At 41.0% G+C, this 288,358-nt stretch overlaps 2 protein-coding genes and 1 pseudogene across 2 annotated transcripts; all 3 read left to right on the top strand.

Annotated features, from left to right (window-relative positions):
• The first annotated feature begins 3,011 nt into the window (after positions 1–3,011).
• On the top strand, positions 3,012–70,691 carry LOC100593733 (annotated as a pseudogene).
• C2H5orf63 (chromosome 2 C5orf63 homolog) lies at positions 70,669–92,937 on the top strand. Its single transcript, XM_003259908.2, has 5 exons — positions 70,669–70,754; positions 72,484–72,585; positions 85,223–85,343; positions 91,574–91,630; positions 92,296–92,937. Exons 3-5 carry the CDS (start codon positions 85,230–85,232, stop codon positions 92,470–92,472), a joined length of 348 nt encoding a protein of 115 aa, XP_003259956.1. The 5' UTR covers positions 70,669–70,754; positions 72,484–72,585; positions 85,223–85,229; the 3' UTR covers positions 92,473–92,937.
• A 20,455-nt stretch (positions 92,938–113,392) lies between these two features.
• Positions 113,393–272,345, top strand: MARCHF3 (membrane associated ring-CH-type finger 3). The gene is made up of 5 exons (XM_003259906.3): positions 113,393–113,634; positions 234,768–235,011; positions 236,671–236,875; positions 261,727–261,936; positions 269,280–272,345. Exons 2-5 carry the CDS (start codon positions 234,824–234,826, stop codon positions 269,436–269,438), a joined length of 762 nt encoding a protein of 253 aa, XP_003259954.1. The 5' UTR covers positions 113,393–113,634; positions 234,768–234,823; the 3' UTR covers positions 269,439–272,345.
• The last annotated feature ends 16,013 nt before the right edge of the window (positions 272,346–288,358 follow it).

Raw genomic sequence — 288,358 nt, 5'->3', positions numbered from 1 at the left:
GATACAGTCTTTTTCTGACAAACAAATGCTGAGAGAATTCACCAGTATAAAGCCAACACTACAAGAATGGCTAAAGGAGCTCTAAATCTTGAAACAAATCCTTGAAATACACTAAAATAGAACCTCCTTCAAGCATAAATCTCACAGGGCCTATAAAGCAAAAACAGAATTTAAAAAAAAAGAAACAGGTATTCAGGCAACAAACAACAAATAGCACCATGAATAGAACAGGACCTCACATCTCAATACTAACGTTGAATGAAAATGGCCTAAATGCTCCAGTTAAAAAATACAGAATGGCAGAATGGATAAGAATTCACCAACCAAGTTAACTGCTGTCTTTAAGAGACTCATCTAATACATAAAGACTCACATAAACTTAAGGTAAAGGGATGGAAATAGACATTTCATGCAAATGGACATCAAAAGCAAGCAGAAGTAGCTATTCTTATATTAGGCAAATTGAGCTTTAAAGTAATGGCAGTTAAAAAAAGACAGAGGGACATTATATAATGATGAAAGGACTTATCCAACAGGAAAGTTTCACAATTCTAAATATATATGTACCTAACATTGGAGCTCCCAAAGCTATAAAACAATTACTACTAGGCCTAAGAAGTGAGATAGACAGCAACACAATAATAGTTGAAGACTTCAATACTCCACTGACAGCACTAGACAAGTCATCAAGACAGAAAGTCAACAAGGAAACAATGGATTTAAACTATACCCTAGAACAAATGGACTTAACAGATATTTACAGAACATTCTGCCCAACAACTGCAGAATATACATTCTATTCATCAGCACATGGAACATTCTTCATGTTAGACCGTATCATAGGCCACAAAACAAGTCTTAATACATTTAAGAAAATTGAAATTATATCAAGTACTCTCTCAGACCACAGTGGAATAAAATTGGAAATCAACTCCAAAGGAACCCTCAAAACCATGCAAATACATGGAAATTAAATAACCTGCTCCTGAATGATCGTTGGGTCAACAATAAAATCAAGATGAAAATTTAAAAATTATTTGAACTGAATGATAATAGTGACACAACCTATCAAAACCCCTGGAATACAGCAAAGACCTTGCGAAGAGGAAAATTCATAGCATTAAATGTCTACATCAAAAAGTCTGAAAGAGCACAAATAGACAATCTAAGGTCACACCTCAAGGAATGAAAAAAACAAGAATGAACCAAACCCAAACCCTGCAGAAGAAAATAAATAACAAAGATCAGAGCAGAATTAAATGAAATTGAAACCAAAAAATACAAAAGATAAATGAAACAAAAACCTGGTTCTTTGAAAAGATAAATAAAATTGGCTGGGTGTGGTGGCTTATGCCTGTAATCCCAGCACTTTGGGAGGCCGAGGTGGACAGATCACGAGGTCAGGAGATCGAGACCATCCTGGCTAACACAGTGAAACCCCGTCTCTACTAAAAATATAAAAAAATTTAGCCAGGCATGGTGGCGGGCACCTGTAGTCCCAGCTACTCGGGAGGCTGAGGCGGGAGGATGGCGTGAACCCGGGAGGCGGAGCTTGCAGTGAGCGGAGATTGTGCCATTGCACTCCAGCCTGGGCGACAGAGCGAGACTCCATCTCAAAAAAGAAAAAAAAAAGATAAATAAAATTGATAGACCACTAGTGAGATTAACCAAGAAAAGGAGAGAGAAGATCCAAATAAGCTCAATTAGAAATAAAACAGGAGATATTACTACTGATACCAGAGAAATACAAAAGATTATTCAAGGCTACTATGAACACCTTTACACACATAAACTAGAAAACCTAGAGGATATGGATAAATTCCTGGAAATATACAATCCCCCTAGATTAAAACAAGAAGAAATAGAAACTCTGTTCTATTCTAAAACCAATAACAAGCAGCAAGATTGAAATGGTAATTTTAAAAATCTCCAACAAAAAAAGTCCAGGATCAAACGGATTCACAGTTAAATTCTTTCAGACATTCAAAGAATTTGTACCAATCCTATTGACATTATTCCACAAGATAGAGAAAGAGGGAATCCTCCTTAAGTCATTCTATGAAGCCTGTATCGCCCTAATACCAAAATCAGGAAAGGACATAACAAAAAAAGAAAACTACAGACCAATATCCCTGATGAATATAAATGTAAAAATCCTTAACAAACTATTAGCTAACCAAATCCACCAGAATTTCAAAAAGATAATCCACCATGATCAAGTGGGTTTCATACCAAAGATGGTTTGACATATGCAAGTCAATAAATGTGATACACTACATAAACAGAATTAAAACCAAAAATCACATTATCATCTCAATCAATGCAGAAAAAGCATTTGACAAAATCTAGCATTCCTTTATGATTAAAACCCTCAGCAAAATCAGCATAGAAGGGACATACCTTAATGTAATAAAAGCCATCTATGACAAACCCACAGCTGACATAATACTGAATGGGGAAAAGTTGATAGCATTCCCCCTGAGAACTGGAACAAGACAAGGATGTCCACTCTCACCACTTCTATTCAACATAGTACTGGAAGTCCTAGCCAGAGCAATCAGAAAAGAGAAAGAAATAAAGAGCATCCAAATTGGTGAAGAGGGAGTCAAACCATCGCTGTTTGCTGATGACATGACAGTATGCCTAGAAAACCCTAAAGACTCCAACAGAAAGCTCCTAGAACTGATAAATGAATTCAGCAAAGTTTCAGGATACAAAATTAATGTGCACAAATCAGTAGCTCTGCTATACAACAACAACAACCAAGCTGAGAATCAAATCAAGAACTCAACCCCTTTTACAATAGCTGGAAAAATAATAATAATAATAATAAATAACACTTTGGAATATACCTAACAAAGGAGATGAAAGACCTCTACAAGGAAAACTACAAAACACTGCTGAAACAAACAAATCTGGAGGCATCACATTATCTGACTTCAAACTGTACTATAAAGCCATAGTCACCAAAACAGCATGGTACTGGTAGAAAAATAGGCACATAGACCAACGAGAGCAGCAGTAGAAAGACCAATAGCAGCAGCAGGTGGCAGCAGAGTCTCCACCTGGACAAGTCCAGCAGCTGAGGTGGCAGTCGCGAGTATGACAACTGTGGGGGCAAATACAGTGGCATCTTGCATAGTTATAGCTTCCCAGCACCACAAATTACTTGGGTGGGGCGAGTCACGCAGCAGCTCCCAGTGTGGAGGGGTGGAGATGTGGAGTCACTTTCCTCTGGGGCTGCCTCTTCAGCTTTTGTCCTAGCTGAGTGAGGAAGCGGTGGAGGATGGCCTGTTTCATGAGTTCAAAGGCTTCAGGGATGTAAGGGTCAAAATCCATCACCTGTCGGGTTCTGGCGGCTGAGATGAGCCAGTAGCCTTTGTGAACTTCCCACGGCCAGAGGACGCGCAGGTGGCCAAGCACGCAGAGGCGGCCTGGTGCTCTCTGACCTGCCTCTGAAGACAGAAGCTGTGCGTGGGAGCCGGCACCGCAGCTGCTCCCCTTTAGACAAGATATTTATCCTCCAACAGCCAGTGTGGTGGGAGCCTCTGTAGGTGGTCTCCCGCACTCCCCTGGAGGTGGTGGATGCCAGAGATCACTTTCCCCTGGTGGTGCAGCTTTGGGATACAGAGACTATGGCTGTAGCAGATGGCTCTTGGCCGCCTACCCCCTCCACCTCTGCCACCATTGCCTGGAGAGCTGGAAAGAAAAGGAGACTATCTGTTCTATGAGAGAGTGCACCCAGCATACAGTCTTAAACCAAGGGAGGGAGCTGGAGCAGATGCTGCTCCTTTCAGAAAAGTGGATGAGATGTCACCAGAGGATCATCACAGAACTAACCAGACGCTTTTCTTGGGCAACCTAGACACAAATGTAACAGAGAGTGACCTAAGAAGGGCATTTGATCGCTTTGGAGTCATCACAGAAGTAGATATCAAGAGCCCTTCTCTTGGCCAGACCAGTAATTACGGCTTTCTCAAATTCGAGAACCTAGATATGTCCCACAGGGCCAAATTAGCAATGTTCAGCAAAATTATAATTTGGAATCCTGTCAAAATTGGTTATGGTAAAGCTACACACACCACCTGCCTCTGTGTGGATGGCCTGAAACCTTGGATGCCTCTTGCTGCCCTGGCATGAAAGTTTGACCAACCTGGCACCTTACACCCCACAGACTACAGAAAGGTGATAGTTGGGTATATATCCAGTATGAAAGCCTGGATGCAGTGCACGCTGCCTGGACCCATATGCGGGGCTTCCCACTTGGTGGCCCAGATCACCACCTTAGAGTAGACTTTGCAGACACTAAACGTCGTTACCAGCAACAATATATGCAGCCTCTGCCCTTGACTCATTATGAGCTGGTGACAGATGCTTTTGGACATCAGGCCCTTGACCCTTTGAGGGGTGCTTAGGATAGGACACCAACCTTACTATTCAGAGATTGTGGAAGATGGCCAAATAGGAACAGCTCCGGTCTACAGCTCCCAGCCTGAGCAACACAGAAAACGGGTGATTTCTGCACTTCTGTTTGAGGTACTGGTTTCATCTCACTAGGGAGTGCCAAACAGTGGGTGCAGGACAGTCGGTGAAGTGCACTGTGCAAGAGCCGAAGCAGGGCGAGGCATTGCCTCACTCGGGAAGCGCAAGGGGTCAGGGAGTTCCCTTTCCTAGTCAAAGAAAGGGGTAACAGACGGCACCTGGAATATCGAGTCAGTCCCACCCTAATACTGTGCTTTTCCAACGGGCCTGGAAAACGGCACACTAGGAGATTGTGTCCCGCACCTGCCCACGGAGTCTCGCTGATTGCTAGCACAGCAGCCTGAGATCAAGCTGCAAGGCAGCAGCGAGGCTGGGGGAGGGGCGCCCGCCATTGCCCAGGCCTGCTTAGGTAAACAAAGCAGCCAGGAAGCTCGAACTGGGTGGAGCCCACCACAGCTCAAGGAGGCCTGCCTGCCTCTGTAGGCTCCACCTCTGGGGGCAGGGCACAGACAAACAAAAAGTCAGCAGGAACCTCCACAGACTTAAATGTCCCTGTCTGACTGACAGCTTTGAAGAGAGTAGTGGTTCTCCCAGCATGCAGCTGGAGATCTAAGAACGGACAGACTGCCTCCTAAAGTGGGTCCCTCACCCCTGAGCAGCCTAACTGGGAGGCACCCCCCCAGTAGGGACAGACTGACACCTCACTCAGCCGGGTACTCCTCTGAGACAAAACTTCCAGAGGAACTATCAGACAGCTGAATTTGTGGTCTCATGAAAATCCGCTGTTCTGCAGCCACCACTGCTGACACCCAGCCAAACAGGGTCTGGAGTGGACCTCTAGTAAACTCCAACAGACCTGCAGCTGAGGGTCCTGTCTGGTAGAAGGAAAACTAACAAACAGAAAGGACATCCACACCAGAAACCCACCTGTACATCACCATCATCAAAGACCAAAAGTAGATAAAACCACAAAGATGGGGAAAAAACAGAGCAGAAAAACTGGAAACTCTAAAAAGCAGAGCACCTCTCCTCCTCCAAAGGAACGCAGTTCCTCACCAGCAACGGAACAAAGCTGGATGGAGGATGACTTTGACGAGTTGAGAGAAGAAGGCTTCAGACGATCAAACTACTCCAAGCTACGGGAGGAAGTTCAAAACAATAGCAAAGAAGTTAAAAACTTTGAAAAAAAATTAGATGAATGGATAACTAGAATAACCAATGGAGAGAAGGGCTTAAAGGAGCTGATGGAGCTGAAAGCCAAGTTTCGAGAACTACGCGAAGATTGCAGAAGCCTCAGTAGCAGATGCGATCAACTGGAAGAAAGGGTATCGCTGATGGAAGATAAAATGAATGAAATGAGGCGAGAAGGGAAGTTTAGAGAAAAAAGAATAAAAAGAAATGAACAAAGCCTCCAAGAAATATGGGACTATGTGAAAAGACCAAATCTACGTCTAATTGGTGTACCTGAAAATGACGGGGAGAATGGAACCAAGTTGGAAAACACTCTGCAAGATATTATCCAGGAGAACTTCCCCAATCTAGCAAGGCAGGCCAGCATTCAGATTCAGGAAATACAGAGAATGCCACAAAGATACTCCTCGAGAAGAGCAACTCCAAGACACGTAATTGTCAGATTCACCAAAGTTGAAATGAAGGAAAAAATGTTAAGGGCAGCCAGAGAGAAAGGTCGGGTTACCCACAAAGGGAAGCCCATCAGACTAACAGCTGATCTCTTGGCAGAAACTCTACAAGCCAGAAGAGAGTGGGGGCCGATATTCAACATTCTTAAAGAAAAGAATTTTCAACCCAGAATTTCATATCCAGCCAAACTAAGCTTCATAAGTGAAGGAGAAATAAAATACTTTACAGACAAGCAAATGCTGAGTGATTTTGTCACCACCAGGCCTGCCCTAAAAGAGCTCCTGAAGGAAGCACTAAACATGGAAAGGAACAACCAGTACCAGCCACTGCAAAAACATGCCAAATTGTAAAGACCATCGAGGCTAGGAAGAAACTGCATCAACTAACGAGCAAAATAACCAACTAACATCATAATGACAGGATCAGATTCACACATAACAATATTAACGTTAAATGTAAATGGGCTAAATGCTCCAATTAAAAGACACAGACTGGCAAACTGGATAAGGAGTCAGGACCCATCAGTGTGCTGTATTCAGGAAACCCATCTCACGTGCAGAGACACACATAGACTCAAAATAAAGGGATGGAGGAAGATCTATCAAGCAACTGGAAAACATAAAAAGGCAGGGGTTGCAATCCTAGTCTCTGATAAAATAGACTTTAAACCAACAAAGATCAAAAGAGACAAAGAAGGCCATTACATAATGGTAAAGGGATCAATTCAACAAGAAGAGCAAACTATCCTAAATATATATGCACCCAATGCAAGAGCACCCAGATTCATAAAGCAAGTCCTGAGTGACCTACAAAGGGACTTCAACTCCCACACAATAATAATGGGAGATTTTAACACCCTACTGTCAACATTAGACAGATCAACGAGACAGAAAGTTAACAAGGATATCCAGGAATTGAACTCAGCTCTGCACAAAGTGGACCTAATAGACATCTACAGAACTCTCCACCCCAAATCAACAGAATATACATTTTTTTCAGCACCACACCACACCTATTCCAAAATTGACCACATAGTTGGAAGTAAAGCCCTCCTCAGCAAATGTAAAAGAACAGAAATTATAACAAACTGTCTCTCAGACCACAGTGCAATCAAACTAGAACTCAGGATTAAGAAACTCACTCAAAACCGCTCAACTACATGGAAACTGAACAACCTGCTCCTGAATGACTATTGGGTACATAATGAAATGAAGGCAGATATAAAGATGTTCTTTGAAACCAATGAGAACAAAGACACAACATACCAGAATCTCTGGGACACGTTCAAAGCAGTGTGTAGAGGGAAATTTATAGCACTAAATGCCCACAAGAGAAAGCAGGAAAGATCCAAAATTGACACCCTAACATCACAATTAAAAGAACTAGAAAAGCAAAACCAAACACATTCAAAAGCTAGCAGAGGGCTAGAAATAACTGAAATCAGAGCAGAACTGAAGGAAATAGAGACACAAAAAACCCTTCAAAAAATTAATGAATCCAGGAGCTGGTTTTTTGAAAAGATCAACAAAATTGATAGACCACTAGCAAGACTAATAAAGAAGAAAAGAGAGAAGAATCAAATAGATGCAATAAAAAATGAAAAAGGGGATATCACCACTGATCCCACAGAAATACAATCTACCATCAGAGAATACTACAAACACCTCTATGCAAATAAACTAGAAAATCTAGAAGAAATGGATAAATTCCTCAACAAATACACCCTCCCAAGACTAAACCAGGAAGAAGTTGAATCTCTGAATAGACCAATAACAGGCTCTGAAATTGTGGCAATAATCAATAGCTTACCAACCAAAAAGAGTCCAGGACCTGATGGATTCACAGCCGAATTCTACCAGAGGTACAAGGAGGAACTGGTACCATTCCTTCCGAAACTATTCCAATCGATAGAAAAAGAGGGAATCCTCCCTAACTCATTTTATGAAGCCAGCATCATCCTGATACCAAAGCCTGGCAGAGACATAACCAAAAAAGAGATTTTCAGACCAATATCCTTGATGAACATTGATGCAGAAATCCTCAATAAAATACTGGCAAACTGAATCCAGCAGCACATCAAAAAGCTTATCCACCATAATCAAGTGGGCTTCATCCCTGGGATGCAAGGCTGGTTCAACATACGCAAATCAATAAATGTAATCCAGCATATAAACAGAATCAAAGACAAAAACCACATGATTATCTCAATAGATGCAGAAAAGGCCTTTAACAAAATTCAACAACCCTTCATGCTAAAAACTCTCAATAAATTAGGTATTGATGGGACGTATCTCAAAATAAGAAGAGCTATCTATGACAAACCCACAGCCAATATCATACTGAATGGGCAAAAACTGGAAGCATTCCCTCTGAAAACTGGCACAAGACAGGGATGCCCTCTCTCACCGCTCCTATTCAACATAGTGCTGGAAGTTCTGGCCAGAGCAATCAGGCAGGAGAAGGAAATAAAGGGTATTCAATTAGGAAAAGAGGAAGTCAAATTGTCCCTGTTTGCAGATGACATGATTGTATATCTAGAAAACCCCATTGTCTCAGCCCAAAATCTCCTTAAGCTGATTAGCAACTTCAGCAAAGTCTCAGGATACAAAATCAATGTACAAAAATCACAAGCATTCTTGTACACCAATCACAGACAAACAGAGAGCCAAATCATGAGTGAACTCCCATTCACAATTGCTTCAAAGAGAATAAAATACCTAGGAATCCAACTTACAAGGGATGTGAAGGACCTCTTCAAGGAGAACTACAAACCACTGCTCAACGAAATAAAAGAGGATACAAACAAATGGAAGAACATTCCATGCTCATGGGTTGGAAGAATCAATATCATGAAAATGGCCATACTGCCCAAGGTAATTTATAGATTCAATGCCATCCCCATCAAGCTACCAAGGACTTTCTTCACAGAATTGGAAAATACTACTTTAAAGTTCATATGGAACCAAAAAAGAGCCTGCATCGCCAAGTCAATCCTAAGCCAAAAGAACAAAGCTGGAGGCATCACCCTACCTGACTTCAAACTATACTACAAGGCTACAGTAACCAAAACAGCATGGTACTGGTACCACAACAGAGACATAGATCAATGGAACAGAACAGAGTCCTCAGAAATGATGCTGCATATCTCCAACTATTTGATCTTTGACAAACCTGACAAAAACAAGAAATGGGGAAAGGATTCCCTATTTAATAAATGGTGCTGGGAAAACTGGCTAGACATATGTAGAAAGCTGAAACTGGATCCCTTCCTTACACCTTATACAAAAATTAATTCAAGATGGATTAAAGACTTAAATGTTAGACCTAAAACCATTAAAATCCTACAAGAAAACCTAGGCAATACCATTCAGGACATAGGCGTGGGCAAGGACTTCATGTCTAAAACACCAAAAGCAATGGCAACAAAAGCCAAAATTGACAAAAATGATAAACTAATTAAACTAAAGACCTTCTGCACAGCAAAAGAAACTACCATCAGAGTGCACAGGCAACCTACAGAATGGGAGAAAATTTTTGCAACCTACTCATCTGACAAAGGGCTAATATCCAGAATCTACAATGAACTCAAACAAATTTACAAGAACAAAACAAACAACCCCATCAAAAAGTGGGCAAAGGACGTCAACAGACACTTCTCAAAAGAAGACATTTATGCAGCCAAAAAACACATGAAGAAATGCTCATCATCACTGGCCATCAGAGAAATGCAAATCAAAACCACAGTGAGATACCATCTCACACCAGTTAGAATGGCCATCATTAAAAAATCAGGAAACAACAGGTGCTAGAGAGGATGTGGAGAAATAGGAACACTTTTACACTGTTGGTGGGACTGTAAACTAGTTCAACCATTGTGGAAGTCAGTGTGGTGATTCCTCAGGGATCTAGAACTAGAAATACCATTTGACCCAGCCATCCCATTACTGGGTATATACCCAAAGGACTATAAATCATGCTGCTATAAAGACACATGCACACGTATGTTTATTGCGGCACTATTCACAATAGCAAAGAGTTGGAACCAACCCAAATGTCCAACAACGATAGACTGGATTAAGAAAATGTGGCACATATACACCATGGAATACTATGCAGCCATAAAAAATGATGAGTTCATGTCCTTTGTAGGGACATGGATGAAGCTGGAAAACATCATTCTCAGTAAAGTATCGCAAGGACAAAAAACCAAACACCGAATGTTCTCACTCCTAGGTGGGAATTGAACAATGAGAACTCATGGACACAGGAAGGGGAACATCACACTCCGGGGACTGTTGTGGGGTTGGGGGAGGGGGGAGGGACAGCATTAGGAGATATACCTAATGCTAAATGACGAGTTAATGGGTGCAGGAAATCAACATGGCACATGGATACATATGTAACAAACCTGCACATTGTGCACATGTACCCTAAAACCTAAAGTGTAATAAAAAAAAAATAAGTAAAATAAAATGTACAGTAAAATTAAAAAAAAAGAATTTCATATATCCTTTTATTTAGATATCTTTAAAACCTAATTGACCATTTAAAGCAAAAATAATAATAACGTACTGTGGTTTTCAACATGTAGAAGTAAGATATATGATGATAGCCCAAAGGCAGAGAGGGCAGAAATGGAAATATAAAAATGGAAATACGTAGTCATGTGGTTCTTACATATTTGAAGTCATGTAGTATCATATGAAGGTAGATTGGTTTAGATGTGCACTAAAAATTCACCCTAAAGGAATCACTGAAGTAACACAGTTACAGCTATTAAGCCAACAAAGAGGATAAAAATGCAATCTTAAAACATTTTATTATTAAGTTTTAAGATTGCATTCTAAAAGAAGGCAGAAAAACAAAAAGGGGAACAAGGAACAGGTAAAATAAATAGAAAACAAGATGCAAGATAGTAGATTTAAACCCAGCCATACTCATAATTACCTAAAGTGTAAATGGTCTAAATGTGTCCATTATAACCAGTTGGTTGATGGTGGTGTTGCCTTCAACCGTGTCCTTACTGATGTTCCCCCTGCTAGATCCGTCCGTTTCTGAGAGGGGTGTTGATGTCTCTAACCTATAATAGTGCATTCATCTATTTCTCCTTGCAGTTTTTGCCTCATGTATTTTTTGATGCTTTATTGTTCATTAAAGATTGTTATCCAACCTAGGCAAAAAAAAAAAAAAAAAAAAAAAGCACAACCAGACAAACCAGAAAAATATAGAGTATCAGAGTCCTCACTTCCAGGGAAGAGCTCTAAGGCATTTCCTGGGCACCAGGAGAAAATATCCTCTTTATTCACATTGCTTCAGCCCTAGATGAGTGTGGTCATGTTTTTGCCTTACAGTGACAGGTTGCAAATGATAGAAATTCGACTCAAACTGTCACAAGAAAAGAAGGAAAGGCTTGTAACTATTTAAACATATTGCTAATTAAAGATGTCTGGACAAAGTGACTCAATAATGTCCCAGGATTCAATGCTCTCATGCCTTCTTTTCCCTCTGTTTTCTTTGGTGTTGGCTTGGCTCTCCACATGGACACCCCTGGCAGGCTCACACCATTCAGCTTCAAGTCCAAAACAAAGGGAGCACATTTCTGTAGTTGTAAGAGGAACCTCTGCAACTGGCATATGTTCCATTCTTGAATGGTGGCCAAACAGATGGAAGCCCTTATTGGACAGATCTGAAGTCAGTACCTACCCACTGAAGAAGTAAGGAAGTCAGGTCAGCATCACTTGAACTGAGTAAGAGAGGAGCTGTGACCCACATAAATCATGGGCTATTACCAGGGACTCGGAAACTGGACAGGCAAAACAACCAACATCCACTTCAAATGAGGATAAAGAATCTAAGAGAAGAGGTCTATGTGGGGAAATGAACTGGACCCTAGGTCTCCTCTTTCTAAAGCTGTGATTAAAACATATAATTAAGTTTTACTTTTTATGTGTCCCTCCAAAATAGTGTATCAAATGAGAACTACTCAAATGCTACGTACGACATGGATGAACCTTGAAAACATTATACTAAATGAAAGAAGCCGGACAAAAGGTCACAGAGTGCATGAATACATTTATATGACTACCCAGAAAAAAAGTCAATCTATAGAAACAGAAAGCAGATTGGTGGCTGTCAGGAACCGGGATGAAGGGGACTGGAGAATAACCGCTTAATGGGTACAGGGTTTTCTTTTGGGGTGATGAAAATGCTTCGAAACCCGACATAGGTGGTGTTTACACAGCATCATGAATGTACTAAATGCCACTGAATTGTACATTTTTAAATGGTTCATTTTATGTTATGCTGGTTTTACCTCAATTTTCAAAAAATGACTCTAGTCAGTAGGCAAGACTTTAGCTGGGGTAGAAACACCGATCTTTCTTTCCAAATACCTGTTTAAATGCTGATGGAGACTCAATAACCTTTCTAACTTTTGTTGCCTGGCCTGTGAAGCATTTAATCTGCACTCTCGAGGAAGTGGCCTTCCCCTCCTTGTCAGCCTTCTAGAAGCCCATGACCATAAAGTTGTAGGTGATTTTATAGTACGTGGCCTCTGATCACTCACTCCCGCTTCACCCTCCTGCCTCCACCAAATAGGCTGCTGGTGTGCTTTGGCTTAGGGCATGTTCTACTTGCTCATTTTCTGCATTCTGCTAAGAAGTTTCTGTTTTCAGTGCATAAGAGTGTAGCTAACACCACATTGATCAATTCCAGTTTTGCATTTTGTAAATTCCAGCTGAGTCCCAACATATAAGCCTCACAACAACCTGTCCAGAAATATTTCCAGCAGAGAGGCCAAGCCATTTGAAGGATGGCCCTGGTGGGTTTTGCTAAAGGTTGTATTTCTTCCAAGTGTCAGATGAGATTTTTAGACTGAAGTTTCTAAAGTCTGTACAGATACTGGAAAAATTGGTTTGGAACCACAGGAAGCCACAGAGTTTTAGGAAGATTGTATAAATTTGTATCTGAATCCTGCCTGTGAAACTTCAGCAGTTCAAACAAAGACAAGAGTAATTGTTTAAGACATATTTTAGGGAGGGAAATAAATTGGCATAGTGCATATGAATCCCAATGAATTAATTGAGGGGTGCTGAAAATAAAATTTCATTCTTCTATAGCAAAACCCTTCTTCTATTCAGAAGGCCTATTCCTCCCAGATGGCAGGAAGTTCTTCTCTTCTAAGTTAAAGACTTTCACCCTTTCCTAGGGTTGTGTCTGAGTTTCAGAAGGTCAATGTCATGCTAAGTTTTAGGAAGGGAGGTATTTGGTTTTTGTTTGCAGCCCATGCAGGCATGGCTAAGACATTCCCCAATCCCATCAGCTGTCCCCATCTCCTACTTCCATGCAGGCATCATAATCACTTTGCTGGTTCTCTGCTCGATTAAGATATGGGAACCTATGGGAGCCTCCAAAGCTGTCCGCACTCTGTAAATCTTGACTCTGTGAAGACATTCTCTCTTTGCAGTCTTTCAACCTCCCCAGGATTCTGCTTTCTAAATTATAGGACCCTTTTGGTCTCAAACCACTCCCTTTCTTAGGAGTTTCTACCACCTACCTAGGACTCTGCTCCAAAAGCAGCGCTCATTCCTCTCTCTGGAATGCACCAAGCACTCTTCTCACATCAACTTCCCTTATCTCTACCTTTTGACCCTGTAGGCACACACATACACCCCCAGCTATGAGAATCTTATAGTGGGGAGACCAGAATCACCTAGAGGCTTGAATGGGTGAAAGGGCAAGGAAGGGAATAACGGGAAGGAAGTGAACATTTTAAAATTATTCCGATTGCATTGTCGCTTTGAAGATTGCAGACTAGAATGCTAATTAACACCCCCCAACACACACACTCACACACACCCACAAAAGCAGGGGGTGAATTCTGGGGAATGCAACTGTTTTCAAGGCATTTATACCGATTCCTTCCTTTCATTCAGTGCTGGGGCATTGGCATCCTCCCGAGCCATCTCCTTGACTTAGCTTCCCTGTTTGCAGGGCCTATCTAATCAAGGAGATGCTTTGGAAAGGAAACCTAACATGATTGAGATGGGGAGTGTGCCCTATCTCAGAAAATATTCAAAATAATGGCTATGACTTGTAATTATCTGTAAGACAATTCGGTACACGTCTCTATTTAAAGAGCTCTGGTCCAGTGAACATTTTTGCCCACACAGATGGAATGGTGTTCAACTCTCTGTATCATAATTTTGAGAAGTAACCTATATTGCTACATACTATTATTAAATATGTGTGTGTGTTTATATATGGGGGAGGGCAGCGTTTGCTCCCCAACTGGATATTAAGCTCCCAGGGCTTGGACCCTGTTTTACATTCTGTTGTTTGTCCCATTATTTTATTCTGTGTGCATAACATAGCATTCTGCTTATAGAAAGTGCCTTAAGAAATACTTGCAAAAGAAGATGGATAAATGAAAATCATATACTCTTAAGGCTAAAGAGATTTTGAAAATCTATATAGTCTTTTTTGAAAACTTCAGATGGGCCATACTAAAGCCAACTCAAATAAATGAGAACTTATTCAATTTTTTAAACCTCCAGCAAAAAGTTTCTAAATCTGTTTTCATAAAATAGTATTATATGGCATTTGACAACTCTATCTAAAACTTCATCACCACATCCTACCTGAATATAACAGAGAAAATAACACACTGGACCGCAGTCTAAGAAATCTGGATGGGCCTGGTTCTGTGGTTCATAGGATTTGACCTTGGCAGCATCATTTACCCTCTACGGATTTCACTTACTTCATCTGTGAAAGTATTGGGGTTGACTATAGCACCTCTAAGCTCACTTCCACCTCCAAATTTTTTTTAATCCTTGTTATTTATGTGTCAGGATATGAGTGAGTGAAACTGTTTCAATATAGCAACTGCGGCATTTCTTCTCTTGCTTTGCTGCTTTAAACCACTTAGAATATAATGTTTCTCTTATTCTTCTGGGAGGACTTTAAGATTAACAGCCTCTCTAGCCACCCCAGGAAGGAGGGATTAGATAATTGGCCTGATAAATAATCCAGGGTCTATTTTTAAAGAGTAAGAGAAAAGATATTCAGAAGAGAAGGAGCATCTGTGATGAACACTCAAAGAGGGAGATTTCCTCCAGACCAAGAAGAAATCAGGGTCTTTGACCGGGGGTAGGGAGAGAGGGGTTGGTGAAGAAGCCTCTAACCCTATCCTATGGAATTTACCCAAGAACTGAAGCTAACTATGAGTTCAAAGAAGCTCATGGCTCATTACCCACCAAGTTTCCAGCCTTGAGTTAGGCATGAACCTCCCAAAGCTTTGCCAGAACCCTCTCCGCTAGCTCCTGTTGGTTGCCCCAAGAGACTCCACTTTGACTGCAGCCAGCACCTCTGACAGAGTGCCCAGCGGAATGATGCCTATCAGTGCTAGACTTTGTTCAGTCCCAGCCTAAGTACCCCATGGGAAAAGCCCGCATGCAATGCGCAGGACACACATAAACACAAGAAATTTGGGGGGCCAGGACATCTAGTGGGAAGGAGGTGAAGAAAACTGAGATCCCCTGAGCCAAGGCAACTGAGGCTCCTTCCCAAAGGGGAGGATCCAGATTTTGTGGGCCCAAAACATATAGGATTTGGGTTCTTCTTTAAGAAATCAACACAACATTACACATACAGAAATAGGTAAGAATGGAAATATACATTCAGCATAAGAAGCCATAACAAATTGCATATTTTTGGCCAGGTGCAGTGGCTCACACCTGTAATCCCAGCTCTCAGGGAGGCAAGAGGAGGGAGGATAGCTTGAGCCCAGGAGTTTGAGACCTGCCTGGGCAATATAGCGAGACCCCGTTCTCCAGAAAAAGGAACAAATTGCACATTTTTAAAAGCTAACAAAGACTACAAACACCACAAAATCCAGAAAAAAAAAAACAGAATATGTTTTGTGCATTAACTGCTTGACACTACTGTCTCAAACTTGTTTTCCACATTCATTGGTGACATATTATTTGATCGCCTCTTCTTATGAATGATTTTATAAAATTTTCTGTAGAGAAAATAGATAAGTCAGTCTTTCCTCTGGTATAGTTGATCAAAATGTTTTTTTGACAGTTGGGATGAATAAAACATGACTTCACACATGGACATCATTACTGTTTCAGAGTATTGCCATAGGTTTGTGCCTCCAAATACAGAAAGTCTAATTCTATTTTGTGCAAGTCCCATGAAAAAAGGAAAAAACTATCTATGCGGTACGTTTATAATTGCATATACTGCATCATAAAAGATATTCCTAAGACTCAAGAACTTCCATTTTAACTAGGCATCAGTGAGAAACTAATCCTCCACTTAAAATTTTGAACATAAAGTACACCAAAAAACTGAAAGCAGTGACTCAAAGAGATATATGGACACCCATGTCTGTAGCAGCATTTTTTTAATAGCCAGGAAGTGGAAGCAAGCCAAAATGTCCATCAACAGACGAATGAATAAAGAAAATGTGGGATATACATATAATAGAATATTATTCAGCCTTAAAAAGGAAGGAAATGCTGACACATGAGACACCATGGCTGAACCTTCATGACATTATGCCAAGTGAAATATGCTTGTCACAAAAAAAGACACATATTATATGATTCCACTTATGTGAGGTTCCTAGAGTAATCAAATTCATAGAGACAAAATATAAAATGGTGGTTGCCAGGGACAGGAAGAAAGGGGAATGGAAAACCTCCATCCTACTTCTTGTCTCTATAAATCTGCTTACTGTAGGAACCTCACAAAAATGGAATCATATAAATATTTGTCTTTTTGTGCCAAGCATATTTAATAGCTTCAGAGTATCATTTTCACAAGATGAAAAGAGTTCTGTGGATACATGGTAATGATGGTTGCACAACAGTGTGAATGCAATTAATGCCACTAAACTGTACACTTAAAAATGGTTTAGATGATAAACTTTAATGTGTGTTTTACCGCATTTTTAAAATACAAAATATTGCACGTCAGATCATTGAAAGAACACTTCAGAGTAACTTCTGGCTCTGTACATTTCCAACATGGTCCTCTGTTACTGCTCAGATACTTCAGGCATGGGATGCTGTAGGGCAGTGTTTCTGGACCCACACCTTCAGGTCATGATGCCACAGTGGACAAAAGAAGACTCCTGGAATATATTTCCTCACCAAATGGCTGGGAACAGTTTCACTACACACAGAAGCAGTTGTGACTCTCATAACTATAGTCCCCTAAATGCAAACTAAAGGCATTCTCAGTTCAATTTCCTCTTACTTGGATCCCAGAGATGCCCCTACTTGTTCTGCCCCCACCCAACACAAGGGAAGTATGACACAGATAAAGTCGGGCTGGAAAGAGGCAGTGATCAAAACCGATAGTGATGAAAATGTGTTAATTATAATACGAATTTTACAAAAATAGAAGAACCTGTAAACATATGTCTAGCATGTTTCCTGGGATGTTGGAAGTGGCCATGCGGATGCAGGGCCCTGAAGGGTCAGCTGCATTGATTTCTCAATAAATCTTTCTCTGAAAGTCCATTCCGCCGTAAAATCCTTTCTATTTCAGAAGCACTCCCGCTTGTATTGTTCTCACATGATATGTGAACTACCAGGTCAAAATTCATTGTACAATAATCTTTTCGGATAGACATTCTATTTCACTTTTTATATTCTATCCAAATATTCCAAGTCTTTTTAACTTGTGTTTGTAGTTATTGTTTTTCAAATATTTTATTGTGCCTGCATCTGCGCGATCTATCATGCACTGTGAACTACTTGAAAACAAGAAATATTCCTGTCATGAAACTCAGTAGAATACTACAGGCAATCACATGCTTCATAAATGTATTTGGACAACATAATGCATGTGTGTGGTATGTGATGAGTGTGTGTGTAGCAGGGATCTGCTCTGAAAGCTTAACAAGTTGGCGAAATCCATCTTCAGTTGTGAGATCCAGAGCCAGATACAGAACTCTGGCCAGGGTTTTTAAATTTTGCTTTTTATTTTTTAAAAATAAAAAGGTTTTATTTTATTTTGGGTTTTTATTTTATTTTGCTTTTGTGTTTACCACACAAGTGTATATACATCTGTATCAGTTAGAAATTTAGTTCAACTATGAGTAGTGAGACCTAAAAAAGAGTGACTTAACTAAGACACATTTATTTCTTTGTCATGTGGTAAGTCCAATGGTGAGCTGTTCAGGGCTGGCCTAAGAGCTCCATACTGTCATCAGGAATCCAGGCTCCTTTCAGCTCTCTGTTTCAACAGTACTGGCCCTTATCCTCACACTTGCAAGTTGGTTGCTGGAGCATCAGCCCTTTACAGGCCATCACATCTGCATTCTTGGCAGAAAGAAGGAGAAAAGAGGTGGGGAGGCAAGCAACATGCCTCTTGGGGGCCCGTTTCCTTTTTAGGAATATTCCCGGAAGTTCTGCTAAACCACTTCTGCCTATATCTTATTAGCCACCCCTAGCTGCAAGAAGCAAGATGGGGGAAAATTTGGAAATGAGGTCCTTCACTGGATACATGTCTACCTAGAATGAAAATCGAGACTTTGACACCACAGAGAAGGATAGGTATTGGGTGGGTCCGCTGCAACACCCTGGGCTCTCTGGCCCTAAGCAGACTGTGGAGAGAGCATGGGCTGCCTCTTGCCTCTCCATTCTCCCTCCACTCCACTTAGAAGCCATCCTCCTGCTTCAAAATAGAGCCAGACACTGAGCAATGAAGCAGTAAATGATGAGAAATTTTAAACACTCCTTTTCTGTATTAGGCTGTTCTCACATTGCTACAAACATATACCTGGCTGGGTGTAGTGGCTCATGGCTGTAATCCCAGCACTTTGGGAGGCTGACGCCAAGGCGGGGGTGGATCACCTGAGGTCAGGAGTTCGAGACCAACCTGGCCAACATGGTGAAACCCTGTCTCTACTAAATACAAAAATTAGCTGGGCGTGATGGTGGGCACCTGTAATCCCAGCTACTCGGGAGGCTAAGGCAAGAGAATCACTTGAACCTGGGAGGCGGAGGTTGCATTGAGCTGACATGGTGCCACTGCACTCCAGCCTGGGTGACAAGAGCAAGACTCTGTCTCAAAAAAAAAAAAAAGATATACCTGAGACTGGGTAATTTATAAAGAAAAAAGGTTTAATTGGCTTTTGGTTCCATAGGGTGTCCAGGAAGCATGATGCCGGCATCTACCCAGCTTCTGGGGAGGCCTTAGGAAACAAAATCATTGCAGAAGGTGAAGGGGGAGAAGGCATGTCACATGGCTGGAGCAACGAGACAGAGAGGCAGAGAGAGAGAGAGAGAGAGAAGTTGCTATACACTTATAAACAATCAGATCTTGTGAGAACTCTATCACGATCACGAGGACAGTACCAACAGGGTACCACTCATGAGAAATCCACCATTCAACATGAAATTTGGTGGGGACATAAATTCAAACAATATTACTTTCCCAGGAATTTGTGTTTTAACCAGGATCAAAGCCTTGAACTAGAGAAATAAAGTCATCTTCATATATATTCAAGTATCAATAAGTAAGATATGTGTGACTGGGTCTGGTGGGAGGGAAGGGTTTTCTCTTGTCAGATCATACAGAAGATGTTTCTGTTTTGCTGCTTCTTTTTTTCTTTTAATGTGCCTGTTTTCATTTCAGTGTGTCCCTGAGCACTAATGGTGAATGTTACCCACTATGAATCCTACCGTTTTTTCTTTTTGTTTGCACATGGCTAGTCATTCTCCTGATTATAGCTATGTTGTGCATATTTTCTCCCCCGAATGGGTGAAAGTCTTTCTAACACTAATACTAATTGTGCTTAGTGCTCACAGGTTTTATTGGAGGTTTAGCATTCACAGAGCAGTTGAGGAGGCATGGTGACAAACTGCTTTTCATTTTGTGTTGTGGTTACTCAATAACAAGCCTGCTTCAGCACACACTTATGTAGTACATGAGAGATGGTGGGTGACTTTTTATTCCACTAAGTCTGTCAAGTGGGCATTAAGCAGAAAATGAGGTTTAGTTTCCCATGCTGCAGTAAAACATATGCTTTAAAGAGGAATACAATTGCCTTTGAATTACTGTTGCTTCATTTTGTGTACTAAGGGGTCTTCAGGCAAATATTTCTGCAAATAGTCTTTCAGAAAGAATTGAAATAACTGACATTTGTAGAGCCTGTTCTGGTTTATAAGCCATTTTTACATTTATTGTCAGAGCCTAATTTCTCTACTGTCAGATGCTAGCAAGCAGGGAACTGAGTTTCACAGTTTTGAGATGGCCTCTGGGACATAGCTTTTGATCTCCCTTACCTCTAGAATGGCTACCAGTAGTTTTAATAATGTCCTAAATCACAGGTTTCCAGAAATAATAGCAAACTTACCATTACCTGATCTTTTTCTACCCAAAAATAATGCTATTCCCTTTGAAGCAAATAGCTCTCTACCAGGGCAAGTCAGCAAGGAAATGCTCATTACAGAATGGAGAAGGATGTCAGAGGGTAAGGATAATTCCTTTCCACCATATTTCATTCTTTCCTCTGTTCTTATTCCATGGCAAACTGACTCAATATACTACTCTAGACCAACAAATGCACTCATGTTTCTTTGGGCCATCAGTAAATCAATCAGCAAACCTCAGAGTAGACAGAAAACATAAAAGATTATTAAGATCAACCAGCCAGATCTGTACTAGTCATCGTAGAAAGGGGTAAATTTAATCTTCTAGAAGGAGCAAAAGGATCAGGAGTTCAGGTTCCCAGGGACAATAGGCAGCCAATGTCATAGTTAATAGGACCTGGTTCCAGCCCACCTGCCATCCTACCTTCTGAACATTTAAACACTCAGGCTATTACAATGCTCAAGCATCTCTCACCTTTAAAAAAAGAAAAAGAAATGAAATGAAATGATCTCTTAGATTCCAATCACTCAAGCCCAATAGCTTTCAAACCTTTCTCACTCCAAAATTTCCTTACAGCATCCCATAGTCATTGTCACCACTTCCTCACCTCCCATATAATCCTCAACCTATTGATACCTGGTCTATTCCCATCAGTGCTCTCCAAGTACCCTCATCCTCATCTCCAATTAAATCCTATTGACAAACCCAATGAACATTCTTCAGTCATTTAATTGCAAGGCTGTAGCATTTGGCATATTGAATCCTTTTACTCTTTTGAGGGCTGTGACACTGTACTCTCCTGGCTTCCTCACACCTCCCTCTGGTTTGCTCCGATGCCTTCCCAAGCTCCTTTTCCAGATTCCCATCTTGGTTCCTGCACTCCTTTCTCTCTACACCTCCTTGAGTTATCTTACTCCTTTCCTGGTTTTCAACTACTACTTTTGTGCTGATGCTTCTTTAATGTGCACCTCTCACCCAGATTTCTCCCCCAGCTTGACTCACATATCACTTTTCTAAAAAATGCACTTCCATTGAGTTGCTTAAATACATGGTCTTCTCTGAAACCATCTTCCTTCCCTGCCCCATTTTTCATCTAATGTTTCTACCATCCACTCTTTCACCCAAACTAGAAAGCCTAGAGGATCCTCTCTACTATTCATCAACCTGACATTTAATCTACATATTTCTTGATTCATCTCTTCTTTTTACTCCTGAGATTATGTCTTTAGTTCATAACTCCGTCACCTCTTGCCTAAACAACTGCTACATCTCTGAACTGATTGCCATACTTGCATATTTTCCTGCCAGGGTGCTTTATCTGAGATGAACACTTAAGCAACAGGGTAACATTCAAGATCCTTATTGTGGCACAAAGACTCTCAGTGCCTTAATCCCAACTTTTTGTATCCAGTCTCACCATTCCATTCTATCTGTTATGTCCTTTATGATCCAGGAAAATGGAGCTGCTGCCAGTACCCAAGACTTACTGTTGTGGTCTTCATTTACATGCTGGGTGCTCTGCTTGGAACACTCTGCCCACCTCCTCCTTTCCCCTCTTTTTCATCCAGTTTAATAGCACTCAGGCTTTAGAAATGATCAGGGGAAACCTCCTCCAGGAAACCATTGCTGACACCCAAAGTGGGTTAGTTGCCTTTGCTGGGTGTCCTCATAATAATCCCTGCATATTTCTACTCCAGAACTATCTCCATTCTACCTGTTATTTCCTTTTAAAATTTGTGCACACAGGTGAATTCACTGTGAAACTAATGAAGATTTAGGGTCTTCACTTGCATAGACCCCTTCCAAGGCTCTTAGCTAAATATATATAATTTTGCATTCTTTTTCTTAATGAGGGCCCCAAATTTGTACAAGCCGGAGGTCCCTCAAAATTCGGATCTATCCCTTTTAGGGGTCTATTTATCTTCTAGTCAGTAAATTCTATAAGGGCAGAGCCTATGTCTTATTTATCTTTGTATCAACTACACACATGAGGCACTTAACAGTTGGTTGTTGAATGAATGAAAGACCCAAAAGTCTAATGCAAGATCGAAAATGAAGGAAAAGACCAACAATGGGTGCAAGCTATGGCAAATGTGGAAGCAGAAGTCCACAGCAAGCAGTAACCCAAGAACAGCCAAGAGGAGGACATTATCCAGGATGCAAGGCAGTGAATCAGACCTCACACAGGGAGAAAGGGTCAGAAGCCAGGCAGGCAAATACAGGCCTGGAATGTGCAGATATTGGTGGGCAGCGCAGAGGAGTATGTCCAAGTCCATGCCAATGGCCAGGGACCAGAGGAGCAAGAAAAAGCTAGCAGGAACACGGAAACAAAACAGCAACAACGAGCAAGCACTTCCTGCATCGTTCACGGTTCTTCTATAGTTCTTCGGCTACGCAAACCATCCCGGGATAGCCAGGGAAAAGGCAGGGTAGGGATTCATAACACCCAGCCAAGTGATGGACCGTGAAGGGGACAAAGGATTCTGACTACCAATGTGTTTCCCACTTGGATTGCTGTCCGGGGAATATCTATGTCCAAACCTGAGCACCCACTTAAAATTAAACGATGAAAACACTGCTGAGTTTACAAAGCCTTTTTAAAAAAAAAAAAAAAAAGGAATAAATAAAAATTCTGTTATCTATTCTGTTTTGAGGTATTCCTTTAAAGATTTGCTTTCAATGATGTGACAATAAATGGTTATGTTGCAGTATGAAATCATGACAGCAGTTATGTAAAGGAGGCAAAAATTATTTCATTAAAATGCATAGAGGGAGAAGCAATGGATTCTAGCATAGATCATGCTAGAGATGAGCAGATTACTGAGCACCAGGCACACAAGGGAGACAGATTAATGAAAAATAAATAAAGGAACTTCAGAAAAACAGCATGAAGCTGAACACTGGTCTGCTGCATATCATAAAATATAAGCCCAAAGGTGAGTGGAAAATCATTCCATTTGGAATGTTGAGTTGAAAGTTAATGTTATTTGCTTCTTTTCGTATTCTCCATTGCATTTGTTTATCTTTCAGATAATTAAAGATAATTTTTAATAATAGGAAACATCAACACAGTGGAACATCTAATGCAAGCTGCTTACCCTGGAAAAATGTCAAGGGCATGGTACAGTTTTCTGAATGGTATGGATAATCACTGAAACTTGTAAATTAAAAAACTGACCCTTCTTGTCGTGACTTCATTATGTGTTTTTCCTGAAGATCTTCATGGTTGTTACTTTGAAGGGGAGGCCACTTAAAGCATTAGGAGGAGAACAAAATTTGGAGTCAGATGATGCAGGGTTCATAAGCCAAAACTACTTAACATTCATAGTGTGTGATTAAAACAAATCACCAAGTGTCTTTGAGCTTCAATTTTTGGCAGGGAAAAAAATGACACCTGTCTTAATTAACTCAGAGTTTTCAGTGCATCTCAAATGACATAAGGAAAAATAGTTTTTTTTTATTATTATTATACTTTAAGTTTGAGGGTACATGTGCACAACGTGCAGGTTTCTTACATATGTATACATGTGCCGTGTTGGTGTGCTGCACCCAGTAACTCGTCATTTAACATTAGGTATATCTCCTAATGCGATCCCTCCCCCCTCCCCCCACCCCACAGCAGGCCCCGGTGTGTGATGTTCCCCTTCCTGTGTCCATGTGTTCTCATTGTTCAATTCCCACCTATCAGTGAGAACACGCGGTGTTTGATTCTTTGTCCTTGCGATAGTTTGCTGAGAATGGTTTCCAGCTTCATCCATGTCCCTACAGATGACATGAACTCATCATTTTTTATGGCTGCATAGTATGCTATGATGTATATGTGCCACATTTTCTTAATCCAGTCTATTGTTGTTGGACATTTGGGTTGGTTCCAACTCTTTGCTATTGTGAATAGTGCCGCAATAAACATACGTGTGCATGTGTCTTTATAGCAGCATGTTTTACAATCCTTTGGGTATATACACAGTAATGGGATGGCTGGGTCAAATGGTATTTCTAGTTCTAGATCCCTGAGGAATCGCCACACTGACTTCCACAATGGTTGAACTAGTTTACAGTCCCACCAACAGTGTAAAAGTGTTCCTATTTCTCCACATCCTCTCCAGCACCTGTTGTTTCCTGACTTTTTAATGATGGCCATTCTAACTGGTGTGAGATGGTATCTCATTGTGGTTTTGATTTGCATTTCTCTGATGGTCAGTGATGATGAGCATTTTTTCATGTGTTTTTTGGCTGCATAAATGTCTTCTTTTGAGAAGTGTCTGTTCATATCCTTCGCCCAGTTTTTGATGGGGTTGTTTGTTTTTTTCTTGTAAATTTGTATGAGTTCGTTGTAGATTCTGGATATTAGCCCTTTGTCAGATGAGTAGGTTGCAAAAATTTTCTCCCATTCTGTAGGTTGCCTGTGCACTCTGATGGTAGTTTCTTTTGCTGTGCAGAAGGTCTTTAGTTTAATTAGATCCCATTTGTCAATTTTGGCTTTTGTTGCCATTGCTTTTGGTGTTTTAGACATGAAGTCCTTGCCCATGCCTATGTCCTGAATGGTATTGCCTAGGTTTTCTTCTAGGGTTTTTATGGTTTTAGGTCTAACATGTAAGTCTTTAATCCATCTTGAATTAATTTTTGTATAAGGTGTAAGGAAGGGATCCAGTTTCAGCTTTCTACATATGGCTAGCCAGTTTTCCCAGCACCATTTATTAAATAGGGAATCCTTTCCCCATTTCTTGTTTTTGTCAGGTTTGTCAAAGATCAGATAGTTGTAGATATGTGGCATTATTTCTGAGGGCTCCTGTTCTGTTCCATTGCTCTATATCTCTGTTTTGGTACCAGTACTATGTTGTTTTGATTACTGTAGCCTTGTAGTATAGTTTGAAGTTAGGTAGCGTGATGCCTCCAGCTTTGTTCTTTTGGCTTAGGATTAACTTGGCGATCCAGGCTCTTTTTTGGTTCCATATGAATTTTAAAGTAGTATTTTCCAATTCTGTGAAGAAAGTCCTTGGTAGCTTGATGGGGATGGCATTGAATCTATAAATTACCTTGGGCAGTATGGCCATTTTCACAATATTGATTCTTCCTACCCATGAGCATGGAATGTTCTTCCATTTGTTTGTATCCTCTTTTATTTCATTGAGCAGTGGTTTGTAGTTCTCCTTGAAGAGGTCCTTCATGTCCCTTGTAAGTTGGATTCCTAGGTATTTTATTCTCTGTGAAGCGATTGTGAATGGGAGTTCACTCATGATTTGGCTCTCTGTTTGTCTGTTATTGGTGTATAGGAATGCATGTGATTTTTGCACATCGATTTTGTATCCTGAGACTTTGCTGAAGTTGCCTATCAGCTTCAGGAGATTTTGGGCTGAAACAATGGAAAAATAGTTTTTAAGAAGCTCTACAAACATAAATTGTAACTATACATAACAAATTCTATCCGGTTTCAGCTGGGTGTGAGTTTCATGCTAATTAAAGAATAAGAAAGCACACAGCAACCACCTGAAAATTACACCCACTATTTATGTGTCAGTACTGACAGTGTAAGACTGGTAGTGACTATTTTTAAAAATGGTATTAGTTTCTAATTATTTACTTAATATTTTTAAATTAGGCTTATAATTTCTATAATGTGTAAGGTTAAAAAAGTCACCTTTTTTGGATTTAATAAGCTACATTATTTTTGATAATTATATATGTTTCTGAACATTTATATGCTTAATCAGTGGCTTAAAAGTTTTAAGGCAGGCAAAATTAGCTGAATTATATGCAAAAGCTCTGAAAAAAATGTAGAAAACTGCTAGCAACTATAAGACGGAAATAAAACTCTGTGAAAACAAACAGTGGAAAATAAGAATCATACTGTGACAATTCCCTATATTGGAGCAGCCCTCCATGGTTCATGGACCTCTTTCCCTGAGGGGAAACTTAGAAGAAGGCGGTTAATGGGAAGAACTACCCCTGTCATTGCTACATTTGTCCTTGGGGTCACAACTAGTAATCACCGTGTCCCTTCTCCACTCTCATTCTAACTTCCCCTCACTCTCAGCCTACTTCCCCTCACTCTGAGCCTAACTTCCTCTCACTCTCAGCTATCACCTCTGTAGGTCTAAGCTGTCATTGCTACATTTGTCCTTGGGGTCACAACTAGTAATCACCATGTCCCTTCTCCACTCTCATTCTAACTTCCCCTCACTCTCAGCTATCACCTCTGTAGGTCTAGGTGGCTTATCTGAATGTAGGACCCAAATGTTTATTCCTGAGGGGTCTGAGCTGCTGGTAGTAATACTCTTCTCAGGCCAGAGCAGCTGCACATATTTGTTTACATTTATAATTGGGTAAGGAAGTACCAAGAGGTGTCTAAGTATATAGTCTGGGTTCCACATGTTTTCCTCCCTCCCCCACATATAGAAGTAGCCCTAGGCCGGGTGCGGTGGTTCATGCCTGTAATCCCAGCACTTTGGGAGGCCGAGGCGGGTGGATCACAAGGTCAGGAGTTCAAGACCATCCTGGCTAACACGGTGAAACCTCGTCTCCACTAAAATACAAAAAAAAATTATCCAGGCGTACGTGGTGCATGCCTGTAGTCCCAGCTACTCGGGAGACTGAGGCAGGAGAATGGTGTAAAACTCGGGAGGCGGAGCTTGCAGTGAGCCAAGATCGCACCACTGCACTCCAGCCTGGAAGACAGAGCGAGACTCCGTCTCAAAAAAAAAAAAAAAAAAGTAGCCTTACCTCCATCTGATTAGGGACAATTATCCCTGCCAAAACAGTGACTTCTGCATTGTCTCCTGGTTTCTAAACACAGAGAGCCCAAAGGGCCAAGAACAATGATAGCTTGTAGTTCAATGGGATCCCAGCTGTGTCCCCTGGCAAGAGTATGCCCCCTTTGTGGACCAGAACCTCTAACCTTGCAAAGCCCAGAGTTGTAGGGATGAAAAGCAATGTTTCCCAGGGTGAGAACTGAGTGTGATGGTAACTGGGAACATTCCTGCTTCAACTCCTTGTGATATGGTTTGGCTGTGTCCCCACCCAAATCTTATCTTGAATTGTAGCTTCCATAATCCCCACATGCTGTGGATGTTGGGGGAAGGACCCGGTGGGAGTTAATTCAATCATGGAGGTGGGTTTTTCCCATGCTGTTCTCATGATAGTGAATAAGTCTATGAGATCTGATTGTTTTCTAAAGGGCAGTTCTGCTGCACATGCGCTGTTGCCTGCTGCCATATAAGACATGCCTTTGCTCCTCCTTCACCTTCCATCATGATTGTGAGGCCTCCCCAGCCGTGTGGAACTATGAGTCCATTAAACCTCTTTTCTTTATAAATCACCCAGTCTCTGGTATTTCTTCATAACAGTATGAGAATAGACTAATACATTAAATTGGTACCAGGTGCTGCTATAAGGATACCTGAAAATGTGGACATGACTTTGGAACTGAGTAACAGGTAGAGATTGGAACAGTTTGAAGGGCTCAGAAGAAGATAGGAAAATGTGGGAACATTTGAAACTTCTTGGCGTGGACAGTTCAGAAGGCAAGAAGATGTGGGGAAGTTTGGAACCTCCTAGAGACTTGTTGAATGGCTTTAACTTTGACCAAAATCTTGATATGATATAGACAATAAAGTCCAGCCTGAGGTGGTCTCAGATGGAGATGAGGAACTTTTTGAGAACTGGAGTAAAGGTCACTCTTGCTATGCAAAGAAACTGACAGCATTTTGCCACTGCCCTAGAGATCTGTGGAACTTTGAACTCCAGAGAGATGATTTAGGGTGTCTGGCAGAAGAAATTTCTAGTGGCAAAGCATTCAAGAGGAAGCAGAGCATAAAAATTTGAAAAATTTGGAGACTGACAATGCTATAGAAAAGAAAATCCCATTTTCTGGAGAGAAATTCAAGCCAGCTGCAGAAATTTGCATAAGTAACAAGGAGCCAAATGTTAATCACCAAGATAATGGGGAAAATATCTCCAGGACATGTCAGAAACCTTCACAGCAGTCCCTCCATCACAGGCCTCAAGGCCTAGGAGGGGAAAATGGTTTCCTGGGCCAGGTACAGGTCCCTGCTGCTGTGTGTAGCTGTAGGACTTGGTACCCTGCATCCCAGCTGCTCCAGCTGTGACTTAAAGGGGCCCAGGTATAGCTTAGGCCATTGTTCCAGAGGATGCAAGCTCCAAGCCTTGGCAGCTTTCACATGGTATTGGTCCTGTGGGTGCACAGAAGACAAGAAATGAGGTTTGGGAACCTCTGCCTAGATTTCAGATCATATATGGAAATGCCTGGATATCCAGGCAGAAGTTTGCTGCAGGGGCAGAGTCCTCATGGAGAACTTCTGCTAGGGCAGTGCAGAAGGGAAATGTGGGGTTGGAGTCCCCACACAGAGTCCCCACTGAATCACTGCCTAGTGGAGCTATAAGAAACCGGCCACCATCCTCCAGACCCCAGAATGGTGGATCCACCGACAGCTTACACTGTGCACCTGGAAAAGCCACAGACACTAAATGCCAGCCATGAAAGCAGCCAGAAGTGAGGCTATACCCTGCAAAACCACAGGGGGAGAGCTGCCCAAGGCCATGGGAGCCAACCTCTTGCATCAGCATGACCTGGATGTGAGAAATGGAGTCAAAGGGGATCATTTTGAAACTTTAAGGTTTAATGACTGCTCTATTGGATTTCAGATTTGCATGAGGCCTGTAACCTCTTTGTTTTGGTCAATTTATTCCATTTGGAAAGGGTGTATTTACCCAATGCCTGTACCCCCATTGTATCTAGGAAGTAATTAACTTGCTTTTTGATTTTACAGTCTCATAAGCAGAAGAGATTTGCCTTGTCTCAGATGAGACTTTGGACTTGGACTTTTGAGTTAACGCTAGAATTAGCTAATCCTTTGGGGGACTTTGGAAGGGCATGATTGTGTTTTGAAAAGTGAAGAGATGAGATTTGGGAGGGGCCAGAGGCAGAATGATATGATTTGGCTGTGTTCCCATCCAAATCTCATCTTGAATTGTAGCTCCCATAATCTCCATATGTCATGAGAGGGACCCACTGGGAGGTAATTGAATCATGGGGGTGGGTTTTTCTCATGCTGTTCCCATCATAGTTAATAAGTCTTAAGAGATCTGACAGTTTTATAAAGGGCAGTTCTCCTGCACACACACTCTTGCCTGCCACCATGTAAGTCATGCCTTTGCCCCTCCTTCACCTTCCATCATGATTGTGAGGCCTCCCCAGCCACATGGAACTGTGAGTCCACTAAACCTCTTCTCTTTATAAATTACCCAGTCTTGGGTATTTCTTCACAGCAGTGTGAGAACAGACTAATACACCTTGGTTTCAGGATCCATGTATTCTTGCTATTGGGGACATGGCCTCATATAAAGGTATCTAATTTGGTGCATGTAATACTTCTAGAACTATGGCATTTCTTCCTTGGAAAATGTTGCCTCCAAAGCAGCACTTCATGTGGCCCTTCAGTTTCTAAGCTCTACAAAACCAATTCCTTCTATATGGTGCAATTTCTGATATTTCCATTGGATCCCAGTGTCATATGCCCAGTCCTTCAATTCCTTTACTGTGAAGGTGGTCCCTGGACAGATGCTATGTTGTGTAGAATTCCATGCCTGTGGATCAGGCATTGTAGAAGCCCCTGGGTAGTGTTGCTGGCTAAGACCCTGAGGGAAGGAAAAGCAAACCCATACCAGGAACAGGTAGAATAAATATCTGATCCTGAGAAGACAAACCACTGATAGCTCTAGGATAGAAGGGGTCCAATGTAGCAAACTTGCCCCAACTAGCTGGTCTCCTTGAGGAATGGTGTCATGTTGGGTGTTCAGCATTCATCTATGTTCTGACAGATTGGGCATTCAAACAATGTAGTGGCTAGGTAAGCCTTGGTAACTGGAAGCCCTACTTTTGGGCCCATGTGCAGCCTATTTCTCTGCCACCATAGCCATTCCACTCATGTGCCCATTGAGCCACTTCCATGATGGCAAACAATGGCATTAATTGGTTGAGTAATTTTGTCTATTTGGTTTTCAGGACTTTTCTGTGGTGAGTGCTTTCTGGTGTGCATTAATGTGTGATATAAAAGTCTTCACACTTGAGGCCCATCCCATATGTCCATCCACATGCATCTACCCCAGGCTTCGTCTCTAATCTCCCAGTTGTTTGTCTTTTATGCCCCTGACCAGCTGTGGTCACTCTTCTTCCACATGTAGTGAATGACTGGATGCACCACTTACAGCTTCACCCATTAGGAGGATTTCCATTCATTGCTGTCTTTCAAAGCCACCCTTTTGACTGGATATAATGCAGGCACGGTCTTTTTTTTTTTTTTTTTTTTTTTTTGGCTTGCACTAATTTATTGAGCCAGCCCATCTGTAAACCAAGTTTAAGGCTTTTCATCCTCTTTGAGATGAAATATATGAAAGCCTCTCATATGACCATAAATGTGAGCTGGGACAGGGATGCTGGTGCAATTGTGATAGGTGACAGCAGATCTGGACCACCTGCTCATATAGCTGATTCATGCCATTTTAGTTCTGCATGGGCTGAATCCTAGGTGCACAATTTCCATCTTAAGATGAATTGTTGCTGGTTCCCTGTGACTTCATAATACATGGTCACTTGGTACCATGTAGTCAAGCATCCTATTTCAATCAGGACACTGTAATACACCAATGTCTTAGTTCATTGCTTACTGCTATAACAGAATATCTGAGACTGGGTAATTTATAAAGAACAGAGATTTATTTCTTACAGTTTGGAAGGCTGGGAAGTCCAAGGTTGAGAGGACTACAACTGGCAAGGACCTTCTTCCTGCATCCCATAGTGGAAAGTGGAAGGGCAAAAGAGCAAAGACTTGTGCAAGAGAGCGAAAGGTGCTGAACTCATCCTTTTGTAAAAACCCACTCCCGCAAAGTAAACCCACTCCTGATATAATAACATTATGAGGGCATAGCCCTCATGACCATCACCTCATAAAGGACCCACCTCTCAATGCTGTTGCACTGGGGACTAGGTTTCTACTGTGTAAACTTTGAGATACATTCAAACCATAGAAGCCAGAAACATTCTCAAAATAAACTGTGTAATTTTCTACTGAGATGGCATAGCCTTGCTACCGAATTCCCGGGCCCTTCATCATGATTCTCCCTCTGGGTCTTGCCATAAATCCCATGCTGAATGTTTTCCTATCACCAACACCTCCAACTCCAGCGGCTATATCATATGGTCCTAGCAGTAGAGCTGTTTGTATCACAGCCTGGATCCGCTAGCCCAATACATGGTCCAGAGCAGGAGTCCTATGAAATGTGCTGCCTCCGGAACCCATTTGGATGCTATATTTCTTTCTTTATTGTAGAGGATATACAATGCAATCACTTGTCTTTTACTTTAGAGGGGATATCCTGGCATACCCTTGACCATCAGACTTCCAAAAAAACTTTACTGAAATTGTAGGTCCCTGAATCTTCATAAGGTTTATTTTCCTATATCTGAAAAATATATTCTTAACAAACGCCTCCAACATACTAGCAACCTATTGTTTGTCCTGCCAAATCAACATGATGTCATCAATGTAAGATCAATGTAACAATCTGCAGGATGGTCAGGTGGTCCGGATGTCTTCAGATTATACTATGATAAAGAGTAGGAGACGTAACATAGCCTTGGGGCAAAACTCTAGATAAATAATGTCCATCCCACAATCTGAACTATTTCTGATCCCCTTTTCTGGTTGCAATAGAAAATATTTCACCAAGTCAATGGCCATATACCATGTAGCTGAGGATTTATTAATCTCCTCCAGTCGTAAAAACATGACCAAAACAACAGCAGCAATTGGGGCTACTATTTTATTGAATCTGTGCTAGTCTGCAGTCTTTATGCAGGATCCACTCAGGTTGAGCAGGACGCAGATTGGTGAATTAAATGGAGATGATTGAGAGTATCACCCCTGCAGTATTTAGGTCTTTAATGGTGGTACTAATCTCCACCCTTCCCCAGGATGTGAAATTAGTTTTGATTTACACTCTTGGACATGGAGGGGTGGCAGTTTTAAAGGCTTCTACTTAACCTTTCCCACCATGATAGTGCTTATCCCATAGCCAAGGATCCGATGCGGGAGTTACTCCACTGGTAAGTATATCAGTTCCGGTAATGTACTCAGACACCAGAGAAATAACCACGGGGCATGACTGCAGACCCATAAGCCAGCTGGAAGTCAGACATTAACCAGGACTGTATTTTCTGTCTCACTTGCCTCCGCTCTAACAAAGGGGGCTACAATGACGCTTTGGAGCTCCGGGTGTCAATTTATACCTTGTATACATGACTCAAAATGTCTAAGTATTCCTCTTTCCCTGGTGTACAGTCACCCAAGTAAATGGTCATGGGTCTTTTTGAAGAAGGATTAGAAGAGACATCGCAGCATATTCTGGCTGCAGTATTGCAAGGTCCTTCTTCCTGGGGGTCCAGCCACTCTTCAGTCAAAACTAGAGCTCTAGTTTTGAAAACTGGCTAAGATCCAAGAACAGAGGAAGAACTTTTTTACTGGAGAATCACCTTCATGCTCCTGCTGTTCTATTCTTATCTTCTGATTAAAGACGTTCAGCAGCACCTTTATTGGCTGCCTGTCTATTCTGTCCCTAAAGATACTCTGCTTTATTAACTGTCTTCACAACCGAATGCATGTCAAGCCCCCTTGACTGCACCTCTAACCTTGCTAATCATTATAGTTATTATGACCTTCCAGCTTCAGACAGTTAGATACCAACATCTGACCTCTCTTGAGGTTGGAGAAGGGATTATTACCATGATTGTTAATGAGCCCAGCCCTGGGACCCACCTGCCCTACCATCTACCCTGACCCGCAGTGGAGGCTCTCCACTGGGTTTAGCAAAGCTGGTGCCATCTCACTGGCACATTCCTGATGGCCATGGTGAGTGGTGTGCCCTCTAGACCCTCCCATGGAACATAATTCTCCAGTAGGTCTTATGGTCTCACATAATCATTCCATCTAGCCCATTTTCCTAAGGCTTTTTATTTCTTCCTCTACTAGCTGTCGGAAAAACTCCGCTATTTTCACTTTTCTTCTCATGGGCCATTGCTTCCTTTAGATTTCTAGGAGTCACCCCGGCAGCAATTCCGCCCCATCTCCTAGGATCCTTGCCAGGGTGTTAAATTTCGTGTCCTGAGAAAGTTCCCCCCAGTCAATGAATTCTGGTTTAAACAATCCTTTGCCTGGTCTCCTTAATGAAGGCCCCTCAGAATCCAATCCCAGTGATATTCCTCTGAATCCCGCTGGTACAGGACAGGCAATATTTGCAGCTCCTTCAGGGTATAATCTCTTTTCTCCCTTATCAGGCCTCATATATCTCCAGCCAGGTTATGCTTGAATTTAACCCAAGTTGTGGATCTAACAGCCAGGAGAGGAGATGGGGGCAAGTGCTAATGTGACTACGGAGGGGTGGGCCACCCCTGTAGGCTCTGAGGATTCAAGGTTTCTGCAGAGCCACAATTCTTAGGGACATCCGTGCAGATGTCTCTATCCCATATTTCAGGGTCCCAGATTTTCCTAGTCAAAGACCTGAAATTAACATAACAGACATGCCTTTGCTGAGCATTTAAATGCATCCCAAACTCTGAAATGTCATTGCATTCTGAGTCTGTCTCCTAGCTGTATCCAATCTCCCACTGCAGGGGAAAAGGGCCTCTTTGTAAACTACCAAGTCCTCTGGCGCTCAGATTTAGCCTTCAGCTGTTTGTTAACTACCTCAGTTTCTCTTCAATTGTCCCTCACTCCCAAAGGCATCATTACCACCAGCTAACCTCACTGTTCTTGTATACATCATTCCCTCATATCTTTCAAATACCTGAATCATCACACTGATAAAAGTGTTTCTCTCCACTGGGACATTTTCCCCAAATGATCACAGGAGAAATCTTCAGCAATTGGACCACTGCCTTGTGCCAGGGATTATCTATGCTCCATGTTCCATTCAGGGTGAGATCCTTCTTACCAACCAGGCAGAAAGTGAGCCAGTCCCCACTTAGTCCACTATTTTCTTAGACCACTTCTGCGACTATTTTCTTGGACCAATTCTGGTACTACCTGCGTCAATTCAGGTGCTCCAAGAGAAACACCAAGACAGGATGAGATATGCAAGAGATTTATTAGAGACATGCCTGCGAAGGAGCAGGAAGAAATAGGCAGAGAGAACCTTCAGACAGCAATGCATGTCTGACAACAGTGAAGAAAAATTGGGTAGGAAGAACTTCAGATTGCAGTGCAGCTCGGAGAATAGCCAGGCCAACATGGAGACCCCAAGCAGGGGCTGTCTGTGAGGGGAGTCAGGCACCTGCGGGTCACCGATAACTCTGCCATGCTCAGTCATTGCCAGGGAAAGCATGGCCTCAACATGAACACCTTGGCAGATTTGAAGGTATAGCCACAGCTTCCAGAAGCTGCAAGCCAATTCTGCTCCTGCAGCAAGTTCTCTCAAAGGGAAATATGAGCTGTGCTTCTCCATGGCACCACACACATGCAACAAAACACACATACAATGGCGTATTTGCACGGGAGACTTAGCTATGAATGAGTCCTATTAATGCTTATTATGCATTAATGCATATTAATGGACATCAGAACTAATCAATACCTTGGAATAATTCACACTGTGTTCAAGCAGGGCTAGATAAACAAAATATGCAAATATTAATAAAAATTATGACTTATCAGAATGGCATATGTTGCACCAAGTTATAGCTATTGCTAAGAGTCAGTAAGGATGGCAATAGTGATAGCTGCCTTTTCTGATTGAGGAATTCTAGATTAATTGGCAGTAAACCTGCAAGAAATTCTTCCATCAAATATAGAAGAATCTCAGATCTGTACATTTTTTCTCATGTCTTCAAACATTGTTTACCATGCCTATGTTAGAGGTATACTATATTTATTCCAAGGTACATATTGTGAGAGGGCCATAAAATAGCAATTTACTAAAGATACGCGCACACACAATGCTTTATCCTGTCTTTTAAATTTCTAATAGATCTTTTTCTTTCTCATTTATTTAATACCTTCTTTTTTCTGCACCTGAAAGAATCTGAAAGCAGTTATAACATGGTCCTGGAAGAAGGTAATTACAGATGTGATGTGAAGATTGTATCTTCATACCAATAACCTGAAATGAGATGAGTTATCCATATTATCTGATCAATATAGGCAGACACTATGCCTAATTCAAGCTTCATTGAGTTTGGGTGTTACTCTTTTTTTAAGCAAAAATACCTGGATTAGGAGCCTTTTATTGTGTCTAATAAACCAGATAATCTACTTTAATTGTGTTGCTTTTACCTAGTCCATATTGATCTCTACTTTTTCCAAAGTCCTTGAGAATTTAATATCCATAACTGTCATTCAACACACATTTATTTGTTCTAATAATGATTTATAACAGCAATACCACCTTTTACTACCGTCTTATATGTCCCAGAGACTATGTTCAGAGTTGAATGTAAAAAAATTTAGAGGGACCTTGTTCTTGAGGACTCACAAGCTAAACGATAAGACAAATGTGTAAAGCCATAACTAAGGTTTTTGTAGAGATATGGACAATGTACTCTGAGGATATACAATAGGCACGTGAATGAATACTCTCCCATATGTTCTTTTCTTGAATAGCATATTGTCAGATATTCAAAAAGAAATCTCATACTTTTTTCCAATACCTGTAGTAAACACACTATCTAACATGTTGAACATTCATAGTAGGCATTATAATATATTTTCTCTTTTTCAGTCATTCCACCAATATTGTCGGGTTTAATCTTTGTTGATCATCTCTATCAGTAAAGAACGAAGAGGCCAGGTGTGGTGGTTCATGCCTGTAATCCCAGCACTTTGGGAAGCCAAGGCAGGAGGATTGCTTGAGCCCAGGAGTTCGAGACCAGCCTAGGCAACATAGTGAGACCCCCATCTCTACAAAAAAAAAAAATTAGCCATACGTGGTGGTGCTCATCTGTAGTCTCAGCTACTCAGGAGGCTGAGGCAGGAGAATTGCTTGAGGAGGGAGGTTGAAGCTGCAGTGAGCCATGATTGTGCCACTGCACTCCAGCCTGGATGACAGAGCAAGACCCGATCTCAAAAAAAAAAAAAAAAAAGAAAAGAAAAAAAAGAACCCAAGAGATATATTTACTTCATAGAGAAAAAATACAAAGGAGCATTCAATATGACTGAAATCTATGCAAGGTAGGATCAAAGTGTTCTGGAGTCAAAGCAGAATGCCTCAGGGAGAGCTGGCCCTATCTTCTTCCAAATACTGATTCATTCATACTTTAAAAAAGAAAAAAAAAAAACTTTTAGATATGGGAGTTAAAAGTGCAGGTTTGTTACATGGATATATTGCACCCAGGTAGTGAACATAGTACCCAATTGGTAGTTTTTTAACCCATGCCTCCTCCTTTCTCCCTCCTGCCTCTAGTAGTCTGCAGTGTGTATTATTCCAACGTTTAAGTCCATGTGTGCTCAATGTTTAGCTCCTACATATAAGTGAGAACGTGCAGTATTTTGTTTTCTGTTCCTACACTAGTTCACTTAGGATTATGGCATCCAGCTGCCTCCATGTTGCAGTAAAGGACATGATTTCATTCTTCCTATGGCTTCATAGTATTCCACGGTATATATATACCACATTTTCTTTAACCAGTCCACCGTTACGGGGCACCTAGGTTGATTCCATGTCTTTGCTATTGTGACTAGAGCAGCAATGAGTATACGAGTACATTATCTCTTTTTGGTAGAATTATTTATTTTCTTTTGGATATATTTCAGTCATGGGATTGCTGTGTCAAATGGTAGTTCTGTTTTAAGTTATTTGAGAAACCTCCAAATTGCTTTCCATAGTGGCTGAACTATTTACATTCCCACCAGTGGTGTATAAGCAGTTCCTTTTCTCCTCAGTCTCTGTTGTTTCTCGACTTTTTAATAATAGTCATTCTGACTGGTATTAGATGGTATCTCACTGTGGCTTTGAGATGCAATACTTTGATGATTAGCAATGAGGGGTATTTTTTTCATATGTTTGTCGGCCCACTTACAGGTCTTCTTTTGAGACGTGTGTGTTCATGTCCTTTGCCCATTTTTAATGGGGTTATTTTGTGTTTTGTTTAAGTTCCTTATAGATTCCTGGATATTAGACTTTTGTTGGATGTACAGTTTGAAAATATTTTCTCACATTCTGTAGGTTGTCTGTTTACTCTGTTGATAGTTTTTTGTTTGTTTGTTTTCTGCTCAGAAGCTCTTTAGTTTAGGTCCCACTTGTCAATTTTGGGTTTTTGTTGCAATTGCTTTTGGGGACTTAGCCATAAATTCTTTGTGAAGGTTGATGTCAAGAAGGATATTTCCTCTGGTTTCTTCTAGAATTTTTATAGTTTGAGGTCTTAGACTTAAATTACTATGCATTTTGAGTTAATTTTTGTATATAATGAAAGGTAAGGGTGTAGTTTCATCCTTCTGCATATGGCTAGCTAGTTATCCCAGCACCATTTATTGACTAGGAAGTCCTTTCCCCATTGCTCATTTTTGTCAGCCTTGTTGAAGATTAGATGGTTGTAAGCATGTGGCTTTATTTCTGGGTTCTCTATTCTGTTCCATTGGTCTGTGTGTCTTCTTTTGTACCATTACTATGCTGTTTTGGTTGCTATAGCCTTATTGCATAGTTTGAAGTCAGGTAGTGTGATAACTCAAGCTTTGTTCTTTTTGCTTAGGATTACTTTAGCTGTGTGGGCTCTTTTTTGGTTCCACATGAATTTTAGAATAGTTTTTTCTAATTCCGTGAAGAATGATGTTGGTAATTTAACAATAGTAGTGTTGAATCTGTTCTGGGCATTATGTTTTGGGCAGTATGGCCATTTTAATAATATTGATTCTTCCAATCCATGAGCATGGAATGTTTTTTCATTTATTTGTGTCATCTCTGATTTCTTTCAGCAGTGTTTTGTACAGATTTTTCATCTCCTTGGTTAGCTGTATTCCTAAGTATTTCGTTTTCTTTGTGGCTGCTGTAAATGAGTTTATGTTCTTGATTTGATTATTAGCCTGGACATTATTGGTATACAGAAATGTTACTAATTTTTATATATTAATTTTCTATCCTGAAACCTTACTAAAATAGTTTACTGTTCTAGTAGCTTTTTGGTGGAGTCTTTAAGGTTTTCTAGATGTAGAATTATGTTGTGAGAGAAGAAAGATAGTTTCACTTTTTCTTTTCCTATTTGGATGCCTTTTATTTCTTTAGCTTGCCTGATTGTTCTGGCTATTACTATACTTCCCATTCATTCATTTTTTAAAAATATTGATTGAGTGCCTCATCTGTGCCAGGCACTGTGACAGGCACTGAGGACACAACCTGAGTGAACAAAGCTGACAAAGACCCCTCCCTCATGGGGCTTTTATTTTGGTAGGGCAGATAGGCAATAAACAAGTAAATAAATTAAATGTATACTATGTTAGAGGGCAACAAACGTTGCAGAGAAAAAGAAAGCAGAGATAGAAGACAGAGAGTGCTGGGGGCTAGAAGGATTAGACTTTTAACTAGGTTGGTGGGGCAAGCCTCCCTAAAAAGATGACAGTAGCCAAAGGCATGGTCAAAGGAATGAGCTATACAAATATCTCAGATAAGAGTGTTCCAGGCAGATGGAAAAAAAGCCCCTTAGAAGGGAGAGTACCTGGGGTATTGGGGGAACAATGAGGGGGTCCATGTGGCAGGAGCAGAACGTTGGAGGAGGTTAGGGAGAGATGCAACCAAAAGAGTAATGGGAATCCAGGATGTGCTGGGCCCCAGAAACCCTCGTAAAAATTTCGGCTTTTACAATGAGAGAGATAGGGACCAGCAGAGGATTTGAACTGGAGGAGTGACATGATTCGACTCACTTTTAAAAGGTTAACTGTGGCTACTGTGTGAAGAGAATGACAGAAGAATAGGGCAGAAGCATGGTGATGGGGAGGAAGAGTAAAATATGGTCAGTTCCACATAGATTTTGAAGGTGAAATCAACTGGATATAAGATGGGAACAAAAAAATAAAAAGGAGCCAATTATGTCATTTGCAATTTTAGCCTGCCCAATTAGAAGACTGAAGTTGCCATTTACTGACCTGGAAAAGTCTACAGAAGGAGCATTTTCAGGGAGGAGGATTAAGAGTTGTGCTTTGGGCTGGGCACAGTGGCTCATGCCTGTAATCCCAGCACTTTGAGAGGCCAAGATGGCAGATCGCTTGAGTCCAGGAGTTGGAGACCAGCTTGGGCAACATGGGGAAACCCCCGTCTCTACTAAAAGTACAAAAATTAGCTGGGCATGGTGGAACATGCCTGTAATCCCAGCTACTTGGGAAGCTGAGGCATGAGAATCGCTTGAACCTAGGAAGCAGAGTTTGCAGTAAGCTGAGATCATGCCACTGTACTCCAGTCTGAGCAACAGACGCTGTCTGAAAAAAAAAAAAAAAAGAAAGAGGGAAAAGAGTTGTGCTTTGGACATAACATTTGACAGTATATTAGGATCCAAATGGAGATGTCAGGTGGTCAGTTGCCTATACAAGTTAGTAGTTTGGAGAGATGATGGAGCTGGAGACATACTTTGGAATCATCAGTCTGTGGATGTGTTTGAGTCATAGAAATGGAAGTAAGCATAAAGGGAGAAAAGGTCTAAGGCTGAGCTCCAGGACCCATTATGTTTCAAGGCCATGAAGAAGAGTATGATCCAGCAAAGGGTATTGAGGAAGATCAGCCAAGTTAGGTAGTAGAAAAAAACAAGTGCCCTGAAAGACACATGGAAAACAGTTCAAGAACTGAGAAGTCATGTCAGATATGGAACGAATAGAAAACTCAATGGATCTAGCAACCTGGTGATCATGGTAACCTTGACAAGAACAATTTCAGCGGATCTGGCATCAGCTGACAGTGGAGATGAAGAGGAGATATTGGGGGTCCCTTAATAAGCATGTTGACCTTTTATATTATCTTCCCCTGATCTTTTGATTTCCTTTTTAACCTGAGCCCAATAATTTAATAAGCAGGGAGGACACAAAATTGAAGAGGATAACCTGAAATTAAATTAGCCCATAGTTTACAAAATATCTCTGTAAGATAATAAAATCTGTTTTGATACAATCAGTTCCCCAAAGAGCATAGACCTCAATAGACCACAATCTATATTTTCTGATCGAAAGGTCTCATAAAAATTTTTTCTGAGTAGTGAAGTTGGTTACAGAACTTTAGTTTTACATTTACGTGTGTATTGAAAATAGTAAATTTACTTAGAGTCACAGATGTTCTGGAAAATATGAGACATCCTCTTGCCCTTAGGCAAGATTATATCTGAACCTTTGTTAATATTTAACAATTAATACTGGTCTTAACAGCATTTAACCTAATAGCTACTATGATAAATAATACACTGAGCACTGTTTTTTCATCAATATATTGAGGAAAACTCACTAACCCATCACATTATACTATCAGAAAGCTCTAATCAATTCTCTTGGAGGGATCTTAGTATGGGACATTTTGATGACTTTGGGCTCTTTTGGTGAACCTAAAAATTAACTTTTAAATATTTAATTTATTGTATTACTATGAAATGTATCCATATGAAATCCTGCCTCCATTCTTGAGTTTTAACCATCCCTGTCTCTATCTTTTGCGTCAAAATGCATTGCTTTGATTTGCTCTTTTTCTCTTTGAAAGCACTGGGTAGATGGGGAGGGACAAGAAAAGCTCCCATCTGTAGGATATGATGGTCTTTTAAACACCATTCATCTATCTCTGGGGTGAAACCATGACCATACCTATAATTTGTCTCCATTAGTCCTTTTCTTTAGTCCAACCATCATTTTTACATCTCTTGTCTAATCTTGTCAAATCCAATGGGCTACAGAATTCTGGGGAAAGTCTGGCCCAATTTCACAATAATTTGATTATTCTACAGTTCTTACAAGCTCAGTTTATCCTTTTAGAAAAATACATTGCTTTTTCTTCTATTCCTCTTAAAATTAGCACTGCCCTAGAGGAATGCTGCCTTTCAAGATGTCCTTCTTTGTAAACATACTATTTTCCATTTATACTTAGAATTCTCATGTTTGTTTTCCTCTTCTGTAATCTACTTTCCAGAATTTCCTTTCCTCTCCTCCCTCCTATAATTAGTGCCACAAACCACTGGTAAAAGACCAACCTTATCAGAGAGAAGGAGGCCACAGGAGCATATTATGTGTCCTTGAAGGAAAATATTTCACCACGTGAGTTTACATAGTCAAATAAGAGGTTGCATCCCACATTAGAAGATAAGAAAAAAATATGATTAGAAGCATGCTTTCTTTACAGGCATTCATTTATTCAACAGGTATTTAAAGAACAGCTACTATATGCAGGATATGTGGACCCTGGGGAATACAGAGATGACTCTGACACAAATCCTGCCTTAAAGGAATTTATAGTCTAAAGGGGAGAAAATGGGGCAGATCTTGTTAAAATGCAGTGGAGTACAGATTAGGGAGAGAGTCTTTCCAACCAGAAGCCTAAAGGAGTGCAGTGGGGAGGTGGCATTTGAATGGCTCTTGAAGAATAAGTGGGGCCTGGAGTGGGGTTTGAAGGCTATAATGAGGAGGAGGGAATTTCCAGAGGAGGGAGATGTGTGAACATAGGACAGCATCCAAAAGGGAAATGAATCCATGCAGGAAACCAAGAATTACTCAGTAGTGTACATGAAGGGGAGTGGGAGAAGATAAAGTGGGAAAGACAGGTTAGAGCCAGGCCTTGGAATGCTGAGAACACCAGGAGGAAGAATTCAGGCTTTGTTCCTTAGACAGTAAGAATCCCCCAGGGGATTTTTGAGCAGAGAAAAAGCAGGATGAGAGCATTAATATATAGGCTGAGTTGGAATGAGGCAATACTGGAAAAGGAAGGCCAGTTACAGGGTTTTTGTAATAATAGGCTGGGACTTGATGAAGTAGTAGGATAGCAGGGCAGTAGAATTAGAGAGGAGAAGGAAGATTTCAAAGGTGTTTCATAGATAGAATTGATAGAACTTGGCAGCTGATTGACTAGGGAAGGTGTGGGGAAGAGAGGAGTCAGAGTTAACCCTGAGAGTTTGAGACTGGCTGATTGGGATAAAAAAAAGAAGATCCCAGGAAGGAATAATGGGGAGGGAAAATGCATGAGGAAAAATGTCTGGTCACTGTTGGGAAAATAATGTAGTCTTTTCAGAAAGAATTCAAAGCTGGAGGTACAAACAAATGTGGAAATCATCTGCACAGATGTGACAACCAAAATCACAACTTTGGATGAGATTTTTAATTGAGAAAGAGCCACAATTACTGTCTTTACATCACAAAGTCAAATGGTGTTTTGCTAATTATCCACTTAATTTGATGAATGTAGACAGCCAATGTCAGATCATTACAGCCTAGATACTTTGCAGACTGAATGGCCCAGTTTTGCAGTTCACATCAATAAAATTAAACAAATCATTGTCAAATCTGCCCTTGGCTTTGTGCTGTGTCAATACAGCCGGTGGGTACATGCATAAATTGAAATTGAAAACCTTCTTCAAGACCCTCAAGTGCCAATGCAAGATTTCTATACCTCGGGGAATCTCAACTCACACCTGAACATAATGCCTTACACCAAGGCCCCACTGTCCAGTTTACAGAGCAATTTCATGAACACTATATTCTTTAAAGGTGAGGATAACACAATAGTTAGGTCTATCTCCACTTTATAGATGCAGAAACCTGAGGCTCAGAGAGGTTTCCAATTTCCTAGGATCATATGACTAGTAACAGATAGAGGCAGAACTAGCAACCAAGGCTTCAGACTATTAGTAAATGGCAGGGAGGAGTATTTACTTATTTTACTAAATGACACCGTCTGGCCTTTAAAAACAAATGAATGTTATGCTCATTACTAATTAGCACAGCTGAATGGAACAGGAGGTTTTCTGTGCCCATGGTCCACTTATTTTCCCTAATGGCCACTTCTTTTGTCTTCTCTGTGTTGTTTCACTGGAACTGATTGAGTGAATGGTATGTGTGTACACACACACACCTTCCTCATTAATCTCAACCTAGTAGGCCAACTTAGAAGAAAAGCTGTATCTCTAATGATACTTACTGTCGAAACCATAGGCCCTATTCCTAGGTGTACTTTTTATGGTTCTTTGGCTGTAAGCAACCAATACCAGTGACCACATGTCCATGCATCACATTACACAAGACAAATCTGAAATTTGATGTAACTTTCACACCATCAAGAACATAACTTCTAAACCCAAAAACATCATGTTGAATTGTAGGCTTTAAAATGAAGGCCACTGCACTATATAGGAAAAAAATCAGTCCAAATAAGAATGGGCATGTATTTCCCAGGTAGGATGGTACGAGGAGCAAGAGAATGATGAAAATCACTTTCTGTCTTGCTCTGTGTTTACAGGGGTTTACAATAATTCTTCAAACTCTGCTAGATCCTAACATGTGAAGTTCATGATACCATACTTAGGATCAAATTTTTTAAAAAATCAGAGAAAACCATTCCAATATACCTCCACTTCAGCATGTTCTGTCCTTCTCACCAAGGATTGAAAAGAAGAACCCCGTAAGACACATCTGAATTGTAACAAGGGGTCTTGGCAAGGCAGACACTGAGCCTTAGGTGCTTCTAGGAAGCAGATGGAGGAAAGAGCCTATCTCTCCTTCATCATTCAGACCCACTTATTGTCACTGGAATTGAAGAATGTCCCAAAGGAAAAGAAAAACTTGAAACATTATAGTATTGGAATTCAGACACAGACCACCAGGTCTGATGGCTGGGGTGGCCGTAATGGAAGTCAGACCACAAAAAGGAGCAACCCGGCTTCTGAGCGATTTCAGCTAAATCAATTTCAGCTAAAGCATAAGTTGATAGATGTCACAATCCAAGTTGTTTTAGATTTCCACCCAGGAACTTCAGAGTTGGCGACAAGAATTGGTGAGATATCTCTTAAACTCTTCATATATATGGAGGGTACAAAATCACCTGAAAGCTGAGGACTTAGAGAAAGCGGTTTTGGTTAGAGAGAACCATGCTATGCATCCCAGGCTTCCTCCCTGTTCCCTCCTCCCTGCAGTATGGCAGGTGGGCAGTACCTGCCCCTCGTCTCAAGCCTAGCAGTGGTCAGGATTTCAACAGACAGCAGTTTAGGGAGCATATAGGGTAGTGTCTCACTCTCGCTTGAAAATTAAAATGAGCTAATGAATATGTCAAAGAATGGGTAGCTGTATTGGGCAGCCTATACTCTCAGAGTTTGTCAGGGAGAAAAATGGGTGAGGGTTTCCTATGGGCAGATGTGAGCCACATAACAAAGATTAATGTGGGTCTGTCACTCCTGTCCAAAGAGGCTTCCCGGAGGGGTAAACAGGCCCTCATGGAAAGACGCTAAAGGTATTGCCAGATATCTGGGGGCTTCAGAAGGAATAAGCAATCAGCCATAGTAGAGCCTTCACCTGAATCAAGAGAGGAATTGCCCTCGGTGGTCTCCAAAGGACCAAAGCTCTGATGAGATGATCAAACCTAAACACCTGCCAGGCCTACCAACCACAAACCCATCTAAAGAGTTTCAGTCAAGTGAGAACTTTTCTGCTCCCCTTTTAACTCTCCTCCTTCCCCTCTCCTACTCCAACCCTGGGGGGTGGAGACAAGTAAGGGAAGAAGGAGAGAGGCAGACACTGACTCCACCTCCCCTCCTCTACCTCTAGGGCCCCCCTTCCTGTGGCAGGGCTTAACTGGAAAAGGGGAGATTTTATTTTAAATCAAGTTTGGAGTATTGATATTTTATGGTTGGACTTGCTGAATAAAAGATTGTGCTTGGCAACCTAAAATTTTTACCCAGGGGTTGGGAAGGCAAAATAAAATTGCTTCATGATTACACCCCATGAGCCCTGCTTTTTCCCCATGTCAATTACACACACTTGTGTTCCTATTTATCCATTTGCCTCCACTGATTTGCATGAGTCTGAGGAGCCTCCTTAGACTGGGAAAAAGAAAACCTAGAAATTTACTGAGATTCAGACATATGCAGCCACATGGGACATATACAGCAGGTGGGTGAAAGTCAGATTGCAAGGGGGTAGATTGTCCTCCAGACATCAGTTGAAGTCTTCTTGTCTTCTGAGAATTACATGAAATTGGCTGACACTCACCCCATTCTATGGTTAATAAAAACCCAGTCTCCTCCTAAATATTTCTCTGAATCCCCCCAAAGGCCCCTACCCATCCCATGGCTGCTCCATTTGCTCTGTATTCTAACTACTCAGATTTGGAACGAAGACTCTTTCCTTTGATTTTCCAGAAACACCACTCACCACTTACACCAGGCCTCACTGCAGGCGATTACCTTTCAACACAGAGCAAGCAGCCTGAAACGGCAATGCAAACATCCTTGTCTTTGAACATTCCCTAGCCACTGGTGATGTCCAACTTGTGGTGTTCCCCACTGACTGACAGTCTTCCACTATGTGGCTTAACCCCTCATTCCTCCCGCGCCCTTGTCTGCTCTTCTCTGCTTTTCTCCCCTGGAAAATCCTTGTTTACTTTTTATGCTGATTGGTTTAGCTATCTCTTTATTTCAATGCCTCCTCCCAAATCATGCCCTGGGGGCCTCATCTTTGCTAAATAGAAGGCTACTTACTCCAGAGAGAAATTATGCTACTTCCTTACAGGCTGAAGCTGCCGCAGTCACTCGTGGTTTTAAATAGTAATTGCTTTATCTCTGCGGTAAGACCCTGCAACAGGGCTTGAAGTTGTAGTGGGGAGGTAATTATGGTTACAGGATGTGGCAGGTTCCAGAATTCACTGCCACACAAGGAGATTGACAGCATGTGTTTGTCCTGAGGAAAAGGAGGTTCTGTGTGTTACCTGAAAATATATTAAAATGCTGGAACTCTTTGGGCTCTGGTAAACTTATTATGGGTCCTTTGGCTCTTCCTGCATCCCACCCTTCCATCTGTACCACACACACACACACACACACACACACACGCACACACACACACTCTCTCTCTCTGTCTCTGTCTCTCTCAAGAAGAAACTTTCTCTTCATTTGGCAGCATCAGATGTGGTAGCCATCAGGTTCCCTGACCTTGAGGCATAACAGAGATATTCCTGATTCTTCAGGAGTGCTTTACCAGCACCTGTGCATACGTAACAAAGACAAGGAGAGAGCGTTCTAGCACTTCATTGTCTCTTGGAATTACTGGACCTGGCTACTGTAGAGCTCTGGGCCTGCCATCTGTAGCTGAAAGAGCTCTGTCAGCAACCACTGTGGTCTCAGACAACTTTGCTGTCACTTTCCCAACTGAGAGCAAAAAAAAAAAAAAAAGAAAAGAAAAATCCTCCATCTTCACAAAAGCAACAATGGGGATGATAAGGCTTGAGGTGCAGCGGTTTGACTCCATTTTTAAAATGACATCATGTGTGGGAATCTCCATCTTCCCTAGCAGCAGCGGCAGCACCAACAGCTGCACTGATAGGAGCATCATGGGAAGCTGCATGCAAAAGGATGTAGAGCTACACATCTGGGCTCAGCAAACTGATGAAGAATAATTGTGGACCTATGCGAGCACCCCTTGGAGGGGGCTCTATAAAAGATTGCGCTTCCTTGAATCAATGAGAAGCCAGTCAAATGGGGGTTTGCTCACTGCTATTGACTTTTGGGGTTTCATATATGACTGCATTTGCAATCAGCAGCTGCTAAATCCAGAGACACTTGGATTACATGAGTATAAACAGCTTTTGTCTCTAAGTCTATGAAATTCACAGAAATACAAGGCTGCACTGCTGTACAATTATTCTGTGACTTTAACCCATTCTATTGGCAATGTTTCCAGAATGCTACTAGATAAATTTCCACACAAACTATTGGAAGAAGACTAGGTAGTAATATCTGAACACCACTTATAAGTAATATGTTAAGCACTTTATCTGTCTTATCTCATTAAATCCCTATCATTGCCCTAAGAGGAAAATGTTATTTATCCCCATCTTAGGGATATGAAAAGAGGCTCAGAGACGTAAATAATTTAAGGTCAGGCAACTAATTAACATTATAACTACTTAATTGAAGATCTGAAAATAAATACAAAACTAGGACAACCCAAAGACTCTGGGACACACTTCTGATGCCCTTTATCTTAAGGTGAGCTCCTCACCCCTGGCTCCCGTTCCCTACTACTCACCCTGGCAAGGGAGGATGGGTCACAGAGCTTTGCTTCAGAGCTCTCATGCACCCACTCTCATGCATCCCTAGAAGCAGAATTTGAGATGAGGATTCACCAGCAAGTGATTTAGTGAGAAAGTCCTCCCAGACATCACTGACGAGGGAGTGAGGGAGGCAGAACTGGGGAGGGCAGGGAATCAAGCGAAGTTGTGACCTCAGGTAAAGACCCACTCAGTGACTTCACCTGATCCCACAGGGGAGCTCTGGGATAGGTCATAAGCAACACCTCAGAGATGCCCAACCAGAGGCTCTCTAGGAAACAAAGCCACAGGCACTGGCCACTGAAAGCAAATTTCACCAAACCCACTGGCACACAGAGTCAAAAGGGATCTGAGGAGCCTGGCCAAAACAACAACATTATCCACTGCACCCATTCAACAGCAGAGCTGGCTCGCAACCAGCTGCAATCCTTGACAGCCATCCCGTGAGAGCAGAATTAGAGGGAGTGCTTCAATAATTTGGGCTTCAGACTGACTGTGTATACCCAGGAAGAATAGAAAGACTTAGGTCAGCCTTTTTGTTTATTGAAGCCAGTCTGTGATTGGGGAGCCCAACATTTTCAGGTTTCTAGAAGGCGAATGAGTATGTAGTCAAAGAAGCAGCTTGATGCTGCCAAAGGAGCTGTCGCTTTTTAACCCAAACATGAGGTGTGCTTCCCCACACTTCCCCCACTGCCTGGCTCTGTGATCCTGAGCAAATCATTTAATTCATGTGAGCCTCAAGTCCCTTAGCAGGAAAAGGAAGAAAATTGTCTTCCTTAGAGTTCGCTGGAATAACCAGATGAGGTGATGTCTATGAAAGTTCTTTGTAAATGGTCACCATGATATAAATATAAGTTAGTAGTACGATTATGTTGTAGTTGGATTAAACAGAGAGAACTGTATTTCCATTCAAATGGGCTGCATGTGGTTAGATATGAATGAACGTGGTTAGATATCAATTTGAGGAAAATGGAGTGTTTTATTATTCACATGCCCATTCCCTAACATCTCTATCCAAGCCATCGTCCAGCTGAGGATTAGATGGATTTGAAAAGAGAGCAGCCTTGAGCTTCAGGAAATCCAGCTCACAATGACACAACCCCGCTACTCCCTCTGAAGGCTTCGGCCTCACTGTCTGCTCCACCCTGGAGGGGCCAACACCTCACACCTCTCACACATTCTATAGCCCTGGCTCTCCAGCTTTCCCTACACAATCTGCACTGAACTCTGCAGCACCCCAAGAGAATAAAACATGATAAGCACATTCTCATGAAGGCCAAATGACATAATGGAATAAACATTCCCCGCTACAGGGCACAGCTTTAACCCAAAGGAATAGCTCTCAAATATCAGTGGAAAGCTGGCTGCGGAGTGTGGTGGGCAGATTTGAGCACCCAGGGCAATACTCTAGAAATCACACCAGAGATATCTTTTGGGTGAAATAAAGCTAGCATTGTTTGTGACAAGAATGTTCCTCTTCAGGGCAATTTCCAAGTGTAGAACACAAAAGGCCTCAATTAACACAGAATATTTCTTTCTCAACTATCTCTTGGGCAAGTGAATAAAGAAAGAATAGACTTTGGAATCAGAACAACCTGAGTTTTACTCCTGGCTTCAGCATTTACTAGCTTTGTGACCTTGAGCTTATCTGAACCTCAGTGTTCTCATCTGTGAAATGGAGATGAGTACCTCCTTATGAGGTAACTGTAAAAATAAAGTACATGTAAACTGTTTAACAGACATCCAACTGCATAGCAGATATTTGACAAATGTTATCAATAAAGTCAGTAATAATACGTAAAGGAATTAATCCAATGCCTATGACATCATCAGATTTTTTTTTTTTTTTTTTTTTTTTTGAGACGGAGTCTCGCTGTTTCACCCAGGCTGGAGTGCAGTGGCGCGATCTCGGCTCACTGCAGGCTCCGCCCCCCGGGGTTCACGCCATTCTCCTGCCTCAGCCTCCCGCGTAGCTGGGACTACAGGCGCCTGCCACTGCGCCCGGCTAATTTTTTGTATCTTTAGTAGAGATGGGGTTTCACCGTGTTAGCCAGGATGGTCTCGATCTCCTGACCTTGTGATCCGCCCACCTCGGCCTCCCAAAGTGCTGGGATTACAGGCGTGAGCCACCGCGCCCAGCCAGATATTTTTATCATTATTATGCTCCTCATGGAGGATTTTAGTGGTTTGTACTTGGTGGGCATGCAGTAAATACTTGTTAAATTATTGAACACAGTAATGGTTTTAGCCAGCAAGCTTGCTAACCCATAAAGGAAAGAGAACACCTCTGAATTTTCTTTCTGAAGAAACTCTTTCATCCTAAACATCTTAAAAATAGCCCCTGGACCTCTGCTCTGGTTCCATGTGCCACACTGTCATCATGGCACGTCCTCTCTCCTCAGCCGGAGATGAGCAAGGCCCTTGAACAATTGCCAGCACACACAGCCCTTGCAGGCAGGGGCTGGACTCGAGGCCATCATCATCAGCAGGGCTGTACATCACCAACTGCTTCATTTGGGATCAGGACAGAAAGTGTTCTAATGTGGGTTTGTGCTAATTTACCTAGCTCCAAAGCTAAACATCAGAAGTGCGAAGCCGGGGACACTGGCTCACGCCTGTAATCGCAGCACTTTGGGAGGCTGAGGCAGGCAGATCACCTGAGGTCAGGAGTTCGAGACCAACCTGGCCAACATGGCGAAATGCTGTCTCTACTAAAAATATAAAAATTAGGCAGGCTTGCTGGTGCACACCTGTAGTCCAAGCTGCTTAGGTGGCTGAGGCAGGAGAATTGCTTGAACCCAGGAGGCTGCGGTTGCAGTGAGCCAAGACTGTGCCACTGCACTCCTGCCTGGGTGACACAGCAAGATTTCATCTCAAAAAAAACAAAAAAAACAAAAAGAAGTGGGCACATCACAGGTATTGGTGTTTGTGTCTGGGATGACACCTACATTGACTTTATGCAAAACGTGGAGCCATTAGATATCCAGACACCTCTCCAAGTCAATGATAAAAGCACAGAAATACAGGACATCAGCAGTACCACAGTGAAATATTCTCCAACTCTTTTTTACAGTCACCTCCACAGCTGGTAGACATCTCTTTCCTTGTAGATTTTGAAGGGAAAGAAGAAGGTAGGGCAGCCAATCACAGAGAAACCACTGTCTCCTTAAGTCAGGCCTGAAAATAACCAGAGGGAAGAATCCAGACAGGAATAAGAGGCGTTAAGGGAGGGCTGGCTGACCACTTATAAGGAGACTGGGTTGGCAGCATCCTATAGGACACAGAGGAAAGAGTCATACTGCCTGGAGTCAGGTTTCAAATAGATATCATGGAATAGGGCTAAGAAGTCCTGGAAATGACAGCCTCTTCAGGGAGAAAGGAAAGAGATCATATTTACTGATTATCTACATTACAATAACAACTGTTATTAATTGAGAACATATGCCAGGCTCTATGCAAAAATCATCCCCTTTATCTGCGTAATAAGCATGTAAAAGGTACTACTTAAGTTTGCTGAGGCTGCCATAACAAAATACCACAGACTGGGTGTCTTAAACAACAGATGTGTGTTTTCTCACAGTTCTGCAGACAGGAAGTCCAACACCAGGGTGCCGGCAGGATTGGTTTTCTCTCTCCTCTCTCCTTGGCCTCTCTCCTTGGCTTGTAGATGGCTGCCTTCTTTCTGCCAAGTGAAGACACTTGGTGATCCCACTGTGAACATGCATCCCTGATGTTGCTTGTGTCCAAATTTCCTCTTCTTATAAGGGCAGCAGTCAGATTGGATTAGGGCCCAACCTAAAGGCCTCACTGCAACTTAATACACCTCTGTAAAAGGCCCTGTTCCAACTACAGTCATTCTGAGATAGTGGGATTAAGGCTTCAATATATGAATTTTGGAGGGACACAATTCACCCCTAGCAGGTACTATGATTCTCTTTCTACTGATAAGGATTTTAAGGTCTGTGGTGTGTAAATGTGAGTAAATGATGAAGGCAGGATTTGAATTCAGGTCTATTGTCTCCACCAAGTGACACTGCCACTAAAAGCTGATGAGCACTACAAAGAAATGAGGCTAAGAGTGACATACATATCAGTATTTATAAGCTACTGACATGTCTAGGTTTTGGTATGTGGTTTACTTGGAAGTCAACTTTGAAATGTATACTAAGTTTAAGTCCTGCAGTTGTGAATTAATTTACATTTTATTCCTTTGTTACTATAGAAAATTTCTCTAAGCAACAGAAAAATCTGTAAGCCACCCCTGCACAGGCACATACCCGCCCTGGCTAATTATTTTAGACATTGTTCAAATCTATGATCCTAATTAACAGTGTGCACAGCCTATCCAAAACATGAGCCCAGTATCTCTCACAGTTTGTAATCCATCTGGTTCTCTGGGTCCACGCGCCAGATTCAGGTATGGCTGCCGTCCACACCATCACCTCTCCTTCTGCATGAGGTGAGAGGAGGGGTCGTGGTGGGTAATGAATCAATAATGCTCAGCCAATTCCCTGGACTCAGTTGACATGCATGACCAGTTTTCTCTCGTGATTAATTACACTTGCTTTTGCAAGAGGATTAATTCACTTTTCTAGAGAGCTTTTCTGATTTCTGCTATTAAAAAGCCAATCTCGGCCGGGCGCGGTGGCTCACGCTTGTAATCCCAGCACTTTGGGAGGCCGAGGCGGGCGGATCATGAGGTCAGGAGATCGAGACCACAGTGAAACCCTGTCTCTACTAAAAATACAAAAAAATTAGCCGGGCGTAGTGGCGGGCGCCTGTAGTCCCAGCTACTAGGAGAGGCTGAGGCAGGAGAATGGCGTGAACCCGGGAGGCGGAGCTTGCAGTGAGCCGAGATTGCGCCACTGCACTCCAGCCTGGGCGATAGAGCAAGACTCCGTCTCAAAAAAAATAAATAAATAAATAAAAAATAAAAAGCCAATCTCAACAATCCCTCTAGCTCAGAAGGAATGAAGTCCAGTTCAGTGTGGGTGACCAAAATTGTCGAAATTCATGGCTTAAAAGAGAGCGTGGTTACAAACAGAAGGAAGGATGTATGTGGTGGCGGGGAGGGTTGCATGTGCATGTGTATGTAGATTCATGTAATACACATATACATGAGCATAAGTATAATCTCACACAATTATGATTTTTCTTATTAAGGTGACTGTATGTCCCTTTTTTTCATGGTTGCCACCTATTTCAAAAGCCTACCAAATTAAATGTACAAGCAAATCAGATACTGCACATTTTAGATAATACTACAGTCAAAAAGAGGAACAGATAATTGGAGACATATTCACAATTAGATATAACTCTCTTCAAACAAAGAACGACCCCCAGTTAATTAATGTTTGTCAAGCACTTTAAAATCATATAATTCAACATTCTAGACATTCCCACCTAAAGATAGGAGACAAAGGGGGTGGGGAAGCAGCTTAGGCTGGTTCTGGGTCTTGTCTTGCTCAGTTATTCATCAGATTTACCAAAGAGGGAGGGGAAAAAACACATGCACACAAAGTAGCTGGAACTAAATTTCCTTAAAAGCTATTTCTCTGTCTCTTCTTCTCATTTTTCTTTATGAGTGAATGGGGAATAATTCTTCTGAGAAACATTTCACAGGAGCACAAACATCAATTCTTAATTATGAAAAACATGATTTGTTATTTATCGAACATTAACAGTGCATTAGATGTTGTACAAAACACAAATAGCTTCAAATCTTAAATCAAGTTGGTTCACTTGGAAATGTGGGTCTTCAGGTGTTTTTCTCTTTCAGTTTTTGCTTTCTTGGATGTGTTCTTGGGCACCGAGCTGGATAATGAGGTGCTGCCTGCTTTGGAGGGAAGCATCTTCCTGGTACTTAGGCTTTACCACCCACAGCTCAGGTAAGAGGAGATCATTTACCAGAGACTAGAAGACTCCAAGCTAAGGAAAGGACACTGAAGGATGTCACATCCAGTAGTCTCCAAACTCAGCTGACCATGTCCCATCTTAGTAAAATATCTGAGTAGGCACCCTGTTATTTTTATATATCCACTTATAAGTTATGTACACACACTATGGTACTGACACACTATGAAAATTATAACACATGCACAATAATTTAAAAGATCACGTGAAGATAAAATGTTTTAAAACAATTTTTGTTTTATTGTATTTCATACAAAGAATTTTTACTCTCACTAAAAAGCTGCCACCACTGATAAGATTTCTTTACTGAAAATAATCCACTTGAATATGCTTCATTACAAAAAAGAAAAATCTTGGTTTAGTTCCTTGTGATAGAGGAAACTGAAAGTTTGGTGCAGCCTTAATGGCTGTCATTGCTGAGAAAGATGCTTCTCCAAAATATGTTGATCCAAAAGTGGGAAAGATGCATTGTTGGCTGGGCTTACTAAATCATGAAACTTATTTTAACTTGCATCCACCAGTTATGAGAAAGTTCTTTTTTTAAGTTTGCTAGTGAATTTCATTTTTTCCTGCTCTATCATTTGTTCTTGCCAGCAAATTAGAACTTAATGTATTTTTATATGTTTAATAAATGGGTTCTTCAAAATATCCTGAAACCCTTCACTTTAAAATCGATGTTAAAATTTTATTACTAGGTTTTCTAAGTTTACAGTGTTCGGATTGTTAAAGGTTATACACTTACACAGCTTTGGCAACAAAAATAACATTAACGATGGAAACATTTTCAGCCATTATTTTCAAAATGCTTTTATCATAGCACAGGTTTTTGGTTTTCTTTGTTCAAAAAACAACTGATTTCTCACCTTAGAGAAGTAAATTAGTTTGTTTGACTGAGAAAGACTCTTCCTTTAAACCCCACTCTTTCACTGATTACTGAGTGATCTTGGGGAAGTCACTTTTTGCCTTTCTGAGCCTTGGTTTCCTCATCTGTAAAATGGAGTTAATTGTCCCTACTTTTTAAGGCTGTGTCATGAGTCAATGACTTAACTCACTTAAAGCAGAACATGCCTGGTCCATGCATTTAAATGGGACCAGTAAGTGTGTTTATTTGTTCAAAACTGTCTAAGAAGTCTACTGCCATCTGCCACCTGCCACTTGTCACAGGAGGTCAGCATACTTGCATGATTGCACGCTTCTTCTTGTAAAAAGAAAAATGCACAACTTTAAGTTAGACTATGCTTTATTTCACCCCAAGATAACCCACAAACCTCTTTGTGACACAACAATTGTCATGTTTATTTCCCATTTCATTTAAGCTAAAGATAATACTATTTGCAATTCTGCAATTTAAGATACATTTCTTTCACAGGGCACAGTTAAACTACAGGTGTATGGAAACGTGTGAATGTAAACAAACAAAGGAACATCCCGCTGCAGCCTTCCGTGTTGGAGGACTCCTGCTCTTGCTGCAGTGTCCTGTGTGACCTCCCAGATGTGGCACGAGACTGTCTGATTCACTAGACATCAAATGTTAGTAGGCCTACTTTCTTTTTTTACTCTTATATAGAATGTAAATATCAAGGGGATTTCATGTATCTTGTACCCTCCACCGTGGAGTCCACTGCTCTGGTCTAGGGGTTTCTAACAAAGATTCTCTACATACTACCAGAGCTACTAAATCAGACTCCTTGGGTGAGCTCTGCTTCTCCACCAGCTCCTAGCCTGCTGGCGTCTGACAACTTGATGACACCAACCTCCCCACATGGGCGGCTCCTTTACAGCAGCCTTGACAGGTGTTCATCTTCTTGAACATTTCCGATGATGAAGAGCTTATTACCTTCCAGTGTGGTCCAGCTCATTTTTGGACTCCTATAATTGTCAGAAAACACATTCTTCTGCCTCCCTGTAGCTCTTCCCACTGGTATAAGTATATTGCTTTCTGGTGTCACACAGAAAATGATTCACCATCTCCTCTCCTTTTCTCCCTCTCTCTTCCCTAGACCCTTAAATCAATTCCCAACTGACTTGGTTTCTAGAATGTTTCTCCCACCCAGATTCCCCTCCCCTGGCTGGTCTACTACTTGGAAATGTTGCTCAGGCCAGGGCAGAGCACTGTGGGTGTGTGGCCTCCTCTGATTGCTGCTGCAATGGGACTGTTAATGCCAAAGAGATGCATCATCACCAGCTGAGATTTGCCTGCTCTCTCCAGTTGGGTGCTATGTGTATATGCAGCACTACATTCATGAATGGTAGAAATATCTTGCATAATTGAGTTGAGGGATTTTCAAACTCTCTTCAAGATATTTCCTCTATGTCTACATGTGCATAATATACTGTTTCATGGTGCAAAGTCCTAAAGATATGATATTCCAAAGTCTGTGTTTCTATCTTCATCTTGTTTCTTACCATTAAAAATATGGCATCAGGCTGGGTGCAGTGGCTCACGCCTGTAATCCCAGCACTTTGGGAGGCTGATCAGGAGTTCAAGACCAGCCTGGCCAACATGGTGAAATCCCATCTCTACTAAAAATACAAAAATTAGGCAGGTGTGGTGGCTGGCATCTGTAATCCCAGATACTAGGGAGGCTGAGGCTGGAGAATCACTTGAACTAGGGAGGCAGAGGTTGCAGTGAGCTGAGACTGTGCCACTGCACTCCAGCCTGGGCAACAGAGCAAGACTCCATCTCAAACAAAAAAATGGCATCAGGACAAACACTGAACCTAGGATCATGTCATTTGGTACCATGTAGGCCCACCTCTACTGTGTGACTTTCAGCAGGACACTTACTCTTTTTGTGTCTCTCAACCCTCAACAGATAAAATGAGAATATCAGTGCCTACTCTCCTGACCTCAGAAAATTTTAGCAAGAATTAAATTAGTTACAAATTGTGAAAATTTTTTACAGTAGCCTTTAAAAATAGAATGTATATATTACTACCGTTATTATTACTATGTAAGCTGTAGGCACTTAATAAATATTAATGGAGAAATGAAACAGATAAATGATAGAGAAAGGACTGAATAATGACAAGAAGGAAGAGCAGAGTAAGATAAGACATAACATCAATTCAAGCTCTTGGCACCTTAAGCCATTGTCTGTCGCCGATGGCAACACAGAAAGAATCACAGTACTTTAAGTCCAGGACAGGGTTTAAAGAATTCAGGGCTTACTTTCTGGCAAGGGATCATCTCACCCATGATTTCTAAAGCTCCATGCAGTTAATGAGGCATCTAGTAGCACCTGTCCAGAATTTACCCAGGAAGAAATGTAATGGGGAAGAGGCAGAAGCTAAGAGGTAAGGCTCACATTCATCAATGCACATTGCTAGTCTTCCGAGGATAGCAAAATATTTAACTGCCGGGCAGCAAATCCCATTTGACTGTTTAAGTAAGAGGTAATGATTAATATCAAGCTAAAAGTATGTGCCTTTCTACATTTTATTATATAAAATACACTAATGGCATATATATGAAATAAAATTGCATTTTCAACAAGTTTTTCATTCTCCCATGAACTAAGCGTCACAGGATATTTGTTCCTATGCATTTAGTCATCCATCCATTTATTCAAACAAACATCTCTTAAGTGAATATTATGTGCTCAGCTTTGTCCCAGGTATAGCAGGACTAAAAGATGAATAACCTTGTAGTCTGGGCATAGGAGACACACACACATATATATATAGAGAGAGAGATTTAAATGCACTATGATGTGATTGAACACAGACAGATGACTCAGGGTGCAGACGGCCTTACAGGTGATCTTTGAGCAAGAGATCAGTCAGGACTCAGTTGTAGATCAGAGAAACCATTCTAGCAAGTTTAAGTAGAACAGGATTTAATACAGGAAATCAGGTGCTAACAAAATCTTTGAAAGGTCAGGAAAAATGGCCTCTGTAAAACCTGGAGAAATATATCCTAGAACAATACTGCAGAACCGGACTCCCAAGTGGAGCTGCCTTCTCTGCCATATTCAGGAAGCTTGGAAATCAAAAGACTGACAGTGCAACCATTGGCCCCAGGAATACACCTTATTTGCAATTTTCAAGGTACAATTGTTGGTTCCTGTTAGATCCTTGCTGGGGGGAATAATAAAGGCTAACAGACCACACAGCTCTTGCCATTTAACTCAATTCTGATTTTAAGTCTTCTGTGAATGCATCTGACTAACAGAGCCCTAAATCATATTTGGAACCTCTGCAGTACAAAAACCCCAAGAAGAGGGTTTGAATAGCTACCAGTGAGCCTGTTTAGCTTACCCAGATCAGCAGAAAATGTAAAGATGAAACAATATTAGGGTGGAGAAGGGGAAAGGACTGAAGCTAAGAGGAAGAGCACGTGCATGATACTAACCAGTATTGCACCTATGCCCTTGATGAACTACGAACAGAACCACAGAGAGCACTTGAAATGTCAAAATCTTTTTGGTCATCCTTGTTACTGATATTGTAACACTAACAACAAATCCATATGAGTGTTCTGGTACAGTAAATATGAACTCAGAGTCAAGAGACAGCAATGCAATATTCTTCCCTGCTCTGCCAGTGACAATGTCCCTTGGGAGGTCACTTAACATGTCTGGCTTCATTTTTCCTATCTGTAAGGTAGAAAGAGTTTCCATGATTCTCTTCTAACAGTAAGTAATAAGAAATAGAAACATCAAAACTCTTATCTTGGTTTGAGTAGTTATACACATACTAGTTAGACATCCTGTTTAATGGAGGAAAGGGGGATAGTTACAGTGTGTGCAGACTCACTTTTGACTAGTAAATTCCTTTCCTAATAATACAGTATTGCAGTTTTGTTAGGATAATATTAGAACAGTGGCCACTCAATAAATGCTCATTGGCATGAGATTACAATGTAATAATTCCGGAATTCAGTTTTCTTTGGAAACGCAGAACTCTTCCCAGCTTTCCTCTCATGACTTGTAGAAACCTGTAATTGCACAGTACATGTTGACTGGCAAGGTAAATAAATGAGAGAGCCAGAGCTTTGCATTGTTTGCTGGGCCTTGTGCTCAGCCAACGTGAGGGCTTGGCAAGCAGAGTTGTCTTCCATTTCACAGTTTTCATGAATATGTAATTCATCTAGTCACAATAGATGTATTTCATGCAGTTTGGAAAGCCACATGTTATTTCCTTGCTCTAATGGCCTCTTCTGCCCCTTTTTAGAAAGAGAGGCTCAGCAGCTGTTGAAGGTCAAGCTACCATTGGGTTACTGAGTTACAGCACACAGCAATGGTGGAGACCACGTGCCGTGTAAATTACCTGCAAGAGTACAGGCGGCATGCCATGGCGAACTACCTTTAAATACCTCTCCCTCTGTCTCTTTTCCCAAGACCAAGAGGAAAGAGGAGTCCAAGCAAGCTATGAGAGATAATATACAATCAGATAAGCTTTTAAGACAGGCACTGGGCAGAGAAAATATGACACATGTAGTAAGGATTCCATTTAGTTAGATTTTCTCCCTCATCATCTGCACTTATGTGAGAATCAATGATGACCAGAAAAAATAGTGAAAAACCAAAAAGCCACAAATAACCCTAGACTAAGACCTGGTGGCAAAGAAACTGAGTGTCTTCAAGGTGACCATCTACCTCACGATAGCAGAAAGGAACAGTAAGTCTGGGGTTTGGGCCTTCCCCAGATCCAGATAGAGGCAGCTAGTAACACATGTCTCTGCTGTTTCTCCATTTCCTCATTTTTGTATACAAACATACATACACACACAGACACACACACACATGCTTGGGAGGAAAGAAAGGAGAATTTCACAGAAATGCTCTATGCCTTAACCAATTAACAATTACAAAATAAGAAATATGACTGTATGATAATTGAATTGCCACCAGCAGTATAAGAGGACAAAGCCAGTTTCATTGTACTTATGTGTTTCTTAGATTAACTTTCTTTTATTCCACCAAACTTATGCCTTACTCCTGTTTTCTCTCTTTGACTAATGAGAATAACTGATCCCCACTTTCTAACATTCAGACCTGTCAAAGTATTGATATCCTTCAGTCTTCCTGATTTTTCCACTCTTGGAAGTTACTAAGAAAGTAGCTACCACTCTTGATTTTATAAAGAACCTTCTTAAATATATTACCATTTCAAGAGACTTCTTCTGAATCCTGGCCAACTTTGACTTGCTCTTATTAAAAAATGGAAATGTTTAAAATGTAAAAATGCTTTATATCTGCAAGGTAATCAGCACCAATGCGGCTAGGTCAAGCTGAGATTTTTTTCCCCCTCTGTTTTAATCTTTCTTACGTGTGGTAACCATTTAGAGTTTACACAGAGCTTTGAAAAGACGGTCTTGGGCTTGGGGTATGGTAAAAGCCAGGGTGCCATAGAAGACTAGCACCTTTTATGTTGGCAGAATAACTGTCTTTAAAGGGTTATTGTGAGGACTAATAAGGGCAGAGCAGGAATTATGGAAAAGAACCAATCATATACAGAACTGGCACATGGCATAGGCCTTGGGTCAGAGGGAACTTCAGAGCCCATTCCTCTAGCATTCTCTGGGTCATCTCAGGACTGCTGAGACATGAGGGCCTCTGTTGAGGACACCTTCCCTCAGCATGCAGGAGTCATGTGGACATGACTTGGTTCAAACAAAAAACCAGCTGGTTCTCAGAGGCTTAAGAGGATGACTGAGAGTCACCAAGAGGACCCATCTTTTCTCAGCAGCCAGAGAACACAAATTCTCTGACATAATTCAGGAGAGTGGATGGGTTAGCCAATTCCTTCAGGGGTAAAGTAGAGCACCATCCAGCCATTCTAACCAACAATCCATGCAGGGTTCACAAAGCGAGAGAAGACCGTAAAGGTTTCTTGCCTAAATATCCAAACACAGCCTCATATTGTATTCACAGTATCTGGGTAATTGCCCGCTTTTCACTTTATTTTGCCTGGGCAGCCTCACTGCTCATGACATAACTGAGATGATGAAAGTTTCTACTGAGGCGCGATGTGTTAGCCACCAATAATACCTTTGCCAGCTGCAAATTTTCTCGATTTCCTTGAACTGCTTACAGAATAAACAGACAAAAACCTGCTTTTTAATTATTCTAACCATTTGCCAGTTACTTAGGTTTTAAGGAGGCTTTGATATGCTTTAAAACCACATTTGTGTTAAATACCAATGTAAATGAAGCACGGATATGAACAAAAAGGCTGCAGTATAGGACTGTAGTTCATGGAGATGGTAGTTCTTCCCCCACTTCAGGATATTTCACTCTGAGGACATTAAACTATTATTAAGATTGTCTTCCCTTCTAGGCCTCAAGGATGGATTTAATTTTGTACAGTTCTCAGACTTGATGGCTAATAGCAATAATGCCAAACACAAACATCTGGACTCACTGCAGGAAATCATTTCCTTTGTTTTGAGAGTCGAACCACCAACCTGAGTGAGTGGCGTGGAAGAGCTTCAGTGCCTCAGCCAGTGATCCAGAAATAAAACGTAAGTCTTACTGAAGTAAGAAGGGAAACTGACAAGACCTAAAAACTGAACTTCAGGGAACATTCTCCCACCATCAAAGTGATCGTCTATTCAGAATTTTGATATTTAGAAAATGGTAGGGCAAGAGATGTAGAATACAGGATTTGGGGTGTGTTTTTCTTAAGTAACTCATAAGCACTCTAAATATAGCAAAAACCCTGCACTGTACCCTTAAAGGGTTGACAGCACCAAATGAAGAGGAAGATTTTTAATAACTATATTTGAAACCCTGGTCCTTGCCCAACAAGATGGAGATAAGGTTTCCAAACCCACATGCTAGAGATTGTGGAAATTCAATTTCTCTGAATATCTGGGAGACCAGGACACAGGAACAGTGGTTTACAATCACAGAATTACTTTTTCCCGCCACCCTCCCCGCCCCACCCCCACCCCCCACCACCAGTAATTAATAGGATTACTGGATCTAATGGTAGTTCTAAGTCCTTTGAGAAATCTCCACCATCTATTGAATTGTTCTCTGGAGGTTTCCTGTGATTGCATCCTTTATGTCAGCAACCCTAACGTGGGACCCAAGTCCTTCTCGGTGACCCCACTTGTCTTTTGCCCCCTCATCTCCTCCACCAAAGCATCAACAAACACATGTGTAATAGAAGTGTCGCTGAAAAGGTGGGAGTCATCACCCTGGGCACAGTGGGGAGGCATTTTGTAGGCTGTCACGTCTTACACGGGAATAAAGATACTTTACTTATTTATTTTTGGATCAGATCTTTATTTTTATAATTTTGACTTTTATTTTAGATTCAGGGGGTACATGTGCAGGTTTTTTTACATGAGTATATTGTGTGACACTGAGGTTTGGAGTACAAATGATCCCATCACACAGGTAGTAAGCATAGTACCCAATAGGTAGTTTTTCAACCTTTATCCACTGCCTCTCGCCCCACTCTAATAGTCCCCAGAGTCTGTGATTCCCATCTTTATGTTCATGTGTACCCAATGTTTAGCTCCCATTTATAAATGGGAACATGCAGTATTTGGTTTTCTGTTCCTGCGTTAGTTCACTTGGGATAATGGTCTCTGGCTGCATCCATGCTGCTGCAAAGGAAATAATTTCATTCTCCTTTATGGCTGCGTAGTATTCCATGGTGTATATGTACCACCAATCCACCACTGATGAACACCTGGGTTGATTCCATGTTTTTGCTATTGTGAATAGTGCTTTGATGAACATATGAGTGGATGTGTCTTTTTGATATAATGATTCATTTTCCGTTGAATATATACTCATTAATGGGATTACTGGATCTAATAGTAGTTCTAAGTCCTTTGAGAAGTCTCCAAACTGTTTTCCACAGTGGCTGAACTAATTTACATTCCCACCAGCAGTGCATAAGCATTCCCTTTTCTCCACAGCCTTGCTGCCCTTATTATTTTTTGACTTTTAATAGCCATTTTGACTGGTGTGAAGTGGTATCTCATTGTGGTTTTGATTTTCATATCTTTGATGATTACTGATGTTGAGCATTTTTTCATGTTTGTTGGCTACTTCTATGTCTTCAAAAAGCACTTTAAAATGCATTATTAGTCTGCTCAGCCATTCCACCACCAGCAATTTCTTAATGGCTGTAGCTACCCAACCCCTTATCATCTCATGATTTTTCTGATCCTTCTCACCTCTCCCTGTTCACACCAGTTATGGGTTGAATTGTGTCCCCCAAAAAGATATATTCAAGTCCTAACCTCCAGTGCGTGTGAATGGGACGTTATTGAGAAACAGGGCCTTTGCAGATGCAAGCAAGTTAAGACGAAGTAATTTCGGTGGACCCTAATCCATTATGACTGGCATCTTTATAAGAAAAGGAGAAGACGCACAGACAGAGACACACAAGGAGGATGCCATGTGACAACAGAGTGAGAGCTGGAGAGATGAAGTCGCAAACCAAGAAACACCAGGGATTGCACAGGCACCAGGAGTAACCAGGAAGAGGCAAGGAAAAATTCTGTCCAGAGCTTTATAGAGGGAACATGGCCCTGCTGACACCTTGATTTCAGACTTCTAACCTCCAAAGTGGAGAGAATAAATGTCTGTTATTTTAAGCCACTCAGTTTGTGGTACTTTGTTAAGGCAGGCCTAGAAAACTAATACAAAACTCCCCTTCCTTCTCTCTCACTCGCTTTTATTTTCTCAGCAGAGATATTTAGCATCTCTTTATTATCTCAACACCTATCCTCAGATCTTCATCTCTGACCCACAAGCTGCCGATGAATGCATTTTCCTGAATAAGGACAGTTCCCTCCCTAAGAGAAATTCTGATGCCAGAGGTCAAGAAAAAAAAATTTTTTTTCTCCATTCCATATAGTGTATTTAGATTATGAAAATATACAATCCAAGCACCCAAATTAGATTTGGGGGTCTAAACTCTACAAATTGGCTGTTGCTCTTGATCAAATAAGCACACTCTCACTTCACATGCATTGGCAGCTTCCCGCTGTCAATAGAGACGAAGATCCCCTGCTCGTAGGAGCCCGGAAAGCTTGCATGAAGTGGCCTCTACCTCTCTCTGCCTCATCTAGGACTGCTCCCCAACTGCCACTCTCTGCTCCACCCACACTGCCTTCTTTGAGTTCCTCATTTTCAACACATCCTCCCTCCATCCTCACACCATTGAGCCTGCTACTCCTGCTGCCTGGAACGCTTTTCTCCAGATTCCTGCCCCAGCCTGTCTCTGAGGTAACTCTAATCTTCGTCTGATCTTAGGTCAACAGTCAAGTCTTTCCTAACGCCCCAGGACTGTGATGTATATATCACATCCCCCAATCACAGACTTTTATGGCACCCACCGCTTTTCTTTAGTAATATTTATTCGTTGTTAATTACAATAGAAGCTCTCTTAATTCAGCACCGCAGGGAATTAAGTGATGCTTTCAAATCCCTTTGTAAAACGTATCGATGGATTGCCCAGATCACGATCAACACTTGCGGCTTCTGCCACCTGGTAACCTCAACGCCCCTACTCCCACTAGCTGAGCTTATGCTTACTAAGAGTGGGTTGTTTTTGTTCCCAAACCTGTTTATGGCAGTTGTACTTGATTACTATAATTATGTAGTTTAATTAAATATCACATAAACTGATCAAATATGAGCATAAAAAGAGAGTTACTGTTTCTATGAAAGCTCAGTTAAATGCTTTGGAAAGATGTGAAAAGCTGGGGGAAAATAACTGCTCTTAAATTAGTTGTAGGCAAGACAAGTGTAAAAGATTGCAGGAAAAAATAAAAATCTAAGTGAATTCACTTAGTGAAGACACTTCACAAGTGTCTTTAAGTTTTCCCTCCACTTTAGAGTATCTGAAACTGGAAATTGTAGATGATAATGTATATCCCATCATTTTGAGTGGGCTTTCTGCAAGAAAGATAATGTAAACGTTCAATGACTGGACAGATCCTAAAAGAAACCAACTTGACTCTAACAAATTTAGCAAATAAGTGTTCATTTATGTATTTTAAGTAAAAAAATAAAATATATATATAACCATACCTATATGATTAAATATATATATATATCAAACCATATACATACTTCCCACTTTAACTGCATTTTCCAATTAACTAGTTACTGTTCTTACTCCCATTGGAAAATGGGTTTTCTACAGTAAATATTGACATGATCATTTCATTAATATTTGACTGTGAGCTCTATTACAAGGGGTACGTGTGTGGTTCAACACTAACATTCCAAGCTGGGTGCAGTGGCTCACGCCAGTAATCCCAACACTTTGGGAGGCCCAGGCAGGTGGATCACTTGAGGTCAGGAGTTCAAGACCAGCCTGTCCAACATGGTGAAAACCCATCTCTACTAAAAATACAAAAATTAGCCAGACGTGGTGGCATGTGCCTATAACCCCAGCTACTCAGGTGGCTGAGGCAGGAGAATCACTTGAACCCGGGAGGTGGAGGTTGCAGTGAGCCAAGATCCCACCACTGCCCTCCAGCCTGGGTAAAAGAGCAAGACTCTGTCTCAAAAAAAAAAAGAAAACAAAAACAAAAAACACTAACATTCCAGGAAGGGCATAGTGGTTCACACCTGTAATCCTAGAACTTTGGGAGGCCAAGGCGGGCGAATCACATGAGGTCAAGAGTTCGAGACCAGCCTGACCAACATGGTGAAACCCTGTCTCTACTAAAAATACAAAATTAGCCAGGCGTGGTTGTGCATGCCTGTAATCCCAGCTACTCAGGAGGCTGAGGCAGGAGAATTGCTTGAACCTGGAAGGCGGAGGTTGCAGTGAGCTGAGACTGTGCCACTGCACTCTAGCCTGGGCAATAAGAGTGAAACTCCGTTTCAGGAAAAAAAAAAAAAAACAAAAAAAACAAAAAAAAAACCACTAGCATTCCAGTGCTTGACTATGGCACATAGTAAGTACTCAGTCAGCATTATTCTGAATAAATTGGAAATTTTCCTTTATTTTGTCCTGTGCAGACACAGCAGATAATATAGTAAAATATTTAAACATATGTCTCTGAAGGAGGTTCAAATATGTGCAAAAAAATTATCCCTCAGAATTCTTCTGAGCAACAAGTGTTAACTTCAACTTTGTGGAAGACTGCTCAGTATGCTGGGGCATGTTTGAGGGCCACAGTATCTTTTCTTTGTGACTGATAGGCTGGCTGCCCTGTTTTGTCTGGACAGTACTCCCTGGATGGGGGCGAATCTGAGCCAGGGAATAAAGGAGGTGCATTTTACTCTCCTCTCTTTATGCCATGAGAAATCTATCCTCCTCCATGATCTAGCCTTAGTGAACATAACAGATGGGTTTAATCCATAAAAATGAAAAACTTTTCCCATTTCAACTCCATTTCCTGCCTGTCCAGGTAAAACAAAACTTTCCCTGAGGAAATGATGTAAATGCACTCAACATTCTTAAAAGATCCTACATAGCACAAAATATTGCTATGAACTGAACCATGTTTCTTTTCATTTACATTTAAAAAGAATTATGAATGGGGTAAGGAAAAAAATATAGGTGGGAGTTAGGAAATGCTTTCCAATTCCAGCTTCATTGTGATTTCCTTCACGAAGCTTCAATTGCCTTGTCTGTAAAATGGGACTGATAAAAATGCATGCCGTCTATCTTACAGAATTATTGTGAAGAATCAAATTAAATGATATCTATAAAGACGCTTGCAGTACTACAAAGGGTGACATAAATGTGCCCTGGTATTGTTACTACAAGGTTCCCTATGCCATCTTTCCCCAACAGTGTCAGTTTCTGCCCTTCTTCTTTGTGCCTGGCAGGCTGCACTCGATTCATTTCCTTTAGCACAGACACAAGTAATCTTCTGTTATTACAGGTGAAAGGAGGTTGGAAGCTACTGATTTTGGAGTAGACAACAATGGTCTTGTTCCAACAAACCTTCTGGGGAAATCCACAGGACACTCAACTCCTATCTTGCCCCACAATCTTTTCAAGACAGATAAAGAAAGAGGCGTGAGTCAAGGTCCCTGCAAAAACTGTAATTTCATCACCAGTATGGGTTTAAACTTTAACAGTTTTGGTATCCATCTGTAAAATGTCATTTGTTGGTTCCATCCTAGTAGCTCAAACAAAAGAAAAAACACACATCTACTTCCTTCAATAAAATGTAAAAGTCTACAGTTTCTCTATATTTATGCACTGAAGCCATACTAATCTATTCTACAATTACTTTTATTTTCTAGCACTTTTATTTGGCTGTTATACTACATAATTAATGGTGTTTACATGGAAAGGTTGTTTATGTAAATGACCTAAGTGGATTACTGAGCAAGCTTTAAAACAAATAAACATTTTTCTCCTTTTAAAATTTACTTCACTCTCCTCTGAATGTCTGGCAGAAGAGCAGAGTTTTTAAAATGTCAAAGGGGACATACGAATCAGGCTTTCGAGATTCATTCCCCCTGGGCTTACAACTCTGTTTCCTGTAATGGTTGGCCTGGGGGGAGTCAACAGTGACCCCACTGACCCAGCACATCCCAGACTCAGAAGCCTGTCTTTTCTTTGGGAGGTTGCCACTGTTTTTCTCCATGACCTTAAGCATAACACAATATCTGGCCCTTACAGTTCATTTCCTGCAGAGTTTGCAGACCTGAGGATGGGAAACTCATGAGATAAATATGCTCACTATAAAGTCCAGAAATACACCAAGAAAGAAAACCTACCAAGTTTCTGAATACCTCCACCAAAACAATTGCATCACCTAATTGTGGCAATTACTGAGACTGTCCCTCCTAGTCAAAGTTCAAATTGCACGTTGCGTTGAGTGGCAACACAGAGCCAAGTTACTGTAAAACAGAGCTGGCATGACAGTCACTACTTGCCAAGACATATATTATTTTTCTAAGGCATTCTGATGGGAACATATTGACATCAAAGGCCACTTCTCTATTCCTGCTCTCCCAGAGGCAAAGCTAAGAGCGCAGGAGTGAAGATGCCTCCCTCCACACCCACACAGGCCACCTTTCAGAGGCCTTAAGAGGGAACCCTGGCTCCAGGTCATCTCTGGAAGAATAAGTCATGTGTCCTCTAAAGTACCTTTGGAGTTATGTCAGGAGTTACAAATCAGACTGTGGCAGCAGGCTTTCTCTACGCCAGGCTTCTGCCTCACAGATGACCACTGAAAAACTCAACCCAGGTGAGTTCTGAACATTCTAGCACACAAATATCCCTGCACCAGTCCTATCCAGATTGGTAGCACATAGCCTAGAATTGCAGCCCAGACCTAGAGGAGGACATACAAGTCAAATGCCTAATGAGAAGCATTTTTTTTGTTTGCTCATTTTTTGTTTTTGTTTTGTTTTGGAGACGTAGTTTCACTCTTGTTGCCCAGGATGGAGTCTCAGCTCACTGCAACCTCTGCTTCCTGGGTTCAAGCAATTCTCCTGCCTCAACCTCCTGAGTAGCTGGGACTATAGGTGCCCACCACCACGCCCAGCTAATTTTTGTATTTTTAGTAGAGAAAGGGTTTCACCACGTTGGCCAGGAAGGTCTCGAACTCCTGACCTCAGGTGATCCACCCACCTTGGCCTCCCAAAATGGTGGGATTACAGGTGTGAGCCATTGTGCCCGGCGATAAGCATGTTTTGAATGAACAAAATTGTACAAGATCCAGAACTGTCTTAAGACCTTCATATTCTTAAAACATTCTTTCACATCATTTGAAACATATTAAAAGGTATATACATTTCACACTTAATAATTTTTCTATAAAAGGATTTTTAAAATTTTGCTTGTGAAATTATGTGGCTAAAAGTTAAAATATAATCTCTCTACACTCATCCCATATACTCAGGAACTCTCACTTGGTGAGAGCATCTCATCTAAAAACTGTTTTCCAATGTAATGAAGTTGTTATGAATGCTAAACCCAGCCATTAATGAAGCTGACAGTGTTCAATTTTGTGATCATTTAATAAATGTTTATTAATTTTGCTATGACTGTCCTTTTTTTTTGGTTTTGTAGACAATCATTTTTCCTGGCCAGACTCCAGATATTTTCCCAAGCAGAGCTCCTTTCCCCAGCACTGTAGGCCCTGGACCTAGAGGCTAAACTGGTCCTGTGAGCTCATGGCAGTGAGCCAGGCACTCCCAAAGAGGGTATCAACCACAGTGAGTTCTCAGGGATTCCCAGACATTCTACAGGACTCCCTCTAACCAAAACAATAATGTGGAGGCTCTAGGTCTTCTGCTATCACTTACAAACCCAAGAAATTCTTACTGATTAAACTCAAATTCTGAAAATGTGTGAACTTTTGGCTCCTTAGAGAAATTTACTCATAACCAGTGCTAAAAGCCTTCATTGTTGGCCTTGGTGAATCCATTCTTTTCCTTCACTGGGTGAAATCAGGTTTCATAAGTCCAAGTGATTTTATAAACCTTTGTTTTCCAACAATAAATGAGATTTGGAGGCTGATCTGGAGTTACATTTCTAGTAAGCTTTTCTGTCATTCCACAATATCTAAGATACTCGTGCTCCACCAAGGTGTTTATAACTAGATCCCAGATTCCTTCTTCAAAGATATCCTGTCAGCAACTGTTAGGTGGAGTGTGCTTTATCAATTGACTTTTTTTTTTTTCCAGAAAAACTAAGTCTTATCAGAGTGCATCAACTCAAAAATAACCATAGGTAGTCTGCTGACAGTCACAAAATTCCCTCTTTAGCCTATCAGAAAATGCTGAAGTGACAAAGAACTTGTAAATTCTACTATCTTAATGTGGCCTCTAGCAACATCACATAATCAGTGTGGTTTGTTTAAAGAATTCATTCCTGACCTTGGTTTGCTTTGTATCTTTTTTAAAACCACGGAGAACACATTGAATTTATAGTGGTAAGCTTAAGGCGTCAGACAGCATGAGATGGAATTCCAAATCTACCATTTTGTAGCTGTGAGAACTTGAGCAAGTTATTAAACCTCCATTTCTTCATCTGTAAAATGGTACTAGTAATACTTAATTGCACTGTTCTCAGGATTTAACAGACTAATGAGTATAAAGCTTTTTGTGAGCAATCAATAAATGTTAGCTTTGAGTATTACTATAATTATTATCCATCATTTTCTCATTATTTACTGTACCACCATTCAAGCCACTACACCTAGAACCTGGAATGCTCAGTAGCTTCCTCACCTCCCTGCTTGTTCTACTCTTGCCTATCCTAAACCCTTCTCATTTACTTCCCAAAGCTAAGGGATCCTTTCAGAAGGGAAAAGCAGTCAGTTCAGTCCCCTTCCCACATAAAACAGAAATGCCCTCCAGCTACCCTTAGCACAAACCTGAAAGGCCCTGCATGGCCAGACTCTCGCTTACCCTCTCCAGCCTGTTTCCACCTCTCTCCCCCATTCCCTCTAAGTCTCAGCCATACTCGTCAGTCTTCCGCGTACAATCCACACTGCACACCCTCCACCAGACCCTTCTGCCAGCCTGCAGTGCTCTGTCCCCAACCCACGCCCTTCAGATCCCAGCCCCAAAGCTACCTCTTCAACGAGATCCCACTCAGATCTTTTCTCATATTCCTTCCCTGCAAAGCACTTAGCTGAATAAACGCATGACCTATTTAATAAGGGATAATTTCCTAATATCTGCTTTCCCACACGATTTTCAGTTTGCGGGAGGGTACAGCTGCCAGTTTTGCTCATCGCATTCCCCATAACCTAGTTCAGCCAAGACCTAGTGGAGGAGGCAGTAAATATTAAATTAACGAAAGAATGGATGCATGCAGAGGGGTTAAAATGGCTCGGACTCCGCAACCTCAAAAAGTTGGCTCCCGTACCTGAGGCTCGTTATTAAATGGTTCCCAAACATGCGGGGTCACTTTTCCGTGTTTTGTTTTTTAGTTTGGCCTTGGTTTGTGTGTCACTCTTCACGAGTAAAGGTTCAGGCGCGGCCACCCTTGAGAGCGTAGACGGGACATCACCTGAGATAAAGAGAGCCCAGCCGGCAGTGCTGCCGGCGTGGGGCGGAAGTGCGGGGCGCGGGGCCCGCGCCTAGCGGGTGCGGGCGGAAGTGCCCGGCCCAGGGCGGAAGCAGAGACGTTGGCGGCGTGAGGCTCAGGTGGGTGCCGTTAACCCCGCGCCGAGGGTGAGCGCTCGCGGCTCTCGGGCTCTGCGCTGACGCGCAGGCAGGCGGTGGTTCACTGTGCCGCGTGCTGCCAATTTGGATCGTCGTTATACGGAATTTAATTAAACCGGGAGCCATAAATCCATGAACCACCGGGGGGAGATTATAAACGCGTGTGTGTGTCTGTGATAGCGCTCTGGGAAGTAAATAAATGACGGACGGGAAAAGGAAGCTTTTTTTTTTTTAAGAGAAAGCAGAAAACATCTCAACTTCATACTCCTCCAGTGATTCACAGATGCCCCGTCCCGGGTTTAATTGAATTCTATGAAGTGGTAGTGTAATCACACTTGGGAGCCCGCTGAGCTGACTGCATTTTTAAATAAATATTTTTGAGCAGCCATGTTGACCTTTAATTGGGGTGAAAAGGTTGAAAGGTGCAGCAGGGAACATTGTGAGTGCCGGGGCTCTCTGGATCAGCTGTCTGGATCTCCTCTCAGCCTTATTGGGGAAAAGCAGCCCTCTGGGTACTAAACAATGAGAGAGTAAATCAGAGGCTGTACATTCTCAACAAATATTCACTTCTGACAAATAGCAGTTTTTTAATAAGTCCAAGGGCAGAAAAGTCCCCACTGAAATGTCATTGTGAGTTAGGCTTGTGACTGTTTTTAAGGCTGTCTTTCACAAGGAGTGTTTTGCTTGGGTGATCTTTATTCTTGTTTATTAATAAATAGTGTATATGTGGTACTTTATATTTTAGTGCCCTTTAAAAAAATCCATAGTATGGCCTTAGCTTGACCCCAAGATTCTCAATTCCTCAAGGACAGAGATGGTGTCTAAGATCTGTTATATCCCAATACTTTCTAGCGCATTTCCCAGAATTAGTATACATTGCCTTGTTTAAGCAGCCACTAGAGCTATGCCTTGGTGCACAATGCTGAACAAGTTGGGGTGCCTATTAGAGGCCGCAGTGTTCTCATTTGGTCATATTCTGAGGACTAGCTTATAAAAATGCATGTGAAGCGCTACCAATATTTGGAGCTGTATACATTGAGGTGCATTATAGGTAAATAGAAAGATTTAAAACACTGGGAAAAAAGATACACCCTGGAAATATTGGATAATTATGATAATACTGGGGCAAAGCAGAACTAATCATGGTTCTATGTGAAATATTGTAGCCCAATAACCTGGGTCCTGCTCTGCTGAGGAATTGCCTGGAACCAGAAAGAGCCTGTTGTGAAAATTAAGATTGGTGGGGCTGGTGCTTTAAACAGGCAGGATCCTCAGATTGTCTTTTTTCCCTGCTGCTGTGGCAGCAGTAGCCACATGCCAAGGAAGGATCAATACTTTTTTGTCTCTTTCATCAGAGGAATATGTGGCTGTGTGGTTTTATTTAGATGGACTGTTGGCAGGTAAGTAATAGAAATGAGGATTTTTCCAACTTGGGAATTGATCGGACTGTGTTTCTATTTTGTTCCAGATGCCTGGCTCTAAGGTACTCAGAGACACTGTGAGAAATCCCTTAAAATAGGTTATTTTTTATTATTAAAGTTTTTTTTATTTCATAACTTGTATATACTCTAGCTGGCTGATGTATTCAGTTACTCTAATGCTAGGGCTTGGAGTTTCAAACATAGCAGGACCTTGAGGTGATCTGGTACAAGTAGCGAGGTGTTTTTATGTTCCTTATTTAAATCTAATTTTTGCTACTGCGTTATTCAAGGACTATACATCAGAGGAAGCCAAAAGCCAGCTGGAATAGTTCCTGAATACGGTTTTAATCTTGTTTGCAATTATTTCGAAGGGGAGAAATCATCTGGAACAGGTATGTGTAGCAGGGACTAGGTGAGCTTCCTCTATCCTTCCCCTAGTATTGCATAACAAATTCTAGGGACAAAATCATTTGGGGAAGAATGTGCAAATGAAAAGTTTTGGCTAAGTTTATCATAGATATGATTCCACATCCCTAACTTCCCATCCCAGTACAGCCATGGAGAACAGGAAACATGAAAATGTTAGTCTCTTTTTATTCCAATCCTTACCAAAGTTAAAGTTTCTAGAGATGGAGGCAAACTGAAAGTACCTACCTACTATTTTTAGAAAGTATCCATCTCCAAGGATTTCAGACCATTTCACCAGTAATATCTAGTAACAGCTTTTTTACTGTTATAGCCTTCATCACTGTGGTATTGTGTTATTTGTTTGTGAGTCTTTCTCCTGCTCAAGGTGTGAGTTCCTTAAGGGCAGTGACAATATCTTAATCACTTTTATATTTCTAATACATGGCACAGCACCTGGCACATTGCAAATGCTCAGTACAAACTATAGAAATGAAAAGTTAGTGTCCCTGAAGGGAGGTTGGATCTATAAAAAGTATAAAACATTGAGAATGTAACAAGATAGTGAAAAGAATATAAAGCAGTAACCTCCTTTCAGGTTGTTACTAGAGACAGAAGTAATGCTTTAATAAACAGCTTGGAGCAGGGAAGAGTGTATTTGGGAATCCATTAGATGCTCCTCAAACTGCCTTCCAAGGAGATCTGGCCTGGTCCGTTGTGTGTCCTTTGTTGTTTAGAATATGCAAGCTAAAAGCTTCCACCAGTCCTGTCTCCACACTCTCTCCAGGCCTGCCATGCAACGCCTCACCCAAATACCTGTTTAGCAAATATTTGAAGAGTATCTGTTTGAAAGTGTGCCAAATTATTAGCTTAAGTAGGGCACCAGTATCTTGGTTTGGTCTTGCCTTAAGGATAGAGGACCTCTGTAGAGTCACTGTCTTAAGTCTGGTCACTATTTTAAGTCTAGGTTGCCCAAATAATATTGAAGGAAATTCACACTTGTCTTTTCTACTTTACTAACAACATTTCAAAGGAGTTCAAAGTTGACAGCTTTTTGTGTTGTAATAGGACAGTGGTGGTATATGCTGCTGCCTTCTGTTGCCAGTGGGATTGCAGCAGAAATCACATTGTTATAACTGGAAACAAATGAATTTCCTCTCATTGTTCCAGTGCTTTTTCATGTTAATCATGAAATAATGGGGAAATGATTTTTAGTCAGGAGGGAAGGACATGACGTTGAATTATTTGATTTTTTTAAAACTCTGTTTCTTAAAACACATAGTCCTTCCATCCAGTGTAGAAAAATGATACTATTATTTAATAGAAAACTCAGTAAATTCAGCCATTTCTCCAGGTTCAAAAATGAAATGAATGTGAATCTTTTTAGATTTAGAGAACAGTAAATTCAGCCATTTCTCCAGGTTCAAAAATGAAATGAATGTGAATTTAGATTTAGAGAACAGAGCCTAATTCTGATGGTAAAAGAATTCTACTGTCTGAAACTGAGACTTTCCTCATTCTCTCCATCCTTCAATTAAGCCTTATACAAAATGAAGTGTCTGTTAATTGGTATACTCTGAGGATTAATATGAAAAGTGTTTTGTTATTTTTTTGGAAGAAAGAGGGTTGAACTTGGAGATCCCTTCTAGTTCTGAAATTCTGTGTTGATCTCATTATATATAAAAATATGCCATTGTTCCAGGAGAAAATATAGAGAAATGAACTAAAAAATGTAGTATGAAAGACTTAAGCATTAGTTTCCTTATACATAAAGCAAGGGGAATCTCCAAAGTCACTTCCAGTTCCAAAACATTAAAAAAATTCTATCAATGATAGCTATTAAAAAACAGAATAGGACTCAAAAGATCGTAGAATCCCACCTAACTGAGGGATGCCACAGCCTAATGTCAAGCAAGAGTGGATGGCTCCCAACATTAAGATTGAACACTGTATTTCTACAGGCCTGGGTCTTACTGTTATCACAAGTCCAGGAAATGCTGGGTTTAGCAACTCAATGTCCAAAGTCACTTGCTACAAAATGGCTAGCAATGAATGAAACATCTTTTAGGTTTTGTGGGGTCACAAAGATAACTTTATCTCTTTGACAAGATAAATTGAAAGTGGGTAGAATTTCAGGGACAAAGAGAAGACATTGCCTGGGTGGATGGTTTTTGAATTGCAAACAGTTGTTTTTGGAAATGGGATTATGTGCTTTTTAAATAGCAGGGAAACTTGCATTACTAGCTGGGTACAATAAGACTAAGATGTTTAATGAAATTGCCTTCTTTCTAGGTCAGTATTAAGTATAAGAGATATCTTCAAAGGGAATGGGTCATGTTGGTTAAGAAGGATAATGTGGAAAGGAGCCTGCGTAATTCCTTATATACTTTGTTCCCATCCCTTGAACTAGAATGATTTTGCCCTCATCTTAATGCTATCTTTATGGAATGAAGGAATTTTCAAATTGGTTTTTAAATTCTGTTAAGGCCTCATGTATGATATAACCCAATCACATTATTCAGGTTTTCTTGGCTTTCAGGAACAGCTTTGCAGCCATTATGTCATAATTGAACCAAGCATTGTTGCACACTCTGAATTTGGAATATGCTGCTCTGGCTCCAAGCCAGTTGCTGAGTCAGTATCTTTGGAGTTGAGGATGGAGAGGAGGGATGTAGTGTGTGCAAACCCCATTGTGTTAACAGGAATTAGTCCAGAATTCCCTTTGGACTCTTGGGAACTAGAGGGGGTATATGGCGAGCATACATTACTGTTCTTGATTAGCATCATTATTTTATTTTCTTAGCTGAATGTTTGGAAACTCTTCCCTGACATTGTCATGTGCACCAACCCCATTACTGAGTAGACTCCTCCAAAGCAATGATCCAGAAAGTGTGACTGCTAAGATCTAAATGTTCTAAAACAAAATCTTGCTTATACTGAAGACTCCTCTCCCCTTCCACTTTACATTTGTCAGCTTGCCACAGCTGAGGCAAAGACAGCAGTGCTTCTGGATGGGAAAGAGAATGCCAGGATGAAGAGGATCTTTCATTTAAAATCATCTTTAAAATGTGTTTAATAGTAAGAAAGAGAAATTCATTATTTTTTCTTTGTAGGGAGAATTCCATCTTGGATGCTTAGACAGTTGCAAGATTAGTGCCCTAGTGTCACCTTCCCCATTTTCCAGCTTGGTTCCTTTTGACACCAACACTTCCCAGTTATGATTGAGAGTGAGAAAAGAGAGTGTGTAGTGAACAAGTACCTTTACACTTCTGCCTGAATCTATAAGTGAATTTGAATCCTCTTTAAAGGGCTATTTTAGCCTCCTACAGGTAAAAACTACTTTGGATTTTTTATTCAAGGCCTTATTTAGTCATAGACTATTCCCATGGCATTTGTTTAGCGTGTGATTTCCCCTTCTCTGATCAGGAGAATGCTTGAGGCCCAAAGCCCCAGGCACAGTTCCCTTGGGTTTCTAAAATGAGAGAATGGGACAAGTGGTAGCATTTCCGTTTAATTGTGGATGAAACTGAGGCTTTAGGAGATGAGGATTTGCCTCTCTCTTTGGGTTTTATGTTTATGAAATCCTCACCTAAAAATGCACTCAGGGAATTCAAACATGCTGAATTTCAACAGAAACTCTATATGAAGAATAACTTCAAAGCTCAAAATGAAGAACTATACCATTTGTGCTTAATTCCCCTGACTGATTAGTTAGTAGGAACTGTGTTGGTTTAAATTTATTTTGACCTGTCTAGACAATTTACTCAGAACCACTTGGAACAAGTTTTGTCTTTCAAGATTATCAATAAAATCCACCTTTACAATTACCTAGGCGGCTTCTTTTTTGACATACGTGAATTGAGTATATCCTTGGTAAAATAATAATGGTACTGAATTTTTCCCTGTTTGAGAAATAAAAACAAATATTGGGAAAAACCAATTGGAAGGGAACTGGTCTTTGCTTAAAACCCATCAAGCAGAAACCTTGATTTCTCAAAATCTAAATTTCAATACCTTCATAATTTTGTGAAGGCTGAGTAAGTTTAAGCCAATACCTGGTGCCAAGGTATTTGCTAGTCAGTCTTACCTAGACTTAGTGACATCCTTAGGTGCAGATAAATATGTTGAATATTTAAACAGTCATATCTTAGAAATTCCTGTTTAAATAATATTTGTGAGAAAACTTTCAGTTATTTCTATTTGAAATTTTTTTCAGTTTTGCAATTCCCTATTTCTGAGACTGCTGTTAATAGAGATTTAAATGTTTCATTTGAGGCCAGTAAAAGCACATTTCAGTCAATAGAATCATTATTATTAATAGTGATCTCTTACTTTTAATATTGTTTAGTAATCAGTACTTAAGCTTTACTTTTCTATTCTGCTTTATAACTCACACAGAGATTTTTACCTTCATCATCTCTTTTTAAGATACCCAGTCAACTTTTGCCTTCACTCTTCCCACCCTCCCCACTCCATCCTCACCAGAAAGACCTCCTTTTAGTTAAGATGTTAAATTGGGTAAGAACCACTTAAGGTAGTTCATTTTAGGGGTAGGCATTGGTTGAAAGATTTCATTCCTTTGAAGCAACATTAGATGCATCTCTTCTGATTTGTGGTAGATTGTTTCACTGTCGCTGTTCTAGTCAAGCCCTCATCAGTCTCCTTGACAATGGACAATTATCTCATTCTGGAAACACTTTGTCACTGACTTCTGTGATTACACACTTTTCAGGTTTTCCTCCTACCTCACCAGCTGTTCTGTCTGCCTCCTTTGCTGGTTCCTCTTGATCCAACCTGTAAATGTTGGATTGCTTCAGAGATCTATCCTGGGCCCTCTTTTTGTTTTCTGTACAATTTTAGATGATTTCATCTAGTTTCATAGCTGTAAATATAATCCTTAAACCGACGGAGACTCGAGTCTTTATCTTTAGACCCGGATTTTTTTCCTGAGTATCAAATCTGTGTATGTCATTCTCTCTGTGAGTTCTAACATGTCCCTAACCGAGCTCTTGGTCCGACATATTCTTCAATCTGTTCTTGCCTCAGTTTTCCTTATTTTAGTAACAGGCACTGCCACCCACCTAGAGGCTCAGGACCAAAACTGAGATTGACCTTACTGCCCTCTTTTCTTTTCTTTAATTCCTCATGTCCAATTCATGGGCAAGTCCTGTCGGCTCTGTTTCTGTTCTAGTCCATACCATCCCATCTCATCCAAACTACTGCAGTAGCCTTCTCCCTGTGTCCCTGCTCCACTCTTGCCCCCCAACAATCTGTTCTTCGCACAGCAGCTAAAGTTTACTTTTAAAAATGTATATGAGATCATGTCATTTCCCTCTTCTGAATCTAATTGTACTTAGAATAAAATCTCAATTCTTTAACATAACCCACAAGGCCTATGTGATCTGTTCCCTGCTTACTGTGGGTTAACCTCGTCTCCTGATTGTATCCCCTTTTCCTTGGTGTACTCTGCTTAAGCCATACAGTCTTTTCTGTTTCTTTCAATAAATCAGTTGTCCTCACTTAACAGGCTTTTGCATTTACTGTTTCCTCTCCAGTGCAAACAACACCTGCTCAGAGAATACCTTAATTAAAGAACCTGCTTCAGTCAGCATCACATCACTCTGCTATTATCTCTTCCCTGTATGTATCACCATCTCAAATGGCCTGACATTAAAGAGTCTCTTCACTAGCACATGGACCCCATGAAGGCAACGTACCTTACTTTCTTGTTCATCACCATACCCCAGCACCTATAATAGTATCTGATACATGAAAAATATTAGATAATTGTTGAATAAATGCATCCCACACCTAGATTTTCATAACTGACTTCTCTTTTCCACCTCCATTCTCCTTTTCTCAACAGTCTTTTCTGCCTGCTGCTGCCAAATTAATCTTTCAAAACACCGATTTTATCACATCAGTCATTCAGAACCCTTCAGTGGTTCCCAAGACATACACATCACACATTGCTTAACCACCATTAAAATCCTCCACAGGCTCATCCTGGTCCACCTTCCAAAGCTTTTTTTCCACTATTATTCAGCAGAAGTCTCTTTACCCTGTTCAAGGTTTCCCCCATCAAATAGCCATGGCATTCCTACCTCTATTACCTTTGTGTCTAACCCTGAATTTGGAAAGCTTTCTCTTTTTTGTACATATCAAAATCCTCAATGAAACGATTTAAGATATTTCTCTTGTGAAGCCACCTCCAATTTTAGCCTGTAGTACTCTTCTTTCCCATTCTCTTGTAACATTTGAATTATATGGCCCTGTTACAGTATTTCCTGTATTTCTAATTTACCTGCTCATATACGTGTCTCAACTTCTGACCAGATTTTTCATGGGTTGGGATCAACTGTTATTCATTTTTAACCCATCTTTCCATCCCCACTGTGGAACTAATGAGTGAATGATATCATTGGTTCACTAATCACTGTGAAGCCTAACATAAAACTTTATTGTTTTAGTTAAGAATTCAACACCTTTCTCCTGAATCTGTATAACTGAAATACATCTTGTTATTCTTGTTACTTGTATCAAACATGTAGAGTTGATTACTCCATCTGAGAGCTTTATTTAGAGGTGAAAAAATGAGCTAAACACCAGGCAGGATACAAAAAAAAAATTAATGGCTTAATGTTACTGAGAACTAGAAGAGTAAGAGGATGTGCATCTACTAAGTGAAGGATATGTAAATGCTGTATACCTTCAGTGAAATTGTCATCTTAGGCAAGGCTTACACTTCAAATAGCTAAAGAATGTTTTCAGTGAGCAGTGTGTTGAATACAAATTAATGTAGCACCCATTGAGTCCAAACAGTGGAATAGAGACATCCAGCTACTTAGAAATTGTCATGGTAATAATTTGAAGGGAAATAAAGAGTTTTTGTCCCAGGCACTCATGTGACCAATCCTTTCTGGAGACTGATTCTTTGCTGGCTTCTCTCATCCCCTGTGTGGTGAACCTGTTGACACTGAAATCTGGAAGTAGAAGCTGCATAGAGGGAGTGGTATGAGGAGCTCATACCACTCAGGTATGAGTCTCAGTCCCCAGGGCTGGGCCATAATATAGGCCTATTCATAGTTTAATGTGTTGTGTGGAAGCAAATCTGCAGTCCAAACTGTGTAGTCAGAATGAAGCTGAGCATGACACCATGTATAGCCAGGCCCACAGACAGGTGGTTAGCTCAGGATCTTTGTTGCAAAATTTTGTTTGAGTTGGCTCTACCTCCTTAACACTTCCCCCTGGATGCTAAGGCTGAGACACTAGAAAAGCACCTCTGATCTCACCTATGCCAGTGAGTTAGAGCTGCACTCCAGGTTGGGCCTTCTACTCCCCACTCCCTGTTTCTGTTCCAAAGCCTCATTTTCCCTCTGTGTAGCCCCTGGGAATTGACACATCAAAATATTTACTCAATTTTCAGTTTTGGTTTTGTCCCTATATGGCGCCTCTTCTTGTCACTCTTGGCTCCACAAGAGTCATTCTTCTCTCTTGCCCTTGAACCCAAGATCCCAGGCTAGGTTCCCACTTGTTTGGGAGAGTGGGAGGTTTGGACACAGATGACTGACCAAAAGCACAGAGGCACACTGGGGAGGCATCAATTGTCCCTGTTTCGCTGGATTGGTAGAGCCCAGTGACCCAGATGTGTCCCCTAAGAGCAACCTCACCTCATTACATAAACTTCCAGTAATCTAAAATAATGGTTTTGTTCCCAAAAGAGGTGTGTTTGTGTTTGTGTGTACATGTTTCTAGTCATTTGGGTAAAAATAGGAATGTTACACTTAGATAGTAATAAATGTGAAATAGAGCACTTAACTTCTCACATGACACAAATGACTGAACAGAAGCCCTGAGTCTTCTTTAGGGAACATAGGTTCAGTGAGAGCTACAGTAATAGTATTTAGTTAATGTCAGCTCAGCATTAAATTTACATTATATTCTTGTGAAGAAGCTCCAACATTATCTGTTAAATAACTAAGGCAGTACCTGGGCTGATGTAGACTTTTTGATTTTGCACATGAACTAATACTGCAGCTTGCTGATGAAGGATCACATGAGCTTGAAAATTTGGTGTGCCAAAGGATTCTTTGTATGAATAAAAATTCTGGTCGGTGAAGGTCAGTTTCTCTACTCAAGCAAGAATAATGTTATTTCCCTTCTAATCAGACATACACAGTGTTTGAAGAATCCAGGAACTCCATACAAGTGATGTGTAGCCATAGCCTGGGCAGCTCCTCATGCAAAAAATGAATAATCTTTAATAAAGACTCAAACGACCCTGGCTTCTTTCTATACTATAATCAGTTGCCTTAATGGTGTGCCCTTTAGTGCCTTGCAGGGAAAATACTATAAAGTTATTTTTCTTATGTTGCTTCAAGGAGGGCTGAATTGGTCCAGTCAGTCCTCCTCCCATGTTGTATTTGACTCTGTCATAAAGACCACTGAAATCAGCCTCAGTTTTATTGAAAGGCCAGCATTCCCTTTCTCTTTCAGGGTGATCCATGCCTCTGAGGGGCACTGGACTTGAAACAGCAGGAGTCACCATCTTTATTGTTAGGCTGTGGAATTTGTTTTAAGCACATTCTAAATCCAGTCTTATGTCTTTTGCTTTTTTTTTTAGTCTGTGACAAAGGTGACCCAATTGTTCTTTGATATTGTGGACACAGCTCTCTTTGCTCATATCATAGAGGCATATAACAAAATATGAAGGATAAAATTGTGTCTGTGTTTGTAGTAAGGACACGTATTTCATGACTAAATTCAATGACGTAATCAAAAAAGTGTTGTCTTCTCACAGTCATGAGCTAACAGGCAGAGACCATGTTTCAGGATATTTTTTATAGTGCTGAGATACTGTTCAAAAATAATAGAACTAATGAAAAGATCACATTGACAGAGTAGCCCATATTAAGATTTTACTTCAAGAAGGCATGATTCAGTGAATGTGACTTTGACAGCAATGGTGTTAGGGTTTACAGAGTTAGTAAAATGTTCTAAGAAGAATATTATAGAGTTCCCATTGAAGTGTATCATTTTTCATTTTATTTTTTCCTTTCTAGGATTAAGTAAATGTCAGAAATTAAGGAATTTTAGCATACTATCTGCCTAGAAGAGGTATAGGGAGCTTTTTCTATCAGACTCTAATATAATTTTATAATACAGTGCTTCCAAAGAAATAAGGTAATTTAACAATACGATAAAATGCATATACCTTAGAGTATTTGAAGAATATGCAGGTAGTAAAATTGCATAGTATGGATGCATTTCTCAGTAAACAGATGTGCCATGTTTAAGCAATTTAAAATGTGTAAAAAAGTAGAAATGGAGAATAACAGTGGAAAAGAGAACTAGTTACAAACAGAATGGCTGTAGCATCACTGAAGACTTTACTTAGCTCTGTGGATTGGTTGAATAAATCCTCCAGCAAATCTGGAATGAATAGCAACTCTCCTTACTATGACAGGTTTTATTTGTCTGGGGTGCAACCAAAACCACATGCTGTGTTTTGTCATGTTGGAAAAACTGAAGCAGATTTCCGTTGAGAATTTGAAGTTTTTAAAAAACCTTAATACTTCAGTCTCAACTCAGCCAGGTAAAAGCAATGTTTTCCTTTTCTTATCAACCAGACGTCAATAAATCTTAAATCCCTTCACCAAAATCATGTAGCTGCAGTTCACTGCCCTGGTCGCAGTCAGATCACCACCACAGATGGCCTAATCCTTCTCATTTCCAGGGACCTTTAATAAAACTAATTTTTCTTTAATAAAGTTAATTCTTCTGCCTTTAATAAAGCTAATTTTTAATTTTCTTTCTCTTAGAAGGGTGTGTCACCATTAGCATAGAGACTTTCCAAATCCCATGATGTATAAGTTTCTACCTAGAGTAAACATGGCTAACAATTCTGTACCTCCTCCCCATTTTTATAGCCTGTGTAGACAAAGCTGTGTTTAGAAGGTATGTCTCTAACTACATTCACCTATTGGAAAATTGTTCATTCTGCTGAATCTATAGAAATATGTATATACCAGTGATTAACACTTCGTTGAGAGTAGCACAGAATGTTATGAAATTGTTTAGATCTACTTTTTACCTTGGAACAACTGGATAGCAGATCCTTGCAAAATTCTCATCATACTCCTTTTTTATGCATTTGTCAGGATCATTTAGTTGGCAGAGAGATCCAAGTGGAAGTGGAAGAGTAAGGGCTGAAGAATAAGGGAATGATCATTGTTTTCATGGATCAGTATCCAGTCTTTTTGTTCTGTGGTCTTTATTCTAGCGTGATATGGGTTGGTGGTTTTCTCTAAAGTCGTATCATTCTGTCTGAAATGAGTTTAAGGCTAATCTCACACTGAGGAGCCTGGTCTCCAGTGAAGATTAGCATTTAATTAACATAGTAATGCTCTGTGAAGCAGAGGAGGGCAAGATTTGAGGTGGTGGTGAAGGAGTTAGAACCAGCTGCAGTACCCCAACCCAAAATTTTGTGGGTACCCTGAGGAGCACTGATCTTTAGTTATTATATAGAATAGGCCCAAATAGTGACTGCTGTACATACTGAGTATCTAATCAGGGGTAGAGGTGAGATTAAAGAAAGTGAGAAAAGCTCACTTCAATACTTTTAACATCCAAATAAATATTTGAGCGCCTATTATGTGCCAGGTTAATTGTGGGTACTTGGAGATACAGGGTTGAACAAGTACCTGTTTTTATAGAACTTGCATTGTAGTGGAGGGGGCATAAATAATTTTAGATAGTAAAGGGCAAAAGAAAACTACAGCAAGGTGTGAGGGTGGGGAGTGATGGGCTGACTAACATTGGTAAGTTAGTCACTAAGACCTCCAAGGAGATTACATGAGGCCCAGGCCAAGTGAGGAGAAGCTACTTCAGAGCTTTTCATGCAGAAGTAAAGCAAGTGCAAAACGAGGAAGAAATGATATTGGGTATACGAGGAACAGAAAGAGAAACTTTGCAGTTGCAACTTGCCAAGGCAAGGGAGGGGAAAGTGATAGATGAAGTTGCAGAGATACAGTAAAGCAAAGTTTAAAAATGATGATCTCAGGAATTAGTTCATCCTGGAAATACTGATAAATGACAAAGCCAATAGTGCACATGTGTTTTTAAAGTGAAATTATAATATTTACAGTTTTAAGGACAAAGCTGGAGACTCAGTAGAATAACTAGGAATAAACAGAATGATTGTAGCATCACAGAGGACTTATGTCTTATCTTGAGCAAAGTAGCAGGATGAGGAAGCTTCAAAGCCTAGTGTTTGAGATGCTGCGATCACCAAGCTGTTCTTACTGGAATATGTCCAGTAGAAACACAAGTACATTTGTGTATGAGGTTTCCAAAAGTTATGATAATCTCCTTTTGAAACACTTCTTAAGGAGTTGAGTAGATGTTTTTTTCTGACAAGGTAATTCAGCCTGATTCTCTCCTATAGTTCCTGTAAGTAAGCTTTGTAGTTTTTGTTCTTGTTTTTGTTTTTTTGAGATGTAGTTTTGCTCTTGTTGCCCAGGCTGGAGTGCCCTGTGCAATCTCGGCTCACCGCAACCTCCACCTCCCAGGTTCAAGCAGTTTTCCTGCCTCAGCCTCCAGAGTAGCTGGGATTACAGGTTCCTGCCACCATGCCCAGCTAATTTGTATTTTTAGTAGAGACAGGGTTTCTCCATGTTGGTCAGGCTGGTCTCAAACTCCCGACCTCAGGTGATGCCTCGGCCTCCCAAAGTGCTGGGATTACAGGCGTGAGCCACCACGCCCGGCCACCTTTGTGTTTTCTTATGTCTCACAGTGGAGAAGCATAGGTCTCATAAGGAATAGTCTGAACCTTTACCTGGGGACTTATGCTGCTTACCCATTGTTTCTTTTTCTTTTTCTTTTCTTTTTTTTTTTTTTTGAGATAAGATCTCATGCCCATCGCCCAGATTGGAGTGCAGTGGTGCAATCACGGCTCACTGCAGCCCCAACTTCCCAGGCTTGGGTGATTGTCCCACCTCAGCCTCCTGAGTAGCTGGGACTACAGGTGTACACCACCACACCTAGCTAATTTTTTGTATTTTTAGTAGAGATGGGGTTTTGCCATGTTGCCCAGGCTGGTCTTGAACTCCTGGGCTCAAGTCATCTGCCCATTTTGGCCTCCCAAAGTGCTGGGATTACAGGTGTGAGCCATGGCACCTGGCCCTCATTGTTTTCTTTACCATGGCAGTGGCTAGGTGTTGTTGAATGCTTGCCAGTATAATAAGCTATCCATGAGAATAAAAGCCATCCAAGAAACCTCCACATTTTAGGGATCATCAAGATGCTGGCAAAATCTGCAGATGAAATTTTATATTCAAATTAACAAACCCATGCAGTTTATTTACAGAAACCAAGTGATTAGGCACACAGCTAATTCATAACAAGGGATTTTTTTCTATTCTAAATTCGGTTTTGTTTGGAATACAATGAATGTTGAGGCATCAGAGATACTTGCCAAATTTCTAGGTCTTTCCAACACTCCTGGACTTGAAGAAATAATTCTGAAGCCCATAAATTCCATCATAAGCTTGCAAATTACTGTTCATATTGTAAGGAACAAAGTCTAGGGCACATACGTTTACTGCTTTATTTTTCTTTTGGCAGAATTAAGATGCTCTGGTTTCAAGGAAATAGCATGCAACTTGCCAGATCCTCCTTTGGACTCTTCTTGAGAAATTGCTCTGCCTCTAAGACAACTCTGCCTGTGCTGACCTTATTCACAAAGGTACAAAGTGAAAAAGTAAAATTGTTGGGTGAAGAAAGTTGTACATTTAAGAAATGGGGACAAAGTTGAAAGGAAAGGCAATGGAATAAACTTTCTTCAGATCTGCTCTTCAATTTTTCTATCAGCATAACAGCAGCAACTCAGTTTTCTACCCAGATACCTTATTATCTCCCCATTAGCAAAGGGTAAATTGATGTATTTAATGGTCATCTGGCCCCTACATTGAAAAAAATGAAGTATAGGTTATACTATGGTGTTTAAAAATGTATCATTTAGAAATATAATCAATTATTTTTATTTGTGGTAATTATGTTCTATAAAGTCACCTTGAACACTGAATTAGTGAATATTGCTCCTAGGGGAAATACACAGTTAGGTTCCTATGAGTCTCTGGTCATAATATTTTCATCAGCCTACCAAATACAGAAGCTTATTTTATGTGTGATTCTATTTAAAGATACTTTATTTTTACATGTGTACCATGGAATACTATGCAGCCATAAAATAGATGAAATCATGTCTTTGCAGCAACATGGATGCAGTTAGAGGCCATTATCCTAAGCAAATTAACACAGGAACAGAAAACCAAATACCGCATGTTCTCACTTATAAGTGGGAGCTAAACATTGAGTACACATGCACACAAAGAGGGGAATGATAGACACCAGGGCCTACTTGAGGGTGGAGGGTGAGGATTGAAAAACTACCTATCAGGTGTATGCTTACTACCTGGGTGACGAAATCATTTGTACACCAAACCCCAGTGGCATGCAATTTACCCATGTGACAAACCTGCACATGTACCCTAGAACCTAAAATAAAAGTTGAAAAAAAAATTTTTTTAATAAAGATACCTTATTTAGTATATATTGTTGATTCATTAACACTAAACTCACAGCCAATAGCACCTGTGTATAACTCATGCCTAAATGACGCTTATCAAACACATGTATTTTCTCCCTAAGGCACATCACAGTCTTCCTGTGCTTAGGAACACTAGCCAGCCCTTCAGCACTATGCCTGGGGGCTTATTTAAACAGTGAAATCACCGATAAAAAGCACAAAAATGCAAAAATCTGGCACTATGCAGACCATGAAAAGGACACTAGCTTGCATTTACAGTATGAGAGCTAAAACAAGAAGGCAGAGCATCACCTTGTTTGACCTCAGCTTAGAATGAGTGCTTTGGGTAACTGAAATCTCTCACCACTCTACGCATGTGCATGTCTGTGAATACCTGCAAAAGCACTTCAAGTATTGATTTGGGGGTTGCAAAGAAGTTTAAGCAATTAGGCAAATTCATAAATATGGAATCCATAAATAATGAGGACTGATTGTACTTGTTTTCTTATCCCTAACACTAGTTTTAAGCCATAAAGCTAGTTTTAAAATATTTAACAGCTTTATCTCCCTGAAATTATAATACAGATATTACTGATTTCTTTTTTTGCTAATTAACATCACTTTGTGTGATTTAACAAAAAAGAAATAAAGTGCAGGTTAATAGAAGTAACTTTGGTGAATAATACTGCAATTCACACAAAAAAGATCTCTTTTCAATAGGTTTTTGAGATTTCAGGCATTTTAGCAATTTGGATATATATGACAGTTATCTAATAACAAAGTTTAATGAGTTTTAAAAATGAATTTATTGATGAAAATATTTAATCTAAACTACTTTGTGTATCTGTAAGTATATATTGCACTGTTGGAAATTATGGAACCAAAAATATTTCATCATCTGAGAGTCTATGATGGAAAACCCACGTGCAAACCACAGAAGTTAAATAATCCCTTAAGGCTGATGTTGCTCACTCAGCCTAACAGTTCTGCACTGTTCTTCAGTTTGGGCAGCAGCTTATATAGCCAAAAACATTTGTTAAAAACAAAACGAAAAAACCACACCAATTTTCCATTCAACTTAATATTTATACTTAATGCTTATTCTGTACATTAGGCACACAAGAAGATGGCACTCCCACCTTTGGCAGCTTATAATCCAGTGAAGTAAATGCTTAAAAGTACAGTATCAGATTGCTATCAATTATGAAAAATAGAAAGTACTTCCCAGAGTGAGTTAAACAAAAAGATTTTGGAGTTGGTCTGGTTTCAGGAACAGCTTGATTTAGGAACTAAACATGTTAACAATCTCTTCAGCTTTGCATCCTCAGGGTTAAATCCCCCTCTAGTTCTTCTCATGTGATAATGGTTTGGCTCTGTGTCCCCACCCAAATCTCATCTTATAGCTCCCATAATTCCCACATGTTGTGGGAGGGACCTGGTGGGAGATGATTGAATTAGGGGGTGAGTCTTTCCTGTGCTGTTCTTGTGATAGTGAATGGGTCTCACGAGATCTGATGGTTTGAAAATGGGAGTTTCTCAGCACAAGCTCTCTCTTTGCCTGCTGCCATCCATGTGAGATGTGACTTGCTCCTCCTTGCCTTCTGCCATCATTATGAGGCCCCCCCAGCCATGTGGAACTGTAAGTCCAATAAACCTCTTTCTTTCGTAAATTGCCCAGTCTTGGGTATATATTTATCAGCAGCATGAAAACGGACTAATATATCATGGATGACTGCAGCCATCCCAAGCCTCAGATCTCACATCTCAGACATCTACAGAAACTCCAGCAAAAGCCTTATGGCTACCCACTGGCTCTGACTGGCCCATTCTTGAGGGATAAGATGCACTGATTGCCTGAGCCTAAGTCAGGTTTCTCACCTTTGTTGTTCTGGGATGGAGTCAGCCACATGCTGAGAGTAGTTCCTGTGAAGCAATATTATAGCACGCTTGCTACAAGAAAGGGGAGTGGGTGATGGACAGCCAACCCAACAAATGTCCACTATGGTTTAGGAACAGAGTAAATAACAAGTGCCATGGAAAATCCTAGAGAAGGATATTTGAATGGTCCATTCCACTGGTATCTTTTTTTGGTTCTTTATCCTTATAAAATTTGATGAGCCTTTCCTCATAAAAATATGTACACATATTTTCAGGTATAATTTGCATAGACTTCTGTGGACCCCAGGTCTAAAAAACAAAACAAAACAAAACAAAAAACCCAATCTAGATTCTTTTAAAGTTCTTAATATAAAAGCAAAATTTTAGCACATTTGGTACTTCTGTAATTTAGCATGTTCTTGGGTTTTTTTGCTTTTAAGATCCTGTGTTGACTTTTTGAAACCTTCTCTGAAAATTTTAGGATGATTATCTTAAAACATTACAAACTATCCATAATCTATATATTGCTAATGCTAATAATAACATGATAAGCCAATTCTCTGTTCTAGGAGATTAGGGCCAGAAAGACCCTTTAATGGTCTGATTCTTATTTCAAAACAAGCTGTGAGTTAAGCTGGAGGAAAGGCCTCTCTTTTACATAATAGTTTATCTCTTCCTGTCATGTTAAAAAGAAGGTTTTATATAAGCATAAGTAATTTGGGGTCTGTTTTGAGCTCATCCAAGAGAACCTATAGCAGGTCTCTGTTCAGTCAAGGGCTGAGAAGCCTTTAAAATCTGCCGATGTAGCCTTGTAATATAGTTTGAAGTCAGGTAGCGTGATGTCTCCAGCTTTGTTCTTTTTGCTTAGGATTGTCTTGGCAATGCGGGCTCTTTTTTGGTTCCATATGAACTTTAACGTAGTTTTTTCCAATTCTGTAAAGAAAGTCATTGGTAGCTTGATGGGGATGGCATTGAATCTATAAATTACCTTGGGCAGTATGGCCATTTTCATGATATTGATTCTTCCTCCAAGCCTACAGTAACCAAAACAGCATGGTACTGGTACCAAAACAGAGATATAGACAAATGGAACAGAACAGAGCCCTCAGAAATAACACCACACATCTACAACCATCTGATCTTTGACAAACCTGACAAAAACAAGCAATGGGGAAAGTATTTCCTATTTAATAAATGGTGCTGGGAACACTGGCTAGCCATATGTAGAAAGCTGATACTGGATCCCTTCCTTACACCTTATACAAAAATTAATTCAAGATGGATTAAAGACTTAAATGTTAGACCTAAAACCATAAAAACCCTACAAGAAAACCTAAGCAATACCATTCAGGACATAGGCATGGGCAAGGACTTCATGACTAAAACACCAAAAGCAATGGCAACAAAAGCCAAAATAGGCAAACTGGATCTAATTAAACTAAAGAGCTTCTGCACAGCAAAGGAAACTACCATCAGAGTGAACAGGCAACCTACTGAATGGGAGAAAATTTTTGCAATCTACCCATCTGACAAAAGGCTAATATCCAGAATCTACAAAGAACTTAAACAAATTTACAAGAAAAAATCAAACAACCCCATCAAAAAGTGGACAAAGAATATGAACAGACACTTTTCAAAAGAAGACATTTATGCAGCCAACAGACACATGAAAAAATGCTCATCATCACTGGTCATCAGAGAAATGCAAACCAAAACCACAATGAGATACCATCTCACACCAGTTAGAATGGCGATCATTAAAAAGACAGGAAACAACAGGTGCTGGAGAGGATGTGGAGAAACAGGAACACTTTCACACTGTTGGTGGGAGTGTAAACTAGTTCAACCATTGTGGAAAACAGTGTGGCAATTCCTCAAGGATCTAGAACTAGAAATACCATTTGACCCAGTGATCCTATTACTGGGTATATATAAAAATATATACACATATTTTCAGGTATAATTTGCATAGACTTCTGTGGACCCCAGGTCTAAAAAACAAAACAAAGCAAAAAACCCAATCTAGATTCTTCTAAAGTTCTTAATATAAAAGCAAAATTTTAGCACATTTGGTACTTCTGTAATTTAGCATGTTCTTGGGTTTTTTTGCTTTTAGGATCCTGTGTTGACTTTTTGAAACCTTCTCTGAAAATTTTTGGATGATTATCTTAAAACATTACAAAGTACCCATAATCTATATATTGCTAATGTTAATAATAACATGATAAGCCAATTATAAATCAAAGGATTATAAATCATGCTACTATAAAGACACATGTACAGGTATGTTTATTGCAGCACTGTTCACAATAGCAAAGACTTGGAACCAACCCAAATGTCCATCAATGATAGACTGGATTAAGAAAATATGGCACATATACACCATGGAATACTATGCAGCCATAAAAAAGGATGAGTTCATGTCCTTTGTAGGGACATGGATGAAGCTGGAAAACATCATTTTGAGCAAACTGTCGCATGGACAGAAAACCAAACATGGCATGTTCTCATTCATAGGTGGGAATTGAACAATGAGAACACTTGGACACAGGGCGTGGAACATCACACACCGGGGCCTGTCATGGGGTGGGGGGAGTGGGGAGGGACAGCATTAGGAGAAATACCTAATGTAAATGATGAGTTGATGGGTGCAGCACGCCAACATGGCACATGTATACATATGTAACAAAACTGCACGTTGTGCACATGTACCCTAGAACTTAAAGTATAGTAAAAAAGTATAATATATAATATATATAATAAAAGTATAATAAAAAAATATAGGAGAAAGTGGGAAAAAAATAAAACATAAAAATAAAATCTGCCGATGATCCACAGTATTCTCAACAGACTTCTCCGCTAGATGGTTTATGAGTGCAAACAATGGACACTAAAAGTTGTTTGCTCTTCAGGTGGAGAATTTGTCCAGGAAACCTATTGTTGACACTTGTAATGAGAAAACAGGCGGTGCAATAATCATCTGAAGCGAATAGAGATTTGTTTTACTTTTTAAAGATGAGGCAATTACTATCTAACTCCATCCTAATGGGTTTCTTCCTGTGGACTGATTAGGAAAAACAGGCTGGCAAGGCTCAGTGCTTTTCAGTCAGAACAGACTTTAAGCCATCCTTGTGGTGTCAGCCAGGCCAACTGTATGAGGCCGTAAGGGTGCACCTGACCTAGGAAGGACAAAGCCCTTAGATCAGTGAAAAAGAGAAACATCTATGTGTATGTATTATACATACACATAGATAGATGGCTTGATTTATGGAGAAAAATCAGAACAAAACAACCAAAAAAATGCAAAGAGCCTATGAAATATTAGTTATTTATAAGATTCTATGGTAGTGTTTTACTTTGGAAAAACAGTGTAACTAACGTGGTAGAAAACTATTCTTTAAAATAAGTATAATCTCCCTCTTATGGGTTTTTTGTTTTGTTTTGTTTTTGTAAGGGCAAATGCCATTCTTTGGGTTTAATCGCTTGTTTTTTTTTTTTTCTTCCTGTAGGACCCATGCCCCCTTTGTGATGAAGCCAAGGAAGTACTCAAGCCTTATAAAAACAGGGTAATATAATACAGTGTGGCTTTTATGTATATGGAATGCATATTAGATGTGTTATAAAGTATCTGCCTGGATCCTTCCTTTAGGAAAAGAGATTAAATGATTTTTCATTTAAATTTTCTTTCTATTCTTCAGAGAGATAGTTTAGTGCTTATTACCATAAAACTCATTACACTTAAGTGTTTTTCTCTGAGCAGTGCTGGTTTTCTTACTCTGGCTCTTAATGAGTCAAAGTTAACTAGCAGGTGCAGTATTTGTGTTTTCTTTAAACTTTTGCCCCATTCCATTTATCTTGTTTTGCAGTTTGCACCGATGTGTTTTCATGTAACACACCATCACACCTTTCCAGTTCCTATAACCGAAACATTTCTGTCCTGATTCTCAGTCTGCCTCCCAACTGGGACATGTTTTATTTCAGTGGAACTGAGTACTGTCCTGATGCTGAATGTAACAAGGGTAACAGAAAAGCAGCAAGATCAGGAAGTAGAGAATATAATGAAACCAGTCAAGTTTTGGAAATCAGGGACATTAGATCACTGTGAACCTAAAACAAACAAACAACTATAAGGAAAATGGCATTAGAAATGGTCTGGGGATCAGCTTATCACTGCAGTTGTTACATCACCCCATGGTCTAAAATACAAAGCTTTAGTCTGTATCTGTTTCAGTTCATTTTACAGGAGGTGAACATCACACTTCCGGAAAACTCTGTCTGGTATGAAAGGTATAAATTTGACATTCCTGTCTTTCACTTGAATGGCCAGTTTCTGATGATGCATCGAGTAAACACCTCAAAACTTGAAAAACAGCTCCTGAAACTTGAGCAGCAAAGTACTGGAGGCTGACTAATGCCCTCATGATTTTCCACCCTCTCTTCCCAAAAGCATCTTCCTAAGGAAATGACCATGGCCTGATACTCATTTTGTCGCTTGTACAGAGCCCTAAGGATGTTCTGAATTCAGTGGTGCCAAATAAATGTTGACATTCCCCTTTTGGTTGATGGAAGTATCAGTGTGGGAACTGTTTACTTAATGGCATTTTATAAAATAAGAAGAGCATATTGGCAAGGAGGAGATGATGGAGGGAGGGAGAAGTCCATTTGTCTTATTTATCCTTTTTGTATTAATAGAGAAGCACTTCACATTCACTGGGCAATGCCATTTATAGGAAGAAGGTTCTGCATTCCTGCTGCTGCCCCGGAGGGCTTAACTTTTTAATGAAAGCATAAATGCTCTTCCACTCAGTAGATAAAGTGAAATGCGAATTGTTAATAACTGTGCACGGTCAATAAAGGGATGTTTTAAGGAATACATCTGCATGAAGCCTATTCAGTGGGATTTAATAATACCTGTTTAAAATTAAAGTTCATTTTTGTTGAGTAGAAGGGTATTATTATCCTAGCCAAAGAGGCATCATTTGAGAAAAACAAAAGAAAAACTTAAACCCCTAAAATGTATATAAAAATCTCAACATTCTCTACACAGTCATTGAATTGATTTTTAGTATTTGAGGACTGCCTTTCATAGTTATTCAGTTACCATCAATTGAGTTAATTCAACTTATTTTAAGACAGTAGGTTTTTTTTAAATCAGATTTTAATATCTTGGAAAAAATCACTCCTAAATATGTCATCTAAAGATAAAATACTCTTTGCCATTCTATGTAAAGTGTTAGAAATGTATTTGCATACCCTTATTTATGTTTAGTCAGATTAAGCCAGTGTAGAAATGGATTCACTTGAAAACAAAACTGCCTTTCCTCTTAAAATCTTACCACTGCAATTCCGTGTATAATGAAATTATTTTTTAAACTATTTGAATGAATTTGGATATTGTGAGTCACTAGATTTTAATTTGATCAGGATGATTCAGTCTTAGTATAGAATATTAGAGCTAGCTGACCTTAGACATTGTCTAGTCCCACTCTCCCATTTTACATATGAGGAGAAATCTGAAATTCAGAGAATATCAGCGACTTAACCCAAGGTCACACAGGCCAGGTCCTGCCCCACAGCCCCAGATTTCCAGTACTCTCTGGACTCATTGCAGGGGGCTCCTGTTATCTCATATACAGCATCCGCAACCATTTTGGATCCAACACAAATCTGGAAGCAACTTAAAAAGCCTTTTAAGCTGAGTACAGTGGTACATGCCTGCAGTCCCAGCCACTTGAGAGGCTGTGGCAGAAGAGCCCAGAAGTTTGAGTCCAGCCTGAGCAATATAGTGAGACTGTGTCTCTTAAAAAAGAAAAGAAAAGAACAAAATCTTAGCAATTGAATAGCAGTGTTTATAATTTACAAATTTCTGGAACATTTATTTGACATAAATATTGAAACCTGCGGTGGGCAGAATTCTAGGATGACCCCAGTGATCCCCACTCTTGGATAATTCCCTGTCCCTTTGAGTGTGGGTGGAAATATCACTGCTGTGATTATGTTACATTATATGGCAAAAGGGAAATTATCCTGGCTGGGCCTGACGTAACTGGGTGAGCCCTTTAAAAGCAGAGAATTCTCTCTGGTTAGTTATAAAGAGGAAAGTAGAGAGATGTGCTTTAGCAAGCCTGGAAGAAAGCAAGCATCATGTGAATTGCCTAGTGGAACCACATGGCGAGAAACTGGGTAGCCTCTGGGAACTGAGTAATTCTCGGCCAAAAACTAGCAGGAAGATGAGGACATCAGTCCTATAGCTTCAAGGAAATGAATTCTGCCAATAATCAGTAAAATTAGAAGAGGATCCACAATGACAGATGAGAACTGCAGCCTTGACCAACATCTTGATTTCAGCTCAGTGAGACTCTAATCCAAGAGTCCAGCCACACCAAGCCTAGACTTCTGGTTTACAGAAACTGAAAGACAATAAATATGTATTGTTTTAAACAGCTAAATGTATGATAATTTGTTACATAGCAGTAGAGAATGAATACAAGTCCTTACAGCACTGAAGCACAGTAGTAGGTGATGGGAGTACAGAAATGAATAAATCATAGTCCTTGTCTTTGAGATACTCACTATCTGTTAAGGAGCAAGGAGAGACAAGTGAATAAAGCACTGCATAGTGCAATGAGGGCTGGAACTGACATGTGTCAAATGGTACCAGGTGGGAAAAGTAGCAGGAATGATTCACAGAAAATTAAACTTAAGATAGGTCTTGATGGCTGAATAGAAGCAATGGATGGGGATTGGTAGTGAGGAGGGCATTCTATAAGGGAACAGTGTATGTAAAATATGAGGGTGTGGAAGGACACAGCATATTCAGGAAATGCTAGGTGGCTTTGTGTGGCTAGAGTAAAGGTGAAGAGAGTGAAGGAGATGAGACTGGCAAGGTAGATTGAGATCCATATTGTGAAGGCTTTAGCTAATGTGCTTTTGGCCCAGCATCAGTAGCCTCCCATGCTTCCTGCCTTTATCCATAGTCAGTCCTTCTGACTCCTGACTACTCAGGGGTGTCTGGCCTCCCTATCCCAGCCTGTTGCAGTCCTTCTTCCTGTCCTTAAGCCTGCTGAGCTCAACAGTCCCTTCTAGTAGTCCTGCAGGACAATCCCACTCTCAATACAACCAGGGATGCCACAGACAAGGTCCTCCACTTGTGTGTCTGGGTGTCCTGTGTTCATTCCTGCCTTCTCCAGGCAGGGTGAGAATTGTGTAGCCCCTAGGTCCTAGGTTGCTGATCCTTCTCCTAGACCACCAGTTGGAAAGGCTCCAAGAGTTTCTTTCAGTGTCTGCTCAACTAAGATGGAGAAAATCCACTGGTTCCCTTCAAAAAGCATGGCTGGCCAGAAAGCCTGGAGACGTTTGTTCTCTTGGAGCACTTCTTACCTGAGTATAACTGTGTGGTTATAGTGTGCAGGAAGTTCAGAGGCTAAAGGTGAAACAGTATTTCAGCAAGAAATTTCTGACACTAGAATTTCAAACAAGAATCCCATGATATAGGATGCTCAAACTAAAGTATTTGCTAAGGCACTAAGAAACAATAGATGCTACGTTTCAAGGAAATACTAGATCACATGGAAGATTATTATAGACCTGGGAGAGAGAATCTTTGGAGGAGTTCTTTAAGAATAAGATGTCCTCTCACTTATTTTCTACCAAAGTAGAAAGGTTGGGAGTCACTTCATATCAAGAGGGAGGGGCATAAGTTGGACTCACTGGAAAGCGAATGTATGTCCTTGGGTAAGAAGAACATAGTGGTCTAACTCTCCTGGGAAATCAGGCAAGAGACAGTTTAGCAAGCAGCTTTGGCTGTACAGTGAAGGCAGCTGATGCTGTTTCTCTGAGTTTGTCCCAGGGATGTGAGAGAGAGAGAGAGAGAGAGAGAGAGAGTGTGTGTGTGTGTGTGTGTGTGTGTCCTCGTGGACCAAATATGAACGAAATGTGAGAGGGAACTGGTATGAGGGTGACTTCGTTGCAGGCAGGCCTCAGAAGGGGAGACCCAGAGGGAAACACTGGGTTCCTAGGGGCTGAGGGGTCTGCTTGAATGGAGAGCCCATTTGCCCGAATCAGGGAACTGCAGGCAAGACATTGCCAGTAATCGGTACAGTCTCCCAATAACCAACCTACACAGCCTGTACCAAGTGTGGTCTGCTTTAACTGTTTATCGGGTCCAGAAAGTAGGCCAGTATACAACTCCACCACTGAAGTAAGAACATTCTCACCCCTCTCCACTTTTTCTTTCTCCCATTAGCAACCCTAGAAGGATCAGAAGCTGCCAGGAAAAAGGAGAAGACCCTCCCCTTCCTCAGCTTCCCACCCCCACATGGCTTCTCAGTCGGGGAAAAGATACAACTTAACTTTAAACCAAGTCTTAAGTTTTGATTATGACATGGGATTAGATGCACCAAAAACAATTTCAAGTGACTATGGGGCTTTCTATTGCCTGAGAATGTTCAAGAGTCCTGATATGACCTGTTGTTTTTATCCTAAACAGCGAAAAATTCATCCACCAAATATATAGGGGTAGAGGGAGACAGAAAGATGCTTTCTGAAGGTATCTCATATTTAGAGTATTGGTTACATATACCTAATGTTGGTTTTAACCGATAGATCTTCAATAAACTTACTCACCAATTCTTATTTCAGAGAGGAATATGGTCATGTGACTAGGAATCCTGCAGATCTTCAGCAAACCTATGGGTCCCAACAGCTGGCAAAATGAAAGGTAGATACCTAGAAACATCGCATTGAAAAGGTGGTTTGATTATCCCACTGACAAGTATCAGTGTTATGTCACCTATGACTGTGATTTTCATGTGATATTTGTAGCAGCAATTACTTTTCCTTTCTGAAATTATGTTTGCAAGGATCAATTTGTTTTTATATAAAGATTAATTTTGATGTAAGAAGCTCATCATTCACCTCCAAAGGAAAAAGTGATACAACCTTCCTTTTTTTCCCCCTTCAAGCTAATGCCTTATGAAGGAGTGGAATAGTTTGGGACTTCGTATTGCTGCTCTAGAATAGTGCCTCTTTCTTCCACATGTCTCCTCATAACATTATGAGCTTACTGAAACACAAAGCTCTTTGGCCAGTTTATTGCAGGAAACAAGGTATACTCAGACTGGGGTTTTTTAAATAATGCAGCAATCTCATGGACATCTGAGAGTAGGAATCACAGTACAGACAGGCTTCAGAAGTACAATTAAAGAACCACCCAAAACTGAAACATCACCCTTCTCACAGTGCCTTGGCTTATTTTCTTTCCTGTTCTCTCCTGGCTCACAGCTCCCCTGCTTACACACTCCCCTGCTTCCTCATAGCTGCAGCCTGCTTATGCCCATCATTACTGCTATCTTTCTGTTCAGCAATACAGCACCCTGAGCCTCTCAGGCTTCTCTATTCTGAAATCCTAAAAGAGGAATTTTACTCAGCTTATATTTTACAACCAGGCACCCATGACCTAAGTTGGCTGACCAAATCTGTAGAAGGAGCCAACTTTAGGACAGAAGCCCATTCCTGGGCCAATTGGCTGTGGAAGCGGTATGCAAATCACAGTCACTGCCCACTGGCAGAGGCCAGAAGCAGGACAGGCAATGACCAGCAACTCTGGTACACCTCCAAAAAGCTTAAGAATGTGACATTCTACCATACTCAAGAGGAGTCGGGAGGAACACATTGGTAAGTTCATTTATATCCTACTCCATAGGAGTAATAAGGACATGAACCAAAGCAATGGGAGTCAGACAGAAAGAGATATCAGGAGATATTTAGGAGTGAGGTTGACAAAACTTCATGACTGACTGGATGGGTGGGTAGTGATGTGGAGAGGGGAGTAGAGAGAAAGCATGGATTCTGGGATAACTCCCAGTTTTCTTGCTTACACTACTGGGTGAATTCTGATACTTTTTATTCCCTGAGGCAGAGAATATAAGAGGAAGGAAAAGTTAGTTTTGGGCTGTGCTTGGTGGATGGGAAAGATGAGACATGGTGAATTCTCCATGCTTGTGGGATATCAAGGTAAAGATGAAAGTTAGAAGTGCAAAACAAAGGTCTGGGGTTAAGGTATACATTTGAGAGCCCACTGAGTATGGTTGGAAATGTGGCCACCTGGCATATAAGGAGAAAAGCAAGCTATTCCCAAAACATGGAGAATACTAATCTTGACCCATGAGAATAGAGGAAGTTGCTAGTGAAGGAAAATGAGAGAGTGGTGGTGGAACTAGGAATGGGAGAAGCTCACCCATTTACATTACATGATGCCTTTTGTCATTTGATAGTGGCAGGTATTATTCCATGCACTGGGTATAAAACAATAAACAAGATAGCCAGGATTCCTACTCTCAGAGTCTTGCATTCTAGGGGAGAGACAGACAATAAAGATATCGTATCAGAGGAAAATAATCATGAAAGTCAGGGAGGAGCTTTTCCCAGAGTAACTGACAGTATCAAATAGCAAGAGAGTTAGGATGAGGACTGAACAGAAGACATCAGATTTGAAAATTAGAAAATCAATGCTGCTATAGGAAGAATAGTGCCCAAAGATATCCAGGTCCTAATTCCTGGAACCTGTTACTTATATGCATAAAGGACTTTGCAGATTTAAGTTAAGGATCTTGAGATGGGAAAATTATATTGCATTATCTAGGCAGGTCCTAATGTAATCACAGGTGTCTCTACAAGAGGGAGTCAGAAGGAGATTTGACTAGGGAAAAGAAAGTAGGAGATTTGACAATGGAAGCAAAAGGTTGGAGTGATACAAGAAAGCGGCCATTAGTCAAGGAATGTGAATGGCCTCCAGAAGCTAAGAAAAGAAAAAACAGATTATCCCCTACAGCCTCCTGAAGGAGCAAGCCCTGCTGACACGTTGACTTTAGTTCTATGAAACTGATTTCTGACTTCTGGCCTATAGAACTATGAGAGAATAAATTTGTGTTGTTTTAAGCCAAGTTTGTGGTAATTTGGTACAGCAGCAATAGAAAATGAATAGAAATGTTTCCTTGACCTTATTGAGAACAATTTTGGTGGAGAGGGAAGAGGTAAACTAAAAGAAAATTGCGGTGGGATGATGACTGAAAGATAAAGAAAAGACAGCAGAGTATCCATTTTTTAGGAAGTTTTTATATATCTCATTTGATCCGCTAAGAAAAGACATCCAGAAAGGAGCTAAAGACCAGAGGTAACTGATTAGCTCAGCACCCAAAAATGGCAGGCAGTGTTGGGGCAGTACTAGAATGAGGTAGCCATAACATTCTACCTGTCTTTTGGCTGAATTGTGGGCAGGAGAGTTCAGAGGCCTCAAAAGTAACCCTGACACTGGAGAGTAAACCATAGTAACCCATTATAGTCCACAGATATGCGCACCAGACCCATGACTCTTGTTCACCATAGAGACAGGATACTTTGATGCTGTGACCCAAAATCCTGCACCTGGAACAGATTTGGTATCTCTCTGTTGACACAGAAATTCATGTTGAGCATGGAGACATAATCAAGAGAGAATGGCCTCATTCGATCGGTCTTCAGCTTAGGCACTGACATTTTGCATTTTACCTCCTCTCTCAGGTTCAAAGATGACTACCAAAGCTAAACCTCTGAATTCTAAAGTCTACAAGGACATAAAGCTTCAGGGAAAGGGGAAGTATTAACATTAATATTAATGTCATACAAAAGAGGAGAAGCAGCACGTAGGAGTGCCAGCTAATAGACTAGTAGTAATAAGAAGAATCCAGCCATAGGCCTATACTGAGAGTCATGGGCATCCCTTCTTTATGCTGAAATAGTATATTTGAACTGAATTCCTGATGGAAAACTTTCTATCCTTAGAAATACTGTAGGCCAAATATTAATTGGAACTTTTGTTAATGATTTGAGAATACCAAAAAGTTTAGATGATACAAGTTAAAGGCAAATTAAGCCCATGGCCTCATTGTGCTACTTAGAATACACCATGACCCAGCTCTCCTCAGAAACCCTGATGGCTTTGTTGCAGCATTGCATTGCACAGAAGACCTCAGTGGTGATCCTGAGTCCTCACAACAAGGTCAACCCGTGGTCTGGCCACTAAGGCAACAGAGAGGGAAATAAATTTTAGAAAACGCTACCCTTAAACATGAGTTAAAATGTACATTTGCATCATGAGACTAGGTTAACTGTCACCTGAGAAAGTCCTGTATTCAGAAAGACTTAATCCTGGACCAGGTAAGTGAGGCATTTGCTGTATGTTCTTTGTTATGAATTTAATGCTACAAAGAGAAAATGGGCATTGATGCATAATCTGGGTAAAAAAGAGATAGCAGAAGTTGGGAAAGAACTGCCAGAAGAGCTATGTTTTAGGATTTCACTCCACCATATCCTGTGTTTTCTTGTAAAGATATTCTCAAAATTAGGCCAATTTCACTCTTTTAAGGTCAGAGGAGATTAAGATATTTAGAAATCAGATTGTGGGATTGATTCCCATTGTGATTGCTGACTTCTAGTATCAGCCTTTTGTTCTGCATGGATTCTCTCATCTTGCAAACTAGCAAGATTCCTGAGTTTGGCAATGATCCTGCTCTGTGAAGCATTCTCAAGTTAGGGTTCTTATCAATGTCATATTTCACTAAACCAGTAATAAAGGAAAGGTTGAGAGAGCAAAGGATGTCACTGAGTTGACACCTAACAGCACAAAACAACCTGTCAGCTGGCAGGACAAGCCAGCACGTTCAGGGTGGTCACAGCCTTTGAGTTGGAAAGATAGTCTTTTAAACCTCCTTACCTCACCAAATAACTTTAATAGATAAAATTTAGTTACTTCCTCCCATTTTTGTTCTATTCATTTAAAGCAGTGTTTTTAAAAAATCTATGTATATGTGACTACATGAAAAATACATTACTGTGTTTCTTGATGTTTTATGACCTGTACACAAAGTGAGACCAGCAGATGCCTTCAAGAGAAATAAAGGACAGTGCTGTCTAACTAAATTGTCCAGAGGAGGAAAGAAGAGTACAAAAATGATTATGAATACTTAAGAAGAGGCATCACTTTGTCATTGGTGTGGAGCCTATAATTATGTGCAATTCCCTACTTAAGACTTTTTAGTTATGCTGAACATTGAAAAAAACTAAACAGCGGAGAGGAGAAAAGAAAAAGGGGGAAATTTAAACATTTAACCGAACACATTCATTAAATGGAAACATCGCTTCACCATAAGGGGGCAGTTAAGAGTTTGGTAGTCCTGCTCACTTGCTATTGTCAAATCATTTGTTTTATCATGGATTTGGGATCCTTATAAGTCTTCATTATTATTTTGAAGTCAAGAATGGTTCCTTCTGCTCACAAAACATGATCACTTTTCATTGATTTTTTTTTTAATATTCTGACTGGTTTTGCATATCTGGAAAAGATAAATCTTCAAAACTTGGAAATAAATCTTCTTCCTCCCTGCCAAATCCATAATATGATCCCTTTCTGTCACTGACAGCACCATCAGATAAGTGGACATGCCTTGCTTGGTTAGAAGGATGCTGCGATTTTCAGCAGGAACAAGAATGTAGTTACAGACCCAGCCTAAGACATGTTTAGGGCATGTTGTTACAGATTCTTTTTGGTTCTGTTCTAGAGATGTCTTCTTAAGTCCCAATTTGACATTAGAGATTCTCATTCAGGGCCAACGTCCCCTGCAAACCAGTTATCCCAGAGGCAGGATACACCTTCAGGACTTCGGAGGAGGCCCTCAAGACGTGGGCTGCAGCAAGAGACACAAAGATGAGACTAAAAAAATACAGCGGCTTGGCCTCTTCAGATTCTTGGAATCTTCCTCTGCTCCTCAAACTGGAGCCTGAGTTTATCCCAGAATTGATGCTGAGAACAAATTGGGGAGGGAGAGGCAAATCTGAAGATGTGCAAACCACAAAAAACTGGAGGCATGAGAAAATGAAATCTAGGATTCTGTAATAGCACCAACATTTGTTGTTGTTCCCTTCCATCATGTATAAGTAAAATGTGAAATAAGACAAAGGGAATCAGTTACACTACCTAAAGTTGTATTTTCTAGTTTTCCCCAGCTTTTATTTTTAAAAATATATATTTTATTTTATTTTATTCTTTCAGCAATCCCGTGATATAAATAGGGCAGGTATTACTATCCTTATTTTTGAGATGAGAACAGTGAGGCCCAGAAAGAGAAAATGACTTTATAAGGTTATGCAGTGAGTCAGACAGCCCAAGGAATAATAAATACCCAGTTCTGCTCTTATTTAATCCAGAACATTTCCTTTCGTGGCTTTAAGCATCCCTTTCCTCCTTCTCCCTTTGGTGGTTCTCCTTTGAACATGATCTCTCATCAACTGTGGATGAGTCCATGTTCAGAGTTGCAGAGAACTGTTGTTTATAGATCCCCAAAGGGGTTATTTTCGTTGCTTACGTGGGAAGCCCCTGTGATGGAAGTCCCTTAGAGGCAGCTGCTGGGATTCTTCTCACCTGAGACTGCTGTAATTAGCTCTGCTAACAACTGTGATCTGTGATTGAGCATGGCTTGTCATAGTCATTGTTCACTGACAGGCACAGATAAGAGCTGCATCTCGGTGAGTGGTGTTCTAAATCGTGTTCTCCACTTGATAAACTCTGTAAGGCACTTGTCAGGGTCACTGTTCTCAAACTCAGCTAGCAGCAGGCAGTTTCACTGTAACACCTTCCAAAACACACAAAAGAGGCTTTAACAGATCCCCAGGGAGTGCACTGCCATGCACTGGGAGAGACTGTTTCTATTTTGACCTTGCCCAGGATTTGCCTGCCCCTCCTTCTAATGGAAAACATAGGTGTGGCCTTGCATGAGAAAAGGCAGTCTTTGTCTTCCTGATCCTTGAGACTCCAAGGTTTCAGATCTCCCCATAAGAACACTTGTAAGTGAAAGCATAATGGGTGATACGTTCAGCCTATGCTTTTCAAAGCCTACACTCTTATTAGAAGCAAAACAAAATACTGCTTATGAACACCTGCTGGTGAGGACCAAGCCAAGACGCAGTGTGGGCGTTGGATGGGAGGGTTGCCCTGGCAGTAAATCCAAGTTGCTCACACCAAAGGAAGTGTTTCTAGGGAAGCTATCTGAGCAAGAGGTAAATACTTAGTCATTCGGAATAGTCCACAAATGACGACTGCTTCATCTTCAACAAGGGGAGGTCTGATTGGAAAGTGCTCACAGAATGATTGGGTTGCATTTCTGTCTTCAATCCACCTTTGATTCACAATATACATTCCTTTGTTAAAAAATTTAAGAGTGTCTATAATCAAACCCTTGTTAACAGATGTAAAGAGCTACAATTTGCTTGCTGGACGTTATTTCAACAAAAGTTTTTTCTTTCAAAATAATTTGTCAAAAAAGGACCCACGCCCTTATGTGGTTTCAGATAGTGTGCTGTCCAATTTCTGTGCTTTTCCACCTACTCCCCCAGGGCCATCAGGGAGTAGGTAAGTTTAATGATTCTACTTCTTAACCATTTCTTTTTTTTTTTTTTTTTGAGACGGAGTCTCGCTCTGTCGCCCAGGCTGGAGTGCAGTGGCGCAATCTCGGCTCACTGCAAGCTCCGCCTCCCGGGTTCACGCCATTCTCCTGCCTCAGCCTCTCCGAGCAGCTGGGACTACAGGCGCCCGCCACTACGCCCGGCTAATTTTTTGTATTTTTTTAGTAGAGACGGGGTTTCACCGTGGTCTCGATCTCCTGACCTCGTGATCCGCCCGCCTTGGCCTCCCAAAGTGCTGGGATTACAAGCGTGAGCCACCGCGCCGGCCCAACCATTTCTTAAATCTGTCTCCTTGGTCGGGCGCAGTGGCTCACACCTGTAATCCTAACACTTTGGGAGGCCGAGGCAGGAGGATTGTTTGAGCCCAGGAGTTCAAGGCCACCCTGGGCAAAGTAGTGCCCTGACTCTATTAAAAAAAAAAAAAAAAAAAAGTCTCCTTGTTTCAGTCCTCACTGCTGTTGCAGTAGTCGAAGGCTTCTTCATCTCTTACCTCACATTGCAATGCCTTTGCCTCCTAAATGGCCTCCCTTACTCACTGCTCTCCCATGCCATCTTCTATCTACCTCATCACCACTTCTAATTATCCTTCCAAATCACAGGTCTGATCATCCACTCACAGACCTCTCGTGGCTTTCCATTGCCTACAAAAATGAAAACCAAACCACAGAACTTAGCATGACAGTAAAAGCCCTGCATCTAGCCTCCATCTCCTGTATCCTTCATGCGTCTTAAACTTGTCTATTCCAGATAACTTGCCCTTGCATGAAAGCATCCTCACTTTGAGTGTCTCTTTGAGCATACCTTCCCTCCTTTCATCCACAGCATCTTACAAAAATCATCCTTTTTGAGTCAGCTCAAATGTCATTTCCTCCAAGAAATTTCCCACGACTTTCTTCCAATCCAAATTAATTAATCACTCTTTCCTCCAAGTTCATACAGCTCTATCTATCTATCTATTATCCATTGTCTTTATTAGAGATACAATTTGCATATCATGTAATTCACCCATTTAAAGCATACAATTGAATGGTTTTTAGTATAGTCCACAAAGTTGTGCAACTGTCACCACAATCAATTTTAGGACATTTCATCACTCCAAAAAGAAACCCTGTACCCACTACCAGTCACCCATTTCCTCCATCCTTCCCCGTCCCCAGCCCTACGCAACCATCTGTTTTCTGTCTCTACAGATTTGCCTATTCAAGACATTTCATATAAATGGAATCATACAGTATGTGGTTCTTTGTGACTGGCATCTCTCATTTAACATAGCGTTTTTAAGATCCATCCATGTTGTAGCATGTACCAGTACTACATTCCACTTCATTGTTTAATAATAATAATAATAATAATAGTTCATTGTATGGGAATACCACGTTTCTGACTGGCTTCTCTCACTTAGCATAGTGTTTTTAAGATCCATCCATGTTGTAGCATTATCAGTATACATTCCACTTCATTGTTTGAATAATAATAATACTTCATTGTATGGGTATACCACATTTATCCATTTATCAGTTGATGGATATTTGAGCTGTTTCTACTTTTTAGCAATTATGAATAATGCCTCATCTAACACTTTGATTATACTTTTTATTATCATGTGTGGCTTCAGGTTTTTGTTTGGTTGGTTGGTTTTGCCTGTGTCTGTTTTCATCACTTGATTATAAACTTCTGGAAAAAGATCATTATTTTCACTCTGAAATCTCCATACAGCAAGTATTCAATAAGTGTTTGGCAGATGGATGAATGGGCAGATATTATAGGTTCTTACCATGTTGATTATGAAGAAGTACAAAGTATTCAGAATAAAAACATTAAGCACAGTAATAAACCAAGGGTGTGCCAGTAAATTTACCCAGTAAATTATAACTTTCAAAAACTGACGGTTCTTAAATAAACTTTAATCTCTGCACTATTTCCTGGAATTTCACACATGGTTATTACAGTTGATTATTTCAGGGAGGCAGTTCCTCTGCTAATAATAGTTGTGAACTGGCTGGACAGAGGCCTGGAAGACACCAGACTTTCTCTTCTGAATTAACTCTACAGTGTTTTGTTGTTACTCTTGGCCTGACCGACGTTACTCTTCTAGCCTAGAGTAGTGGTTCTCAACTCTGACTGAGCATCCAAATCTCCCGTGGAGATTTTTCAAGGCATAATTATCTAAATCCCACTGCCCAGATTATGATTCTGTTGGCTGAGTAGGGGCCTATGTGCTCACATGTTCTAAAAACTCTAGAGACATTTCTGATGCATAGCCAGGTTCAAGAATAACTATTTCAAAAGTCACCCAGAGGTTAAAAAAAAAAAAAAAAGAGAGAGAGAATTAATATTATATACCATGTATGAGCACTTTACTCCTGAAGAGTATTTTACTCATTCTGGGATCATACCCATTAATACTACCTAACATTTATAAGGTACTTTTTATTTGGAAAGAGCTTTGCAGTCATATTTTATTAGCTAGGCTTGCATGCTGGGTGACCTTGTACAAATCGCATAATCCCTTTGTATCTTAAATTTCCTCATCTGTAAACTGTAGGCGGTAATACTGACCTACCCTCAAGGGGTACTGTGGGGACTAAGGAAGGACTATGGAGCACTCAGCAAATATAAAAATGTTACATGCATGCTTATTAGACAGATATGAAGTCCTAGTCACAGCCTTTAAAAATGAAACAAATACCAAAATAAAACACTTCAACAGTCCTTCCTGCAACCTTCATCATCGTCTGTAAGATCCTTTCCTAACACAAAAGTACTATACAGCAATTCCCCCTTACCACCAAGACTAATAAACAACACAGTCTGCAGTCACAAAGGAAGACAGGGCCAATGATGGCAGCAGATAAGTACAGCAAACAGCCCTGAAATATAGTTTGCTAACCCTCTCTTATTTATCATTTATAATGCAATTAGAGATTATACCTATAATTACACTCTTCTGAAAAATATTCTTAGAAAACATTTGTGCACATTCACAGTCTTTAAACTGATGCTAACTACCAACTGTTGATAGTAAGCCTGAAGTTGTTTTCCAGTTTACTGATGAGTTTTGCTAGTCTTGCATAGCTACATTTAGCCCCTTTTCATCTCCCGCATGTGACTGAAAGAATATGTGATCAAAATGGGACCTGGAGACCTATTTCAGGTTGGGTGTGGGTGAGAATGGGGAGGCAGAGGAGAAATCTCTAACCTGAGAACAAGGGGCAGGTCTTGTAAGGATGTTGACCCACGACTAAGAGTTCATTTGCACTATATTTTCAGCTTCTTGAAAAAGGGAGGCAGAAAACAAATGTGGTTTTTCCTTGTTGGCATTTTGCTTCGAAAGAGTCACATAAAGGACCATGTTCATTTTATGTATTCTTGAAATCAAAGAAAATGTCATGGTGTTTTTAAGACAGGGCAGAAATAAGGTACAATATTCTGGTATAGTGCTTGTTTTCCACATCTTTTAGGTGGGAGCTTTAAAATCTTAGGTGAAACTTAATCATCTTGGCATATTTTTCTTTCTTTCAGACTTCCTAAAAAACAAAAGAAAAAAAACAAGCAAATAAACAAACATGGAGAAGCATTCAACCTTTTATTCACAAATCTCCATGACTTCAGTCGTAAAGGACAGTCTGTTGTGTAGTAGATTTGGGATTTTAAAATGTTCCATTTTGGCCAGGCACGGTGGCTCATGCCTGTAATCCCAGCACTTTGGGAGGCTGAGGCAGGTGGATCACTTGAGGTCAGGAGTTTGAGACCAGCCTGGCCAACATGGTGAAACCCTGTCTCTACTAAAAATACAAAAAAACCTAGCCGTGCGTGGTGGTGGGCGCCTCCCAACTACTTGGGAGGCTAAGGCAGGAGAATTTCTTGAACTGGGGAAGCAGAGGTTGCAGTGAGCCGAGATCACACCACTGCACTCCAGCCTGGGCAACAAGAGCAAAACTCCATCTCAAATAAATAAATAAATAAATATAAATAAAAATACAAAAATTAGGTGTGGTGGCATGCGCCTGTAATCCCAGCTACTTGGGCAGCTGAGGCAGGAGAATTGCTTGAACCAGTGAGCCAAGATCATGCCACTGCACTCCAGCCTGGGCAACAGAGCGAGACCCTGTCTCAAAAGAAAAAGAAAAAAAAAGATTTCACTCCTATGTACTTACTTTTTCTGGAACAACACTGAACTAAGGTGAGGGGCATGTTATTAGATGGGCATCCTGAGTACACTCTCCAGAATCTACACTCGTTCTTTCCATTTGTTGCCATGTAGAAGTCAGGGATCCTACTTTCAAATCTCACATATGTCAGTTATTAGCTACATGATCGTAGGCAAGTCTCAACCTCTAAGTGCATCAATTTTTTAATCCATAAAAGGAGGAATAATATGTATCTCATTAGAGTGACACGAAGGTTAGAAAAGCTGATGTGTGGAAAAATACCTGTAGACTAAGCACATATTAGCACTAGGTACAGCACATGTTAGAATAATGAGTGAATACGAGAAGTCAGAGATAAGTCCAACCCCCATTGCCTATTGGGCTGAAATCCACGTATTCATGGATTCATCCATGTATTTTGGCTGGGCATTCAGCATCCTGGGAAACCCGTTCCTTTCCACTCTCCTGCCCTTTCCCCACAACGGCCCTGCTGTAGTCAGATATTCTCCAAAACATCTTAAATTTGCCCACCTTCATGTCTGTCATTCCCACTAGCCACACTTCCATTGCCAAAATTCTACCCATCCCTCACGGGCCCTGAATCCAACTCTCTCCAGGAATCCTAGGGAACTGTCACCCACTCCTCCTCTGAACCCTGGTCCTTGCTGTCTGAGCACTCTGGGAGGCATAATTCATTAACCGCGTATTGTCTCAGAGACTGCAGGCTCTTGCAAGGTAGAGGCCACATAGACAATATCCATCTCTGTGCACCACCACCACCACACAGACTTTGGTGTCTTGCCAAGAATAGATGCATGATTGAATGAATGAACAATTTCTCACCCTGCCGTTGGCTTTGCTCTTGGACAAACCACTTTGCCTGTTTCAGTCTCAGTTGCCCCAGCTGTGAACAGAGGATAAATGCACAGATGTACTCCCCAGGTGTGCTGTGAAGAATAAACCAATGACTGAAAAGCAATTTGAAAATGTAAAATCAAATGCTATATATAAATGTTACATAATCAAAATCATTTCCCTCTGTATTATGTTTTATTTGGCTTTATATCTTCAAATCCTTCAAGGGTTTCAGAATTTCACAGATGTAGTACCATCTATATTAGCACCTAGATTCTCTTGGATAATAAACAATTTTGTATATTATAGCTCACGGCTACTTTTCCCTGGCATTCTTACATGTGAATCTGTCGTAATTTGGGGTATTCAGAATCAGTAATGATACAATTCATTTCTAAGGGATAATCCAGCTTTTTCACTCATTGGCTGGCCAGTTATTGTTCCCATACTGCTGTGTCAAGGGAACTAACTCCCATTAAGTCTAAAATCTAAGTGCCTATCATTAGTTATTGCTGTCATCTCTGTGAAATTGGTCATAAGTACCACTGCAGTTTCCCAGATAGGAAACTAAGATATGGAAGGTTGATGACATGCCCAAGGTCTCAGAATGAATACATTGCAACGCTAGTATTAGAATCTGCAGCTTCTGGGCCAGGCACAGTGGCTCACACCTGTAATCCCAGCATTTTGGGAGGCCAAGGTAGGTAGATCACTTGAGGTCAGGAGCTCAAGACCAGCCTGGCCAACATGGCGAAACCCTGTCTCTACTGAAAATACAAAAATTAGCTGGGCCTGGCAGCACGTGCCTGTAGTCCCAGCTACTCAGGAGGCTGAGACAGGAGAATCGCTTGAACCCGGGAGACAGAGGTTGTAGTGAGCTAAGATCGCACCACTGCACTCCAGCCTGAGTGACAGAGCAAGACTGTCTCAAAAAATAAATAAATAAATAAAGAATCTGCAGCTTCTGATTGTATTTCTTTGCTAGGATCTTTAGCTCAACTTCTTTAAATTGTGAACAACTTTCTCAGTAAATACATGTTGAGAGAGGTGGTAGGAGCCAGGGAGAGGAAAAAAATACTATCCATGTAAGTAAAATTTTCCTCAACTCTAGGTCTGCTTCTACAGTTCTTCCTGTTTTGGTAACTCATTCCTATTACACCTTCAAAAACTTTAGGTAACCAAAACTTTTAGAAGCTGTATTCCTCCTTAAAGAATAAAGATGGTTTCCTCTCATTTCCACTTAAATACTGAAAGGACAATATTCTAATGAGATTAAAATAAATGGGCTGGGCATGAGGGCTCACACCTATAATCCCAGCACTTTGGGAGGTTGAGGTGGGCAGATGACTTGAGGCCAGGAGTTGGAAACCAGCCTGACCAACATGGCAAAACCCTGTCTCTACTATAAATACAAAAATAAGCCAGGTGTGGTGGCCCACGCCTGTAATTCCAGGTACTCGGGTGGCTGAGGCAAGGGAATCACTTGAACTTGGGAGGCGGAGGTTGTAGTGAGCCAAGATTGCACCACTGCACTCCAGCCTGGGTGACAGAGTGTGAGTCTGAGAAAGAAAGAGAGAAAGAGGTAAAAGAGAGAGAGAGAGAGGAAGGGAGGAAAGAAAGGGAAGGAAGGGAAGGAAGGAGGAAATTGCACATGTAAATAGAAAGAAAAATGTAAATTGCACATGTAAATAGGAATTGTTCATACCACACTATTTTCCCATCTCAACATCATTTTCGTCTCCTTTTTAGCAGGCAGTACTACTATAAATGCAATGCATTTGCAGTGCTTCATAACCATTGTCATGATGTCCCCTTTATGCAGCTACACATAGTGGGCCAATTCTGCCACTACTGTTTTATGGCCAAAGAAGCAAGAGATAACAAAGGATGAGTGACTGCCAGGAGCACCCACCACAGCAGCTGTTAAGATTAGAACCCATGGCTCCTACCAATCACATCCTATTGAAATTTAGGAGTTTCTAAAATACCGTCTTAGTGTCATAAAGGAGTGACAGTGCCTGAAGACAATCTTACCATCCACAAAAGAACAAGCTTTGCTTCCTTGGTCCCACCTGAATCTTCTCATTCCCAAGCCATTCCGTAAATTTCTTCATCTCTTTGAGTAAAAGAAATTTCCTTTCACAAAATAGATTGGAACTAAACAAGTGACTTCCATGTTCAGATTTTCATGGTTCTCTGTTTGTTCCATACAGATAGTGTGAGCATGGGTTATTGGAGTAGTAACAGATCTCATTTTCCCCTGTAGAATATGGGGATGGCGCAAACTCAAGAGATTGTTAGGGGCTCTTGTTGAAAATCAATTACAACAAAAGATGGTATGGAAATACGAATATAGTCCGAATATGCTGTCTTTTCCATGTCTTCTGGTCTACAAGGGAAAATGAGACCTGTTACTTGTCCAAGAACCCATGGATGATCTTATCTGTCTGAAACAAACAGAAAACCGTGGAAATCAGGACATGAAAGTCACCTAATTGTTTCATGACAGGACATTTCCTTTATTTCCATTTTTCATCATGTAATGTAAATACTAAAGTAAGTACAGTCACGACCTAGTGTTTGGCTCCTATTCCCGAAATGATTTTAAAAATAATAATCAGCATCTATGAAAACCTTCACAGGGTACTAATATGATAAGCACTGTTGGCAAATGTTTTCTCTAGTTATATCCTGAAGTGTAGTAGGAAAAAAAATCCAAGAAAGTATATTTCTTCCATGAGCATTTCCTGATAATTCTAGTCAAAGATGATGTTTCACGGCAGCCTTCGTGAAAGCAAACAGAAGAGCACAATTTTAAAAACACATCAAAGTGGAGTTCTGCTAGAATCAGGTTGGGAGTCAAGTCTTCTCTCTCTTTGGCCTTCTCTCCTGTAAGGCACCTCCAGCCATGTCCCTACCCAATCCAGACCTGGGCAGAAACCTGGTGAATATTCCATTCATGTGGTCTACATCTAATACTTTATGGGCAAAGGCCATTCTCCTAGGCCAGTCAGCAGCATGCTAAGGAACTCCTGGAATTGAGTCAGATGGTCTTCCTTGCCTGTAGCAGTCCTTTGGTTCACAAGATAGAAAATAAATATGGACAATGTTTGCATTACTGAGCAATTTTTCACGGTCTGCAAAGGGCTATCCCTGCCCTAGTCTCTTGCCCTTCTGACAACCTTCCTATGGACCTTTTCCCATTGAGAAAGGGAGCTGAGGAGACAAGAGTTGAAATTCAAACCAGGCCAGAGCTCACCTAAAAGGGGCCATTTCACTCCTTTTCAGCCACCAGCCCTTTACATTCCTTCTCCCTGGTGACCTCATCAGAACCTTCTCATGAGAGGTCAGCTATGATGCAAGACCTTATAGAGGCCAGATGGCATTGAAATAACACCTGCAGCTCCCTTACATGTGAATAATTGCTCATACTGAGAGACTAAAACCCTTAGGACTTCAGGGACCTGAATGAGGCAATGGTCTGAAGTGGGCTTGCGCTGGAAGCAAGAGGTAAGTGGTAAAGGTGAGTATCAGGGCAGCAGGTTGTTTGACCCCTTTCTTGTTATGGGCATGCATTCCTTTATTCCTACTAATATGGGTTAGGTGCCTATCCATGGCAAGAGCAGTTCTAGGCAGGGAGAGGCCCCTACCCACCCAGAGCTGACGGTCTAGGGCTTGCTTACATTCTAGGTTTCCGCGCGAAAACAAGAATACCCAACCCCCTGCTTTTGATTCTACGTTAGTAGCTCAGCGCGCCTGTGCGAGCACGTGCTGCAGCCAGGGTAGGGGCTCAGAAACTGGTTGACAAGATGAGCAGCGGGGTCCTAGGGGATTGGGCGGGAAGGGCCCACAAGGCCATATTCCAGGCTGTTCGGCCGCGAGTGACCCCTGAGAAGTCGGGATCTCCGAGCTCGCCCGACGTCTCCATCCCAGCCAGGAGCTTGCGAAGGGGAAGGAGGGCGGAAGCAGAGTGGGACAGATGTGGTTCGTTCTGGGGCTTCCTGTCCACGAAGATGTATAATTCTAGCGACCCGCCCGGGATTTTGGAATCCTGGCGGACCCAAAAGACAGCGGAAGTCACCGCAGAGGATGCCACCCCGCAGGGCAGCCCGCCCAGAGCGACGGTCTCACAGGTTCCGGCGCCGCCGAGCCCCCAAGCCTCCTGTTGCCCGCGACGCCCTGGGTCGGGAGGAGGAGACCCGAGGCGCCGGCAAGTCCCCCGCTGCCAGTGGCCCGGACGGCAGGGGTGAGGACGGGGACGTGTACTGAACTTTGGGAGGTTTGCGGGGCTGGAGTTTTGTTTCAGAGATAGCCAGATAGAGATCAGAACCTTTTCCAGAGAGCCCAGGTTTCCACTTGTGGCTGGGCGACCCGGTCCGGAACTCATCCTTTCTGGGCCCTCAGCTTCCTCTGGGCGGGGCTCCGAGGGAGCAGCTAAGTTCCGCGCCTCCTGCGGGTGCCAGGTACTGGCGTGTCGACCCGCGCTGCGGTTGGCTTCTTGCTCCACAGCGCTATGCGCGCGGCGGCTCCGAGGGCTCCTGGTCTCTCTCAGCCAACGGCCTTCTGGGGCCGCCGCCTCCCTCCAGAGCCGCTCGGGTCCCATTGCAGAGAGCCCCGCAGCGCCCGCCGGCAGCCACAGCACTTCTCAATAACCAACTTCCCCGCCGCCTGCGTGTCTCCCCAGCCTGCCCTCGGCCGCAGGCTACTGGACGGCGGTTACGGGGCGGCCCCAGAGCCACCACGATTGGCTGTCGGCTCCGCCAGTCATGGGCTGATGACGCCCCGGGGCTGGCTCCGCCCTTCGCGGCGGCCCCGCCTCCCCTCCACAGCCTGGTCCGCTTAGCCCTGCATTTCGCCTCACTCGTTGAGCAGGTCCGTGAATTGTCAGCGCGCTCCGGGCAACTGTGTAGTCGCGGCGGCCGCCAGGCTTGCCGCACTCCCCCTGAGGTGCCCGCTGGAACCAATGTGCCCTGGTCCACTGGGCCGTGAGCAGCCACAGAGTGGGGGCAACTTGGCACTTAGAACCCGCAGCAGGGACGTCGGTTTGCGATCGGGACTCGGCGAGGACGGTGAGTGGCCGCGCGCCGGGCTAGCGGCTCCTCTCGGCGCGGTTCGGCGGCGGCGAGAGGGGACGGGACGCGTCCTGGCGCTCGGCGGTCCGTTCATCCGAGCGTGACCGCTGTGGGGAGGTCAGGGCTGGGCGGGATTTACTCCGTGCCAATATCCCCACTCCCGAACTTCTTGTCAAAGCATCCCAACGCCGCCCGGGACGCGGCTCCAGTCCGCACCAACTTGGCGTAATTGACATGGGTAGGTGGGGCCCGGACGCGTCCCCTGCCCCTCTGCGGCAACGACGTGGAGCGCTGGGGCGGCCTCCGCGCCCGCGGCGTGCGGACCGCGGTTCCTGAGAAATTACCCGCGCTATGCCGCACGATAAGACCCGGCGTCCGCGTCTGGATCCCCAGGCTGAGCGAGCGCTCATCGGGCTCAAGGTGGGTCTCAGCGCCAGAGAACTGGAGTACCAGCCGGGTTTTGTAGCGGAGGCTTCAGTGCTCTGCAGCTACTGAGAGGAATTGAGAGCACTGCTGGGCTTTGAACTTTCTAAAGTAATTGCTTTCTATTAGCACTTGAATCCATGACCCTCCTGAGGTGCTGGGACCTCCACATCCACCCGCAAGGGGTGTCCGAAGGACTTCGTTAGGACCAGGCGGGAGCTGCTGTCGGTTCTGGTGCCCAGAGCCTTGGAGAATCCTAGAGGCTGCGAAAGGGATTGCCAGCCTGGTCGGTTGGTGTTTGTTTGAGCACCTGCGTGTTTAAGTGATGAAGTTCAGTCAGGAATTGACAGCAGAGAACTCAAGGTTAAACCTGACACTCCGTTTGTGACTCGATCTGGGTTAGATTGTTTTTTCCCCCTTAATGGTAAGGGGGTAAAAGCAGCTTGTTTTTCTGAGGCCAACTACATGCATGTAGTTTATATTATGTGTGGACTAAATAGAATTCAACACGATATTTTCTTATAATTCTTACTTGACGTGAATAAGAGCTTTTGAAAATACTAGACAGAAACAAGTCCAGAATTTGGGGACGTTTAGACCTTTGAAAATACATGAAAATGTTGAGATATATAGTTCTGTATGTGTATATGAAGATGTAGATGCACATATACACACATATATACGTGTATATGTGTGCGTGTATGTGTATATATAAAATTAAAAGGTGAATGAGGTAAATATATGAAGGGGAAAATCAGCCTTGAACTTTCTTTGGGTCACAGAGATGGATCCTCTGAGCTGTGGGGTGTTAGTGAGTGCGTATGCGTAAGCATGTCTGCATCTGCCTGGTCTGTCTGGGTCAGACTATGTCCATGAACTTTACAAGCGTTCAGTTTAATACCACTCAGTGCAGATTCCGCGTTCCTGTTTTACAGCCCAGCAGCCGCCAGCCGGCCCATCTGTTAAAACATAACATGTGCACTTCAGTCCGACCACTGGGGTGGAGCCTGGGTAGGGGGCAACTCTTAGCAGAAACAACATGCTACAAACAAAGCCTGCCTCTCAAGTTCTATTTTCATTCAATATTTGGCCTGAACTTGCAGTTTTGGTGAGGCAGAAGGAAGTGTTTGTCTCTAGAAATGGAAAACTGCATTTTGTGAAATAATCATAGCCACGGCTTGGGGAGGGGAGCTTGTAGGAGAGAAAAAAAATCTCTCCAGAAATGTGGTGCTTGTCACATCACCGTGCAACACGGGTTTACAGCTTTGCAGTATGGCATGTATATCAGAAACCCTTTGCTTTTGCTTGTTAAAATAATGCATTAAAACGGAATCATTTTGCACCAAAAAAGAAAACAACCCACCTTAATAGAAGTAAACAGAGCTTTATTGCAGAGGCTATAGTTAAGACTGCCTTGGTATTTCTAATGAAACATGCTTTTAGGAATTTATAACCTGGACATATATTCATAGTCAGTCTAATCACTAGTTGCAATGATTCACAATTTATAGTTTTAAAATAATAAAAAGGCTTTATCATAAAAATTCTGATGACTAAAATTGTATGGGAGGAGTATAATAGCTTAATAAGTTCTTGCAGCCAAGTGACTGATACTTTAAAAAACAATAAATTCCTTTAATAGCATAATTACTTTAGTGGCAAAATAAAGGCAGTATTTTTGAGAAGCATAGTTCATATTTTTCCCAATAATTTTATGCTCATAATTACATTTCAGTGATGGTGTTCATTATATATGGGCGGAATAAACTGAATGGTTTTTAAGGGCTCATCACAAGAAGTATTGTTTTCAATTTTATGGTATATAAACATTTTGGGGAAAACATGCAAAACACTAATCTGTGAGTGTCTTTAAATTTCTAATGGACAATATAGACATAATAATTTTCCCACCTTGATATGAATCATCCAAATTAACTAGGCTGTTTCTTAGAAATTCAGTTCTTGGGCAGGACTTCAGTCCCAGGGTTTCAATTTAGAGGTCTGGGATGGAGCTTAGGAATCTGCATTTTCACAGGCACCCGCAAGTGATTCTGATGCCAGGGATCCCTTCACTGTACTTTGATAAACACTGGAATGGTGTTAATGACATAAAAGAACAATTATAGTCTGTGAGTTGATTTAACAAATAATTGTTGAGAAATGTCCAGGTGGCATTTACTGGCCATGTGAAATTTATAGGTAATGCATTAACTCTCTGTCTTCAGCAATGGACCCCTTTTGTCTTACGTCTGAAAGTGTTTTGGAATCCTCAGCTATCCCTATTCCAGGTTGGCCCTGATTCTAAGGAAGTCTGCCTGATGAAACAAGACCTGATGAATTTAAGACCCACCCCTCAAACCCCAGTTTTAGTTCCTTCACCCCCCACTCTGTGTTCGGTGGGGTCCTGGGATGCTCTGGGTTGGCTTTGCCAGTCCTAATTCACACGGTTGAGCATTTCCTCCTGCAAGGTAAAATCCTTATCTTCATGGGGCACCCTTTTTCTCTTTAAAAGCTGTTCTAGAACAAAGCCCAGCACCTCAGATGGGCTACTACAGACTATATGAGGTCAATGATCTCCTAGGGAAGCTGTGACTATTTTGCTTGTGGCCAGGAAGAGTGTCCCAGGCCACCCACCCAGAGGCCCAGAGATTCTTACTTTCTGAAAGTCACCTTAGGAGTATTTTGAGCTGCCCAATTAGTTGGGTAAATAGATTTTCTCATTGTCACAGAGATGTGGGTTAAGAATTGTTTGCTACCTCCCCTTTCACTGAGAGCACTGTGAATTTTTATTAATTATTGCCAATTAGTTTTTTATTTATCATTTGATACTGACATTTGGATTCTGTTCTCCCATTTCAGACTGGCATAATTCTCCATTTAAGACTACTCAATAAGATTTGAAAGAGAAAGGATCTATCAGAATTTACCCTTCCCTCTTTCTACCATCCAAGTAGCTAAAAAAACAAACGACTTCTTTCAGAGGTGAGAAGTATCCTGATAACAAAAGGATGTGGATAGGCCAGGGTATTGAACTTGGATTGTTCCAGACCACTGGATCGTCACTGGGACTTTTTCAGAGTAATCTCTGTTTAAAGAAGCACTTGGCAGGCATGTTGATAGGTCACTTATCTTAACAATCCTTTGAAGACAATGATTTTTTTCCACTTTGTTACAGATGAGCAGCTACAAAAGGATAATATTTAGATCTTGTCTTTCATATTCAAAGATGACACCAATAACTGAGAAGTTGGCCTTGCAACTTAAATTGTTTTGATTTAGGATCGTGGTGATATGATAGGGTTATGCTTAGTCGTTCATAACATCTACAATTTTTTTAACCTTTTTCTTCAAGTTGTTTCTTATATTGAATGTGACCTTGTAGTAGTTTTCTTTATAAAGTTAACTACCATATATAATAATTAGTTCAATGACCCTGACCTTAACCAGACACTCTTGACCCAGAGAGGCAAATAATTTGCTAAAAGTCCCAGATTACAAAAGCAGCAAAGCCTACATGTAGAATCCTTTAGACCTGTGTTTTAGCCCTGTGCTGTTTTGTCTATTGTCATGTTAAGCTGCTAATGTTTTTACTCTGGCAAAATAGAGTTGCTTTTGTTTTATTTGCCTAGCTTCTGTGTGATTGGATAGACTTAGAAAAATGGAAAAGCCTAAAATATACTATCCACAGCCCCGATCATACAATGGGACTGATTTCTGCCCAGTTACAAAAACTATAGTAGAATGCTGCTTTTCTTGAGACTGGGCCATAGGTCATTGCAAGCTTCTAAGCAACAATTCTATTATAACTTTTTTTTTTTTAGCTGTGGCATTCTTCTGGCATCTAACTTTCCTTTGACAAATTCTTTTCAAGTTTTTTATGCTTCTTTTCTTACCCTTATCCCCATAGCAAAATCTTCTTGTAAAAAATTCACTTTTTAAGTCAGTCTGCCCTCTTAACATCTCCCAGTTCTTCCATTTTAGCCATTTTACCATTTCTCCTCCGAAATGCCCCCTTAAGTTCCCAACCTTCACTTTAGCTTTTTGGGTCTAGTAATATCCTCTAATATAGGACAGTCATTGAGCTACAGAAGTTTCACAACAGCTTAAGCTTGTGGATTTAATGATAGCAGTAGTAAGAAAAAAGAAAATGATGAAGGATAATACTGAAGTCGTGTTGATATGTGTATCATATTAAATATTCCCAGCTTACAGTGTCAGTGGGAAATTTAAGATCCAGATGAATGAAGTGACAGATGCACTCATCTGTGGCCTCACAGACACTCTCCTGACACAAGCTGAAAAATATAACTGAAGACAGCATCCTGGGTTACACAAGGAAAACAAATGTTAAGCTCTGAGAAAAGAACTGGGCAAAAAGTGAAGGGTCAGGGGTGGGATGGGTAGGATGGTGGAAAAGAAATACCTCCAGTAAAATGCCAGACAGGGTGGTAAGAAATTTATAGAGGTGCAGACGGTTTGGGGTTTCTTGGGGGCATTGATTCTGTTTTATATTGTCCTCACAACCTGCTCACCCTACTTGCTTTAAATAATTTATTATAGCAGCAGGCCTTCCCCTGGTTAGTTTCTTTTTTTTTTTTTAATAACTTTTTCCTTCTCATCTCTGGGTCTAATCAGAGGCATATATAATAGTGTGGCTGCTCTGGAGTACTTAGGAAAATCTGTGATCAATATCACTGTATTATAAACCTATGGCTGTTTTGTTCTATTTTGCAGTGTTTTCTTCTCTGTTATATTAACTCAGTATCTGTATTTTAAACAATACTTTGTTAATCTCTGCACAATGTTACTTCTTGGCTTATTCCTTTTGGCTGGAACTATCTTTTGAGTAATCCGTCATTGGACCACCATTGATCTAATGATGTATTTATTGCTCACTATTGCAGTACTGGCAAGAAACCCAGTGTGGTTCTAAAAATTTGATTAAAAAGAAATCAAGTTTTTGCATTGCGAAGCCATCCAATTATGTTAGGAGCTGCCGAGTATATTTTATGCTAAAATATAAACATATTTCAAGTGAGCAAAATGTGCTGTTTTTGAAGGCTTTTAAAACTTCGCTATGAAATCATAGAACAACAAGAGACCTCATAATTGGGAAAATTATGAGTACACTCCCCCACCCCTGGCAAAGGTAAGATGTAGTACTTTTTCAGATTATAGCCTTGAACACTAAAATAGATAGACTTATCTTTTTAATTGACAATAATGAAAACAGTGGTGATAAGAACTAGCTCCCAGTCCTTAAATGATATTTCAGGTAATCTTTACAAATGAAAGTGAGCTGAAATTAATTAACAAATACTAATTGAGTACCTATCATGGGCATTACTTCTCTACTTAGCCAATTCAGGATTCAGTTCAAATATTAATGCCTTTGGGAAGCTTTTCACTGTCCCCGTTTGACCTGATGTCTTCTTCAGGCAGAACCCTTATCTCCTGTATTCTCCTTCTTGGAGCCCCTTGAGGGGAGGGACCACACTTTTCATCTTGTAGCTTCTCAAGCAAGGTTACTCAAGAAACAGTTGCTGGGTGCACTAGAGGCTACAAAGAATTACAAGTGAACATTTACAAGGCCTTAAAAGGATATGCATAAAAATAGTTCACCAAATGTTTGAATGGTACCAATAACTGAATCCTAGTGTTCGACTGTCAACTTTAGCAGTGATCTCAGCACTTCGTAGAATTATTATATCATCCATTCCTGCTCCATCCATCTCCAAAGTCCCTCCATTTCATTTTTACCTTGCCTCCTCCTCTCACTACCTTCCTATGTGTCTTCTTTAAGGATGTCTTCAACTCCCACCCTAGGCTAGGTCATCTCCCCTGATTTCTCCTTTGTTCCCATACCCCTTGTCATATCTTGAAAAGGCAGCTGACTTATGAGTCCTACTTTGAAACTGGGGACAGCTTCACTGTAATGTCATTTGAAGTTGAAAATGGCTGGGTTCCTTTTGTAATCCAATGCAGGTGACTAAGCTTTGGCCATGGGAGGTTTAGGGGCCTTTGAAGAGCAAAATGGTGCTTGGCCTGGAGGCTGCTAATGTCTGAAGTTCAGCACAAAGGGGAAGCTTGACATTTGTTGAGGGAACCTTTTTTTATTTTATTTTATTTTATTTATTTATTTATTTATTTATTTATTTATTTATTTTTGAGAAAGAATCTCGCTATGTCGCCTAGGCTAGAGTTCAGCGGCACAGTCTCGGCTCACTGCAACCTCCACCTCCTGGTTCAAGTGATTCTCCTGCCTCGGCCTTCCAAGTAGCTGGGATTACAGGCACGCACCACCACACCTGGCTAATTTTTGTATTTTTTAGTAGAAATCGGGTTTCGCCATGTTGGCCAGGCTAGTCTTGAACTCCTGACCTCAAGTGATCTGCCCACCTCAGCTTCCCAAAGTGCTGGGTTTACAGGTGTGAGCCACCACACCCAGCCTGAGGGAAACTTAAAAAAAAAAAATTCCAGCAAATTTTTTTTTATAAACTAATTTTTATAATACAGTTGACCCTTGAACAACTGTACAGGTTTGAACTGTACAGGTCCACTTATATAAGCAGATCAAAAATACAGTATTGGCAGGATTTGAAAGCCACATACAGGGAGGACAGAGTTTTTGTATGTAAATGGATTCCTCAGGACCAAATAGGGGACTTATATTGGTGGATTTCATTATATGTGGATGTCCTGGAACCAGTCCCTCGTGTATACTGAGGGAAGACTGTAGTTTTCGTTTATAAATCTCCTTTTCTTTAGAAAGCACCCTCTACATAGTCATGTTTAACACATGGTTTGATGGCTTAGGTAAACACTAGTCCTGGGCAATGGGTTACTGAGGTCATGTACAGACCATGCGTCCATGTGTACAGGCCAAGGATCAGCTGAATTAAGCCTAACTACCTGAAGAGGCCATTAGGATAGCCTTTTTCTGTTGGATCTTATGGGGCTTTAAATGATTGCAAGAAATCAAGGTCCCCTATTTTCTTTCTCATCTGGGAGATTGAGCCTCACTTGACGTAGGTGCTTTCTTCTCATGTCTGCCTGCCAAGAAGAAAATAGAAATTTGAATGGTTAAGCCTAGGAGGTACTTAAATGTTTAAGGCCACAGAGAAGATGAGCAACCCCAGATTAGGTCATGAACTCAAATGCTGGTTTCTCTTGGGTCTTGCAAATCAGGAGCACCTGTTTCTGCATATCCTGGGGCTTCTGCTTTTGCCTTTGAATCCGGGGGTTGGGAGGACTCAAGGGACGTTCCAGATGAGGGTGTAGAACCAATTACATGCGGACCCTTTCTTGCAACTAGTAGATGTTCTCCCTGTGGAAATTTGCTTTGGCATTTTCCCATATCTGCTTTTCAGTATCCTAACTATTAAATCTTATTCCTCTTACACTTTGCACATACTGAGGTTCTCAGTCAGAAAGTTCTTACCTTTTGTTTCCCTAATTTCAACTTACTCCTTAATTCAGCTTCCAACTTCCAATACTGTTTTCCTTCCTTTGATATTCTCTTTCCCCATCTTTTCAGGTAAGGACTCCACTTTATAAAAGCTCTGTTACCATCAGTGTCACCATTAATCTTTTCCCTTCGAGAGTAATGCATTTTTGACCATTCTCAAAGGACTTGCTTAGAGCATTCCAATGTGATTTTCCGATGGGATATTACATGCTCTGACAGCCTACACAGTAAAAAAGTGATTAGCCTCACAAAACCTTAGTTCTCACCAACCTTACCCATCCTTGCCAGTGATACCTCCCCCTTGTTTGTCTAATTACTCTTACCATGTCCTGCTCACATATCTGTCATTGAGAAACAAGATCATATGGCTCAAATAGCAACACACGTATTTATTACAAGATGAGGTTTTCTGTAAAACCAAAACAAATATACACAGAATATGGAGAAGGGCAGGCCTACCCTGATTTCTTTAAAAACAGGACATGTGGACTGATGTGTCTTTTGTTGATAGATTCTTAATTTGTTGTTTTCACTAGCTATGGTCTGTTTCTCTTTTTAGGCTAAGTTATTACGTTTATAGCTAATGTCAACAGTTGTCACTTTTTTCATTCCCTTCAGAATTATTGCCAGTGAGTTTCGGGTTTTTCTTCATTTATTTTACTCTATTTTTTGTGTTTTGGGTGATCTACCTAATTAAGTTGTGTTGTTTCTAACCTCTTCATTTATTTTTCTACCACTTTCCTGCCCCTGGCAACATCTCACAGTTAGATACCATCCTTACAGTCAATGAATTTCCACTTTCACTGCAAATTAGCAATGAAGACATTAAATGGAATCCCGATAGTGACCCTTTCAAGAGCTAAGGCACCATTTACTATTCTGTTTTAATTATGGTCTCTTAGCAAATTTTTACCAGTTATAATGTTCACCACATTTTCCAAGTAATGTTTTTCAAATACTGTATGAAATTATGAAATCTGTGTGTATTATATTTTCTGCTCTCTGTTACATGCAAAATTTATAATTCTATAATTTTCTTATAGGAAAAATTCTTATTAGACTGGAATGGTTAATTTGGTTTCATGCCATCCTGCTTTTTGCGTGTTGTGAACCACTAGACATTGATGTAATCTTTTATTTGACTTCCTTTCTAACCCCCACCATCAGTTCCCCAAGCAATAATCCTACTCCATCCCTTCCCCCCATAGTCAGTTATCATCTATGCTTTGTGTGTGTGTGTTGGTGGGGGGCGGGTATTAAATGGATATTTTTTTTGGTGCCTAATATTTTCACTTTTTAAAACTCTACATGGCTGAAAAAAAAAGCCAGTGTCATCTGATGATATCTTAGTCTGTTTGGGTTGCTGTAACAAATAGACTGAGTAACTTATAAACAACAGAAATTTACTCACAGTTTTGGATGCTGGGAAGTTCAAGATCAAGGTGCCAGCAGATTTGGTGTCTGGGGAGGGCCTTCTTCCCCACAGATGGTGCCTTTTCACCATAACTTCACGTGGCAGAAAGGGCTAGCTAGCTCTCTGGGGTCTCTTTTTATTTTTATTTTATTATTATTATTTTTATTTATTTTTTTTTTTTTGAGACAAGGTCTCGCTGTGTTGCCCAGGCTGGAGTAGAGTGGCACAGTCTCGGCTCTGCAGCCTTAACCTCCTGAGCTCAAGCAGTTCTCCCACCATAGCTTCCCGAGTAGCTGTGATCACAGATGCGTGCCACCATGCCCAGCTAATTTCTGCATTTTTTGTAGAGACATGGTTTCACCATGTTGCTCAGTCTGATCATGAACTCCTGAGCTCAAGCAATCTGCCCAACTTGGCCTCCCAAAGTGCTGGGATTACAGGCGTGAGCCACCACAACTGGCCTAGGGTCTGTTTTTATAAGGGCACTAATCCCATTCAGGAGGGCTTATAATCAATTCTCAAAGGTCCCACCTTCTAATACTATCACATTGGGGATTAGGATTCAATGTCTTTTTGGGGAGATATAAATATTTAGACTATAACAGACGGTCAAGATTTTTTCATCTTTTCTGTTCGGGTAAGTCTACCTCCTTACAACGTTGCACCTCTTCTCTGGTCTCCACATTAATCCTCTCGTCCCTGTACAATGTGAAACTGTTTTTGCTTCCTTAACATCTGGCCTGTGCCTGGGATCTGTGATACTCCTATGTGATCTCTATTGAAACTCTTGTAATTGGATAAGAGCTGAGTTGGCTGCTTTATAGCAACAGAAGACTAATGAAAAGTATGCTTTGTTTAGGTCATGGGAGAAGAACAGATGTCTCAGACAGGTGGGAGGTGAAAGTCAAAGTTTAAATTTAACATGTAGGGAAAGCCACAGACAGAGATTATTTGGTACTGGCTACTCATGCTAAAGTACCATCTTTCTATTGTGATTTCTAGGGTGTTTCCCCTTGGGCTTTTCTGGGTGACTATGCCAGTGTTGTAAATTAAAAAGCTGTCTCCTCTCCTATCCCAGGATTCTTGAGATCACTGGGCTAGAATCAGAGTCCTAGTTCCTGTCCTAGACCTTCTAAGAGACAAAGAAATTAGTGATGTTTCCAAATGGAAATGTCCACATGGAAGTAATGTGGTACACTTGATAGTATATCTCCTGCATACAAAACAAAAGACTCCAACTCAAATTGACATAAGCAGTAAGGAAGTGTATTATCTCGTGTGAGAAGTAAGGCAGGTGGCAGGATTGGTTGATTCAGTGGCACAGTGATGTCATCAAGGAAACAGGGTCCTTTCATCTCTCTGCCTCTGTTGTCCTCAGGGACCATTCCAGTCTAAGACTGGTTCTTTTCTTATTTGCAAGTTGGCTTCAGCAGTTTAGATGTTACTTGGAGACAAGACAATATCTACAGCACATAGCTGCCCCCATTCCAAGATCTCCTTTTGAAGAATATGAAATTATCGCTAAGAAGAATCCCAGAGGACTTCTCAACTCACTGATCAGAACTGCTTTGCATGTCCATCTGTCAGTGTCACTAACAAAGGACCACCATCATTGCCTGACGGAGGGAGGAGGTGTACTTGAACAAAGTTAGGATTCTGTTAGCAACAAAGAGGTATGTATAGGTATGTTGGGGGATGGGGTAGGGGGGTAGATGTTGGCAGGCAGTGTGTCTACTACTTGTTGTGACTTGGAAAATAACTATGAAATTCCCCTCATGACTATCTGGATACAAAATAGCAAGGCCTAGGCAAGAGAAAAGGCACAATGCAGACTAATTAAGGACAGAGAAATGTGCCAAAATCAATAATTATTCTGATTAGAACCACAATAAACCCTAATGAACTTGAATGTACTAATTTATATCTATTTGTACTAAATAAGTGTATGATCTTTACTGAATGAAAAAGATTAAAATAATTTGCTTATTTCTTAATAATTCTATATTTCTGGCATATTATTTTGCAGTATAGGCTATTTGAATATAAAATTTTTTATTAACTTTATATTTCATAGCATTAACAATACTGATAATTACTGATGAATGTAAATGGCCATTATTTATTGAGTACCCTTTTGTAAATTAGGATTTTAGCATCCAAGAGGAGCTAGTAATTTGCTTAGGTCACATAGCTACAAAGTGGCTAAGCTAGGATTAGACTCAGGTTCAGCTTGCTCTCCATGGTTTCCCTTTGCTTGGAAGACAATCCCAAGACTACCATGGCTTACAGGGCATTGGGTGACCGGGCCTGCTTATCTTTGTGACCTCATTACTTACCCTCTGGCCCTCACTCAATTTTCCAACCACACTGGCTTCCATGTTGTTAGTCTAGTGAGCCAGTCCCATTCCCACCTCTGGTCCTTTGCATTTGCTGTTCCTTCCACTTGGATCACACATCTTCAGTTTGTATGGCGACATCCTTTCCATTCAGGCCTTTGAATGTCTCCTCTTCACAGGTGCCTCCCAGGACTACCCCATCTCATCTGTTAGGATCCCCTGCACTACCACAAATTTTCTGTTTCTGCCCCATTTTTGTTTCCTTCATGGTACTTGCCATAATCTTTTTTTAATTTTTATTTTTTTTTTGTTTATTTATTTTGAGATGAAGTCACGCTCTGTCACCCAGGCTGGAGTGCACTGTCACGATCTCGGCTCACTGCAACCTCCACCTCTTGGGTTCAAGCGATTCTCCTGCCTCAGCCTCTCAAGCAGCTAGGATTACAGGCGCCCACCACCATACCTGGCTAATTTTTGTATTTTTAGTAGAGATGGGGTTTCACCATGTTGGCCAGGATGGTCTCAATCTCTTGACCTCAGGTGATCTGCCCACCTTGGCCTCCCAAAGTGCTGGGATTGCAGGCATGAGCTGCCGCACGTGGCTTCACAATCTTATGTAATTTGCTCATTTGTCTGCTTGTTTTTATCTGCCTCCCCTACTAGAATATAAACTCCATGAAGGTAGAGACCCTAGCTGTTTTGTAAAGCAAATGAACAAACGAGTGAATACGTTAATGAGGGAATGAATATTTAGAAGTTTTGGCGTCTAATAATCCAGTCTTTATCTTCTACACTAGGAATAAAGTAGGGTGCTGGTTGTCATTTGAGCTGAATATATACCTCTCAGATTTTTTTCCTATAAAATTTAAAAACTAAAAAAAATTATTCATTTTGTTTGAGGATGAAAAAAGATACAGAAATCAAAGTTCTTTGATATAGGCGTATTATGTCAAGTTTCAAGAGAGCTTAGTGTACATAGTCCTCAACTTAATGATGGTTTGACTTTTTTCAACTTTATGATGGTACCCATACAACCATTCTGATTTTCACTTTCAGCATAGTATGCAATAAGTTACATGAGATATTTAATACTTTATTATAAAATAGGCTTTGTATTAGATGAGTTTACCCCATGGTAAGCTAATATAAGTGTTCTGAGCATGTTTGAGATAGGCTAAGCTAAACTATGATGTTCTAGGTGTATTAAAGCATTTTGGTATACGATATTTTCAACTTATATTCGGTTCATAAAGACATATAAACCCCTTGTAAGTTGAGAAGCATCTGTACAAGAGGTAAATTTGAGTAATACTCAACGTTAGTTTTTTTTAATTGATTGCAGTTTTAAGTACACCATTTTTAATTTGACATATCTTTTAAAAATGAAGATACTTAGAAGACTAAATTGCAAACTGGGATAATTCATTTTTTTTTCATACTTTAAGTTCTAGGGTACATGTGCACAACGTGCAGGTTTGTTACATAGGTATACAAGTGCCATGTTGGTTTGCTGCACCCATAAACTCATCATTTACATTAGGTATTTCTCCTAATGCTATCCCTCCCCAGCCCCCCACCACCTGACAGGCCACAGTGTGTGATGTTCCCCTCCCTGTGTCCAAGTGTTCTCATTGTTCAATTCCCACCTAAGAGTGAGAACATGTGATGTTTGGTTTTCTGTCCTTGTGATAGTTTGCTGAAAATGGTGGTTTCCAGCTTCACCCATGTCCCTGCAAAGGACATGAACTCATCCTTTTTTATGGCTGCATAGTATTCCATGGTGTACATGTGCCACATTTTCTTAATTCAGTCTATCATTGATGGACATTTGGGTTGGTTCCAAGGCTTTGCTATTGTGAATAGTGCCGCAATACACATAGGTGTTCATGTGTCTTAGTAGCATGATTTATAATCCTTTGGGTATATACCCAATAATGGGATCACTGGGTCAAATGGTATTTCTAGTTCTAGATCCTTGAGAAATCGCCACACTGTCTTCCACAGTGGTTGAACTAATTTACACTCAACAACAGTGTAAAAGCATTCCTATTTCTCCACATCCTCTCCAGCATCTGTTGTTTCCTGCCTTTTTAATGATCACCATTCTAACTGGCATGAGATGATATCTCATTGTGGTTTTGATTGCATTTCTCTGATGACCAGTGATGATGAACATTTTTTCATGTGTCTGTTGGCTACATAAATGTCTTCTTTTGAGAAGTATCTGTTCATATCCTTTGCCCACTTTTTGATGAGGTTGTTTTTTTCTTGTAAATTTGTTTAAGTTCTTTGTAGATTCTGGATATTAGTCCTTTGTCAGATGGGTAGAATGCAAAAATTTTCTCCCATTCTGTAGATTGTGCAGTACAAATTCATTTAAAAAATAAAAATTTTTTTGCATACAATACACATAATTTTTCATTTGAACTCATAACAGTAGTTCACCCTTGTCTGCAGGGAATGTGTTCTAAGTCCCACAGTGGGTACCTGAAACTATGGTTAGTACTAAAATCTATATGTACTATGTTTTTTGCCTACATGTATATACTTATGATAAAGTTTAATTTATAAATTAGGCACAATAGAGATTAACAGCAATAACTAATAATAAAAGTAGAACAATTATAACAATATGCCAGCATCACTACTCTTAGGGCCATTATTAAGTAAAGTAAGGGTTCCTTCGAATCTGGCAACAGTTGATCTGATAATGCAGAGGGCTACTAAGTGACTGACAGGCAGGAAGTGTAGACAGCATAGATGCGCTGCACAAGCAGAGGATGCATGTCCAGGTAGGATGGAGTGAGACAGCATGAGATTTCATCATCAGAACGGTGCACAGTTTAAAACTTATGAATTCTTTGTTTCTGGAATTTTCCATTTTATATTTTCAGGCCATGGTTGACCAAGGGTAACTGTAACTGCAGAAAGTGAACCCACAGATAAGGGCGGGGGTGTACTACTGTATCCACTAAAATGATTTATTCTTAGAACTATGTTCTTAGTGATTCTAGGTAACCATGAAGGTACAAGTTGAAAAATAGCTTTACCTCAGATATTAGTTTGGAAGGGGTTGACAGAAACGAAGCAGAATGCTTTCCTCCAAAGTCCTTTTCTATGGCTTTCAGCTTGGGACGTTCTCCACTAAAGTGTGTGCTTTTGTGGTTTTTTCTTTCCCTGTCATTCTGTGGGTGGTGTCATTTGCCAACTAAATTGTGAGGCATTATTTTCTGGGGCTTGCAGTGTGACTTCCCCATTCAACTGAATAAATCATCATTTAACTTTGACAAGAACTTCACTTTCCCCTCCTCCCTGCTCATCTTCCCTCGACCTTTCCCCAGGTGATCTCAAAAGCTGTGTTGTCTCTTCACATGGTGTCAGCCTAAATCTACTTGACATTGTTTTCTAGTCCTCTGGTGTTCCCTCTACAGAAATACTTGTTAGAGTAACTTACTATGAAATATACTTCTGAGCTAAACTTCGCATGTCATATTTTCAAAAGCATATCTGAATTTTATGGTGAGTAAAATACATCTGTATTTAAAAGTAATTTCTTAAATTTATTTTTAACTGACATATAATAATCGTACATATTTATGGGGTACGTAGTGATGTTTCAGTACATACAATGTGTAGTGATCAGATCAGGGTAATTATCATATCTATCATCTCAACCATTTATCATTTCTTTGTGTTGGGAACATTTAATATATCTTTTCTAGCTATCTGAAACTATATAATGCATCATTGTTAACTATAGTCATTCTAGGGTGCTATAAAACACTACAGTGCTATAAAACTAGAACTTGTTCCTCCTACATAGCTGGAATTTTATATCCTTTAACCAATTTCTCCCTATCCCCAACTTCCTCCTACCCTTTCTAACCTCTAGCAATCGCTGTTCTGCTTTTTACTTGCGTGAGATGAACTGTTTTAGATTCTGTTCTGAGTGAGAACATATGGTGTTTAGCTTTCTGTTCCTGGCTTATTTTACTTAACATAATGTCCTCCATTTCCATCCATGTTGCTGTGAAATTACAGAATTTCATTCTTTTTTATGGCTGGATAGTATTCCATTGTGTATATATACCACATTTTTTAATCCATTCATCCATTGATGGACACTTAGGTTGATTCCATATTTTGGCTATTGTGAATAGTGCTGTAATAAACATGGGGCTGCAGATATCTCTTCAGTATATTAACTTCCTTTCCTTTGGATAAATTCCCAATTGTGGGATTGCTGGATCATATGGTAGTTCTGTTTTTAGTTTTTTGAGGAATCTCTATACTGCTCTTGATAATGGCTGTACTGGTTTACATTACCACCAGCAGTGTATAAGATTGTCTTTTTGATAGTAGCCGTCGTACCTGGGTGAGTTATCTCATTGTGATTTTTATTTGCATTTCTCTATTAGTGATACTGAGCATTTTTCCATATACCTGTTGGCTCATTTTTAAATTGGATTATTTGATTATTTGATTGTTTGAGTTCTCTGTATATTCTGGACGTTAATACTTTATCAGATGAATAGTCTGCGAATATTCTACTCTTCAGGTTATTGGTTCACTCAGTTAATGTTTTTCTTTGCTGTGCAGAAGAATTTTAGTTTTATGTAATCCCATTTACTTATTTTTGCATTAGTTGCCTGTATTTTTGAGTTCTTAATCATAAAATCTTTTCTCAGACCAATGTCCTGAAGCATTTCCTCTATGTTTTCTTCCAGTTGTTTTATAGCTTCAGGTCTTACAATTAGGCCTTTAATCCATTTTGAGTAGATTTTTGTATAGGGAGAGAGGTAGGATCTAGTTTCATTCTTCTGCATATGGATATCCATTGCTTTTAGCACCATTTATTGAAGAAACTGTTTTTTCCCCAATGGATGTTCTTGGCACCTTTGTCAAAAATCAGTTGGCCTTATATAGACGGATTCATTAATTTCTGGGTTTTCTGTTTTGTTACATTGGTCTCTATGTGAGAGTAATTTTTAATCTAATTCATCCAGATTGTGTTTATGTTATGCATCAGAGACAAGTCAGAAAAAGAAAGGAAGAGGATGTTATGATGTTGTCTGCGTCGTACTTCCTTCTTACGGATCCTGGCAGGGATCCCTTTCCTCCTCACTTAATTACCTGGGTAGATTTGGGTGTATAATTGTGAGAACTCATCAGGATCCAGGTGCAAATGAGACCAGTAATTAAAGGGCTGGGTCAATGTGTCATTAGCATTTAAGTTAAATGGGTACATGGTCTATGTAAGCTCTTGAGAGCCTGCCTTTGACAGCAGTTTTCATATACAGTAGATTTAGCCCTGGCTTAACAGAAGCTTTTGTTTTCCTTTATTTTGTTGTTGTTGTTGTTGTTGTTGTTGCTTTCTAAGCTATGTGGGTGAAAAACAGCATGAGGTTATAACAAAATGTATAGCAAAAGCAGTAGCAATGAGAAAGAGTCAATGATGGATACACACACTTTGCTGGAATATTTCTCAAGTATTTCGGGGGGTGGCTGTGAGGCTTCTTTGGCAGAGGCAAAGTGGAACATGTGCTTTTCCATGTGTGAACACTGTGATTTGAAAGGTCCATTATGATTCACTTCCACTAGAAAGCAACTGCTTTCTAGCTGGTGTAGCCACAGAGTTTTGAAAATTCACTTAAATAGGTGTAGTGCAGACTCCTGACATCTGTTTTGGAGATTCAGTTGAGTGTTGGGAATTTGCTTATTCACAAGTGACATGGAATGAGTTATTCTTTATGAGAGTGTTGTACTCTATTCATTTCTTTAAGGTTGTGGATTAAATGTAACAAGAAAAGACTTAAAATTTTGAACAGTCATTTGCTGTGTTACACACCCACATAAATTTGCACTGATTGCCTTCTTCTTAATTTCAAAAACTATGAATGACAATTTTACTTTGCCTAGTAAACCAACTTTACTGAGGTACCCTCAGGCATATTTTGTTGTATTGTAAGGCTTTCTTGCTAGGTATTTGCAATCTTATTGTGCACTGTTTTTCAGTGAGCTTTTAGTTTTTGCCCATAGTTTTACCTAACATATCCTGTGTCTCTGTCTTTTTGTACACTTCTGTTCCATCTCTGAGTATTAGTTTTTGTCTACTCTTTTTATCATTATTAATAAGTTGTTTTCACTCCTCTAATGATTTCAAACCTCGGTGATACTAGACGTATTGTTTCCTATCACTTTCAACAAAGGTCATTTGTAGCCAGTTCTTCAAACAAAATAAGTAACTAGGACGTGAGTCTTTCACTTTTTGCTAGTCAGTTTTCAATTTACTAGGTACTGACATAACATGGCATTTTCACAGGCTGCTTTTTTAAAAAGGTGAAAGCTTTGTTTTAATGGTTCATAACTATTATAATGTTTCTAAATGACAGAGCAAAAAAGGAATTACCACAAAATAAGATTAGTGTGGATATCCTGAGCTGGAAATCATTTGAAACATTTCATGGCTACATTTTGTGCTAAATATAAAAATAATTGTGTTTCCCATGTGTGAGCATCAAAAGCCCCAGTTGGAAAATCACATGGTATAGCAAGTAGGTCACTATTGATGGTAGAACATGAGACAGGAAATGTCACAGCTAAGATTAGAGGCCCAAGCACTATGTCTCACCACGCTTGCTGCATTGGTCATCCAAAGAAGTGGAAGGACTCAACAGGGCTTAACTAACTGTAGACCAACTGGAAAATATTAGCCAAGAAAATCTTTTAATCGGCCATTCCATTTGTTTCTAGATAACTCACTCTCCCAGTTAGGGAAAATAATTGAGCTGCTTGGGTTTGCACATTGGCAGACCTCTGAATGCCAATTAAAATGGCAGCTTTTACATACTAAAAGTATCCATGGGAAGCAATAATCAACTATATACAGTCATAGCTGTAGATTCACCTGGTGTTTGAAATTGTTAACAAGGAATAACCAACCAGTTAAAAATGAATTCTCTTAAAATCTTATTTATCTTCATATTTGAAGGTGTGATAATATAGGGATGTGGGGGAAAACTACACTTTTAGGGAATCAGTTTCCTTTTCCTTTTCTTTCTGGGCAACATGAGGAAGATTTGTTATTTATATGTAGGAATTTTTACCACAGAAGATACCTAATTTTTGCAAACATACTTGCATAGTCTAATTTTTAAGCAAAAGACTAGGAAAAAAAAGCAGTGCTCTGCTGCATACCCAAATGAGAGACAATACCTCATTTTTTGGGCCCAGACCAAGATAGAGCCTTGGATTGTGAGCATAGCCATCCCCTCATGCTAGATTAAGCAGTTGAACACATGCCCGAAGAGCTTGAGGTTATTTGGATGAGTAGATAGAGGCATGCCGTGATGACTGCATTTGGATCAGTCATCAGAGCCTTATTCATTCACTTCCAGCATAGAGTCCTTCACAGAAGTACACTGGCTGATGGATTCAGCGTACCGAGTGGATAGTTTTATTGCTTAAATCTCAGAGATCTTCCTAGGCTCACATTTCCAAAAGTCTTTAATGCAGATTAAAACATTCTATTTTGAACTAGGATTATTTCATGCAGGTTATCACTTTTAAGAGAGGAAGTTAGTAGTATGAAGGCTCCATGGAAAAAGTATTTTTTATTATTTATATTATTTTTGTGTAGTAAAATGTGTATTACATAAAATTTAACATCTTAAATCATTTTTAAATGTACAGTTCAGTGGTAGTAAACACATTCATAATATTGTGCAACCATCACCACCATCCATCTACAGAACTCTTCATCTTACAAAACTCCCTTCCCGATGCTCCTGGCAACCGCCATTCTCCTTGTTGTCTCTGTGATTTTGACTACTCTACCTCATTTTGGTGGAATCATACAGTATTTGTCTTTTGTAGCCGACATTACAGTTGGTATAATATCCTGAAGGTTTACTCATGTTTTAGTATATGTCAGAATTTCCTTCCTTTTTAAGGCTGAATAATATTCCTCAGTGGAAAAAGTATTTTGACAGTATTTTTAGTCTTTATTCCATATCCAGCTTAAATACAGAGCATAGATTTTTCATGCTTGATCCAGGGATAGTATATTGGGAAAGGGATTGGAAGCTCGGCTCTCACAGGCATTCCTCCAGAATGTTCATTCTGGAGGTTGTTGGCAGTAAGAGGCCTGTTGGCTTCCAATTGGAGAAAATGCAAGAGATGTGACAGTTGGGCCTGGATGTGCCACTGTGGCCTGGTTCTTGACCCTCACAAAAGTGAGCTGGTTGTGGGCCATATAGGGTTAGCTCATTTTCTAGGCTTCTGTCAGGGAATGTGAGTTGACAGAGGTTGGTGAAAACTTGCTGGAAAATATCTAGGAGTGTACAAAATACTTTTTTGCTTTGAAATGAAACATGTTGATTTTGGTTGTCCTTTCTAATTTCCTAAATGTTTCAATAACTAATAAATATCTAAACCTTTATGTGCCTTGTGTAACCCCTTACCACCTTATGAAATTGGTTACCTAATTTTAGTTACTGAAAAGTTCTTTGATCTTCAAAGATTTCTCTATGAAGTCAGTGTAAATGACTGAATGGCCAAGTCTTCCATTCTGCTTCAACCTCACTCAGAATGCTGAGTGGTCCAGGCTCTGTCTCTGACTGGAGATGGATGTAGAAAGTCACCAGGAGTCACCAGGTTCCTCTTCTGAGAAAGGAACAGAAAACTAGATCATTTGTACGGACTTGTTCCCACGTTAAGACAATATGATTCTATTCATCTTTCCAGTCTGTTTGTTATTCCTTCTTGTAGTTAGGGAAATGTAAAGTTGGCATCCAGTTGGTAACTTTTCATTGTGAGGATAATACTCACCAGGTTACTAGTTGGCTGCCTAAGTTGCAATTTTGGCTGTTTCTTTTACCAGTGTTGCATGGAAGAGCCCAACTAAATGTGTCTTTTCACAAACTCTAAGAAAAAGTCACCAATAGGTTTCATACTTTAATATAAGAAGAAACAAGATTTTGGGGGGCAGAGTGTTTGCTGGTTGGGGTTGGTAGGGTGTGGAGAATCTAGTTTCGTGGAAAAATAAAGAGGGGAAATCCTATATGCAAACATGTAACAGGAATCCAGTTGGGATTCACACAGTTAACTCTGTCCCTTTATATAAGAAATACAATACAGGTGCTTATAAACCTGTGTGTAAAGAAGTAGCACAAATAAAAATGTCATTTATAAGAGCCGTTTCTCATTTTTGAAAAGGCCAAGTGGAAAGGGTACTATAACTTTAGATGAGACACAAATAATCCTTTATTATCTTTAGTTCTCTCTGATAGTAGAGAATATGGGTGGAATCTCTAACATACAGAAAAACAACCTAGATTGGATATTTTTTCTTGTTTTTGTTAACAAAACTTTTTTCTGAAGAAATAAATACTGAATGACATCTATATTCTGTACACCTACATTTTCTCAAACAGACATAAGCAATCAATTTAATTTCCCAAGGGCTAATTATCCTTGCTTTTGGGAAGGATTCTGGTTATGAGAATGCTTAACCTCTGAAAGGAATTGGGCTTTGCAATCTCAGGGAATTCCTTATAAGAACAGGAGAGAAGCAGTTTTTGTGGAGGAAATTTGGACAGATTCTGGAGATCATCTTTTGGTCCTGTCTTCCTTTACTTGAAAACCTACCTATGTTATTGTAACTTAGTACCTTAAAAAGATTTTGCTTATAGGTAACCAGATCCTGCTGCTATAAAAATAACGCCTCTTCTGTCATCCTTTGAGCTGAAGCTGCAAGGTTAAAAATAAATAAATAAATAAATAAATAAATAAATAAATAAATTTTTTAAAGCGATAACATCTCCTAAATGTTTGTGACTGTCCTTTCAGACTCTTAAATTAGGGTTCGGTCACTGGACCAGGTTGTCTGGCCCATTGCCTGCCATGACTTGGTTACCACTGACTGCAGTGGTACACACTGGACTTCCTGAGCTCCTGCCCCTCACGGTGGAAATATGGAAAACCATGTTCAAAGCAAATAATCCAGGTGATAAAGACTCTAAATTTAGAAAACTTCTACTTTCCACATAATAGAACACAGTTTATTTCTTCTTCCCACACAAAACAGAGCTGTCCAGAACAATAACTATGAAAACACATGACCCCATCGTATCCCTCCCACTTGCAGCTGTTAAGGCTTCCAAATGCAATTTGTGTGTGCTGAATAATTTTGCTGTGAGACAAACTTATTGACGTTACCCAGTTCTTCTCCCAACTCTGGGTGGATTCACCCAGACTCTCTTCTAAGTGACTGCCGAAGAAAACTCACCCCAGTAACCTCACTTGATTCGTCTCTCAGTGAACTTTTGGTTGGAGGGTTTCTCTGGAGCCACTAGGAAAGAAACATGAATTTGGGGATTATCCAGGAGTTCTTTGAGCAATCAAACAATGAGGGCCAGTGTCCTTCTAGCATAACATTCATTAATTTTTCATTTTCAGTTGGAAACATCACTAGAGATTATCTAGACCAAGGTTTCCAGAGTGGAGTTTGCAAGATAAACCATTGGGGTATGGGAAGAAAATACTATAACTTCAATGCATTTTTTTTATACCCAAAGAATAAGAAAAATTTTTACTAATATTAAATACATGGATTGACATTTGCACCTCCTCCATTCTTTAGACTAGAAGGCCATGTGTTAAGTAAGATACACGATGTGTTCTGAAGGAGGACTAGGTTTTCCTCAGCATGCTGAGCTCAACTGTGGTTCCCTCATGTCTGTAGCATGTTGCATGTATTTATGTGTGTCCATATATGTATTTGTATAATATATTGTCCATATATTTATATGTATTTACATTGATTTGCAGAATATTAATTAGTTTTAAATATACTAGCCCTCAGCAACAAAAAGGTCAAGTAGCTTAAAAAGAATTCTGACAAAAGTAGAATAAAAACAAAAACAAAACGTGATTGAAGATGTCATCACTATTTGTGCAAGCTAGCACAAATGAACAATATCAAAATGGAGTTGCTACTTTATCATAAAATAAGCTCTTTGTTAGCCAAATTAGGAATTAATAACAATCCAATCAGACCTTATAAGTTAGCCCCCAAATCTCAAAATTGTAGAGATAACTAATTGAAATATAGATTTATACCTACTATCATTAAGAATGAATATATTAGAATGAAGCGTATACTTGGCCTTGAGAAATTTCCTAATGATAATATGAAGATACCACGATTAGAAAAACATGAAGAATAACTGCTATAATTTTTCATCAATGTTTAAATTTACGTAAGAATCTTTATAAAACTTTACTAAATTAAATATGTGTTTTGAAACCTCTTTTAAGGTTTTTTTTTTTTTACTTGTTTGCAAGTTAAAAAAAATCCATGTATCTTTAGGAAACATTTGTTCTTCCTCCTAAAGCAAGACAAGATAATATGTTGAAAATAACATCTATGTAAAATGAATTTCTTTGTCAGAAAAATGCTGTTGAAGGAATTATAGAAACTGTTGCCAAAATCTTGTTGAAGAAACAAGTATTATATTAGGTCAAATCATGGAGACAAAAGGCTTGTTTTATATTTGGAAGATGTTAGATCTATCTTGCTTGTTACTTTGTTTCACTGATGAAATATACTAAGAGCTTTTTGGTGAGCCACCACCAGAGATCTGTTCACAGACTTTATGAAAATGTTTTATGAAAAATTTAAAAAAAAAAGTAGTTTTCTCTTAAGAAGCAGCTGTTTCCTTGAGACAGATTCCAGGGTAATGTTACAAGACATAAATTCATTCACTGCATCATTCATAAGCAAGCTAGTGCAACCAGGATGTTAAAACCAGAGGTACACAAAAGGCTGTGGGATGTTACTAATGTTAATTTTATAAAAACAAACCTTTAATATCTTGTACAGTAGAAGCCATATAATACTATGTAGTAAATTGTGAAAGGACCATGAAAATCTTTTGTACCTCACAGAAGTTTGTTGGTTATCTTGTTGAAAAATACTTAATGGAAGAATTGTCAATCTTACAGATAGTTATATTCATCTTTCTCTTTATGAAAAGGAAAGTATTTCATATTTCGTTAACTATTTCTGTGATAATAAGCAACTTCAGTAGTATGCTACCTAGCAGTCATTTTTTAAAAAACTAAATGTAATGAATTTGTTCTTTCGAGATAAAGGTGTCATCTTAAGAATAAGAGAGAAAATAACAACTATTTCAAAGAGAACATTGTGAAAAAATGTTTGTAAACGTTTACAGTGTGTGTGAATTTATGGCCTAAAACAATGACAGCCCTTAAAACGCAGCTATGTAAAATAAATTGAACTTAGAACTAGACTTCAAAATTAACATATCACAAATAATTAAAGCTAGATTTTTAAACATAATGAAGCACATTCGGTCACACTGTTCTGGATAAAAATAGTGATTATTTGGTAGGACAAAAAGGATTTGTACTATTAGATATATTTAAATAATTTTTTTTTTTTTTTTTTTGACACAGCCTCACTGTGTCTCCCAGGCTGGAGTCCAGTGGTGCGATCTCGGCTACTACAACCTCTGCCTCGCGGGTTCAAGTGATTCTCATGCCTCAACATCCCGAGTAGCTGGGATTACAAGTGCATGCCACCATGCCCTGCTAATTTTTGTATTTCTTAGTAGAGATGGGGTTTCACCATGTTGGCCAGGCTGGTCTCAAACTCCTGACCTCAAGTGATCCGCCTGCCTCGGCCTCCCAAAGTGGTGAGATTACAGGCATGAGCCACCACGCCTGGCCAAAAATCTTTTAAAGTATGGTTTATTTTATATTTATTTCATGCTTTTGTAATGTTGATGTTTGTTTTATAATGTACCTAATATAGTACATATGTACATATGTACGTATCTACATGTATGTACATATATGTATGTTAAGTATGCATGAACATGACATGCATACTTACAAGCTTTTTAGTTTTGGGATTCATGATCTAATAATTTTGCAGATCTCTACTGTAGGCTAAAGATTTTTAAACTTTTTGGGGCAGGGAACAGTCACAGACCCCTTTGAGACAATAAAAGTTATATACTCACTTCTCAGAAAAAAATGATGCACACATTCTGCCAAATAAAATTTTGCCCAGAATTTGAGGGCAGTCACATGCCTATTGATAGCTGTTGTTATGGATTCCGATAAAACCCCCTGGATGAGGATGTGAATGCCCTAAGGAATTGTGTGACTTACCCAGGATCATGTGGTAACATAATCTGATCTCTCAATCAAGACTTCCTGGCTGAGGGCGTTGACTCACACCTGTAATCCCAGCACTTTGGGAGGTCAAGGCGGGCGGATCACTTGAGGCCAGGAGTTCAAGACCAGCCTGGCCAACATGGTGAAACCCCATCTCTACTAAAAATATAAAAATTAGCCAGGCGTGGTGGTGGGTGCCTGCAATCCCAGCTACTTGGAGGCTGAGGCAGGAAGATTGCTTGAACCCGGGTGGTGGAGGTTTCAGTGAGCTGAGATCACGCCACTGTATTCCAGCCTGAGTGACAGAGCAAGACTCCATCTCAAAAAAAAAAAAAAAAAAAAAAAGACATTCTGAGCATGTGTGTCATTCCAGGCTTTGGTCTATTTACTGAGGATGCAAACATGAGGACAGAACTCTTTTCTGGACTTTCAAGGAGTTTACAAGTCCCCTGGGAACTTTAGTGTTCAACAGATAATCACAATATGATTTGTGTTTAGGAAGAACTTTTTTTTTTTTTTAACTCCAGCATCAGCTGACACCAGCTGTGTGAGGGCATTGTGCTGGACTCCATGGGAAAAACAGAGATGGCAAGGCAACTCGTGTAGTGAATTGGGTCTCAGTTACTTGCTTTCGTGCCCACTGCTTTTTCTAATATGCCTTTTATATTGCCAAAGAGCACCAATGAAGGCACTCTTCACTGGGGTTTTGCAGCTCTGTTTCCTTCGTGTACTAAGTGATGATGCGCATGTAAAGGAAGTTGAGAGAGGGGTCATACTCCTTCCTATGTCTTTGAGTTTATGTGCATTTACATGTACTTCTTTGCCCATGGGATAAAGACTTGAACTCTTAGCTAAATTGGCAAATAGAAGAAAACAGGGAATAATAAAGGAAGTATGGAATTTCATAAGCTTCATGATCTCCTTCCCCAAAGGCCTGAACCTATGTAATGAGGTAGTAGAACAAATTCATGCCAAGTCTGAATTTATTCCTATAAAAAAAGAAATGATAGGAATAAAGTAAATTTAAATTCTATTTCTGCCTTCATCATTAATTGGTAATATTCCTGAAGGTGATACAGAGTTTTTTTCTACAAATATCAGGCTCTGTGTAAGGGCTAAAAATAAACAGAGCAGCACACGGAAATGGGCAAGCATTATTGATCTGTGTCAGGGCCTTTTCCACTTTAATGTTTGCAAAAGGCACAGCCCTGTTTTGCAGCCTATTTATAGGGAGCAGATCATTCATTGCTATATATAGATAATAAAGACAAGGTGGATTGTCAGGTAAATTTTGGTTTCTATTAGGAAATAGGACTAGACGGGCTCTCCTTTGGAATTTGTGAAAGGGCTCATTTGTTCCTGTGGAACAAAGAAAGAACCATACAGATGGGTGCCTGGAGCAGCCTTGCCCAGGACCTGTCCACACCCTGTGTGCCACCTGCAGCTGGTGTCTGCCCTCACTGGCTGCCCCCAGCCTCCCTCAGCCACTCCCCATGCTGCAAGCAGGGGCCAAAACCAACAGGGCCCCTCCCAGAACCCTGCACCCTTCATTATTCTGTCAAGTTCTAGTTCCCCATTAGTACATACCATGTTTGTGTGCACATGTGTGTGCAAATGTGTCCACATTACATTTGTGCACAACTGTGTACGACAAATGTAATGTTTTTGTGGGATCCTCTCATGACACATAATTCTCTATCCATTTTTTGTAAGTTTTTCTCTTCACTCCTCAGCTACCAAGGTTGTTTACTCCTCTAATACCCTAAAAGTCTTCTTTTTCTTTTTCTTTTCTTTTTTTTCTTTTTCTTTTTTTTTTTTGTGAGACGGTGTCTCGCTCTGTTGCTCAGGCTAGAGTGTGGTCGCACAATCTCGGCTCACTGCAAGCTCTGCCTCCCGGGTACACGCCATTCTCCTGCCTCAGCCTCCCGAGTAGCTGGGATTACAGGCACCTGCCACTGTGCCTGGCTAATTTTTGTATTTTTAGTAGAGACGGGGTTTCACCGTGTTAGCCAGGATGGTCTCGATCTCCCGACCTCGTGATCTGCCTGCTTCGGCCTCCCAAAGTGCTGGGATTACAGGCGTGAGCCACCGCGCCAGCCTTTGAGACGGAGTCTTGCTCTGTCGCCCAGGCTGGAGTGCAGTGGCGCGATCTCGGCTCACCGCAAGCTCCACCTCCCGGGTTCACGCCATTCTCCTGCCTCAGCCTCCTAAGTAGCTGGGACTACAGGCGCCCGCCACCACCCCCGGCTAATTTTTTGTATTTTTAGTAGAGACGGGTTTTCACTGTGGTCTTGATCTCCTGACCTCATGATCCGCCCGCCTCGGCCTCCCAAAGTGCTGGGATTACAAGTGTGAGCCACCGCGCCCGGCCAAAAGCCTTATTTTTCTAGTTTCACACCGCACTTACCAAGCTTCCACCTCTCGGCTTTTTTTTTTTTTTTTTTTCTTTCTTAGAAATGTCAGTTCAACAAGTGTTTTGTGAATGCTGGGCACCTGCTAGGAACTGGGGCTAATGAGATAAATAAGACAGAATCTCTGTCTCCCAGTTGCTCAGTCCACTGGGACTTGTGATTGTTGCTTTCCTGTTCTCTCCACTCTGGTTATCGATTGCTCCCTCCAGGCAGTTTCCTGCCAGCGTACACTATTGTAGTAACAGCTAAGCTTTGGCCTGGTAGAAATTCACTTCGTCTTAACTCCTCAATATTGTCTGATTTATGAAAGGAGCTGTGTTTGTAGAAAGGGGGGCTCACCCGCCCTGAAAAATGTTCCAAGAAGGGGTTGGAATCTGGGTACGTTAAACATGTCAAAGGGATGCTAATGGCCATCCACTTTCTGAACGTTCTGCAGTGATACTGTTTCACCAGAGGACAAAGTTGTCCAGGCTCTGGAAAATGGCTTGTTGACAGTGTTTCCTCTGATGTGGTGATCTTAGTGCCAGTGCAGCAGTGGAATGCTAACGTAACTAAGCATTTTTAAATCAATGCAGAAAACAAACCAACCCTAAGTAACCATAGTAACTGTTTACTCCAGTTTGGGGCTGGTGAAATTGCTTTCCATCTCTGTGCCCATCCCTTCCCTGTAGATCTTTTCTATGTGTAAGTTTCTCTGCCCATCCAAATACAACAGACATCAGTTTTTTTCAATGAAAGAGTCACCAAGAATAGTGACAGGCTGGTACATCTTTAACAGTCACAAAACTATGCTGTTTATATATAAGCCAGACTTGAGTGGTAGGAAAGGAACTTGAAAACTAACAAACATTTTTTTAAAAACCCTCATCTCTACTGCTTAGTGTTCTGATAATCACCAGACAAATGGTATCAGGGCTGAGATAATATGAGATCTTTTCCCTTCAAGGCCTTGCCGTTTGGCTGGAATTCTTAACTGGTTTCATCATTCGTGATAGGGTTAATGTCTTCCTGGTGGCTGGATATTGTTGGTTTCCCAGCTTCATTCTTTAAATCCTTTTGCGCCATGTCATTCTTCACTAAGTCTACTCAATTCATCCTTGGTCTTACTCTGTTTCTCATTCCATATCCTCCGGAATGTGTCACTATGTGTAGTGTCCATTCTGCAGTGTTCTAGTGGCATGCGTCCAAATGATTACAGCTGTCTTCCTTGAGTCCTCTATAAGGTAATTCGTGCTTGCCTTTTCAGAGTGTAGTGATTCCATGAGATCACTGACACTACAAATCCAAATTATTCCTCATCCTCCTGCATGTTATATCAGTGCCCAGCACTCAAGGACTTATTGGTAGGACCAAATTCACTGTGACTTACTTATATCATGTGGGCACCCTGATGACTGTCTGCTATGTGGAGAATAGATTGTACAGGGACAAAAGTGGAAGCAAGGCAACCCATTAGGAGGTTACCACAGTAATTCAGGGAAGATCTGATGATGGCTTGGGTAGGGTGACAGTGGAGAGGGAAAGAAGTATATTATTTCAAGGTGGCAGTAAAACAGGACTTGATAATAAATTGCATGTGTAGGGTGAGGAATGGAAAGGAAGCAAATATGACTCCTGAGTTTTTGGCCTGAGCAACCAAATGCACACTGGTACCATGGGGGAGAGGCAGGTTTTGTAGTTTGAATCAAGAATTATGTATTGACCATGTTATGTTCTGTTGTTTTACAGATGACAGTAAAGTTCAGTTCCGTATAGAATTTAGATCAGAAGCTTTAGACTAAGATATTTGAACAAAATAAGAATCTTTCTGACCCATTATTGTAAGATGGCAAGAGTAAGACTGAATTACAAAATTCCTACCTTCTTTGTTAAATGGCATTGGAAATCCTGTGTAGTTCTACCAGTAGAACCTTTTTTTTTTTTTTTAGATGAAGTCTCGCTCTGTCACCCAGGCTGGAGTGCAGTGGCACAATCTCAGCTCACTGCAACCTCCATCTCCCAGGTTCAAGCAATCCTCCTGCCTCAGCCTCCCGAGTAGCCGGGACTACAGGTATGCATCAGCATGCCTGGCTAATTTTTGTATTTTTAATAGAGATGGAGTTTCACCATGTTGACCAGGCTGGTCTCAAACTTCTGACCTCATGATCTGCCCACCTCAGCCTCCCAAAGTGCTGGGGTTACAGGCGTGAGCCACCATACCTGGCCCTAGAATTTTTTAAAAGGGCAAACTCCACTTGGGGAGGCCGAGGCGGACGGATCACGAGATCAGGAGATCGAGACCATCCTGGCTAACACGGTGAAACCCCGTCTCTACTAAAACTACAAAAAATTAGCCGGGCGTGGTGGCAGGCGCTTGTAGTCCCAGCTACTGGGAAGGCTGAGGCAGGAGAATGGCATGAACCCAGGAGGCAGAGCTTGCAGTGAGCCGAGATCGCACCACTGCACTCCAGCCTGGGCAACAGTGCAAGACTCCATCTCAAACAATAAATAAATAAATAAGTAAATAAATAAATAAATAAAAATAAAAGGGCAAACTCAAGAGTCATGAATGATCACCACCTTTGCTCAAAGGCGGTTGCAATTCCTTTCATTCTGCCCTGTTGGTAATGTAAAGCTGGATAGGTTATCAGGTGTTCTTTGCTAGCTTTAGTGAGTCTGTGAAGATTGTTTCAGCAGCATCTGGTTCTCCCTGGTCCCACTTGTTACTCCTTCCACTGGGGTGACTTGGTACTGTTGGGTTTATCTGGGGGTGTAAGGGATCATAGAGGGACCTTGAACCCCCTTGGCTCTGCTGCCATCTAACTCAGTGACCGAATAACTTAGCCACGCTAGGCCCATAGAACTGTCCAACATAGATCTGATCTGTCACATCACTTTGTGCCCTAAAATTCTATTTCTTCTAGCATCAAGAAGCAGAGTGTGAGAACAGGCATTTTTTTTTTTCAAGAAGATCTGAGAAACATGTTTCCAAAAGATTTTTATTGAGGCTACAGGGAGAGGGAGGTTGATTAGGAGGGAGGTATGCTAAAAGGGAGGGGGCTAGAGATAGCAAACAAAGGTTGCTTAAATGATATGAAGGATCTCTTTCAATCTGCTCTTGAGACTCTGACTTAAGATCATTAATATAATATACTTTATACAATAATATGTATTCTATATAATATATATTCTAATGTTAACGATCTTATATATTCTAATATATTTTATAGAATAATATATATTCTATATAATATATATTCTAATATTAATAATCTTAAGTCAGAGTCTCACTAGTGGAAAAGCTACTGGAAAGCTATAAAGTTTAGAATGACTCTGAAGTATTAGTATGATTTTGCTTTGGTTCCATAATATGGATTCAATGGGGTAGCTGATTTCTATCCAGTGTGGTACATTAGTAATGGCTGAGTGCTCTGAGGATGACAGTATATTATTTGATGTACCTTCAGCACTAACAGTCTTATAATAATCGGTGTTCATTGTTTGTTGAACAAATAAATGATGTGTATTTGATTGGTAGAAGAGTTGACCATCTGGTAACAAATAGCATGTTTTGAAAATATATCTCTCTGCTCCCCTAAAGTGGCCAGGTGCCAGAATACCAACGACCAAGTCAGCTGAGAGACATTACTGCAATGCAACTGAATTGGCTGGTGAAGCTGTAATGGAGGGAAGGTAAATTTATGCCTAGAAATAGAACAACGAGGGTCAAATCTGAAGGTCAGGGAGAGAGTAGCCTGAGAGAACAATGATGAAGTCTAGAGCTTGGAGGAACGGAAGCTGGGTCAAGCCACGCAGGTCTTTGCCCTGTAAACAGAATCCATGTCCGCAAGGGACAGGCTGTGTAGGAAGTTGTGCTGGACTGGCCGGCTCTAATGGACTCATTGAAAGCTGGTCTGGGCATAATTGCCATACAAATGGGTATTGTATAAGAAAAAAAAAGTCTGCCATCTGGAAAAAGGAAGAAAATGGACACATTTTCTGCATCATCTACATTAGATAAAAACTTCTTATGCAGGTTGGCAATTTTTTATGTGTTTGCCCCAACTGAGCCCTACAGCTCACCAACCTGCCAGTATTATAGGATCAATATAAAAAATCCTGTTGTTTTGCTGACTTAGGTATTCACCAAGGAATTATTTGGGAGGCAGACCTGAAAAGCAATTATGTGTAAAGTACAATAAGCTGGTTCTCCTTGAGAGGGGTTGCTGAGAGGGAACTTTCTGGGAGCCTCTCTGGATTTTTGGCACACATACTTTCCTCCTAATGTCTTGTGGCATGTAGTAATATTTTTTCCAATTCTTAGTCACAGTTTTTTACTTTGGTCCATGACTTCGGGGCTTCTTTAGGTAACATCCACAGATATTTTGGAGCTTTTTCTTTTTACCACAGATCTTTACAGCTTCTCAACTTATTGTGGCATGTCCTGGGGATTGACAGGGAGAGAGTGGGACAGGGTAACGAGTGAGATTTCTGTTGTTTAAAAGATGGGTTTTCTCCGGTTGGTAGCCACAGAAACATCTGTGGGCTGTCTTCTCCTGGGATGGATTTTAAAGCATTCATGAGGTGGCCTCCTTCTTATCCTGTTCCTGACCTTCCCTTACCCCACCTCCCTGCCTGTTCTCCCCAGCATGAGTGTGAGAAAGTACATGTGCAGCCATCTCCACCTGATGGCTTCTGTGTGTGGCCTCAGCCATGAAATGCTGAATGTTTGCATGGGGTTTGCTGAGAGCCAAGTCAAGGAAGAAGCATGTTGGTGAGAGGTCAAATGCCCATCTTGTGTACCTTCTCCAGTTTCACTCTTGATCCAAGCTGGAGCATATTCTCCAACTTGAAGAAAGCCAATGAGTGCTTTGAAAAGGGACCAGGAACTTGGTGTTTTATTCTTAGCTCCTAGAGCATAATCCTGGTCCACCATAAGTCAGCACTTTCTGTTTACTGATCAGCAGATGGGCCTGGCTGATTCCTGGTTGTGCAGCTCACCAACTGCCACATGGGCCACTTGGACACTGCCTTTGTATTTTCATAATCCTCTCTTCCCTTGTACATGGAGTTTTCTAATTTACTTGTGACAAAATAAAAGATAAAAGTTCTCCAAGACCCAAGATTTCCCATGTTGTGAGATGTATTATTTCCTGCCATTGGACAGATTGTTTTATGATTCCAGCCAGGAGAGATTTTAGTGATAGGGTAATATTCTCTTTTTTCTCTTAATATTTCCTCAGTTGTTCTTAGACTGCCTATAGCCTCCAATGGACTTCTGTAATAAAAGTGCTTCAATATTTTCTTTCTAGTGATAAACAATCAATAGGCTTAATATGGTCATTCTCCAAAACAACTGGCTGTGTTTCTTTGCTATATTAATACTATAGCACAAATGGTTAATTCCCTAGTAGTGGTAGCAGGCAAGCCTAGGTTGACCAGGTGTACCAAATGGACAATGAGAATTATTGTTTATCTAATGTAATTTTAAGGGGAGAAGAGATTTGCAGAAAAGCATAGCTTTATCAAAAAAATTAAGTATGCAGTCATTTTGAATAAACTGGAATTTAGAAAAATAACTGAATAGATGATTCTACTGTTTCTATTAGAAACAAGATCTGAATCTACAGGACAGACTGGCTTGAGGACCCAGTCCTTTCTACCTTGGGGTATCAGTGATAGGGAGAGATTGAAAGCCTATTGATTAGAGAGGAAGTTCTCCCTGGTAAGGGGGTCGAGCCTTCCTCAGGCAGCGTTCTGCCATCCCTTTTGAGACAAGTCCTCACCAAACTGACTTCCCTTCCATGTCCGTTGAAAAGCCCACCACGTTTTTTCTTGTCTTCTCATTCTGTTGCTCTTTCTGTGTTTCTTCTGCTTCTCCCATCCAAACCCTAATCCCTGCCTCCACCAGGAAGTCTTCTCTGACTGCCTGGCTTTCCCATGCATTCACATCATATCTGTTACCTTTCTCTTTGTATTAACTTGTCCATGTACTCTACTGACAGCTGCTTAAGGATTGGACAGTAACCTACTCAGTAACCACTTATTAAATTAAATGATTTAATAGTTGTTAAATTTAACATCTGGTATCTATTGGTCCTTTTACAACAGTAGTTGCTTGTCCTCATACTAAATTTCAGGTCAGCCCTGGGAAGTACTGTAAGTATTCTTTAATACTTACTCATTGTCATCATCATATGAGTTGCTTTTAACTATTTGTTAAGGGTATAAATTCAAAAGTAAAATTTTTGCTTTCTCTTATCCTCATTTTTCACTCCCCAGATATAACAAATGTTAACAGTTTGTATGCACCCTCCTAGAAGTTTGTATATATATGCGAACATAAATGGGAGCCTATTACATATACTCTTCTGCGCTCAGATTTTTAAATAATTTATCCTAGACATCTTTCTATCTCTTCACGCTTATTTTTTTTCTTACTTGCGTTGTTGTACCACATTGTATAAATAATCAATTATTGATTTAATCAGTTCCCTGTTGATGAACATTTAGGTGATTTCCAGTTTTCTCGGTAATGATAATATTACACTGACGGTTCTCCTGCATTCCTTATTAGTGCTTTTTACTAATACCACTCCTCAAGGGGATTAAAGATCCTAGATCCATATCCCCACTGGAGAAGAGCTGCAACCCCTCTTAAAGCCTGCCACCAGTGTGCCCCCTTTTCCCTTTCTTTTTTTTTTTTCCTTCCTTGCAGTCAACTCTTCCTAACCCTATGCTTGCCCACAAGCAATACATTTAAACCAGGGACCCAACTGAAATGCTTTAATGGACAACACAAAGTGGGAAACTAAATATGTGAAGCTATAGCAAGTGCAAGTGACTCACCAACCTATTTGCATCTGGGTCTCTTGCCCACTATCTACTAACATTTTTCCTATCAAAGCTGCTTAATGATTCCTTAATTGCCAAATCAGATAACTGGTTCTGTTCTCCATGCATCCTGACTGTGCTGCAACATTTGGAGCTATTTATTGCCCCCTCCCCTCTCCTGCTCTTTCCTCTATAACTTTAGAGATGCAGTGGGACTCATGGAGAAATGGAGAGACCTGAGGCCTGAAGACATTGAAATTCAAAAATATTTTCAAATACTCGTGGCTTTCAGGATCTAGGATGCCAGCTGATGTTCACTGATTTTAACAAATCTGCACTCAAAAGTGTGCAAAATAGTCCCTAAGCCTGGAATGTCTGGAGTCTCACTTCTTATTCATCTTTCAAGGACCCAGCTTAAATTCCACCTTCCCATATTGTTCCAATTTCCTCTCCCTCTTGCTGCCTTAGCAGTGTATTTATGCCTGTGTTTATAACACATCACACATTGCCTTCCATTCAAGTTATCTGAGTAGGTCTAGTAGAATGCCAAAAGGCTGGGTTTGAGTTTCTCATTCTTCCTGCCCTTAGCATTCATTTCCATTTAGTGAATTCTTAATAAATGTTTGGCTGATTTGTTTATTGGGAGAAAAACAGGGAAAAATAAAACCTAGTTGCAAGTCACGGACATTCAAAGTGGAGACAGTATATAATGGTCATGACATCAAATGGAAAGTTAAACAAAAATCTTTGAATACCCAGGATGTGAATATTGTTCAGCCAAAAATAAGTCTGTAAAAGGAATCTATGAGAATATCACATAATTAGGGAAGTCTGTTTTTTCTGTATTATGTTCAGTCAGAAAAATAGATTACTTTGCTTCATCATAGAAAACACACATGGCAGGCTTTAATAATCAGTCTGAAATAATTTCTTGACTCCCAAGGATTAAGAAAGCAGTGGCACCGAGGCAGTTAGAACTCTAGGAAAAGCAAGATAGGAACATGTGCAACAAACTGCAAAGTAAACATCACCTTAATGTCAGAATGCCAGAAGCTCTCATGAAGAACAGGCTTGAAAACATCCAGTTGCATGCTGGTACATTGGCTCAATTGATTTACGTATTAGTGCTTTTTTAAACTGTGTGTCCAAGAGTAACAGGGCGCTGTCTCCAGAGTGCTACCAGACCAAGAGTAATGGTTAATATTGAGTGTCAACTTGATTGGATTGAAGGATGCAAAGTATTGTTCCTGGGTGTGTCTGTGAGGGTGTTGCCAAAGGAGATTCACATTTGAGCCAGTGGGCTGGGAGAGGCTGACCCACCTTCAATCTGGGTGGGCACCATCTAATCAGCTGCCAGTGCAGCCAGAATAAAGCAGGCAGAAGAAGGTGGAAGGGCTTGACTTGCTGAGTCTTCCGCTCTTCATCTTTCTCCTGTTCTGCCTTCGAACATCAGACTCCAAGTTCTTCAGCTTTTGGACTCTTGGAGTCAAACCGGCAGCTCTTGGGCCTTTGGCCACAGGCTGAAGGCTGCACTGTTGGCTTCCCTACTTTTGAGGTTTTGGGACTCTGACTGGGCCACCACTGGCTTCCTTGCTCCTCAACTTGCAGACAGCCTATCATGGGACTTCATCTTGTGGTCATGTGAGTCAATTCTCCTTAATAAACTCCCTTTCATATATACATATATCCTATTAGTTCTGTACCTCTAGAGAGCCCTGATTAAATACACCAAGCTTGGGAGAAAGCCTGCAAGATCTTGTTGATGTAAGTGGGAGGTTAATCGGTTGTTTTGAAGTCTGCCTTTCTTACATTGAATATTTTACACTGAGATTATGTTTTTCATTGTGTTTATTGAGGTAGAACTTACATGCCATAAAATTCATTCTTTTTTAGCATACACTACTATACATTTTGACAAATGCATACAGTTATGTTAACTACTACCACAATCAAGATATAGAACAGTGCCATCATCCCCCTACCCCCTAGGTGCTCTCATCCCCTTTTAAGGTCAACCCTTTCACCACCTCCAGCCTCTGGCCACTACTGACCTGTTTTCTCACTCTATAGTTTTGCCTTTTCCAGGATGTCATATAAATGAAATCATATGTAGCCTTTTGAGTCTAGCTTCTATGACATAGCATAATGAATTTGAGGTCTGTCCACATTGTCGTGTCAGTAGTTAGTTCCTTTTTACTGCTAAGTAGTCTTCTACTGTGTGGCTATGCAGTTTACCCATTCACCAGCTGAAGGACATTTGGGTTGTTTCCAGATATTGGTCATTATAAATAAAGTCACTATAAGCATGCATATACCATTTTTTGTATGTATATATGTTTTCATTTCTCTTACCTAAATATCTAGGTGTGAGGTTACTAGGTAGAATGACAGGTGTATGTTCAACTCTCTAAGATGCTGCTGAACCATTTTCCAAAGTAGTTGAACTATTTTGCATTCCTATAGTATTCACAAGAACTTAAAGGTCTAAGACTAAGGTTAAATCTATACCATTGTATATTATTTCAGTAGGGTTACTTGTTTCAAGTAGACTGAAAGTCACTTAAAGGTGTTGATTGGGTTGTTCTGGCTCAGCTGCAGGTGTATTGAGAAGAAAGGAGAGAAGTGGAATGGAGATGTAGACACCATCTCAAAGGGTTAAATTTTTAATTTATATACAGAACACTTTTTTTTCCCTGCCTGAAAATGATTAAAGTGAGTGTTTGGCTGCTTGGCAAGAGTCTGCCCTGATATTCAGGGGAGATTAGAGCAGCTTTGTAGATAAGCTCAGAAAATCTACTGAGCCACATAGTGATTTCCCAGGTCCTCCAGGAAGTCACCAGTGTTGGGGTATTGATGGCATCTGATAATGTTGCCTATCTGGAACCTGAAGATGGGTACATCTTTTAGAGGATGATATTTCCATAACTTGTAACACATGTAGAAGAAAGGAGTAGTGTCAACATGTATATTCTCAATTGACTAATAACTGATTACTTTTAGCTCCTCATCTGAATGTTTTCAGATTCTGACCTCTGGGGATACTTTGCTTGTAAGGCTTGTTATCACCTACATTTCATATGGTTGAAATAGGAGACGATGGAGTTGGCCTCTACACCTCGCCTTGGAACTTTAGCCCGAATTCAGGATTGATGTATCTATGTGCTGTCTGCCTGTTGCTGTAGTCAGCACCTTTTATACTCAACGGAAAAATCCGTGCAAGGACTATTTGAGTTGGAGGTCTCGTCTTTCTGTAGCCTATTGTGGATCATGACGGTCTGCTTAAAATCACATGGATGTTGGCCAGGCGCAGTGGCTCATGCTTGTAATCCCAGCACTTTGGGAGGCCGAGGCGGACGGATCACGAGGTCAGGAGATTGAGACCATCCTGGCTAACATGGTGAAACCCTGTCTCTACTAAAAATACAAAAAAATTAGCCGAGCATGCTGGCTGGCGCCTGTAGTCACAGCTACTCGGGAGGCTGAGGCAGGAGAATGGTGTCAACCCGGGAGGTGGAGGTTGCAGTGAGCCGAGATAACACCACAGCACTCCAGCCTGGGCAGTAGAGCAAGACTCCGTCTAAAAAAAAAAAAAAACCAACCAAACAAAAAATCATGTGGATGTCAAAAAGAGGAAGAAAAAAAATCAGTGACTTGTAGACTTCTGATGTCACTTTGTGATCGTCAGAGTTCTATGGTAACTGTATCAGCACCCTGACCTAAAACTCAAGCCAGTAACCTCCAGGAACCCGTAATGTGTAGTAGGTAACCTCTACGTACTACATAATTTCTACGTAGTAGAAATTAACTAGAAGATCCTGACTAAAGGAGACATTCAGCCAGGGGCACAAAACTCAACAGAGTTTTTGTATTTTACTCACGACACCACTTTAACAAAATAGAAAGGAGATGAGAAAGCAAACGGAAAATGATTATTTTCTGTCTGATTTTGCTTCAGGGGAATGTCCATTCAGATGCCTGCCTATAAGTCACAGGGCTACAAATTCTTCTGCCCTGAGCCTGTCTCCTCTGAGGTGCCATGGAAGGAGCTTGCAGCATCATTAGGGAGGTGCTTGTGTTTCAGGCCAATTTGGCATTCTTCTTATGAATGTCAGTTTGGACAGAGTGATAAAAACTAATAAATATGGTATCCTGTGGTATGGAGAAGAAGTTTGTTTTGTTTTGAGCTACAGATTTGTCTGCAGGTAACTTTTTAGAGCTAAGCTAACAGAATGTGAGCGCAAAGAGAAGCTGGGGGGAAAACAATCACAGGTTTTGATTGTACTGAATATCCTGGGGCGACTGTTCACTCAGCATTAACTAAGCCCACAGGATGCCTTTCTCTTTTATCATCAGGTAAATTGTTTTCCCAGAGCTGCTAGTGTTTGTGGTCCAAGCGAATTGTTCAGCTTTGTATATTTCACATGGCCTGAAGAAGACCCAGTTGACAAACCCTATTGATCAATTAGGAAAGGCAGAAAGTCAATGGAAATATCTTTGAGACTCTAACTTGCTAGGCATATGGAGAGTTGACAAAATGAGATGTTTTATCAGGTCGAGGCGTACATTTGCCAAGGAAAAGAATACAGTGACAATGGAAGTGCGGGGAAGAAAATGCAGTAATGGAAGAAGCTGTCATGCCACTAGGTTTCTTTTCATTTTTTTTTTTTTTTTGAGATGGAATCTTGCTCTTTCGCCAAGGCTGGAGTGCAGTGGTGCGTTCTCAGCTCACTGCAACCTCTGCTTCCTGGGTTCAAGCGATTCTCCTGCCTCAGCCTCCCTGAGTAGCTGGGACTACAGGCATGCACCACCATGCCCAGCTAATTTTTGTATTATTTTATTTTATTATTATACTTTAAGTTCTAGGGTACACGTGCACAACGTGCAGGTTTGTTACATAGGTATACATGTGCCATGTTGGTTTGCTGTACCCATCAACTCATCATTTACATTGGGTATTTCTCCTAATGCTATCCCTCCCCTAGACCCCCATTCCCTAACAGGCCCCGGTGTGTGATGTTCCCCTCTCTGTGACCATGTGTTCTCATTGTTCAATTCCCACCTAAGAGTTAGAACATGCGGTATTTGGTTTTCTGTCCTTGTAATAGTTTGCTGAGAATGATGGTTTCCAGCTTCATCCATGTCCCTGCAAAGGACATGAACTCATCTTTTGTTATGGCTGCATAGTATTCCATGGTGTATATGTGCCACATTTTCTTAATCCAGTCTATCATTGATGGACATTTGGGTTGGTTCCAAGTCTTTGCTATTGTGAATAGTGCTGCAATAAACATATGTGTACATGTGTCTTTATAGTAGCATGATTTATAATCCTTTGGGTATATACCCAGTAATGGGACGGCTGGGTCGAATGGTATTTCTAGTTCTAGATCCTTGAGAAATCGCCATACTGTCTTCCACAATGGTTGAACTAATTTACACTCCCACTAACAGTGTAAAAGCGTTCTCATTTCTCCACATCCTCTCCAGCATCTGTTTTTTCCTGCCTTTTTAATGATTGCCATTCTAACTGGTGTGAGATGGTATCTCATTGTGGTTTTGATTTGTAGTTCTCTGGTGACCAGTGATGATGAGCATTTTTTCATGTGTCTGTTGGCTGCATAGATGTCTTCTTTTGAGAAGTGTCTGTTCATATCCTTTGCCCACTTTTTGATGGGGTTGTTTTTTTTCTTGTAAATTTGTTTAAGTTCTTTGTAGATTCTGGACATTAGCCCTTTGTCAGATGGATAGATTGCAAAATTTTTTTCCCATTCTGTAGGTTGCCTGTTCACTCTGATGGTAGTTTATTTTGCCATGCAGAAGGTCTTTAGTTTAATTAGATCCAGTTTGCCTATTTTGGCTTTTGTTGCCATTGCTTTTGGTGTTTTAGTCATGAAGCCCTTGCCCTTGCCTATGTCCTGAATGGTATTGCCTAGGTTTTCTTCTAGGGCTTTTATGGTTTTAGGTCTAACATTTTAGTCTTTATTCCATCTTGAATTATTTTTTGTACAAGGCATAAGGAAAGGATCCAGTTTCAGCTTTCTACATATGGCTAGCCAGTTTTCCCAGCGCCATTTATTACATAGGGAATCCTTTCCCCATTTCTTGTTTTTGTTAGGTTTGTCAAAGATCACATGTTGTAGATGTGGTGTTATTTCTGAGGCCTCTGTTCTGTTCCATTGGTCTATATATCTGTTTTGGTACCAGTACCATGCTGTTTTGGCTACTGTAGCCTTGTAGTACAGTTTGAAATCAGGTAGCATGATGCCTCCAGCTTTGTTCTTTTTGCTTGGGATTGTCTTGGCAATGCGGGCTCTTTTTCGGTTCCATATGAACTTTAAAGTAGTTTTTTCCAATTCTGTGAAGAAAGTCCTTGGTAGCTTGATGGGGATGGCATTGAATCTATAAATTAATTTTTGTACTTTTAGTAGAGATGAGGTTTTGCCATATTGGCCAGGCTGGTCTCAAACTCCTGACTTCAGGTGATCTGCCCACCTTGGCCTCCCAAAGTGCTGGGATTATAGACGTGAGCCACTGCACCTGGCCAGATTTCATTTTCAATAAAAGCAACTTGATATTGCTGCAAGAGACACTGAGGATCAGAGTGTAATATAATAGGAAACTGTTCCTAATTATAATTGATGTACTGTAAGTATTGTGATTAATGTATATATGTTGATACTACTCCTTTCTTCTACATGTGTTACAATTTATGGTTCACCAGATCACAGTAGTGCTGAACACTCTACAAATCTCACTCCCCAGCTGAGGGAAGGTGTTAAGATGAATCTGTGCCCCTGTCTGTGGAGCTATTATCCATTTTTCCACTTAGATTTACATTGCACCGGCACTTAGACACGAACAAGATTCATGGCATCTGGAGAGGGGAAGGGGAAACTAAATTGTTGCTTAATTTTCTTCTTTAAAAAAACTTCCTTTGCTTTCTAACAAAGTGGTTGGTGTAGAAATTTCCAAATTGTCTTACTGCTTTAGCCTCTAAACCTGCATTTGAAATGGTTCTCTTTAGTCCTATTATTAGTAGTAATAGTAGTAGTAGTAGTAGTAGTAGTAGTATTCTAGAGATGGGGTCTCTCTCTGTCACCCAGGTTGAAGTGCAGTGGTGCGATCATAGCCGACTGCAGGCTCAAACACCTAAGCTCAAGCAATCCTCCCACCTCAGCTTCCTGAGTAGCTGGGAGTACAGGGGTGCACCACCACACTCTGCTAATTTTTTAATTTTTGTTGAGATGGGGTCTCACTATGTTGCTCAGGCTGGTCTCAAACTCCTGGCTTCAAATGATCCTCCCACCTCAGCCTAGTCCTATTGTAGACTTTTTTTCTTCAATGAAGTGTGTTGTTGATGCTGGTGGGAGTTACCTACATTTAAAAAACTCCTCTTTCATCCCTGAAAGGAAATTTTTGAAGAAACATCTTTTCTTTATTCCCTTTTAAAGTTTTTGTGAAAATAGTATATACATAGGTTAAGAAATAAAATAGCATAGAAATGCTTATAATGAAAAGCCATGGTTCCCTTCCAAGGACAACATTTCTATGTGGTAATAGATGCTCACTGATATAATAGTAGTTTACTTGCCTGATGTAATAGTGGTAATGGTAATAATAAGCTTATACTCTTGCCTTTTTGCTGTTTGTTCATTATCCTTCTCCCTTCCTCAATTGATAGTTATTATTTTAACTTTTCTAGTGATAATCTTTGTACCTTAAAATAATAGTTTTAAACCTCAATTTCTTGTCCCAATTTTTGTAGTTAAATCTTAACTCTCCTGTCTGTTAGATCAAGATGTTAATAATCCCTGTGAAAACAGAGCATGAGTTCTCTTTTAAACTTCTCTTATGTGGTCTGAATTGTCTGTGTCTTCAGGAGTCAGGGGCCATGTTTAATTACTTGGCTTTTCTCTTTGGTGTTTCTGTTTTGTTTTTAGATATGAGTGGTGAACTTTGGTTATCCATCTGTATTTAAGAGCAAGGGGCTGAGTTTTATTTTTCTTCACAGATGATGTGGGTTTCCCCTGCTCTTATATATGTAGATCTGGTTTCCTGTTATTGCTGCCTATGAATAGGAAGTCTGCATGGAAACTTGATGTTGGGTGGGGGGCTTGTCTCCTGGAAGTTTCACTTTAAGATCAAGACTGAGAATGGGCTGGATTTTAGTCAGGAGTTTATGTGTGTGTGGTAAGGGGATTCAAAGGATTTAAATACCTGGAGATTTGATGGGGGCGGAGTATGCTTTATTCTAGAGTGTTTGCATATAATCTGGCCCTCCTAGTTCTTTCTAGACAGTTTTTTTTTAACTTTTTATTTTGAACTAATTTTAGACTTAGAGACAAGTTACTAAAATAATACAGAGTTTCTGTATGTCCCTCACGCAGCTTCCCATAATGGTAATGTTATCTACTATATAGGTTCCAGGCAGTTTTTCAATTTCTTTATAGATCAAGAGTCCTGTGATATTTGGCCCCCAAGTAAAATCATGGGTTTCTAGTGCAGTGCATGGACCTAAGGCAGGGAGTAGGGGAGGAGAGTGAGGGGTACCCACAGTGTCCCTTAGGCAGACTTCAGTTCACTTCTCTCTTCTCCACCCGGACTTGAAATCCCAGTCTCTGTTGCAGCTTCCCGGTGGGCCTGGGGTTTTGTTGGCATGTTGCTGGGCAGCTCACTCCCACCCTCTGACTTTCCTGAAGTTTTCTCCTGTATATTCTAGACTCTTCCATTCTTGCTTTGTATCAGGTATGGTTCTCCATGCTGGGGGTTGGGGGATGGGGAAGTGGCGGAGGGGTGAAAGAAAGACAGAGAAATATTTGTTTTAAGGAACTGGCTCACCCAGTCGTGAGCCAATTTGGGCTGGGAAGTCCAAAACCCATGGGGCAGGCAGACATGCCAGAAATTCAGGTAAGAGCTGATGTTGCAGTCTTGAGTCCCAAATCCATAGCACAGGCCAGCAGACTGGAAACTCAGGCAGTAATTCTATGTTACAGTCTTTTTTCTTTTTCTTTCTTTTTTTTGTGGTAAGAACAAAACATGAGATTTACCCTTTTACCAAATGTTTAAGTATACCCTGTATTATTCTTGATAATGTCAAGACAAGAATGACAGTGGATTTCTAGGGCGTATTCATCTTGTTTGACTGAAACTTTATACCCACTAATGAATAACTCCTCATTTTCTATGTTACAATCTTGAGGCAGAATTCCTTCTTCTCCAAGAAAGCTCAGTTTTTGCCCTTATGGCCTTCAACTGATTAGATGAGGCCTACCCATATGATGGAGGGTAATCTGATTGACTTAAATTCAGGTGATTATAACTGTTCATCACATCCACAAATACCCTCACAACAACATATAGACTAGTGTTTGACCAAACAACTGGCCACCATAGCCTAGCCAAGTTGACACATAAAACTGTCATACATTCTATTGTATTTGCCATCTTCTTCCTGGCCTCCAGAAATTTGTTGAAATCTTCTTTTCTTGAAGCTCATCTCCCAATTGCATCACTCTCATGTCTTTTTCCTTTTAGTATTATTCTCTTAGAATCCAGAGAACCAAAGCTCATTTCGTAAAGACAATCCAGTTTTTCATACAGGTGCCTCTCCCAAACATTGGCGTGTCAACCAAGGTCAGCAGTCTTCCTGAGGTTAAAAAAGAAAAAAGGCATCATATGATTTAGCTCAAATTTATTTGCCTTACATATTACTCTAGACAGTTTCATCAGTGTTCATTTTTGGGTATCTATCTCATTGTACTTATTTAGAATTTTTTACATATTCATGTTATTTACTCTGACCTATTTAAATGAAACTGTTTGTTTTCCTATTTATTTGGAAGTAAGTTCATCCAATTTGAAATATTTTTTAAAATCTTCATACTGTGAGTTTAATTTTAAAATAATAAACTATGATATTTAAAGGGTTTATTCACATTACCTTGAGCAATACTTTGTCCAAATTAGATGCTCAAAAAATTGCTTACATTTTCAAAAAATTATTTAGCTTTGTATAATAAAGGCATAAGTTAATATGATACTTAGAGATTTTGAATGCTTTAATTGTGGGTATTTAACTCACTGCCCACATTTGATGCTACTTACAAGGTAGGGAGGTGGCAGGCATTTTTAGTTTCTTGGGTAGCACACTTGGGCCCTGTCTGAAATGTTTAATAATTTGCCTGAGGTCATTTTCCTTACAGTTTCAAGCCTGCTACAAACTCCAGGTCTTTTGACTCCTACTTCTGTGCTATTTATTTTGCATATGTTACACTATGCTGTACATATCCTTGGGGAATATTTGACAATGAACATATTTCTGTAAATCCTAGTACTGTTAGATATGCTTGCAATCGATTCACATGCAGAGCATGTTCTGCTAATGATTTAAACTCTTTTGTAAGAAGGTGAGTTTCCTTGGATGATCAACCACCTCACTGTGTTCCTTGTATGTTTTATACCCAGGGACCAAATTGAGTCATGCATGAAGAATACTCTCAAGGTCAGGTTCTCTCCCTGCAAACGTGTATTTAAGAATCAAAAACAACTGTGTGTTTTCAGAACCCAAGTATCCCCACCACCTCTAAAAATTCATCCAGGTAGCCTGGGCGCAGTGGCTCACGCCTGTAATCCCAGCACTTTGGGAGGCCGAGGCAGGTGGATCACGAGGTCAAGAGATCAAGACCATCCTGGCCAACATGGTGAAACCCCATCTCTACTAAAAAATACAAAAAAAAAAAAAAAAAATTAGCCGGGCATGGTGGCGGGTGCCTGTAGTCCCAGCTATTCAGGAGGCTGAGGCAGGGGAATTGCTTGAACCCAGGAGGGGGAGGTTGCAGTGAGCCAAGATCGTGCCACTGCACTCCAGCCTGGGTGACAGAGTGAGACTCCGTCTCAAAAAAAAAAAAAAAAAGTTCATCCAGATAAAAGACATGCTCTAGTATTTACACAAAAACATCAAATTAAACCCATCATATGATTCACTAAGAGCACACAGAACTGTAACCCTATCCCTCCCATTCTTCCCAAGATGCATCTTTTCAAAAGTCAGATTGTGGTTTAATTAAATGACCAGATGAAAAGTAACAATGCCTCTGTTTGAGAAAGAGAGCAGCATTTCAATGTAAGTCCTGGCTCACTGTCGCAAATAAGTATTTTCTCTTTTCCTTTTTTTGTAGACATACCATATGCCTTAATTTAGTATGAAACGCATGTTACAAAAGCCAAGAGTAGTCCCCCAAAGGAAATCCCCATCCTCCAGGTCCATTCAGCATTGTTCTGAATTCACTTTCTCCCACCACCACCTAGGGGAGAGTAGGGAGAGTTTCCTCACCACTCACACCCACCTTTGACTTCTCAATTTTTTGTTATTCCTCTTTTTTCCAGGGCTGCCTCTGAGGCCTCCCACCCAGCCTCCCAGCTCCCACCTTTCCACTGGAGTCTTGCACTCACTGACAGCTTAAGTGCCTAACTAATCTTTGCTGCAAGTTATGTATTATTCAGACCAGTTTCAGGCCAGGCCTCATATTATTCCACTTAGTTTTCCAGAGGTTTAAAGGATTAAATAATCCTCCAAGTATTTCCTGTTATCACTTCTCTTTCTTCAGTGCATAGGAGTATCCTCTGGACCTGGGGTTCATAACCTCCAGTCTGTGGCTTGGCTTTCAGGGACCTGTGAATCCCCAGAAGTGAAAAGCAGAATTATGTGAGCATCAGTGCATTTTCTTGGTGGGGTGACTCTATAGTTTTTCTTGTATCCTAGAAGAGACCCATAACCCAAGAATGTTTAAAGAGAGTGGCTGGCTCTCAGGGCCCTGCCCTGGAAGCCCAGCTCTCGCCAGCTCCTTCTGTTTTTACTTGAGGCCTAGGCTGGATTCTGTGCTGGTCCTGTTTCCTACTGGTTCCCCTGTGGACCTCAACCTGTGGGACGTTACCTCCTGTACTTTTTCTCCAGTATACTACCCCCTTGGCTGGACCTAACCTGCTTGGCGTTCCTTACTCCCTTCCACATCCCCCTGTCCTGCTGTAGAAGGGGTTCCTGTCCTGCTTATTTCCTAAGTACCTTTATGCTGTTTTGGTTTATTCTAGAGTTTCTCTGAATATAGAATATCTCCAGAAGTTTTCCTCAACTGCCTTCCTCCTCATCAGTCCACGTGGCCTGTCCTAGAACCACTGTCCTCTTAAAGGATGGCACATTGCCTTCTCAGGGAATGGCGTGGCTCAAAAGACAGTAGCACGCCCATGCCCTCGGAAATCCAGGCATTGTCTTTTCCCACAACCCCCTAAAACTGCAAGATCCCACATTAGCATTGCATAATATCCCCCCACCCCAGTCCTATCCAGTTAGCTGTAGATCACAAGCAGGTTTTAATCTTTTGCTACAACCTGGCTTAATATCTTCTCTCTCTTAGTTGTATGATAGTGGCTTCTGTATTTTCCAGTTGATTTCTCAATGTTGGAGTTGGGAAAAAATAGCCAACGCTAAACATGAAAAAGATGAAGGAAGCTGGAGATAAGAAAAAGATAGAGGAACACAGACTTCCCATACTCTCCTTTGGTTACACCTTTGCTTTGGTATGGCCTCTTCTGAGAGAACCCTTTGCATCCTGCGCTCCTTCTGATTTGCCTCCCGTTAAGTGTCAGGGATGCGGGAAGGGACAAGTTGGAAAGTGAGGGACCTGGCTCCTCAGCCGTCTGAGCCCCAGTGGACTGACCTCAGCATCATAAATCATAAATTGGTAGCAAGGTTGGATTTGAAGCCCCGAGTAAATTGCTGTTCTAGTCCAAAGTTAGCTCTTCACGAGATCTGCATTCTGAGCCTGCTGACAGTTCCGAGAGCCTTTGCTGATATCCAAAAGAGAGAATTCGAGCCCTGCCATATTTAGATCCCTGCCCTAAGTCAAAGTTCTGAGCTGCTCTGTCGCTATTTCTGATACATGATCTTGTGCTGAGGAAGTGACCAGCCTGTGGCCTCACAGACTCAGGAAAGCCTGGTCATGGGCAGAGGGCTAGTTCCTGTCCCCTGATAGGGACAGAGGCACCAAGGCCCACCAGATCGCCTGCCCACCCCTTCCCTGCCCTCCTGGAGCTGATTTTTAAGAAGGATCATCTGTCCCTTCATTAACTGAAAAACAGGCAGCATTCTTGTGAAGCCAAAGCCAACTCCCTTTTGGGACCTGTGGGGGCTGCTGGAGCAGTGTCCGGTGGCATCCAGCGATGTGATTCCTCTGCGTGGTTAAACCAGCTCTTCTCTTGCAGAGGGAAGATAGAAGCACAATGGAGGAGTGGACAGCTGGCCCCACACTCCTTCCATGCGCCACTGCTCCTCCTGTCTTTTAAGAAATGAAAACAACATAAAATGCTGGGGCCCAGCTGTGCACCTATGTCAGGATTAGCTGTAAGGTCCCCAGTATGCTCAGCCAGCTCAGCCATTTTGCCTTTCATCAAAGGAGTCACCCTAACGTGGACCTTGTGGGAGACAACCATATTAGTGGTATAACAAAAACAATTCAGAACAAGGGATGTATACCCCAATTCAACTCCCATCTCTGAGCTTTGTACTCTATTTTGTACTTCACATTTGATCTAATTAGTGGTCAGAGTATTTCTGTGAAGGTGCATTTATCCCATGTTACAAATGTGAAAATCTAGAGTAGAGAGTTGATGTGCCCCAGATGTTACAGCTAGCCATTAGTAGACCGAGGTTCAAACCCAGGTCTTCTGATGTGGAAGCCCTTGCTTGTCCTACTACCCCTTGCTACTGTAGCCATCTAGTAGATCCTAGGACTGTGCATTAGGTCATCTGGGGGACTCTGAAAATAATTAAGTCAGACTCTCTGCAGATGGGGTCCAGACTGCCTTGGGAAGAGCTGCAAAGCAGGTCAGCTTCCTCTCCAGTAGTGCTGGGACAGCCTTCCTCCCTGTCAGTCATCCCGGGGCCCACTGTGGGTCTAAGGAGAATCACCAGCTCCCTTGCTGTTTCTTCCCCATCCCCGCCATCAAGACAGAGCCATTTGCTGCTGTCCATCCATGTTATGGCTCAAGGGCTCAGACATGGTATAGGGAAGATGGGAGCAGGGAAAGACATGAACTGCTGTGCTGTGTGACAAGGCCAGGGGGTGTCACTGAGGATGCAACAGGAAGCAGGCAGGCAAGTGAGAGAAGCTGGGGAGGCAGGAGATAGAGAGTTATGCTAGCACAGCAGTGAATGAAATCAATTTGAATGAAGCACAGATGCAAATGTTTGGACAGCAGAACCAGGTTTCATGATCTTTGAGTTTTCCTCATAACATGTTGGAACTAGGTATTGAAAAGTCTGAGGTAATCTGAAGCTTAGAAAGGCACAATCTATCAAGTTAACTTAAAGGAAAGGAAGGTGTTAACAAAATTAGAAAGTGCTGCTTTAGAAACAGCCCTAGATATTTTCCAAAAAAGCCTTGGGAATATTCCAGTATAGGGATTCTAAATACCATAGTAGTCAAGTAATGTGTTCTTCTGGTAAAATTAAAAAGAGCATGCCTGGCAGCATATGAAGAACTAAATTTCACCCTGAACATAATATTTGATATTATCCTACTTCAGTACTCTGTTACTGTTGGCTTAGGTATTTGATGTAATATTTTCCTTTGTTGTTTAAGAAAAAAGGTTGGACAATTCTCAATTTGCTGGTATAGTGAGAGGGAAATTTTGTGCGTGCACAAGCATAAATCTCTCTTCAAACCAAACGTGTATGTAACACCTTCACTTTGAAGAGAACACTGTGTTTAGTATTTCCCAAAGCCTTGCAAAGTACATTAATATCCTACAACCATTTCTCTAATGTATTTAAAGAAAGTAAGGCTCAAGGAAGTTATCTCCAAACACACTTACATCTGGAGTGGGAACAAAATCTTAAAGGTCTCAGAAGTCTCATCTCGCTAAGTTAGGCTTTTCATGGCTTCCTCCGTCGAAGCCTCTGAGGTTGTGTGGTCCAAGAAGCAGGCCAAGAGCCCAAGATGCTCATGGATTGGATTAGTTGGTCCCTGAATGGATGCAAGTTTAGTCGATGTTTTGCACAGCCTTGCTTGAGTAAAAGAGGAGGTAGAGTCCCCCTACTAGGAGAGGTTCCATTATTCTGAGAAGCTTTTCTTCCTCACTGGACAGTGACTATCCAGAGATGCCTGGGAAGCAGTCATTCATTGTTTATTGCTGGAGGCCAATTTGCTGCCCATCAGAAGTATATGTAATGTAAGAGGGAAAAGGCAGGCTGTAGATTTTTCTGTAAATTCAACAGAGTGCTGCACACTAACAATCAGTTTGAAGAAAGCTGAAGTCGTGTGTCAGTGCTCACCAGGCTGATTCTTTGTGCGGCACAAAGATTGAATGGTGGCTTAAGGGAGGTAGCCACATACAACTTCTCTTGACTTTCAGTCTGGGGCCATGGATGGAATTTTTGAAATCCACAGGTAGTCTAAAAACAATTTTAACATCTCTGTCCACCACTTCCCTCACTAAACCTTGTTGTAGAGATGCTAACAAACGAAAACTTAAAATACTAATCTTACCTCTCCGTCATGCCTATAATATGCCACACTGGGCAGAAGATGGTTCTGGATGTTCCCCAGATGAAACGAAGTTTGCAAACTGGTGGCCCACGGGCCCACCCAATCATAGATGTGTTTTATTTGGCCTGCACTGGGGTTTTAAAAAATATTTGAGGCCAGGCGTGGTGGCTCACGCCTGTAATCCCAGCACTTTGGGAGGCCGAGGCAGGCAGATCATGAGGTCAGGAGATTGAGATGATCCTGGCCAACATGGTGAAACCCTGTCTCTACTAAAATACAAAAAATTAGCCGAGTGTGGTGGTGCACACCTGTAGTCCCAGCTATTCAGGAGGCTGAGGCAGGGGTATCACTTGAACCTGGGAGGCAGAGATTGCAGTGAGCCAAGATCATGCCACTGCACTCCAGCCTGGCAACAGAGTGAGACTCCGTCTCAAAAAAAAAAAAAAAAAAAAAGGAATGAATCATCAACATCTAAAACTCAAGAGATTCTACATAAAATCTGTGTTTCTGGCTTCTCTTAAAATTCTAAAGATCTAGTCACCCTGGGCCAAGGAGTGGCTATTCCCTTCATAATGGATTAGGGCTCCCGCATGGCTGCCCCAGTTCACACCCAGCCCACTTGTCACTTCCAGTATCTACTAGTCTCTGCAGGCATTTGAGTTTGGCATCCCCAACAAGAGAAGGTGTGCAGAAGAGGAAAGATTTTGCTTTCCTTATAGATGTTCGTGGTGACATCTCTGTGTCAATAAGAAATTTGATCCACTAATGAACAAGATTATTATACACAAGAGTTCTGGAATCAGAGACAGGAGAAATAAGTTCAATTGGTATACAGGATTTCACTTTCATTTCTTTTTTTTTTTTTTTTTTGAGATGGAGTTTGGCTCTTGTTGCCCAGGCTGGAGTGCAATGGTGCAATCTCGGCTCATCTCAACCTCCGCCTCCCGGGTTCAAATGGTTCTCCTGCCTCAGCCTCCTGAGTAGCTGGGATTACAGGCATGCACCACCAAGCCTGACTCATTTTGTACTTTTAGTAGAGACAGGGTTTCTCCATGTTGGTCAGGCTGGTCTCAAACTCCTGATCTCAGGTGATCTGCCCGCCTCGGCCTCTCAGAGTGCTGGGATTACAGGCGTGAGCCACCACGCCCAGCCTCACTTTCATTTCTAATAAGGAATAAAGACCATTTCAAAATTAGAAAAGTCTAAGGAAAAATACACTTAAATGGAAGACAGGTAACCTGAGTTCCTGATGCAGCTGCCCTGCCCCCATACTGATACCTAGTGTCTTTGCCTACATAATGGAAAGTGTTAACCATTATTCAGCATTCATTCCCTTAACAAGATTTATAGAGTGGTTGACATCGAGGGTTTAGAGTCTTCCCAAAATGGATCTGCATTTAAGACTTCATTTTCCTCACCTATCAAATAAGGAATGAAATCACAAACACCTCAGTGTGTGACATACTCTGAATATCCAGTTATTGTGAGCTCCTATTCTTTGTTAAGTACCAGCTGTTTGCCAAGCTTTGTGCTAGGCCTTGGAAATACAAAAACACAGAAACATGTGGTCCATGTCCTAAAGAGCCAGAGCCGTAGTCTGGTTGAGGAAGTAAATTCTGGGCTAACACGTAGAGTCAGTAACCTAAAGAAAAGCCCCTCAGAATGACTGTACTGTTGAAACATAAATAGAGCTGATAAAGCCCCAGGTTGTTACAACATCATATTAAATTAAGGAATGTTCGTGTGCAACACCTACCTTGAGAAATAAACATGTATATACATATCTAAATATGACAGAGGTAACAAAAGTTTTCAATAATAGGATTTTTCTTAGAAGAGTTCCACATCAGACTTCTAAATCCGAGGTTCTTGACATCTGGAGTGGAGTCTTCCCATTGATAGTTAGGCCAAAGCCCTCGCTCCAGAAAATGTATGCAGACAGTAGTTTGCATAACATTCCAGGGATTTGAGAGCCCCAGAAGCCCATCCATGAGGACTGCTCCATGTAGTTCCTCACTGGGCTGGTCACACAAGACATAAAAGCAGTGGCTCCAAAAGAGGTGCTCAGTTACAGAAGAGAAAGAGCCGCTCATAGAAACAGTCAGGGCAGTTCTGTGTGAGAGCAAAAAGCTGAGTTGCATAGAGGTCCAGTGGGCAGTGAGGGGAATGTTGAATGAAGAAAACATCTTTTTTCTTCTCTTAGATAATGCTGATATCCCTGTAATAACTAATGTAGTCAGAACGAGTACTTCATATATCTGTCACATGTTTAATTGTGGCCACTCTGACATCTTATCTTCTCTCCTGTGATCCTTTCACCTTTTTCATAAATCTCTGTTATCTAGGTATGATAAGAAACCTTAATATCTACTAAGCCAGAACATCCTTTCACATAGGGTTGATTTGGCTTTTTCTTCTTTTTCCCCCCTCTTTTCCTACTCTTCAACATTCCGTTCCCAATATGTCCAGAACTAATTCTGCATGGGACCTAATTATCTGCTGGTGACCCGAATGGGGCTGGTCACTCTGGGCAGTCTCTCTGTCCTTGGCCCTTTCTGGCCTTTAGGTCACATGTAGCACTTTATCAGTTCCCTCCAAAACAAATCCAGCTGTAAAAGTATTGGAAAATAAGGTAGGTTTTACTGAGGGTTTTGGGGGTAGAGTGAAAAGAAAACTCGCCACGTGAAGACAAAACATCACAAGATTCCCATTATACAATACTCAACTGCCAAAGCCTTTCTCTTGGGGGCAGCCCCTCATCTTTCCTCGGCTCTACCTGCCTTCCCCACACTCTTGCTCTGTACTTTTGCTAATTCAGAGAATATGGCTCCCTCACCTTCTCCAATTTTGCTTTCTCATATCTGTTAGTTACTTAATACTGCCTTGAATTATGAGAAAGCCTCTATGCTAAGGATGACAATTTTTGTTTGTACCCCTAATCACAAATGTCTTTGTTTTTTACTTAATACATTGAAGGCATCCTTGATGTTAGGACATATATATTAATCTCTCATTTCTGAATGGCCGAATAGTGTTGCCTTGTATACATGCAACATGCTGTGTTTAACCATTCCTGTACATTTACCTTATTCCCTTTTCTTTTTTCTATTATAAACGAGCTGCAATCAAACATATATTGCACACTTATATGAGTATGACTGTAGGATAAATTTCTGGAATTGATATTTCTGTGTCATGAATATATGCATTGTAACATTTAGTAGTTATTGCTCTCTAGAAATTTATCTTCCAAGCAACAGTGTGAAAGAGATCCTGTTTCAGTTTTCCATAAAACCCCATTTTTATGTTTGTTTACCTTATTTTATGTTTGTTGATTCCTTGATTTAGGAAGGGCTTAAGGTGGCTAGCAAGGAAATGTACATTAGAGGTAGATGGGTTGGGGGGAGAAGTGAAAAATGAAAGGTAAGAATATAAAATGGACCAGTGATTAAGATTATTATAAAAATTCATTCAGGTTTATTCTATGCCCTAGGTGACCTTCAGGTTTGGTGCTAAGCTTTCCATCAGCCAAGCAAAGAGGGGAATCAATTACATAAGCCACTACTAAAACAAAGCTGTGCCTTGGGGTCCTTATAAAAAGGAAAAAAGGACTTTGTACAGGGCAACAGTAACTTCAGCAGCATGACTTCATGTGATCGCCTCAGCACCTCTGTATCTGCTATTTGCCTCGGACCCAAAACACGTTGCCCTAGAGCAGAGCTCTGCCTTCAGTCATGTATGTGCTGATTATGTTGGGTGGACAGCAGTCTGGCCAAAACTGATAAAACCTGTGCCTCCAAATGTGGCCAGATAGCAGGGCATTAAGAGCAGGCATCACCTCTCATATACGTAGACCTTCCTTTCTCTTCAAAGCTCCTAGGAATTGTCTTAGAGGATGGGACCAAGAAGCTACTCCAGGATCAGTGGATGTAAACCACATCAGGAAAGCACCACTGTGGGGGCATTTCCAGGCAGGATGTGTGGGCTGCCTGCCACGTGAGCAGGTGGAGGGCCCAATGGGGCTCTCCCTGCTGCCAGGATCGGGGCGAGGATTCCCAGAGGGAGAGAGAGCCAGGTGCCATGTGTGCAACTGCAGATGCCAGAGTGGGCTCCTGAAGGAGACTGGGTCATTTCAGCTCCTGACCTCAGGGACAGGAGATAGGAGAAAGCCATGGTGACCTCAGCTGGGTGGGGAGACAGCTAATCAGCCACCCCAGGTCTGAGGTGGCCCCAAGGCAGGTCAAGGATGTGAAGAGGTCTAGATAGATAGAAAGGAAATACAGAAGCTCAGCTTTGTGGAAATCACAAAGGGGCTGAGTGCCCCAGTAGAGGGTCAGATAGTTCTGTGAGGAAGCCAGGGTGGCCCAAAGCAGAGGCAATGAACCTGGAGACCAAGTAGCAGAGGAGCTGAAAATGAGTTTGACTTGTACCTATATTTGAAACCAGAGTAAGCTAACAAGAAGACAATGATTCCCAGGTTCAGGGCTGGCAAAATGCAAAGTGAAATTGATCGAGTCATGTAAGATTTTGTGTCCAAACTCCACTGGGCTGTGGATAATTTTACCCTCAAGGTCCTCCACACTGTAGTATGGACACCCAGGTGTGTCCCATAGAGGACATAACAAAAATGTATCTTAACTGGGAAAAAAAGATTAACAAAAAGAATGAACATGTGCCTCAGCTGCATGAATATAGAAGGAGAAAGATCCCTCTATGTCGTTCCCTGGGTGATAGCAGGAGAACATTATTCTAAGCAGGAAAAAAAGACAGTGGAAACCTGGTTGAAGGAGCTTTTTTGCACATCACCCTGGGGAGCCACAAAAGAGAGACAGGAACAAAAGAACAGCTGCAAAGGGAGTGAAAGAAACCCAAAAAGGCATTGGCACAGGCCTACTGGGAATATGATATGGCAAAGGGAGAAAATGAGGTATGTTTTCTAGTTAGAGAGATTGATCTATTCAAAGGACTTTAAATTTTGTTGATTCACTTTGGGTGCATCCATGTGAAGGTTTGACTTTTGAATCATCATGAATTTTAGCCAGTAAAAGTGTTCGGGGTTTTAGCTTCACCCACATGGACCCCAACTCACTACTTAGAAGTCTACTGCCCTTCATGTGGGTTGCCAACAGACTCTGCCTCTGCTGTACCTGGGAGAATGGCTTCCTCATCACCACATTCCACATCCTTCCAAGATGGCAGTGAAGAGCTTCCCAGGGCATCTGGCATTAGCAGAATGTGGCTGATGAGGAAATATGACCCCAGTTTAGGCCATTTTACCAGAATATTACACAAATTACAAAATAATTTGATAGCTAGAAGAGAGGATTTTGAGTGTTTTTACTACAAAGAAATGATTAATGTTTGAGGTGATGGATTTGTCAATTACCCTGATTTGATCAGTATACAATGTATACATGTATCAAAACATCTCACTGTACACCAGAAATATATATAATTTTGTGTCAATTAAAAGGAAAAGAAAATTTAAAAATTTTTTTGAACTATATATGTGAACACATGAAAATGTAATAGTAAAATTTCATGGTTGCAATATTATATCCCACTTTAGCCAGGCTCAGAGGCTCACACCTGTAATCCCAGCACTTTGGGAGGCCAAGGCAGGCGGATCACAAGGTCAAGAGATTGAGACCATGCTGGCCAACATGGTGAAACCCCGTCTCTACTAAAAATACAAAAATTAGCTGGGCGTGGTGGCACGCGCCTGTAGTCCCAGCTACTCGGGAGGCTGAGGCAGGAGAATCACTTGAACCTGGGAGGCAGAGGTTGCAGTGAGCTGAGATTGCGCCACTACACTCCAGCCTGGCAACAGAGAGAGACTCCATCTCGATAAATAAATAAATTTTTTTAAAAAAAGAATGTTATATCCCACTTTAAATATAGATTTCAGAATGAATGGTAGCCAGATTACTTCAGCTGTCACATGTAACTTACATAGCTTTTCATTAAGACTTTTAAGTCACAGATAAAATTAATTTATTGGAATAAAGTAATGCTCAAAGCATGACTGAACATGTAAAAACTTAATAAGAATCAGAGTTTAGGTTACAGAAAGAGACGTACTTTCTTATTGTCTGAGTAACCACAGTCTCTGTAACTTGTGTGTGGTGATCTGAAATCTTGGTCAAGATTCCCTGAAATCCGCTTTTAAATGAGTTCATCTGACAAACAGTGCTAGAAAGGCCCTACCTTTGACCCACGCAATGATTTTGATTTCAGAACCTCCAACAGATTCCTAATCATTCCTTTGGTAACAGAGAGTTTTGAACAAAATACAAGGGCAAGAGTATCAGGAAAGGTTACTTATTTTTCCCTCTGCCTCTGATTACCCAGAGAGCAACAGTGAAAAATACGGAGGAGGAGAGCAGAGGGCTCTTTTGGTCCAATAAGAGAATTCAGAAGTAGGACACACTGGGGAGGCTTCTCCCTCCTGCAGTGGTTTTCTCCAGGAATTTTTACCGTCACTTAGGTGTAGCCTTGACCGGAAAGGATGGGGGCCAGGAGCCTGGACCATCACTCCCAGCAATCTGACCTGCTTGAGGGAGGGAAGGGTCCCCATCCATCTTTTCTTCATTCTGGGCACCTCACTTTAAAAAATAGATTTTGCTTAATATTCTGCATAGAAAGTATTCCTCTTACAGATCCTTCAGTCTCCAACTTATATTTATGCCTGAAAATAATGTTCTTTATGGCCATCACCTTAGGCAATTTGGATGGTGATGAACTACAAAAACGTATATATGTTCTTATTAATACAGATAACTTACTGCTTTATCATTGCACAGAAGCAGTAATCCACATATCTTTCCTAGCACTACTGAACTAGGTGGAGTCATTACAATGCATTTTAGGCAAAAGGAATGTCAGAGTTGAGGATCATTGCCCCTAAATGCTCTCTGCCACCTTCTGCACTTCTGCAATTGTCTGCTTTAGCATCTAGCTAGGTGAGCTCAGATGTGGCCTGAATCAAGAGCAGTGTGACCTCAGAGCCGCCAGGTTTGCAGGCACCTCCCCTACAGGTGGAAGCTATACTTCTGGATTGCTCCACCTGGCAGGAACCCCAGAGAGGTGGAATTACACGCGTTGTGCTCAGACCTCCACAAACTACAGGCTGCTACAGAATGTGTTTACTGGATTAGTGCAACCTAGCATGCAAATATGTGGACACAGGATAGTCACAACTCCCACAGCAGCCTAAAGGAACTATGCAGGTCAGGTTGTGAAATGGCACCCAGCGTTATTTAGAAGGGCGTTTGGAATTCATAACGAGGTTGGTTTTGTTTTAAATCCTACTGTTGCCCTGGTAGAAAACAATGAGTGTTGATTACATTTTATTCTACTTAACATCAGTGCTTCTCAAGGGAGATACTGGTGACATGGAATTAGGTCCTATATTCAGGCATATAGCAAAAATAAAGAACCTGGGGAGAAGATATTAAAATTTTAAGTAAAAGTGAAAATGGGACTATGAACAAAGGCAAAGAGAAAAAATATTTTAAACTGATATATCATGTGATATAGAGACATTAGCATACACTTTTGTTGGGTACAGGGAGAAATGTGGTATATAAATTATGCCAAAATCAACTTTTTCTCCATTACTGGTGTATATTTGGGATGGGTTTCAAAACTCTCTCAAATACACAGAGTTTTTTTGGTGTTTTTTTTACATCCTGTTTCAACATCCAGGGTCTAGACATTGGACTTCCTTCAAACAAGAGGCCAGTGAGAATAAATTTGAGCATGCAGTTGTTAAAACTGCTCTCTTCCTCTACATAGCGCTTGACAGCAGCTGCAGAAAATGAAACCTGCTGGGGATGGAAGTGGATGGAGGTAACACAGTCTCAGATGGGAGGAATATGCTGATGGAGGAATCTGACCCTCAATTAATGAATGGCATCAACACCTTTCATGTTGAATGGCACACCCAAGGCCTGGGTGAGACAAGCAGGAAGAGAAGAGAAAGATCCTATCTTGTTAATTGACCTCATCTCACCTCCTCCCCCATAAGAGCACATGACTTGTAACACAGAACTTCCTTTAATTTCATCAGACTGCCTTGCCCAGAAATGAAGCACAGTAGTGATTATGAACAGATACTTTGCCCCTACCTCTTGCCATTATCTCTTCCATAAACTTACATAGGGAAAGCTAACATGAATCTCACTTCCTGGTTTTTAGGGGGTGATTTGAGGTTCTGAGTTTTTTTTTTTTTTTTTTTTTTTTTTTTAGTTCTTTAATTTTAAGCAGTCAAACACTCTGTTCCAAACAGAATGCAAATCCCACTCGTTGTACTCCTAACTTTGTATTATAAATGTTGGACTCTGTGAAAGCAGCAAGAGTAATGGTGTAACTGGTGTGGATAATGACAGCTTTTGGTCTTGGAAAGGAAAAAAATGAAAAGACTTGTTCAGAATTGCAGAGCCAGGGAGTCTGGCAGTTTTTTCTCATATTTCTAGGTGATAGACAAATTGTTAGTTACCACATGTATAATTTATTAGTAATTGCTCTAATTTGCCTCCTAAGTTTCTAAGTTGCCGGTTCACTGAGATCAACTATTTTGTACCCATAAAATAAGAATCATATGGTAATTTAATGAAGTAGCTAGCCAGTTAGCATGATTTCTGTGCAAATGCAGTATTACCCTTGCAATTTAGAAAAGGGGGAGAGGAATAACAGTGTCGAACTTCTTAGAAGCCTAGTGACTAATTATCACTTACTGGGATTAAAATGCTACACCCACATTTTCCTCTTGTGGACATATGGACACCAAGATAACTGGCTTTCCTTTGGGTAGTGTTGCAGTCTCTTTAAAACAAAATGCTTCCTTCCTCCTGGGAGCAGTTTAAGAGCTGCTGAGTGAAGGAAGCTGGATCCCTCCCATGGGTGATCTGGGGGACAGAGGCCTAGAGCCTGCCAATGAAGTTAGAGCACATCTTAAGGTACAATAGACCTGCTGCAAGGATGTTGAGGATAAGGTCAGCATAGAACATTTGTTTTTTCTTCTTCTTTTTTTTTTTTTTTTTTTTTTTTTGAGATGGAGTCTCGCTCTGTTGCCCAGGCTGGAGTGCAGTGGAGCGATCTCGGCTCACTGCAAGCTCTGCCTCCCGGATTCATGCCATTCTCCTGCCTCAGCCTGCCGAGCAGCTGGGACCACAGGCACCCAGCACCACGCCTGGCTAATTTTTTGTATTTTTAGTAGAGACAGGGTTTCACCATGCTAGCCGGGATGGTCTCGATCTCCTGACCTCGTGATCCGCCCGCCTCAGCCTTCCAAAGTGCTGGGATTACAGGCGTAAGCCACCGCGCCTAGCCTGTTTTTTCTTCTTAAAGCAAGCATTCTACTTCTCTCCAAATGTAATTAGTTGACTTCAGGTATGGCTATAAGAATATAAATGCAAAAATTTCTTCTTATGGCCAGACTGTCAGATTTCTCTGTGTTCTTGAATTTTCTCAACCTACCAACAATAAATTGTCTACCTATCTTCTAAACTCAGGAGCCAAACAAGGAGAGGCCTCATTCTGCCTCATGTGACATCAGCAAGACTGAACTCTCCTCTGCTTGCTGTGCTCTGTTCTTGCTGGTTTGTAAGAGGCGGCAATTGTAAGAGGCAGGAACACGGCTTCCCATTTGTTTTTCAGGTTTAAGTGGTTTTGGAAATGACAGGAAGTAGGAAAATGAAGCTTTTGGCTGGCCTTTGAAGAAACTGGAAGTAGAGGTGATAGAATACATGTGGATTGCTCTGGACCTTTTTGGAAAATCATTCTTTTGCCCAACGCAGTTGGCAACCATCCTGGGACTGATAAAATTCCTTTGCACTTCTTCAGAATTTAACTTTGGCTCAATCTGTTAAAGTCACAACCACATTTCTCAAGAGTACCATTTGGCCACAAGTCAAATACATTATCACAAACACATTAGATGTTCCTGAATAGCATTCCTAACCCATAGCTGATGTCCACATTCATCGAGCAAGATCAAATACCAAAAAAAAAAAAAAAAAAACCAGAAAAAAAGTAATTTAATCCATGCTAATTTTATTGAAATCAAGACACTTTCCTAAGTGGACAAATTTTTAGAAAACGGACAAATTTTTAGAAAAAGAGCATAAGCCAGCTGGGCGCAGTGGCTCACACCTGTAATCCCAGCACATTGGGAGGCCGAGGTGGGTGTATCATCTGAGGTCAGGAGTTTGAGACCAGCCTGGCTAACATGGTGAAACTCTGTCTCTACTAAAAATACAAAAGTTAGCCAGGTGTGGTGGCGTGTGCCTGTAATCCCAGCTATCTGGGAGGCTGAGGCAGGATAATCATTTGAACCCGGGAGGCAGAGGAAGCAGTGAGCTGATATTGCCCCACTGCACTCCAGCTTAGGTGACAGAGCGAAACTCTGTCTCAAAAATAAAAAAAAAAAAAAAAGAAAAAAGAAGAAGAAAAAGAGCATAAGGCTGTAACCTGAAATGACATCACCAATGGTTAGAAATTTTAATGAAATTGGGATACTTACAGCCTCTTGAATTTCTCAATAGATTGTTATCATATTCATCCCCAAGGAGAGTAACCTAGCTTAATGTTTGCTTGGTCAATGTTTGGTAAGCACCAGGGCAAGATGGTTGGCCCATATATCTAAAGTAGTGCTCCTCAAAGTGTGGTCTTAGGGCCAGTATCATCTGGAACCCTATTAGAAATGCAAATTAATGGCCCCACCCCAGCCTCCTATAGCAGAATCTCTGCAGCTGGGGGTCAGGAATCTGGGGGTTTATAAACTCTCCAGGTGATTCTAATGCTCACTCAAGTTTAAGAACCACTGGCCTCACATCTCCAGAACAAACTGTCAACCAGCAACTGATGGTTTGTGGTTATGCCTGCAAATGAAAAAAGTGCAGCCATCCATGCCATCCTCCCTTGGTTGGAAACTAAGTCCCAGCTGCTGATTTTCGCTTCCTTTTCTCTACACTTCCAAATACTGTGTTAGAACTGTGGGGCTCTATATGTAGAAAATGTCTTAAGATAACAGTCTGTGTTTTTAAACTTGGGACTGTAAGGGGCTCCTCCTAAACATGTTTGGAGTATTTTCTTTTGCTGATACTAAAAGCTGACCATTTACCTAAATAGTAATATACACCTTTCCAGAATCAGCTCTCTGGACAACCCAGCTGTCTGCTGCAAAAGAGCAAAAAACCCTGAAGTAGACCAAAAAAAGTTCCAATCATCCAACATATATATGTTGGGTAAAATTATGCATCAAAGCTCATACCTTTTTCTAAACTCTTGGAGGCTATCAAAATCTACTCACTCTTTCTAAAATTAGTTGTACCTTAGAAGTACATAAGTTTTTTAAAAATTCAGATGCATAAAAACTAATTGTAAGAGCTAAAACTATACAACTCATAAGAAAACATACATGTAAATCTTCATGATCTTGGATTAGGCAATGGTTTCTTAGATATGCCACCTAAGGCACAAGCAATGAAAGAAAAAACAATTAAAATTTGAAACTTTGTGCTTTAAAGGACTATTTCAAGATAGAAAGTGAAAACACAGCCCACAGAATGGAAGGAAATATTTGCATATCACTTATCTGAAAAGAGTCTAGTATCCAGAACATATAAAGAATTCTTACAACTTAATAGTTAAAAAAATAGGCCAGGCACGGTAGCTCACACCGGTAATCCCAGCACTTTGGGAGGCCCTGGGTGGAGTTCAAGACCAGCCTGGCCAACATGGCGAAACCCTGTATCTACTAAAAATACAAAAACTAGCTGGGCATGCTGGGGTACACCTGTAATCCCAGCTACTCTGGAGGCTACACAGGAGGATCACTTGAACCCAGGAGGTGGAGGTTGCAGTGAGCCAAGAACCCACCACTGTACTCCAGCATGGGCAACAGAGCCAGACTCTGCCTCAAAAATAATAATAACCCAATTAAAAACTGGACAAAAGATTTGAATAGGCATTTCTGCAAAGAAGGTATACATATGGCCAATAAGCACATGAAAAGATGCTCAACATCTTTAGTCATTAGGGAAATGCAAATAAACACAATGAGATGCCATTTCACACCCACTAAGATGGATAGAATCAAAAAGATAAACAATAACAAATACTGGCAAGAATTTGGAGAAACCGGAACCCTTATACATTGCTGGTGGAAAGGTAAGGTGGTGTGGCCACTTTGGGAAATAGTTTGGCAGTTCCTCAAAAAGCTAAACAATAGTCACCATATGACCTAGCAATTCCACTCCTAGGTGCATACCCAATAGAATTGAAAATGTATGTGGAAACAACCCAACTGTCCAACTGATGAATGGACAAACAAAATGTCAAATGGTCAACTATGAAAAGGAACAAAGTACTGGTGCATTCTACGACACAGATGAACCTTGAAAACATTAAGCTAGGTGAAAGAAGCCAGACACCAAAAGCCACATATTGTATAATTCCATTTACGTGAAATATCCAGAGTAGGTAAAGCCAGAGAGATAAAGTTGATTAGCGGTTGCCAGGGGCTGGTGGAAGGGGAGAATGAGTGACTGCTAATGGGTGTGGGTTTTCTTCTGGGGTGATGATAATGCCCTGGAATTAGATAATGGTGATGGTTGCACAATGTTGTAAAATGCTAAAAACCATGGAAATGTATATTTTAAGAGAGTGAATTTTATGATGTGTTATATTAATCATATCTCAATTTTTAAAACACAGGCAGCAGGTTGGATGTGGCCTATGGGGTTACAGTTTGCCAATCCCAGCTCTAGTGCAAAAAAAGAGGAGGGGGCAGATAATTGAAAAAGGCTGACAAAATGTTTGAGACAGTCTTGCTCTTGTCACCCAGGCTGGAGTACAATGGCAGGATCTCGGCTCACTGCAACCTCCTCCTCCTGGGTTCAAGCAATTCTCCTGCCTCAGCCTCCCAAGTAGCTGGGATTACAGGTGCTGGCCACCACGCCTGGCTAGTTTTTGTATTTTTTTTTTTTTTTTTTTTTTGAGACGGAGTCTCGCTCTGTCGCCCAGGCTGGAGTGCAGTGGCGCAACCTCGGCTCACTGCAAGCTCCGCCTCCCGGGTTCACGCCATTCTCCTGCCTCAGCCTCTCCGAGTTGCTGGGGCTACAGGCGCCCGCCACCACCCCCGGCTAATTTTTTGTATTTTTAGTAGAGACGGGGTTTCACCGTGGTCTCGATCTCCTGACCTCGTGATCCGCCCGCCTCGGCCTCCCAAAGTGCTGGGATTACAAGCGTGAGCCACCGCGCCCGGCAGTTTTTGTATTTTTAGTAAAGATGGGGTTTCACCATGTTGGCCAGGCTTGTCTCGAACTCTTGACCTCAGGTGATCCGCCTGCCTCGGCCTCCCAAAGTGCTGGGATTACAGGTGTGAGCCACCACACCAGGCCTAATGTTGAGTATTTTTGAAGCAGGGTGATGAATATGTAGTGGTTCATTACATTATTTTCTCTGCTTTTACGTTTGTTCAGACACGCACATATTTTTATAAGAATCGCATATCATGTATGCCAAATTAGATAATAGAATCACCAGGGATGGGGTCTGGGCATCTGTAAGTTTTAACAATTTTCCAGTTGATTCTTTTGAAACCAATCAATTGCTGGATTGAAAATCAGTAGTTGGGGATCACTATTCTATATATAGTTCTGTTAACTTGATTATCTTAGCAGATTAAAAGAGAGGAAAACAATTCCAATAGAAAAACAAATAGGAGTGTGTACTCCTAGGGTGATGGGTGCGCCAAAATCTCACAAATCACCACTGAAGAACTTATTCATGTAACCAAATCACCTGTCCCCCAAAAACGTATGAAAATAAAAATTTTTTTAAAAAAAGAAAAATAGGTAATAGCAAAAAAAAGGCTCTCACAGCCCAACAAGAGAGAAACAGAAAAGAAGGAAATACAAGAATTTAAAGAGCTCAGTATTCTAAGGCCACTGTTAGCATAAATCAAACAGCCTCTGTGCCGTAAGAAACTTTGAAGTCATCACTGTATTACAGAATAGCACAACTTTTGATATTCCTAATGATGACCTGGAGGCATTCAGAGAGGATTAAATATGTTCAGTAAATGGTATTTAAGGTATATGGAAGTAAATATTTATTTTAGAAAATAGCATTTTAAGAATGCTCCTTTCTTAAAACCTCAAATATCTAGGAAATCTGATTCACCCAAAAGATGGTTTAAAAATCCTTAACAGCTTTATTTTAAAGTCTTCTAATTCTTCCACTTGACATTTATAAACAAAATTCTACCTTGCAACTAAGGAAAAATAACAGGATATAAACATCCTTTCTGAAACAAGTATTGGATACAGAAAACTCTTGGGGGATGGTGGGAACTGAGATGGATGTGATTGTTTTTGTTTCTTAATGTATACTGCCTTCTAATCTTATATTTTTTAAAAAATCAACTTTATTGAGATATAATTTACATATAATAAAAATTTTTAAGGCTATATGTTCAATGCTTTTGACAAATGTATACACCTGCGTAACCATCATCCCAATAAATATATAAAACATTTCCACCTCCCCAGAATTCTGTGCCCCTTTGCAGTCAATCCCCCACCCAACACCCACTTTGCCTCCAGGAAACCACTGATGTGATTTCTGTCACTATTGATTAATTTTGCCTCTAGACCTTCATATAAGCAGACTCATGCTGTAAACATTCTTGTGTCCAGCTTCTTTGTGTCAGCATGGTATCTATGAGATGCATCCATGTTGGTGCATGTTGTTAGTAGTTCATTCCATTTTATTACTGAGTAGTAATTCATTACATGAAGATACTACAAATTATTTATCCATTCACCTGTTGTTTCTGTTTGCATGAATAAAAATGCAAAAGTCTTTCTTATGCACATAAGTTTTTATTTCCCTTGAGCAAATACCAGTGTTGGGTCGTATGTTAAATATATGTTTAACTTTTTAAGAGACTGCCAAACTCCTTTCCCAGATAGTTGCACCATTTTATACTTCCACTAGCAATGCACAACAGTACCACTTAAAAGCCATGACCTTGACTTACAAATTAGTAGAAAGAAAATCCTCTCTTTCTCTCTCTCAGTGGTTTCTATCTCTCACTGACTCACTATTTTGTGTGCTGCTTTAGGCACTTCACTTTGTACTTACGTAAACCTTCTCCCATATGTTTCCAAACTCATTTTAAGCTTCAATCAGCATTAATATTAATATGCTATTAATAGAGCAACCAAAGTTTTAAGCCTAAAAAATTTTTCCCCAAATACTAATAGCTAAAAACTGTCTCTAAAGCAGCATTTATTTATGTTTCTAACGAGTAGGCAATGAATGTGATTGAGTCCTTGACCATTCAACATCTTGGCAGTTTTTGTGGTTTTACTCTTTTGAATGTCAACTTTCTGTGGAAGTCAGTGCCACAGTTCATAAAAGAGGAACAATACAGTTCAGTGATGAAGAGCTCTAGCTTAAAGAAGTGGTCAGACCAGTGTGAGAACCTTGGCTTCTTTCCGTGGGCCCATTCTTTAATAGAGCATTGGTTTCTTCATCTGTAATCTGGGGAGTAGGGGTCATTATTATCCATGTCTCATATGATTGTTATGAAGACGATGATCTCATTTATGTAAAGCCTTTGGCAATGTTCCTGGTCCATATTTATTGCTCAAGAAATGGAAGCCTTAAGAGAGGAGTCATCATTAGAAACACATTCTAGAACACAAGTGTTCTAGGATGTAAATTCCCTCCTAGAACACATGTGTTCCAGGTTGTAAATTCCCTCTTTTTTTTTTTTTTTGTTTTTACTAAGAACATGTTTCTTCTCTCCTTTCAGAAGTCAAGAAGGCTCCCATTTCATTAGCTTCTAATAAGCCCTATCTTTCTCAAAGTTATTCCCTCCTCCCTACCTGCAGGGCTGGCTATTAGGAGGGAGGAATGTGATTCTTCTCTCACCAGGGTCTAGTCTTGCTTACTTGCCCAGATGCCTGTACGCAAAACTGGCTCACCATGTTGTTGTCTGCCTCAGCTGGTTCAACTGGTCTCACACTACTTCTTTCCACAACTTGGCGTTGACCTCCCATATGCTCAGGAGACTTACCAGACCTCTGGGTTGAGGGATTAAGATGTATCTGCAATGTGGACCCCAGCCTAGGCTGTGAAATTTCCCTGACCTCTTTTCTCTTGAAAAACAACCACAGTAGGACAACAAGAAAAAAACTCACTGGACTCATATCTTAAAATTTCAGAATATCATTTTTAATTTTCCAAAGGCATGTACCATAAGAAAGGGAAATTGCTGAGGCTTAGGCCTTCCATTTAAAGACCGTTTTGTAAATTTGCACTTGCTCTTAGGGCCTTTATGGAGTTGCTAGTATTATATCTTCCCCAAGTACTGAATCTGGAGAAATTGAAGTCTGTCAGGAGGTGAAAGAATCATACCAATAAATAAGCTAATTAAGAAATGTAATGTGTTTATGTATATCCAGCAAATAAAGCAACCAGGGAAACTCAGGATGAACCAGCCTTGTGACATCAGACCACTCATTTGAACATCTTATTGAGGCAAATTTTGTTATATTCACCTTTGTGTGTGCTGTGTTTTTTGATCTGTGGATTTAGTTCCACCTTCAGGCCAAGGACAGATGAGGCATAGCCAGGAGGGGGAAGAGAAAAAGAATGCAGAGGTTATGGTCTGGCAGTGTTGGGGTGAAGTAAAGCTAACCTTAGCTCAAGATCTTTCTGACTTTGTCAAATACCCTACAAAGTATCAACTGAAGATAGGCTGTCACCTCTGACCACATGATCCAAGCAAGAGGCTAGCTCACTCAGTCCCCTTAGCCAGAACTAGTGAACGTATGATACAAATACGGCCCATGGTAGGAGCGCTTATGACTCTCTCAGCCCCTGATGCTGCCCCTTAGGTGGGTTCTCTGTTACATGGAGACTAAGAAAGAATGACAGATTTCAGTGAACTATGTGAATACACTTTAAGAGTTTAACATCAATACTCTTGATATTGTGACATCCTAATCTTTTTGTTTGTTTTCCTGACAGAAGAGTGTATACCAATTAAAGAAGAGTCAAAATCCTCTACTTGCTCTTTTTCAGCTGCTTAAAAACTCACCAGATTTTTTCTTAATTTCCCAATTATAAAGCTAAATTTAAATTTTTGTCAGCTTCTATTTCTAAAAAATGCTTAGTATCTTAAATCCAATTAATCTTGTCTTAGCTCAAAGTATAAATAAATCTCCGTAGCAAATATCTCTTATGTCATGCAGAAGATGTGAGTGCTTGGTTTTTTGTTTTTCAAATTTTCTTCTTAAATATAGCATTTTTTTAATAGCACTAACTTTTTAATGATTTTTTTTCTCCTTGAAAATGTTGACTGTTTAAGATTGGTCAAATCTTCTATTTTGGTTTATATGGGTATTACCATTAATATTGTCTGAATTTTTCCTACAAAAATAACAAACATGATGTGTAATTACTCTAGTTTATATATTAAAGAAGAATTGCATTATTTTAGGGTCTGTTCTTATAATTCATCAAAAATCTTTTTGTAACAATTCATAAAAATGGCTTATCAGGCCGGGCGCGGTGGCTCACGCTTGTAATCCCAGCACTTTGGGAGGCCGAGGCGGGCGGATCACGAGCTCAGGAGATCGAGACCACGGTGAAACCCCGTCTCTACTAAAAATACAAAAAATTAGCTGGGCGTGGTGGTGGGCACCTGTAGTCCCAGCTACTCGGAGAGGCTGAGGCAGGAGAATGGCGTGAATCCGGGAGGCGGAGCTTGCAGTGAGCCGAGATTGCGCCACTGCACTCCAGCCGGGGCGACAAAGCGAGACTCCACCTCAAAAAAAAAAAAAAAAGAAAAATGGCTTATCTTCCAAGGAGACAAACTGTAAGACTAGTCATTCTTTGCTCACTTATTTCATAAGCTAAATAAAGAGGGTTAGAAAATAATAGAAAAACGATATTGAGGGCCTACTCAGTGCTGCATACTAGGCTAAACATTACATACATTATCTGGTAAGGCTTACAACATGCCATAAGCAGTGATAGGTGTTGTTATCATCTTAATTTTGTATATAAGGAAAATAAAGCTTAGAGAACATCAAGTTGCCCACAGTTACATAGGCAGAAAGAAAACACTTTCTCATGAAAAAAATCATTATAAAACGGAGTCAATAACGAAAAAATAGTTATAAAATGGAGTCAGTAACAGGTTACAGCATCACAAGTGCATATTTGTTTTATTATTGTTGCTACTATTGAAAACATGTAGTTATACACACACACACACACACACACACACACACAGGTTTATTCCATATTCAAAATGCTGGGACCAGAAGTGTTTTGGATTTCAGATTTTTTTCAGTTTCTGGGATATTTGCATATACATAATGAGATATCTTGGGGATGAGACCTAACTCTAAACATGAAATTCATTCATGTTTCATATATACTTTATACACATAACCTGACATTAACTTCATATAATATTTTAAATAATTTTGCACATGAAACAAAGGTGTGTATATTGAACTATCAGAATGCAGAGTGTCAGGTATGAAATTTTCCACTTGTGGGATTATGTCAGCACTGAAAAAGTTTCCTATTTTGGAACATTTTGTATTTTCAGATTAGGGATGCTCAACCCATGTATAAATAAATATATGTAAACACACACACATACACACACACACATATATGATTATTGGTAATAGAACGTTAGACTGGAAGGGAATGACCATAGCACATTAATTCCCTCATTTTCCAAATGAAGAAATTAAGGGCCACAGAAGCGAAATGACTAGCCCACAGGCTAGTTAATTGAATTTCAAAATCAATCTACAGATATATATATATATATATATATATATATATAGAGAGAGAGAGAGAGAGAGAGAGAGATGAGATATAGATATAGATATAGATACATAGATACAGATATAGATAGATATAGATATAGATATAGATATAGATATAGATATAGATATATATAGGGTGTGTGTGTGCCTCCTGGGTTCCATGAGTGTTGACCAAAAAATTTCTTTCCTAAGTTCTCACATTGTAAAACTATCATGTTAATGTCACAGACCCATATACTTGTTTCTTCACATGATTCTTCCTCCCTAACTCTGTAGGACAAAGAAATACACTGCATATTTATGTTAAGTTTTGCAGGTGCCTGTTTGTTTGCACTGTGAATGGGTAACCATGGTTGCTTCAGCATTGTCACTCTCAAGCTTGTCCGTATAATTGTATAGTGGTATCACTGGGGTTGTGAAACAACCAGTAATATTCTTCTTTGTGTTTATATTTAGTAGTGACTGTTAGTGGTGTGATTATAGGATGTAAACAAGCTCCACCTAGAGTGAGCTCAAATGACTCAGTGACTGCCTGGGAGCAGGTTGCCCCATGCATATTGCACTCAGAAATGAAAATATCCAGCGTAGACAAGTTTATTATGACTATAAATTTGACTTCATACTATTACTACTTCAAGCCAAATTATATATGTTTGATGAGGCATAATTTCTTATTAGATCCAAAGAATACCAGGGCAGACTACATTGCACTGGAATTATAATTTGGATTTAAATCATTTTGTTCTTTTCCAAATTCTGACTAATGAAATAAATTCAGTACTGTAGTTACACAAATGAATAGGGGACAGCATAGGACAAAAAAGGAACAAATTGTATTGCTTATCATTAATATTTTTTATAAGCATAAGCTTAACTGTTGGCATTTATTCCTGCCCTTTTCATCAGCCTTATGGTGGTTGCTTCTGAAAGACAGATGTCTGAGTTTGGACATCTCTGATTAGGGATTGAACACCCCAAATTCTGCCCTCTCACGATTCTCTAAAATTTTATTTTGATAACCTCTGTGCAAATCCTTCATGTAGATCAATGTTCCTCATTTTTGACAAAGAGAATATGTTGAAACCTTTTCAACAAAATATCTTTTGTGAAGAGGGGAGGGAATTGTAGGAATGACCTGTGTTTGTTTGTGCTTGCTATATTTCTCTCTTTTCTTCAGTACTTCTGGGATTCAGACATATGAAATAAATGTTTACAATAAAAGATGCCATTGAATACATGACGTCATAGCTGGAATTGCCTCTGACACCTCATCTTATTATCTGTACTAAGTATAACATCAGCTGCATTTGTATAATATAAATAATAGGAACATGGAGTTACCTGAATAATGAGCAATTTCTCCTTAATTCTAGCTACTTTTAATTCATTCTGGTAAGTACTTAGCTTCTAATCAGAATATTTATTTTCTGATCATTTTTCTAAATCACAATTACATATTTGTGTATGTGAACAATCAGAGTTTCATAAGGGTTAAGGAGTCAGGTGAAATAAGCCAGTGGAAACAAGATGATATATAATTTTGAATATTAAAAGTATGGTATTTGCCACACTGCCAGACAGTTCTCTCGTTTTTAATGCATAAAAATGGCAAAATATCATTGCTGTGAATGTCTTGAGAGTCTGGTATCTGGCTATATATTGTTTTTCTAAAGTATTTAAGTCATCAAAACAGTAGCAGGAGGTCATTGTCTAATGTTAATTTACAGCTGGAGGCAGGCAGATCAGGAAGATCTTAGATTCATTTTACAAAAAATGTTCACATGGGAAAATATTAATAAGTATTAATAAAAAAATTAAAAAGAAAAGTTTTAGGGTTTGCATTAAACAGTAATAAGATTTATACTCTGCTTCTGTAGGGGTATTGAATATCATTTGAATTTGCAAATATTGATACAACTGTCATTATTTTCACATTGCGACAATTTTGAGTTTTCTTCACTTGAAACATTGTCCCAAGGGGCATTATGACTATTAAACTAATCTTTATGCAGATTTATACAGCCTGAACTCAAATCTCTGGAACAAAATTAATAAATCATGTGTCAACTGAGAGAATAGCAGAAACTGTAAACAATTTGATGAACAATTTCTAGGTGAATGGCACAACTTATGCCAACTTTTAGTTTATGGAAATTTTCTATGTAAGATATAAAAACTCTTAGGACCTCCTGGAAACAGTAGAAATTCACGTTCTTGCTGGATTTACTCCAAGATGGATTGAAACCAGGCTGGATCAAACCATTGTATGGACCCTTGGAAAGATAATTAGCAGAGAATATCACACAGCTTGACTTCATAGCATTCTAAAACTCTAACTCAAACCCCTCCTGCTGCAATTTATGTCCATTTCTTCTTGTGGTTTTCTCAGAGGAGCTCTTGGAGCATAACTGAGTGCCTTCTATGGAACTATAACTAACTAATAACCTAGGAGACAAAGGTACATTGGTAATTAGTAGAGGAAGTGCTGCTGGTCGGAATACCAAGCAGTGCTTACTGTCTATTAGTTACTGAGTTGTTTTCCATGGAGGTATAGTAATTACAGCTTTAAGAACATTCAAAAATTATTGGCCATGATCACTTAAGGTGTGATTATTTTCTAAATAAACTCTTTTTTAGAACAGTTTTGTAGTGACAGGAAAAAATTGCTAAGATAGTACAGGGATTTTCCCTATACCTTGCACCTTCTTTCCCCTATTATTAATGTCCTACATTAGTATGGTATATTTGTTAGAACGAAGGACCAAGATTGATGCATTATTATGATATTAGCTAAAGTCCATACATCATTCATATTTACTTAGATTTTACCTAACGTTCTTTTTGTGTTCCAGGATCCCATCCAGGAGCCTATGATACATTTAGTTTTCATTGCCTCCTTAGGCTCCTCTTGGCTGGGATAGTTTCTCAGACTTTGTTTGTTTTTGATGACCTAGATAGTTTTGAGAAATGCTGGTCAGCTATTTTGTAAAAAGTCCCTGAATTGGGATTTGTTTGCTGTTTTTCACATGAATAGACTGGGGTTATGGATTTAGGGGAGGAAGCCCACAGAAGTAAAGGGCTATTTTTCATCACATCATATCAAGGAAACATACTACTAACATGCCCTATCACTGTTGATGTTGACCTTGATCACCTGGCTGAGGTAGTGTTTGTCAGGTTTCTTCATAGTAAAATTATTCCTTCCCCCTTTCCATACTATAGCCTTTGGAAGAGATGGCCAGCCTATACTCAAGGAATAGGGAGTTACGCTCCACTTCCTTATGGTCAGTGTCGACATAAATTATTTGGATTTCATCTGCACAAGAGATTTGTCTTTTCTCCCCCTTCCCCTTTATTTATTCAATCGTCTATTTAAAGCAGTGTGGACTAATGGATATTTATTTTATACTTGGCAATAATATAATACTTCACTTATTTCGTTACTTAGATTGTTCCGCTGTTGGTCATTAGTGGTAGCTCATTCACTTGGATCCCATGTTGCTTTAAAATAGCCCCATCATTGTGGAGTTAGGTTTGTTTTAATTGTACATTATACTTAAAAATCAGTCAAATAGCAGTTGTCAACTTGTCTCCTCTGTGTGCCAGGAATCAATCAATTTCTATTCAAGTAAACAAGTGGCAAAAGAGTCACATTTGATTATTAACTAAAAGAATATTCAGTACCCTTTATCGGTCTTCTTCTATATACTTGCCAGTCCTGACACCCTTTTTAGATTCAAAGATTAATTAATTTAAAGGCTGTGATGAGCAGATTAGATCAGAAGTAACTAGAGACCTAGAATGGAATATGAAGAATTAGATCATGAAAAAGAAAAAATACAGAATACAAAAGCAGTGGGCTTTTAGAAGTTTAAGAAAATTGAACTCTGTAAAGAAAAAGCTTTAATTCAAGAAAAAGTAAGCAAGCTAGACCATTTATTAAACTAATATACATCTTAATATAATCACTTGTCTTGGCCAGAGCAACAACATAAAGGACGGTTAATGGTAAACTGGAAGCACCTTATTAAAATCAGAAACAAGACAAAGATAACCCCTGTCGTCATGATCATTCAGTGTTATTCTGGAAGCTACTGCCCAGCTAAGAAACAGAAAGCAGAGAAAAGGAAGAGAAAGACAGCCATGATTTGTATGTTATATTTCTGTTTACCTAGAAACTTAAAAGAATCAACACAAAGTAATAAATAAAAATTTGATAAACAATAAAAATCTGTATACAAAATAAAACTAAAATCAATAGCTTTCCCATGTATGGGCAATAAGTAGTTACAACATGTAATGGGAAATGTCCCATTTACAAGAGTATAAAATATTCAGTAATAAATCTATATTTGGAAAACTAAAATACTGAGCAAAATAAAAGAAAAATTTGAATAAATACTATGTTCCTAGATGAGAAAACTAAATATTTGCAAGATAAAATTCTTTCTATATTATTGTTCAGCTTAAATACATTTTTAACAAGGTAACAATTTTAGATGATGATTTAAAAAATATCAGGAAAGATAAACAACAGAAATGATCAGTAAAATCTGAGCACAGTAATGTTGGGAATCTTCCTCTACCAGTTATTAAAAATGAATTATAAGTCTATAATAATTTTTAAATGTGATGTTTTACAAAAATAGATTAATGAAGCAGAATCTAGGAACAGATTCAAGTATGTATAAGAATTTACTACAGATAAAGATGACATATAAATAAAGAAGTTATCAAAAATAAGATTGATACAATTGAGAAGCCATTGGGAGAAAATGAAAGTTACCTTTTAACATCATGCAATACACCAAAATAAATTACAAATAGATTGAAGGGTTTATGAAATCATAAAGCTATAGAAAAATCTAGGATGAGTATTTATCTGCACTTGGAAGTACAGGAATGATGGAAGAGACTACAGAAAAAAATGATTGATAGGTTTAACTTCTAAAAGTTGTGTGTCAAATAGCCTGTAAACAAAATTAGAAGACAAATAACTGAATGTTTTTAAAGTTAAACATACTTGACAAAAGGTTACTATCTTTAATATATACATGGAATTCTTAAGCACCACTAATAAAAAGGCAAAAAATATAACCCAATAGGAAAGTAGGGAAAAGACATGAATAGACAAATAAAAAAGACTAAATACTATGGCCAAGAAATGTGATAAAGTTTTAAAGGAATATTTATTACTTAATGTACATTTACTAAAATGTTTATGTCAAAAAAAACTCTAATAAAAGAATACCATTCTTAGCCGGGCACAGTGGGACGATGGCATGTGCCCATAGTCCCAGCTACTCAGAAGGCTGAGGTGGGAGGATCACCTGAACTCAGCAGTTCGAGGCCAACCTGGGCAACATAGTGAGACCCCATATTTTGAAAAGAAAGAAACACCGTTCTTAACCTGCCAATTCAAAGAGGTGTTTTAAATGATAAAACCTAGTCGTGACAAAAATTTGGTGAAATGGGCAATTTTGTTCAACTACTGATGAAAGTAAAATTTTCACAGAAAATGGAAACTTTTAGTGAGGAAGGCATTAGTGGAAAGTGGATTGGGATGCAGGTTAAGATCTGAGTTGAAGCTTTCTGGGGTTTTTTTGTTATTGTTTGTTTTTTGTTGTTGTTTTTATTTGTTTTTTTGTTTGTTTGTTTTTTGGAGACAGAGCCTCACTCTGTTGCCCAGGCTGGAGTACAGTGGTGCAATCTTGGCTCACTGCAACCTCCACCTCCCAGGTTCAAGCGATTCCCCTGCCTCAGCCACCCAAGTAGCTGGGATTACAGGTGCTTGCCACCACACCTGGCTAATTTTTTTTTTTTTTTTGTATTTTTAGTAGAGACAGAGTTTCACTGTATTTTCAGGCTGGTCTCAAACTCCTGGGCTCAAGCTATCTGCACTCTTTGGCCTCCCAAAGTGCTGGGATTACAGACGTGAGCCACCATGCCTGGACCTAGTTCAAGCTTTCTAATTGTCTTGCTGTGTAAACCTGAATGGGAAATATAAGATCTCTGCATCTTTGTTTCTTCAGTTATAAACAAAGAGGCTTGGTTTAAAAATATCTTCAGGGTAATTGAAGACAAAAGAAATCCTTAGGTTGGGGTACAGATGGACAATTTGAGGACTAGAAGAAAACTGTTTAAAAACAGGTTCTAACAAAAATCTGAGACCTATTCATTGTAACAGTGTAGAAACTCCAAAAACAATCTCCAAAATATATGTGGGAATTTGGCATAGAGTAGACAAGGCATTAAAAATAAGTGGGAAAAGAAGGGATTATTTAATAAGTGATTTAGTTCTCTTCATGAAAAAGAAAGGTAGATTAATGTCTCATCCCATACAAATGGATAATTTTAAATGTATTAAGGGCCTGAGTGAAAAATAAAACTTTAAAATTATTAGAAAGAAATGCAGGCAAATATCTTTATGACTGTGAGGAAGAGATTATTTCTCAGTCAGTACACAAAAAAGGACAATTTGTAAAGGAAAGATTACGCTAAGAAGTAAAACTCTTTTATGCAAAATCCTCTATGAGTAAAGCTAAAAGACAAACTCTGAACTGGAAAAATATTTTTTCAACACATAAAGCAGAAAAAAATGTTTCAGACTATATAGATGGAGAATCCTTACAAATCAGTATGAAAAAGATGGACAACTTACTACAGAAATCGGTTGCAAAGGATACCCTCAGGCAATACACAGAGGAGCAGATTTAAAGAACCAATAAACATAAGACATGCTGACCTTACTAACAATTAGGAGAAATGCTGGCTGAAACAAAAACTACCCTTTCTCGCCCTTCATAATGACAAAAATAAAGAAACATGACTGTGCAAATATTGGGTCGGATGAACGAAACTGGGCATGTAGTGTGGTACACCACTTTGGAAAGCAAGTTGGCAATACCTGGTAAAATTTGAAATGTGGTCCGTAACCAAGCAGTTTTACCACAACAAATATTTCCCAAAGAAGCACTTGCAACAGAAGCCCTGTACAAGGATGTTCATTGAAGCATTTTTTTTTTGTCATGATGAGACCTAATGTCTCTTAATGGAGAGATGAAAATAAATTAGAGTATGTTCATATTTTGTTTCCTTCATTGCTGTGCTCCCAGCCACCAGAACATTTCTTGGAACATTGTTGATGCACATAAATATTTGTTGAATGAATGAATACGGTGAAACCCACATAGCGTTGAAAATGAATAAATTAGATCCATATATATCAACATGGATAGATTTCAGGAACAGCGTTGGGCGAACAAAGTGACTTTAGGGTATGGATGTTATGGTACACTTTTAATATGCATAAAATGATACTATAAGGCGTTTATAGATGCCTATGTGTAGTAAAAATATTAAAATGTACTGAAAAAATACAAAAATTATAATGCCAGTTGCCTCTGGGAAGGGAAAGGAAGGAAGGATTTCTCTAGGAAAGGGAAAGAGGGAAGGAGAAGAATGAGGGCAGGCATTGGGAAACAGGAGACTTAAGTTTACCTCTGTGGCCTTATTTCTTTTAATAAGAAAATACATCTGAAGTACAAATGACAAAATGTAAACTTTTTTTAAAATTCTGAGTTGTAAATGCATGAGTGCGCTCTATTTATTAAACTTAAAAAAAAAAAAAAAAAAACCGGGGCCAGGCATGGTGGGTCACGCCTGTAATCCCAGCAATTCAAGAGGCTGAAGTGGGAGAATCACTTGAGTGCAGAAGTTTGAGACTAGCCTGGGCAACATAGGGAGACCCGTCTCTACAAAAAAATTTAAAAATTAGCTGGGCATGGTGGCACATACCTGCAGTCCTACCTATCCAGGAAGCTGAGGCAGAGGGATTGCTTGAATGCAGGAGTTGGAGGCTGCAGTGACCCATGGCCATGCCGCTGCACTCCAGCCTCAAAGACAGAACGAGACCCTGTCTCAAAAAAAAAAAAAATTGTATCCATAAAATTAGAAGAGGTTAGGCCGGACGCGGTGGCTCACGCTTGTAATCTCATTACTTTGGGAGGCCGAGGCAGGTGGATCACGAGGTCAGGAGATCGAGACCATCCTGGCTAACACAGTGAAACCTCGTCTCTATTAAAATTAGCCGGGCGTGTTGGCAGGTGCCTGTAGTCCCAGCTACTCGGGAGGCTGAGGCAGGAGAATGGCGTGAACCTGGGAGGCAGAACTTGCAGTGAGCCGAGATTGCACCACCGCACTCCAGCCTGGGCAACAGAGTGAGACTCCGTCTCAAAAAAAAAAAAAAAATTAGAAGAGGTTACTACATAAACGGAAGTAACTAATAAAAGAGTGGAAATTAAAAATGTGATGGATTGTATTAAAAATTCATTTACTAGGTTTAAAATAAAGTCAAGTAAATCTCCTAGACCATTGAACAAAAAGATAAAAAGATAGAATATACGAGAAGATTTAACGGGCATAGACACCCAATCCTAGAAGTCCAACATCTGATTAATGAGAGCTTCAGAAAGAGCAGACAAAGACAAGGGGGAGGAACAAGCAATTAAAGAAATAATAGAACATTTCCCAGAGTGGAGGAAAGGCAAGAGCCTTCAGATTAAAAGGCAACTCCTTATGAAATTTTGAACACAAAAGATAAAGATGTGATGCTAGTGGTATTCAGAGGGAGAAAAAGTTACTGACAAGGAAGTAAGAATCAGAGTGGCATTTTACTTCCATATTGTATAGCAATATGACATTAAAAGAATTACTTCAGATTTCTGAGGGAAATTTTTTGAACCTAGAACTTACATACCATTGAGCCATTCAGCAATATAAAAGCAGAATAAAGATTTTTGGAAATCTTTGGAATCAAAGATTGTGATTTTTTTTTTTTTGGAGAATGTTCTCTAACAAAGAAAACAGGGAACCCAAAAGAGAGAAAGAATGTTATTCAAGCAAATATTCATCCTAATCTCACGGAATACAAATTTTTAAAAATCCTAGGGTAGTGGCAGGTTTAGAAAACAGTATGTGTGAATTACAACATGAAGTTTGAAAGCAATAGGAAGCATGTCTTCAAGAAGAACATGGATTTTCTGTCATGACTTGATTAAACAGTTCAATGAAATTAAAGTGAAATAATATGCTGTTTTTGTCAACAAGAAAAAAAGGCAATTAGAACTGCCTGGAAAAAACAAAAACCTTCATAAGAAATCTGTAGTCCAACTATGAAACAAATGAAAATGTTTTGATTTTGAGCAGCTGGTGGAATATACTAAAATAAAAACAGACTTGACCTTGAGGTTTGGAACATTTTCCCTCAAGCAACACCATTAAAAGACTTAGCATCTCCTCTCAGGGTGCAATTACACTACTTGGTTCTGAAGCAAATAATATCTATAGAATCATAATATTGAAATGTTCTTTGTTTTCATTTTCTAGAATTTATTTCTAGAGAATCTGTGGAAGACAATTAATATTTTAAGCGATTCACGTTATAAACCTTAAGAATGCAAAATTGATTATATGGCTAAGAGGATTTGGGTAATGGAAGAAGGAGGAACAATGGAGGGAAGTGAAATAGGGCCAGTTTCCCCAACTGAAGTAATTGGGGGTGGTTAAGATACTGCCCCAAGTTGATAGATTAACAAATAAACATTTAGGCATATTATTTAAAGTTATAAAGATAGCAAAGACCTTAAAAGTAAAAAAAAATAAAAAATAAAAATAACAAAACGTGGGAAAGGAGGGAACAATGGTAAAAAGCTAAGTTTCTATTAATTTTAAATTTCGTAAAGGACAGGAAGTTAATAGATACTACTTAAAACTGATAAATCAAGAGAGGAGATAAAAGCACCACCAGAAGAACTAAAATCAAGAATTGTTACAAGAGGTTACTGGGACTATGTATAGTGTATAAAATGGAAATGTGAAGCCTCCATTTATACCATCCTTTAATGAGTGAATTTGCATTATTATGAGAATATACTACCTTTATAAATTTTGAAAGAGAGATTTTTAAAATGTAAGATTTCCTCTGTCTTGCTCATTCTCCCTCCCCTCCCCCTAATAAAAAGAGTCTAGCTAGAAAAAAATGCAAGAGTTTGCTGTCGAAGCTGGTTGTTTTGTAACTTGTGTATCCTTCTTACAGGGTAGTGGGCCTAGATTACAGTTGTACCAAAACTCAAAAACCTACTGAGGTCTGGGCGTGGTGGCTCACATCTGTAGTCCCAGCACTTTGGGAGGCCAAGGTGGTCAGATCACCTGAGGTCAGGAGTTCAAGACCAGCCTGATCCACATGGTGAAACCCTGTCTGTACTAAAAATACAAAAATTAGCTGGGTGTGGTGGCGGGCACCTGTAATCCCAGCTACTTGGGAGGCTGAGGCAGGATAATCGCTTGAACCCGGGAGGCAGAGCTTGCAGTGAGCCGAGATAGTGCCATTGCACTCCAGCCTGGGCAACAAAAGTGAAACTCCGTCTCAAAAAAAAATAAACACCTACAGAGGAAACACTGAACAATGGAGAAAAATGTCCAAAGAACTCAAATGGAAACATTAAAGGTCAATGCCTTACAGACAGAGCTTTTGTGTACATCTAATCTACTCTTTGCTGGATGCATGAAACATCACCCAGAAGCAACAGGGAAAAGATGAGTCCCATGAACTTAGCCAGCAGAGAAATAAATGGGCTCAAAATGATTTGAGGGTGGGTACAGAGGTATAATAACGAAGATGAGACTGTACACTCAAGTTCATTGCTCACTCCAGGAACTTGCCATAGTCAACATATGACTCAAAATATTTCATGAAAAAAATTCTGCAAGTAGTACAATATATATTCCACCATTTTGAACTCCATAATTATTGTAAAGGAATAGTAATAATAATAATAATAATTAAGACTTTATTGAGTGCCTACTATATGCCAAATACTGTATTGAGTGTTTTGTGTGTATTGTTTCATTTAATCTCTAAAAGAGTCCAATGAAGTTAATATTATTATTAATGTTATTCCAATTTAAAGATGAAGAAACTGAGTCACCAGGGGTTGAATAACTTGCTCATACTTGCATAGCCATAAGAAATGGAGCATAGATTATATCTCAAATTTGCCTAATTCCAGCTCATGAGTTTAGAAAACATGAACACATATTTAAGAAATAAATAAATAAATAACTGCAAGCTGAACATCCAGAGATTTTTATGTATTTTGATATATCTCATACTCCCAATGTATTTCCTATGTGTAATACATTTTCTATTTATTACCAATTTAGGGATTATACTATGTTACTATATGTTGTTTGGTAATTCACTTTTAAAATTTAAGAATAAACGAATATTATTTCATGTGATTCAATATTCTTCTGCAATATCAATTTTAATATCTGGTATTAATTCATTCAACTAATATTTATTAATGCATAAGGCACTATTCTAGCTACCTGTATAAGTGACCAAGTAGACAAAAAATCCTTGAATTGATAGAGCTTCTATTTCAGTGGGGAGAAATAACAATAAAAACAATAAGCAAAGTATATATTATGTTGGAAACTGATATATATGACATGGATTAAAAGGTGCAGCAAGATAAGAGGAATCAGGAGAGTTAGAGGGGATGGTAAGGTGATTGCAGTTTTTATTGAGAAAATGACATTTGAGCAAAGCTTTGAGAGAGGTAAAGGAGTAATCCAAGCAGATATCTAGGAAGAAACTCTTATAAAATTGAGATATAATTCACATATCACAAAATTTATTTTCTTATAGTGTACAATTTAGTGGTTTTTAGTATATTTACATCACTATCTAATTCCAAAACATTATCCCCCTCCCCAAAAAACAAACCCCTGTACCCATTACCAATCACACCCTATTCCCCCTTCCCTCCAGTACCTGGAGACCATCAGTCAACTTTCTGTTTCTATAGCTTTGCCTATTCTAGACATTTCATGGAAATGGAATCATACAACATGTGGCCTTGTTTGTCTACCTTCTTTCACTTAATGCCTTCAAAGCTCATCTATGCTGTAGTATGTGTCAGTACTTCACTCGTTTATGGCTAAATAATAGTCCATTGTGTGGATACACTACATTTTATTTATCCACTCATCAGTTGATGGGTCTTTGGGTTGTTTCCACTTTGTGGCTATTATGAACAATGTTGCTATGAACATTCATACACAAGTTTTATATATATTTTCCACTTATCTTGGGTATATACCTAGGAGTAGAATTACTAGGTCATGTGGTAACTCCATAATCAGCTTGTTAAGGAAATGTCAGATTGTTTTCCAAAGTGGCTACATCAGGGAGAAAGCATTTGACTCAGGAGGAACAGCCAGAGCAATGGCATATCAAAGATGAAGCAGGGTGGCCAGTGTGGGTGGAGACAAGCAAGTGAGTCAGAGATGGTTTCAGAGAGATAATTGGGGAAGGGCTAGAATATTTAGGGCCCTTTAGGCCATTGTAAGGACCTTGGCTTTTATGCCAATGGGGAACCATTGGATGGTTTTGAGCAGAGGGATGATGTGACTTGACTTCATGTGCAAAAGAATCAATATTGCTGCCATGTGGAGAACAGACTATAGAAGAAAGGTGGGAAAGAAGACCATTGTGATCCAAGCAAGAGAGGACAATGAGCCCTTAGTGCTGCCCAGCAACTATTCCTCACTTCATTCATTTATACATTTTCACTCTTCTGTAAAACAATTTCACATTGACATTTCTCCCCCTCAAATTTCCAGCACCTTCTTCCCTATCCTTACACTCCAGGGTGGAAGCAATAGAGGTAGTGAAAGTGGTTAGATTCTGGGTATGTTTTGAAAGAAGAGCTAACTAGATTTCTGTTGAATTTGGTGGCAGTGGTGAGAGAAAGAAAAGAATCAAGAAAAACTTCAGGTCTTTGGCAGCCTGAGCTTTTGGAAGGATGGAGATGCCGTTGACTGAGATGAAGATGACTGCAGGTGGAACAGTTTTGTTGGGGGTGGTGGATTCAGGAGTTCAGCTTTTAACATGTTAAATTTGAGAAGTCTCCACTCGGCTACATGGAGATGTTAAATAGACAGTTGGACATACAAGTATGGAGCAGAGAAGTCTGGGATGGAGATATAAATTTGGGACTAGCCATTTCACTAATTATGGATCATGAAGGGAGTGAGTCTGGATTGAGAGGAAAAGAAGACTATGGACTGAACCCTGGGGCCCTGTAGCATAAGATGATAGTGAGAATGGGAGGAACTAGTAAAGAGCATCAGTGAGGTAGGAGGAAAATTAATCAAGTGTGATGTTCTGGAAGCCAAGTGAGCAAAGCATATCGCAATAGAAAGAGAAAACAATGAGGTCATATGCTGTGGCGAGGTCAAGTAAGATGAGGACCGTTGGATTTAGCAACATGGAATAACTAGCGAACTTAACAAAAACAGTTTTGTTGAAGTGGTGGTGGCAGAAGCCTCATTGGAATAGGAGTAAGAAAGAAGGAAAAGGTATAGAAGGAAACTGGAGGGGGATGGATAAGTTCATTGTCTTGATTGTGGTAATGGTCTGATGGTGTGTACATATGTCAAAACTGATCAAATTTTACACTGTATATTTGTGCAATTTAGGATATTTTAGTTATACCTCAATAAAGCTGAAAAAGGTAATAGGAGACAAAAATGGAAAAACCTATTTCAGGGAGATTTGCTGTAAGGGGAGAAGAAAAATGAGGTGATAGTTATAGAAAATCTGGAGTAAAAGAGGGACTTTTTTGAGATGGAAGAAATAACCAGATATTTGTATGCTGTTGAGAATGGTCTAATAAGGAGAAATTGACGATTTTGAAGAGAGGCAGAGTTACCAGAGTTAATCCTTAGAGTAGATAAGTGTGTAGAGGGATGGGTCTAGGGCACAAATGGGAAAAGAAGAACCCAGTGGTTCCTTTGTGATAGCAGCTGCAGAGGCAGAGTCAATAGAGACAGACACCAGTAGATGAGGAGGTGGGATGGCGAGAGTCTGTGGAAGTTCTCTGTGGATTCTTCCACTTTTCTCCATGAAGTGGAAAGCAAGCTCATCATCTGAGAGTGTGAGGATAGGGAAGAAAGTGTTGGAGATTTGAGGGGAGAAATGTCAACATGAAATTGTTGTCAGGAAGAGTGAAAATATGTAAATGAATGAAGTGAAGAATGATTGCTGGGCAGCATTAAGGGCTCACTGAGTCTGTGGTCATGAGTTTAAAGTAAGACCATTCAGTACAGTCGTATGTGTTTCTCCAGCCATGATCAGCAGCAGGAGTGCAGGCATCGAGTTGACAGAGTTGGATCCTGGTTTTGCCAGGAAACTAGACAAGAAGTTGTGGGTGCACACGAGAGATTGATTATAATGATGGGCCACTTGTTTAAACTGGGTCAGAAGGACATCAAGGGGCTGAGGAAAAGCAAAAAATGGGTAGGATCAATATTGGAGGTCCTGGGGGAGTCAAAAGATTATTGGAGTTGGGGTACTGGAGGGAGTGAGCTGGAAAGGTAAGTAGTACACAGGGAGTGGGACGCATGATGTAGTGTACCATTATATGGTTATACAGATTTTGTCTAACAGCTAGGACCCCTTTGGAAGATAAGCTGATAGGATCACAGAAGCTATCTCTTTTACTTCTGCCACTCCTTATTTTTTGGTCATTGATGTTTCTCCCTGAGTTCCCAGGAATTCCTGCAGGGTTCAATTCCTTCCTTCTCAGATCACCTAATCCCAGCCTACCTTTGTGAGAACCTTTGCCTCTCTGATCCCAACTGCCTAGCAACATCTGCTTTTGAATTATGCTGGGAATTCTGCAATTCCTTTGACAACCAGGAAGGAAGTAAGGGGAAACCAGTTCACTAGCCACATGTCTGTCTCTCCAGGGCCTCCTAGGATGTATTCCACTTTGTCAAGGGCTGGGTCTCAGATGAAGGGTTGCTGGAAGGGAGAGAGATGGTGTATTTTCCTTTTACAGTGAGGGTTCTAGCTCCCTGGTCCAGGAATGCAAAGATAAAAGGTTCAGGTTTTTCAGGATGTATTAATAGCTCAACATTTTGAGGCCTCTTGCTGTATGGAATGTGATCTGTCACTTTGCCCTAGAAGATATTCCACATTTTCTGTTTTATCAGAACCGCTAGAAATGTTATTTGTAGATATACCAGCCATTTGGTGTCCTCATATTTTTCTTGGTTTAAATGATCTGTGTGTTATGATCTTTAATGGGATATCAGTTTAACAGGATAATTAAATCCATTAAGGAGGATTAATTTGAGATTTCATATCATTTATTAGCCTGCTAGTACTTTGTTTTCTTTAGCATATGTTCATGTAGGAGTTGGCATTTAGACTTGAATGCCTTTATAACTGTGTTTGCCTCCTAAACAATGTCTTTTAAGGTATTTCCTCCATTGGGATTTCCTTTTAATGAAGTTAAAATTCTACTCAAAAGAATTTTTATGCATATATCATAAGCTTTGTTGACTACCAAGGAAGATTTTTTTTCATGATGGTAAATATCCTCCCTCCTCTCCACATGCCCAAATTGTTCACCCTCCCACCTCCACCACTGCAGGCCGACAAAGGCACACTCACAAAGACACAGGGGACAAATGCTACCTATCCAAGGAGGCTGCTTTCACCTTCCTCAGCTCGCGCCTGCCAGATGTGGATATTGAAGTCATCCTTTCCAGCATCATGGCAGCACTATCATATGGGGGTTTCATCCACAGTTATTAGTTCCCTGTTGTTCTTGTATCCTCTTTGTACACCAGAATCTTTCTGTAACTGTCACCAAGTTCCCTGCCTCTGATCTATGTCACAGGTGACACAGATGTGATGAAATCCCCAAGCACTTAAGAAATAGGCCCCTAAGACATAGCCCAAGGATCACTATACAGAACTCCATGTCATAGACCCCAGTGCTCTGACTTCACACTGCTTTCAGCTTTTGGTTCTCCCGTTCATTCTTTTATTCACCATAATGCTTCTCCATGGAGTATGGAAGTTATCAGCACTAAAGTTTTCCCTGTACCTTTGTGTGCTTCTGAACAAATCCTAGTGTGGTGCACACAGTAGATGTTCAGTAGAAATTACAGTTGACCCTTGAACAACACGAGTTTGAACTGGCAGGGCTACGTATTTGCAGATTTTTTCAACCAACTGCGAATTGAAGATACAGTATTGGCGGGATGCAAAACCTATACAAGGAGGACCAACTGCAGGACTTGAGTATGCAGATTTTGGTACACTCGGAGTTCCTGGAACCAATCTCCGTGGGTACTGATGGATGACTGTCTTAGCAGACTGATTAAGAAAACTGGGCAAGCACATTGAAGATACTCAACAGAGCCTGGCAGTGGCCCACCCAGGGTTGTCATGGGAGAGGCTCCTAGTAATGTCTGGGAAATGGAAGTAGCCATTTCCTGGCTCCTGCTTGATTAATGTAGGAAGTGTCTATTGCCTTTTCCTTCCAACAAAAGATGATTTTGACGAGTTGAGAGGCATGGTAGGAAAAGGCACAGGAGTTGAGTACCTGCAGATCATTAATGAGAATGTCCTCTTTGACCAAGTACAGTTGTCATGGTTAGGACAACAGTTCTTACACTGCTGCCCCCCCACCCCTCCCAAACCCACGTGGGAGGCAGTCTCATAATAGTTGCAGTTTCAGTGACTGCCTGGACTGATCATATGACATCCTGCACCAAGAAAAAGATTGGCCAGGGTGAAGTAGGAAGGGGAGGGGATATTTTTCTATGAATATATATTCCATTTGTTTGAGTTAATTTTTTTAAAGACTTGTTTTTTAGAGCAGTTTTAGGTTCACAGCAAAATTGAGAGGAAGGTACAGAGACTTCCCTCTTCCGCATGCCCCTGTGCACACGTACAGCCTTCGCCATTATCACCATCCCCCACCAGAGGGTACATCTGTTGCAATTCATGAACCTCTAAGTTCACGTAAGGGCTCACTCTTGGTGTTCTATAATCTAAGGTTTTGGACAAATGTATAATGACACATATCCACTACATAGTATCATCCAGAGCATTTTCACTGCCCTAAAAACCCTCTGTGCTCCTCTTATTCATCCTCCTCCCCTCAAGATGTTCTTTTGTTCTTTGGCTCTTGCACCTTCCTCAGTGGAATCAAGGGTTTAAGAGGTTATTTTTAGCCACTTTTATCAGGAGGAAAGGGGGAAAGTGAAGGAGCCCTGATGTCTGTCACAGTTTGCTGTAAAGAATGGGCTTTAAAAAACATCATTGGTGAAGATTAATTCCTTTGTCAATAAATGTCGGCAGCTAATCTAGTGCCAATTGAATATGCAGGGGAATAAGCCCTTTGGAAACTCTAGGAAACTAAATCATCATGGGGTGCTTGTTTTTTCTGCCAAACACTGACCAGGCCTCTGTCATTACTTTCCATTTTTTAAATTGAAAAGGAAAAAGAAATGCCAAACGGTGTTTGCAACTCCAAAGGGCAAATTGGATATGTTTTGACATATGTTGAAAAGAAATTATTCTAAAATCTATTCACATACAGAATTATCTTTCTGGGATACACCAAACTAAAAGTCAGTTTCACATACTCAGTTCCTTCATGTGCCAAGTGGTTGGGCAGCAACTTGCCTTAGACGGTTCCAATTACTGAGTTAATAAAAACAGCGGTGTTGGAGGTCCTCAGTGCCCCCTCCCCTCCACCACACACACACAGACACACACACCCCCACACACACACACCCCTACTTATATGAGTCCCTCTCCCTCTCTGACCTCTGGAGCCACTTCTGTGGGTTGTTCTCTTTCCTGGTTTGGGGAGGGCAGATAAGCCTATAGTCCTACCTGGCCCAAGGAGCATCCATTTTTACTGGAAACCCAAAGGACTAACTGCCTGAGACATTCCCAATTCCTGATGGGGTAGGACCCCTTCTCCCAGTCCCCAGGACTTGCCCACAATGTCCTGTTAAAGCAAGGGCTTTCATGCTTCTTAAATGCGGGAATAAGTTTTACATGGTGACTTCATAAAACCCCGTTGTGTTCACACAAACACAAAACTTAACTTTGCAACATGTGATGGACTCTGGCATTTTGTTTTTCATTTAATTTTATTCCTTTTTTTTTTTTTTTTTTTTTGACAGAATCTCACTCTACGGCCCAGGCTGGAGTGCAGTGACACAATCACGGCTCACTGCAGCCTCTGCCTCCCGGGTTCAAGCAGTTCTCCTGCCTCAGCCTCCTGAGTAGCTGGGGTGACGAGCATTTGCCACCACGCCTGGCTAATTTTTGTATTTTCAGTAGAGATGGGGGTTTCACCATGTTGACCAGGCTGGTCTCAAACTCCTGGCCTCAAGTGATCCACCCACCTCAGTCTCCCAAAGTGCTGGGATTGCAGGTGTGAGCCACCGCTCTCGGCCCCTCCTCTGCTTTTTTAAGTGCCACTCAAGACTCACTAAATTGATTTCACCACTCACGAATGGGTCACTACCCAGAGTGACCTAGACTACCAGAAGACTAATGTTTAAGGCAGGAAAGGGCTGCAAACACCACCTCTCCACTACAGAATGTGTACATCTGCTCTGTGGTTAGCTGGTCTGTGCTTGGACATCTCTGAAGCAACCTCTGATGAGCCAAACATTGTGCTGAGCACTTCAGTTATAGCTTCACAACCACCCCAGGAGATGTGAGTACCATAATTGTTCCCATTTTACAGATGAGGTTCAGCTGAAGTAAGAAGTGCACCTGCTGTCACCCAGCTGAAAGAGCCAGAATTCAAACACCATCTCTCTGACTCTGAACTCAGACCCCATGCTTACAACCTTTACCATGCCTGCACAAAGCCCCCTGGTAGCACCCATTGTGCTCAGGGTCAAGTTGAATCTCTTACCTCGCTAGCTTCATTCTCCTCTTCTCCCTCCCACCTGGTCCACAGAATTAAGGAATTGCCTTCAGTTGCTCTAACACCGGGGCATTTGCAAATGTTTTTCCCTCTACTTGGAACTCTCTTCTCTCTCCCCTTTGCCTGGCTGGCTCCTCCCATTATTTAGTCTCAGCTTAACCTCATTTCCTCCAGGACACCTCTGAATGCCTCTGCCCACCCTCCATAACTGTGGCAAGTGCCTCCCTATATGCGCCCAGATTCCTCTATGCTATCATTCCTAGCACCTGTGACAAATTGTATCTTGCTTCTCTATCCAGAGGAGTTCTGGTAAATGTTCAACAGCCAGCTCTCTGGGGGAAAGGAGGAGGGTGATTTGTAGCATTTGCCAATCCCATGGTGTAAATACTCCCACTATTGCCAATTTCAAGCCATCAATATGGCTTCATTGAATGTGAAGCTGAGAAGAGATCAGTGAGACGGTACGAGCTGGCTGTGGCACACCACTGTATGCCTGTCTCGTCATCTCTGATGATAGGGTTTGGAGGGGATCATCTTTTGTCTTATTGACCATTGTGTATCTCCTCAGCAAATAAAAAGAAGGGATGGATGAGGGAGGAAGGGGCAGGCAAAAAAAGTGACTGGTATTCTGCAAAATACTAAGATTGTAAATGTACTGCTTCTTAAGAATGACTAAGGAAGGAATGAGAGAGGCAAGGATAAGGGCTGTATGTAATAAAAATAATTACCAACAATTACTTATTCCTCACAAGATATAAAATACCTCCTCATACTTTGTGTCATTTGATCATGTCAGCAGAAAGATTACAAGGACAGGTGTTACTTTGTAGATTAAGAAACTGGATGTCCTAGAGGTGAAGTGATTTACAGAGTCATACAATTTATACCTGACCTAGAACCAAGGTCTTCTGAGTTCTAGTCCCACATTCCTTTACTCTTCAAGGTGGCTTCCCATGTCAACATACCTCTTCAGGGTGTGAAAGCGGGTGATGATGATGATCATGATTATTATTATTATTACTATTATTTGAGACAGGGTCTTTTCCCCAGGCTGGAGTGCAATGGCATATCAGGGCTTACTGCAGCCTCAACTTCCTGGGCTCAAGCAGTTCCCCTGCCTCAGCCCCCTGGGCATGTACCACCATGCCTGGATAATTTTTGTATTTTTTTGTAGAGATGGGTTTTTGCCATGTTGCTCAGGCTGGTCTTGAACTCCTGAGCTCAAGCCATCCACCCACTTCACCCTCCCAAAGTACTGGAATTACAGGCGTGAGCCACTGTGCCCAGATGAAAGCCAGCATTGAGACACATGCAGAGATTAGAGGAAGGAGTGCAGTGGTTCAGAGAAGTGTGAATACTGTACAGATATGATGTTATATGCACCCCTGACAATATCTTGGGAAAGGAATGCCTAGTGAGTGACAGAGCTGTTGTATTAGTGAGATCCCTTAGTGTTGAGAGGTGGGATTATGACTGGCTAAGATTAGGGGTTCATGGCCGGACACGGTGGCTCACGCTTGCAATCCCAGCACTTTAGGAGGCCAAGGTGGGTGGATCACGAGGTCAGGAGTTCAAGACAGCCTGGCCAAGATGGTGAAACCCTGCCTCTACTAAAAATACAAAAAAATTAGCTGGGCGTGGTGGCGGCCGCCTATAATCTGAGCTACTTGGGAGGCTGAGGCAGAGAATTGCTTGAACCTGGGAGGCAGAGGTTGCAGTGAGCCAAGATCGCACCACTGGCACTCCAGCCTGAGCGACAGAGCAAGACTCCATATCCAAAAAAAAAAAAAAAAAGAGTAGGGGTTCATGAATCTGATGCCAGAGTTCAAATAATTCTGGTTCTGCCATTTTGCTTTGCTCCTTTACAAGTAGCTGTACTTGCCCAAGTGACAGTTTTCTACTAATAACAATTTTTTAAAATAGTCCTTACTTGAGAGGATCATTATAAGGATTCAATAAGATAATACAGGCTAAATGCTTAGAGAAGTGCTTGTCATATAGTGAATATTTAATATTTTGAGGGGTTTTTTGTTTTTGGAGATGAGATCTTTTTCTGTCACCCAGGATGGAGTGCAGTGGCACAATCACAGCACACTGCAGCCTCGACCTCCTGGGCTCAAGTGATCCTCCCACCTCAGCCTCCCAAGTAGCTGGTACCATAGGCCTGTGCCACCACACTCAGCTAATATTTGTTTTAATTATTTTGTATAGACGGGATCTCCATATATTTCCCAAGCTGGTCTCAATCTCCTGGGCTCAAACAATCCTCCCACCTTGGCCTCCCAAGGTGCTGGGATTACAAGTGTGAGCCATCATGCACAGCTCAATATTATTATTGAGCTCTGTTGCCCAGGCTGGAGTGCAGTGGCACAATCTCGGCTCACTGCAACATGTACCTCCTGGGTTCAAGTGATTCTCCTGACTCAGCCTTCCGAATAGCTGAGATTACAGGTGCCTGCCACCAGGCCAGGCTAATTTTTGTATTTTTAGTAGAGACAGGGTTTCACTGTGTTAGCCAGAATGGTCTCGAACTCCTGACCTCAACTGATCCACCCGCCTTGGCCTCCCAGAGTGCCAGGATTACAGGCATGAGCCACTGCACCTGGCCTTAATATTATTTTTATATCCTTTATTAGTTTCTCTTTTTTTCAGTGTTTGACACTGAGGAATTTTAGCATCCTTTATTGGTGTAAATCATAGAAAAAGAAAACCTTGCCAACAGTGTAGTGCTGTTAATACAGTAGTGATACAGGGCTATCTAGCATTTGAGTTGGGGAATGTTTTAGTAAGTGGCATTTCTGAGAAAGTTTCAAAACATATGTCAGAGAACTGTCCCAACATAGTCATAGAGTTAGAATAAAAGCCAATAACCGCTCGGATTTTTCTCCTGGAAAGCTCTGATGATTTCTCTTCTTCATGTAAATTAACTAGTGGCTTTAAATGACCTAAGATAGTCATCGGTAAAACTTACAGAGATGTCAAACATCTAATACAAATGGCTTATCCTAAACTGTTATCTTATTGTGTCTGGTGCATAGTTATTTCTCTGTATTTTATTTATATGTCTGTATCAATATTTATTGTTTTAGATGGTCAACTCCTATAGGGCAGGGATTATATCTGCTTTTTCAAACTAAAAGAGCGGTTTTTGCGTTCTTAATTTTTTTTACAAAACTAAAACAAAGAATTACATGAAATTTGAATTTTAATATCCAAAATTTAAGTTTTATTAAAATATAGTCATACTTGTTTAACGTTTGCAGCTATTTTCATGCTACCATGGCAGAGTTGAGTAGTTGTGACAGACTGTTTGGTCTGCCAAGCCTAAAATATTTACTATCTGGCCCTTTACAGAAAAGGTTTGCTGACTCCTGACCTAGAATAACTAATAGATTCTCTAAAAAGTTAAGATTTAATCAGTAAATGCTATGATGGCCATAGTGGAGCTTTCAATGTTTTTATTGCTTCTTAAGCCACATGAGAAACAGTGTTGTAATGCCATTTTTTTAAAAAGTTACAATGTGATTAAATAGCTCAAAGTGCTCAAGAAGGCTTCTTTTCAGTCTCTTAAGATAGCTGTGGTGGGGTTGTGAAGTTAATTTTAGGTCAGATGAACTGAGCAGGAAGATTGCCACCTTGAGTCTCAGCACCATGATTCTGTAAACCAGGAGTGAGCATACTGCCCAGCGCTGCTTAGATTAACTGAGATGAACCATTCATTCCTCTTAGATATGAGATACCCTCATTGTATGCTTACATCTTTCAGGACCTGACTCTCTTTTCCTTCCAAGACCGCTTCCACATGCCAAGTGTTTGGATGGAAACAACAGTGGCAATGGGGTCAGGGTACCTGCTGGCAGCTCCACCAGCAGAAGGCCTCCAGATGCTTTCATGGTGCTCTCACCAGTGAACCAAGAAATGAATGAATATGCTTTCCTGGGGTCAGACCCAAATGTAAATGCTTCCTCTGCTAGAATCTTACTTTAATGCAGTCCTAGACCTAGATGCAAGTCAGTTCTGCCTTATTCAGATTCTACTCCACAAGGCACTATTAACACGTATAACACATACTTTGACTTCAGTTTTGAAAACCCAAGCATAATTCTGAAAACTGTTTTTAACAAGTGTAAATTTTTCCACCTGTTTTTTTTTTCCTATTTATCACACCTCATTGTTGGATGGATGGTGTCAAGATTTTCCTCCACAGTTTTAGAAAATACAATAACTTTTAAAAAATAGGCTTGAACTTCTAATCCTACCTGCAGGGTTAGAAAGCCCCTAAAATGCAGCTCAGCACAAAAGTGTTTAAGAGGACAGAGGCCTCGTTGTTTATGTGTTCAGTTCAGCAGCTCTCCTTTTCTAGAATATGTATAATTGTTTGTCATTCTTCTACCAAATTCTAAACATACCTTCTTTGAACCAGAATAAATTGTAATGCATTATAAAAAATAACTCTTGTGTCTGTTCAAATGATAACTCAGGCTCAACACTTTCCCTATTTCTTTCTAAAACAGGTAAATGGAGAAAATTTTGTAAACTTGTGGTTTTATATTTTCTACCATCCATGTCACATTCATTAATTTTTGAAAATTAAAGTTTCCAACTTCCATTTACTTAAAAAACAAAAAGCATTAAATAATATACAGTTGAAAAAGTATAAGTGGGTTTTCTATAACACAAAAGATAAATGCTTGAGGGGATGGATACCCCATTGTCCATGATGTGGTTGTTTCACATTGCATGCTTGTATCAAAACATCTCATATACTCTACAAATATATACATAGCTGTATATGTATATACAGCTGTATATAGCTGTATATATTTGTGGAGTACAGTAATTTTAATAAAAATTTAAAATTTTAAAAAAAAAAGGCCGGGCACAGTGGCTCACACCTGTAATCCTAGCACTTTGGGAGGCCGAGGTGGGTCAATCACTTGAGGTCAGGAGTTCGAGACCAGCCTGGCCAACATGGCGAAACCCCATTTCTACTAAAATACAAAAATTAGCTGGGTGTGGTGGCGGGTGCCTGTAATCCCAGCAACTTGGGAGGCTGAAGCAGGAGAATTGCTTGAATCTGTGAGACGGAGCTTGCAGTGAGCTGGGATCACACCACTACATCCCAGCCTGGGCAACAGAGCAAGACTCTGACTCAAAAAACAAACAAACAAAAAATTAAAAACATATATACAGTTGCACTGCAACTGTAATGGCCATCTAGCATAAAAATATTTCTCATTGTTTAGCATGAAAGATTAATTGAGGCTATTAGGAGAAAAGGAGATAAAGAAGCATGATCTGCTACTGGATAAGAGGTAGAATTCATAGTCAATCCTCATTATTCATGGATTCCATATTTGTGAGTTCACCTACTCGCTAAAGTTTATTTGTAACCCCAAAATCAATACTTGAAGCAGTTTCACAGTCATTCACGGACACACAGCCCTGTGGTGAAAAATTCGAGTCACCCTACATGCAGCTGAGGTCAAACAAGGCAATGATCTGCTTTCTTGTTTTAACTGTCACACGTTAAAAAGTGCCCTTTCTATAGTCCACTTGGCGCCACATTTTCCACATTTTTTTGCATTTTGTTGGTGATCTCACTGTTTAGACCCTAAGGGCAGTGCTGAAGTGCTGGCTAGTGTTCCTAAGCACAAGAAACTTGTGATACCTTATGGAGAAAATACATGTGTTAGGTAAGCTTCATTCATGCACGAGTTACAGTGCTGTTGGTCATGAGTTCAATGTTAATTAATCAACGATATATATTAAATAAGGTGTCTTCAAACAGAGACTTGCATAAACAAGGTTATGTATTGATTGGTAGATGAAAATGTTGTGGCCAGTGGTCTGCAGGAACCTAATCCTGCATTTTTTCTAAGAGCAATGGTTCAGTATTCACTAATTCAGCAATCAGCAATGTATAGAACATAACTACTGTAAGTAACAAGAATTGACTCTGTTTAAATTTCCTTTCTATTCAAATCTTAGATTCAGGGTTTAAGTACCTTTAATCCTGATGAATCTCTGGTGTTAAAATTACAACTAAACATTTACAAAGTTCTGGTAATAATTTTTTCCAGTCCTTCTCAGATACTATGGTTCTGTGTTTTATGTACTAAAAGGAATCATAGTGAAGGCTGATCACCCAGAACAGCCCACATAAGAAAGTGTAAGGGATAAGAAAGAAATGAAGAACGGGTAGTAGCAGGGTGTTAGTAAGTGTTCTCCCAGCCCAACCGCTCCTGGACTTTTTGTCAGCCCTCGCCAAACAACTTATAACACTTTAGGGAACCATTCCTTTCAAATGAAAGGGCGTGAAGAGGGGGATTATGTAGGTGAGATGTTGAGCCTAACCTTTTCATATGTAGGGAAGGTATACTCAAGGGGGTGGGGTTGTCAATGAATAAATAATACTAGCATTTAAGTTGAGTTCACCTGTTATAATCAACCCTAGCATAAGGTTATGTTTGTTGCAGAATCAATGCTAACAGGAATCTGTACATGTGCTGTTATTACATAATATCCAAGAAGGGAGAAACCTCTGGCAATCTTTCTAAGGGTTGCTAAGGAAAAGAGCCATTTGCAACTTTAGTGACTAATGTATCCACAGAATTCATTTTCATTTAGTGACAGGACAAGCTTAGACCTCTTCCTCCACTCCCCAAATACCTGATTTTAATAGCAAAAGGAAATCACTATATGGTTTTTCGTGTTATGTATAAGAAATAAGGAAAATTATTTATTTTGGCTTCTGCGAAACTGAGGAAACATTACATTTTCTTCATTGTAATGCACATGTGAAGTGATTTTCCTCAAACCAGATTCTAATTTTCTGTAATTCAGCAGCACAGCTCCCAGAAGTTTCTTGCCTACAAATGCTGTGGGGGAAAAATTAAATCATTGCACAAGTTAGGAAGTGAATGAGTTGTGATGCCTAGAAAAATGCATGATGACTCACAAATATGAAAAGAAATTGTATCCACAGTGTGAGACTTGGGAAATACTAAGGATTTGGCTCTAAGGGTTTTTTTGTAATTTTTTTTTTTTGGCTTTTTTTGCCCTACATGTTAACTCCTAGCTTTTAAAAACAATAACAACAAAGTTCTCTAGAATCAGATCAACAGGCCAGGCACAGTGGCTCACACTTGTAATCCCAGCACTTTGGGAGGCCGAGGTGGGCAGATCACATGAGGCCAGGAATTTGAGACTAGCTTGGCCAAAATGGTGAAAGTCCGTCTCTACTAAAATTACAAAAATTAGCCAGGTGTGGTGGCACACACCTGTAATCCCAGCTACTCAGGAGGCTGAGGCATCAGAATCGCTTGAACCTGGGAGGCAGAGATTGTAATGAGCCAAGATAGAGCCACTGTACCCCAGCCTGGGCGGCAGAGCAAGACTCTGTCTCAAAAAAAAAAAAAAAAAAAAAAAAAAAATCAGATCAACAGAGCTGAGAATTATGTTCTATTCTCCCCTTAGTTAATAAAACGTGGATTGAAAAAATCTGAGGTGCTCATCAATGTCAGTGATAGCTGCTGCAACTGTGTATTGTAAAATTTAGTCATGAAATTCTGCAGCTACTACACATGGTCTTGCCCAAGCATTAAATACCAGGATTCTCCTTGTTTCAAAATTTGAGTCTTATCAAAAGAACAGATACTTTCCCTTAGGCCTTCACTCCTACTCAGTGTTATTAGGAAACTCAGTAGTTTTTTTGTGGAATATGCTTGTCATAACTGCAGAAATCACCTTCTTTGTTAACTAATTTTGGAGGAAGAAAGCTTTTCGATTCTGTAAAAGAATTAAAAAGAATTGCCCTACTCTTTCTTCTCAAGCCACTCTCACCCCCAAAACAACAACCAAGGTCACCTTGCATAGTATATCCATTTAGTCAGTATTAAATAATAATAGTGGTAGCAATTCATAGAAATTTGGGTCAGAAATGGAGTTAATCAGTTTCTTCCACTAACTTTATGGTGCTAAGAAAATCATAAAGTCCCTTTGCTTTAGTTTCCTCATTTATAAAACAGGTGTCCACACGCACCAATTCTCATAAGGCCACATGGTCTAAATATACAATTGCTGTCTGGACAATTTAGATATATAAATTCCAAAGAGGAATGATAAATGATGCCTTATAAAATTTGGCAGATTATTGCTGCTGGCTTCTGTTTATAATTTGTCTTCTCTAGCAAGAATATGACTTCTGTAAAGTATATGGATTTTTAACTTAAATTGGCATCTTTCTGGTTAAAAAGGAAAAAAAAAGCTAACCAGATGTTAATTTAGACACATTGTAGATGTACGAGGAAAAAAGAGTATATCCTGTCTGGGTCATTGTCTGTCTACTATTGACATCTGTGACTGCCCCCAAGTGGGGCAAAGGACCACTGGAGGGTTCAGGCATGAATTTGGTGGTGGTGACCACTGATGACGGTTTGTTACATTGCTGCAGTGCTCTGTAGCTGGGGACATTTGTGAATTTGTCACTTCATTTTATTCTGACAAAGCCTGGTGTAGCTCACAGAAGCTGATTGAGTTCTTATATATTACTGTTGAGAGACCCAAAGCTGAGGGAAAGCAAATGACACACTAGTGGCCCCAATGCCAGTCTGCAGCGTGGCAAAGAGCCTGGGGCCTCTGGGGCCTGACCCAGGAGTCTTCCCACTAAACCAGCTGTTTCTAGGAGCAGGCTGCTGGGGAGAAATATTGTTGAATTTCTTTCCCTGGAGATCTGTAATGTCCTTTCTGCACCTAGGAATAAAGGAAATTCTGTGGTTGCCTTTGGATTATTTATGGCGAGGGCGTGTGCTTTTTTGAGTTTTGGTTGCTTGCTCTAGTTTGGCCTGTGTTTATTGTTTGTTTTCTCAGGAGGCAGTTTAATATGCATTCCCTCCTGAGGGTTATAAAATGCTATTTGTTCAACTGTTTTTTCTAAACATAATAAAAATTTATTTTAGAAAATTTCAAAAATACAAAAAGCAGAAACAAGAAAGTAAATTAAGAATCACTTGTTACCCAGAAAGAACCACTATTAACATATTGATATACCATCTTTCTCTCTTTGAATTATACTTGGAATTACAAGCATAAATATCCAATTTTTTTCACCTAGCCTTATATTGTGTTTTCCAGTGCTATTAAACATGTGTTATAAACTCATGTTAGTGCCCTCACTGGTAGTCTAGGATATGGATACACTATGTATTTATTTAACCTTTCCCTGGCTGTTGGATGATTATCTCATGTTGTGCTACTAGAAAGGAGTGTAGAAGAATATTAAGAAGTACTGCAGATTGTGCATAAGTCCTTGTTTGCATTTCTGATTATGTCCCTAAGATATATTCCTTTTCTAAAAAGTCTCAAACATTATGTCCTAAAAATCAGTTTCTAAAAGAAAAAGCACAACCATCTTAAGGTTATTGATACATATTGCCAAACTGTTCTTCCGGAGCCGTGAAGGCTCATCACCCACGCTCAGAAGAGCCCATGTCATCTCTGCCCAGCACACCCCAGCAAACACTCTTTTTAGTGTGTAGCAGGGATTGTAGATTACTTTCTATGTAGCCTGAGCATCACCAAAAAGGTAACTAAGAATCTGCTTAAATTTTACTTTATGACTCTTAAAGACATATGTGCATGTGTAAATATATATACACACCTGTATATACATATATTAAAGCCATATAGGCCAGGTGTGGTGGCTCATGCCTGTAATCCCAGCACTTTGGGATGCCGAGGTGGGTGGATCACCTGAGGTCAGGAATTCGAGACCAGCCTGCCCAACATGGTGAAACCCTGTCTCTACTAAAAATACAAAAATTAGCCAGGTGTGGTCACAGGTGCCTGTAATCCCAGCTACTTGGGAGGCTGAGGCAGGAGAATCGCTTGAACCCAGGAGGTGATTGCAGTGAGCCGAGATCACGCCATTGCACTCCAGCCTGGGCAACAAGAGCAAAACTCCGCCTCAAAAAAAAAAAAAAATGCCATGTATACATTTGTACTTTTTAGATTGGCTCTTTGGTGTTTTCTGCTCTGTTAGTGTTTTCCACAGAAACAGAACCAATAGGAACATATATATCTATTTCTCTAGCAAGCTAGAGACCCAAGAGAGCCATTGATGTGGTTCTAGTCCAAATGCTGGCAGGCTCAAGACCCAAGAAGAGCCCATGTTTCAGTTTCGAGTTCAAAGGTAGGAAAAACTGATGTCCCAGCTGAAAGGCAGTCAGGCAGGAGGAATTCCTTCTTATGTGGGGGAGGGTCAGCATTTTTGTTCTATTCGGACCTTCACATGATTGAAGGAGGCCTACCCACATTAGGGAGGGCAAACTGTTTGCTCAGCCTATCAATTTTTTTTTTTTTTTTTTTTTTTTTGAGACAGAGTCTCGCTCTGTCACCCAGGCTGGAGTGCAGTGGCACAATCTCGGCTCACTGCAAGCTCCGCTTCCCGGGTTCACGCCATTCTCCTGCCTCAGCCTCTCCGAGTAGCTGGGACTACAGGCGCCTGCCACCAGGCCCTGCTAATTTTTTGTATTTTTAGTAGAGACGGGGTTTCACCGTGGGTCTCGATCTCCTGACCTCGTGATCCGCCCACCTCGGCCTCCCAAAGTGCTGGGATTACAAGCGTGAGCCACCGCGCCCAGCCAAGCCTATCAATTTGAATGTTAAATGTTAAACTCATCCAGAAACACCCTCACAGAAACTCCCAGAATAATATTTGACCAAATATCTGGACATCTTATGGCCCAGTCAAGATGACACATAAAATTAGCCATCACACCTATACCACTGTGCCACTTTTGCCTGCCTATCTATCCCAACCAACAGCTACACTTGACTATTTGAACCAGCTCATAAAAGCTCAATCACCTAATAATATTTCTGAATATGGAAGTAATGATACCATTCTAACTATAACCAGCCATCTTATTCCCAGTGGGAAAATGTATGCATGAGTTTCAAATCGGTGGGGACAGAAACACAGCTCCCACCATGCTCACACTCTGCCTCACACAGCAAATCAGGACCTGGGCCTGGTAGACAGGATGAGAAGATTTCTGAGCCTGAGATCCTCCTTTTCTACACTTTCAATGTGTCCTGAATTGATGGAAAAATGGGACTATTTTGGCTCTGTATCCACTCATTTCGTCATTTTTTCTTTTTCTTTCTTCCCCATCTTCCTTCCTTTCTTCCTTCATTCTTTCTTCCTTTCAATCTTCTTTTTCAACAATATTCTCCATATCAACTTAAAGAGACTTATGTGCAAGTAGGGAAGGGAATTAGGGATGCTTTGTTTTAGAGATGCTTGCAAACCATTACTAAGTTAAGAGTTCAGATTCATGGCCTGCCTCTTAATTTTCCTAAATAACCCCTAGATCAGAGTGCCTGATTTCAAGTTTGGTAATGAACATAAGGATTATCCAAAATTCATGCAAAAAAAAAAAAATAGAGGCTACCATCAAATAGCAGAGTTAATACTAGACTGCTTTAGAAGTTAAGTCAGATAGAAGATATTGTATTTCTAAATAGGAGGTCTGTGTTAGCCCTGTGATTGTGTCACTTAACCTGGATATACATTTTGATATCAAGATAGTGTATTCATTTAATGAGTCAGCAAATATGTTTAAGTGCCCATTATATGCCAAGCACTTATAAAAATAAATAAATAAGAAGAAAGTAGAGAGGTTCTATCAGGTGGAGGGAAGTTCTGTAAACTATGCCTGTGAATGCAGTCTTCCCAATGACTGCATTGCCATTAAAGAAGATTGCTCACGTAAAGAAATCACGTATGTTTTTGTAGTTTAAAAAATAATGCAGTTTACCGAAGCAGATTGGAGCTTCATTCCTTGAAGCTAATAAAAGAGGCTTATGGGAGTTGGAAAGAAATAAAGAGAATGACTTTACAATCATTTGTAGATACACAAGTATCTTTAGATGGCCTTTTTACTCTTTTTAATGAAAATACCCAAAAACCTCCACAGTAATGGGTAATTCACCTAGGAACTCATCTTCATTATCTGTGTAATTTTTAATTCTCCCAGCTTTTAGTTTTATGTAAATCAAAAGCATTTAAGGGCTTTAAAAAGATACCAAAGAGAGGCCAGGTGTGGTGGCTCACACCTGTAATCCCAGCACTTTGGGAGGCCAAGGCAGGCGGATCACAAGGTAGGAGATCGAGACCATCCTGGCTAACATGGTGAAACCCCATCTCTACTAAAAATACAAAAAATTAGCTGGGCATGGTGGTGGGCGCCTGTAGTTCTAGCTACTCCGGAGGCTTATGTGGGAGAATGGTGTGAGCCTGGGAGGCGGAGCTTGCAGTGAGCCGAGATTGCACCACTGCACTCCAGCCTGGGCAATACAGCAAGACTCTGTCTCAAAAAAAAAAAAAAAAAGATACCGAAGAGAACGCCAGGCATACAGCAGAAAATTCTGTTATTGAATTTGCCATAGTGATTATTGTTGTAAATCTAAGAAATGAGTCCAGTTTATGAACAGACCAGGCTAGAGACATCAGTATGCTTTGTTTGTGTATATATGCACTATCATCATGGATTAGATTTGGTTGCATTTCCTCCCCTACTGAACAGGATGCATATTTTATGTCACCTTGAAAGTAGAACTTAGGGGGGGTGGAGCCAAGATGGCCAAATAGGAACAGCTCCGGTCTACAGCTCCCAGCGTGAGCGACGCCGAAGATGGCTGATTTCTGCATTTCCATTTGAGGTACCGGGTTCATCTCACTAGGGAGTGCCAGACAGTGGGTGCAGGACAGTGGGTGCAGTGCGCCATGCACGAGCCGAACCAGGGCGAGGCATTGCCGCACTTGGGAAGCACAAGGGGTCAGAGAGTTCCCTTTCCTAGTCAAAGAAAGGGGTGACAGACGGCACCTGGAAAATCAGGTCACTCCCACCCTAATACTGCGCTTTTCCAGCGGGCTTAAAAAACAGCACACCAGGAGATTATATCCCACACCTGGCTCAGAGGGTCCTATGCCCACGGAGTCTCACTGATTGCTAGCACAGCAGTCTGAGATCAAACTGCAAGGCAGCAGCAAGGCTGGGGGAGAGGCGCCTGCCATTGCCCAGGCTTGCTTAGGTAAACAAAGCAGCCAGGAAGCTCGAACTGGGTGGAGCCCACCACAGCTCAAGGAGGCCTGCCTGCCTCTGTAGGCTCCACCTCTGGGGGCAGGGCACAGATAAACAAAAAGACAGCAGTAACCTCTGCAGACTTAAATGTCCCTGTCTGACAGCTTTGAAGAGAGTAGTGGTTCTCCCAGCACTCAGCTGGAGATCTGAGAACGGGCAGACTGCCTCCTCAAGTGGGTCCCTGACCCTGAGCAGCCTAACTGGGAGGCACCCCCCAGTAGGGGCAGACTGACACCTCACAGGGCCGAGTACTACTCTGAGACAAAACTTCCAGAGGAATGATCAGGCAGCAGCATTTGCAGTTCACCAATATTTGCTATTCTACAGCCACCGCTGTTCTGCAGCCACCGCTGTTGATACCCAGGCAAACAGAATCTGGACTGGACCTCTAGCAAACTCCAACAGACCTGCAGCTGAGGGTCCTGTCTGTTAGAAGGAAAATTAACAAACAGAAAGGACATCCACACCAAAAACCCATCTGTACATCACCATCATCAAAGACCAAAAGTAGATAAAACCACAAAGATGGGGAAAAAACAGAGCAGAAAAACTGGAAACTCTAAAAAGCAGAGTGCCTCTCCTGCTCCAAAGGAACACAGCTCCTCATCAGCAATGGAACAAAGCTGGATGGAGAATGACTTTGACAAGTTGAGAGAAGAAGGCTTCAGATGATCAAACTACTCCAAGCTACAGGAGGAAATTCAAACCAATGGCAAAGAAGTTAAAAACTCTGAAAAAAAATTAGACAAATGGATAACTAGAATAATCAATGCAGAGAAGTCCTTCAAGGAGCTGATGGAGCAGAAAGCCAAGGATCGAGAACTACGTGAAGAATGCAGAAGCCTCAGGAGCCGATGCGATCAACTGGAAGAAAGGGTACCAGTGATGGAAGACGAAATGAATGAAATGAAGCGAGAAGGGAAATTTAGAGAAAAAAGAATAAAAAGAAATGAACAAAGCCTCCAAGAAATATGGGACTATGTGAAAAGACCAAATCTACGTCTGATTGGTGTACCTGAAAATGACGGGGAGAATGGAACCAAGTTGGAAAAGACTCTGCAGGATATTATCCAGGAGAACTTCCCCAATCTAGCAAGGCAGGCCAACATTCAGATTCAGGAAATACAGAGAACACCACAAACATACTCCTCGAGAAGATCAACCCCAAGACACATAATTGTCAGATTCACCAAAGTTGAAATGAAGGAAAAAATGTTAAGGGCAGCCAGAGAGAAAGGTCGGGTTACCCACAAAGGGAAGCCCATCAGACTAACAGCAGATCTCTCAGCAGAAACTCTACAAGCCAGAAGAGAGTGGGGCCAATATTCAACATTCTTAAAGAAAAGAATTTTCAACCCAGAATTTCATATCCAGCAAAATTAAGCTTCATAAGTGAAGCAGAAATAAAATACTTTACAGACAAGCAAATGCTGAGAGATTTTGTCGCAACCAGGCCTGCCCTAAAAGAGCTCCTGAAGGAAGCACTAAACATGGAAAAGGAACGACCGGTACCAGCCCCTGCAAAAACATGCCAAAATGTAAAGACCATCAAGGCTAGGAAGCAACTGCATCAACTAATGAGCAAAATAACCAGCTAACATCATAATGACAGGACCAAATTCACACATAACAATATTAACTTTAAATGTAAATGGGCTAAATGCGCTAATTAAAAGACACAGACTCGCAAATTGGATAAAGAGTCAAGACCCATCAGTGTGCTGTATTCAGGAAACCCATCTCATGTGCAGAGACACACATAGGCTCAAAATAAAGAGATGGAGGAAGATCTACCAAGCAAATGGAAAACAAAAAAAGGCAGGGGTTGTAATCCTAGTCTCAGATAAAACAGACTTTAAACCAACAAAGATCAAAAGAGACAAAGAAGGCCATTACATAATGGTAAAGGGATCAATTCAACAAGAAGAGCTAACTATCCTAAATATATATGCACCCAATACAGGAGCACCCAGATTCATAAAGCAAGTCCTTAGTGACCTACAAAGAGACTTAGACTCCCACACAATAATAATGGGAGACTTTAAGGCCCCATTGTCAACATTAGATAGATCAACAAGACAGAAAGTTAACAAGGATCCCTAGGAATTGAACTCGGCTCTGCACCAAGTGGACCTAATACACATCTACAGAACTCTCCACCCCAAATCAACAGAATATACATTTTTTTCAGCACCACACCACACCTATTCCAAAATTGACCACATAGTTGGAAGTAAAGCACTCCTCAGCAAATGTAAAAGAACAGAAATTATAACAAACTGTCTCTCAGACCACAGTGCAATCAAACTAGAACTCAGGATTAAGAAACTCACTCAAAACCGCTCAACTACATGGAAACTGAACAACCTGCTCCTGAATGACTACTGGGTACATAATGAAATGAAGGCAGATATAAAGATATTCTTTGAAACCAATGAAAACCAAGACACAACATACCAGAATGTCTGGGACACATTCAAAGCAGTATGTAGAGGGAAATTTATAGGACTAAATGCCCACAAGAGAAAGCAGGAAAGATCCAAAATTGACACCCTAACATCACAATTAAAAGAACTAGAAAAGCAAAACCAAACACATTCAAAAGCTAGCAGAAGGCAAGAAATAATTAAAATCAGAGCAGAACTGAAGGAAATGGAGACATTAAAAACCCTTCAAAAAATTAATGAATCCAGGAGTTGGTTTTTTGAAAAGATCAACAAAATTGATAGACTACTAGCAAGACTACTAAAGAAGAAAAGAGAGAAGAATCAAATAGATGCAATACAAAATGATAAAGGGGATATCACCACCAATCCCACAGAAATACAAACTACCATCAGAGAATACTACAAACACCTCTACGCAAATAAACCAGAAAATCTAGAAGAAATGGATAAATTCCTCGACACATACACCCTCCCAAGACTAAACCAGGAAGAAGTTGAATCTCTGAATAGACCAATAACAGGCTCTGAAATTGTGGCAATAATCAATAGCTTACCAACCAAAAAAAGTCCAGGACCAGATGGATTCACAGCCGAATTCTACCAGAGTTACAAGGAGGAGCTGGTACCATTCCTTCTGAAACTATTCCAATGAATAGAAAAAGAGGGAATCCTCCCTAACTCATTTTATGAGGCCAGCATCATCCTGATACGAAAGCCTGGCAGAGACACAACCAAAAAAGAGAATTTTAGACCAATATCCCTGATGAACATTGATGTGAAATTCCTCAATAAAATACTGGCAAACCGAATCCAGCAGCACATCAAAAAGCTTATCCACCATGATCAAGTGGGCTTCATCCCTGGGATGCAAGGCCGGTTCAACATACGCAAATCAATAAATGTAACCCAGCATATAAACAGAACCAAAGACAAAAACCACATGATTATCTCAATAGATGCAGAAAAGGCCTTTGACAAAATGCAACAACCTTCATGCTAAAAACTCTCAATAAATTAGGTATCGATGGGACGTATCTCAAAATAATAAGAGCTGTCTATGACAAACCCACAGCCAATATCGTACTGAATGGGCAAAAACTGGAAGCATTCCCTTTGAAAACTGGCACAAGACAGGGATGCCCTCTCTCACCACTCCTATTCAACATAGTGTTGGAAGTTCTGGCCAGGGCAATTAGGCAGGAGAAGGAAATAAAGGGTATTCAATTAGGAAAAGAGGAAGTCAAATTATCCCTGTTTGCAGATGACATGATTTATATCTAGAAAACCCCATTGTCTCAGCCCAAAATCTCCTTAAGCTGATAAGCAACTTCAGCAAAGTCTCAGGATACAAAATCAATGTGCAAAAATCACAAGCATTCTTATACACCAATAACAGACAAACAGAGAGCCAAATCATGAGTGAACTCCCATTCACAATTGCTTCAAAGAGAATAAAATACCTAGGAATCCAACTTACGAGGGATGTGAAGGACCTCTTCAAGGAGAACTACAAACCACTGCTCAATGAAATAAAAGAGGACACAAACAAATGGAAGAACATTCCATGCTCATGTGTAGGAAGAATCAATATCGTGAAAATGGCCATACTGCCCAAGGTAATTTATAGATTCAATGCCATCCCCATCAAGCTACCAATGACTTTCTTCACAGAATTGGAAAAAACTACTTTAAAGTTCATATGGAACAAAAAAAGAGCCCGCATCACCAAGTCAATCCTAAGCCAAAAGAACAAAGCTGGAGGCATCATGCTACCTGACTTCAAACTATACTACAAGGCTACAGTAACCAAAACAGCATGGTACTGGTACCAAAACAGAGACATAGATCAATGGAACAGAACAGAGCCCTCAGAAATAATTCCGCATATCTACAACCATCTGATCTTTGACAAACCTGACAAAAACAAGAAATGGGGAAAGGATTCCCTATTTAATAAATGGTGCTGGGAAAACTGGCTAGCCATATGTAGAAAGCTGAAACTGGATCGCTTCCTTACACCTTATACAAAAATTAATTCAAGATGGATTAAAGACTTACATGTTAGACCTAAAACCATAAAAACCCTAGAAGAAAACCTAGGCAATACCATTCAGGACATAGGCATGGGCAAGGACTTCATGTCTAAAACACCAAAAGCAATGGCGACAAAAGCCGAAATTGACAAATGGGATCTAATTAAACTAAGGAGCTTCTGCACAGCAAAAGAAACTACCATCAGAGGGAACAGGCATCCTACAAAATGGGAGAAGATTTTTGCAACTTACTCATCTGACAAAGGGCTAATATCCATAATCTACAATGAACTCAAACAAATTTACAAGAAAAAAACAACCCCATCAAAAACTGGGTGAAGGATATGAACAGACACTTCTCAAAAGAAGACATTTATGCAGCCAAAAAACACATGAAAAAATGCTCATCATCACTGGCCATCAGAGAAATGCAAATCAAAACCACAATGAGATACCATCTCACACCAGTTAGAATGGTGATCATTCAAAAGGCAGGAAACAACAGGTGCTGGAGAGGATGTGGAGAAATAGGAACACTTTTACACTGTTGGTGGGACTGTAAACTAGTTCAACCATTGTGGAAGTCAGTATGATGATTCCTCAGGGATCTAGAACTAGAAATACCATTTGACCCAGCCATCCCATTACTGGGTGTATACCCAAAGGATTATAAATCATGCTTCTATAAAGACATATGCACATGTATGTTTATTGCGGCACTATTCACAATACCAAAGACTTGGAACCAACCCAAATGTCCAACAATGATAGACTGGATTAAGAAAATGTGGCACATATACACCATGGAATACTATGCAGCCATAAAAAATGTTGAGTTCATGTCCTTTGTAGGGACATGGATGAAACTGGAAACCATCATTCTCAGCAAACTATCATAAGGACAAAAAACCAAACACTGCATGTTCTCACTCATAGATGGGAATTGAACAATGAGAACACATGGACACAGGAAAGGGAACATCACACTCTGGGGACTGTTGTGGGGTTGGGGGAGGGGGGAGAGGGGAGTGGGGAGGGATAGCATTAGGAGATATACCTAATGCTAAATGACAAGTTAATGGGTGCAGCACACCAACATGGCACATGTATACATATGTAACAAACCTGCACATTGTGCACATGTACTCTAGAACTTAAAGTATAATAATAATAAAATTTAAAAAAAAGAAAGTGGAACTTAATAAAAATCATGATACAGTGTATTCTGGCCTCTTTCAAATGTCCAGATCCTTATGACCCAGATATCCAAAAGTAGTAAATTTCCACTTTAGCATGTCCCTGTTTTGTTTCATTTTATTTTTTTAGAAACCATACATTTCTTACTATGTACCCAGTAAACATCTAAGTGGGTCCCATGCTGAGCTCTGTGTAAACAAGATGAAGAGAGTCTCTGGTTTCTAGAAGTGTTAGGATCAGCAGATGAAAATGGAAGTACAAATTTAGTTTGTTTCTTCCCTTTGTTGTTAGGAAAGGGGAGAAAAGATATCTCCTCCCCAGAAAAAAAATAGGACCATTCATTCCTCTGAATCTGTACAAAATGCTTCAGAGTAGCTATCTCATTCTGGAGCCAAAATGGTACCTGGCTCTTGGGAAAACTCGAGTAGGATAAATGGAAAGCTCCTAGAGCTATAGTGGCCCACCTAGCTCCCCAGAGCCCCATATTTTACCCCTTGAAGCCAAAAACAGAAGGAGACAATTTTGTACTCCGTATTATACTGATGCTGTATTTTAAGATAATATTCTCTGCATACTTCACCTTCCAGTAACACCTACTTTCCTTAGGTTCTCACTGTGCCTTGGTATGTGTCCTCAGTCTTGCTTACCCCAGTGCTCCTCTGACAAGCTCTGGCCTATCCTCCCCAGCCCAGGATCATGCCATCCAGTGGCAAGATTCATAAGGCCCACCTCTGTCCCTTTCCTGAGCCTTCTATAATACTCTAATAATGATGAGAGCTACCACTCAGCGAGCACCCACTGGGTAAGACACTTTAAAGACTCTGTGGGCTTTAAAACCACAATTTAAAGTCTTACAATGACTCCAAGGAAGTCACCTTCTCCTTTTTCCCAGGTGGGCAAATTGACATACAGAAAAGTTAAATAACTTAGCCAAGGTTGTACCTTTAGTAACTGGTGGCAAAAGCCAGTACTCACAGCCATGTGTCTGATTCCTGAGCTTATGTTTCTGCTTCTCCACTCTGCCTCTCAAAGTACTGTGGTGCCTCTCATGTTAATGTCAGTATAGTGATAAATGTTTGTTGGCTTGAACAGAAATAGCAAAAGCAACAGGGCACCCTGGAAGCATTTGAGGCTGCTGTGGCCCTAACACAATCTTGCAGCCATTGGTGTTTGCTGTGTGCTAAGCTCTGTGCTAGGCACTTTATATACATTATTTCATTTAATCCTCAAATGTTCTGAGATGGGCACTATTTTATCCCTGGCTTAAGGAGGCATAACTGGTAGATGGAAAATTGAAGGGATTCAAACCCAAGGTATTTAACTCCAACTCTCACATGCTGAATTATTATTATTATCACCAAATAGCCTTCGCCTGCTTTGCTTTTCAAAAAGAAAATTGTTAACAGTTTTTTCTGGTGAGGCTAGTGATTTCTGGCTTCCACTCTAGTCCGGTTGACTATTCCCACCCAATATAATGGCAGCTATTTTCCTTCTGTTATCCTCATGTTACAGCTTTACAGTAGAGATTATACTTTAGTGGTCCCTAGGCTTCATGGTCAAGTCTAGGATGATAAGATTTTACAGTGAATTGCTAGCATAAAGATGGCCTTCTATAGAGCCTGTAAGTACGTGTGTGTGTGTGTGTGTGTATTCGTGTATGTATTGGAGGATATGCTTTTATTTACACTAGCCAAGAAGTCAGGACCTAAACATATGACTAGAGATCCAAATATCTGAGTAATAATATTACTTTGTAGCACAGAACCATTTACTAGAAAGATCTTTGGGAACCAAATTGCTTGTATTCGTTTATTTATACTGTGCATTTCCCTTTCACCTTGGCTTTATAAGAAAGTATTTGCCCTTTTTCAAAATGTATGAAAGTCCTCCACTTACAGAGTCATGGAAGCTGTTTCCTGCCGGTTCATTGGTTCAGCAGCTCTCAATGAGTTCTAGGGAAGCCAAAAAAACAAAAAACAACAACAATAACAAAAACCACTTTCACCCTGGCCAGCCTCCTTAGCTTGCATTTTCTAACCCATTCTCTTCCTTCTTAGAGCAACAAGCCCCACACTGGTGTCTGCAGAACCATTTAGGAATCTCCTCAGAGTCCACCCCTACATTATTTGTTCTTTCACTGCTTTGCTATTCTACACTCAATTTCAAACTAAATAGAAATGCAGATGGGCACATGAGCATCTAGGTTTCCCAAAATACACATTTTTCGTGAATGTTCCCCTATCAAAGTATGTGGACAGAGCCAGCATATTATCTTCCCATTATTACTCTGTTTTAATATGTAACTGACAGATGCATGTCACTAAAACAAGGCAATCATGGGCAGAAAATGCCCCTGCTCTTAGAGAACAAAAAAGAAAGACCCAGGATTGCTGTCAGTCTCAGAGACACTGTCAGCTACTGTTCAAGAAGGCTTATAAATGCCTCTGTGGGGAATACGTATGAACTGCCTAAATGTTTTCACCCTTATTAGTGAGAAGAAGGAAGGGGAGATGTTTCTCGTACATACACAGATCCTTTCCACAGTGGAAGCTTGCCCCGGGTGTTAATGTGTCACCAGCATGGTGCTGGAGCAGGGTGTGGTTCTGCCACATGGCACCTGCAGGATTTTCTGGGTGGGAATGGCTTCCTGTCGGATCACAAAGCCCAAGCTATACAGGCATGATGACCTTGAATAGTCAGTCTACAGAGGCATTAGTTCTCCTGACCTCCTTCCACAGCCTTGGGCCACCTTCAGATGTATTCCATAAATAAAATACAGTGGAGTCTGTAGGGGCAAGTGGCACCAAGTGATCTGTGCAGCAATAAGCAAAAGAAGATAATGGTTTAGAATTGTTCTCATTTTTCCTAAGGGATGGGTAAATATAGAAAGTTGTTGAGGAGTTTTGGACCTAAGGAAAGACTATATCTACCATAAGGACAAAAGTCTTAGATACCAACACAGGCAAGGAAAACAGCACCTGGCCTTCCTTCCAAGAGTGCTGCAAAATGGCAGGGATAATGCCCTTAACTTGTTTTGTGTCCCTTTAAATCACAAATCCAGATCTTCTCTATACTGAAGAAGTGTTTCTTATGGAGTAGCAGTCTGACTTTTTTTTTTTTAATTTCAATAAAGACAGGTGGATCTTTAAGAATAGTGTATTAGTCTGTTCTCATGCTGCTAATAAAGACATACCTGAGGCTGGGTAATTTATAAACGAAAGAGGTTTGATGGACTCATAGTTCCACATGGCTAGGGAGGCCTCACAATCATGGCAGAAGGCAAAGGAGGAGCACAGTCACGTCTTGCATGGCAGCAAACAAAAAAAGAGCATGTGCAGGGGAACTCTCCTTTATAAAACCATCAGATCTTGTGAGACTTATTCACTATCACAAGAACAGCATAGGAAAGACCTGCCCCCATGATTCAGTTATCTCCCACCAGATCCCTCCCACAATATGTGGGAATTATGGGAGCTACAATTCAAGATGAGATTTGGGTGAGGACACAGCCAAACCATATTAAATAGTATGAACAACAACAAATACAACTCAGTTATTATAGAACATAACTAAGGTACAAATTCCATACTCTGAAGACTGGCTATCATAGGAAAGAATTAAGCAGTGCTCATGACTTTTTTGTGTAAATCATATTTAACCAGATTGCACTGATTGATCAAGGAAAGTTCTTTGTTCCAAAAGAACTCCAGCTACTAAATGTAGAAGGGAAGTTAGAATTGGAAAAGCATAATTGGATAGCTCCCAAATGAAATAATTGATTCAGGCAACTGTCATCAGTGGATGCAATCATTAGACCTTTAGAAATGTCTACCTGGGGACTTCTCTGAGCCCACTAAAAGTGGGACTGCCATACATTACTTGCCATCTGATGTGATGCACCAAGAGTAGACAGTACCACCTGTGAGCTAGTACTGCCTGAGAGTTGAACCTGAAATGAATCAAGCCAATCCTGGGGTTCCAGAAAATACAGGAGAGAGAGGAACAAGTGAAATGGTAACACAAGAAGGCAGACAAATTTAAAAAGTGGAGATTAGGACAGGGTTCTAGAGGACCTCTACGTGAATTTCTTCAACAGACAATGGCTTGGGAAGAAAGGGAGAGGCCGTGCATGAGTGAGAGGGACATATAATGAATAACATCCAAATATGATGTGTACAACTTGTTTGGGCCTTTTAAACAAACCAACCAAAAGATTTTTCGAGACAATTGGGGAAATTTAAATATAGTGTAGGTAGTAGATGATATCAAGGAAATATTAAGTTTGTTAGGTGAAATAATGGCTGTGTGGTTATATGAGAAATGTTCATATTTTTAGAAATCCATACTAAAGTATATAGGGGTGAAATGACTGATTTCTGGGATTTACTTTAAAATCATAATAAAAAGGAAGGAAGAAAGGATAGGTGAAACAAATGCGATAAAATCTTGATTAATTTTTAGATTGGCATATATACATTCTCTTGTAATCTTGTAAACAATTTTTATGAACAAAGGGAAGGAAATGCAAAAAGTAAAATACAAATATTGGCATAAAAAAATTTAGATTGGGATAAGATATATGTGGATTTACTGTCATATTCTATTTGTTTGACACTTTTCATAATAAAAATATTAAGGAAAAAAATAACAAATCTCTCTCAGGATAATAGTGGGGGGTCCATGGCCTAGAAGCAAGATAGGAGCTCTGACTAGAAAAGGGTCATTATCTGATAATTCAACTTCTTTTTTTAAATTTTTTTGATGATCTCCTTTACTTAAATTTAAAAAAAACCTATTTCTGTTGGATTTTTGGTTGGTCACTAAAAACCAAGTTCCTTGCCTTATAACAGGCAATTGGAGGAGAATTTGGGAAACCAACAGTCTCTGGTTGAAGTTAATGCTGATCTTGGCTGGAGTAACTTGCTTTCTTCAGCATCTGCAGTGGCTGGTCTCCTGGGACTTATCTGGCTACATGTATTTTTCACATTTATTAGTGAAATTGGAGATTCAAGAATAAAACACAGTCCTCAGGAACACTGTGTTAATTTGTGACACACTAGAGATTTTTTTGGCCCATAAAACAAATGAATGAGCTCCATGGGGGCATAAGTGTTATTTTCACCCTAGAAGGCAGTAAAGGCCCACTGTATTTATTAAGTACTTAGAAGACGGAAAATGAATAGTGCTATGAAAATAGAAAAATACATTCACACTGTTGCTATTAATAGTGTAATTTTTTTGTCTGTCCTGAAGGAAAAGTACCATCAGATGAAAATGTATAAGGGTAGACCTCTGTATATTATTTAGTTATTTTGCCTTGGATAATAATTTAATTCAGTCTCAATATAAAGTTGTTTTTGTTTCTATCAAACAGGCTGAATCCGGGTAAGAAACCTCACCCATTATTTTTGGCAGGGCTGGGCCTACAAAAAAAAAACAAAAAAACGAACAGAACAACACAGATATTTGATTCAGGACCTTCCTTCTGAGTGGCTAAATGACTTAAGGGGATGTTCTGTGTAAGCTGACACACTATGGGCATTTCTAACAGGCCTTACACACTTGGCTTCCCAGGAGGATTGTGGAGACAGCACGCCGGTCCTCCCACTGAAAAAGTCCAGATGGAGCCGGCGCTCCAGCAGGTGGGGGTGTGGAAGAGAGGCCACTCTGTACCAAGATGCAGGGGACTGTTGCAGCCACCCAGGCCACGATGCATGCTGTGCCCATACAGGCAGGCAGGTCCCAGCCAGGGAGCAAGTGCAGGGAGGGGGCATGTGTTCCAGTTAGAAAAAAATAGCACCTCAGAGGTTCCCTAAAGAGGTACATAAGTGCTTTGCATTGAGGTACATAGAAAATAAGTATCATCACCAAGAGAGAGACCCTATTCTCCATCCATTTCATGGTCTGCAAGAATCCAGGATACAGGCTATGCAGACAGCAAGTGATAAAGTGATCTCGGGTAACTCGGTCCTTGGCTATGTGTTACTTTGTTCTTGTGCTTGTTTGGTATCTTGACTGTTTAAAAGACTGGACCCATTTTAGGGAGCCAATCAAAAAGAATCTATATTTTTTTGTGTGTATATGTCAGTATGTGTGTTGGGGTTTAGAGGAGGGAAGCCATGTCTAAGGCCAAGGAAAGTAATTCCAGGGGGAGTTTCTGTGATTTTCTTTTTTTACCTGTTTATACAAGACTGTCAAAGCAGATGTCAGTAGTTGTGTTCATGAGCTATTGGCTTGGGAAGATGGGGGCAGGGGTAATGAGAACTGTAGAGGAAGGTGGGCTGAGTGAGGAGCCTAGAGGTGGGATATGGAAGGTGCCTCTTGTACCCCTACCATGGCCCCATTGTTCTGAGCTCATCCTGTTGCTCTACAGACTTAAGTACTTCGCATTATCAAGAGTCCTCTATGTGCCAGGCCCACACCTACCTCAGGTCCTCAGTCTCAGGGGGGAAATTGAGGCTCAGCGTCAAGTAACTCTCCTGTTGATAAGCAGCTGGGTGGTGGTTCAAAGCCAGGACTCCCTGACCCAAAACCAGAGCTCGGTCTCCTCAACCCCAAGGTCCCCAGACAGCTCCTTACTCAAAAGCTAAATGTGTGAAAAGACCATGAAGGAACACTCAAGACAGGTTTGTTTCTGTAGAGCATACATGAAAGAACAATTGGTGTTTTGAGGATGTTTGGTATTATGTAGCATATGATAGAGAGTTCATCTATCATGCCTAGGAAGGGGATGAAATGCAAAGTCCAAGGAGGTTTAGACTTCATATTCCTTGGCAAGCTGAGTGACCTTATCTTATGTGTAAATGCAAAGTAATGCAGCCAAATGTGTTGTGGGTCCTTGTGGGCCTGAAAGTGCTCCAGGGAACGCACAGGGAGGCCCAGCCTACCTGAGCCTGATGGAATGCAGAGTTTAGACTGCCCTGCCAATGGACAATACTGCAGCCTCCCTGTAGTCTGGGTAAAACGGGGAAGAGGAAAGTTCCAAGGAATCCTGATTTAAAATAAGCTCACAACTGGCTTTATTCTAGGCTTCTGGAGGCTTGGGTTAAGAATTAGCACATCTATCTAGCTAATACTGGGTTGCTTATGCAGAGGAAAGTGAGGTACAACTTGGAAATGAATCCCAAATCAACTTCCTTCATGATAGGCTTTCACTTGGATGCTGATTTAAAAAAAAAAATGTGTGTGAGCCCAAAAACAAATTGGGAGCCTTCAGTCCTTAGAACATATTTAGCTTTCATTGTGACTGAGATGTTTTTCTCTTGTATTATCAGATATCCTGACCAGCATGTTGTACCCTTCATGCCTTTCCTTATGCATGCTGGACAGGTAGCTATTTGCTGCTGGTCACACTGAATATCATTTGAAGAGTACATTTTAATTTTTCATCCCTGAGTAATGTCTCATGAATGTCTCATTATGTTTTGCCTGCTCCTCTCAATTTTTGAACTTGATGTTTAAACTTTTCTGATGTGCCCTCATTATTCCCGAGTGCCCAGAACTCATCTGTGCAACCCCCCTCCCTCAGCTCAGTGGGGCTCCGTGTGTAGGAGCCAGTTGTTATTTACAAGTGTAATTCAGCTGTCGCTGTGTCTTTGAACACATAGGGTTGTTGTGGGATTTTTAATTGCCATTTTCATCTATATAATTAAAATTAAATGAAAAATGGATAGCCTCCAAAATCTGAATTAATTTCATAAGTACTTGTTGAGGGGAAAATATGTCTAAATATGATAATTGTTACTTGATTTGCCTTCAGCAGAACTAGAGGATTTTACCTGGCTGAAGAGAAAATACAGTAATCTTAAATAATAAAAAAAAAAGAGATCTGTCTGATACTTTGGATACTTCTTGTGGCTGAGAATCAGAATTAATCATGTGGATGAGAAATGATAAGTAACTCTGAATATAACTTTAAGGTAGTACACTAGGAACATATTATGGTAACTCTCCCCAGATCCAACTTGCCTTATGCTGGTCAGGTTTTTTTTCTCCCTCTAACTCATCACTGGGGCTTATACATGTCTCAAGAATATGCCATTACCCCCAAATCAAAACCTCCCTCATGCTCAGAAACAGGCATTTCACCTGCTTACTGCTTAACCGTGCCCTGTAAATGTGACAATGAGCACCTAGCAGAAAATAATGAGACAACAAAAAGAGAAGTATTTTTTAAAATTCACTGGGCTGGCCAGTGTTTCACTCTGCAGGCTCATCAAGCGCCTGATGGACATGTTTGTAAAGATTTGGATGGTCACTTTATTTGGAATGACAAATTCTGTGCTCCACATAATGAGGTCAGTGAAGCATCCAGAAAAGAAATGTATAATGTGGTAGTGCAGTCTGTAAGCACAGCCATGCCACGGCTATTTAAGTTTAATGAAGCAACTACTTTGCCGCTACACATTGTTAGTGAATAGCCTCCTTGGCGTGTTTTTGAAAACTTAAATGTTGCTGGTAATCATGTCACAGCAATCTCCTTGGAGAGCCTTTGTGTCCTGTTCTCAGAAGAAATATGCCGCTTTTCCATGTTAATGGTTTTGAAATTAGTCATTTGCTCTATTTTCATTGGAAAGGAAGGTCACTGTGTGATTTCCTACCTTGCCTCATTTTCTCTGAACATTCAGGATACTCTTAAGTCAGTTCATCAGCCATGCAGTGCACTGTCGGGTTATAATATGCCTGAAAAGCCAGAGGAATGTTCTATCAAAGAGCAGCATCCCTATTCTCAGAGACTGTTCTTAGAATTCAAAGTGTAAAAATCTAACTCAGAGAGGAAAGTTCCTGGACAGACCATTATTGCCATTTTTTTTTCCCATTTCAGTCACTGACCGCCTTGTATTGTCCATTCATTGGTCTTATTAGAGAAGGCTGTGCTCCCCACGTATTAAGCCTCTCACAGAGGACATTTAAAAATCCTTTCTGAAGCAGATTCACTCATGTAAAACTAAGGTCAGACTTACGGATCCTGGACCAGCATTAATGGCGCAGAACTCTGTGGGAGCAGAAAGACTTCTAGCCATTGTCAGTTCTTCAGTGTTGGTCCCCAAACTTAGGGCCTCAGGTGGTTTCCCCTGAATGAGCAAGGGCATGATTGATTGTGGAAAAGTGCTAGGTCCTCATGGCTCTGCCACCCCAGTGAGGGTCTGGGGAATTCTCCAGACTATTTGGTGGCCTCCACATTTCCTTGGGAAATGTAAAGTAGGATTTGAGATGGCTGGACCCTGCACCACCAGAAACTTCCTAGGAATACCTAATAAGTACTCAAAAAAAAAAAAATAGTGAATAGATGGAAGGATGAATAAATGAATTTGCTTCTTTGATTTGCTTTGTCAACCAACTCTGGTTGTAGAGGTAACACAGGATCCCTCTAGGACACATATTGAGACCTGAGGAGCCTACCTCTTCTTCTTCTTTTTAAAAATTGTATTTTATTGCGGTAAGAACACTTAACATGAGATGTACCCTCTTAACAAAGTTTTAAGTGTCCAATACGTTATTTCTGACTATAGGTATAGCAGATCTCTAGAGATTATTCATCTTGCTGGACTGAAACTTTATTCCTGTTACTAAACTCATTACTTTGGGGGATCATTTCTATAGTTTGTTATTACTTCTTGAAATCTCTGGAATTGGGTATGAAGGTTGAATATGGAGGTCCAGACTTGCTCCAGACTGCCTCCAAGTGAGGGCCTGCTTAGACCACTGTCCAGGCAGCTCACATGACTATGTCAGTGCCAGCCAGCACTCACAATCTCCTGCTCTCATTTTCACCTTTAAACCTTTTGAGTCATTTTCCTACCCAAACAGAGGTGCCAATGTAACAAATTTCTCCCACTTCTTGACCTCCATCTAAGAGACTAATGTTGACTTGGCATTGAAAATGTGGTTCTGATACAAGTAGGCCTGAAAAGGGCCTTGAGATTGGCCTGTGTTTTATTTTCTAGTGTATTTATCACATGCTGGATTATTTAAGATAATGGTAGCTGCTCTGACAAATAGACCCACATATGTCCAACATCATAGCAGCTTTTCCTCATATATCTTTGTTTTTCTTTTTTCAACTTTTATTTTAAGTTCGGGGGTACATGTGCAGGATGTACATGTTTGTTACATAGGTAAATGTGTGCCATGGTGGTTTGCTGCACAGATCATCCCATCACCTGTCATATATCTTTATTAAGCATTTTCATGGAAGAATGAAACCTATCTTCCAGATCTGAAGGCAATGGGGCCAGGGAAAATGAGAAGTCGAAATGCAAGGATGACGCTCCCTCTGTTCTCCCTAGCCAAGACAGATGGCATGGTCAATGTCAGAGTTCAAGTGTGATGCAAAAGGTACATCATGGTAGAGATTGACCAGACATGAGGAAAGACAGTTTTAAAAGACAGAAATGAGGCTGGGCGCAGTGGCTCACGCCTGTAATCCCAGCACTTTGGGAAGCCGAGGTGGGCGGATCATGAGGTCAGGAGATGGAGACCATCCTGGCTAACATGGCGAAACCCCGTTTTTACTAAAAATACAAAAAACTAGCCAGGCGTGGTGGCGGGCGCCTGTAATCCCAGCTATTCAGGAGGCTGAGACAGGAGAATGGCATGAACCTGGGAGGCGGAGCGTGCAGTGAGCGGAGATCACACCACTGCACTCCAGCCTGGGTGACAGAGCAAGACTCCAACTCAAAAATAAATAAATAAATAAATAAATAAATAAATAAATAAATAAATAAATAAAAGACAGAAATGAGATGTAGCCCAGGCTAGAAAAAGAGCAGAAATGAAGGTTAACATAATAATAAAGTTCAAACTTCTCTGTACGTGGCATGTTCCTGCTTACAAAGTGAATTCATATGTATTATCTTGTTTTAGACCTCACAAACAACCAGGTGAGGAGGATGTATTAGTATCCTAATTTCAAATATTCAGGAAATCTCAGGAAAAGTCTGAGAGGCTGAGTGATTTACCTTGGTGAGTAGAAAGCCAGAGTGTAGGCTTTGGTGTTGTGCCTCCAACAACAGAGCTTTTTCCCTAACTCATGATTCTCCTGGAGGTTTGGGGGCTGCTGAGGCAGAGGGGCTGCAGAGGTGAGCAGAGCCTGCCTCCCTTCCCTTCCCCCATGACCTGTGGCCACATCCTCCTGATGCCAGCCATGCTCCCATGGAAATCACTTAGCAGTGGCAACCTATTCAGAAATGCAGCAATGAATCGCTGCTGCCTGGTTAGGTGTCCTGCTTTTGTGAAACCTGTACCCTGTCCTTTTCTGGGGTCACAGTTTAACAGACAAACCTTTTTATTTTAACAATTCCCTAATCAGGCTTTCATTTATTTGCCCACCCCCTCTGTTTTCACTGTCTCCCTCTCATCCACCTACTCCTGCTCCTCCCACTGTGTGCAGCTGAGTTTGGCCAGTGCCAAATCATGTTTTATTCTCAGCCTGAGAAAGAAATTATGCAAGGTGTCAAGCATGGCCAGCAAAGGACCCATCCCACCAGTGCCATTTGATGTTTTAAGTTTACACATACACCGCTCCCTCCCAGAGAGAATTCTTAGGTAGACTGGGAAGTACTTTACCACAAGAGCAGTGCACTGGCATTGATAAGAAAGCAGTCAGATAGTGCTTGAAATTTTGCAGAAAGCTCAATAGAATACCCGTGCTCGACTGCAAACCAACAGCTCAGCTCTTTCTAGCATCCTCGGCAACAGCCTGCTGTTTTCCCAGGTGGCTTTGAACTAGACAGGAAAATGCAGTGGGCCATTTGTCACTGCCCCAGGTGTAACATAAGCATGCCAGTTGGTGCATGCAGCTTGTGAGGTCCGCTCCTGCCTGCCCCATGCCTGCATCTAGGCCTCTGGACTTCTCTTTCACTGAGATTAGGGCAGAGTGTGCTTCCTTTCCTCCTCTGCCACCTGAGTAGGTGGTTAGATCCACTCTTCTGAGATTAGAACCAACTCAGCCATCCCCACCATGTTCAAGAGTGCTAATGCTTTGTGTAATCCCTCTTAGCCCATTAATTCAAGTCCACGGTCTTTCAGGGCTGTTGGGACTCATTGCTGGCATGCCAGTCTTAGAATCTTAAGGTTATTCTGATGTGTGGTATACGTAAGACATGCTGGTATGTTTTTCAGGGAATGCTGGACCGGACTATCATTTTAGTTAGGTCCTAAATTGAGCTGGGGCTTAGAGGATCTTGGATGCAGGGTTCTGCAGATATGGCACAAGAGAAAGAGCCAGGGCTTGCTTGTAGGAGAAGGCAAGGTGTGGTTTCTTTTGTTCTTTTATGCTAAACTCAGTGCCCAGCACCCACTACGAATGGAATAAACTGATCAGGTGGCAAATAATATCCCTTTTACCTGTGAAAGATGAAATGAAATCATGCAGAAGTGAAAATACATATATAAAATGAATTTAAGGGAAGCTCTGCTTCTAGAATATTTTTAAGGACATTTTACTGCGGATTTAGGTCACACATTTAGAACTACTTCCTTTGATGAGGACTTAATCTAGGTTACAAGTGTGTGAACTTAGGGCTGTTATATGCCTGGGTGACAGGCAATTCACTGAGGGTAGCCTAACTACTGGCAGCCCTGGGTCCCATTATTTACTCTGCACACCCCCTCCTTACCGTCTTCCAGTTCCATCAAGTAGAGGGAGGGAGTGTTTGGCCCTCTGAGCTGGAGTTATGCAAAACCCGAAAATAGACTCTCAGAGTGCATCTAGACATAATGATTCCATGCGGCAAGAAGGTCACTGTGTCTGCTTTTCCTGCCAATACACCCCTGGCTCTTAATCTATGGCTGCCTTGTGAAGCAAGAGAGCTGTGCCAGGAAGTTACACTTTGTGACTGTGAAGCATTATGAAAATTTAAAATCATGTCAATGGAGTTTTGTAAGGGCAGGCCAGAGGAGAGTAGTTATGCACAGTTTTAGAAGAGGCTGTTCTTTTAACATCTCTTTGTTTTTCGGTCTGAAAGCTACCATAACTCAGTTTTTAAAAACAAAACAAAACAACTGTCTGGCCCCAGTCACAAATCAGCTACACCCTGCCAACCCTTTCAAAAAAATAAAAAGATATCTACCCAAAAAATTTACTGGGGTTATCCGAATGGTGGGATTATGAATGAGTTTTATTGTCTTCTTTGTGCTCTTCCATAGTTTTTATAACACACCGTATACTAATTGCTTTGTAATTTTTTTAAAAAAGCAAAAAATCCTATTTAAAAAGCAAAACTACACTCTATACCAACTAACTGACTGTGGTGAATGTTCAGTATTGCTGGTCATGAAAATGGCAGGAGTGGGGCAGCCCCTGCCTGTGCCCCCACATCAGGTCTCAGACAAGGACTGGAGTCCACAGCCATCTCCCCACTGTGGGTTCAGAAGGGCTGCTGGGCAAGGGCAGACGCAGACCCTGAGAGGACTCCAGGCAGCCAGTGAGGGTGGGAAAGGGAGGCTGCTTGTGCAAAGCCAGCCAGACACCTCGGCAGCAAGGAAGGGATGACGATCACGTCCGATTGTTTTGGACAGTCAAGCCTGCTTGACATGTGCTTGTTGGGAGGGAAACTGTCAGTTTCATCAGGAAACACTGCATCTTGCCCTGAGAACATCCAGCTGATGCACATTGTTCTGAAAGTTGGGAAGATCCTGTTTTCCAGAACCATGGGGATCAAGGAAAATGTAAGAAGTAGAGACAAATATCTGGGAGAAAACAACCCCTTGCTGAATTCCAGGAATCCTCTTGGGGTTTTGGGTTGTGCAAATGACAAGATATTTCATTTATTTAAGTCTGGGCCTTGACCACCTAAATGGGTTATTGATGTGAGCTCAGTCCGTCAACTAATCCTGCTGCTGTCTACTGAGCCCAGGCCATGTCGAGCTCGGGAGCTTGAGGTGAGCAGGCTAGGACTCCTAGCCATGAAACTGTCATCTCACCTTCGGACAGAATTCTTCCTTCAAGTTTCTGTAAAAACCTCTATTTCTTATGTGTCACATGCTGACCTATTATTGAATCCAGTGGAGTTCCTCACTCCAGTGGGTCTGAGTGCTTTGAACTTGAGGTCATGACCCAAGCCTTCACCACACAGATTGGGAGCAGAATTCCTCACGGTTTATATGATAAACCATGTGCCTAGGAGGTAAGGCCCTTATTCGTAACGGATTATGTTTAATTGGTGATAGAGATCTCATTCATTATTTTCTCACGTTCTCCTATGTGTTTCCCTATGATGATGCATATACGTCTGCATTTTAGGTAGTACACAAACAAGACATCATGCTAACGTATTTGTTGTCATGTTCATTAGAAAATAAAAGCTCATTAAACTCATTTCATGAATAACTTGAAGACAAAGCTAAAATAGGTTCCATTTTTAAAGGAAGTTAATTTCAAGATGTATTGAGTAGAAAATTTTATTATGCAACAGATATGGCAAAAGTCGAAAGGTGGTACAGTCATTGAGTGATTCATGTTTGGCAAATATTGTCCTAGAGCATGCTATTAATACTTGGCCAAATTCATTTTTATTTTCCTTCCTTCTTACTCTGTCTTTTTAATCTTAGTATCTCAGAATGAAGCTGCATGGAGAATAAATTGCTTACCAGAAAAAATAGTTCTGAATGTTTTTAATAATAATTTTAGTAACTTTTAGAGTGTCAACAAAGACTTATTGCTTCTCTGGCACAGAGCAGGGAACTGCTTATCTTCTCTCCAGATCTGGGCCTCAGAGTCATCATTCTGTCCCCTCGTGGAAAGCAGGGCTGCTAAATGTTTATATACACCGACATGCTTGCTGTCTTGTTCATACCATATATGCTGTTTCTTGTGGGCTGTGTGTGTGTGTGTGTGTGCACTTATATTAAATAGTAACAAGATAATGTGCCACATCTAGGCTACCCCTGTTATTTGTATTAAATAATGACATGATGATGATGTTGGTGGCCCATAATTCTCAATTTTCTATTAACTACCCTGCCCAAGTAAACTGTTTTCTGATCTCTCTTAGATGGAAATCCTGTATGAATGTGGAAGCCATTAGCAGAGTAATTGCTGTCTGTTACCATGACAACCAGCCGCTGCAGTCACCTGCCCGAAGTCCTGCCAGACTGCACCAGCTCAGCTGCGCCTGTGGTGAAGACGGTGGAGGATTGTGGCAGCCTAGTGAATGGGCAGCCACAGTATGTCATGCAAGTTTCAGCCAAGGACGGGCAGCTGCTGTCAACGGTAGTGCGGACTCTTGCCACCCAGAGGTAGTACCACAATTAAAATAAATGAATCTGTAATTGATCCAGAGAACTCTTTGTCAGATGGAAAATGCTAATGGGAATGTAATTAGTGCTCAGGTCTTTGTGTCAGGTGAGAGGAGGTGCTGGAAAAAAAAAAGACTACACGAGTTCTGTTATTGCCGTTTCTATAGCAATAGGATATAAAGCTAAAATTCACCTTATCAAGATTTCCCCTCAAAGTCATACTTACGAAGAGCCAGGAGGGGAAGGAACCCGCAAGATACAGGGTTGTTATTTTGACATTGTTATGCTCTCTTGTTGTCTCCAGTAGGTAACAAAGGTAGTCCTATTGGAACAGGATTAAGAAGGTATCTGACTTCAGGCAACTGAGTCAAAGTGATTGGATTTGTGGGCAAAACTTTTGAAGTGACATTCTTGGTGTGCATGTGGACTGGCATTGCCTGATGGAAGCACTGCCCAGGGCTACTTTCTGGGTGGGTCTTTTCTTATCATTTGGAGGTCTCTTCCGCTGTCCCCTCCTTCAGCCTCAATGGTCCCCCATCCCTGACCCTTCACGCACACTCTGCCCTATGAAGTGCTATTGTGAAAACCTCCTGAGCCTTCCCAAGTGATGAACTAAAGCCCAAGTGCAGGCTCTGAGCAGCTTGGAGACCACTTATCCGGACCAGCACTGTCTCCTCTTGTGCTCTTGTTGGATAGGGAGCTATGGGCTGCCAGGCTAATAGGAACTCCTTGGCTTCTCCAGCTTTTTCTCAGAATGGGACTTCTAACCTATGCATTTAAAAGGTGGATCAACATTGGATTTGCCCCCTAGTGTCAGTGCTGACACTTCTGACCTCTAACATAGGACGAGTCATTCACACCTTATTCTCTTACCTCTGTCTGAATGATCAGTCAACCCCTCTGGTGCAGTGGCATCCCACCCTGGGCATGGTGGCCCTCAGACACTGAATCACACTCCCATGCATGTTATAAACATTGCCCATATGCCCTCCATTTAAAATCTGTGCTGCTGGTGCAAAGGAAAAAAATAGAAAAACATTTAATATGTAATTTCTGACTCTTGGAGAACTTTTAGCAATTGGTTAGGACTCAGAACAGGATGAGGCAGTGACTATCTTCGGTCCTCTGCAAACTGAGACTGGTGACTGATGTGCCCCACTCAGCCTTTAACTCATGATTCTAGGCCTCCTTTATTTACACTGAGCCTGTAAAACTCTGAAACCTGGTTTACAGTACTGGATGGTGGGAGAGCAGGTAAAAATACCTGACAGACAGACAGACAGACAGACACACACACACACACACACACACACACACACACAGACGGAGGCTCACAGGTCTCAACCACATCAACCATAGCCTGCTCTTCCTGGTCAAGTGAAAATATCCACTGCTTGTTTTCAGTCATTTTTGATCCTGGGCCACACCCAGCTACTTTGATATTGGCAATCCCCTATTTCTTTGTGTTGTCACAAGTAGATGACCCAAGTGCTCTAGAGTGCCCAGAATCATTTGCCCCATTGCCAAGGTCAAGTATAGATCTAAGAGATCTTAAAGCAGCTGCCCTGGGGAGGGCCCAAAGGACAAGAGCTAGAGGGCCATCCACTTGGTGAAGGTTTCCAGCCCAGTGACCAGCAGGTGCCCCTCCTTCTCTTGCAGCCCCTTCAATGACCGGCCGATGTGCAGGATCTGCCACGAGGGCAGCAGCCAAGAGGACTTGCTCTCTCCATGTGAATGTACAGGGACCTTGGGAACAATTCATCGGAGCTGCCTGGAGCACTGGCTGTCATCCTCAAACACCAGCTACTGTGAACTCTGCCACTTCAGGTTTGCAGTCGAGCGCAAACCCAGGCCGTTAGTGGAGGTCAGTAAGTGGGGCACGTCCTGAAAACTTAGCTCTAATGAGCAAATGATGTCTGTTTTTATGCCTGGATCACAATCCCTGTACAGCTTTACTGAAGCATGGTAATAGCTATGTGAGTGTGTGTGTGTGTGTGTGTGTGTGTGTGTGTGTGTGTGTGTCTGAGAAAGAGAGATGTAGACAGACAGACACAGAGAAGGGAGAGCTTGCTAGCTCACTTGGGATCCAGCAGTAGAAGGATAGCAGAATAAATCAGTATAAGGAGAAAGGGCCGGTTTAGAGACTTGATCTCCATTTTTCAATCCCTGTGAAATGGAACCAACAGATCAAACATCTTTCTCCTTGCACACCATCTGCCCAACTTGAAGCAGCAGATAAATGGGCATTTGGGTTGCATATCCTGAGAAGTCTTCATGAAAAAGTGTAGCTCCATAGTTTAATGGATATAGACCCAGACGTCCTGGGTTCTGTGACCTCGGGTTTGTTACTTTACCTTTTGGAATTACTATAAGGATTAAAGGAATTAATATTATAAAACACTTAAAAGAATACAGGGCACATATGCAACAGTTTGAATAAAAATATCTCACTTGGGAAATTACACACAAACTTTTTTCAGCCAATAACCTAATATTATTGAACTCTTGGCTGGGCAAGGTGGCTCATGTCTGTAATCCCAGCACTTTGGGAGGCCGAGGCGGGCAGATCACAAGGTCAGGAGATCAAGACCATCCTGGCTAACACGGTGAAACCCCATCTCTACTAAAAATACAAAAAATTAGCCGGGCATGGTGGCGGGTGCCTGTAGTCCCAGCTACTCTGGAGGCTGAGGCAGGAGAATGGCGTGAACCTGGGTGGGGGAGCTTGCAGTGAGCCCAGATCGCACCACTGCACTCCAGCCTCGGTGACAAAATAAGACCCCAGTCTCCAAAAAAAAAAAAAAAAAAAAAAGTTGGGTATTGGCAACAGTAAATATTTTAATATATTATGAGCCAGAGCTAGCTGAAGGGAGCCAAGATATTGTATCTATGATTCAGACCTGCTCCTAACCTCCTTATTTCAGCAGCTAACTCAGTGAAGCCCTGGAATGAAAACTAGTGCTGGAAATCAAGAAGCGCTTCTTGTAGACTGTTTAATAAGTGTGTTAGCGCCCAGGCTTAAGACGCTAGAGAGCTCTGTAGCTCTGTGTATACATTCTCTTGGGTTTGACCTTGAAAATTAAATCAAGACCTCTAACCGGGGCCTGTTTTAGCTATTATGACTTACTTGCCAAATGGCACAAAACTTAAAACTTATTTGACTTGCCCCAGTACACTCCATGCTTTGCTTAAGAGTCGGGATCTAGTGACCTCTTAATTTAGCCATCTTGCCACTTGACATCCACTTTCAGAAATTCATATTCAGAAAGCGCCTGTGGGGAATTTGGCCTTGTGCCAGATTCTTTGGGCTTTAACATTTTAGAACTTATCTGCAGAGGGGAAAATATAATTAAATAATAAACAAAGGAGTTGAAGATTTCTTAAGCCTAATGGCAAAGTAAAAAGAAGGTTATTTCTCCTTTCCAGAAACTTTGTGGAACCTCCCCAATTTGATATTGCAGCCTCTCCAGGGAAGCTGGCTTCCCAGAGTGAGGAAGCCCTCTTTGAAATAGACTCCATCCAGCGATCTTTTTAACTAGCGTTTCCCCAGTAAAAATCCCAGTGTATGTGCACGTGATATATAACAAAGGAGGGTGTGTGTGTATCTGTGTGTGCACACATGCATGTACATACCCTAATTTTTCTCAGATGAAATCCATGTGGCAAATCACCCAGTGATCTCTCTCAGTCTCAGAGAGGGTAACATGTACCTACACACACAGGGGTCTTCAGAGTTGCTGATGTCAGGTCACAGACTCATTCCTGGATCTTAGGCAACTGTCATTAAACAAGGAAACAAGGCAAATGACCTTGAGAATGTGTGAGGTGCTCTACAAGATTTAGGGCCTCGCCTACGAAAACTTCACCCAAACGGTCACCAGTGATGAAATTTTCATTGCACAAATGGAATGTGACAATTTTCAGAGTTAATGATGATTGAACAAGTTGAAAGTGAAAGGCAAACCTTCCCAAGCTGGGGGAGGCTGGCCATTTGATCATCCCATGGCGAAATCAACTTGCTGTTTGAGCACAAGCAATAAAAAGAAGTTGTCTTTGGTTTCTCAGCTGAAGGACAAATGAGAACCAGGTGCGGGCAGAGTTTTAAACAAATGACATGACTAAGTGACTTTTCCCTTCTTATCAGAGGGCAGTTTATTCCTAGTGAGCATCTCTTCTCAATACTTTCACCTCAAGATAAACATGCATCTTTTTTTTTAAGCAAATCAGCAAAACCTGCCTATTTGGGTTAAAGATTAGGAGTAGTGTTACTTTATTTCTCAGTTTTACTCTTTTAATTGGTTAATCATTACTTTGTTTACCAGTTGGATCTGCCTTCTCATTAAAGCAAGGAAATTCCATAGCATTGAATTTCAAAATCAATGTGACAATAACAGCTCTTGTTGCTCGAGGAAGCGGTTTAAAAAGTCATTTATAAATTTTATTTGTCAGCATCTAAACGCTAACATTGGTTGAAATTACTTTTAACACCTCAGACTTCCAGTTGTCAATAAACCCTCTCAGTCCTTCGTTCTGCATAACTGTTCATCCCCCTTCATGCCACCATTCCTAAGACACTTCTTCACTTCCTTTTCTTATCTCTGCAGCCCGCAGTTGGATGTTCATTTTTAACTGGGCAGGAACCCAGGGCTGTTGTATATACACTGGCTGCTATGTGAAGTCTTTTTTTCTGCCTGTAAGGGTGAGTTTCTACTCATAATGGCAAATCAGTGGGCTGATTCTCATTAGAACCTCCAAACTGGGCATGCCCTCCTCACTTAGCCACTGGCCATCTGTGTGGGTTGGTTCAACTTCTCTGAGCTTCCCTGTGGAAGACAGTGAGCAAAGAACTCTCCGTGACATCTTTTGGTCTCTATATAGCTAAAAGTTATTGTTCAAAAAATGTGTATCCTACATTTAAAATGGCTATACTGTATGGCATATAATTAGACCTCAGTGAGTTGATTTTGTGTGTCTACTTACCTCTCTACCTACTTTACCTACCTTACCTACCTACCTACATGGCCAGTCTAAATCTTTTAGTCTCTTTTACTCTAAATATTGGTGAATCCTTTTATGGTTAGTAGATATCTATTTACTACATTCTACAGGATGTATTATTCGTATTTTCTTGGTGCAAGGTAAGCCAGTATAACAAGAGCTAGTTTCAACCCAAGAGCACTACATTGCAATCATCTATGTTAGTCAGATGTGGATGAATTTCTGATAAAGTCCAACTGAGGCAAATCTCATAAGGTCTGTGTCCAATCACACAAAACTTGAAAGAAAAGCATTCAAAACGTAGATTATCGGGGGAATCTGCCCCCAGTAGTCACGTAGGTTCTTTTCTATTTTCCCTAAGTGTCGGCCGGTCTGAGAAATAAAGGGACAGAGTACAAAAGAGAGAAATTTTAAAGCTGGGTGTCCAGGGGAGACATCACATGTCGGCAGGTTCCGTGATGCCCCCTGAGCCGTAAAACCAGCAAGTTTTTATTAGCAATTTTCAAAAGGGGAGGGAGTCTGCAAAAAGGGTGTGGGTCACAGAAATCACATGCTTCACAAGGTAATAGAATATCACAAGGCAAATGGAGGCAGGGCGAGATCACAGGACCACAGGACCGGGGCAAAATTAAAATTGCTAATGAAATTTTGGGCACGCATTGTCATTGATAACATCTTATCAGGAGACAGGGTTTGAGATTAGACAACCGGTCTGACCAAAATTTATTAGGCAGGAATTTCCTCATCCTAATAAGCCTGGGAGCACTACGGGAGACTGGGGCTTATTTCATCCCTACAGCTTTGACCATAAAAGATGGCCACCCCCGAAGCAGCCATTTTAGAGGCTTACTGTCAGGGACAGATTCTCTTTCTCAGGGATGTTCCTTCCTGAGAAAAAGAATTAAGCGATTTCTCCCATTTGCTTTTGAAAGAAGAGAAATATGGCTCTGTTCCGCCCGGCTCACTGGCAGTCAGAGTTTAAGGTTATCTCTCTTGTTCCCTGAACATTGCTGTTATCCTGTTCTTTTTTCAAGGTGCCCAGATATCATATTGTTCAAACACACATGCTCTGCAAACAATTTGTGCAGTTAATGCAATCATCACAGGGCCCTGAGGCGACATACATCCTCCTCAGCTTACGAAGATGATGGGATTAAGAGATTAAAGTAAAGACAGGCATAGGAAATCACAAGGGTATTGATTGGGGAAGTGATAAGTGTCCATGAAATCTTCACAATTTATGTTCAGAGATTGCAGTAAAGACAGACGTAAGAAATTATGAAAGTATTAATTTGGGGAATTAATAAATGTCCATGAAATCTTCACAATCCATGTTCTTCTGTCATGGCTTCAGCCAGTCCCTCCATTCGGGGTCCCTGACTTCTCACAACAGTAGATAGCAAAAAGGAGGAGCAGATGTAACACACATAAAAATACCATGACTTGTTCCCCTAAAATTTGTGTCTTGACTCCAGCCTTTTGCCATTAAAGCATTTCTGGTTGACCAGTTTGCCAAGGAAGCCCATCTTACGATAAGCAAATAGCATACTTGTAACGTCGGTTTTTAGTGATGGAATATTTGCCACTAGGCTTTGAGACTCTCCTAAGATATGTATTCATAACATCCACCCTTGCCCGGAAAACTCATGAAGTTATAGATCAGCTCAACAATGTTGTGATTTAAATGAAACAGCCAAGAAATAGTGGGAATCTGGAGGAAAGGCCTTCTAGGATCTGATTTTCCTCTGATCAGGGAGACACAGTGATTTTTCACAGTGGAAGTGATTAAGTTTCCGTATTCCTATTTCCTCTACACATGACCAGCTGATTGATAAGAATCGTATGAACGATTTAAAAGCTGTTCCCTGTGAATCAGAGGTTTAGCTAAATTGAAACTGAGCATGTTTTCACACATAGCAGTTACCCAGAATAATAGGATATGAAGGTAGGGAGATGAGGATTAAGGATTTTTTTTCAAACTTTTTTATTTATTAATCTTTTTTATGAAGTCACTGGAGGACAATGGTTTTAAAGTGTGCCCAGGATTCAGTGTAATCTCCAGGTATACCATAGGGAGCAGAGTTGAACTGCTATGAAGAAACCACTTTGTACTTTGGCACTTGCTATTTAATAGATTCAAGAATTCACTTCGCTGCTAATATATACAGATAGATTATATAGAGATTTTATATATATATATGTATACACACACACACACACACACATATGTATACACACATGAGACTTAGGTGGAGACATTGCTGGACTGTTATTATAATGGATTTGGTTTGGTTTTGATTTTTAATATTCATTGAAGTAAAACTACGAGTTTTGGTTTCAGAGTATTCACTTCAATCAGCAATATAAAGTGATTCAAGAAGATTTATAGGCACGAGGACCACCACTCCATTCTTTATATGAAGGCAGGCAAGCCCCTTTGTTTATTCTAACCCATGAATGCAGCCTAGTGAGTAAGGTAGTTGGACCAGTATCATAGCATGTCATAAGTGCATTGTATTGGATCAATACTTTTATTGAGGAATTTGAATGCCTTTGGGTGGGACATGATCTCTCCAGTTCCCCAGGCCTTGCCTTTTGCTTGTACACACCTAGCCCTCCACCATCTTGCATTCCTTCCTGCATTTACAGTTGAGGTTTTAGGACTGGGTGACTTCTCTCACCTTTAAAAGAGTTCTCTAATACCCTGTGCATTTCTTTCTACCAACACCTCATCTTCCTTTCAGGGTATTATAGACCGAACCTAATGATCTCCTTCCTATTGTGCCCACATTATAAGTGAGCTGAAATGATTGATTCAAAATCACAAGGGAAATGAACCTCTAGAAGACAGTGTACCAGCATGGACGGTGATGAGAATACAATTATAACATCTTGCGCCTGAGTATGTTGTAGTGTCAGCCAAGTACTTTCTTGACCTCTGACAAGGTCGCTGAGCACACCATCCCTCGGGCCGCCTGCCTCCATGTGGACTCATGGAACCATACTTTGTGCCAGCAGTGGAGATGACATTTTCTGATGACCACACCCCAACAATCCTTGATCCTGCAGTCGTCCAGTCTTGAATTTGTCTCTTGTTTTGGTGGCTAATTTGGCAGTTGCTTTGTTACTTAAAGCTTAAATACAAAAGAAGCTCTTTGAAGGTATCCATTAAATTCACAGCTTGCTTCATTAAAAATCACTTCATTAAAAAAGCAAACCAACCGAAGTGTTCACATGGCCGTGCCAGATGGAAGTGAGCTAACTGTTCAGTGTCTGTGTTTTCAGCCCATCCACTGCTGGTAAAGGATTAATTTGGAGGGAAAATGCAGTTCTGTGTATAAAAAGAATTACATGACCAGATTCTGTTATTTTCAATTGTTCTGATCCTTGCTGTGAACTTGGGTTGGATACAAATGAGAACCCACATTCTCAAGAGGACCTCTGTCCACCTTGATAGCAGCCCTCTTCGTCTTTCCAAGGACTTCTATGAGCAGAGACACGAAGATGCAAAACACCAAGAATTGCTTCATATAACATGTTCATTTTAATCTATGTTTTTAAAAATACAGAAGAGGACAAAGAATAATATGACAAACAGATGTGTATTTACTACCCAGAATTAACAAACGTTAGCATTTTGTGAATGGCATACCCTTCAAAGGAATAGCCTGTTGGGGCCAGGGAGAAAACCATGGTCTTCACTGATTCATCCCTAGGTGTTCTCAAATAGGGAGGAAATCCAGCCAGGTTTTCCTTAAGCACATCTGGGCCAAGAATAAGAAGAAGTTAACAGAAGAGACAGATCATCTTGAAAGATTCCGGACCCTTTCAGCTAATTCCAAGTGTGCAAACAATTAGTACAGCAAATGTTGACAGCTATGGAGTTCACTTCTTTGAAAGGCAGACAATTAGAAGTTATTCCATGGGTGTTGGGGTGGTGGAAGTGAAGGTGTCATGGGCTGCTGGCAGAAAAGCTTTGTAAAGGGGAGTCTGAGAGAGGAGAAGTGAAATGTCACTGAATAACTACAGCTGGTAATCACCTTTATCCTAAGTCCTGCTGAAATAACAAGGCACAATTAACTCTCAGGAATTGCCCTGTGTTGGGTACAAGGCACCTGGTTGAGCTGAAGGGAGACATAAATTGCAGAAGCCCTGGTGCAGATTTCAGAAGCAGAGTTACAGAATATGCATAACGCTCCTTGCTGGGGGCTCCTGCCAGCCCTCCACAAGCATCTTCAGTTTTAAGTGTCAACAACTGACTTTTAACTCCAAAGAAAGAATACATAGTTTTAAATGACTAATGTGTGAAATATTGTGAACAATACATGATTATAACTAATCCCTCACACTGCCTAACAATCAGTTGTAAACGAGTGAGCAGAGAGAAGTATCTTCAGTTAGGCACAGGGAGATCAGTGGTTGTTTATTCACTGAATGAGACCTGCTATGCCTGTTTGTGCAAAGCATTTTACTTTCCAGAATAGGCACAGATCTTGATTCCAGTCCAGTGTCATTAATTAATGTGAGTCCATCTATGTTTATCAAGATGTTCACACCCCAGAGTTTTTTTCTTCTTAAATTTTGTTTACCCATTTCTGAGGCAAAAGAAAAATATTACATGCAATATTCTTTGCAATCTAGTTTTACAGAGTTAAGGGGATAGATTTGCACTGTGATGGATATGTGAGAAGAAAGTTATGTTGTGCTTGTATACACTTTATATAATCATCTTATTTCAATGTCTCAGTTATCCTTCTCATAGCAGATATTATCCTATTCTGTAGATAAGGAAGCTGCAACCCAGACCTCAGTCACTCTTCATTGATCTTAAATACTTTCAGCCTCAGGGCTAGTAAGTGAAGGCAAAAGAATAATGCAGGTGGTCCAGGTATGGTGGCTCACGCCTGTTATCCCAGCACTTTGGAAGGCTGAGGCGGGTGGATCACCTGAGATCAGAAGTTCGAGACCAGCCTGACCAATATGGTGAAACCCTGTCTCTACTGAAAACACAAAAATTAGCTGGGCATGGTGGCAGGCGCCTGTAATCCCAGCTATTTGAGAGGCTAAGGCAGGAGAATCACTTGAACACGGGAGGTGGAGGTTGCAGTGAGCCGAGATCGTGCCACTGCAGTCCAGCCTGGGCAACAGAGTGAGACTCCATCTCAAAAAAAAAAAAAAAAAGAAGAATCCAGGTCTATCTCCAAAGCCCACGTTCTTTCCACCACACCTGGTGTCCCAGTCCATTCTGGCTACTATAACAAAATACTGTAAACTGAGTGGCTGATAAACAACAGAAATGTATTTCTCACAGTCCTGGAGGCTGGGAAGTCCAAGGTCAGGGTGCTGACATAGTTGGGTTCTAGTGAGAGTCCTCTTCCTGGTTGCAGACTGCCAACTTCTGACTATGTCCTCACATGGTAGACGGGAAGAGCTAGTTCTCTGGAGTCTCTTTTGTAAGGGCACAAATCTCAGTCATGGGTGCTCCATCCTCCTGACCTAATCACCTCCCAAAGGCCCCACTTCCTAATACCATCACCTTGAGGGTTAGGATTTCAACATATGAATTTTGGGGGACACAAACATTCAGACCATTGCACCTGGCTTCCTTCCTGGCTCTAAAGTACTTTCTTTCGTTTGCTCATTGGTATGAACCTATGCACACACAGAGCTGAGGGTTTCTTTGCCAATACCCAGCCTTTCCAAGAAACTAGATGTGTTTCAGAAGGGGGAAGATGGAAAAAAAAATTATGAGTAAAGCCCTTGTTTCCTCTTGACACCAGATTTGTCTATTAAATCAGAGAGTTAGCAAGGAGGGAAGGATGAAAAGGTGGAGCACAGAGGATTTTTAGGGCAGTGAAACTAGTCTGCACTATAATGGTGGATTCGTGTCATTATACATTTATCAAAACCCATAGAACGTTCAACACAAGAGTTAACTCTAATGTAAAGTATGAGCTTTGGTGACAATGTGTCAAGGTAGGTTCATCACTAGTGACACATGTACCACTGTGGTGGGGGCTGTTGACAGTAGAGGGGACTATAGGGGACAGGGGGAGACAGGGATATATGAGAACCCTCTGTACTTTCCATTCAATTTTGCTGTGAACCAAAAACTGCTCTAAAAAATAAAGTCTGTTTTAAAAAACACCCTGAGCTGTGCCAGATCAAGTGCTGGAAGAGTAGAGTGGCACTTCTTTCCTGTGTCTCTTTGTACTCTAGTTGGAAAGCAACGCTTTTGGCTACAGCACCCTATCAGAAGCCAGAAAAATCATTCTTCATTTCCAAGTGACTTACATAGCCTTTCTTTTTTTCTTCTCATTTAGTTACTCTTCCTCTGCATTTGAGTCTTCATTTTACTGAGTCATTATGTCACCAATTCCTTAGGAGGATTCTTTTAACCCAAAATTGTCAGAAACCTTTCCCTCTTTTCACGAATGGTCGTGAAGGTCAATCAGTCCTTATGTGGCTGTACACACTTGTGAGACAAATTTCTTTAAAACTACCATCAAGGTAATTCAGATTGGTAAACCTTATTTTGCAACCCATAAAGGAAAACACTGATTTTTGTCTTCAGTTATTTGTGGCTTTCCCTCAATTCTTTGCCTCACTTTTTTTGACAGGTGCAGCAGATTTGGGGGACGATAAGAAAAGACCCCGTCAGGTCTTCAGGCTTTGCCTTCCTCCTCATTCTTCATGGAATGTATGTTTCTGTGGCATGCCTCGTCACTGCCCGCCTCCTTTCTTGAAGAGATAGGAACCCTGTGAGATTGTTTGGGATAAAGCGGTTTCTTTGCAATCCATCATTACAGTTAGAGGGATAGATTTACACTGTGATGGATGTGTGAGAAGAAAGTTATGTTGGTGCTTGTATAGCACGAAAGAGAAATAATATGCTTTTGAAGCTTTTAGTTTGGATACTAAAAAAAAAAAAAAGTTTAATTCTTAGATGTGCCACTTACGAAAATGTATAAAGATCTGTTTGTGAAGATTGAGGTCAGATTACAAGAAGAAAATGAAATGTTTTCCACTCATTATTTCATCATTGCTTCACCTCTAGCAATGCTATTATAAATAGAAAGTTGGAATAAGTAGTGAGGTTCAAAGTCTTTTAGGGCTCCGAGGAAAAATGGCTAATATAGCTTATATGAAATGCTGACACGTAGGAGCAGCAGGAAAGTTGTAAAATAGAATTTATAGGCATTTAAGGACTTATATCTGGGAAGAGTCAGTAAAGCAGAAATTGGGAGATGAAGGGAAAATATGCGCTATCCTAGAAAATAAGGCAGCCCTTCCTCACAATTCACCACTTCCAAAGGCTTGCTGTTTGCATTATGTAGTTGGTAGGTGATGGGAGAATAGGCATGAGAGATGGAGGTAATAAATGGCTCTAATATTTTTCTAAACACTGGTTTATCTGCTAAAAATCTATGACTTTAATGTTGAATTCATTTATCAAAATATACCTACGTCAGCTGTTCTTAAGACATGCCTTATGTGTATCTGAAAAATCACTCTGTTAGACGAAGATGTGGCAAGGCAAAGGAAATAACTACATAAGGGAATTTATGCAAGATGGAGGGTTTCCTTAGAGAAATCTATAGGATGCTTCAGATTTTTCTTAACTAAAGGGTCTTCCAGTCTCAGATTTTTTGAACAGCTTTATCGAGATATAAAAATTCACATACCGTACAATTCACCATTTAAAGTGTACAATTTCATGGTATTTTGTATTTTCACAGTTGTATAGTCATCACCACAGTTGATTTTAGAACATTTTCGTCACCCAAAGAAACCTCATACACAGCAGCCTTCACTCTCTAGCCATCCCTTCTCTGTCCCCCACCCCCAGCCTAGGCAGCCACTAATCTATCTTCAGTCTCTATGGATTTGCCTGTTCTGTTTCCTATGAAAGGAATCCTACAGTATGTGGACTTTTGTGATTGGCTTCCTTCACTTAGCATAATGTTTGCAAGCTCTAGTCTCAGATTTTATAGAAAATGAATCTTAACCTTCCTTGCTATATATATATATATATATATATTTTTTTTTTTTTTTTTTTTTTTTTTTTTGAGACGGAGTCTCGCTGTGTCGGCCAGGCTGGAGTGCAGTGGCGCAATCTCGGCTCACTGCAAGCTCCGCCTCCCGGGTTCATGCCATTCTCCTGCCTCAGCCTCTCTGAGTAGCTGGGACTACAGGCGCCTGCCACCACACCCGGCTAATTTTTTGTATTTTTAGTGGACACGGGGTTTCACCGTGGTCTCGATCTCCTGACCTCGTGATCCGCCCGCCTCGGCCTCCCAAAGTGCTGGGATTACAAGCCTGAGCCACTGCGCCCGGCTCCTTGCTATATTTTTTATTTCTGATTTTTTTTTCTCAACATCCTGGTTACCTTAATATACTCCTCCTACTGCTACTACTAGCAATTATTTCCTGAGGCCTTACCCTGTGCACTGTTCTGGGTACTCTAATAGTCTCCTATTTGTGGATATAAATGAGGAAACTGGCCCGGAGGTGTCAATGGTATCTTCTCCTCTTAAACTTTGGCTTTCTCCCTGTCACTGCTCATCTTTTACTCTCTTCTTTTATGGATATCATTTGCACATTGAACTTTTTATATTATCTGAATTTTTGCCATTGTTGCTCAGTAAAAGCCCTCTCCTTCCTTTAAGCCCATTAATTTAATTTGGATGCTTTCTTGATTCTGCTGTCGTATGTTATCTAAAACTATACAGTTAATTTTTTTAATCTTATATTTTGCACCCTTTGTCAATTTTTTAATTTTTATTTGAGGAGTAAGGAGAAGGTCAGGGTCTAAGGATAAATGACGATTCTCAGAAGGCAACCGAATCCGCATTCTTAAATTTCTTGGCCGGGGGCGGTGGCTCACGCCTATAATCCCAGGTGTGGGAGGCCAAGGCAGGCAGATCACCTGAGGTCAGGAGTTCGAGACCAGCCTGACCAACAAGGAGAAACTCCGTCTCTACTAAAAATACAAAATTAGCCGGGCATGGTGGCACATGCCTGTAATCCCAGCTACTCGGGAGACTGAGACAGGAGAATCGCTTGAACCCGGGAGGCAGAGGTTGCGGTGAGCTGAGATTGCGCCATTGCACTCCAGCCCAGGCAACAAAAGTGAAACTCCATCTCAAAAAAAAAAAAAAAAATTCTCAAACTTCAGAAAGTTGGATTGAATCAAGGATTGTCTCAGGCAGTTTAGGGAAATGCTCCAGAACAGTGCCTCTTACCCTTTCCTGTATCTCAGATATGTGTGAGAATCTGATAAAAGCTTGAACTGTCTCCCCCAAAATATACACACATCCATTGTCCAAATACAGGTTCAAAGGGGTCATAGATTTTCTGAAGCCCTATACCCTAAGTCGAATACCCCTAACCTAGAAAGGTAATTATGTAAACTATAAAACAGATTTTTCTAAAAGTGTCTCTTGCACCCTTAAAATGCCTTAAGTATGAAAAGTGAGAGAAGGTCTCAACACTTCACTGCATATTCCCTCTTCCATGAGAAGGCCATAGTATACTTCTGTGGGTACCAAGACAGTGGATATGATTTGTTAGTCTTAAAGGGAGAGCTGGTGATTCAGTTATACATATATACAGAGACTGGGCTAGTTATTAACTTGGGTTCCTTAATGGTTGGCTTGGTTCTGCCACAGGGACACCTAGGGGTTGCATGTCTCAGGATCACTCAAGCTAAAAATGTATATGTGTTTCCCAGTTGGAGCAGAGCTTTCCCACAGACCCCAACTCTATTCATCCAGCTGGTTTCCTGCCTGCCCTTCTCTAAATGCCAGTCCCTGATGTCATGAATCATGTCATTTGGGCTGTTGCGCCTTACCCCTTAAGAATGTCTTTTCTGAAGACAAGTCTGTGAGTTTTATAGCAAAGTGATCTACAAACATTAAACATAATCAAAGGAAGTAAGGCAAGCAAAATAGGGAACATTGCCCTCTGCTCAGATAACACAGCGAGGTGTCTTCACCTGGTAATCTGATATTCTGGGCCCCATACCCAGTGAAAGACATCCAAAAGGTCCAGGGGTGTGGTTAACACAGATGGCTGGACAGAAAGTGAGAGATATGAGGATGCTACTAATCTAGATGTGAGGATGCTACTGAGGGACATGTCTGAAATCTTGAAAATCATGAACAGCTTAGACAATGTGAACGGGGAGTGCCTCACACATTCCAAATTATTTAAATGGTGGTGGGCTTCCTTTGAAATTCAAAGAGAGAGTTTAGAACAAAAATAAGGAGATACCACCTCCATCGTGGTGCATGAACTTAAGCCGCTGCCTCAAGTGGAGCCTTGAGTGATTCCTAATCCATTAGTTGCTAGGATGTATCTAATGTCAGCCAAGTCAGCCAGGCCCTCCTAAATATGTGGGTCCCTTTTAGGCTATAGGGACTGCAAATCCAAGAGTTCCTCTGTTTTCATGGTCCTTCTATTTAGAAGAAATTTCCCCTTTTTCAAAGTGTTCCCATTCTTGCTTACTTTGGGAGCATGTGGTGACATTGTCTGCTCTGTCGTCTGTTTTCCATGTGCATTGTATTTCCTTGAAATCCCTCCACCATACTCTGCTTGGATAGTTTTCTTACTCACATTCTCACTATGCCTGAGGCACACAGATATGTAAGTGTAGTACCATTTTGAAAACCTGGTTTTGAATGTTATTTTTTCCTCTCTATTCCTTCAAACATCCCTATTATCAAAATAGAAATTTATTGTTCATATTCATGTTCTTTATCATATTCTCATCTTTTGTCTAGTGCTCTAGCGGGGGGTCTTATTTGGTACACTGTCCTGGTACAGTGTATCCCATGATCATGTACTTCTGCTGGAGGTAATTATTCAAATGTTCAGAAACCCAAATTCCAACAGCAGTCCAACGGAGTGGTCATTAGACACCAGTAACCTTCCAGTCGGAGGGTGAGTAAGAATTAAAATGAAGCAAGATCAGGAGAATGAGAGCTGCTATTTGTGTTTATAAAAGACCATACAGGGCCAGCCACAATGGCTCACACCTGTAATCCCAGCACTTTGGGAGGCCAAGGCGGGTGGTTCACTTGAAGTCAGGAGTTCAAGAACAGCCTGGCCAACATGGCAAAACCCCATCTCTACTAAAAGTACAAAAATTACCCGGGCTTGGTGGTGCATGTGTGTAATCTCAGATACTCAGGAGGCTGAGGCACGAGAATAGCTTGAACCTGGGAGGTGGAGGTTGCAGTGAGCCAAGATTGTGCCACTGCACTCCAGCCTGGTTGACAGAGTGAGACTCCGTCTCAAAAAAAGAAAAACCACACAGTGTGAATTTATTGTTCCCAAAATAAATAATATCTACTTTTGGCACTATGCATTTTATCAATTTCTTCTAAAAACTTCTGTTTCCTTGCTCTCCATTCTATCTTGGTTATCTCATGTTTCTTGCTTTACATTGATCAGATATGCCACATAATTCTGAAGTATCTTCTTATATTTCAGATAAGCAATCTCCATTTGGCTGTGATCACTCCTATGCTGTAATGATCTAAAATAATTAGAGAGAGATTATTTTCATTTTGTGTATGTCTGAAGTTACAAGTGAATATATAAAATGATTTGCCATCTAATACCGTTGTGCCACTGATCTAATCTTTGGAAAAATAAACCATTGGTGTGAGTGTGTGTAGCATTTGTTTAAATAATGTCAGAGCCAAATTATAATGTCCCAGGCATAAGCATAGTATTTATGGAGCATTATAGCCCATTAATTGGCTTATTGGCCTAAGTCCTCCAGGGAGCATCACAAATCTCCAGGGTGTCCTTGAATATGACTTTATGCTTCAGCCAGATCACAGCTGTGAGTGCCAAAGTAACTGCTATGCACGTGTGTGGCAAAAATTACTGTATTTAATGGGAAGAGTCCAAGCAAATGGTCTTATATATGCATTTCAGTTATATTCATTTGATGTCTACCCAAAGTGATCCTCTCTGGCTTAGAAGGATTTGTTTATTTCTTCAGCTAATATTTATCAAGCACAAATTAGATATTTAAGAAATAGGAATGTAGCTGTGGAAAGGCCAGAAGAATCTCATGTACTAACAGAGCTTCCCTGCTGGGGAGGAAGGAACAGAATGAACAAGTAAATAAATAAACAAGATTGTCTCTGGTAGTGGTGGTAAAAGCTATGAAGCAATAATCGAGACTTTGTGGCAAAGAAGAACTGGGGTGAGGGTTTGTGTGTGCTGGTTTGTGAAGGCCCATCTGAAGAGGTGTCATTCAAGCAAAGGTACAGCTGATGAGAAGGAACCTACCATGGGTAGAGGAGTTCCAGGCAGAGGAACGGCCACTGTAAGGCTCTGAGGCAGAAGCTAGTCTAGTGTTTCTGAGGCAGGAAGAAACACTGCAGGAGAGCATTGCAGGAGAGCTCAAAGGAGCTGGGTACCAGGTGCTTAAACGTTTCTGGACCCTTTGGCAATGTGTTGAAGTGCACGGATCCCTTCTCAAAATCATGTTCTTAATTGCATAAGATAAAATACACAGGAATGCAAAGGAAGCCATTTACACTAAAATACAGGTATCAAAATATTTAAAAGACACAGTTATAATATAAAATGTAAATGATTCTTTAGCATGTTTTGTTGCAGATCTAATAACTAACATTAAAATAATGATATTTCAAGATATCTGCAACAATTGTTACGGGATACGAAATTTCCGTATTTCTGTTTCTACTGGTGACAAAGTCGCAGGTACTGCTGATGCCACCTAGATTTTCTGCATCGCTCAATGGAATGTTCTGTTTCAATTAGAGTTTGTGAAAATAAAGATGTGATTTTTTTTTTTCCCATTCAAAATCATAGATCCTGTGAATCTTATCTGTGGACTCCAGGGTACAAACACGTGGGCTAAACTATGCAGGACTTTGTAGGCCATGGTGAGGTGTTAGGCTAAGGGTGATGGGGAGCCATTGGGAAATTTTAAACTAGACAAGTGTCATGATTTGCTGCTTTATAGAAACTGGATTCTAGGATAACAGGAGTGGAAGGGTGAGAAAGTAAGGAGACTATTACATGGTACCATCTTTTAGGTAAAAAATGAAGAGGGTTTGGAAGGGAATAGTGGTGACCAGAGAGAGCAGTGCAAACATACTCAAGATGTATTCTGGAAGAATTGACAGCATTTGCTGATAGACTGGATATAGGGGGAAGGGGAATGAAGAAAGGGAGAAATAAGGATGGGACTGAGGTTGTTTATGAGAGCCACCAGGTGTTAGTGTTGCCACATGCTAGTATGGGCCACCCTGAGAGAGGAATCTATTTGTGGGTTAGTTGGAATGGCGGATGGTGAATCTCGTGTTCTGCAGTGGGTCTTGTAAAGCTTGTCATGTTTGCTGCCCAAATGGAGACATATCAAGTAAGCAGCTGGGCACACAAGCCTGAAGCCTAGAAAAGGGTTGTCCTGAAATCCTTTAGTCAAGCCTGATGTTTTGAACTAAAATGAGAACTTAAGAGTTCTCTAGCATTGCTCTGACAACAAGAGAAGCTGCTTCACCACTCCGTCAAAGCCACAGCATCCTTATTCTGTTGAGGTAGACTCCCATTTTTTACTCCACAACAGAGCTAAAGAACTTCATAAAGTCACACAGCATTTGGGGGGAACAGAATGTGGGGCAACCGGAAGTGGTGTCCTGTCCCCTGCCTCCGAGCCCATATCTTATCCCCAGCAAGGTGCTGCTTCTCCAACTTTATCCGTTGCAGGAGGGAACAAAAATTGGGTTCAAGATTTTATGTAGTGTGAAAGTAAGTGAAAAGAAAGAATTGAAAGAGCATTAGGCTGGAGGTTTCAAATACTGGCTCCTTACCATGTAACCCTGAACAAGGAACTTAACCTCACTGAGTCTTCATATCCTAATCCAAAATGGGAATAATAACAACACCTGGTGTTCCAAATTCAGTACAAATATGTGGTACATCGTAGGCAATGAGTACGTATTTTTCATTGAATTGGAGTTGCATAACTTTTAAGAGGACATGTGGTATGTACCCTTCTCAATTATTTCAAGGTAGGTTTCTTCTAGAAAAAAAAATATATATATATATATATATAGTAATTGTGACTAAAACAGCACAAGAGATCTTGAATAATTTACTAGGTTTCTCATATGACTTCATGACCTATGGAAAAATAGATGTTCCATGGTTACTTACATTTTAGGAAAAAAAGCTTGAATCAAAACTACAGGTTTTTCATCTTGTAACAACAAAACAATGTGTAGATATTTCTCTTGGAAACCTAAGAAGGGCAATAGGTAAGAAATGGTATCTCTAGTCTAGCAGGCTAAAAGCAATTAACTTGACAATTTGATGTTTATATGTATGCCAACAAAGTTTCTCCTTTCCAATCAGTTTAACTAATACTATACTAACTAATACTATAAGATCATTTCTGGTCAGACGTAGTGGCATCTCAGATGTTTATTCATTCATTTTCCTTTTTTTAATCAAGACATATTTTTTAAATCAAGATTTTTTTTAAATCAACACTCTTGTTGCCCAGGCTGGAGTGCAATGGTGCAATCTCAGCTCACTACAACCTCCGCCTCCTGGGTTCAGGTGATTCTCCTGCCTCAGCGTCCCAAGTAGCTGGGATTACAGGCGTGCACCACCATGCCTGGATCATTTTGTATTTTTGGTAGAGATGGAGTTTTACCATGTTGGTTAGGCTGGTCTCAAACTCCTGACCTCAGGCGATCCGCCTGCCTCGGCCTCCCAAAGTGCTGAGATTACAGGCGTAAACCACCACACCCAGCCTATTCATTCATTTTTGTTCAACGTCTACTATGTTCCAGTGCTGTTCTTAGATCAAGGCATATGAAAATAAACAAAAATAAACAAAGTTGAAGTGGGTAGCAATACATGGGCAACTAAACAGATAACTAAAGAAACAGCTTCGTTTCAGAGAGTGTTGTGTGCTCTTGAAAATACAGCTGAGTAACATTCACAGGTGCTGGAAGTGTTTTCCATGAGAAGGTGCCTTTTGACCTGAGACCTAAATAATGAGAAGCTGAAAAAGAATATGCGCAAAGGCTGAAAATGAAGGGAGAGGTAGCAGGAGACATGGGAAATGGTAGGAAGGGATGAAGTCAGGGCTTATAGTACCAGGTAGACAGTTTGGACTTAATTATGACCACTGGAGAGTTTTGAGCAAAGAAGCGACCTAATTTGATTTATATTTCTAGAAGCTCACCCTGACTGTTGTTTTGGGACTGGACAGCAGGGTGGCCAGAGTGGAAGCAGGGAGGCTATTGCCTCCCAAGTAGGAGATGATGGTGACCTAGCCTGGGATGTCAGTAGTGGGGCAGAGAGAAGCAGCTAGATTCCAGGTGTATGTTGCAGGCAGTGCCAATAGGACTTACCATGTCCTGGGCAAGTCCCTTAGCCCAGAAGGAAAGACACAGAATGGAACAGGATGACTAAGCGACAGGGGTGGATGGTCATTTACTGATATGGAAGAGACTTAGCAGAAAGGAGTTACGAGGTACGTGCTAATCAGGAGTTCTGTTTTGGACAGATTAAGTTTGAGTTGTCTATTAGTCATCTAAGCAGAGATGTTGACTGGGTCGTTGAATGGGCACATCTAGAGGTTTGGAGAGAGGCCAAGGCATGAGCAAATACTCTGTAAAGTTCTCCTTTGAGATGCTTTGTTACAAGCCTGGTTTGATGGATATCTGAAGCATGCATCTCCTAAGGTCCCCTGGAGTCAGAATTTCCTTCTGTGCATCTTCAGCTGTCCTGGAAACTCATTGACAGACTGTGGAGTTCAGGGATTTAAAACACTAGTGGGAGTTTGTTTTTGTTCTCTGCTTTGTTTCAAGTTAACTGAAAAGCATGATTTTCGACTTTCATCTTCAATTTTAAAGCATGCAAGAAACCTATCACTTGCCTTCTGATCATTACACTGCCCCCCTCACATTCCAACTCCCCAGATAAGCGAGAATTTAGGGTAGAATGTGTTGGGCTTGCAGAATAAGACCCATCTCAAGAAAGGCAAGGTTAATAACTCTGCCAAGTGTCAGCCTAACGGGAGACTCGGACAGATAAGCCAAAGTGAGTAAACATTGTGAGACTCTGCCTTCTCTTTTTTTTTCTTCCAGCTCCATAAATTTACTATGGTTTTCTTTCTATCAGTTTCTTTCATTCTTGTGATGGTTTCTCATTAAGGAGATTCATGGGGAAGGTTGTTATCGATCAGAGCTATTAGCCACCAGAGTGTAATCTAGTTCTAGTACAAACTGACCTGCACAGTGTCCTGTCTACCTTGGGGATTTAAGCTGATTAACTCAGAGCCTGGGAGGCAGAGTCTAAAGTTCTGTAACACAGCACCTGTGGCACCCCCTCTTCCCCACCAACCAGTAGGGGATTTAACATATTGACACTGTAATTAAATCCAAATCCACCCTTAACCCACCTTGAAAGTAGCCACTGGTACCTGGCTTACCTTAGATGTACATTCACAGCCAGTGAATGATGCTGTGGCAAGGTAGTAGAGTGCTGCTTTAATCCCCTCTTCTGTCTCGGCCCTTCAGTGCTGATTATGATGGGGTTTCTAGTTTGTTTACTTGTTGTACTTATTTCCAAGAATTGATCAACCTCATGGTTCAGAAACAAGTTAAGTGATTAGAATGAGATTTCTACAGAAAAATAGGTAGCTCACTGCTGGGGCTTTCAACAGCACGATCTCTGTACTGCATGTTTTTGATGGAACCAGAGAACAAGATGCCAGAAGGGTGCCCTTGGTTGCCCACAGAACCCCTGGCAGCCATATGAGTGGGTCCACCAGGAGAAAAATGCCACAAAAATTACTAGTCTCAATCATTGACCTTGGCTTTTAAAATATAGCTAACCACCAAGTATAAGCTGAGGACTAAAGTCAAACTTAAGACCCTTCAAGAATGGCATTTGAGCTGCAAAAGCTGTCCACAAGTGTGCAGGATAAATTAATTGGTATATCACACCAGAGGAACTTCGATAAGTAAATATTCCTTCTTGTACTGATAAGTACAATTAAGGTGTAACCATTTTCCTCCCCTTCCATCCAGCTACTTCCTGACTCCATGCTTTACTAAGAATTGTGATATAGTAGAATGGTTAGGGGCACAGTCTTTGGAGCTAGACTTCATGAACCAAAGCCACGACCAATCTTGTGTAAGTTATTTAAATTCTCTGTGTCTCATTTTCCCTATCTATAAAATGGCAGTGGTAATAATGATTCTAAGATTATTGAGGAGTAAATTAATTATTAGATGTAGCATATAAGATAGTGCTTGGCATATAGTAGGGGCTGAAGAGACATAAGCTCTTCTCATTCATTTAGCATGAGGTGCCTGATATGAGGCAGGCACTGTGCTAGACACCAGTGATGTAAAGGTAAGTTTTAATGGGAAGACAGACACACGAACAAGCCTGCCTTCTGCCTCTTCCTGTTCTTTATTAATGCTTAGGAGATGAAGATACTACTACAGAACAGGTATAATAGTCAATGTATATGCCCCATAACTGATAAGAAAGGTAGAAGACATAAGAGCCAAAAATGTAATAGAACAATAATCGAGGAGGTCAACCCCTTGTCTATTATGAATTAGGTCACAATGCATGATAATGTAGCTGAGATTAAACACCCAGAAATTAGACCTCATCGTAGTTTGGCAAAAGAATTGACACAGACCAGAACAAGAGCCTAAGAAAATTTTCTGAAACTACCGTGATCACATCCTGGCCAGTGAACTAAACGTTCAGTTACCAGATGTACCCAATAAAACAGCAGGACTTAAATGTGTCCCACCTAACTGAAAAGTTAAAAAACCTTGCACACGCAAGCATACACACACAAATGCCATTTGGTACAAAAAGAAAATTTTAGTAGGAAAACAAGGAAGAGACATGTGAGGCTGGTTTAAATCTCACCTCTGATACCCACTGCCTATCTCTCCTTAGGTGAGTTATTAAACTTTCTGCTCCCTGGTGTTTGTATCTATAGAATGGGGATACTGTTATCACCTACTACATAGGACTGTTGTGAGGACTCAGTGAGATATTGCATAATAAACTCCAAGCTGTAGCACTGAGCCTGCCCCAGCCATCTCTCAGTAATAGCTGTTTTGCTATTTTAGTTTGCTGTGCGCTAGCTAAGCATCTGCCTCCCCTGACAGCCTTGTCTGTCCCTCTCTCTCACTCTGTGTGTCTGTCTCTCTCCCTGTCTATCTGTTTGTACACAAGTGATTTATATACATATATTTATGCAAGGAATCCATGTTTATTTTACAAAAACAAGAAAATAATGTACAAAAAGTTTTAAACCACTCACAATGCCACCACCAAGAATAGCTATTATTTTGCTAGGTGTCCCCCTGTCTCTGTGTAAATATGTCTTACATATATAGGATCATACTATACAGTCTTTCCACTAGAAATTTTTTCTGCTCAGCAGTATGTTATGTCAGTAAATATAAAATGTACATTAGCATTTGAAATTGCTATTAATATGTGGTATTCTATGTTAAGTAAATTCCATAATTTATTTAGACAATTCCATATTGCTAGAAATGTAAGCTGTAATCAGATTTTCTCTGTTATAAACTTTGCTTGTATTAATATTCTGTGTCAATATATGGATATATCTGGATACTTAGTAGCTCTTACCATGGCCAAGGGTAGTTTTTTCTTTTCCTTAGTAAGGATGGATGATTGCTACTGATCTTTCTCACAAACCTGCGTTTGTATAATAGGTAAGTAACATTTGGAGCTCTGCAGAAGATACACAATTTAACATAATAGTACCATGTAAAGTACTCCATACCTAAGTACAACCAGCAGCAAACAACACAAAGAGTAAGCCGAGCCCCCCAAAACTAGAGTTAACAAGGTGCAGAATTCATCTTATTGGGTGATCATGGGCACATAAATACGGAAGATCAAAGAACAATTAGAAAACAGGAAACTGGAAACAAGCAATCATAATCTCTAGTTTGTCTTTGCACATTTATTTTGCATCAGGCAGAGATAAACATTGATTCATAATTACCTCCTTCCCTCCTTCCATATCTAAGTCATTTCACTGGGTAATGTCAAGGGCCACATAAATAAGTAAAGTACTAAATTAGTTTTAATAAAATGCATCCAGAATTCCCAAGCAAAAGAAAGGAAGGGAAGTCTTAGCTAAAGAGGTCAGCGTTTTTGTGGACATCAGTAGCATATGTATTCAGGGCCTACTGTTCCAAAATGGAAGTACAGAGAAGAGTACACCAGATGTCTGTCTGCTTCCAGGGAAAACCCAAACCACGAGGAGAATTGGGTTGGTTTGCTATAATTTGGTCACCATTGTTTAAGAATCTGTATGTCTAAATGTCTTGCGATTTTAATTTTTGAATATTCACTAACATTTAAATAAGAGTAGAGATCTCAATCCTCTTCTCAGTTCAGCTTCTGAATCACCTGGCAGCATCATTTAACTTTACTGAGCCTCTGTAAAATTAAGATACAATAATGCCCTATTTCTACTCTCCACTTGATAGTGATATTCCCAGTACTTAGGCAAGAACATGTTAATTAATAAGAGCTCTTTGAATTTCTTTGAAGCTGCTGAGATGTCTGAGGTGGCATGACAACACATGGCAGGATTAATATCATTTGCACTTATTTTGGTATTTATATTAAATATAATGCAGTATTTAAAATCACAGACAAGTCAGCTCTCCATTATCTCTGTTTTAATATTTGTTTGTGTCCACTTTTGAGGTGAAACTGACTGTATTCAGCATCTCAGCCCATGTTTAAGGTGGATTGTCCCTGAAAGGTGGAATGTTGGGGATTCATGCAAACATTTGAGGAAGGGCACCTCCCAGAAAACTTTCTTTGGTGCCTTTTACCTCCTGCCTCTTTTACTCACTCATTGGGGTTTTGCCAGGCCTTACACTGCTCTTTCCTCAACTTCTTTCCCTCTTTGCAGCTTTTCTATTTTGTCGTTCCATCCTTGAGCATGGCCTTCCCCTCCCTCTCCTGTCAGCCCCACCCACTCCTGTCTCACCCATCATGGCCCTTCTCTTCCTCCCAGTGGTTTTGTAGGATTTGCTGCCCTGGCCCCTTGGGCTGTCTCCTCGGTGGCCAGTGCTCCTGTTTGGCAAGCTAGCTGTGTGGCATTGCTGGGCACGCATCAGCAGACAGTCAATGCTAGGTCCCTGTTTGTTGGTAGGGACAAGATGGAAGGCAGAGTGTACCAGTGTCTCTCCTCACCCCAACCCCATCGTCTGTGTTTGACCCCACTCCTTCTCTGGACTCCTTGGCCTCTGTCATTACTACATGGAACAGTGAGATGGGAATGTCAAATTATCTGTAGAGTGTTTCAATGCTAATCTGAAGAAAAGCTATCAGGCCTCATTACCCATGTGAATTGACACCATGCAAGCACTGAATTAAATCTATTGTTGAATGGATTTTGGAAAGCATTATAGCAGGCATTAAGCAGGTACCCAAATGGGAGGACAGCCATCCTATTTTCCTAACTGTAGAAATTCTCTTTAGTCTTTCAACAAGCATGAGGTTTTCCTCATCCTTTTGGGGATTGGTTCAGTCAAGATGGTTGCATAATCAACATGTCAGAGGTGGTCCTAAGTGAGGAGGTTCAGGATCCAAAAGCCAAGAGTGGTCATTAATGAGTTCATGGGGTCAGGTGAGTATTATTCTGTGTTGGGTATCCCCAGGACCATCCTCAGGCTCAATTATTCACTAAAAGGACTCACAGGACTCAGAAAAAAACTGTTATACTCATGGTTATGGTCTATTACAGCAAAGGGATACAGATTAAAAGCAGAAAAGTGTGAAGGTGCATGGGGCGAAGTCCAGGAGAAACAAGACACAGGCTTCCAGGTGTCCTTTCCTAGTGGAGTCAAACAAATATGCTTAATTTTTCCAGCAATGATTTGTGACAACATGGGCGAAGTATTTGCCAATCTGGGAAGCTCACCTGAGCTTTAGTATTCAGGATTTTGACTGGGATCAGTCACACAGACATGCAATATCTGCATGACTGACCTCAGCTACTCAAACTCCAGGCTCCCAGGGCAAAAATAGGTGTTCACCATAAATCACACTGTTGGCATAAAGTGTCTGATCATACTAGTATTGTGGCCTAAGGCCTCTGGCATGCAAAATACTCTTATCAGGCAAAATATTACTAGGACTCAGAGCTCATCTCTCAGAAGCTGGTCAAGAGCCGGTCCTAAAAACAGGCCTGTCTTGGGAATGTGCAGGGCTTGAGCAACCCAACCCTTTCCAGCACACATTCCCAGGGTCAAGACACTGGAAGGCTTTGAACACATGACTGAATTTCTCCTACCTCAGCTGTCACCTTCCAAGTGTAACATTCTCTCTTCCTTCCACATGGGATCATTGTGATTCAGAATAGTAACGACTATTTTCACAAAAAGTAGGTCATCTACAGCAAGGACACTATAAATTATTATTGTTATTTGTATCATTTCATTATTATTCAGGGGGTGGAGCATGGGAATGAGCCCTGAACACTTCCTTGTTATCTCTTAACAAGTCAGAAATGCCTTTTCCCAAAGTTCCGAAGGCAAAGATAACTTCAGAACAGCATGTCTCCACTCCACACTGGCATTTAACCTTCTCCCCTGCTCTTCTCTGTCTCCCTTTACCTGGCAGTGGCTGAGAAACCCTGGCCCCCAGCATGAGAAGCGGACTCTGTTTGGCGACATGGTGTGCTTCTTGTTTATAACTCCCCTGGCCACCATCTCGGGCTGGCTGTGCCTGCGGGGCGCTGTGGACCACCTGCACTTTAGTAGTCGGCTGGAAGCCGTCGGACTGATTGCACTCACTGTCGCACTCTTCACTATTTACCTCTTTTGGACACTAGTAAGTATGGGCCATGGCTGGGGTTCAGGCCATTTGGAGCTAGCAGCCTCACAGCTGGCATAAGCCTTTCCTCTTGTCTGTAACACATCTCACCTGCCTGGTGGAAAACAGACCTTCGATTGCTGGCGGGAGCATGAGATTTAGTTTATGACTACATGTGTGTGTGCGTTTGTCTGTGTGTGTGTCTGTGCTGCTAAGGCAGATCACATAAAGAAAAAGTTCAGCTTCTCGGTGTCCATCAGTCAAAGACACAGACACATCTTGGACGTTTCTCTCCTCTAGTAGTCTAGGACTCCATCTGTTATGAGGCTTGGCATTTTCTTTCTCTTGTTTATGTTTCTCACTTTTGCCGGGATTGTAGTATATTATGAATGATGCATTTGGCTGCTGTTGCTGTCACTGCCTGCACAGATCATGAATCCTCCCTGCTGGTTATTTCCTTCTTACGTCCTGACACAGCCTAAAGTCTTTGTTGGACGTGGAGCCGCACTTTGCCTGATGATTATTCTGTGTGTTGGGATATTGACTCTGCTGCCCATGAAAGCACTAATTTGTCTAGCTGAGAAGCTGCCACCAAAGAAAGACCATTTCTCAATAAGTGTTCTTGCTGTGTGTGAGGAAGAATTTTTACATATCCCTTTTTTCATTCTTTTAACTTCATGCAGTAAGGTGATTGCTCGAGTACCAGTTGACAGCGCCCACAAAATGCAACATTTGATCTCTCTCCTTATGCCTTCCTCTGGGAGCTGCAGGGAAGGACATCACTGTCTTCTAGAATATTTCCAGAAGCTAGGCCCCCTGCTTCCTGGCATTACTCTCCTGTGCCTCCTCGTTTCTAATCTGAGCACGTTCCATTGTTATTCAATATGTATTTCCTGTCTAAAGTGTACCATTCCCATATCCCATAGCACAGTGTCAGCATGTGGAAACTGCCTCTAGCACACACTTCCTCCCTTTCTCTGTCTCCCAGACCCTGTTCCTCCAGCTGCCACTCCCACGACCCTGTTCATTTCCCTCTTCTTCATCATAAGGCTCTTCCAGCTCTGTGCCTCCCCTCCAGTGAGAGTGTTCAAACAGTAAGAAGATACATTTCAGTTTCAGTAAAGAGGGAGTGTTCTAATGCTAAGAACTTATCTGAGTCTTATGGTAAATTTAGACATTCTGTTCCCAGGCTAATGAAGCCCCAAGCAAAACTATTATTGCCTCCTTTAGAAGTCTACGCTCCCAGCTGGGTGCAGTGGCTCATGCCTGTAATCCCAGCACTTTGGGAGGCTGAGGCGGCCGGATCACTTGAGGTCAGAAGTTCGAGACCAGCCTGGCCAACATGGCGAAACCCCGTCTCTACTAAAAATACAAAAATTAGCCGGGCATCGTGGTGCATGTCTGTAATCCCAGCTATCTGGGAGGCCGAGGCAGGAGAATTGCTTGAACCTAGAAGGCAGAGGTTGCACTGAGCCGAGATCGTGCCACTGTACTCCAGCCTTGGCGACAGAGTGAGACTCCATCTCAAAAAAAAAAAAAAGCCTATGCTTCCAAAGTGCGTCCTGGTTCATTTTGAATCAGGCAATGAAGCTGTTCCAGAAGTTTCCATTGTGATGGGAGGAGGGTTAGAAATAAGAAATGAAGGAGTCTAAGCAGCACCGTCTAACACCTGGTCAACAGCACCACCCTGGGAAAGTTATTTGGCTTCTGTGAGGCTCAGTGTCCTCATCTGTCAAGTGGAAATAGTGGTAATGCCCATCCTGCCAAATTCCCCTGGTGTTATGAGATTTAAGTCAAAGTGTATATGGGAAAGTACTTTGGAGAATAATATAAGTTCTTGCCATGTTTAGAGGTTTTCTAGTCTATAATTTTTTTTAGAAGAGTGCCTATGATGAAGGATGGATGAAGTGAGCTTAAATGCTGGGCTTTCAAAACCAATGTAAGGCCTTTATGAAATCCTGCTTTGTAAAGCATACACTTATCTAACAAGAAAGTAACAGGGTGATAGGTGGCTGGAAAAGAAGGAAGAAAAGAAGAAAAGAAAGAAGGTTATCTCAAGACAAAATGGATGGGACCTTGTTTCATCTCCCATCTCAGGTGAAAGGAAGGTTTGGGTAGAAAAGGTACCTAGACTAGGCTCTTTCAGGAAAATGGTAACATACTTCATTCCAGTAATATTTCTCATGGGCAGTGCTATGCATGCATTTAGAATCCAAGGGCCCTGTGTTTAAACTCAAGATTTATCATCCTAGTAACAGTGTAAATTCAAATAGGATACTTAACCTCTCTGTTCATCCTTCCTCTTATACAAAAAAAATACAGGACATAATTGATAACCGCTGGGTCAATGGGTTATTGCAAAGATAACGTCTGAGAACAGACATGCAAGCCCCTAGCAGAGTGTTGGCCCCAGGCTCCTTCCTGCGGCTTCCCTGCTCCCCCAGCTTCCACCCTCCCCCTGCCCTTTATAGAATGCAAAGTAGCAGGAGGGAAAGAAGGCATCTCTCCCCTTTGACTGGTGTGAAAAACGTGCTGTGGAGTCAGCTCAGCAATAGGTTACTGAATATAGAATAACTCCGTCCCAGATAAATGCTGTACTGAGCGGCCCTGGCAAGAGCCGTAATTCAGAAGCTGACAGCACTTGGAAACTGCCCTGCGGCAGAAACCCATTGTAAACAAGCTGTCAAGCTTAAGGAGAATATGCTGTGAAAATGTCTTAGATAAACAAACACGGTGTCAGTCCAAGCCTGGCTCCTCAGAGGAGCGGTTCCTGGAAGGGCCTCCCTGGTACTGTGAAGAAGGACGAGCGCTCACACTGCACACCTCAGAGTGCTTTGGAGTTTCTCGCAGGCACACATGGCCATGCGGGTCCAGCCTCGACACACCCTCAGGGAGTCCCACCTTCTGGAACCTGCTGTGTTCCAGAAGCACACCTGGGCCCCAGGAGGCCAGGGCCTTGGTCAGCTCCACCCTAAGAGCCCAGGGAGAGGTATCCTAGAAACATCACTGTCCACGTCACGAGTGACTTGAAGCCCGCAGACAGACACAAAGAGAGCTGGCTGAGAACTCAGTCCACATTAAACATGAAGAAATTGTCGGTAATGGACTTGGTATCAGCCCCAGTTTGGAGTTTGGAGGAGAATTGAGGCACCGTGTACAGGATGTCTTTCCACTCACTGCATCACTGATGCAACCGGTGTCCAGCACAGAAGGGAATGAATGAGCGACCCGGTTCCTCAAAGGCTGACTCCCAGTCCCATGGTTTGATTGTTTAAATTCTTCTTATAAAGGGGGAAGCGCCAATGGAATGCTGTCCCAACAAGGCTCACTGTGGGGCTGCTTTAGACACATCCCCCACACGGCCTACAAGCATCCTGAGGGTATTCAGCGGTATTTCCCCATGACCAATTCACTCCTATACTCCTTTTCCCCAGTGCAGTCAGAGATAGATAAGTGAGCTGGGCACATTGCTGGGGAGGCCGTTTGCCAAGACCTGGTCCCGTCCATATCCCTAAGTCACACCACTTCCAGAGAGAAAGGGCAAAATCAAAATACGTAATCGGATGTCCCAAAGTCTTCTGTGACTTTTTTTTTTTTTTTTTTTTTTTTTGAGAGGGAGTTTCGCTCTTGTTGCCCAGGCTGCAGTGCGGTGGCGTGAGCCGAGATCGCCGAAACCTCTGCCTCCCGGGTTCAAGCGATTATCCTGCCTCAGCCTCTCAAGTAGCTGGGATTACAGGCATAGGCCACCACGCCCAGCTAATTTTGTATTTTTAGTAGAGACGGGGTTTCTCCGTGTTGGTCAGGCGGTCTTGAACTCCCAGCTTCAGGTGATCTGCCCATCTCGGCCTCACAAAGTGCTGGGATTACAGACATAAGCCACTGCACCCGGCCGCCTGCTGTGACTTTATAGCACACCTTTGCCCCAGCCGCAGTCACCTCCCTAAAGGGAAGAGTGGATGCTAACATTTTCTAACCCTTCTCATAATTTTCATGCGATCACAACTCTTTGTACAGCAGACTTGCCCATGATAGGAGGTTAGTTAGATGAATAAACTAGAAAGTTCAGGAAGCCCATCCCATAAGGAGTAGTATTTTTCGAATAGTAGCCCTATACACTCTTCTTCCTCTCTCCTAAACTAAAAAATTTAAGAAATATCTGTGTAATTCCTAACATTATTGTTATAGCGTCTTTTTATTTTATGTTTTCTTTTTCCTTGCTGCCTTCTTCTTCTAAATTAGACCTCCTTTCTTTCCAATTATATTGCATTGCAGGGATGCAGTGTCTTGGAGCATCTAGAGAAGTAGTATTAACCCAGGGCAATGCAAACCTGTGGTCTCCTTGGCATTGTGCTCAACTGCCTTTATTTTCCCTGACAAAGAAGCATCTTCTTATGTTGCTTTCTTCTTATCGATTGAATTTGCCTGCAGACTGTGGTGATTAACCACAATTAAAATAGATTAATGTATAATAAGATCTCATCTGTTTGCCTACACAAGTGGGCTGAATTTTTTAATTTCCTGGCCAAGGAACCGGGAGACGTGCTAAGTCGTTGACTCCCTTGTTCCTGGAAGCAGTGCGTCTCAGGCTTGAATGCACATGCGGATCACCTGGGGATCTTGTTAAAATGCACTCTCTAATTCCTTAGGTCTGGGTGGGGCCCAAAATTCTGACATTCTAACAAGCTCCCAGGTGATGCAGGCTGCTGCTGGTCCAGGACCACACTGAGAGCAGAGCCTTAAAGGAAATAGCCCAATCTCGCTCTGTCTCTCTCTTTTTTTTTTCTGTTACCCTGTATCTAAAGGGTGTCACAAAATTCTTTCTTATACTTAAGACACACAAAATACCAGCCCAAGAACACTAAAATGTATGCTCTGTGCCCTGTGCTAGGTGTTTTATATGCATTACATCAAATATCATTATTCACATCTTACAAACAAGGAAACTGAAGCTTGTTGACAGCAAATAACCTCCCCAAGTCACGCGACCACTAAATAGAGGATACAGATTGCAGGCCCGTGTGCCTGGCTCCGGAGCCTGCGGCCTGCACTCATAACTACTTCTCCAATTACTAATGCCAGTGTGCACAGCTCTCAGCATCATGGAAAAGGGGACTCTTGATTTGAAATCCAGCTTTCCCGTAATGTTCCCAGATTCCAGACTTCTTATATTGCCAAATTTCCTTATTAGTATAATACTTGTCTGCATTCCACCTCTTTCCTGCTGTTGGCCCTGAACAGCTGGCTTCCCAGCCTGCCTCTCCTACATTCGTGAGTGGCACCAAGCAGCATCAGGACAGAATAGATACAAGAGAATCACGCTTGAAAAAAAAACCAAACTGATCCACTTTGGCATGTTCAGGGACTTTTGGAGAAAAGCACATCTGTGTGAGTTTAAAAGCGTATATTTTCATACTCAACTCTCTCTGGCACTCGGCCCGTGGCATCTGCTTTCTAGCCTCAGAAATTTAAATAAGTGGCCTTGAATTTCATGATCCTGCTGTGAAGACTAAAAAGCCCATTCTGATCAAGGTCCTGCACTTTCATCTACTTCCAGAAACTCGAGTCCAAGTCATCAGGCCAGCCTACTTTCTGACCACCATAGACCTTTAGTGGGATCAACACAACCCACCTACTCCCAGATCATTAAACAGCCCAGACCTGATTTGTCACTCCAAGCTCATGGGCTCCTTCCTTTCCAGCACTTACCTACACATCAGACTCTGAATTTCTTGGACAGTCCAGCCTTCTCCAAAACAGACTACAGGTTTAAGCATCTCATTCCAATATATGTACATAAAAAGCAAGCACCTCGGCCGGGCACCGTGGTTCATGCCTGTAATCCCAGCACTTTGGGAGGCCGAGGTGGGTGGATCACCTGAGGTCGGGAGTTTGAGACCAGCCTGACCAACATGGAGAAACCCTGTCTCTACTAAAAATACAAAATCAGCTGGGCATGGTGGCTACTCGGGAGGCTGAGGCAGGTGAATCGCTTGAACCCGGGAGGCGGAGGTTGTGGTGAGCCGAGATGGCACCATTGCGTTTCAGCCTGGGCAACAAGAGTAAAACTCTGTCTCAAAAAAAAAGAAAAAAAGGCAAGCATCTCTCAGGCACAATTATGTCACTGCTTCTACCATCATGTATTATATGAGAGGTGTGGTGGGGCACAGTGGCTCACGCCTGTAATCACAGCCCTTTGGGAGGCTGAGGCAGGCAGAACACTTGAGATCAGGAGTTCGAGACCAGCCTGGCCAACATGGTGAAACCCTGTCTCCACTAAAAACACAAAAATTTGCCAGGCATGGTGGCGCATGCCTGTAATCCCAGCTTCTCAGGAGGCTGAGGCACAAGAATCGCTTGAACCCGTGAGGCAGAGGTCACAGTGAGCTGAGATCATGTCACCGCACTTGAGCCTGGGTGACAGAGCAAGACTCCATCCAAAAACAAAAAAAAAACAGGCTTAAGTCTGAAGCAGTGTTGCAATCAGAAAATATAGGATGCTTATTCACTCATTCATTTACTCAGCAAACTCTCTTGAGCAACTTCCTAAGTGCAAGGCATTGTAACAGGTGCTGGGCATGCAAAGATGAACACAAGACAACCCCTGCCCTCAAGATGCTTCTAGTGCAGGGGGAGAGAAAAACATGCACAGTGCTGTTCAGGACACTCAGTGCCACGTGGGTAAGCTTGAGGCACAGTGGGCACCCAAGGGAGTCGTGCCCCACCTAGCCTGAGGCTCAAGAAGATTTATCAGGGGAGTTAGTGCCCATGCTGTGATTTCCTTACTGGAAGCTATAGAATGCTGGAGCTGGATGCAATTAGGAATCACCCATTGGTGCCACCAAGCTGTTGTGCAGGTTGTCCACAGGACAGTACAAAGGGTGTCCTTCGTATCATAGTATGGATGGGATCCTTTGAGTTGTGCAGGGTCTAACTTGCAGGAAGGTTCATGAAGCCCTAGCATCCCACTCATCTAACAGAAGAAGGCACCAGATAGGTGCATTGCCAAGGTCACACAGCTGGGCGAGGGCTGGTATTGTATCCACCACTAGTCCGAAAATAAATCCAAACTCAGAAAGAACCTCATTTTCCCATTTATATCCTGAATTTACCCAGTATGAGGAGGAACAAAGGAAGCCACCATGCAAGCCCTGCCCATGTGTCCACACATAGGGTGCTCTTTGGCTGGTGGCCAATCTCTCAACACTCACTGCGTGCCAGAGCCATTTTCCCAGGGTTCTTGCCCTGCCATGGTGCTTCCAGCTCTTTGAAGCTCTTTCAAATGACATATTTGTTTCTTGTATTGATTATCCACTTCTCCTGACCTGAATTCTTTTCTCTTACTTTTCCTCTCCCACCCCCAGGTGTCATTTAGGTACCACTGTCGATTGTACAACGAGTGGCGTCGGACCAATCAGAGGGTGATTCTCCTCATTCCAAAGTCTGTCAATGTACCTTCTAACCAGCAGTCCTTGCTGGGCCTCCATTCAGTCAAGAGGAACTCAAAGGAGACAGTTGTTTGATGTTTGTATGGTTGGTTGGTTGATTCATTGTTTGGGGTTTGGAAGTGTCTGCACTGGGGTCATGCACTGAGCCACCCCCAAGCCCTTCCTTAAGCCTGTGGGTCTAAGAACATCCAGAGCACGTTAGCACATCACCCCAAGCAACGACCTCCGCCAGAAGAAAGCAAATGCTGTTTTACTTCAAATCATGGATGCTGCAATCATATGATATTTGCTAAGCTGCCAAACATGTTTATTTAGCAGATACTGTATGGAATTTTCTGAACACCTCTTTAACGTATGAGGAAGGTTGTCCTGCTATGGATGCAATTCAATTCTTCCTTTTTTATTACAATTTCAAACACACACACATATATATATATATATATATTAAACTTAGATGATAATCAAAATCAAAAAGCCAACATAAAAACTGGTTTCTTGGTTTGGTTGGGTCTTATTTGAGTTAATTTGTTTCTCAGTTTCTCATATGGATTCTTTGGGGTACTTTGGTAGCCTGAGTGGTCTTTTTCATCTCTTTCGCGTCCAATTCTCAAGGAGACAGCATAACAGATGCAGAACAAGTCATATTTGAAGAATGTTTTGTACTAAACTTCATTTAATTATCCAGTTTTTAAAGGGAAAAAGGGCGTGGCAACTCTCCACACAGTGAGCTGTTTATTTAAATATCATTAAGGAGAAAAAAATACGGTGAGAAGCTCGCTCCTTTCAACTTGTTTGGTACTGACAGCTGATAGAAGCTATTTTCTAATAATAAACATCCAGTGTGTGAAAGACAAAACCCACTGATTGCAATACTCTTTTTTAAATCATAAAACCTGTGAAGTTTCCCAAAGCAGGTTTTAAAAGGAAAAGCAAAAAGGTTGGTGTTCTCACTCACATCTCATTTAGTGCATGTCTTAATTCAGCATTCGTAATGAATTGGAGGATCATTAGACATTTCTAGGAACCCTAGACCTGTTTTGCATATCAATTAGCATTCCCATTGCTCTACTGAATTTCTAGCTTGACAGGTAGATGTGGCAAAAAAAAAAAAGCCTGTCCTAGCAGCCCTGCACTTATTCTAAGACCCCTTTGTCTGATTCTTTAAAAAGGAGCCCCACACAGTGCCTTCCCCCAACCATGAGCCAATTCTGTCACAGTCCGAAATAGACTTTTTCTAAGCGTTTCGTGTCCCTCTTTTATCCGTCGCAGTGTAAAGGGTCTGATCCGCAGCCTGCATTGTGCGCGCACCGAGGCAGGAGCGGATGTCTTCTAAGGAGAGCGCTGGCTGGGGTTGACGCTCAGGCTCCCGGCTGTCCGCCCGCCCACAAGCGGCGAGGAGGGGCGGAGCCCTGCTTCGGGAATGCTTAAAATATGGAATTCTAGAACATGACCCACATTCTGAGTATCACTCCAGCATCTGCCTTGTGCTCCCCAAGTGGGAAAACGAGAAGTGCAAAGGAACAGGCAGCGAGGAGGGTAGCAATTTTTGTCTGCAAATTGATGGAGCTGATGCAGGTGTCCCCTTTGTAGGCGAGCCCTCCATTCACTGGCTGCCCCCAGCGCTGCCTGGGGAGGGAAACAGCTGTACTGCTCTCCACTGCAAAACTCAGATGTGCTTTATGGCTTGTGACAATAGATTTCCTCCCCACCAGGCTTCACTTGGACACTTCAATTCCAGTAATATATGTCTCAGCCCTTCTGTTTACTCGGCCCTGCTCACCCCCCTGGGCTGTCATTAGCTGCACCACCATCAACCGTTTCTTAATTGACCTTTTTAAAATGCTGGACACCACCGGCTGCACGCAGCTGCCACCCATTAAATTTCCAGAGCCAAGACTCCAACTTGGTAGCTGGTGAATTGCGCCCTGTAATATACTTAATAAATGACGTCCACCCAGCCTTAGTCCCTGAGCTGTCAGGTGAACCCGTGACACCTCTCAACTGAATGGCACAACATTCATGAGAGAAGCGTACCCTTTCTCCCTGCTTCTTCCATGAATTAAGGAAGCAGCGGATTTCCAGGATGATTTCCTGTCTAGGTTGGCTGCAGAGAATTCCTGCCATCTTGGTTCATGAGATGAGATAGGACATCATCAAAGGCAGCCAGGTCCCAGGCAGTTCAATGGGGATCCTGCATTAGGAAGGGTTTTGCACATTAATACTGTGCCTGTGCCACACCTCTTTCCTTCGTGTTTGCATCCCTGCCCTGTGAAGTAAAACAGAATCCAAGATGCAAGGAGTAGATGGAGTGTGGGGTGGTGGCAGGACACCTCTGGCAGCCAGGCAGAGCATCAGTGCCTCCCTTCCCAGGTCACCGGCTTGGGACCTCCTTGTGAGAGGCTCTGATCTCCATCGGCATCAGGGCCCATAGGGGATTCTGAACTCTTGGAGGATATTTCATCCCCTCCAAGCTTTGCCCCATGGAAAGGGCTACACCTCCTGCAGGAGGGGAGCCTTTTGTTAATGGGTATTAATGGGTAAAGAGGCACCATGCAGCCTACCAGCACCCTTGCTAGCCTAGTCCTCTTCCTGTGCTTCTTTTTGAAAGATCAAGAATGAAAAGGAAGAGATGAGGAGTGGGGTCCTTTACCTAAAGGACCCTGGTGGTTCATTACTTCTCTTTCACGGACTTTTTTTAAAAACTCCCTCTCTTCCACACTCCTTGCTGTGATTCTGTCCTAATCATTCTTCTTGAGAATATCATGTAGAGATAAATGTGTGTCACAGTGAAGCCAGAAGGTGAATTAACAACTAAGACAAATCCAGCATGCTCTTGCCTGCCCTGCGTGTGTGCACATTTGGGGAAGGACGGAGGACACAGGGCATCGACACAAATTCTACAGCTCCTCAGAGAACACAGCAGAGACTCAGATGAGCTGTAAAATCCATTAAGGAAAAATAAATGGCATGATTTGGAAGTTACTTTCATTTGTCTTTCATTGTCCTAGTCTCCCCTGCCCCAAGTGCCTGGGCTCTGCCGTGGATTGTCACTTTCAGTGGGGCTGTAGCCATAGGCATTTCATTTTCAGTGAAAATAACTCATCTGGGGCATGGAGGAGCCAAAGGAGAAAATGGAGGTGAAATTGCAGCCCAAATGACCCCGCACTTGGGCAAGCAGCCAGCTTCCGGTTCCACTTCCTCCTAGGTCCTTATTGTTCCCGTCGGGACACTGACCCTGGCTGGGCTCTGGGTCTGCGCCTGCACCGTGCACCTTTCTCCCATATTGGAATCCGCTCAGCCTTGCCTGACACTCCACACAGCTTATGGAGCTGTCCACACTAGGAAACGACCCATGGCCCAAAGAACCTGAGTAGGCAAGACAGCTAGGAAATGAAATCAGGAGATACTTCCTTTCCACTTCAATCCAGAGTGTTCCTAGAAGCTGCCTGAAGATCTGCCACACAACTCGTAGTCCCTAGTGCTAGATGAGAAATGTAGAGTTGTGATTCTGATGCCTGAAGTAGAATGGGAGTTGAGCCAGTGCATGGGGACAAGGTTCAGGCTTATTTTAGGACAAGAAGTTAGGGACCATGATGGACCTGGCTTGACATTATTCTTCCCAGCCAAGCATATGAGGACCTGCTTTCTGGCAGACGGACCACATGAAGCCTGGTGCTGCTGAGGTTGGAGTCATGAGAAGTTGGCACTGTGGCTTGTGATATCTAGGCAACTGCTAACTCTCTCAAAATGTGTCAGTTCTGCAGAAATACATGGGCTATGATCCACCAATTTTCTTTTTTTTTTTTTTTTTTTTGAGACGAAGTCTCACTCTGTTGCCCAGGCTGGAGTGCAATGGCACAATCTCGGCTCACTGCAACCTCCAGCTCCTGGGTTCAAGCAATTCTCCCACCCCAGCCTCCCAAGTAGCTGGGATTACAGGTGCGCACCACCACGCCCAGCTAATTTTTGTATTTTTTAGTAGAGACGGGGTTTCACCATGTTGGTCAGGCTGATCTCGAACTCTTGACCTCGTGATCCACCTGCCTTGGCCTCCCAAAGTACTGGGATTACAGGCGTGAGCCACCGCACCCGGCCTCTTTTCTTTTTTTATTGATGCCTTCAGATGATACACTCCCCTTTTTTTGGCTTCACAAAAGTCTCAGTGTCTAGGAACTGGCTTTAGGACATTTTGCCTTCCCCTTGCTATTTAAGTCATTCTGGGGTGATCCTGTCTCCTCTTCCCAACATGATAAAGTAGAAGAGAACCAGCTAGGGAGTAAGGCTACGTGAAGGCTTTTTGTGCAGCTTTTTTTGAGACAGGGTCTCCCTCTGTCACCTAGGCTGAAGTGCAGTGGCACAATCTCGGCTCACTGCCACCTCCACCTCCCAGGTTCAAGAGATTCTCCCACCTCCGCCTCCCAAGTAGCTGGGATTACAAGTGCCCACCAACACACCTGGCTAATTTTTGTATTTTCAGTAGAGACAGGGTATCATCATGTTGGCCAAGCTGGTCTCAAACTCCTGACCTCAAGCAATCCATCTGCCTCAGCTTCCCAAAGTGCTGGGATTACAGGCATGAGCCACCATGCACAGCCAAGACTATGTGAGTTTGAATCCTGGCTCCACAATGCCCCAGCTGCAGATTGTGGACAAGTGACCCCATCTATCTAAGCCTCAGTTTTTGCTTCTGTAAAATGGAGAAGTATCTACCTCATATAGTCCTTGTAAGATTCACAAGGTTTAGATCCCGCTTCACAGATGAACAGCGGTGCCATTCCCTTTCTATCCTTTCACTCACTGTTGCTACCATCTAGGTTATTTTGCCCTAGCCAGGATTTCAAAGAACAATTTTAATAATCAATTTGAAAGACCATAAACAAATTGTTTTAACTCTTATTCAAAAGGAAGAGGGATTAATTTTAAATAATCAACAGATACTTATTGTGCACTGTGCTTGGGAATAAAAAGAACTATTAAGATAACTTTCTGGAGGTTGAAATTACTGATTTGATTGAGATCTTTGAATTATGGGTAGATTTTTGTTTTCCTTGTATTTCCTGATACCGAGACCTAGGGTTAATTGAGAATTCATTACGGATTAAAATTTGCTAGTTCTGGGTCTAGTGCTACAGAGGAAAACGAATATAGCCCATCAGTTGTCTGTGTTCCCAGAAATGAGACATTCGTGAGTCACTGAGCTCATACATCCAGTGCTTTCTTGAGGCTCTAAATTCTGTGCACAAAGACAACAGAAGGAGAGTTGGCTCAGGGAGCCCTGCTTCGTTATGAGACACTCTCTTTTTTGGAATACACTTTTCATCTGTCAATCAGGGCCATAGTTTTCCCATCAAGGAAATGAATATATGAGTCTTTATCAGAGGTTTTAGCTTCTCTGTGAACATCATGTGCAAAGAATTAAGTTAATCTTACATTTTTGGGCATGACACTATTTCTGTGACCATTAGGTCCTTGTTTTTTATTCCATAAATACATATATAGTGCCAGGCCCTTCCCATGAGCCACGCACTATCCAGCACTTTGATTTTTTTTTTTTTTTTTTTTTTTTTTTTTTAGACAAAATCCTACTCTGTCGTCCAGAGCTGGAGTGCAGTGGGGGAATCTCAGCTCGCTGCAACCTCCGCCTCCAGGGTTCAGTCTGTGACATCTGTTTCTAGGGCCCCTTGAAACGGCTGTGGGGGCCCAAGGCTCCTTCCTTAGCTTCCCGAGTAGCTGGGATTACAGGCGCATGACCAGCATACCCAACTAATTTCTTTTTTTTTTTTTTTTTTTTTTTCAGTAGTGGCAGGGTTTCACCATGTTGGTCAGGCTGGTCTCGAACTTCTGAGCTTGTGATCTGCCCACCTTGGCCTCCCAAAGTGCTGGGATTACAGGCGTGAGCCAACGAGCCCGGCCCTATCCAACACTTTAAAAATTACCTCCTGGCCAGGCGCGGTGGCTCACGCCTGCAATCCCAGCACTTGGGAAGCCTGAGGCAGGCAGATGGCTTGAGTCCGGCAGATGGCTTGCGCCCAGGAGTTCGAGACCAGCCTGGGCAACACGGTGAGACCCCCAGCTCTCCATAAAATACAAAATATTAGCCAGATGTGTCGGTATGCACCTGCGGACCCAGCTACTCAAGAGACTGAGGTGGGAGGATCACTTCAGGCCCGGAGGTCGAGGCTGGAGTAAGCCGAGATGGCGCCACTGCACTTCCTGCCTGGTCAACAGAGTGAGACCCTGTGTCAAAAGAGAAAAAAATAAAATTACCTTATTTAATCCTCATAACCTAACCTAGTGCCACGTAACAGAACTTAGTGGTCCAAAACAACTGCTTTATTGTATCTCATTATTCCACGGGTTGATCTGGCCACAGCTGGGCAGTGCCTCTGCCAGGTGTCTTACACAGTCCGACGGCACAGTGCTACTCCACGTGGCCTGCCTCTCCACGTGGCAGCTGTTTGTAGGACCCCTTGAAATGGCAGTGGCAGAGGCCCAAGGCTCCTGCTTAAACACGGGGCTAGGCAGTCCCAGGGCAGCACTTACTCTGTATCCTATTGGTCAAAGCAGTCACAGGCCCGCCTCTTGTGGGAGGAGCTACACGCAGACAGGGCGGGACAGAATTTTTTGGAGCCCGACTTTGCGTGTCAGTTACCAGCCCATTTTAGGGATGGGGACACTTCTAAAGAGGTTGTTAATTGCCCAGGGTAACAGAGCTAGTAAGAGGCACAGCTGGGATTCAGAACCATGCAATCAGAGCATGGACTCTGCCACTAGTTTTAAATATTTTCCCTTTCACTTCTAATCTCCACTCCTATCTCCTTCCTTCCTCCATTAGGCAACCACTCTCTAATATGTTTGATATTATAAATTGAATATGTATGCTTCTTTGCAAAACATATTGTTTTGTGAGTATGTCTTAATTTACACCAACGATATTACAACTGTCCTTTTTCACTGAACACTGTTTCTAAAATGCCTCCATGGATTCAATACTGGGGGTGGAGCCAAGATGGCCGAATAGGAACAGCTCCGGTTTCCAGCTCCCAGCCCCAGCGACACAGAAGACGGATGATTTCTGCATTTCTGCTTGAGGTACCGGTTTCATCTCACTAGGGAGTGCCTAACAGTGGGTACAGGACAGTCGGTGAAGCGTACTGTGTGCGAGCCAAAGCAGGGCGAGGCATTGCCTCACTCGGGAAGCGCAAGGGGTCAGGGAGTTCCCTTTCCTAGTCAAAGAAAGGGGAAACAGACGGCACCTGGAATATCGGGTCAGTCCCATCCTAATACTGCGCTTTTCCAACGGGCCTGGAAAACGGCACACTAGGAGATTGTGTCCCGCACCTGGCTCGGAGGGTCCTATGCCCACGGAGTCTCGCTGATTGAACACAGCAGTCTGAGATCAAGCTGCAAGGCGGCAGCGAGGCTGGGGGAGGGGCGCCCGCCATTGCCCAGGCTTGCTTAGGTAAACAAAGCAGCCAGGAAGCTCGAACTGGGTGGAGCCCACCACAGCTCAAGGAGGCCTGCCTGCCTCTGTAGGCTCCACCTCTGGGGACAGGGCACAGACAAACAAAAACTCAGCAAGAAACTCCACAGACTTAAATGTCCCTGTCTGACTGACAGCTTTGAAGAGAGTAGTGGTTCTCCCAGCACGCAGCTGGAGATCTGAGAACGGACAGACTGCCTCCTAAAGTGGGTCCCTCACCCCTGAGCAGCCTAACTGGGAGGCACCGCCCCAGTAGGGACAGACTGACACTTCATTCAGCCGGGTACTCCTCTGAGACAAAACTTTCAGAGGAACTATCAGACAGCTGAATTTGTGGTCCCACGAAAATCCGCTGTTCTGCAGCCACCGCTGCTGACACCCAGCCAAACAGGGTCTGGAGTGGACCTCTAGTAAACTCCAACAGACCTGCAGCTGAGGGTCCTGTCTGGTAGAAGGAAAACTAACAAACAGAAAGGACATCCGCACCAAAAACCCATCTGTACATCACCATCATCAAAGACAAAAAGTAGATAAAACCACAAAGATGGGGAAAAAACAGAGCACAAAAACTGGAAACTCTAAAAAACAGAGCACCTCTCCTCCTCCAAAGGAACGCAGTTCCTCACCAGCAACGGAACAAAGCTGGATGGTGGATGACTTTGACGAGTTGAGAGAAGAAGGCTTCAGACGATCAAACTACTCTGAGCTACGGGAGGAAATTCAAAACAATACCAAAGAAGTTCAAAACTTTGAAAAAAAATTAGAAGAATGGATAACTAGAATAACCAATGGAGAGAAGGGCTTAAAGGAGCTGATGGAGCTGAAAGCCAAGTTTCGAGAACTAGGCGAAGATTGCAGAAGCCTCAGTAGCAGATGCGATCAACTGGAAGAAAGGGTAACGCTGATGGAAGATGAAATGAATGAAATGAAGAGAGAAGGGAAGTTTAGAGAAAAAAGAATAAAAAGAAATGGACAAAGCCTCCAAGAAATTTGGGACTATGTGAAAAGACCAAACCTACGTCTGATTGGTGTACCTGAAAATGATGGGGAGAATGGAACCAAGTTGGAAAACACTCTGCAAGATATTATCCAGGAGAACTTCTCCAATCTAGCAAAGCAGGCCAGCATTCAGATTCAGGAAATACAGAGAACGCCACAAAGATACTCCTCGAGAAGAGCAACTCCAAGACACATAATTGTCAGATTCACCAAAGTTGAAATGAAGGAAAAAATGTTAAGGGCAGCCAGAGAGAAAGGTCGGGTTACCCACAAAGGGAAGCCCATCAGACTAACAGCGGATCTCTCAGCAGAAACTCTACAAGCCAGAAGAGAGTGGGGGCCAATATTCAACATTCTTAAAGAAAAGAATTTTCAACCCAGAATTTCCTATCCCGCCAAACTAAGCTTCAAAAGTGAAGCAGAAATAAAATACTTTACAGACAAGCAAATGCTGAGTGATTTTGTCACCACCAGGCCTGCCCTAAAAGAGCTCCTGAAGGAAGCACTAAACATGGAAAGGAACAACCGGTACCAGCCACTGCAAAAACACGCCAAATTGTAAAGACCATCGAGGCTAGGAAGAAACTATAGCAACTAACGAGCAAAATAACCAACTAACATCATAATGACAGGATCAGATTCACACATAACAATATTAACGTTTAATGTAAATGGGCTAAATGCTCCAATCAAAAGACACAGACTGGCAAACTGAATAAGGAGTCAGGACCCATCAGTGTGCTGTATTCAGGAAACCCATCTCACGTGCAGAGACACACATAGACTCAAAATAAAGGGATGGAGGAAGATCTATCAAGCAACTGGAAAACAAAAAAAGGCAGGGGTTGCAATCCTAGTCTCTGATAAAATAGACTTTAAACCAACAAAGATCAAAAGAGACAAAGAAGGCCATTACATAATGGTAAAGGGATCAATTCAACAAGAAGAGCTAACTATCCTAAATATATATGCACCCAACACAGGAGCACCCAGATTCATAAAGCAAGTCCTCAGTGACCCACAGAGGGACTTAAACTCCCACACAATAATAATGGGAGATTTTAACACCCCACTGTCAACATTAGACAGATCAACGAGACAGAAAGTTAACAAGGATATCCAGGAATTGAACTCAGCTCTACATAAAGTGGACCTAATAGACATCTACAGAACTCTCCACCCCAGGCCAACAGAATATACATTTTTTTCAGCACCACACCACACCTATTCCAAAATTGACCACATAGTTGGAAGTAAAGCTCTCCTCAGCAAATGTAAAAGAACAGAAATTATAACAAACTGTCTTTCAGACCACAGTGCAATCAAACTAGAACTCAGGATTAAGAAACTCACTCAAAACCGCTCAACTACATGGAAACTGAACAACCTGCTCCTGAATGACTATTGGGTACATAATGAAATGAAGGCAGAAATAAAGATGTTCTTTGAAACCAACGAGAACAAAGACACAACATACCAGAATCTCTGGGACACGTTCAAAGCAGTGTGTAGAGGGAAATTTATAGCACTAAATGCCCACAAGAGAAAGCAGGAAAGATCCAAAATTGACACCCTAACATGACAATTAAAAGAACTAGAAAAGCAAGAGCAAACACATTCAAAAGCTAGCAGAAGGCTAGAAATAACTAAAATCAGAGCAGAACTGAAGGAAATAGAGACACAAAAAACCCTTCAAAAAATTAATGAATCCAGGAGCTGGTTTTTTGAAAAGATCAACAAAATTGATGGACCGCTAGCAAGACTAATAAAGAAGAAAAGAGAGAAGAATCAAATAGATGCAATAAAAAACGAAAAAGGGGATATCACCACCGATCCCCCAGAAATACAATCTACCATCAGAGAATACTACAAACACCTCTATGCAAATAAACTAGAAAATCTAGAAGAAATGGATAAATTCCTCGACAAATACACCCTCCCAAGACTAAACCAGGAAGAAGCTGAATCTCTGAATAGACCAATAACAGGTTCTGAAATTGTGGCAACAATCAATAGCTTACCAACCAAAAAGAGTCCAGGACCTGATGGATTCACAGCTGAATTCTACCAGAGGTACAAGGAGGAACTGGTACCATTCCTTCTGAAACTATTCCAATCGATAGAAAAAGAGGGAATCCTCCCTAACACATTTTACGAAGCCAGCATCGTCCTGATACCAAAGCCTGGCAGAGACATAACCAAAAAAGAGAATTTCAGACCAATATCCTTGATGAACATTGATGCAAAAATCCTCAATAAAATACTGGCACACCGAATCCAGAAGCACATCAAAAAGCTTATCCACCATAATCAAGTGGGCTTCATCCCTGGGATGCAAGGCTGGTTCAACATACACAAATCAATAAATGTAATCCAGCATATAAACAGAACCAAAGACAAAAACCACATGATTATCTCAATAGATGCAGAAAAGGCCTTTGACAAAATTCAACAACCCTTCATGCTAAAAACTCTCAATAAATTAGGTATTGATGGGACGTATCTCAAAATAATAAGAGCTATCTATGACAAACCCACAGCCAATATCATACTGAATGGGCAAAAACTGGAAGCATTCCCTCTGAAAACTGGCACAAGACAGGGATGCCCTCTCTCACCGCTCCTATTCAACACAGTGCTGGAAGTTCTGGCCAGAGCAATCAGGCAGGAGAAGGAAATAAAGGGTATTCAATTAGGAAAAGAGGAAGTCAAATTGTCCCTGTTTGCAGATGACATGATTGTATATCTAGAAAACCCCATTGTCTCAGCCCAAAATCTCCTTAAGCTGATTAGCCACTTCAGCAAAGTCTCAGGATACAAAATTAATGTACAAAAATCACAAGCATTCTTGTACACCAATAACAGACAAACAAAGAGCCAAATCATGAGTGAACTCCCATTCACAATTGCTTCAAAGAGAATAAAATACCTAGGAATCCAACTTACAAGGGATGTGAAGGACCTCTTCAAGGAGAACTACAAACCACTGCTCAATGAAATAAAAGAGGATACAAACAAATGGAAGAACATTCCATGCTCATGGGTTGGAAGAATCAATATCGTGAAAATGGCCATACTGCCCAAGGTAATTTATAGATTCAATGCCATCCCCATCAAGCTACCAATGACTTTCTTCACAGAATTGGAAAAAACTACTTTAAAGTTCATATGGAACCAAAAAAGAGCCCGCATCGCCAAGTCAATCCTAAGCCAAAAGAACAAAGCTGGAGGCATCACGCTACCTGACTTCAAACTATACTACAAGGCTACAGTAACCAAAACAGCATGGTACTGGTACCACAACAGAGACATAGATCAGTGGAACAGAACAGAGCCCTCAGAAATGATGCCGCATATCTACAACTATCTGATCTTTGACAAACCTGACAAAAACAAGAAATGGGGAAAGGATTCCCTATTTAATAAATGGTGCTGGGAAAACTGGCTAGCCATATGTAGAAAGCTGAAACTGGATCCCTTCCTTACACCTTATACAAAAATTAATTCCAGATGGATTAAAGACTTAAATGTTAGACCTAAAACCATTAAAATCGTACAAGAAAACCTAGGCAATACCATTCAGGACATAGGCGTGGGCAAGGACTTCATGTCTAAAACACCAAAATCAATGGCAACAAAAGCCAAAATTGACAAATGGGATCTCATTAAACTAAAGAGCTTCTGCACAGCAAAACAAACTACCATCAGAGTGAACAGGCAACCTACAGAATGGGAGAAAATTTTTGCAACCTACTCATCTGACAAAGGGCTAATATCCAGAATCTACAATGAACTCAAACAAATTTACAAGAAAAAAACAAACAACCCCATCAAAAAGTGGGCGAAGGACATGAACAGACACTTCTCAAAAGAAGACATTTATGCAGCCAAAAAACACATGAAGAAATGCTCATCATCACTGGCCATCAGAGAAATGCAAATCAAAACCACAATGAGATACCATCTCACACCAGTTAGAATGGCCATCATTAAAAAATCAGGAAACAACAGGTGCTGGAGAGGATGTGGAGAAATAGGAACACTTTTACACTGTTGGTGGGACTGTAAACTAGTTCAACCATTGTGGAAGTCAGTGTGGCGATTCCTCAGGGATCTAGAACTAGAAATACCATTTGACCCAGCCATCCCATTACTGGGTATATACCCAAAGGACTATAAATCATGCTGCTATAAAGACACATGCACACGTATGTTTATTGCGGCACTATTCACAATAGCAAAGAGTTGGAACCAACCCAAATGTCCAACAACAATAGACTGGATTAAGAAAATGTGGCACATATACACCATGGAATACTATGCAGCCATAAAAAATTGATGAGTTCGTGTCCTTTGTAGGGACATGGATGAAACTGGAAAACATCATTCTCAGTAAACTCTCACAAGGACAAAAAACCAAACACCGCATGTTCTCACTCATAGGTGGGAATTGAACAAAGAGAACTCATGGACACAGGAAGGGGAACATCACACTCCGGGGACTGTTGTGGGGTGGGGGGAGGGGGGAGGGACAGCATTAGGAGATACACCTAATGCTAAATGACGAGTTAATGGGTGCAGGAAATCAACATGGCACATGGATACATATGTAACAAACCTGCACATTGTGCACATGTACCCTAAAACCCTAAAGTATAATAAAAAAAAAAATAAAAAAACAAATAAACAACAACAACAAAAAAATTCAATACTAAAAAAAAAATAAAATAAAATAAAAAATAAAATGCCTCCACGTTGCTGCATGTGCTACCTCATTGCTAATGGCTGCTTGGGATTCCATTTTACTTTTCCTTTCCCTTAACGTTACCTCCAGCTCCCTGACCTAGCCAACAGTGCTGTGATGGAAATCCTCGTGCTCATCTGCATATGAGCCTGTCAGAGAGTTTCAGTGCATCAGTGTCCATCAGTGGGAGTGCTGGGTTATTGGACGCAGACATATTTAACTTCACTATTTTGGTATTGTTCTCCAGGAGTATTTCACTTTAGACACCCCTCCCTGCAGTAATAGTTGAGTTTTCCCATTTCTCCATATCCTTTCCAACACAAGCTATTATTTATTTGTTCATTGTCGCCAATCTGATAGTATAAACCTGTGTTTTATTGTTACATTGCTTATTTGTTCATTGTCGCCAATCTGATAGTATAAACCTGTGTTTTATTGTTATATTGCTTATTTGTTCAAATTTACGTTTCTGGTTTTTTTCCTATTGGGTTCCCTATCTTTTCCTTTTTAGTCTCCTTAGTCAGTTTGATGTCAGACAAAGTCGTCTCTCATTTGTTCACCCCTCTCTTAATTTTGTTTATGGTATTCTTCGTTGAACAGAAATCCTTAATTTTGACATAGTCAATTGTGAGTTTTGCTATGTAGTTGGTACTATGGGTAGTCTTATTTAAATTTAAGAAGTTCTTTCTCATTCCTGAAGCACAAAGTTATTCTCTCATATTTTCTTCCTTTAGCTTTAGTCTTATCTTTCACCCTTAGGCCTCTGATCTGTCTAGAGTTCACCTTTGTATATGGTATAAAATAGGGATCCATTGTTATCTCCTAAAGCAGGCAGTTTTTTCATCATCATCCACTAAACAATCTACCCTTTGCTCATTCATTTATAGTGTCACCTGTATCATATATCCAGTTCCATATAAACATGGGTCTCTTTTTGAGCACTGAATTTATGGCTTCAGTCTTTTTGTCTGTTCCCGCATTATCTCACCATTTATCTTACTGTAGCTTTTTTTTTTTTTTTTTTCTAAGATAGAGTCTCACTCTGTCTTGCCCAGGCTGGAGTGCAGTTGCGTGATCTTGGCTCACTGCAGCCTCCGCCTCCCGCATTCAAGCAATTCTTCTGCCTCCCTCATTCAAGCGATTCTCCTGCCTCAGCCTCCTGAGTAGCTGGGACTACAAGCATCTGCCACCACACCCAGCTAATTTTTGTACTTTTAGTAGAGGAGGGGTTTCCCTATGTTGGCCAGACTGGTCTCGAACTCCCAACCTCAGGTGATACACCTGCCTCAGCCTCCCAAAGTGCTGGGATTACAGGCATGAGCCACTGCGCCTGGCCTTTAGTGTGGCTTTATAGCATGCCTCAGTACCTAGTGGAATGACCAACTCCTCCCCAATCCCTTAACAACTTCACTCTTCTTCTTTTCAGAATTGACTTAGTTATTTGTGATCAAGCTTTTTATTCTTGTGTATAAATTTTCGAATTGTTAAGTAGTTGAAAAGGTCTTAGTGGAATTTTTATTGGCATTGTAGTGAATTTATAATTCATTTCATTACAATTGACATCTTTACAATTTTTAGTAATCCCATATAATGATCGTAGCATATCATCACATATTCAGCTGCTTTCTGTGTCTTGTAATAGCGTTTTAATCTTCTCCAGTAAAATTCTTGTGCGTTCTTTGCTAACTTGATTCCCAAATTTTATAGTTGGTACTGTTATTATAAATGATATTGGCTGGGCAAGGTGGCTCACGTCTGTAATCCCAGCACTTTGTGAGGCCGAGGCGGGCGGACCACGAGGTCAGGAGTTCCAGACCAGCATGGCCAGTATGATGAAAACTCGTCTCTAAAACTACAAAAATTAGCCGGTGTTTTGGCACGCACCTGTAGTCCCAGCTACTCGGGAGGCTGAGGCAGAAGAATTGCTTGAACAGGGAGGTGGAGGTTGCAGTGAGCCGAGATCGCACCGCTGCACTCCAGCCTGGCAACAGAGCGAGACTCCTTCTCTAAATAAATAAATAAATAAATAAATAAATAAATAAATAAATAAATAAATAATATCTATCTTCCATTACATTTTCTAGTTGGTTAGTGCCGGTGTAGATGTACACTAGTTATGCTGTATCTGTGTTGAACTCTGTAGGAGTCTCATAGTTTGTTGATCGTGACAGTTTGTTTACACCCGGCCAGGTCTGCTCTCTCCTGTGTTAATGTAGTGGCGAAGCTCTCCACAACTCTCCCACTGCTGTCTAGTTAGCAGTTGTATTTGCTGGTTTTCCAGGCTTAAAGGGTGTGTTCTGTTTCTCCGCCAGTGTGATATTTTTTTACATTTTTCCTATATTCTGTTTCCTTTCTATTCTAATACTATTTATACTCTAATACTGTTTTAAAAATTCTTTTAACGAACATTCAATAATAATTATGTATAATCAATAGCTGTTAATAAAACTGTATAATTATAATTAATCATGTAAAATTCACAAAACATTGAGAAAGTTGTGTGACTCTCTACCTTTCATTTGCCAATGTAGTATGATACATTAATGTTGCACCATCCTTTCATTCCTGGATAAATCTTACTTAATAAAATTTTCTACATCTATCTATATTCATATATGGAAAACCAAGAGTTCACAGTGACACCACCAATTGCAATTCAGTACCACAGAGGTGAATTTTGTTTCTATTTCCATATTTCTATCCCCCTTTCCTAACAGTAAGAAAACTTGTCTTTCATTGTCTTTGATTTACTTGCCTATTTAATCAATTCCTCTGCATGGAAGCCACCTCCCAGCTTCATAGCCATCCCCTCCCCAGCACAGAAGGCCTCCTCACTGCTCTCGAGCTCTGACACCCAGACCAGGCTACTCCCAACCCACTATGAGGACACCCTCCTCATCCCAGTCCAACTCTGGTGCACCCAATGGGTGTTCCTCATCTTCATTCAGCCTGCAGTTATCCTCTCCTTCATTTGATGTTTTATTTCCATCCTCTCTTTTACTTTTTGTCTAGGAGGAGTGGATTAATGGTGTATTCACTAATCTTTTTGAAGAGTAAATTTAGAACTTTCTTAATCTTCTCTCTCTCACCCTCTTTTGTCCTCTATCTCATTGATTTTAGCTTTATCTTTATTTTTTTCCTCCTTTCTTCTTTTAATTCACTCGTTTCAGTCTTTTTTTTTAACCTTTGGATGAGTGATTTAAAGCTATAAGTTTTCTTCTAAGTACTACTTTATCTCATACAATTTTTTAAAGTTTTCATTGTTTAAATTTTAGTTCTAAGTATGTTTTTTAAGTTTCTCTTGCTTCCTTCTTTAACCCAAGAATGCTTTAGTAGTGAGTTTTTTTAGCTTCCAGCAAATGAACGAAGGGAGGATGTTATACTTTTGTGCTTTAATTATTTTAATTATTACATAATGATCAAAGAACTATGATCTCTATGATGTAGATTCTTTGAAAGTATGGCACGTTTGTGGCTTAATACAGGATTGATTTTTGCAAATGTATATGTATATATGCTACATATATATGCATATATACTATATATGCTACATGTATGTGTCTATAAGTAAATACTACAGTTTATTGAGTAGTTTACATCTTCATTTTTTTCATGCTTTATCAAACTCTGAGAGGAGCATATAGCATTTTATTTTTTTTTTTTTTTTTTTGAGACGGAGTCTCGCTCTGTCGCCCAGGCTGGAGTGCAGTGGCGCAATCTCGGCTCACTGCAAGCTCCGCCTCCCGGGTTCACGTCATTCTCTTGCCTCAGCCTCTCCGAGTAGCTGGGACTACAGGCGCCCGCCACCACGCCCGGCTAATTTTTTTGTATTTTAGTAGAGACGGAGTTTCACCGTGGTCTCGATCTCCTGACCTCGTGATCTGCCCGCCTCGGCCTCCCAAAGTGCTGGGATTACAAGCGTGAGCCACCGCGCCCGGCCACATATAGCATTTTCTGATTACAACTGCTGATTTATTTATTTCTCCCTTCAGTCCTGTTAGTAGCTACTTTATGTATTTGAAGCTATATTGATATGTTTATTATTATATCTTCTTGACATATTGCTCCTCTTACCAAAATATAATATCCCAATATTCTGCTTGTCCACTCTGATGTTTTAAAATTCTCTTTTCTCTGATATTAATACTAAATATTTCTATAACCTTTCTAACTCAGGAATAGAAAACCAAACATCGTATGTTCTCACTGATACGTGAGAGCTAAGCTATGAAGACTCAAAGGTGTAAGAATCATACAATGGACTTTGGGGATTTGGGGGGAAGTGTGGGGGGCGAGGAATAAAAGACTACAAATATGGGGCAGTGGACACTGCTCGGGTGATGGGTGCACCAAAATCGCACAAATCACCACTAAAGAACTTACTCATGTAACCAAATACCACCTGTACCCTAAGAACCTATGGAAAAATAAAAAAGAAAAAAAGATGAAGGAATACTAGGAAAATTTTTTTTTTTTTTGAGACGGAGTCTTGCTCTGTCGCCCAGGCTAGAGTACAGTGGCGTGATCTCGGCTCACTGCAAGCTCCGCCTCCCAGGTTCACGCCATTCTCCTGCCTCAGCCTCCCCAGTAGCTGGGACTACAGGCGCCCACCACCACACCCTGCTAATTTTTGTATTTTTAGTAGAGACGGGGTTTCACCACAGTAGCCAGGCTGGTCTCAAACTCCTGACTTCAAGTGATCCTCCCGCCTTGGCCTCCCAAAGTGCTGAGATTACAAGCATGAGCCACCATGCCCGGCCCACTACCACCTTTTTTCATGTCTCATTATATTTTCCCTGTGATCTCATATTCTCCTGGGGATCTTGACTACCTTGGCTAGTGGTGAGTATTCAGGGTGAGAAGAGCTGAATCCCTGGTGGGTCAGCAGGGAGGGCGGGGCACACACCGAGGGTGGGAGATCCTCTGGTGTTGCCATTTGGACTCGGCCACTCCCCATTTGCCACAGGTTATCACGTGACCCTGCCCTCAGGAAACTGCTACATACCTCCATCCTGGCGGAAGTTCCATCTCCCTGAATTGCAGTCAGCTCACCTTTAAAGAGGAGAAGGCTGGGGAAGAGGAAATTCCGTGCGGTTGGCAGATCCGCCTGCACATATTTTGTATGTACCTGCCCCAGTGTGCGTGGAATGCAGCCCTAATCTTACCCTGCTGCCCGGGAGCCACCTACTGCTATTTGTTGTTTTCTGGGGTGTGATGCTTCCATGGAGAAGCATTTCACAGGAGGGAGACAAGGACGCTACTCTCCACCCGTACCTGTCCCCTAGGTGTAGTGTCCTGTTCTCCACCCATACCTTCTGTGGCCCCCGTGTTCCATGTTTTGTTTGGTTTGGTTTTTTTCTCAGACTCACCAACAATTATCTCACTTATTCGGCGCTTGCACGGGTGATTGGGGAAGGGGGCCGAAAGTCAGTGTAAGTTTGCCATACTATCTGCTATCAGCACTTCTCCAAAAGTCCTTCTTGGAATCCTGCAGTTGCCATGGGGACAGGCCATGGGAAACAGACCAACAACCTTGGCTCTGGTGCCTTGGCCCCATTCAGCCAGTTTCTCTCTGCTTTATAGAGTGGGGATCTGGGCCAGATTTCACTGGAAAGAAAAGGATTGGGCTCTTAAAAATGATAATGTTGAAATTTGTTAAGTCCTTTTTTATTCTAAAATTCTAGGTAGCCTCATCTGGTTCCCTGGTTCATGGGGACTCTGTGTTTACCAAAAGCAGTGAAGTGCTTGGTAGGAAAAAGCCTGCACCGC

The sequence above is a fragment of the Nomascus leucogenys genome, chromosome 2 (genome assembly GCF_006542625.1).
Source record: "Nomascus leucogenys isolate Asia chromosome 2, Asia_NLE_v1, whole genome shotgun sequence".
Taxonomy (NCBI): Eukaryota; Metazoa; Chordata; class Mammalia; order Primates; family Hylobatidae; genus Nomascus; species Nomascus leucogenys.
Note: the sequence above shows the minus strand (reverse complement) of the source record. Positions and strands in the feature narration are given on the sequence as shown.

What these genes read in the sequence shown, in the direction of transcription:
- C2H5orf63 (XM_003259908.2), top strand. Translation starts at nt 85,230, where the DNA reads ATGCTCTGGTTTCAAGGAAATAGCATGCAACTTGCCAGATCCTCCTTT. An exon ending in TGCTGACCTTATTCACAAAG is followed by an intron (nt 85,344 to 91,573) that starts GTACAAAGTGAA and finishes TTCTTCCTGTAG; the next exon opens with GACCCATGCCCCCTTTGTGA. An exon ending in TCAAGCCTTATAAAAACAGG is followed by an intron (nt 91,631 to 92,295) that starts GTAATATAATAC and finishes TATCTGTTTCAG; the next exon opens with TTCATTTTACAGGAGGTGAA.
- MARCHF3 (XM_003259906.3), top strand. Translation starts at nt 234,824, where the DNA reads ATGACAACCAGCCGCTGCAGTCACCTGCCCGAAGTCCTGCCAGACTGC. An exon ending in CGGACTCTTGCCACCCAGAG is followed by an intron (nt 235,012 to 236,670) that starts GTAGTACCACAA and finishes CTTCTCTTGCAG; the next exon opens with CCCCTTCAATGACCGGCCGA. An exon ending in AACCCAGGCCGTTAGTGGAG is followed by an intron (nt 236,876 to 261,726) that starts GTCAGTAAGTGG and finishes TTTACCTGGCAG; the next exon opens with TGGCTGAGAAACCCTGGCCC.